Source organism: Myxine glutinosa, chromosome 12, assembly GCF_964187855.1.
Source record: "Myxine glutinosa chromosome 12, kmMyxGlut1.1, whole genome shotgun sequence".
Taxonomy (NCBI): Eukaryota; Metazoa; Chordata; class Myxini; order Myxiniformes; family Myxinidae; genus Myxine; species Myxine glutinosa.
Genome location: NC_136272.1, coordinates 93,216,113 through 93,504,470, shown reverse-complemented (window position 1 = coordinate 93,504,470; position 288,358 = coordinate 93,216,113). Strand labels below are relative to the sequence as shown.

At 42.8% G+C, this 288,358-nt stretch overlaps 2 protein-coding genes across 4 annotated transcripts; both read right to left on the bottom strand.

The window, feature by feature from the left end:
* Window positions 1–131,026: 131,026 nt before the first annotated feature.
* LOC137437612 (proton-coupled folate transporter) lies at window positions 131,027–260,299 on the bottom strand. Of its 3 annotated transcripts, XM_068132082.2 has the most exons (10): window positions 260,185–260,249; window positions 242,885–243,003; window positions 213,381–213,706; window positions 210,937–211,159; window positions 208,724–208,895; window positions 208,513–208,610; window positions 201,912–202,050; window positions 163,219–163,302; window positions 157,428–157,584; window positions 131,027–131,985 (listed from the first exon to the last, which is right to left on the bottom strand). In XM_068132082.2, exons 1-10 carry the CDS (start codon window positions 260,186–260,188, stop codon window positions 131,865–131,867), a joined length of 1,443 nt encoding a protein of 480 aa, XP_067988183.1. In that variant the 5' UTR covers window positions 260,189–260,249; the 3' UTR covers window positions 131,027–131,864. The 3 variants fall into 3 exon arrangements, with proteins under 3 accessions (XP_067988183.1, XP_078622215.1, XP_067988184.1); XM_078766089.1 differs by lacking the exon at window positions 242,885–243,003 and having other exon boundaries at window positions 260,185–260,299; XM_068132083.2 differs by lacking the exon at window positions 131,027–131,985 and having other exon boundaries at window positions 157,424–157,584; window positions 260,185–260,282.
* A 3,038-nt stretch (window positions 260,300–263,337) lies between these two features.
* Window positions 263,338–283,054, bottom strand: MCM5 (minichromosome maintenance complex component 5). The gene is made up of 16 exons (XM_068132081.2): window positions 282,822–283,054; window positions 282,549–282,675; window positions 281,093–281,221; window positions 280,769–280,941; window positions 280,509–280,664; window positions 280,229–280,395; window positions 278,020–278,191; window positions 274,586–274,697; window positions 274,137–274,280; window positions 272,026–272,091; window positions 270,124–270,300; window positions 269,377–269,489; window positions 269,070–269,198; window positions 268,752–268,894; window positions 264,448–264,575; window positions 263,338–263,759 (listed from the first exon to the last, which is right to left on the bottom strand). The coding sequence occupies exons 1-16, from the start codon at window positions 282,986–282,988 to the stop codon at window positions 263,658–263,660; spliced, it is 2,205 nt and encodes a 734-aa protein (XP_067988182.1). The 5' UTR covers window positions 282,989–283,054; the 3' UTR covers window positions 263,338–263,657.
* Window positions 283,055–288,358: the final 5,304 nt, after the last annotated feature.

Sequence of the window (288,358 nt, the reverse complement as noted above, 5' to 3'; positions counted from 1 at the left end):
GGTTTTTCCACACTAATACAAGTGCAAAAGTGGTTTCCTGCACCAACACAAGTGCGAAAAGTGGTCTTTCAACACTAACACAAGTGCGAAAACTGGTTTTTCAACACTAATACAAGTGCAAAAGTGGTTTCCTGCACCAACACAAGTGCGAAAAGTGGTTTTTCAACACTAACACAAGTGCGAAAAGTGGTTTTTCAACACTATCACAAGTGCAAAAAGTGTTTTTTCCACACTAATACAAGTGCAAAAGTGGTTTCCTGCACCAACACAAGTGCGAAAAGTGGTTTTTCAACACTAACACAGGTGCGAAAAGTGGTTTTTCAACACTAACACAAGTGCGAAAAGTGGTTTTCCACACTAATACAAGTGCAAAAGTGGTTTCCTGCACCAACACAAATGCGAAAAGTGGTTTTTCAACACTAACACAAGTGCGAAAAGTGGTTTTTCAACACTAATACAAGTGCAAAAGTGGTTTCCTGCACCAACACAAGTGCGAAAAGTGGTTTTTCAACACTAACACAAGTGCGAAAAGTGGTTTTTCAACACTATCACAAGTGCAAAAAGTGGATTTTCAACACTATCACAAGTGCAACAAGTGTTTTTTCCACACTAATACAAGTGCAAAAGTGGTTTCCTGCACCAACACAAGTGCGAAAAGTGGTTTTTCAACACAAACACATGTGCGAAAAGTGTTTTTTTCAACACTAACACATGTGCGAAAAGTGTTTTTTTCAACACTAACACAAGTGCGAAAATTGGTTTTTCCACACTAATACAAGTGCAAAAGTGGTTTCCTACACCAACACAAGTGCGAAAAGTGGTTTTTCAACACTAACACAAGTGCGAAAAGTGTTTTTTCCACACTAATACAAGTGCAAAAGTGGTTTCCTGCACCAACACAAGTGCGAAAAGTGGTTTTTCAACACTAACACAAGTGCGAAAAGTGGTTTTTCAACACTATCACAAGTGCGAAAAGTGGGGTTTCAACACTTGCACAAGTGCAAAAAGTGGTTTGCTTCACTAACACAAGTGCGAAAAGTGGTTTTTCAACACTAACACAAGTGCGAAAAGTGGTTTTCCAACACTAACACAAGTGCGAAAAGTGGTTTTTCCACACTAATACAAGAGCAAAAGTGGTTTCCTGCACCAACACAAGTGCGAAAAGTTGTTTTTCAACACTAACACAAGTGCGAAAAGTGGTTTTTCAACACTATCACAAGTGCAAAAAGTGTTTTTCCACACTAATACAAGTGCAAAAGTGGTTTCCTGCACCAACACAAGTGCGAAAAGTGGTTTTTCAACACTAACACAAGTGCGAAAAGTGGTTTTTCAACACTAACACAAGTGCGAAAAGTTGTTTTTCAACACTATCACAAGTGCAAAAAGCGTTTTTTCCACACTAATACAAGTGCAAAAGTGGTTTCCTGTACCAACACAAGTGTGAAAAGTGGTTTTTCAACACTAACACAAGTGCGAAAAGTGGTTTTTCAACACTATCACAAGTGCAAAAAGTGGATTTTCAACATTAATACAAGTGCAACAAGTGTTTTTTCCACATTAATACAAGTGCAAAAGTGGTTTCCTGCACCAACACAAGTGCGAAAAGTGGTTTTTCAACACTAACACAGGTGCGAAAAGTGGTTTTTCAACACTAACACAAGTGCGAAAAGTGGTTTTTCAACACTAACACAAGTGCAAAAGTGGTTTTTCAACACTATCACAAGTGCAAAAAGTGGTTTTTCAACACTATCACAAGTGCAAAAAGTGTTTTTTCCACACTAATACAAGTGCAAAAGTGGTTTCCTGCACCAACACAAGTGCGAAAAGTGGTTTTTCAACACTAACACAGGTGCGAAAAGTGGTTTTTCAACACTAACACAAGTGCGAAAAGTGGTTTTTCCACACTAATACAAGTGCAAAAGTGGTTTCCTGCACAAACACAAATGCGAAAAGTGGTTTTTCAACACTAACACAAGTGCGAAAAGTGGTTTTTCAACACTAATACAAGTGCAAAAGTGGTTTCCTGCACCAACACAAGTGCGAAAAGTGGTTTTTCAACACTAACACAAGTGCGAAAAGTGGTTTTTCAACACTATCACAAGTGCAAAAAGTGGATTTTCAACACTATCACAAGTGCAACAAGTGTTTTTTCCACACTAATACAAGTGCAAAAGTGGTTTCCTGCACCAACACAAGTGCGAAAAGTGGTTTTTCAACACAAACACATGTGCTAAAAGTGTTTTTTTCAACACTAACACATGTGCGAAAAGTGTTTTTTTCAACACTAACACAAGTGCGAAAATTGGTTTTTCCACACTAATACAAGTGCAAAAGTGGTTTCCTGCACCAACACAAGTGCGAAAAGTGGTTTTTCAACACTAACACCAGTGCGAAAAGTGTTTTTTCACACTAATACAAGTGCAAAAGTGGTTTCCTGCACCAACACAAGTGCGAAAAGTGGTTTTTCAACACTAACACAAGTGCGAAAAGTGGTTTTTCAACACTATCACAAGTGCGAAAAGTGGGGTTTCAACACTTGCACAAGTGCAAAAAGTGGTTTGCTTCACTAACACAAGTGCGAAAAGTGGTTTTTCAACACTAACACAAGTGCGAAAAGTGGTTTTCCAACACTAACACAAGTGTGAAAAGTGGTTTTTCCACACTAATACAAGAGCAAAAGTGGTTTCCTGCACCAACACAAGTGCGAAAAGTTGTTTTTCAACACTAACACAAGTGCGAAAAGTGGTTTTTCAACACTATCACAAGTGCAAAAAGTGTTTTTCCACACTAATACAAGTGCAAAAGTGGTTTCCTGCACCAACACAAGTGCGAAAAGTGGTTTTTCAACACTAACACAAGTGCGAAAAGTGGTTTTTCAACACTAACACAAGTGCGAAAAGTTGTTTTTCAACACTATCACAAGTGCAAAAAGCGTTTTTTCCACACTAATACAAGTGCAAAAGTGGTTTCCTGTACCAACACAAGTGTGAAAAGTGGTTTTTCAACACTAACACAAGTGCGAAAAGTGGTTTTTCAACACTATCACAAGTGCAAAAAGCGTTTTTTCCACACTAATACAAGTGCAAAAGTGGTTTCCTGTACCAACACAAGTGTGAAAAGTGGTTTTTCAACACTAACACAAGTGCGAAAAGTGGTTTTTCAACACTATCACAAGTGCAAAAAGTGGATTTTCAACACTAATACAAGTGCAACAAGTGTTTTTTCCACATTAATACAAGTGCAAAAGTGGTTTCCTGCACCAACACAAGTGCGAAAAGTGGTTTTTCAACACTAACACAGGTGCGAAAAGTGGTTTTTCAACACTAACACAAGTGCGAAAAGTGGTTTTTCAACACTAACACAAGTGCAAAAGTGGTTTTTCAACACTATCACAAGTGCAAAAAGTGGTTTTTCAACACTATCACAAGTGCAAAAAGTGTTTTTTCCACACTAATACAAGTGCAAAAGTGGTTTCCTGCACCAACACAAGTGCGAAAAGTGGTTTTTCAACACTAACACAGGTGCGAAAAGTGGTTTTTCAACACTAACACAAGTGCGAAAAGTGGTTTTTCAACACTAACACAAGTGCGAAAAGTGGGTTTTCAACACTAACACAAGTGCGAAAAGTGGTTTTTCAACACTAACACAAGTGCAAAAAGTGGTTTTTCCACACTAATACAAGTGCAAAAGTGGTTTCCTGCACCAAAGAAAGTGCGAAAAGTGGTTTTTCAACACTAACACAAGTGCGAAAAGTGGTTTTTCAACACTAACACAAGTGCGAAAAGTGGTTTTTCAACACTAACACAAGTGCGAAAAGTGGTTTTTCAACCCTATCACAAGTGCAAAAAGTGTTTTTTCCACACTAATACAAGTGCAAAAGTGGTTTCCTGCACCAACACAAGTGCAAAAAGTGGTTTTTAAACACTAACACAAGTGCGAAAAGTGGTTTTTCAACACTATCACAAGTGCAAAAAGTGGATTTTCAACGCTATCACAAGTGCAACAAGTGTTTTTTCCACACTAATACAAGTGCAAAAGTGGTTTCCTGCACCAACACAAGTGCGAAAAGTGGTTTTTCAACACTAACACAAGTGCGAAAAGTGTTTTTTCCACACTAATACAAGTGCAAAAGTGGTTTCCTGCACCAACACAAGTGCGAAAAGTGGTTTTTCAACACTAACACAAGTGCGAAAAGTGGTTTTTCAACACTATCACAAGTGCGAAAAGTGGGGTTTCAACACTTGCACAAGTGCAAAAAGTGGTTTGCTTCACTAACACAAGTGCGAAAAGTGGTTTTTCAACACTAACACAAGTGCGAAAAGTGGTTTTCCAACACTAACACAAGTGCGAAAAGTGTTTTTTCCACACTAATACAAGTGCAAAAGTGGTTTCCTGCACCAACACAAGTGCGAAAAGTGGTTTTTCAACACTAACACAAGTGCGAAAAGTGGTTTTTCCACACTAATACAAGAGCAAAAGTGGTTTCCTGCACCAACACAAGTGCGAAAAGTTGTTTTTCAACACTAACACAAGTGCGAAAAGTGGTTTTTCAACACTATCACAAGTGCAAAAAGTGTTTTTCCACACTAATACAAGTGCAAAAGTGGTTTCCTGCACCAACACAAGTGCGAAAAGTGGTTTTTCAACACTAACACAAGTGCGAAAAGTGGTTTTTCAACACTAACACAAGTGCGAAAAGTTGTTTTTCAACACTATCACAAGTGCAAAAAGCGTTTTTTCCACACTAATACAAGTGCAAAAGTGGTTTCCTGTACCAACACAAGTGTGAAAAGTGGTTTTTCAACACTAACACAAGTGCGAAAAGTGGTTTTTCAACACTATCACAAGTGCAAAAAGTGGATTTTCAACACTAATACAAGTGCAACAAGTGTTGTTTCCACATTAATACAAGTGCAAAAGTGGTTTCCTGCACCAACACAAGTGCGAAAAGTGGTTTTTCAACACTAACACAGGTGCGAAAAGTGGTTTTTCAACACTAACACAAGTGCGAAAAGTGGTTTTTCAACACTAACACAAGTGCAAAAGTGGTTTTTCAACACTATCACAAGTGCAAAAAGTGGTTTTTCAACACTATCACAAGTGCAAAAAGTGTTTTTTCCACACTAATACAAGTGCAAAAGTGGTTTCCTGCACCAACACAAGTGCGAAAAGTGGTTTTTCAACACTAACACAGGTGCGAAAAGTGGTTTTTCAACACTAACACAAGTGCGAAAAGTGGTTTTTCCACACTAATACAAGTGCAAAAGTGGTTTCCTGCACAAACACAAATGCGAAAAGTGGTTTTTCAACACTAACACAAGTGCGAAAAGTGGTTTTTCAACACTAATACAAGTGCAAAAGTGGTTTCCTGCACCAACACAAGTGCGAAAAGTGGTTTTTCAACACTAACACAAGTGCGAAAAGTGGTTTTTCAACACTATCACAAGTGCAAAAAGTGGATTTTCAACACTATCACAAGTGCAACAAGTGTTTTTTCCACACTAATACAAGTGCAAAAGTGGTTTCCTGCACCAACACAAGTGCGAAAAGTGGTTTTTCAACACAAACACATGTGCGAAAAGTGTTTTTTTTCAACACTAACACATGTGCGAAAAGTGTTTTTTTCAACACTAACACAAGTGCGAAAATTGGTTTTTCCACACTAATACAAGTGCAAAAGTGGTTTCCTGCACCAACACAAGTGCGAAAAGTTGTTTTTCAACACTAACACAAGTGCGAAAAGTGGTTTTTCAACACTATCACAAGTGCAAAAAGTGTTTTTCCACACTAATACAAGTGCAAAAGTGGTTTCCTGCACCAACACAAGTGCGAAAAGTGGTTTTTCAACACTAACACAAGTGCGAAAAGTTGTTTTTCAACACTATCACAAGTGCAAAAAGCGTTTTTTCCACACTAATACAAGTGCAAAAGTGGTTTCCTGTACCAACACAAGTGTGAAAAGTGGTTTTTCAACACTAACACAAGTGCGAAAAGTGGTTTTTCAACACTATCACAAGTTCAAAAAGTGGATTTTCAACACTAATACAAGTGCAACAAGTGTTTTTTCCACATTAATACAAGTGCAAAAGTGGTTTCCTGCACCAACACAAGTGCGAAAAGTGGTTTTTCAACACTAACACAAGTGCGAAAAGTGTTTTTTCCACACTAATACAAGTGCAAAAGTGGTTTCCTGCACCAACACAAGTGCGAAAAGTGGTTTTTCAACACTAACACAGGTGCGAAAAGTGGTTTTTCAACACTATCACAAGTGCGAAAAGTGGGTTTTCAACACTAGCACAAGTGCGAAAAGTGGTTTGCTTCACTAACACAAGTGCGAAAAGTGGTTTTTCAACACTAACACAAGTGCGAAAAGTGGTTTTTCCACACTAATACAACAGCAAAAGTGGTTTCCTGCACCAACACAAGTGCGAAAAGTTGTTTTTCAACACTAACACAAGTGCGAAAAGTGGTTTTTCAACACTATCACAAGTGCAAAAAGTGTTTTTCCACACTAATACAAGTGCAAAAGTGGTTTCCTGCACCAACACAAGTGCGAAAAGTGGTTTTTCAACACTAACACAAGTGCGAAAAGTGGGTTTTCAACACTAACACAAGTGCGAAAAGTGGTTTTTCAACACTAACACAAGTGCAAAAAGTGGTTTTTCCACACTAATACAAGTGCAAAAGTGGTTTCCTGCACCAAAGAAAGTGCGAAAAGTGGTTTTTCAACACTAACACAAGTGCGAAAAGTGGTTTTTCAACACTAACACAAGTGCGAAAAGTGGTTTTTCAACACTAACACAAGTGCGAAAAGTGGTTTTTCAACCCTATCACAAGTGCAAAAAGTGTTTTTTCCACACTAATACAAGTGCAAAAGTGGTTTCCTGCACCAACACAAGTGCAAAAAGTGGTTTTTCAACACTAACACAAGTGCGAAAAGTGGTTTTTCAACACTATCACAAGTGCAAAAAGTGGATTTTCAACACTATCACAAGTGCAACAAGTGTTTTTTCCACACTAATACAAGTGCAAAAGTGGTTTCCTGCACCAACACAAGTGCGAAAAGTGGTTTTTCAACACTAACACAAGTGCGAAAAGTGTTTTTTCCACACTAATACAAGTGCAAAAGTGGTTTCCTGCACCAACACAAGTGCGAAAAGTGGTTTTTCAACACTAACACAAGTGCGAAAAGTGGTTTTCCAACACTATCACAAGTGCGAAAAGTGGGGTTTCAACACTTGCACAAGTGCAAAAAGTGGTTTGCTTCACTAACACAAGTGCGAAAAGTGGTTTTTCAACACTAACACAAGTGCGAAAAGTGGTTTTCCAACACTAACACAAGTGCGAAAAGTGGTTTTTCCACACTAATACAAGAGCAAAAGTGGTTTCCTGCACCAACACAAGTGCGAAAAGTTGTTTTTCAACACTAACACAAGTGCGAAAAGTGGTTTTTCAACACTATCACAAGTGCAAAAAGTGTTTTTCCACACTAATACAAGTGCAAAAGTGGTTTCCTGCACCAACACAAGTGCGAAAAGTGGTTTTTCAACACTAACACAAGTGCGAAAAGTGGTTTTTCAACACTAACACAAGTGCGAAAAGTTGTTTTTCAACACTATCACAAGTGCAAAAAGCGTTTTTTCCACACTAATACAAGTGCAAAAGTGGTTTCCTGTACCAACACAAGTGTGAAAAGTGGTTTTTCAACACTAACACAAGTGCGAAAAGTGGTTTTTCAACACTATCACAAGTGCAAAAAGTGGATTTTCAACACTATCACAAGTGCAACAAGTGTTTTTTCCACATTAATACAAGTGCAAAAGTGGTTTCCTGCACCAACACAAGTGCGAAAAGTGGTTTTTCAACACTAACACAAGTGCGAAAAGTGTTTTTTCCACACTAATACAAGTGCAAAAGTGGTTTCCTGCACCAACACAAGTGCGAAAAGTGGTTTTTCAACACTAACACAAGTGCAAAAAGTGGTTTTTCAACACTATCACAAGTGCGAAAAGTGGGTTTTCAACACTAGCACAAGTGCGAAAAGTGGTTTGCTTCACTAACACAAGTGCGAAAAGTGGTTTTTCAACACTAACACAAGTGCGAAAAGTGGTTTTTCCACACTAATACAACAGCAAAAGTGGTTTCCTGCACCAACACAAGTGCGAAAAGTTGTTTTTCAACACTAACACAAGTGCGAAAAGTGGTTTTTCAACACTATCACAAGTGCAAAAAGTGTTTTTCCACACTAATACAAGTGCAAAAGTGGTTTCCTGCACCAACACAAGTGCGAAAAGTGGTTTTTCAACACTAACACAAGTGCGAAAAGTGGTTTTTCAACACTAACACAAGTGCGAAAAGTTGTTTTTCAACACTATCACAAGTGCAAAAAGCGTTTTTTCCACACTAATACAAGTGCAAAAGTGGTTTCCTGTACCAACACAAGTGTGAAAAGTGGTTTTTCAACACTAACACAAGTGCGAAAAGTGGTTTTTCAACACTATCACAAGTGCAAAAAGTGGATTTTCAACACTAATACAAGTGCAACAAGTGTTTTTTCCACATTAATACAAGTGCAAAAGTGGTTTCCTGCACCAACACAAGTGCGAAAAGTGGTTTTTCAACACTAACACAGGTGCGAAAAGTGGTTTTTCAACACTAACACAAGTGCGAAAAGTGGTTTTTCAACACTAACACAAGTGCAAAAGTGGTTTTTCAACACTATCACAAGTGCAAAAAGTGGTTTTTCAACACTATCACAAGTGCAAAAAGTGTTTTTTCCACACTAATACAAGTGCAAAAGTGGTTTCCTGCACCAACACAAGTGCGAAAAGTGGTTTTTCAACACTAACACAGGTGCGAAAAGTGGTTTTTCAACACTAACACAAGTGCGAAAAGTGGTTTTTCCACACTAATACAAGTGCAAAAGTGGTTTCCTGCACAAACACAAATGCGAAAAGTGGTTTTTCAACACTAACACAAGTGCGAAAAGTGGTTTTTCAACACTAATACAAGTGCAAAAGTGGTTTCCTGCACCAACACAAGTGCGAAAAGTGGTTTTTCAACACTAACACAAGTGCGAAAAGTGGTTTTTCAACACTATCACAAGTGCAAAAAGTGGATTTTCAACACTATCACAAGTGCAACAAGTGTTTTTTCCACACTAATACAAGTGCAAAAGTGGTTTCCTGCACCAACACAAGTGCGAAAAGTGGTTTTTCAACACAAACACATGTGCGAAAAGTGTTTTTTTTCAACACTAACACATGTGCGAAAAGTGTTTTTTTCAACACTAACACAAGTGCGAAAATTGGTTTTTCCACACTAATACAAGTGCAAAAGTGGTTTCCTGCACCAACACAAGTGCGAAAAGTTGTTTTTCAACACTAACACAAGTGCGAAAAGTGGTTTTTCAACACTATCACAAGTGCAAAAAGTGTTTTTCCACACTAATACAAGTGCAAAAGTGGTTTCCTGCACCAACACAAGTGCGAAAAGTGGTTTTTCAACACTAACACAAGTGCGAAAAGTTGTTTTTCAACACTATCACAAGTGCAAAAAGCGTTTTTTCCACACTAACACAAGTGCGAAAAGTGGTTTCCTGCACCAACACAAGTGCGAAAAGTGGTTTTTCAACACTAACACAAGTGCGAAAAGTGTTTTTTCCACACTAATACAAGTGCAAAAGTGGTTTCCTGCACCAACACAAGTGCGAAAAGTGGTTTTTCAACACTAACACAGGTGCGAAAAGTGGTTTTTCAACACTATCACAAGTGCGAAAAGTGGGTTTTCAACACTAGCACAAGTGCGAAAAGTGGTTTGCTTCACTAACACAAGTGCGAAAAGTGGTTTTTCAACACTAACACAAGTGCGAAAAGTGGTTTTTCCACACTAATACAACAGCAAAAGTGGTTTCCTGCACCAACACAAGTGCGAAAAGTTGTTTTTCAACACTAACACAAGTGCGAAAAGTGGTTTTTCAACACTATCACAAGTGCAAAAAGTGTTTTTCCACACTAATACAAGTGCAAAAGTGGTTTCCTGCACCAACACAAGTGCGAAAAGTGGTTTTTCAACACTAACACAAGTGCGAAAAGTGGGTTTTCAACACTAACACAAGTGCGAAAAGTGGTTTTTCAACACTAACACAAGTGCAAAAAGTGGTTTTTCCACACTAATACAAGTGCAAAAGTGGTTTCCTGCACCAAAGAAAGTGCGAAAAGTGGTTTTTCAACACTAACACAAGTGCGAAAAGTGGTTTTTCAACACTAACACAAGTGCGAAAAGTGGTTTTTCAACACTAACACAAGTGCGAAAAGTGGTTTTTCAACCCTATCACAAGTGCAAAAAAGTGTTTTTTCCACACTAATACAAGTGCAAAAGTGGTTTCCCTGCACCAACACAAGTGCAAAAAGTGGTTTTTCAACACTAACAACAAGTGCGAAAAGTGGTTTTTCAACACTATCACAAGTGCAAAAAGTGGATTTTCAACACTATCACAAGTGCAACAAGTGTTTTTTTCCACACTAATACAAGTGCAAAGTGGTTTCCTGCACCAACACAAGTGCGAAAAGTGGTTTTTCAACACTAACACAAGTGCGAAAAGTGTTTTTTCCACACTAATACAAGTGCAAAAGTGGTTTCCTGCACCAACACAAGTGCGAAAAGTGGTTCTTTCAACACTAACACAAGTGCGAAAAGTGGTTTTCCAACACTATCACAAGTGCGAAAAGTGGGGTTTCAACACTTGCACAAGTGCAAAAAGTGGTTTGCTTCACTAACACAAGTGCGAAAAGTGGTTTTTCAACACTAACACAAGTGCGAAAAGTGGTTTTCCAACACTAACACAAGTGCGAAAAGTGGTTTTTCCACACTAATACAAGAGCAAAAGTGGTTTCCTGCACCAACACAAGTGCGAAAAGTTGTTTTTCAACACTAACACAAGTGCGAAAAGTGGTTTTTCAACACTATCACAAGTGCAAAAAGTGTTTTTCCACACTAATACAAGTGCAAAAGTGGTTTCCTGCACCAACACAAGTGCGAAAAGTGGTTTTTCAACACTAACACAAGTGCGAAAAGTGGTTTTTCAACACTAACACAAGTGCGAAAAGTTGTTTTTCAACACTATCACAAGTGCAAAAAGCGTTTTTTCCACACTAATACAAGTGCAAAAGTGGTTTCCTGTACCAACACAAGTGTGAAAAGTGGTTTTTCAACACTAACACAAGTGCGAAAAGTGGTTTTTCAACACTATCACAAGTGCAAAAAGTGGATTTTCAACACTATCACAAGTGCAACAAGTGTTTTTTCCACATTAATACAAGTGCAAAAGTGGTTTCCTGCACCAACACAAGTGCGAAAAGTGGTTTTTCAACACTAACACAAGTGCGAAAAGTGTTTTTTCCACACTAATACAAGTGCAAAAGTGGTTTCCTGCACCAACACAAGTGCGAAAAGTGGTTTTTCAACACTAACACAAGTGCAAAAAGTGGTTTTTCAACACTATCACAAGTGCGAAAAGTGGGTTTTCAACACTAGCACAAGTGCGAAAAGTGGTTTGCTTCACTAACACAAGTGCGAAAAGTGGTTTTTCAACACTAACACAAGTGCGAAAAGTGGTTTTTCCACACTAATACAACAGCAAAAGTGGTTTCCTGCACCAACACAAGTGCGAAAAGTTGTTTTTCAACACTAACACAAGTGCGAAAAGTGGTTTTTCAACACTATCACAAGTGCAAAAAGTGTTTTTCCACACTAATACAAGTGCAAAAGTGGTTTCCTGCACCAACACAAGTGCGAAAAGTGGTTTTTCAACACTAACACAAGTGCGAAAAGTGGGTTTTCAACACTAACACAAGTGCGAAAAGTGGTTTTTCAACACTAACACAAGTGCAAAAAGTGGTTTTTCCACACTAATACAAGTGCAAAAGTGGTTTCCTGCACCAAAGAAAGTGCGAAAAGTGGTTTTTCAACACTAACACAAGTGCGAAAAGTGGTTTTTCAACACTAACACAAGTGCGAAAAGTGGTTTTTCAACACTAACACAAGTGCGAAAAGTGGTTTTTCAACCCTATCACAAGTGCAAAAAGTGTTTTTTCCACACTAATACAAGTGCAAAAGTGGTTTCCTGCACCAACACAAGTGCGAAAAGTGGTTTTTCAACACTAACACAAGTGCGAAAAGTGGTTTTTCAACACTATCACAAGTGCAAAAAGTGGATTTTCAACACTATCACAAGTGCAACAAGTGTTTTTTCCACACTAATACAAGTGCAAAAGTGGTTTCCTGCACCAACACAAGTGCGAAAAGTGGTTTTTCAACACAAACACATGTGCGAAAAGTGTTTTTTTCAACACTAACACAAGTGCGAAAAGTGGTTTTTCCACACTAATACAAGTGCAAAAGTGGTTTCCTGCACCAACACAAGTGCGAAAAGTGGTTTTTCAACACTAACACAAGTGCGAAAAGTGTTTTTTCCACACTAATACAAGTGCAAAAGTGGTTTCCTGCACCAACACAAGTGCGAAAAGTGGTTTTTCAACACTAACACAAGTGTGAAAAGTGGTTTTTCAACACTATCACAAGTGCGAAAAGTGGGGTTTCAACACTTGCACAAGTGCAAAAAGTGGTTTGCTTCACTAACACAAGTGCGAAAAGTGGTTTTTCAACACTAACACAAGTGCGAAAAGTGGTTTTCCAACACTAACACAAGTGCAAAAGTGGTTTCCTGCACCAACACAAGTGCGAAAAGTGGTTTTTCAACACTAACACAAGTGCGAAAAGTGTTTTTTCCACACTAACACAAGTGCGAAAAGTGGTTTTGCCACACTAATACAAGTGCAAAAGTGGTTTCCTGCACCAACACAAGTGCGAAAAGTGGTTTTTCAACACTAACACAAGTGCGAAAAGTGGTTTTTCAACACTATCACAAGTGCGAAAAGTGGGTTTTCAACACTTGCACAAGTGCAAAAAGTGGTTTGCTTCACTAACACAAGTGCGAAAAGTGGTTTTTCAACACTAACACAAGTGCGAAAAGTGGTTTTCCAACACTAACACAAGTGCGAAAAGTGGTTTTTCCACACTAATACAAGAGCAAAAGTGGTTTCCTGCACCAACGCAAGTGCGAAAAGTTTTTTTTCAACACTAACACAAGTGCGAAAAGTGGTTTTTCCACACTAATACAAGTGCAAAAGTGGTTTCCTGCACCAACACAAGTGCGAAAAGTGGTTTCCTTCACTAACACATGTGCGAAAAGTGGGTTTTCCACACTAACACAAGTGCGAAAAGTGGTTTCCTTCACCAACACCAGTGCGAAAAGTGGTTTTTCAACACTAACACAAGTGCGAAAAGTGGTTTTTCCACACTAATACAAGTGCAAAAGTGGTTTCCTGCACCAACACAAGTGCGAAAAGTGGTTTTTCAACACTAACACAAGTGCGAAAAGTGGTTTTTTAACACTAACACAAGTGCGAAAAGTGGTTTTTCCACACTAATACAAGTGCAAAAGTGGTTTCCTGCACCAACACAAGTGCGAAAAGTTGTTTTTCAACACTAACACAAGTGCGAAAAGTGGGTTTTCAACACTATCACAAGTGCAAAAAGTGTTTTTCCACACATATACAAGTGCAAAAGTGGTTTCCTGCACCAACACAAGTGCGAAAAGTGGTTTTTCAACACTAACACAAATGCGAAAAGTGTTTTTTCAACATTAACACAAGTGCGAAAAGTGGTTTTTTCCACACTAATACAAGTGCAAAAGTGGTTTTCCTGCACCAACACAAATGCGAAAAGTGGTTTTCAACACTAACACAAGTGCGAAATGTGGTTTTTCAACACTAACACAAGTGCGAAAAGTGGTTTTTTCAACACTATCACAAGTGCAAAAAGTGTTTTTTCCACACTAATACAAGTGCGAAAAGTGGTTTCCTTCACTAACACAAGTGCGAAAAGTGGTTTTTCAACACTAACACAAGTGCAAAAAGTGGTTTTTTCCACACTAATACAAGTGCAAAAGTGGTTTCCTGCACCAAGAAAGTGCGAAAAGTGGTTTTTCAACACTAACACAAGTGCGAAAAGTGGTTTTTCAACACTAACACAAGTGCGAAAAGTGGTTTTTCAACACTAACACAAGTGCGAAAAGTGGTTTTTCAACCCTATCCCAAGTGCAAAAAGTGTTTTTTCCACACTAATACAAGTGCAAAAGTGGTTTCCTGCACCAACACAAGTGCGAAAAGTGGTTTTTCAACACTAACATAAGTGCGAAAAGTGGTTTTTCAACACTATCACAAGTGCAAAAAGTGGATTTTCAACACTATCACAAGTGCAACAAGTGTTTTTTTCCACACTAATACAAGTGCAAAAGTGGTTTCCTGCACCAACACAAGTGCGAAAAGTGGTTTTTCAACACAAACACATGTGCGAAAAGTGTTTTTTTCAACACTAACACATGTGCGAAAAGTGTTTTTTTCAACACTAACACAAGTGCGAAAATTGGTTTTTCCACACTAATACAAGTGCAAAAGTGGTTTCCTGCACCAACACAAGTGCGAAAAGTGGTTTTTCAACACTAACACAAGTGCGAAAAGTGGTTTTTCAACACTATCACAAGTGCGAAAAGTGGGTTTTCAACACTTGCACAAGTGCAAAAAGTGGTTTGCTTCACTAACACAAGTGCGAAAAGTGGTTTTTCAACACTAACACAAGTGCGAAAAGTGGTTTTCCAACACTAACACAAGTGCGAAAAGTGGTTTTCCACACTAATACAAGAGCAAAAGTGGTTTCCTGCACCAACGCAAGTGCGAAAAGTTTTTTTTCAACACTAACACAAGTGCGAAAAGTGGTTTTTCCACACTAATACAAGTGCAAAAGTGGTTTCCTGCACCAACACAAGTGCGAAAAGTGGTTTCCTTCACTAACACATGTGCGAAAAGTGGGTTTTCCACACTAACACAAGTGCGAAAAGTGGTTTCCTTCACCAACACCAGTGCGAAAAGTGGTTTTTCAACACTAACACAAGTGCGAAAAGTGGTTTTTTCCACACTAATACAAGTGCAAAAGTGGTTTCCCTGCACCAACACAAGTGCGAAAAGTGGTTTTTCAACACTAACACAAGTGCGAAAAGTGTTTTTTAACACTAACACAAGTGCGAAAAGTGGTTTTTCCACACTAATACAAGTGCAAAAGTGGTTTCCTGCACCAACACAAGTGCGAAAAGTTGTTTTTCAACACTAAACACAAGTGCGAAAAGTGGGTTTTCAACACTATCACAAGTGCAAAAAGTGTTTTTTCCACACATATACAAGTGCAAAAGTGGTTTCCTGCACCAACACAAGTGCGAAAAGTGGTTTTTCAACACTAACACAAATGCGAAAAGTGTTTTTTCAACATTAACACAAGTGCGAAAAGTGGTTTTTCCACACTAATACAAGTGCAAAAGTGGTTTCCTGCACCAACACAAATGCGAAAAGTGGTTTTCAACACTAACACAAGTGCGAAATGTGGTTTTTCAACACTAACACAAGTGCGAAAAGTGGTTTTTCAACACTATCACAAGTGCAAAAAGTGTTTTTTCCACACTAATACAAGTGCGAAAAGTGGTTTCCTTCACTAACACAAGTGCGAAAAGTGGTTTTTCAACACTAACACAAGTGCAAAAAGTGGTTTTTCCACACTAATACAAGTGCAAAAGTGGTTTCCTGCACCAAAGAAAGTGCGAAAAGTGGTTTTTCAACACTAACACAAGTGCGAAAAGTGGTTTTTCAACACTAACACAAGTGCGAAAAGTGGTTTTTCAACACTAACACAAGTGCGAAAAGTGGTTTTTCAACCCTATCCCAAGTGCAAAAAGTGTTTTTTCCACACTAATACAAGTGCAAAAGTGGTTTCCTGCACCAACACAAGTGCGAAAAGTGGTTTTTCAACACTAACATAAGTGCGAAAAGTGGTTTTTCAACACTATCACAAGTGCAAAAAGTGGATTTTCAACACTATCACAAGTGCAACAAGTGTTTTTTCCACACTAATACAAGTGCAAAAGTGGTTTCCTGCACCAACACAAGTGCGAAAAGTGGTTTTTCAACACAAACACATGTGCGAAAAGTGTTTTTTTCAACACTAACACATGTGCGAAAAGTGTTTTTTTCAACACTAACACAAGTGCGAAAATTGGTTTTTCCACACTAATACAAGTGCAAAAGTGGTTTCCTGCACCAACACAAGTGCGAAAAGTGGTTTTTCAACACTAACACAAGTGCGAAAAGTGTTTTTTCCACACTAATACAAGTGCAAAAGTGGTTTCCTGCACCAACACAAGTGCGAAAAGTGGTTTTTCAACACTAACACAAGTGCGAAAAGTGGTTTTTCAACACTATCACAAGTGCGAAAAGTGGGGTTTCAACACTTGCACAAGTGCAAAAAGTGGTTTGCTTCACTAACACAAGTGCGAAAAGTGGTTTTTCAACACTAACACAAGTGCGAAAAGTGGTTTTCCAACACTAACACAAGTGCGAAAAGTGGTTTTTCCACACTAATACAAGAGCAAAAGTGGTTTCCTGTACCAACACAAGTGTGAAAAGTGGTTTTTCAACACTATCACAAGTGCAAAAAGTGGATTTTCAACACTATCACAAGTGCAACAAGTGTTTTTTCCACATTAATACAAGTGCAAAAGTGGTTTCCTGCACCAACACAAGTGCGAAAAGTGGTTTTTCAACACTAACACAAGTGCGAAAAGTGTTTTTTCCACACTAATACAAGTGCAAAAGTGGTTTCCTGCACCAACACAAGTGCGAAAAGTGGTTTTTCAACACTAACACAAGTGCAAAAAGTGGTTTTTCAACACTATCACAAGTGCGAAAAGTGGGTTTTCAACACTAGCACAAGTGCGAAAAGTGGTTTGCTTCACTAACACAAGTGCGAAAAGTGGTTTTTCAACACTAACACAAGTGCGAAAAGTGGTTTTTCCACACTAATACAACAGCAAAAGTGGTTTCCTGCACCAACACAAGTGCGAAAAGTTGTTTTTCAACACTAACACAAGTGCGAAAAGTGGTTTTTCAACACTATCACAAGTGCAAAAAGTGTTTTTCCACACTAATACAAGTGCAAAAGTGGTTTCCTGCACCAACACAAGTGCGAAAAGTGGTTTTTCAACACTAACACAAGTGCGAAAAGTGGGTTTTCAACACTAACACAAGTGCGAAAAGTGGTTTTTCAACACTAACACAAGTGCAAAAAGTGGTTTTTCCACACTAATACAAGTGCAAAAGTGGTTTCCTGCACCAAAGAAAGTGCGAAAAGTGGTTTTTCAACACTAACACAAGTGCGAAAAGTGGTTTTTCAACACTAACACAAGTGCGAAAAGTGGTTTTTCAACACTAACACAAGTGCGAAAAGTGGTTTTTCAACCCTATCACAAGTGCAAAAAGTGTTTTTTCCACACTAATACAAGTGCAAAAGTGGTTTCCTGCACCAACAAACACAAGTGCGAAAAGTGGTTTTTCAACACTAACACAAGTGCGAAAAGTGGTTTTTCAACACTATCACAAGTGCAAAAGTGGATTTTCAACACTATCACAAGTGCAACAAGTGTTTTTTCCACACTAATACAAGTGCAAAAGTGGTTTTCCTGCACAACACAAGTGCGAAAAGTGGTTTTTCAACACAAACACATGTGCGAAAAGTGTTTTTTTCAACACTAACACAAGTGCGAAAAGTGGTTTTTCCACACTAATACAAGTGCAAAAGTGGTTTCCTGCACCAACACAAGTGCGAAAAGTGGTTTTTTCAACACTAACACAAGTGCGAAAAGTGTTTTTTTCCACACTAATACAAGTGCAAAAGTGGTTTCCTGCACCAACACAAGTGCGAAAAGTGGTTTTTCAACACTAACACAAGTGTGAAAAGTGGTTTTCAACACTATCACAAGTGCGAAAAGTGGGGTTTCAACACTTGCACAAGTGCAAAAAGTGGTTTGCTTCACTAACACAAGTGCGAAAAGTGGTTTTTCAACACTAGCACAAGTGCGAAAAGTGGTTTTCCAACACTAACACAAGTGCAAAAGTGGTTTCCTGCACCAACACAAGTGCGAAAAGTGGTTTTTCAACACTAACACAAGTGCGAAAAGTGTTTTTTCCACACTAACACAAGTGCGAAAAGTGGTTTTGCCACACTAATACAAGTGCAAAAGTGGTTTCCTGCACCAACACAAGTGCGAAAAGTGGTTTTTCAACACTAACACAAGTGCGAAAAGTGGTTTTTCAACACTATCACAAGTGCGAAAAGTGGGTTTTCAACACTTGCACAAGTGCAAAAAGTGGTTGCTTCACTAACACAAGTGCGAAAAGTGGTTTTTTCAACACTAACACAAGTGCGAAAAGTGGTTTTCCAACACTAACACAAGTGCGAAAAGTGGTTTTTCCACACTAATACAAGAGCAAAAGTGGTTTCCTGCACCAACGCAAGTGCGAAAAGTTTTTTTTCAACACTAACACAAGTGCGAAAAGTGGTTTTTCCACACTAATACAAGTGCAAAAGTGGTTTCCTGCACCAACACAAGTGCGAAAAGTGGTTTCCTTCACTAACACATGTGCGAAAAGTGGTTTTTCAACACTAACACCAGTGCAAAAAGTGTTTTTTCCACACTAATACAAGTGCAAAAGTGGTTTCCTGCACCAACACAAGTGCGAAAAGTGGGTTTTTCAACACTAACACAAGTGCGAAAAGTGGTTTTTCAACACTATCACAAGTGCGAAAAGTGGGGTTTCAACACTTGCACAAGTGCGAAAAGTGGTTTTCCACACTAACACAAGTGTGAAAAGTGGTTTTTCCACACTAATACAAGAGCAAAAGTGGTTTCCTGCACCAACACAAGTGCGAAAAGTTGTTTTTCAACACTAACACAAGTGCGAAAAGTGGTTTTTCAACACTATCACAAGTGCAAAAAGTGTTTTTCCACACTAATACAAGTGCAAAAGTGGTTTCCTGCACCAAAGAAAGTGCGAAAAGTGGTTTTTCAACACTAACACAAGTGCGAAAAGTGGTTTTTCAACACTAACACAAGTGCGAAAAGTGGTTTTTCAACACTAACACAAGTGCGAAAAGTGGTTTTTCAACCCTATCACAAGTGCAAAAGTGTTTTTCCACACTAATACAAGTGCAAAAGTGGTTTCCTGCACCAACACAAGTGCGAAAAGTGGTTTTTCAACACTAACACAAGTGCGAAAAGTGGTTTTTCAACACTATCACAAGTGAAAAAAGTGGATTTTCAACACTATCACAAGTGCAACAAGTGTTTTTTCCACACTAATACAAGTGCAAAAGTGGTTTCCTGCACCAACACAAGTGCGAAAAGTGGTTTTTCAACACAAACACATGTGCGAAAAGTGTTTTTTTCACACTAACACAAGTGCGAAAAGTGTTTTTCCACACTAATACAAGTGCAAAAGTGGTTTCCTGCACCAACACAAGTGCGAAAAGTGGTTTTTCAACACTAACACAAGTGCGAAAAGTGTTTTTTCCACACTAATACAAGTGCAAAAGTGGTTTCCTGCACCAACACAAGTGCGAAAAGTGGTTTTTCAACACTAACACAAGTGTGAAAAGTGGTTTTTCAACACTATCACAAGTGCGAAAAGTGGGGTTTCAACACTTGCACAAGTGCAAAAAGTGGTTTGCTTCACTAACACAAGTGCGAAAAGTGGTTTTTCAACACTAGCACAAGTGCGAAAAGTGGTTTTCCAACACTAACACAAGTGCAAAAGTGGTTTCCTGCACCAACACAAGTGCGAAAAGTGGTTTTTCAACACTAACACAAGTGCGAAAAGTGTTTTTTCCACACTAACACAAGTGCGAAAAGTGGTTTTTGCCACACTATTACAAGTGCAAAAGTGGTTTCCTGCACCAACACAAGTGCGAAAAGTGGTTTTTCAACACTAACACAAGTGCGAAAAGTGGTTTTTCAACACTATCACAAGTGCGAAAAGTGGGTTTTCAACACTTGCACAAGTGCAAAAGTGGTTTGCTTCACTAACACAAGTGCGAAAAGTGGTTTTTCAACACTAACACAAGTGCGAAAAGTGGTTTTCCAACACTAACACAAGTGCGAAAAGTGGTTTTTCCACACTAATACAAGAGCAAAAGTGGTTTCCTGTCACCAACGCAAGTGCGAAAAGTTTTTTTTCAACACTAACACAAGTGCGAAAAGTGGTTTTTCCACACTAATACAAGTGCAAAAGTGGTTTCCTGCACCAACACAAGTGCGAAAAGTGGTTTCCTTCACTAACACATGTGCGAAAAGTGGTTTTTCAACACTAACACCAGTGCAAAAGTGTTTTTTCCACACTAATACAAGTGCAAAAGTGGTTTCCTGCACCAACACAAGTGCGAAAAGTGGTTTTTCAACACTAACACAAGTGCGAAAAGTGGTTTTTCAACACTATCACAAGTGCGAAAAGTGGGGTTTCAACACTTGCACAAGTGCGAAAAGTGGTTTTCCAACACTAACACAAGTGTGAAAAGTGGTTTTTCCACACTAATACAAGAGCAAAAGTGGTTTCCTGCACCAACACAAGTGCGAAAAGTTGTTTTTCAACACTAACACAAGTGCGAAAAGTGGTTTTTCAACACTATCACAAGTGCAAAAAGTGTTTTTCCACACTAATACAAGTGCAAAAGTGGTTTCCTGCACCAACACAAGTGCGAAAGTGGTTTTTCAACACTAACACAAGTGCGAAAGTGGTTTTTCAACACGAACACAAGTGCGAAAAGTTGTTTTTCAACACTATCACAAGTGCAAAAAGCGTTTTTTCCACACTAATACAAGTGCAAAAGTGGTTTCCTGTACCAACACAAGTGTGAAAAGTGGTTTTTCAACACTAACACAAGTGCGAAAAGTGGTTTTCAACACTATCACAAGTTCAAAAAGTGGATTTTCAACACTAATACAAGTGCAACAAGTGTTTTTTCCACATTAATACAAGTGCAAAAGTGGTTTCCTGCACCAACACAAGTGCGAAAAGTGGTTTTTCAACACTAACACAAGTGCGAAAAGTGTTTTTTTCCACACTAATACAAGTGCAAAAGTGGTTTCCTGCACCAACACAAGTGCGAAAAGTGGTTTTTCAACACTAACCACAGGTGCGAAAAGTGGTTTTTCAACACTATCACAAGTGCGAAAAGTGGGTTTCAACACTAGCACAAGTGCGAAAAGTGGTTTGCTTCACTAACACAAGTGCGAAAAGTGGTTTTCAACACTAACACAAGTGCGAAAAGTGGTTTTTCCACACTAATACAACAGCAAAAGTGGTTTCCTGCACCAACACAAGTGCGAAAAGTTGTTTTTCAACACTAACACAAGTGCGAAAAGTGGTTTTTCAACACTATCACAAGTGCAAAAAGTGTTTTTTCCACACTAATACAAGTGCAAAAGTGGTTTCCTGCACCAACACAAGTGCGAAAAGTGGTTTTTCAACACTAACACAAGTGCGAAAAGTGGGTTTTCAACACTAACACAAGTGCGAAAAGTGGTTTTTCAACACTAACACAAGTGCAAAAAGTGGTTTTTCCACACTAATACAAGTGCAAAAGTGGTTTCCTGCACCAAAGAAAGTGCGAAAAGTGGTTTTTCAACACTAACACAAGTGCGAAAAGTGGTTTTTCAACACTAACACAAGTGCGAAAAGTGGTTTTTCAACACTAACACAAGTGCGAAAAGTGGTTTTTCAACCCTATCACAAGTGCAAAAAGTGTTTTTTCCACACTAATACAAGTGCAAAAGTGGTTTCCTGCACCAACACAAGTGCAAAAAGTGGTTTTTCAACACTAACACAAGTGCGAAAAGTGGTTTTTCAACACTATCACAAGTGCAAAAAGTGGATTTTCAACACTATCACAAGTGCAACAAGTGTTTTTTCCACACTAATACAAGTGCAAAAGTGGTTTCCTGCACCAACACAAGTGCGAAAAGTGGTTTTTCAACACTAACACAAGTGCGAAAAGTGTTTTTTCCACACTAATACAAGTGCAAAAGTGGTTTCCTGCACCAACACAAGTGCGAAAAGTGGTTTTTCAACACTAACACAAGTGCGAAAAGTGGTTTTTCAACACTATCACAAGTGCGAAAAGTGGGGTTTCAACACTTGCACAAGTGCAAAAAGTGGTTTGCTTCACTAACACAAGTGCGAAAAGTGGTTTTTCAACACTAACACAAGTGCGAAAAGTGGTTTTCCAACACTAACACAAGTGCGAAAAGTGGTTTTTCCACACTAATACAAGAGCAAAAGTGGTTTCCTGCACCAACACAAGTGCGAAAAGTTGTTTTTCAACACTAACACAAGTGCGAAAAGTGGTTTTTCAACACTATCAAGTGCAAAAAGTGTTTTTCCACACTAATACAAGTGCAAAAGTGGTTTCCTGCACCAACACAAGTGCGAAAAGTGGTTTTTCAACACTAACACAAGTGCGAAAAGTGGTTTTTCAACACTAACACAAGTGCGAAAAGTTGTTTTTCAACACTATCACAAGTGCAAAAAGCGTTTTTTCCACACTAATACAAGTGCAAAAGTGGTTTCCTGTACCAACACAAGTGTGAAAAGTGGTTTTTCAACACTAACACAAGTGCGAAAAGTGGTTTTTCAACACTATCACAAGTGCAAAAAGTGGATTTTCAACACTATCACAAGTGCAACAAGTGTTTTTTCCACATTAATACAAGTGCAAAAGTGGTTTCCTGCACCAACACAAGTGCGAAAAGTGGTTTTTCAACACTAACACAAGTGCGAAAAGTGTTTTTTCCACACTAATACAAGTGCAAAAGTGGTTTCCTGCACCAACACAAGTGCGAAAAGTGGTTTTTCAACACTAACACAAGTGCAAAAAGTGGTTTTTCAACACTATCACAAGTGCGAAAAGTGGGTTTTCAACACTAGCACAAGTGCGAAAAGTGGTTTGCTTCACTAACACAAGTGCGAAAAGTGGTTTTTCAACACTAACACAAGTGCGAAAAGTGGTTTTTCCACACTAATACAACAGCAAAAGTGGTTTCCTGCACCAACACAAGTGCGAAAAGTTGTTTTTCAACACTAACACAAGTGCGAAAAGTGGTTTTTCAACACTATCACAAGTGCAAAAAGTGTTTTTCCACACTAATACAAGTGCAAAAGTGGTTTCCTGCACCAACACAAGTGCGAAAAGTGGTTTTTCAACACTAACACAAGTGCGAAAAGTGGGTTTTCAACACTAACACAAGTGCGAAAAGTGGTTTTTCAACACTAACACAAGTGCAAAAAGTGGTTTTTCCACACTAATACAAGTGCAAAAGTGGTTTCCTGCACCAAAGAAAGTGCGAAAAGTGGTTTTTCAACACTAACACAAGTGCGAAAAGTGGTTTTTCAACACTAACACAAGTGCGAAAAGTGGTTTTTCAACACTAACACAAGTGCGAAAAGTGGTTTTTCAACCCTATCACAAGTGCAAAAAGTGTTTTTTCCACACTAATACAAGTGCAAAAGTGGTTTCCTGCACCAACACAAGTGCGAAAAGTGGTTTTTCAACACTAACACAAGTGCGAAAAGTGGTTTTTCAACACTATCACAAGTGCAAAAAGTGGATTTTCAACACTATCACAAGTGCAACAAGTGTTTTTTCCACACTAATACAAGTGCAAAAGTGGTTTCCTGCACCAACACAAGTGCGAAAAGTGGTTTTTCAACACAAACACATGTGCGAAAAGTGTTTTTTTCAACACTAACACAAGTGCGAAAAGTGGTTTTTCCACACTAATACAAGTGCAAAAGTGGTTTCCTGCACCAACACAAGTGCGAAAAGTGGTTTTTCAACACTAACACAAGTGCGAAAAGTGTTTTTTCCACACTAATACAAGTGCAAAAGTGGTTTCCTGCACCAACACAAGTGCGAAAAGTGGTTTTTCAACACTAACACAAGTGTGAAAAGTGGTTTTTCAACACTATCACAAGTGCGAAAAGTGGGGTTTCAACACTTGCACAAGTGCAAAAAGTGGTTTGCTTCACTAACACAAGTGCGAAAAGTGGTTTTTCAACACTAACACAAGTGCGAAAAGTGGTTTTCCAACACTAACACAAGTGCAAAAGTGGTTTCCTGCACCAACACAAGTGCGAAAAGTGGTTTTTCAACACTAACACAAGTGCGAAAAGTGTTTTTTCCACACTAACACAAGTGCGAAAAGTGGTTTTGCCACACTAATACAAGTGCAAAAGTGGTTTCCTGCACCAACACAAGTGCGAAAAGTGGTTTTTCAACACTAACACAAGTGCGAAAAGTGGTTTTTCAACACTATCACAAGTGCGAAAAGTGGGTTTTCAACACTTGCACAAGTGCAAAAAGTGGTTTGCTTCACTAACACAAGTGCGAAAAGTGGTTTTTCAACACTAACACAAGTGCGAAAAGTGGTTTTCCAACACTAACACAAGTGCGAAAAGTGGTTTTTCCACACTAATACAAGAGCAAAAGTGGTTTCCTGCACCAACGCAAGTGCGAAAAGTTTTTTTTCAACACTAACACAAGTGCGAAAAGTGGTTTTTCCACACTAATACAAGTGCAAAAGTGGTTTCCTGCACCAACACAAGTGCGAAAAGTGGTTTCCTTCACTAACACATGTGCGAAAAGTGGGTTTTCCACACTAACACAAGTGCGAAAAGTGGTTTCCTTCACCAACACCAGTGCGAAAAGTGGTTTTTCAACACTAACACAAGTGCGAAAAGTGGTTTTTCCACACTAATACAAGTGCAAAAGTGGTTTCCTGCACCAACACAATTGCGAAAAGTGGTTTTTCAACACTAACACAAGTGCGAAAAGTGGTTTTTTAACACTAACACAAGTGCGAAAAGTGGTTTTTCCACACTAATACAAGTGCAAAAGTCGTTTCCTGCACCAACACAAGTGCGAAAAGTTGTTTTTCAACACTAACACAAGTGCGAAAAGTGGGTTTTCAACACTATCACAAGTGCAAAAAGTGTTTTTCCACACATATACAAGTGCAAAAGTGGTTTCCTGCACCAACACAAGTGCGAAAAGTGGTTTTTCAACACTAACACAAATGCGAAAAGTGTTTTTTCAACATTAACACAAGTGCGAAAAGTGGTTTTTCCACACTAATACAAGTGCAAAAGTGGTTTCCTGCACCAACACAAATGCGAAAAGTGGTTTTCAACACTAACACAAGTGCGAAATGTGGTTTTTCAACACTAACACAAGTGCGAAAAGTGGTTTTTCAACACTATCACAAGTGCAAAAAGTGTTTTTTCCACACTAATACAAGTGCGAAAAGTGGTTTCCTTCACTAACACAAGTGCGAAAAGTGGTTTTTCAACACTAACACAAGTGCAAAAAGTGGTTTTTCCACACTAATACAAGTGCAAAAGTGGTTTCCTGCACCAAAGAAAGTGCGAAAAGTGGTTTTTCAACACTAACACAAGTGCGAAAAGTGGTTTTTCAACACTAACACAAGTGCGAAAAGTGGTTTTTCAACACTAACACAAGTGCGAAAAGTGGTTTTTCAACCCTATCCCAAGTGCAAAAAGTGTTTTTTCCACACTAATACAAGTGCAAAAGTGGTTTCCTGCACCAACACAAGTGCGAAAAGTGGTTTTTCAACACTAACATAAGTGCGAAAAGTGGTTTTCAACACTATCACAAGTGCAAAAAGTGGATTTTCAACACTATCACAAGTGCAACAAGTGTTTTTTCCACACTAATACAAGTGCAAAAGTGGTTTCCTGCACCAACACAAGTGCGAAAAGTGGTTTTTCAACACAAACACATGTGCGAAAAGTGTTTTTTTCAACACTAACACATGTGCGAAAAGTGTTTTTTTCAACACTAACACAAGTGCGAAAATTGGTTTTTCCACACTAATACAAGTGCAAAAGTGGTTTCCTGCACCAACACAAGTGCGAAAAGTGGTTTTTCAACACTAACACAAGTGCGAAAAGTGTTTTTTCCACACTAATACAAGTGCAAAAGTGGTTTCCTGCACCAACACAAGTGCGAAAAGTGGTTTTTCAACACTAACACAAGTGCGAAAAGTGGTTTTTCAACACTATCACAAGTGCGAAAAGTGGGGTTTCAACACTTGCACAAGTGCAAAAAGTGGTTTGCTTCACTAACACAAGTGCGAAAAGTGGTTTTTCAACACTAACACAAGTGCGAAAAGTGGTTTTCCAACACTAACACAAGTGCGAAAAGTGGTTTTTCCACACTAATACAAGAGCAAAAGTGGTTTCCTGTACCAACACAAGTGTGAAAAGTGGTTTTTCAACACTATCACAAGTGCAAAAAGTGGATTTTCAACACTATCACAAGTGCAACAAGTGTTTTTTCCACATTAATACAAGTGCAAAAGTGGTTTCCTGCACCAACACAAGTGCGAAAAGTGGTTTTTCAACACTAACACAAGTGCGAAAAGTGTTTTTTCCACACTAATACAAGTGCAAAAGTGGTTTCCTGCACCAACACAAGTGCGAAAAGTGGTTTTTCAACACTAACACAAGTGCAAAAAGTGGTTTTTCAACACTATCACAAGTGCGAAAAGTGGGTTTTCAACACTAGCACAAGTGCGAAAAGTGGTTTGCTTCACTAACACAAGTGCGAAAAGTGGTTTTTCAACACTAACACAAGTGCGAAAAGTGGTTTTTCCACACTAATACAACAGCAAAAGTGGTTTCCTGCACCAACACAAGTGCGAAAAGTTGTTTTTCAACACTAACACAAGTGCGAAAAGTGGTTTTTCAACACTATCACAAGTGCAAAAAGTGTTTTTCCACACTAATACAAGTGCAAAAGTGGTTTCCTGCACCAACACAAGTGCGAAAAGTGGTTTTTCAACACTAACACAAGTGCGAAAAGTGGGTTTTCAACACTAACACAAGTGCGAAAAGTGGTTTTTCAACACTAACACAAGTGCAAAAAGTGGTTTTTCCACACTAATACAAGTGCAAAAGTGGTTTCCTGCACCAAAGAAAGTGCGAAAAGTGGTTTTTCAACACTAACACAAGTGCGAAAAGTGGTTTTTCAACACTAACACAAGTGCGAAAAGTGGTTTTTCAACACTAACACAAGTGCGAAAAGTGGTTTTTCAACCCTATCACAAGTGCAAAAAGTGTTTTTTCCACACTAATACAAGTGCAAAAGTGGTTTCCTGCACCAACACAAGTGCGAAAAGTGGTTTTTCAACACTAACACAAGTGCGAAAAGTGGTTTTTCAACACTATCACAAGTGCAAAAAGTGGATTTTCAACACTATCACAAGTGCAACAAGTGTTTTTTCCACACTAATACAAGTGCAAAAGTGGTTTCCTGCACCAACACAAGTGCGAAAAGTGGTTTTTCAACACAAACACATGTGCGAAAAGTGTTTTTTTCAACACTAACACAAGTGCGAAAAGTGGTTTTTCCACACTAATACAAGTGCAAAAGTGGTTTCCTGCACCAACACAAGTGCGAAAAGTGGTTTTTCAACACTAACACAAGTGCGAAAAGTGTTTTTTCCACACTAATACAAGTGCAAAAGTGGTTTCCTGCACCAACACAAGTGCGAAAAGTGGTTTTTCAACACTAACACAAGTGTGAAAAGTGGTTTTTCAACACTATCACAAGTGCGAAAAGTGGGGTTTCAACACTTGCACAAGTGCAAAAAGTGGTTTGCTTCACTAACACAAGTGCGAAAAGTGGTTTTTCAACACTAACACAAGTGCGAAAAGTGGTTTTCCAACACTAACACAAGTGCAAAAGTGGTTTCCTGCACCAACACAAGTGCGAAAAGTGGTTTTTCAACACTAACACAAGTGCGAAAAGTGTTTTTTCCACACTAACACAAGTGCGAAAAGTGGTTTTGCCACACTAATACAAGTGCAAAAGTGGTTTCCTGCACCAACACAAGTGCGAAAAGTGGTTTTTCAACACTAACACAAGTGCGAAAAGTGGTTTTTCAACACTATCACAAGTGCGAAAAGTGGGTTTTCAACACTTGCACAAGTGCAAAAAGTGGTTTGCTTCACTAACACAAGTGCGAAAAGTGGTTTTTCAACACTAACACAAGTGCGAAAAGTGGTTTTCCAACACTAACACAAGTGCGAAAAGTGGTTTTTCCACACTAATACAAGAGCAAAAGTGGTTTCCTGCACCAACGCAAGTGCGAAAAGTTTTTTTTCAACACTAACACAAGTGCGAAAAGTGGTTTTTCCACACTAATACAAGTGCAAAAGTGGTTTCCTGCACCAACACAAGTGCGAAAAGTGGTTTCCTTCACTAACACATGTGCGAAAAGTGGGTTTTCCACACTAACACAAGTGCGAAAAGTGGTTTCCTTCACCAACACCAGTGCGAAAAGTGGTTTTTCAACACTAACACAAGTGCGAAAAGTGGTTTTTCCACACTAATACAAGTGCAAAAGTGGTTTCCTGCACCAACACAAGTGCGAAAAGTGGTTTTTCAACACTAACACAAGTGCGAAAAGTGGTTTTTTAACACTAACACAAGTGCGAAAAGTGGTTTTTCCACACTAATACAAGTGCAAAAGTGGTTTCCTGCACCAACACAAGTGCGAAAAGTTGTTTTTCAACACTAACACAAGTGCGAAAAGTGGGTTTTCAACACTATCACAAGTGCAAAAAGTGGTTTTTCCACACTAATACAAGTGCAAAAGTGGTTTCCTGCACCAACACAAATGCGAAAAGTGGTTTTCAACACTAACACAAGTGCGAAATGTGGTTTTTCAACACTAACACAAGTGCGAAAAGTGGTTTTTCAACACTATCACAAGTGCAAAAAGTGTTTTTTCCACACTAATACAAGTGCGAAAAGTGGTTTCCTTCACTAACACAAGTGCGAAAAGTGGTTTTTCAACACTAACACAAGTGCAAAAAGTGGTTTTTCCACACTAATACAAGTGCAAAAGTGGTTTCCTGCACCAAAGAAAGTGCGATAAGTGGTTTTTCAACACTAACACAAGTGCGAAAAGTGGTTTTTCAACACTAACACAAGTGCGAAAAGTGGTTTTTCAACACTAACACAAGTGCGAAAAGTGGTTTTTCAACCCTATCCCAAGTGCAAAAAGTGTTTTTTCCACACTAATACAAGTGCAAAAGTGGTTTCCTGCACCAACACAAGTGCGAAAAGTGGTTTTTCAACACTAACATAAGTGCGAAAAGTGGTTTTTCAACACTATCACAAGTGCAAAAAGTGGATTTTCAACACTATCACAAGTGCAACAAGTGTTTTTTCCACACTAATACAAGTGCAAAAGTGGTTTCCTGCACCAACACAAGTGCGAAAAGTGGTTTTTCAACACAAACACATGTGCGAAAAGTGTTTTTTTCAACACTAACACATGTGCGAAAAGTGTTTTTTTCAACACTAACACAAGTGCGAAAATTGGTTTTTCCACACTAATACAAGTGCAAAAGTGGTTTCCTGCACCAACACAAGTGCGAAAAGTGGTTTTTCAACACTAACACAAGTGCGAAAAGTGTTTTTTCCACACTAATACAAGTGCAAAAGTGGTTTCCTGCACCAACACAAGTGCGAAAAGTGGTTTTTCAACACTAACACAAGTGCGAAAAGTGGTTTTTCAACACTATCACAAGTGCGAAAAGTGGGGTTTCAACACTTGCACAAGTGCAAAAAGTGGTTTGCTTCACTAACACAAGTGCGAAAAGTGGTTTTTCAACACTAACACAAGTGCGAAAAGTGGTTTTCCAACACTAACACAAGTGCGAAAAGTGGTTTTTCCACACTAATACAAGAGCAAAAGTGGTTTCCTGCACCAACACAAGTGTGAAAAGTTGTTTTTCAACACTAACACAAGTGCGAAAAGTGGTTTTTCAACACTATCACAAGTGCAAAAAGTGTTTTTCCACACTAATACAAGTGCAAAAGTGGTTTCCTGCACCAACACAAGTGCGAAAAGTGGTTTTTCAACACTAACACAAGTGCGAAAAGTGGTTTTTCAACACTAACACAAGTGCGAAAAGTGGTTTTTCAACACTAACACAAGTGCGAAAAGTGGTTTTTCAACCCTATCCCAAGTGCAAAAAGTGTTTTTTCCACACTAATACAAGTGCAAAAGTGGTTTCCTGCACCAACACAAGTGCGAAAAGTGGTTTTTCAACACTAACATAAGTGCGAAAAGTGGTTTTTCAACACTATCACAAGTGCAAAAAGTGGATTTTCAACACTATCACAAGTGCAACAAGTGTTTTTTCCACACTAATACAAGTGCAAAAGTGGTTTCCTGCACCAACACAAGTGCGAAAAGTGGTTTTTCAACACAAACACATGTGCGAAAAGTGTTTTTTTCAACACTAACACATGTGCGAAAAGTGTTTTTTTCAACACTAACACAAGTGCGAAAATTGGTTTTTCCACACTAATACAAGTGCAAAAGTGGTTTCCTGCACCAACACAAGTGCGAAAAGTGGTTTTTCAACACTAACACAAGTGCGAAAAGTGTTTTTTCCACACTAATACAAGTGCAAAAGTGGTTTCCTGCACCAACACAAGTGCGAAAAGTGGTTTTTCAACACTAACACAAGTGCGAAAAGTGGTTTTTCAACACTATCACAAGTGCGAAAAGTGGGGTTTCAACACTTGCACAAGTGCAAAAAGTGGTTTGCTTCACTAACACAAGTGCGAAAAGTGGTTTTTCAACACTAACACAAGTGCGAAAAGTGGTTTTCCAACACTAACACAAGTGCGAAAAGTGGTTTTTCCACACTAATACAAGAGCAAAAGTGGTTTCCTGCACCAACACAAGTGTGAAAAGTTGTTTTTCAACACTAACACAAGTGCGAAAAGTGGTTTTTCAACACTATCACAAGTGCAAAAAGTGTTTTTCCACACTAATACAAGTGCAAAAGTGGTTTCCTGCACCAACACAAGTGCGAAAAGTGGTTTTTCAACACTAACACAAGTGCGAAAAGTGGTTTTTCAACACTAACACAAGTGCGAAAAGTGGTTTTTCAACACTATCACAAGTGCAAAAAGCGTTTTTTCCACACTAATACAAGTGCAAAAGTGGTTTCCTGTACCAACACAAGTGTGAAAAGTGGTTTTTCAACACTAACACAAGTGCGAAAAGTGGTTTTTCAACACTATCACAAGTGCAAAAAGTGGATTTTCAACACTATCACAAGTGCAACAAGTGTTTTTTCCACATTAATACAAGTGCAAAAGTGGTTTCCTGCACCAACACAAGTGCGAAAAGTGGTTTTTCAACACTAACACAAGTGCGAAAAGTGTTTTTTCCACACTAATACAAGTGCAAAAGTGGTTTCCTGCACCAACACAAGTGCGAAAAGTGGTTTTTCAACACTAACACAAGTGCGAAAAGTGGTTTTTCAACACTATCACAAGTGCGAAAAGTGGGTTTTCAACACTAGCACAAGTGCGAAAAGTGGTTTGCTTCACTAACACAAGTGCGAAAAGTGGTTTTTCAACACTAACACAAGTGCGAAAAGTGGTTTTTCCACACTAATACAACAGCAAAAGTGGTTTCCTGCACCAACACAAGTGTGAAAAGTTGTTTTTCAACACTAACACAAGTGCGAAAAGTGGTTTTTCAACACTATCACAAGTGCAAAAAGTGTTTTTCCACACTAATACAAGTGCAAAAGTGGTTTCCTGCACCAACACAAGTGCGAAAAGTGGTTTTTCAACACTAACACAAGTGCGAAAAGTGGGTTTTCAACACTAACACAAGTGCGAAAAGTGGTTTTTCAACACTAACACAAGTGCAAAAAGTGTTTTTTCCACACTAATACAAGTGCAAAAGTGGTTTCCTGCACCAACACAAGTGCGAAAAGTGGTTTTTCAACACTAACACAAGTGCGAAAAGTGGTTTTTCAACACTATCACAAGTGCAAAAAGTGGATTTTCAACACTATCACAAGTGCAACAAGTGTTTTTTCCACACTAATACAAGTGCAAAAGTGGTTTCCTGCACCAACACAAGTGCGAAAAGTGGTTTTTCAACACAAACACATGTGCGAAAAGTGTTTTTTTCAACACTAACACAAGTGCGAAAAGTGGTTTTTCCACACTAATACAAGTGCAAAAGTGGTTTCCTGCACCAACACAAGTGCGAAAAGTGGTTTTTCAACACTAACACAAGTGCGAAAAGTGTTTTTTCCACACTAATACAAGTGCAAAAGTGGTTTCCTGCACCAACACAAGTGCGAAAAGTGGTTTTTCAACACTAACACAAGTGTGAAAAGTGGTTTTTCAACACTATCACAAGTGCGAAAAGTGGGGTTTCAACACTTGCACAAGTGCAAAAAGTGGTTTGCTTCACTAACACAAGTGCGAAAAGTGGTTTTTCAACACTAACACAAGTGCGAAAAGTGTTTTTCCAAACTAATACAAGTGCAAAAGTGGTTTCCTGCACCAACACAAGTGCGAAAAGTGGTTTTTCAACACTAACACAAGTGCGAAAAGTGGGTTTTCAACACTAACACAAGTGCGAAAAGTGGTTTTTCAACACTATCACAAGTGCAAAAAGCGTTTTTTCCACACTAATACAAGTGCAAAAGTGGTTTCCTGTACCAACACAAGTGTGAAAAGTGGTTTTTCAACACTAACACAAGTGCGAAAAGTGGTTTTTCAACACTATCACAAGTGCAAAAAGTGGATTTTCAACACTATCACAAGTGCAACAAGTGTTTTTTCCACATTAATACAAGTGCAAAAGTGGTTTCCTGCACCAACACAAGTGCGAAAAGTGGTTTTTCAACACTAACACAAGTGCGAAAAGTGTTTTTTCCACACTAATACAAGTGCAAAAGTGGTTTCCTGCACCAACACAAGTGCGAAAAGTGGTTTTTCAACACTAACACAAGTGCGAAAAGTGGTTTTTCAACACTATCACAAGTGCGAAAAGTGGGTTTTCAACACTAGCACAAGTGCGAAAAGTGGTTTGCTTCACTAACACAAGTGCGAAAAGTGGTTTTTCAACACTAACACAAGTGCGAAAAGTGGTTTTTCCACACTAATACAACAGCAAAAGTGGTTTCCTGCACCAACACAAGTGCGAAAAGTTGTTTTTCAACACTAACACAAGTGCGAAAAGTGGTTTTTCAACACTATCACAAGTACAAAAAGTGTTTTTCCACACTAATACAAGTGCAAAAGTGGTTTCCTGCACCAACACAAGTGCGAAAAGTGGTTTTTCAACACTAACACAAGTGCGAAAAGTGGGTTTTCAACACTAACACAAGTGCGAAAAGTGGTTTTTCAACACTAACACAAGTGCAAAAAGTGGTTTTTCCACACTAATACAAGTGCAAAAGTGGTTTCCTGCACCAAAGAAAGTGCGAAAAGTGGTTTTTCAACACTAACACAAGTGCGAAAAGTGGTTTTTCAACACTAACACAAGTGCGAAAAGTGGTTTTTCAACACTAACACAAGTGCGAAAAGTGGTTTTTCAACCCTATCACAAGTGCAAAAAGTGTTTTTTCCACACTAATACAAGTGCAAAAGTGGTTTCCTGCACCAACACAAGTGCGAAAAGTGGTTTTTCAACACTAACACAAGTGCGAAAAGTGGTTTTTCAACACTATCACAAGTGCAAAAAGTGGATTTTCAACACTATCACAAGTGCAACAAGTGTTTTTTCCACACTAATACAAGTGCAAAAGTGGTTTCCTGCACCAACACAAGTGCGAAAAGTGGTTTTTCAACACAAACACATGTGCGAAAAGTGTTTTTTTCAACACTAACACAAGTGCGAAAAGTGGTTTTTCCACACTAATACAAGTGCAAAAGTGGTTTCCTGCACCAACACAAGTGCGAAAAGTGGTTTTTCAACACTAACACAAGTGCAAAAAGTGTTTTTTCCACACTAATACAAGTGCAAAAGTGGTTTCCTGCACCAACACAAGTGCGAAAAGTGGTTTTTCAACACTAACACAAGTGTGAAAAGTGGTTTTTCAACACTATCACAAGTGCGAAAAGTGGGGTTTCAACACTTGCACAAGTGCAAAAAGTGGTTTGCTTCACTAACACAAGTGCGAAAAGTGGTTTTTCAACACTAACACAAGTGCGAAAAGTGGTTTTCCAACACTAACACAAGTGCAAAAGTGGTTTCCTGCACCAACACAAGAGCGAAAAGTGGTTTTTCAACACTAACACAAGTGCGAAAAGTGTTTTTTCCACACTAACACAAGTGCGAAAAGTGGTTTTGCCACACTAATACAAGTGCAAAAGTGGTTTCCTGCACCAACACAAGTGCGAAAAGTGGTTTTTCAACACTAACACAAGTGCGAAAAGTGGTTTTTCAACACTATCACAAGTGCGAAAAGTGGGTTTTCAACACTTGCACAAGTGCAAAAAGTGGTTTGCTTCACTAACACAAGTGCGAAAAGTGGTTTTTCAACACTAACACAAGTGCGAAAAGTGGTTTTCCAACACTAACACAAGTGCGAAAAGTGGTTTTTCCACCCTAATACAAGAGCAAAAGTGGTTTCCTGCACCAACGCAAGTGCGAAAAGTTTTTTTTCAACACTAACATAAGTGCGAAAAGTGGTTTTTCCACACTAATACAAGTGCAAAAGTGGTTTCCTGCACCAACACAAGTGCGAAAAGTGGTTTTTCAACACTAACACAAGTGCGAAAAGTGGTTTTTCAACACTATCACAAGTGAAAAAAGTGTTTTTTCCACACTAATACAAGTGCAAAAGTGGTTTCCTGCACCAACACAAGTGCGAAAAGTGGTTTCCTTCACTAACACATGTGCGAAAAGTGGGTTTTCCACACTAACACAAGTGCGAAAAGTGGTTTCCTTCACCAACACCAGTGCGAAAAGTGGTTTTTCAACACTAACACAAGTGCGAAAAGTGGTTTTTCCACACTAATACAAGTGCAAAAGTGGTTTCCTGCACCAACACAAGTGCGAAAAGTGGTTTTTCAACACTAACACAAGTGCGAAAAGTGGTTTTTTAACACTAACACAAGTGCGAAAAGTGGTTTTTCCACACTAATACAAGTGCAAAAGTGGTTTCCTGCACCAACACAAGTGCGAAAAGTTGTTTTTCAACACTAACACAAGTGCGAAAAGTGGGTTTTCAACACTATCACAAGTGCAAAAAGTGTTTTTCCACACATATACAAGTGCAAAAGTGGTTTCCTGCACCAACACAAGTGCGAAAAGTGGTTTTTCAACACTAACACAAATGCGAAAAGTGTTTTTTCAACATTAACACAAGTGCGAAAAGTGGTTTTTCCACACTAATACAAGTGCAAAAGTGGTTTCCTGCACCAACACAAATGCGAAAAGTGGTTTTCAACACTAACACAAGTGCGAAATGTGGTTTTTCAACACTAACACAAGTGCGAAATGTGGTTTTTCAACACTATCACAAGTGCAAAAAGTGTTTTTTCCACACTAATACAAGTGCGAAAAGTGGTTTCCTTCACTAACACAAGTGCGAAAAGTGGTTTTTCAACACTAACACAAGTGCAAAAAGTGGTTTTTCCACACTAATACAAGTGCAAAAGTGGTTTCCTGCACCAAAGAAAGTGCGAAAAGTGGTTTTTCAACACTAACACAAGTGCGAAAAGTGGTTTTTCAACACTAACACAAGTGCGAAAAGTGGTTTTTCAACACTAACACAAGTGCGAAAAGTGGTTTTTCAACCCTATCCCAAGTGCAAAAAGTGTTTTTTCCACACTAATACAAGTGCAAAAGTGGTTTCCTGCACCAACACAAGTGCGAAAAGTGGTTTTTCAACACTAACACAAGTGCGAAAAGTGGTTTTTCAACACTATCACAAGTGCAAAAAGTGGATTTTCAACACTATCACAAGTGCAACAAGTGTTTTTTCCACACTAATACAAGTGCAAAAGTGGTTTCCTGCACCAACACAAGTGCGAAAAGTGGTTTTTCAACACAAACACATGTGCGAAAAGTGTTTTTTTCAACACTAACACATGTGCGAAAAGTGTTTTTTTCAACACTAACACAAGTGCGAAAATTGGTTTTTCCACACTAATACAAGTGCAAAAGTGGTTTCCTGCACCAACACAAGTGCGAAAAGTGGTTTTTCAACACTAAAACAAGTGCGAAAAGTGTTTTTTCCACACTAATACAAGTGCAAAAGTGGTTTCCTGCACCAACACAAGTGCGAAAAGTGGTTTTTCAACACTAACACAAGTGCGAAAAGTGGTTTTTCAACACTATCACAAGTGCGAAAAGTGGGGTTTCAACACTTGCACAAGTGCAAAAAGTGGTTTGCTTCACTAACACAAGTGCGAAAAGTGGTTTTTCAACACTAACACAAGTGCGAAAAGTGGTTTTCCAACACTAACACAAGTGCGAAAAGTGGTTTTTCCACACTAATACAAGAGCAAAAGTGGTTTCCTGCACCAACACAAGTGTGAAAAGTTGTTTTTCAACACTAACACAAGTGCGAAAAGTGGTTTTTCAACACTATCACAAGTGCAAAAAGTGTTTTTCCACACTAATACAAGTGCAAAAGTGGTTTCCTGCACCAACACAAGTGCGAAAAGTGGTTTTTCAACACTAACACAAGTGCGAAAAGTGGTTTTTCAACACTAACACAAGTGCGAAAAGTGGTTTTTCAACACTATCACAAGTGCAAAAAGCGTTTTTTCCACACTAATACAAGTGCAAAAGTGGTTTCCTGTACCAACACAAGTGTGAAAAGTGGTTTTTCAACACTAACACAAGTGCGAAAAGTGGTTTTTCAACACTATCACAAGTGCAAAAAGTGGATTTTCAACACTATCACAAGTGCAACAAGTGTTTTTTCCACATTAATACAAGTGCAAAAGTGGTTTCCTGCACCAACACAAGTGCGAAAAGTGGTTTTTCAACACTAACACAAGTGCGAAAAGTGTTTTTTCCACACTAATACAAGTGCAAAAGTGGTTTCCTGCACCAACACAAGTGCGAAAAGTGGTTTTTCAACACTAACACAAGTGCGAAAAGTGGTTTTTCAACACTATCACAAGTGCGAAAAGTGGGTTTTCAACACTAGCACAAGTGCGAAAAGTGGTTTGCTTCACTAACACAAGTGCGAAAAGTGGTTTTTCAACACTAACACAAGTGCGAAAAGTGGTTTTTCCACACTAATACACCAGCAAAAGTGGTTTCCTGCACCAACACAAGTGTGAAAAGTTGTTTTTCAACACTAACACAAGTGCGAAAAGTGGTTTTTCAACACTATCACAAGTGCAAAAAGTGTTTTTCCACACTAATACAAGTGCAAAAGTGGTTTCCTGCACCAACACAAGTGCGAAAAGTGGTTTTTCAACACTAACACAAGTGCGAAAAGTGGGTTTTCAACACTAACACAAGTGCGAAAAGTGGGTTTTTCAACACTAACACAAGTGCGAAAAGTGTTTTTTCCACACTAATACAAGTGCAAAAGTGGTTTCCTGCACCAACACAAGTGCGAAAAGTGGTTTTTCAACACTAACACAAGTGTGAAAAGTGGTTTTTCAACACTATCACAAGTGCGAAAAGTGGGGTTTCAACACTTGCACAAGTGCAAAAAGTGGTTTGCTTCACTAACACAAGTGCGAAAAGTGGTTTTTCAACACTAACACAAGTGCGAAAAGTGTTTTTCCAAACTAATACAAGTGCAAAAGTGGTTTCCTGCACCAACACAAGTGCGAAAAGTGGTTTTTCAACACTAACACAAGTGCGAAAAGTGGGTTTTCAACACTAACACAAGTGCGAAAAGTGGTTTTTCAACACTATCACAAGTGCAAAAAGCGTTTTTTCCACACTAATACAAGTGCAAAAGTGGTTTCCTGTACCAACACAAGTGTGAAAAGTGGTTTTTCAACACTAACACAAGTGCGAAAAGTGGTTTTTCAACACTATCACAAGTGCAAAAAGTGGATTTTCAACACTATCACAAGTGCAACAAGTGTTTTTTCCACATTAATACAAGTGCAAAAGTGGTTTCCTGCACCAACACAAGTGCGAAAAGTGGTTTTTCAACACTAACACAAGTGCGAAAAGTGTTTTTTCCACACTAATACAAGTGCAAAAGTGGTTTCCTGCACCAACACAAGTGCGAAAAGTGGTTTTTCAACACTAACACAAGTGCGAAAAGTGGTTTTTCAACACTATCACAAGTGCGAAAAGTGGGTTTTCAACACTAGCACAAGTGCGAAAAGTGGTTTGCTTCACTAACACAAGTGCGAAAAGTGGTTTTTCAACACTAACACAAGTGCGAAAAGTGGTTTTTCCACACTAATACAACAGCAAAAGTGGTTTCCTGCACCAACACAAGTGCGAAAAGTTGTTTTTCAACACTAACACAAGTGCGAAAAGTGGTTTTTCAACACTATCACAAGTACAAAAAGTGTTTTTCCACACTAATACAAGTGCAAAAGTGGTTTCCTGCACCAACACAAGTGCGAAAAGTGGTTTTTCAACACTAACACAAGTGCGAAAAGTGGGTTTTCAACACTAACACAAGTGCGAAAAGTGGTTTTTCAACACTAACACAAGTGCAAAAAGTGGTTTTTCCACACTAATACAAGTGCAAAAGTGGTTTCCTGCACCAAAGAAAGTGCGAAAAGTGGTTTTTCAACACTAACACAAGTGTGAAAAGTGGTTTTTCAACACTAACACAAGTGCGAAAAGTGGTTTTTCAACACTAACACAAGTGCGAAAAGTGGTTTTTCAACCCTATCACAAGTGCAAAAAGTGTTTTTTCCACACTAATACAAGTGCAAAAGTGGTTTCCTGCACCAACACAAGTGCGAAAAGTGGTTTTTCAACACTAACACAAGTGCGAAAAGTGGTTTTTCAACACTATCACAAGTGCAAAAAGTGGATTTTCAACACTATCACAAGTGCAACAAGTGTTTTTTCCACACTAATACAAGTGCAAAAGTGGTTTCCTGCACCAACACAAGTGCGAAAAGTGGTTTTTCAACACAAACACATGTGCGAAAAGTGTTTTTTTCAACACTAACACAAGTGCGAAAAGTGGTTTTTCCACACTAATACAAGTGCAAAAGTGGTTTCCTGCACCAACACAAGTGCGAAAAGTGGTTTTTCAACACTAACACAAGTGCAAAAAGTGTTTTTTCCACACTAATACAAGTGCAAAAGTGGTTTCCTGCACCAACACAAGTGCGAAAAGTGGTTTTTCAACACTAACACAAGTGTGAAAAGTGGTTTTTCAACACTATCACAAGTGCGAAAAGTGGGGTTTCAACACTTGCACAAGTGCAAAAAGTGGTTTGCTTCACTAACACAAGTGCGAAAAGTGGTTTTTCAACACTAACACAAGTGCGAAAAGTGGTTTTCCAACACTAACACAAGTGCAAAAGTGGTTTCCTGCACCAACACAAGAGCGAAAAGTGGTTTTTCAACACTAACACAAGTGCGAAAAGTGTTTTTTCCACACTAACACAAGTGCGAAAAGTGGTTTTGCCACACTAATACAAGTGCAAAAGTGGTTTCCTGCACCAACACAAGTGCGAAAAGTGGTTTTTCAACACTAACACAAGTGCGAAAAGTGGTTTTTCAACACTATCACAAGTGCGAAAAGTGGGTTTTCAACACTTGCACAAGTGCAAAAAGTGGTTTGCTTCACTAACACAAGTGCGAAAAGTGGTTTTTCAACACTAACACAAGTGCGAAAAGTGGTTTTCCAACACTAACACAAGTGCGAAAAGTGGTTTTTCCACACTAATACAAGAGCAAAAGTGGTTTCCTGCACCAACGCAAGTGCGAAAAGTTTTTTTTCAACACTAACACAAGTGCGAAAAGTGGTTTTTCCACACTAATACAAGTGCAAAAGTGGTTTCCTGCACCAACACAAGTGCGAAAAGTGGTTTTTCAACACTAACACAAGTGCGAAAAGTGGTTTTTCAACACTATCACAAGTGAAAAAAGTGTTTTTTCCACACTAATACAAGTGCAAAAGTGGTTTCCTGCACCAACACAAGTGCGAAAAGTGGTTTCCTTCACTAACACATGTGCGAAAAGTGGGTTTTCCACACTAACACAAGTGCGAAAAGTGGTTTCCTTCACCAACACCAGTGCGAAAAGTGGTTTTTCAACACTAACACAAGTGCGAAAAGTGGTTTTTCCACACTAATACAAGTGCAAAAGTGGTTTCCTGCACCAACACAAGTGCGAAAAGTGGTTTTTCAACACTAACACAAGTGCGAAAAGTGGTTTTTTAACACTAACACAAGTGCGAAAAGTGGTTTTTCCACACTAATACAAGTGCAAAAGTGGTTTCCTGCACCAACACAAGTGCGAAAAGTTGTTTTTCAACACTAACACAAGTGCGAAAAGTGGGTTTTCAACACTATCACAAGTGCAAAAAGTGTTTTTCCACACATATACAAGTGCAAAAGTGGTTTCCTGCACCAACACAAGTGCGAAAAGTGGTTTTTCAACACTAACACAAATGCGAAAAGTGTTTTTTCAACATTAACACAAGTGTGAAAAGTGGTTTTTCCACACTAATACAAGTGCAAAAGTGGTTTCCTGCACCAACACAAATGCGAAAAGTGGTTTTCAACACTAACACAAGTGCGAAATGTGGTTTTTCAACACTATCACAAGTGCAAAAAGTGGATTTTCAACACTATCACAAGTGCAACAAGTGTTTTTTCCACATTAATACAAGTGCAAAAGTGGTTTCCTGCACCAACACAAGTGCGAAAAGTTGTTTTTCAACACTAACACAAGTGCGAAAAGTGGTTTTTCAACACTATCACAAGTGCAAAAAGTGTTTTTCCACACTAATACAAGTGCAAAAGTGGTTTCCTGCACCAACACAAGTGCGAAAAGTGGTTTTTCAACACTAACACAAGTGCGAAAAGTGGTTTTTCAACACTAACACAAGTGCGAAAAGTGGTTTTTCAACACTATCACAAGTGCAAAAAGCGTTTTTTCCACACTAATACAAGTGCAAAAGTGGTTTCCTGTACCAACACAAGTGTGAAAAGTGGTTTTTCAACACTAACACAAGTGCGAAAAGTGGTTTTTCAACACTATCACAAGTGCAAAAAGTGGATTTTCAACACTATCACAAGTGCAACAAGTGTTTTTTCCACATTAATACAAGTGCAAAAGTGGTTTCCTGCACCAACACAAGTGCGAAAAGTGGTTTTTCAACACTAACACAAGTGCGAAAAGTGTTTTTTCCACACTAATACAAGTGCAAAAGTGGTTTCCTGCACCAACACAAGTGCGAAAAGTGGTTTTTCAACACTAACACAAGTGCGAAAAGTGGTTTTTCAACACTATCACAAGTGCGAAAAGTGGGTTTTCAACACTAGCACAAGTGCGAAAAGTGGTTTGCTTCACTAACACAAGTGCGAAAAGTGGTTTTTCAACACTAACACAAGTGCGAAAAGTGGTTTTTCCACACTAATACAACAGCAAAAGTGGTTTCCTGCACCAACACAAGTGTGAAAAGTTGTTTTTCAACACTAACACAAGTGCGAAAAGTGGTTTTTCAACACTATCACAAGTGCAAAAAGTGTTTTTCCACACTAATACAAGTGCAAAAGTGGTTTCCTGCACCAACACAAGTGCGAAAAGTGGTTTTTCAACACTAACACAAGTGCGAAAAGTGGGTTTTCAACACTAACACAAGTGCGAAAAGTGGTTTTTCAACACTAACACAAGTGCAAAAAGTGTTTTTTCCACACTAATACAAGTGCAAAAGTGGTTTCCTGCACCAACACAAGTGCGAAAAGTGGTTTTTCAACACTAACACAAGTGCGAAAAGTGGTTTTTCAACACTATCACAAGTGCAAAAAGTGGATTTTCAACACTATCACAAGTGCAACAAGTGTTTTTTCCACACTAATACAAGTGCAAAAGTGGTTTCCTGCACCAACACAAGTGCGAAAAGTGGTTTTTCAACACAAACACATGTGCGAAAAGTGTTTTTTTCAACACTAACACAAGTGCGAAAAGTGGTTTTTCCACACTAATACAAGTGCAAAAGTGGTTTCCTGCACCAACACAAGTGCGAAAAGTGGTTTTTCAACACTAACACAAGTGCGAAAAGTGTTTTTTCCACACTAATACAAGTGCAAAAGTGGTTTCCTGCACCAACACAAGTGCGAAAAGTGGTTTTTCAACACTAACACAAGTGTGAAAAGTGGTTTTTCAACACTATCACAAGTGCAAAAAGTGGTTTGCTTCACTAACACAAGTGCGAAAAGTGGTTTTTCAACACTAACACAAGTGCGAAAAGTGTTTTTCCAAACTAATACAAGTGCAAAAGTGGTTTCCTGCACCAACACAAGTGCGAAAAGTGGTTTTTCAACACTAACACAAGTGCGAAAAGTGGGTTTTCAACACTAACACAATTGCGAAAAGTGGTTTTTCAACACTAACACAAGTGCAAAAAGTGGTTTTTCCACACTAATACAAGTGCAAAAGTGGTTTCCTGCACCAAAGAAAGTGCGAAAAGTGGTTTTTCAACACTAACACAAGTGCGAAAAGTGGTTTTTCAACACTAACACAAGTGCGAAAAGTGGTTTTTCAACACTAACACAAGTGCGAAAAGTGGTTTTTCAACCCTATCACAAGTGCAAAAAGTGTTTTTTCCACACTAATGCAAGTGCAAAAGTGGTTTCCTGCACCAACACAAGTGCGAAAAGTGGTTTTTCAACACTAACACAAGTGCGAAAAGTGGTTTTTCAACACTATCACAAGTGCAAAAAGTGGATTTTCAACACTATCACAAGAGCAACAAGTGTTTTTTCCACACTAATACAAGTGCAAAAGTGGTTTCCTGCACCAACACAAGTGCGAAAAGTTGTTTTTCAACACAAACACAAGTGTGAAAAGTGGTTTTTCAACACTATCACAAGTGCAAAAAGTGTTTTTCCACACTAATACAAGTGCAAAAGTGGTTTCCTGCACCAACACAATTGCGAAAAGTGGTTTTTCAACACTAACACAAGTGCGAAAAGTGGTTTTTCAACACTAACACAAGTGCGAAAAGTGGTTTTTCCACACTAATACAAGTGCAAAAGTGGTTTCCTGCACCAACACAAGTGCAAAAAGTGGTTTTTCAACACTAACACAAGTGCGAAAAGTCGTTTTTCAACACTAACACAAGTGCGAAAAGTGGTTTGTCCACACTAATACAAGTGCAAAAGTGGTTTCCTGCACCAACACAAGTGCAAAAAGTGGTTTTTCAACACTAACACAAGTGCGAAAAGTGGTTTTTCAACACTAACACAAGTGCGAAAAGTGGTTTTTCCACACTAATACAAGTGCAAAAGTGGTTTCAACACCAACACAAGTGCGAAAAGTGGTTTTTCAACACTAACACAAGTGCGAAAAGTGGTTTTTCAACACTATCACAAGTGAAAAAAGTGATTTTTCCACACTAATACAAGTGCAAAAGTGGTTTCCTGCACCAACACAAGTGTGAAAAGTGGTTTTTCAACACTAACACAAGTGCGAAAAGTGGTTTTTCAACACTATCACAAGTGCAAAAAGTGGATTTTCAACACTATCACAAGTGCAACATGTGTTTTTTCCACATTAATACAAGTGCAAAAGTGGTTTCCTGCACCAACACAAGTGCGAAAAGTGGTTTTTCAACACTAACACAAGTGCGAAAAGTGTTTTTTCCACACTAATACAAGTGCAAAAGTGGTTTCCTGCACCAACACAAGTGCGAAAAGTGGTTTTTCAACACTAACACAAGTGCGAAAAGTGGTTTTTCAACACTATCACAAGTGCGAAAAGTGGGTTTTCAACACTAGCACAAGTGCGAAAAGTAGTTTGCTTCACTAACACAAGTGCGAAAAGTGGTTTTTCAACACTAACACAAGTGCGAAAAGTGGTTTTTCCACACTAATACAACAGCAAAAGTGGTTTCCTGCACCAACACAAGTGTGAAAAGTTGTTTTTCAACACTAACACAAGTGCGAAAAGTGGTTTTTCAACACTATCACAAGTGCAAAAAGTGTTTTTCCACACTAATACAAGTGCAAAAGTGGTTTCCTGCACCAACACAAGTGCGAAAAGTGGTTTTTCAACACTAACACAAGTGCGAAAAGTGGGTTTTCAACACTAACACAAGTGCGAAAAGTGGTTTTTCAACACTAACACAAGTGCAAAAAGTGTTTTTTCCACACTAATACAAGTGCAAAAGTGGTTTCCTGCACCAACACAAGTGCGAAAAGTGGTTTTTCAACACTAACACAAGTGCGAAAAGTGGTTTTTCAACCCTATCACAAGTGCAAAAAGTGTTTTTTCCACACTAATGCAAGTGCAAAAGTGGTTTCCTGCACCAACACAAGTGCGAAAAGTGGTTTTTCAACACTAACACAAGTGCGAAAAGTGGTTTTTCAACACTATCACAAGTGCAAAAAGTGGATTTTCAACACTATCACAAGAGCAACAAGTGTTTTTTCCACACTAATACAAGTGCAAAAGTGGTTTCCTGCACCAACACAAGTGCGAAAAGTTGTTTTTCAACACAAACACAAGTGTGAAAAGTGGTTTTTCAACACTATCACAAGTGCAAAAAGTGTTTTTCCACACTAATACAAGTGCAAAAGTGGTTTCCTGCACCAACACAATTGCGAAAAGTGGTTTTTCAACACTAACACAAGTGCGAAAAGTGGTTTTTCAACACTAACACAAGTGCGAAAAGTGGTTTTTCCACACTAATACAAGTGCGAAAAGTGGTTTTTCAACACTAACACAAGTGCGAAAAGTGGTTTTTCAACACTATCACAAGTGCAAAAAGCGTTTTTTCCACACTAATACAAGTGCAAAAGTGGTTTCCTGTACCAACACAAGTGTGAAAAGTGGTTTTTCAACACTAACACAAGTGCGAAAAGTGGTTTTTCAACACTATCACAAGTGCAAAAAGTGGATTTTCAACACTATCACAAGTGCAACAAGTGTTTTTTCCACATTAATACAAGTGCAAAAGTGGTTTCCTGCACCAACACAAGTGCGAAAAGTGGTTTTTCAACACTAACACAAGTGCGAAAAGTGTTTTTTCCACACTAATACAAGTGCAAAAGTGGTTTCCTGCACCAACACAAGTGCGAAAAGTGGTTTTTCAACACTAACACAAGTGCGAAAAGTGGTTTTTCAACACTATCACAAGTGCGAAAAGTGGGTTTTCAACACTAGCACAAGTGCGAAAAGTAGTTTGCTTCACTAACACAAGTGCGAAAAGTGGTTTTTCAACACTAACACAAGTGCGAAAAGTGGTTTTTCCACACTAATACAACAGCAAAAGTGGTTTCCTGCACCAACACAAGTGTGAAAAGTTGTTTTTCAACACTAACACAAGTGCGAAAAGTGGTTTTTCAACACTATCACAAGTGCAAAAAGTGTTTTTCCACACTAATACAAGTGCAAAAGTGGTTTCCTGCACCAACACAAGTGCGAAAAGTGGTTTTTCAACACTAACACAAGTGCGAAAAGTGGGTTTTCAACACTAACACAAGTGCGAAAAGTGGTTTTTCAACACTAACACAAGTGCAAAAAGTGTTTTTTCCACACTAATACAAGTGCAAAAGTGGTTTCCTGCACCAACACAAGTGCGAAAAGTGGTTTTTCAACACTAACACAAGTGCGAAAAGTGGTTTTTCAACCCTATCACAAGTGCAAAAAGTGTTTTTTCCACACTAATGCAAGTGCAAAAGTGGTTTCCTGCACCAACACAAGTGCGAAAAGTGGTTTTTCAACACTAACACAAGTGCGAAAAGTGGTTTTTCAACACTATCACAAGTGCAAAAAGTGGATTTTCAACACTATCACAAGAGCAACAAGTGTTTTTTCCACACTAATACAAGTGCAAAAGTGGTTTCCTGCACCAACACAAGTGCGAAAAGTTGTTTTTCAACACAAACACAAGTGTGAAAAGTGGTTTTTCAACACTATCACAAGTGCAAAAAGTGTTTTTCCACACTAATACAAGTGCAAAAGTGGTTTCCTGCACCAACACAATTGCGAAAAGTGGTTTTTCAACACTAACACAAGTGCGAAAAGTGGTTTTTCAACACTAACACAAGTGCGAAAAGTGGTTTTTCCACACTAATACAAGTGCGAAAAGTGGTTTTTCAACACTAACACAAGTGCGAAAAGTGGTTTTTCAACACTATCACAAGTGCAAAAAGCGTTTTTTCCACACTAATACAAGTGCAAAAGTGGTTTCCTGTACCAACACAAGTGTGAAAAGTGGTTTTTCAACACTAACACAAGTGCGAAAAGTGGTTTTTCAACACTATCACAAGTGCAAAAAGTGGATTTTCAACACTATCACAAGTGCAACAAGTGTTTTTTCCACATTAATACAAGTGCAAAAGTGGTTTCCTGCACCAACACAAGTGCGAAAAGTGGTTTTTCAACACTAACACAAGTGCGAAAAGTGTTTTTTCCACACTAATACAAGTGCAAAAGTGGTTTCCTGCACCAACACAAGTGCGAAAAGTGGTTTTTCAACACTAACACAAGTGCGAAAAGTGGTTTTTCAACACTATCACAAGTGCGAAAAGTGGGTTTTCAACACTAGCACAAGTGCGAAAAGTGGTTTGCTTCACTAACACAAGTGCGAAAAGTGGTTTTTCAACACTAACACAAGTGCGAAAAGTGGTTTTTCCACACTAATACAACAGCAAAAGTGGTTTCCTGCACCAACACAAGTGTGAAAAGTTGTTTTTCAACACTAACACAAGTGCGAAAAGTGGTTTTTCAACACTATCACAAGTGCAAAAAGTGTTTTTCCACACTAATACAAGTGCAAAAGTGGTTTCCTGCACCAACACAAGTGCGAAAAGTGGTTTTTCAACACTAACACAAGTGCGAAAAGTGGGTTTTCAACACTAACACAAGTGCGAAAAGTGGTTTTTCAACACTAACACAAGTGCAAAAAGTGTTTTTTCCACACTAATAAAAGTGCAAAAGTGGTTTCCTGCACCAACACAAGTGCGAAAAGTGGTTTTTCAACACTAACACAAGTGCGAAAAGTGGTTTTTCAACACTATCACAAGTGCAAAAAGTGGATTTTCAACACTATCACAAGTGCAACAAGTGTTTTTTCCACACTAATACAAGTGCAAAAGTGGTTTCCTGCACCAACACAAGTGCGAAAAGTGGTTTTTCAACACAAACACATGTGCGAAAAGTGTTTTTTCAACACTAACACAAGTGCGAAAAGTGGTTTTTCCACACTAATACAAGTGCAAAAGTGGTTTCCTGCACCAACACAAGTGCGAAAAGTGGTTTTTCAACACTAACACAAGTGCGAAAAGTGTTTTTTCCACACTAATACAAGTGCAAAAGTGGTTTCCTGCACCAACACAAGTGCGAAAAGTGGTTTTTCAACACTAACACAAGTGTGAAAAGTGGTTTTTCAACACTATCACAAGTGCGAAAAGTGGGGTTTCAACACTTGCACAAGTGCAAAAAGTGGTATGCTTCACTAACACAAGTGCGAAAAGTGGTTTTTCAACACTAACACAAGTGCGAAAAGTGTTTTTCCAAACTAATACAAGTGCAAAAGTGGTTTCCTGCACCAACACAAGTGCGAAAAGTGGTTTTTCAACACTAACACAAGTGCGAAAAGTGGGTTTTCAACACTAACACAATTGCGAAAAGTGGTTTTTCAACACTAACACAAGTGCAAAAAGTGGTTTTTCCACACTAATACAAGTGCAAAAGTGGTTTCCTGCACCAAAGAAAGTGCGAAAAGTGGTTTTTCAACACTAACACAAGTGCGAAAAGTGGTTTTTCAACACTAACACAAGTGCGAAAAGTGGTTTTTCAACACTAACACAAGTGCGAAAAGTGGTTTTTCAACCCTATCACAAGTGCAAAAAGTGTTTTTTCCACACTAATGCAAGTGCAAAAGTGGTTTCCTGCACCAACACAAGTGCGAAAAGTGGTTTTTCAACACTAACACAAGTGCGAAAAGTGGTTTTTCAACACTATCACAAGTGCAAAAAGTGGATTTTCAACACTATCACAAGAGCAACAAGTGTTTTTTTCCACACTAATACAAGTGCAAAAGTGGTTTCCTGCACCAACACAAGTGCGAAAAGTTGTTTTTCAACACAAACACAAGTGTGAAAAGTGGTTTTTCAACACTATCACAAGTGCAAAAAGTGTTTTTTCCACACTAATGCAAGTGCAAAAGTGGTTTCCTGCACCAACACAAGTGCGAAAAGTGGTTTTTCAACACTAACACAAGTGCGAAAAGTGGTTTTTCAACACTATCACAAGTGCAAAAAGTGGATTTTCAACACTATCACAAGAGCAACAAGTGTTTTTTCCACACTAATACAAGTGCAAAAGTGGTTTCCTGCACCAACACAAGTGCGAAAAGTTGTTTTTCAACACAAACACAAGTGTGAAAAGTGGTTTTTCAACACTATCACAAGTGCAAAAAGTGTTTTTCCACACTAATACAAGTGCAAAAGTGGTTTCCTGCACCAACACAATTGCGAAAAGTGGTTTTTCAACACTAACACAAGTGCGAAAAGTGGTTTTTCAACACTAACACAAGTGCGAAAAGTGGTTTTTCCACACTAATACAAGTGCGAAAAGTGGTTTTTCAACACTAACACAAGTGCGAAAAGTGGTTTTTCAACACTATCACAAGTGCAAAAAGCGTTTTTTCCACACTAATACAAGTGCAAAAGTGGTTTCCTGTACCAACACAAGTGTGAAAAGTGGTTTTTCAACACTAACACAAGTGCGAAAAGTGGTTTTTCAACACTATCACAAGTGCAAAAAGTGGATTTTCAACACTATCACAAGTGCAACAAGTGTTTTTTCCACATTAATACAAGTGCAAAAGTGGTTTCCTGCACCAACACAAGTGCGAAAAGTGGTTTTTCAACACTAACACAAGTGCGAAAAGTGTTTTTTCCACACTAATACAAGTGCAAAAGTGGTTTCCTGCACCAACACAAGTGCGAAAAGTGGTTTTTCAACACTAACACAAGTGCGAAAAGTGGTTTTTCAACACTATCACAAGTGCGAAAAGTGGGTTTTCAACACTAGCACAAGTGCGAAAAGTGGTTTGCTTCACTAACACAAGTGCGAAAAGTGGTTTTTCAACACTAACACAAGTGCGAAAAGTGGTTTTTCCACACTAATACAACAGCAAAAGTGGTTTCCTGCACCAACACAAGTGTGAAAAGTTGTTTTTCAACACTAACACAAGTGCGAAAAGTGGTTTTTCAACACTATCACAAGTGCAAAAAGTGTTTTTCCACACTAATACAAGTGCAAAAGTGGTTTCCTGCACCAACACAAGTGCGAAAAGTGGTTTTTCAACACTAACACAAGTGCGAAAAGTGGGTTTTCAACACTAACACAAGTGCGAAAAGTGGTTTTTCAACACTAACACAAGTGCAAAAAGTGTTTTTTCCACACTAATAAAAGTGCAAAAGTGGTTTCCTGCACCAACACAAGTGCGAAAAGTGGTTTTTCAACACTAACACAAGTGCGAAAAGTGGTTTTTCAACACTATCACAAGTGCAAAAAGTGGATTTTCAACACTATCACAAGTGCAACAAGTGTTTTTTCCACACTAATACAAGTGCAAAAGTGGTTTCCTGCACCAACACAAGTGCGAAAAGTGGTTTTTCAACACAAACACATGTGCGAAAAGTGTTTTTTTCAACACTAACACAAGTGCGAAAAGTGGTTTTTCCACACTAATACAAATGCAAAAGTGGTTTCCTGCACCAACACAAGTGCGAAAAGTGGTTTTTCAACACTAACACAAGTGCGAAAAGTGTTTTTTCCACACTAATACAAGTGCAAAAGTGGTTTCCTGCACCAACACAAGTGCGAAAAGTGGTTTTTCAACACTAACACAAGTGTGAAAAGTGGTTTTTCAACACTATCACAAGTGCGAAAAGTGGGGTTTCAACACTTGCACAAGTGCAAAAAGTGGTTTGCTTCACTAACACAAGTGCGAAAAGTGGTTTTTCAACACTAACACAAGTGCGAAAAGTGTTTTTCCAAACTAATACAAGTGCAAAAGTGGTTTACTGCACCAACACAAGTGCGAAAAGTGGTTTTTCAACACTAACACAAGTGCGAAAAGTGGGTTTTCAACACTAACACAATTGCGAAAAGTGGTTTTTCAACACTAACACAAGTGCAAAAAGTGGTTTTTCCACACTAATACAAGTGCAAAAGTGGTTTCCTGCACCAAAGAAAGTGCGAAAAGTGGTTTTTCAACACTAACACAAGTGCGAAAAGTGGTTTTTCAACACTAACACAAGTGCGAAAAGTGGTTTTTCAACACTAACACAAGTGCGAAAAGTGGTTTTTCAACCCTATCACAAGTGCAAAAAGTGTTTTTTCCACACTAATGCAAGTGCAAAAGTGGTTTCCTGCACCAACACAAGTGCGAAAAGTGGTTTTTCAACACTAACACAAGTGCGAAAAGTGGTTTTTCAACACTATCACAAGTGCAAAAAGTGGATTTTCAACACTATCACAAGAGCAACAAGTGTTTTTTCCACACTAATACAAGTGCAAAAGTGGTTTCCTGCACCAACACAAGTGCGAAAAGTTGTTTTTCAACACAAACACAAGTGTGAAAAGTGGTTTTTCAACACTATCACAAGTGCAAAAAGTGTTTTTCCACACTAATACAAGTGCAAAAGTGGTTTCCTGCACCAACACAATTGCAAAAAGTGGTTTTTCAACACTAACACAAGTGCGAAAAGTGGTTTTTCAACACTAACACAAGTGCGAAAAGTGGTTTTTCCACACTAATACAAGTGCAAAAGTGGTTTCCTGCACCAACACAAGTGCAAAAAGTGGTTTTTCAACACTAACACAAGTGCGAAAAGTCGTTTTTCAACACTAACACAAGTGCGAAAAGTGGTTTGTCCACACTAATACAAGTGCAAAAGTGGTTTCCTGCACCAACACAAGTGCGAAAAGTGGTTTTTCAACACTAACACAAGTGCGAAAAGTGGTTTTTCAACACTAACACAAGTGCGAAAAGTGGTTTTTCCACACTAATACAAGTGCAAAAGTGGTTTCAACACCAACACAAGTGCGAAAAGTGGTTTTTCAACACTAACACAAGTGCGAAAAGTGGTTTTTCAACACTATCACAAGTGAAAAAAGTGATTTTTCCACACTAATACAAGTGCAAAAGTGGTTTCCTGCACCAACACAAGTGTGAAAAGTGGTTTTTCAACACTAACACAAGTGCGAAAAGTGGTTTTTCAACACTATCACAAGTGCAAAAAGTGGATTTTCAACACTATCACAAGTGCAACAAGTGTTTTTTCCACATTAATACAAGTGCAAAAGTGGTTTCCTGCACCAACACAAGTGCGAAAAGTGGTTTTTCAACACTAACACAAGTGCGAAAAGTGTTTTTTCCACACTAATACAAGTGCAAAAGTGGTTTCCTGCACCAACACAAGTGCGAAAAGTGGTTTTTCAACACTAACACAAGTGCGAAAAGTGGTTTTTCAACACAAACACATGTGCGAAAAGTGTTTTTTTCAACACTAACACAAGTGCGAAAAGTGGTTTTTCCACACTAATACAAGTGCAAAAGTGGTTTCCTGCACCAACACAAGTGCGAAAAGTGGTTTTTCAACACTAACACAAGTGCGAAAAGTGTTTTTTCCACACTAATACAAGTGCAAAAGTGGTTTCCTGCACCAACACAAGTGCGAAAAGTGGTTTTTCAACACTAACACAAGTGTGAAAAGTGGTTTTTCAACACTATCACAAGTGCGAAAAGTGGGGTTTCAACACTTGCACAAGTGCAAAAAGTGGTTTGCTTCACTAACGCAAGTGCGAAAAGTGGTTTTTCAACACTAACACAAGTGCGAAAAGTGTTTTTCCAAACTAATACAAGTGCAAAAGTGGTTTCCTGCACCAACACAAGTGCGAAAAGTGGTTTTTCAACACTAACACAAGTGCGAAAAGTGGGTTTTCAACACTAACACAATTGCGAAAAGTGGTTTTTTCAACACTAACACAAGTGCAAAAAGTGGTTTTTCCACACTAATACAAGTGCAAAAGTGGTTTCCTGCACCAAAGAAAGTGCGAAAAGTGGTTTTTCAACACTAACACAAGTGCGAAAAGTGGTTTTTCAACACTAACACAAGTGCGAAAAGTGGTTTTTCAACACTAACACAAGTGCGAAAAGTGGTTTTTCAACCCTATCACAAGTGCAAAAAGTGTTTTTTCCACACTAATGCAAGTGCAAAAGTGGTTTCCTGCACCAACACAAGTGCGAAAAGTGGTTTTTCAACACTAACACAAAAGTGCGAAAAGTGTTTTTCAACACTATCACAAGTGCAAAAAGTGGATTTTCAACACTATCACAAGAGCAACAAGTGTTTTTTCCACACTAATACAAGTGCAAAAGTGGTTTCCTGCACCAACACAAGTGCGAAAAGTTGTTTTTCAACACAAACACAAGTGTGAAAAGTGGTTTTTCAACACTATCACAAGTGCAAAAAGTGTTTTTCCACACTAATACAAGTGCAAAAGTGGTTTCCTGCACCAACACAATTGCGAAAAGTGGTTTTTCAACACTAACACAAGTGCGAAAGTGGTTTTTCAACACTAACACAAGTGCGAAAAGTGGTTTTTCCACATTAATACAAGTGCAAAAGTGGTTTCCTGCACCAACACAAGTGCGAAAAGTGGTTTTTCAACACTAACACAAGTGCGAAAAGTGTTTTTTCCACACTAATACAAGTGCAAAAGTGGTTTGTCCACACTAATACAAGTGCAAAAGTGGTTTCCTGCACCAACACAAGTGCGAAAAGTGGTTTTTCAACACTATCACAAGTGCGAAAAGTGGTTTTTCAACACTAGCACAAGTGCGAAAAGTAGTTTGCTTCATTAACACAAGTGCGAAAAGTGGTTTTTCAACACTAACACAAGTGCGAAAAGTGGTTTTTCCACACTAATACAACAGCAAAAGTGGTTTCCTGCACCAACACAAGTGTGAAAAGTTGTTTTCAACACTAACACAAGTGCGAAAAGTGGTTTTTCAACACTATCCAAGTGCAAAAAGTGTTTTTCCACACTAATACAAGTGCAAAAGTGGTTTCCTGCACCAACACAAGTGCGAAAAGTGGTTTTTCAACACTAACACAAGTGCGAAAAGTGGGTTTTCAACACTAACACAAGTGCGAAAAGTGGTTTTTCAACACTAACACAAGTGCAAAAAGTGTTTTTTCCACACTAATACAAGTGCAAAAGTGGTTTCCTGCACCAACACAAGTGCGAAAAGTGGTTTTTCAACACTAACACAAGTGCGAAAAGTGGTTTTTCAACCCTATCACAAGTGCAAAAAGTGTTTTTTCCATACTAATGCAAGTGCAAAAGTGGTTTCCTGCACCAACACAAGTGCGAAAAGTGGTTTTTCAACACTAACACAAGTGCGAAAAGTGGTTTTTCAACACTATCACAAGTGCAAAAAGTGGATTTTCAACACTATCACAAGAGCAACAAGTGTTTTTTCCACACTAATACAAGTGCAAAAGTAGTTTCCTGCACCAACACAAGTGCGAAAAGTTGTTTTTCAACACAAACACAAGTGTGAAAAGTGGTTTTTCAACACTATCACAAGTGCAAAAAGTGTTTTTCCACACTAATACAAGTGCAAAAGTGGTTTCCTGCACCAACACAATTGCGAAAAGTGGTTTTTCAACACTAACACAAGTGCGAAAAGTGGTTTTTCAACACTAACACAAGTGCGAAAAGTGGTTTTTCCACACTAATACAAGTGCAAAAGTGGTTTCCTGCACCAACACAAGTGCAAAAAGTGGTTTTTCAACACTAACACAAGTGCGAAAAGTCGTTTTTCAACACTAACACAAGTGCGAAAAGTGGTTTTTCCACACTAATACAAGTGCAAAAGTGGTTTCCTGCACCAACACAAGTGCGAAAAGTGGTTTTTCAACACTAACACAAGTGCGAAAAGTGGTTTTTCAACACTAACACAAGTGCGAAAAGTGGTTTTTCCACACTAATACAAGTGCAAAAGTGGTTTCAACACCAACACAAGTGCGAAAAGTGGTTTTTCAACACTAACACAAGTGCGAAAAGTGGTTTTTCAACACTATCACAAGTGAAAAAAGTGATTTTTCCACACTAATACAAGTGCAAAAGTGGTTTCCTGCACCAACACAAGTGTGAAAAGTGGTTTTTCAACACTAACACAAGTGCGAAAAGTGGTTTTTCAACACTATCACAAGTGCAAAAAGTGGATTTTCAACACTATCACAAGTGCAACAAGTGTTTTTTCCACATTAATACAAGTGCAAAAGTGGTTTCCTGCACCAACACAAGTGCGAAAAGTGGTTTTTCAACACTAACACAAGTGCGAAAAGTGTTTTTTCCACACTAATACAAGTGCAAAAGTGGTTTCCTGCACCAACACAAGTGCGAAAAGTGGTTTTTCAACACTAACACAAGTGCGAAAAGTGGTTTTTCAACACTATCACAAGTGCGAAAAGTGGGTTTTCAACACTAGCACAAGTGCGAAAAGTGGTTTGCTTCACTAACACAAGTGCGAAAAGTGGTTTTTCAACACTAACACAAGTGCGAAAAGTGGTTTTTCCACACTAATACAACAGCAAAAGTGGTTTCCTGCACCAACACAAGTGTGAAAAGTTGTTTTTCAACACTAACACAAGTGCGAAAAGTGGTTTTTCAACACTATCACAAGTGCAAAAAGTGTTTTTCCACACTAATACAAGTGCAAAAGTGGTTTCCTGCACCAACACAAGTGCGAAAAGTGGTTTTTCAACACTAACACAAGTGCGAAAAGTGGGTTTTCAACACTAACACAAGTGCGAAAAGTGGTTTTTCAACACTAACACAAGTGCAAAAAGTGTTTTTTTCCACACTAATACAAGTGCAAAAGTGGTTTCCTGCACCAACACAAGTGCGAAAAGTGGTTTTTCAACACTAACACAAGTGCGAAAAGTGGTTTTTCAACACTATCACAAGTGCAAAAAGTGGATTTTCAACACAAACACATGTGCGAAAAGTGTTTTTTTCAACACTAACACAAGTGCGAAAAGTGGTTTTTCCACACTAATACAAGTGCAAAAGTGGTTTCCTGCACCAACACAAGTGCGAAAAGTGGTTTTTCAACACTAACACAAGTGCGAAAAGTGGTTTTTCCACACTAATACAAGTGCAAAAGTGGTTTCCTGCACCAACACAAGTGCGAAAAGTGGTTTTTCAACACTAACACAAGTGTGAAAAGTGGTTTTTCAACACTATCACAAGTGCGAAAAGTGGGGTTTCAACACTTGCACAAGTGCAAAAAGTGGTTTGCTTCCCTAACACAAGTGCGAAAAGTGGTTTTTCAACACTAACACAAGTGCGAAAAGTGTTTTTCCACACTAATACAAGTGCAAAAGTGGTTTCCTGCACCAACACAAGTGCGAAAAGTGGTTTTTCAACACTAACACAAGTGCGAAAAGTGGGTTTTCAACACTAACACAAGTGCGAAAAGTGGTTTTTCAACACTAACACAAGTGCAAAAAGTGGTTTTTCCACACTAATACAAGTGCAAAAGTGGTTTCCTGCACCAAAGAAAGTGCGAAAAGTGGTTTTTCAACACTAACACAAGTGCGAAAAGTGGTTTTTCAACACTAACACAAGTGCGAAAAGTGGTTTTTCAACACTAACACAAGTGCGAAAAGTGGTTTTTCAACCCTATCACAAGTGCAAAAAGTGTTTTTTCCACACTAATGCAAGTGCAAAAGTGGTTTCCTGCACCAACACAAGTGCGAAAAGTGGTTTTTCAACACTAACACAAGTGCGAAAAATGGTTTTTCAACACTATCACAAGTGCAAAAAGTGGATTTTCAACACTATCACAAGTGCAACAAGTGTTTTTTCCACACTAATACAAGTGCAAAAGTGGTTTCCTGCACCAACACAAGTGCGAAAAGTTGTTTTTCAACACAAACACAAGTGCGAAAAGTGGTTTTTCAACACTATCACAAGTGCAAAAAGTGTTTTTCCACACTAATACAAGTGCAAAAGTGGTTTCCTGCACCAAAACAAGTGCGAAAAGTGGTTTTTCAACACTAACACAAGTGCGAAAAGTGGTTTTTCAACACTAACACAAGTGCGAAAAGTGGTTTTTCCACACTAATACAAGTGCAAAAGTGGTTTCCTGCACCAACACAAGTGCAAAAAGTGGTTTTTCAACACTAACACAAGTGCGAAAAGTCGTTTTTCAACACTAACACAAGTGCGAAAAGTGGTTTTTCCACACTAATACAAGTGCAAAAGTGGTTTCCTGCACCAACACAAGTGCGAAAAGTGGTTTTTCAACACTAACACAAGTGCGAAAAGTGGTTTTTCAACACTAACACAAGTGCGAAAAGTGGTTTTTCCACACTAATACAAGTGCAAAAGTAGTTTCAACACCAACACAAGTGCGAAAAGTGGTTTTTCAACACTAACACAAGTGCGAAAAGTGGTTTTTCAACACTATCACAAGTGAAAAAAGTGATTTTTCCACACTAATACAAGTGCAAAAGTGGTTTCATGCACCAACACAAGTGCGAAAAGTGGTTTCCTTCACTAACACATGTGCGAAAAGTGGGTTTTCAACACTAACACAAGTGCGAAAAGTGGTTTCCTTCACCAACACCAGTGCGAAAAGTGGTTTTTCAACACTAACACAAGTGCGAAAAGTGGTTTTTCCACACTAATACAAGTGCAAAAGTGGTTTCCTGCACCAACACAAGTGCGAAAAGTGGTTTTTCAACACTAACACAAGTGTGAAAAGTGGTTTTTCAACACTAACACAAGTGCGAAAAGTGGTTTTTCCACACGAATACAAGTGCAAAAGTGGTTTCCTGCACCAACACAAGTGCGAAAAGTGGTTTTTCAACACTAACACAAGTGCGAAAAGTGGTTTTTCAACACTATCACAAGTGCAAAAGTGATTTCCTGCACCAACACAAGTGCGAAAGGTGGTTTCCTTCACTAACACATGTGCGAAAAGTGGGTTTTCAACACTATCACATGTGCGAAAAGTGGTTTTTCAACACTAATACAAGTGCAAAAGTGGTTTCCTGCACCAACACAAGTGCGAAAAGTGGTTTTTCAACACTAACACAAGTGCGAAAAGTGGTTTTTCAACACTAACACAAGTGTGAAAAGTGGTTTCCTTCACTAACACATGTGCGAAAAGTGGTTTTTCAACACTAACACAAGTGCGAAAAGTGTTTTTTCCACACTAATACAAGTGCAAAAGTGGTTTCCTGCACCAACACAAGTGCGAAAAGTGGTTTTTCAACACTAACACAAGTGCGAAAAGTGGTTTTTCAACACTATCACAAGTGCGAAAAGTGGGGTTTCAACACTTGCACAAGTGCAAAAAGTGGTTTGCTTCACTAACACAAGTGCGAAAAGTGGTTTTTCAACACTAACACAAGTGCGAAAAGTGGTTTTCCAACACTAACACAAGTGCAAAAAGTGGTTTTTCCACACTAATACAAGTGCAAAAGTGGTTTCAACACCAACACAAGTGCGAAAAGTGGTTTTTCAACACTAACACAAGTGCGAAAAGTGGTTTTTCAACACTATCACAAGTGAAAAAAGTGATTTTTCCACACTAATACAAGTGCAAAAGTGGTTTCCTGCACCAACACAAGTGCGAAAAGTGGTTTCCTTCACTAACACATGTGCGAAAAGTGGGTTTTCAACACTAACACAAGTGCGAAAAGTGGTTTCCTTCACCAACACCAGTGCGAAAAGTGGTTTTTCAACACTAACACAAGTGCGAAAAGTGGTTTTTCCACACTAATACAAGTGCAAAAGTGGTTTCCTGCACCAACACAAGTGCGAAAAGTGGTTTTTCAACACTAACACAAGTGCGAAAAGTGGTTTTTCCACACGAATACAAGTGCAAAAGTGGTTTCCTGCACCAACACAAGTGCGAAAAGTGGTTTTTCAACACTAACACAAGTGCGAAAAGTGGTTTTTCAACACTATCACAAGTGCAAAAGTGATTTCCTGCACCAACACAAGTGCGAAAGGTGGTTTCCTTCACTAACACATGTGCGAAAAGTGGGTTTTCAACACTATCACATGTGCGAAAAGTGGTTTTTCAACACTAATACAAGTGCAAAAGTGGTTTCCTGCACCAACACAAGTGCGAAAAGTGGTTTTTCAACACTAACACAAGTGCGAAAAGTGGTTTTTCAACACTAACACAAGTGTGAAAAGTGGTTTCCTTCACTAACACATGTGCGAAAAGTGGTTTTTCAACACTAACACAACTGCGAAAAGTGGTTTTTCAACACTAACACAAGTGCGAAAAGTGGTTTTTCCACACTAATACAAGTGCAAAAGTGGTTTCCTGCACCAACACAAGTGCGAAAAGTGGTTTTTCAACACTAACACAAGTGCGAAAAGTGGTTTTTCAACACTATCACAAGTGCAAAAAGTGTTTTTTCCACACTAATACAAGTGCAAAAGTGGTTTCCTTCACTAACACAAGTGTGAAAAGTGGTTTTTCAACACTAACACAAGTGCAAAAAGTGGTTTTTCAACACTAACACAAGTGCGAAAAGTGGATTTTCAACACTATCACAAGTGCAAAAAGTGTTTTTTCCACACTAATACAAGTGCGAAAAGTGGTTTCCTTCACAAACACAAGTGCGAAAAGTGGTTTTTCAACACAAGTGCAAAAAGTGGTTTTTCCACACTAATACAGGTGCAAAAGTGGTTTCCTGCACCAACACAAGTGCGAAAAGTGGTTTTTCAACACTAACACAAGTGCGAAATGTGGTTTTTCAACACTAACACAAGTGCAAAAAGTGGTTTTTCAACACTATCACAAGTGCAAAAAGTGGATTTTCAACACTATCACAAGTGCAACAAGTGTTTTTTCCACACTAATACAAGTGCAAAAGTGGTTTCCTGCACCAACACAAGTGCGAAAAGTGGTTTCCTTCACTAACACATGTGCGAAAAGTGGGTTTTCCACACTAACACAAGTGCGAAAAGTGGTTTCCTTCACCAACACCAGTGCGAAAAGTGGTTTTTCAACACTAACACAAGTGCGAAAAGTGGTTTTTCCACACTAATACAAGTGCAAAAGTGGTTTCCTGCACCAACACAAGTGCGAAAAGTGGTTTTTCAACACTAACACAAGTGCGAAAAGTGGTTTTTTAACACTAACACAAGTGCGAAAAGTGGTTTTTCCACACTAATACAAGTGCAAAAGTGGTTTCCTGCACCAACACAAGTGCGAAAAGATGTTTTTCAACACTAACACAAGTGCGAAAAGTGGGTTTTCAACACTATCACAAGTGCAAAAAGTGTTTTTCCACACATATACAAGTGCAAAAGTGGTTTCCTGCACCAACACAAGTGCGAAAAGTGGTTTTTCAACACTAACACAAATGCGAAAAGTGTTTTTTCAACATTAACACAAGTGCGAAAAGTGGTTTTCCACACTAATACAAGTGCAAAAGTGGTTTCCTGCACCAACACAAATGCGAAAAGTGGTTTTCAACACTAACACAAGTGCGAAATGTGGTTTTTCAACACTAACACAAGTGCGAAAAGTGGTTTTTCAACACTATCACAAGTGCAAAAAGTGTTTTTTCCACACTAATACAAGTGCGAAAAGTGGTTTCCTTCACTAACACAAGTGCGAAAAGTGGTTTTTCAACACTAACACAAGTGCAAAAAGTGGTTTTTCCACAATAATACAAGTGCAAAAGTGGTTTCCTGCACCAAAGAAAGTGCGAAAAGTGGTTTTTCAACACTAACACAAGTGCGAAACGTGGTTTTTCAACACTAACACAAGTGCGAAAAGTGGTTTTTCAACACTAACACAAGTGCGAAAAGTGGTTTTTCAACCCTATCCCAAGTGCAAAAAGTGTTTTTTCCACACTAATACAAGTGCAAAAGTGGTTTCCTGCACCAACACAAATGCGAAAAGTGGTTTTCAACACTAACACAAGTGCGAAATGTGGTTTTTCAACACTAACACAAGTGCGAAAAGTGGTTTTTCAACACTATCACAAGTGCAAAAAGTGTTTTTTCCACACTAATACAAGTGCGAAAAGTGGTTTCCTTCACTAACACAAGTGCGAAAAGTGGTTTTTCAACACTAACACAAGTGCAAAAAGTGGTTTTTCCACACTAATACAAGTGCAAAAGTGGTTTCCTGCACCAAAGAAAGTGCGAAAAGTGGTTTTTCAACACTAACACAAGTGCGAAAAGTGGTTTTTCAACACTAACACAAGTGCGAAAAGTGGTTTTTCAACACTAACACAAGTGCGAAAAGTGGTTTTTCAACCCTATCCCAAGTGCAAAAAGTGTTTTTTCCACACTAATACAAGTGCAAAAGTGGTTTCCTGCACCAACACAAGTGCGAAAAGTGGTTTTTCAACACTAACACAAGTGCGAAAAGTGGTTTTTCAACACTATCACAAGTGCAAAAAGTGGATTTTCAACACTATCACAAGTGCAACAAGTGTTTTTTCCACACTAATACAAGTGCAAAAGTGGTTTCCTGCACCAACACAAGTGCGAAAAGTGGTTTTTCAACACAAACACATGTGCGAAAAGTGTTTTTTTCAACACTAACACATGTGCGAAAAGTGTTTTTTTCAACACTAACACAAGTGCGAAAATTGGTTTTTCCACACTAATACAAGTGCAAAAGTGGTTTCCTGCACCAACACAAGTGCGAAAAGTGGTTTTTCAACACTAACACAAGTGCGAAAAGTGTTTTTTCCACACTAATACAAGTGCAAAAGTGGTTTCCTGCACCAACACAAGTGCGAAAAGTGGTTTTTCAACACTAACACAAGTGCGAAAAGTGGTTTTTCAACACTATCACAAGTGCGAAAAGTGGGGTTTCAACACTTGCACAAGTGCAAAAAGTGGTTTGCTTCACTAACACAAGTGCGAAAAGTGGTTTTTCAACACTAACACAAGTGCGAAAAGTGGTTTTCCAACACTAACACAAGTGCGAAAAGTGGTTTTTCCACACTAATACAAGAGCAAAAGTGGTTTCCTGCACCAACACAAGTGTGAAAAGTTGTTTTTCAACACTAACACAAGTGCGAAAAGTGGTTTTTCAACACTATCACAAGTGCAACAAGTGTTTTTTCCACACTAATACAAGTGCAAAAGTGGTTTCCTGCACCAACACAAGTGCGAAAAGTGGTTTTTCAACACTAACACAAGTGCGAAAAGTGGTTTTTCAACACTATCACAAGTGCAAAAAGTGGATTTTCAACACTATCACAAGTGCAACAAGTGTTTTTTCCACACTAATACAAGTGCAAAAGTGGTTTCCTGCACCAACACAAGTGCGAAAAGTGGTTTTTCAACACAAACACATGTGCGAAAAGTGTTTTTTTCAACACTAACACATGTGCGAAAAGTGTTTTTTTCAACACTAACACAAGTGCGAAAATTGGTTTTTCCACACTAATACAAGTGCAAAAGTGGTTTCCTGCACCAACACAAGTGCGAAAAGTGGTTTTTCAACACTAACACAAGTGCGAAAAGTGTTTTTTCCACACTAATACAAGTGCAAAAGTGGTTTCCTGCACCAACACAAGTGCGAAAAGTGGTTTTTCAACACTAACACAAGTGCGAAAAGTGGTTTTTCAACACTATCACAAGTGCGAAAAGTGGGGTTTCAACACTTGCACAAGTGCAAAAAGTGGTTTGCTTCACTAACACAAGTGCGAAAAGTGGTTTTTCAACACTAACACAAGTGCGAAAAGTGGTTTTCCAACACTAACACAAGTGCGAAAAGTGGTTTTTCCACACTAATACAAGAGCAAAAGTGGTTTCCTGCACCAACACAAGTGTGAAAAGTTGTTTTTCAACACTAACACAAGTGCGAAAAGTGGTTTTTCAACACTATCACAAGTGCAAAAAGTGTTTTTCCACACTAATACAAGTGCAAAAGTGGTTTCCTGCACCAACACAAGTGCGAAAAGTGGTTTTTCAACACTAACACAAGTGCGAAAAGTGGTTTTTCAACACTACCACAAGTGCGAAAAGTGGTTTTTCAACACTATCACAAGTGCAAAAAGCGTTTTTTCCACACTAATACAAGTGCAAAAGTGGTTTCCTGTACCAACACAAGTGTGAAAAGTGGTTTTTCAACACTAACACAAGTGCGAAAAGTGGTTTTTCAACACTATCACAAGTGCAAAAAGTGGATTTTCAACACTATCACAAGTGCAACAAGTGTTTTTTCCACATTAATACAAGTGCAAAAGTGGTTTCCTGCACCAACACAAGTGCGAAAAGTGGTTTTTCAACACTAACACAAGTGCGAAAAGTGTTTTTTCCACACTAATACAAGTGCAAAAGTGGTTTCCTGCACCAACACAAGTGCGAAAAGTGGTTTTTCAACACTAACACAAGTGCGAAAAGTGGTTTTTCAACACTATCACAAGTGCGAAAAGTGGGTTTTCAACACTAGCACAAGTGCGAAAAGTGGTTTGCTTCACTAACACAAGTGCGAAAAGTGGTTTTTCAACACTAACACAAGTGCGAAAAGTGGTTTTTCCACACTAATACAACAGCAAAAGTGGTTTCCTGCACCAACACAAGTGTGAAAAGTTGTTTTTCAACACTATCACAAGTGCGAAAAGTGGTTTTTCAACACTAGCACAAGTGCGAAAAGTAGTTTGCTTCATTAACACAAGTGCGAAAAGTGGTTTTTCAACACTAACACAAGTGCGAAAAGTGGTTTTTCCACACTAATACAACAGCAAAAGTGGTTTCCTGCACCAACACAAGTGTGAAAAGTTGTTTTTCAACACTAACACAAGTGCGAAAAGTGGTTTTTCAACACTATCACAAGTGCAAAAAGTGTTTTTCCACACTAATACAAGTGCAAAAGTGGTTTCCTGCACCAACACAAGTGCGAAAAGTGGTTTTTCAACACTAACACAAGTGCGAAAAGTGGGTTTTCAACACTAACACAAGTGCGAAAAGTGGTTTTTCAACACTAACACAAGTGCAAAAAGTGTTTTTTCCACACTAATACAAGTGCAAAAGTGGTTTCCTGCACCAACACAAGTGCGAAAAGTGGTTTTTCAACACTAACACAAGTGCGAAAAGTGGTTTTTCAACCCTATCACAAGTGCAAAAAGTGTTTTTTCCATACTAATGCAAGTGCAAAAGTGGTTTCCTGCACCAACACAAGTGCGAAAAGTGGTTTTTCAACACTAACACAAGTGCGAAAAGTGGTTTTTCAACACTATCACAAGTGCAAAAAGTGGATTTTCAACACTATCACAAGAGCAACAAGTGTTTTTTCCACACTAATACAAGTGCAAAAGTAGTTTCCTGCACCAACACAAGTGCGAAAAGTTGTTTTTCAACACAAACACAAGTGTGAAAAGTGGTTTTTCAACACTATCACAAGTGCAAAAAGTGTTTTTCCACACTAATACAAGTGCAAAAGTGGTTTCCTGCACCAACACAATTGCGAAAAGTGGTTTTTCAACACTAACACAAGTGCGAAAAGTGGTTTTTCAACACTAACACAAGTGCGAAAAGTGGTTTTTCCACACTAATACAAGTGCAAAAGTGGTTTCCTGCACCAACACAAGTGCAAAAAGTGGTTTTTCAACACTAACACAAGTGCGAAAAGTCGTTTTTCAACACTAACACAAGTGCGAAAAGTGGTTTTTCCACACTAATACAAGTGCAAAAGTGGTTTCCTGCACCAACACAAGTGCGAAAAGTGGTTTTTCAACACTAACACAAGTGCGAAAAGTGGTTTTTCAACACTAACACAAGTGCGAAAAGTGGTTTTTCCACACTAATACAAGTGCAAAAGTGGTTTCAACACCAACACAAGTGCGAAAAGTGGTTTTTCAACACTAACACAAGTGCGAAAAGTGGTTTTTCAACACTATCACAAGTGAAAAAAGTGATTTTTCCACACTAATACAAGTGCAAAAGTGGTTTCCTGCACCAACACAAGTGTGAAAAGTGGTTTTTCAACACTAACACAAGTGCGAAAAGTGGTTTTTCAACACTATCACAAGTGCAAAAAGTGGATTTTCAACACTATCACAAGTGCAACAAGTGTTTTTTCCACATTAATACAAGTGCAAAAGTGGTTTCCTGCACCAACACAAGTGCGAAAAGTGGTTTTTCAACACTAACACAAGTGCGAAAAGTGTTTTTTCCACACTAATACAAGTGCAAAAGTGGTTTCCTGCACCAACACAAGTGCGAAAAGTGGTTTTTCAACACTAACACAAGTGCGAAAAGTGGTTTTTCAACACTATCACAAGTGCGAAAAGTGGGTTTTCAACACTAGCACAAGTGCGAAAAGTGGTTTGCTTCACTAACACAAGTGCGAAAAGTGGTTTTTCAACACTAACACAAGTGCGAAAAGTGGTTTTTCCACACTAATACAACAGCAAAAGTGGTTTCCTGCACCAACACAAGTGTGAAAAGTTGTTTTTCAACACTAACACAAGTGCGAAAAGTGGTTTTTCAACACTATCACAAGTGCAAAAAGTGTTTTTCCACACTAATACAAGTGCAAAAGTGGTTTCCTGCACCAACACAAGTGCGAAAAGTGGTTTTTCAACACTAACACAAGTGCGAAAAGTGTTTTTTCCACACTAATACAAGTGCAAAAGTGGTTTCCTGCACCAACACAAGTGCAAAAAGTGGTTTTTCAACACTAACACAAGTGTGAAAAGTGGTTTTTCAACACTATCACAAGTGCGAAAAGTGGGGTTTCAACACTTGCACAAGTGCAAAAAGTGGTTTGCTTCACTAACACAAGTGCGAAAAGTGGTTTTTCAACACTAACACAAGTGCGAAAAGTGTTTTTCCAAACTAATACAAGTGCAAAAGTGGTTTCCTGCACCAACACAAGTGCGAAAAGTGGTTTTTCAACACTAACACAAGTGCGAAAAGTGGGTTTTCAACACTAACACAAGTGCGAAAAGTGGTTTTTCAACACTATCACAAGTGCAAAAAGCGTTTTTTCCACACTAATACAAGTGCAAAAGTGGTTTCCTGTACCAACACAAGTGCGAAAAGTGGTTTTTCAACACTAACACAAGTGCGAAAAGTGGTTTTTCAACACTATCACAAGTGCGAAAAGTGGGGTTTCAACACTTGCACAAGTGCAAAAAGTGGTTTGCTTCACTAACACAAGTGCGAAAAGTGGTTTTTCAACACTAACACAAGTGCGAAAAGTGGTTTTCCAACACTAACACAAGTGCAAAAAGTGGTTTTTCCACACTAATACAAGTGCAAAAGTGGTTTCAACACCAACACAAGTGCGAAAAGTGGTTTTTCAACACTAACACAAGTGCGAAAAGTGGTTTTTCAACACTATCACAAGTGAAAAAAGTGATTTTTCCACACTAATACAAGTGCAAAAGTGGTTTCCTGCACCAACACAAGTGCGAAAAGTGGTTTCCTTCACTAACACATGTGCGAAAAGTGGGTTTTCAACACTAACACAAGTGCGAAAAGTGGTTTCCTTCACCAACACCAGTGCGAAAAGTGGTTTTTCAACACTAACACAAGTGCGAAAAGTGGTTTTTCCACACTAATACAAGTGCAAAAGTGGTTTCCTGCACCAACACAAGTGCGAAAAGTGGTTTTTCAACACTAACACAAGTGCGAAAAGTGGTTTTTCCACACGAATACAAGTGCAAAAGTGGTTTCCTGCACAAACACAAGTGCGAAAAGTGGTTTTTCAACACTAACACAAGTGCGAAAAGTGGTTTTTCAACACTATCACAAGTGCAAAAGTGATTTCCTGCACCAACACAAGTGCGAAAGGTGGTTTCCTTCACTAACACATGTGCGAAAAGTGGGTTTTCAACACTATCACATGTGCGAAAAGTGGTTTTTCAACACTAATACAAGTGCAAAAGTGGTTTCCTGCACCAACACAAGTGTGAAAAGTGGTTTTTCAACACTAACACAAGTGCGAAAAGTGGTTTTTCAACACTAACACAAGTGTGAAAAGTGGTTTCCTTCACTAACACATGTGCGAAAAGTGGTTTTTCAACACTAACACAACTGCGAAAAGTGGTTTTTCAACACTAACACAAGTGCGAAAAGTGGTTTTTCCACACTAATACAAGTGCAAAAGTGGTTTCCTGCACCAACACAAGTGCGAAAAGTGGTTTTTCAACACTAACACAAGTGCGAAAAGTGGTTTTTCAACACTATCACAAGTGCAAAAAGTGTTTTTTCCACACTAATACAAGTGCAAAAGTGGTTTCCTTCACTAACACAAGTGCGAAAAGTGGTTTTTCAACACTAACACAAGTGCAAAAAGTGGTTTTTCAACACTAACACAAGTGCGAAAAGTGGATTTTCAACACTATCACAAGTGCAAAAAGTGTTTTTTCCACACTAATACAAGTGCGAAAAGTGGTTTCCTTCACAAACACAAGTGCGAAAAGTGGTTTTTCAACACAAGTGCAAAAAGTGGTTTTTCCACACTAATACAGGTGCAAAAGTGGTTTCCTGCACCAACACAAGTGCGAAAAGTGGTTTTTCAACACTAACACAAGTGCGAAATGTGGTTTTTCAACACTAACACAAGTGCGAAAAGTGGTTTTTCAACACTATCACAAGTGCAAAAAGTGGATTTTCAACACTATCACAAGTGCAACAAGTGTTTTTTCCACACTAATACAAGTGCAAAAGTGGTTTCCTGCACCAACACAAGTGCGAAAAGTGGTTTCCTTCACTAACACATGTGCGAAAAGTGGGTTTTCCACACTAACACAAGTGCGAAAAGTGGTTTCCTTCACCAACACCAGTGCGAAAAGTGGTTTTTCAACACTAACACAAGTGCGAAAAGTGGTTTTTCCACACTAATACAAGTGCAAAAGTGGTTTCCTGCACCAACACAAGTGCGAAAAGTGGTTTTTCAACACTAACACAAGTGCGAAAAGTGGTTTTTTAACACTAACACAAGTGCGAAAAGTGGTTTTTCCACACTAATACAAGTGCAAAAGTGGTTTCCTGCACCAACACAAGTGCGAAAAGATGTTTTTCAACACTAACACAAGTGCGAAAAGTGGGTTTTCAACACTATCACAAGTGCAAAAAGTGTTTTTCCACACATATACAAGTGCAAAAGTGGTTTCCTGCACCAACACAAGTGCGAAAAGTGGTTTTTCAACACTAACACAAATGCGAAAAGTGTTTTTTCAACATTAACACAAGTGCGAAAAGTGGTTTTCCACACTAATACAAGTGCAAAAGTGGTTTCCTGCACCAACACAAATGCGAAAAGTGGTTTTCAACACTAACACAAGTGCGAAATGTGGTTTTTCAACACTAACACAAGTGCGAAAAGTGGTTTTTCAACACTATCACAAGTGCAAAAAGTGTTTTTTCCACACTAATACAAGTGCGAAAAGTGGTTTCCTTCACTAACACAAGTGCGAAAAGTGGTTTTTCAACACTAACACAAGTGCAAAAAGTGGTTTTTCCACACTAATACAAGTGCAAAAGTGGTTTCCTGCACCAAAGAAAGTGCGAAAAGTGGTTTTTCAACACTAACACAAGTGCGAAACGTGGTTTTTCAACACTAACACAAGTGCGAAAAGTGGTTTTTCAACACTAACACAAGTGCGAAAAGTGGTTTTTCAACCCTATCCCAAGTGCAAAAAGTGTTTTTTCCACACTAATACAAGTGCAAAAGTGGTTTCCTGCACCAACACAAATGCGAAAAGTGGTTTTCAACACTAACACAAGTGCGAAATGTGGTTTTTCAACACTAACACAAGTGCGAAAAGTGGTTTTTCAACACTATCACAAGTGCAAAAAGTGTTTTTTCCACACTAATACAAGTGCGAAAAGTGGTTTCCTTCACTAACACAAGTGCGAAAAGTGGTTTTTCAACACTAACACAAGTGCAAAAAGTGGTTTTTCCACACTAATACAAGTGCAAAAGTGGTTTCCTGCACCAAAGAAAGTGCGAAAAGTGGTTTTTCAACACTAACACAAGTGCGAAAAGTGGTTTTTCAACACTAACACAAGTGCGAAAAGTGGTTTTTCAACACTAACACAAGTGCGAAAAGTGGTTTTTCAACCCTATCCCAAGTGCAAAAAGTGTTTTTTCCACACTAATACAAGTGCAAAAGTGGTTTCCTGCACCAACACAAGTGCGAAAAGTGGTTTTTCAACACTAACACAAGTGCGAAAAGTGGTTTTTCAACACTATCACAAGTGCAAAAAGTGGATTTTCAACACTATCACAAGTGCAACAAGTGTTTTTTCCACACTAATACAAGTGCAAAAGTGGTTTCCTGCACCAACACAAGTGCGAAAAGTGGTTTTTCAACACAAACACATGTGCGAAAAGTGTTTTTTTCAACACTAACACATGTGCGAAAAGTGTTTTTTTCAACACTAACACAAGTGCGAAAATTGGTTTTTCCACACTAATACAAGTGCAAAAGTGGTTTCCTGCACCAACACAAGTGCGAAAAGTGGTTTTTCAACACTAACACAAGTGCGAAAAGTGTTTTTTCCACACTAATACAAGTGCAAAAGTGGTTTCCTGCACCAACACAAGTGTGAAAAGTGGTTTTTCAACACTAACACAAGTGCGAAAAGTGGTTTTTCAACACTAATACAAGTGCAAAAGTGGTTTCCTGCACCAACACAAGTGTGAAAAGTGGTTTTTCAACACTAACACAAGTGCGAAAAGTGGTTTTTCAACACTAACACAAGTGTGAAAAGTGGTTTCCTTCACTAACACATGTGCGAAAAGTGGTTTTTCAACACTAACACAACTGCGAAAAGTGGTTTTTCAACACTAACACAAGTGCGAAAAGTGGTTTTTCCACACTAATACAAGTGCAAAAGTGGTTTCCTGCACCAACACAAGTGCGAAAAGTGGTTTTTCAACACTAACACAAGTGCGAAAAGTGGTTTTTCAACACTATCACAAGTGCAAAAAGTGTTTTTTCCACACTAATACAAGTGCAAAAGTGGTTTCCTTCACTAACACAAGTGCGAAAAGTGGTTTTTCAACACTAACACAAGTGCAAAAAGTGGTTTTTCAACACTAACACAAGTGCGAAAAGTGGATTTTCAACACTATCACAAGTGCAAAAAGTGTTTTTTCCACACTAATACAAGTGCGAAAAGTGGTTTCCTTCACAAACACAAGTGCGAAAAGTGGTTTTTCAACACAAGTGCAAAAAGTGGTTTTTCCACACTAATACAGGTGCAAAAGTGGTTTCCTGCACCAACACAAGTGCGAAAAGTGGTTTTTCAACACTAACACAAGTGCGAAATGTGGTTTTTCAACACTAACACAAGTGCGAAAAGTGGTTTTTCAACACTATCACAAGTGCAAAAAGTGGATTTTCAACACTATCACAAGTGCAACAAGTGTTTTTTCCACACTAATACAAGTGCAAAAGTGGTTTCCTGCACCAACACAAGTGCGAAAAGTGGTTTCCTTCACTAACACATGTGCGAAAAGTGGGTTTTCCACACTAACACAAGTGCGAAAAGTGGTTTCCTTCACCAACACCAGTGCGAAAAGTGGTTTTTCAACACTAACACAAGTGCGAAAAGTGGTTTTTCCACACTAATACAAGTGCAAAAGTGGTTTCCTGCACCAACACAAGTGCGAAAAGTGGTTTTTCAACACTAACACAAGTGCGAAAAGTGGTTTTTTAACACTAACACAAGTGCGAAAAGTGGTTTTTCCACACTAATACAAGTGCAAAAGTGGTTTCCTGCACCAACACAAGTGCGAAAAGATGTTTTTCAACACTAACACAAGTGCGAAAAGTGGGTTTTCAACACTATCACAAGTGCAAAAAGTGTTTTTCCACACATATACAAGTGCAAAAGTGGTTTCCTGCACCAACACAAGTGCGAAAAGTGGTTTTTCAACACTAACACAAATGCGAAAAGTGTTTTTTCAACATTAACACAAGTGCGAAAAGTGGTTTTCCACACTAATACAAGTGCAAAAGTGGTTTCCTGCACCAACACAAATGCGAAAAGTGGTTTTCAACACTAACACAAGTGCGAAATGTGGTTTTTCAACACTAACACAAGTGCGAAAAGTGGTTTTTCAACACTATCACAAGTGCAAAAAGTGTTTTTTCCACACTAATACAAGTGCGAAAAGTGGTTTCCTTCACTAACACAAGTGCGAAAAGTGGTTTTTCAACACTAACACAAGTGCAAAAAGTGGTTTTTCCACACTAATACAAGTGCAAAAGTGGTTTCCTGCACCAAAGAAAGTGCGAAAAGTGGTTTTTCAACACTAACACAAGTGCGAAACGTGGTTTTTCAACACTAACACAAGTGCGAAAAGTGGTTTTTCAACACTAACACAAGTGCGAAAAGTGGTTTTTCAACCCTATCCCAAGTGCAAAAAGTGTTTTTTCCACACTAATACAAGTGCAAAAGTGGTTTCCTGCACCAACACAAATGCGAAAAGTGGTTTTCAACACTAACACAAGTGCGAAATGTGGTTTTTCAACACTAACACAAGTGCGAAAAGTGGTTTTTCAACACTATCACAAGTGCAAAAAGTGTTTTTTCCACACTAATACAAGTGCGAAAAGTGGTTTCCTTCACTAACACAAGTGCGAAAAGTGGTTTTTCAACACTATCACAAGTGCGAAAAGTGGGGTTTCAACACTTGCACAAGTGCAAAAGTGGTTTCCTGCACCAAAGAAAGTGCGAAAAGTGGTTTTTCAACACTAACACAAGTGCGAAAAGTGGTTTTTCAACACTAACACAAGTGCGAAAAGTGGTTTTTCAACACTAACACAAGTGCGAAAAGTGGTTTTTCAACCCTATCCCAAGTGCAAAAAGTGTTTTTTCCACACTAATACAAGTGCAAAAGTGGTTTCCTGCACCAACACAAGTGCGAAAAGTGGTTTTTCAACACTAACACAAGTGCGAAAAGTGGTTTTTCAACACTATCACAAGTGCAAAAAGTGGATTTTCAACACTATCACAAGTGCAACAAGTGTTTTTTCCACACTAATACAAGTGCAAAAGTGGTTTCCTGCACCAACACAAGTGCGAAAAGTGGTTTTTCAACACAAACACATGTGCGAAAAGTGTTTTTTTCAACACTAACACATGTGCGAAAAGTGTTTTTTTCAACACTAACACAAGTGCGAAAATTGGTTTTTCCACACTAATACAAGTGCAAAAGTGGTTTCCTGCACCAACACAAGTGCGAAAAGTGGTTTTTCAACACTAACACAAGTGCGAAAAGTGTTTTTTCCACACTAATACAAGTGCAAAAGTGGTTTCCTGCACCAACACAAGTGCGAAAAGTGGTTTTTCAACACTAACACAAGTGCGAAAAGTGGTTTTTCAACACTATCACAAGTGCGAAAAGTGGGGTTTCAACACTTGCACAAGTGCAAAAAGTGGTTTGCTTCACTAACACAAGTGCGAAAAGTGGTTTTTCAACACTAACACAAGTGCGAAAAGTGGTTTTCCAACACTAACACAAGTGCGAAAAGTGGTTTTTCCACACTAATACAAGAGCAAAAGTGGTTTCCTGCACCAACACAAGTGTGAAAAGTTGTTTTTCAACACTAACACAAGTGCGAAAAGTGGTTTTTCAACACTATCACAAGTGCAAAAAGTTTCCACACTAATACAAGTGCAAAAGTGGTTTCCTGCACCAACACAAGTGCGAAAAGTGGTTTTTCAACACTAACACAAGTGCGAAAAGTGGTTTTTCAACACTACCACAAGTGCGAAAAGTGGTTTTTCAACACTATCACAAGTGCAAAAAGCGTTTTTTCCACACTAATACAAGTGCAAAAGTGGTTTCCTGTACCAACACAAGTGTGAAAAGTGGTTTTTCAACACTAACACAAGTGCGAAAAGTGGTTTTTCAACACTATCACAAGTGCAAAAAGTGGATTTTCAACACTATCACAAGTGCAACAAGTGTTTTTTCCACATTAATACAAGTGCAAAAGTGGTTTCCTGCACCAACACAAGTGCGAAAAGTGGTTTTTCAACACTAACACAAGTGCGAAAAGTGTTTTTTCCACACTAATACAAGTGCAAAAGTGGTTTCCTGCACCAACACAAGTGCGAAAAGTGGTTTTTCAACACTAACACAAGTGCGAAAAGTGGTTTTTCAACACTATCACAAGTGCGAAAAGTGGGTTTTCAACACTAGCACAAGTGCGAAAAGTGGTTTGCTTCACTAACACAAGTGCGAAAAGTGGTTTTTCAACACTAACACAAGTGCGAAAAGTGGTTTTTCCACACTAATACAACAGCAAAAGTGGTTTCCTGCACCAACACAAGTGTGAAAAGTTGTTTTTCAACACTAACACAAGTGCGAAAAGTGGTTTTTCAACACTATCACAAGTGCAAAAAGTGTTTTTCCACACTAATACAAGTGCAAAAGTGGTTTCCTGCACCAACACAAGTGCGAAAAGTGGTTTTTCAACACTAACACAAGTGCGAAAAGTGGGTTTTCAACACTAACACAAGTGCGAAAAGTGGTTTTTCAACACTAACACAAGTGCAAAAAGTGTTTTTTCCACACTAATACAAGTGCAAAAGTGGTTTCCTGCACCAACACAAGTGCGAAAAGTGGTTTTTCAACACTAACACAAGTGCGAAAAGTGGTTTTTCAACACTATCACAAGTGCAAAAAGTGGATTTTCAACACTATCACAAGTGCAACAAGTGTTTTTTCCACACTAATACAAGTGCAAAAGTGGTTTCCTGCACCAACACAAGTGCGAAAAGTGGTTTTTCAACACTAACACAAGTGCGAAAAGTGGTTTTTCCACACTAATACAAGTGCAAAAGTGGTTTCCTGCACCAACACAAGTGCGAAAAGTGGTTTTTCAACACTAACACAAGTGCGAAAAGTGTTTTTTTCAACACTAACACAAGTGCGAAAAGTGGTTTTTCCACACTAATACAAGTGCAAAAGTGGTTTCCTGCACCAACACAAGTGCGAAAAGTGGTTTTTCAACACTAACACAAGTGCGAAAAGTGTTTTTTCCACACTAATACAAGTGCAAAAGTGGTTTCCTGCACCAACACAAGTGCGAAAAGTGGTTTTTCAACACTAACACAAGTGTGAAAAGTGGTTTTTCAACACTATCACAAGTGCGAAAAGTGGGGTTTCAACACTTGCACAAGTGCAAAAAGTGGTTTGCTTCACTAACACAAGTGCGAAAAGTGGTTTTTCAACACTAACACAAGTGCGAAAAGTGTTTTTCCAAACTAATACAAGTGCAAAAGTGGTTTCCTGCACCAACACAAGTGCGAAAAGTGGTTTTTCAACACTAACACAAGTGCGAAAAGTGGGTTTTCAACACTAACACAAGTGCGAGAAGTGGTTTTTCAACACTATCACAAGTGCAAAAAGCGTTTTTTCCACACTAATACAAGTGCAAAAGTGGTTTCCTGTACCAACACAAGTGTGAAAAGTGGTTTTTCAACACTAACACAAGTGCGAAAAGTGGTTTTTCAACACTATCACAAGTGCAAAAAGTGGATTTTCAACACTATCACAAGTGCAACAAGTGTTTTTTCCACATTAATACAAGTGCAAAAGTGGTTTCCTGCACCAACACAAGTGCGAAAAGTGGTTTTTCAACACTAACACAAGTGCGAAAAGTGTTTTTTCCACACTAATACAAGTGCAAAAGTGGTTTCCTGCACCAACACAAGTGCGAAAAGTGGTTTTTCAACACTAACACAAGTGCGAAAAGTGGTTTTTCAACACTATCACAAGTGCGAAAAGTGGGTTTTCAACACTAGCACAAGTGCGAAAAGTGGTTTGCTTCACTAACACAAGTGCGAAAAGTGGTTTTTCAACACTAACACAAGTGCGAAAAGTGGTTTTTCCACACTAATACAACAGCAAAAGTGGTTTCCTGCACCAACACAAGTGCGAAAAGTGGGTTTTCAACACTAACACAAGTGCGAAAAGTGGTTTTTCAACACTAACACAAGTGCAAAAAGTGGTTTTTCCACACTAATACAAGTGCAAAAGTGGTTTCCTGCACCAAAGAAAGTGCGAAAAGTGGTTTTTCAACACTAACACAAGTGCGAAAAGTGGTTTTTCAACACTAACACAAGTGCGAAAAGTGGTTTTTCCACACTAATACAACAGCAAAAGTGGTTTCCTGCACCAACACAAGTGTGAAAAGTTGTTTTTCAACACTAACACAAGTGCGAAAAGTAGTTTTTCAACACTATCACAAGTGCAAAAAGTGTTTTTCCACACTAATACAAGTGCAAAAGTGGTTTCCTGCACCAACACAAGTGCGAAAAGTGGTTTTTCAACACTAACACAAGTGCGAAAAGTGGTTTTTCAACACTAACACAAGTGCGAAAAGTGGTTTTTCAACACTATCACAAGTGCAAAAAGCGTTTTTTCCACACTAATACAAGTGCAAAAGTGGTTTCCTGTACCAACACAAGTGTGAAAAGTGGTTTTTCAACACTAACACAAGTGCGAAAAGTGGTTTTTCAACACTATCACAAGTGCAAAAAGTGGATTTTCAACACTATCACAAGTGCAACAAGTGTTTTTTCCACATTAATACAAGTGCAAAAGTGGTTTCCTGCACCAACACAAGTGCGAAAAGTGGTTTTTCAACACTAACACAAGTGCGAAAAGTGTTTTTTCCACACTAATACAAGTGCAAAAGTGGTTTCCTGCACCAACACAAGTGCGAAAAGTGGTTTTTCAACACTAACACAAGTGCAAAAAGTGGTTTTTCAACACTATCACAAGTGCGAAAAGTGGGTTTTCAACACTAGCACAAGTGCGAAAAGTGGTTTGCTTCACTAACACAAGTGCGAAAAGTGGTTTTTCAACACTAACACAAGTGCGAAAAGTGGTTTTTCCACACTAATACAACAGCAAAAGTGGTTTCCTGCACCAACACAAGTGTGAAAAGTTGTTTTTCAACACTAACACAAGTGCGAAAAGTGGTTTTTCAACACTATCACAAGTGCAAAAAGTGTTTTTCCACACTAATACAAGTGCAAAAGTGGTTTCCTGCACCAACACAAGTGCGAAAAGTGGTTTTTCAACACTAACACAAGTGCGAAAAGTGGGTTTTCAACACTAACACAAGTGCGAAAAGTGGTTTTTCAACACTAACACAAGTGCAAAAAGTGTTTTTTCCACACTAATACAAGTGCAAAAGTGGTTTCCTGCACCAACACAAGTGCGAAAAGTGGTTTTTCAACACTAACACAAGTGCGAAAAGTGGTTTTTCAACACTATCACAAGTGCAAAAAGTGGATTTTAACACTATCACAAGTGCAACAAGTGTTTTTTCCACACTAATACAAGTGCAAAAGTGGTTTCCTGCACCAACACAAGTGCGAAAAGTGGTTTTTCAACACAAACACATGTGCGAAAAGTGTTTTTTTCAACACTAACACAAGTGCGAAAAGTGGTTTTTCCACACTAATACAAGTGCAAAAGTGGTTTCCTGCACCAACACAAGTGCGAAAAGTGGTTTTTCAACACTAACACAAGTGCGAAAAGTGTTTTTTCCACACTAATACAAGTGCAAAAGTGGTTTCCTGCACCAACACAAGTGCAAAAAGTGGTTTTTCAACACTAACACAAGTGTGAAAAGTGGTTTTTCAACACTATCACAAGTGCGAAAAGTGGGGTTTCAACACTTGCACAAGTGCAAAAAGTGGTTTGCTTCACTAACACAAGTGCGAAAAGTGGTTTTTCAACACTAACACAAGTGCGAAAAGTGTTTTTCCAAACTAATACAAGTGCAAAAGTGGTTTCCTGCACCAACACAAGTGCGAAAAGTGGTTTTTCAACACTAACACAAGTGCGAAAAGTGGGTTTTCAACACTAACACAAGTGCGAAAAGTGGTTTTTCAACACTATCACAAGTGCAAAAAGCGTTTTTTCCACACTAATACAAGTGCAAAAGTGGTTTCCTGTACCAACACAAGTGTGAAAAGTGGTTTTTCAACACTAACACAAGTGCGAAAAGTGGTTTTTCAACACTATCACAAGTGCAAAAAGTGGATTTTCAACACTATCACAAGTGCAACAAGTGTTTTTTCCACATTAATACAAGTGCAAAAGTGGTTTCCTGCACCAACACAAGTGCGAAAAGTGGTTTTTCAACACTAACACAAGTGCGAAAAGTGTTTTTTCCACACTAATACAAGTGCAAAAGTGGTTTCCTGCACCAACACAAGTGCGAAAAGTGGTTTTTCAACACTAACACAAGTGCGAAAAGTGGTTTTTCAACACTATCACAAGTGCGAAAAGTGGGTTTTCAACACTAGCACAAGTGCGAAAAGTGGTTTGCTTCACTAACACAAGTGCGAAAAGTGGTTTTTCAACACTAACACAAGTGCGAAAAGTGGTTTTTCCACACTAATACAACAGCAAAAGTGGTTTCCTGCACCAACACAAGTGCGAAAAGTTGTTTTTCAACACTAACACAAGTGCGAAAAGTGGTTTTTCAACACTATCACAAGTGCAAAAAGTGTTTTTCCACACTAATACAAGTGCAAAAGTGGTTTCCTGCACCAACACAAGTGCGAAAAGTGGTTTTTCAACACTAACACAAGTGCGAAAAGTGGGTTTTCAACACTAACACAAGTGCGAAAAGTGGTTTTTCAACACTAACACAAGTGCAAAAAGTGGTTTTTCCACACTAATACAAGTGCAAAAGTGGTTTCCTGCACCAAAGAAAGTGCGAAAAGTGGTTTTTCAACACTAACACAAGTGCGAAAAGTGGTTTTTCAACACTAACACAAGTGCGAAAAGTGGTTTTTCAACACTAACACAAGTGCGAAAAGTGGTTTTTCAACCCTATCACAAGTGCAAAAAGTGTTTTTTCCACACTAATACAAGTGCAAAAGTGGTTTCCTGCACCAACACAAGTGCGAAAAGTGGTTTTTCAACACTAACACAAGTGCGAAAAGTGGTTTTTCAACACTATCACAAGTGCAAAAAGTGGATTTTCAACACTATCACAAGTGCAACAAGTGTTTTTTCCACACTAATACAAGTGCAAAAGTGGTTTCCTGCACCAACACAAGTGCGAAAAGTGGTTTTTCAACACAAACACATGTGCGAAAAGTGTTTTTTTCAACACTAACACAAGTGCGAAAAGTGGTTTTTCCACACTAATACAAGTGCAAAAGTGGTTTCCTGCACCAACACAAGTGCGAAAAGTGGTTTTTCAACACTAACACAAGTGCAAAAAGTGTTTTTTCCACACTAATACAAGTGCAAAAGTGGTTTCCTGCACCAACACAAGTGCGAAAAGTGGTTTTTCAACACTAACACAAGTGTGAAAAGTGGTTTTTCAACACTATCACAAGTGCGAAAAGTGGGGTTTCAACACTTGCACAAGTGCAAAAAGTGGTTTGCTTCACTAACACAAGTGCGAAAAGTGGTTTTTCAACACTAACACAAGTGCGAAAAGTGGTTTTCCAACACTAACACAAGTGCAAAAGTGGTTTCCTGCACCAACACAAGTGCGAAAAGTGGTTTTTCAACACTAACACAAGTGCGAAAAGTGTTTTTTCCACACTAACACAAGTGCGAAAAGTGGTTTTGCCACACTAATACAAGTGCAAAAGTGGTTTCCTGCACCAACACAAGTGCGAAAAGTGGTTTTTCAACACTAACACAAGTGCGAAAAGTGGTTTTTCAACACTATCACAAGTGCGAAAAGTGGGTTTTCAACACTTGCACAAGTGCAAAAAGTGGTTTGCTTCACTAACACAAGTGCGAAAAGTGGTTTTTCAACACTAACACAAGTGCGAAAAGTGGTTTTCCAACACTAACACAAGTGCGAAAAGTGGTTTTTCCACACTAATACAAGAGCAAAAGTGGTTTCCTGCACCAACGCAAGTGCGAAAAGTTTTTTTTCAACACTAACACAAGTGCGAAAAGTGGTTTTTCCACACTAATACAAGTGCAAAAGTGGTTTCCTGCACCAACACAAGTGCGAAAAGTGGTTTCCTTCACTAACACATGTGCGAAAAGTGGGTTTTCCACACTAACACAAGTGCGAAAAGTGGTTTCCTTCACCAACACCAGTGCGAAAAGTGGTTTTTCAACACTAACACAAGTGCGAAAAGTGGTTTTTCCACACTAATACAAGTGCAAAAGTGGTTTCCTGCACCAACACAAGTGCGAAAAGTGGTTTTTCAACACTAACACAAGTGCGAAAAGTGGTTTTTTAACACTAACACAAGTGCGAAAAGTGGTTTTTCCACACTAATACAAGTGCAAAAGTGGTTTCCTGCACCAACACAAGTGCGAAAAGTTGTTTTTCAACACTAACACAAGTGCGAAAAGTGGGTTTTCAACACTATCACAAGTGCAAAAAGTGTTTTTCCACACATATACAAGTGCAAAAGTGGTTTCCTGCACCAACACAAGTGCGAAAAGTGGTTTTTCAACACTAACACAAGTGCGAAAAGTGGGTTTTCAACACTAACACAAGTGCGAAAAGTGGTTTTTCAACACTAACACAAGTGCAAAAAGTGTTTTTTCCACACTAATACAAGTGCAAAAGTGGTTTCCTGCACCAACACAAGTGCGAAAAGTGGTGTTTCAACACTAACACAAGTGCGAAAAGTGGTTTTTCAACACTATCACAAGTGCAAAAAGTGGATTTTCAACACTATCACAAGTGCAACAAGTGTTTTTTCCACACTAATACAAGTGCAAAAGTGGTTTCCTGCACCAACACAAGTGCGAAAAGTGGTTTTTCAACACAAACACATGTGCGAAAAGTGTTTTTTTCAACACTAACACAAGTGCGAAAAGTGGTTTTTCCACACTAATACAAGTGCAAAAGTGGTTTCCTGCACCAACACAAGTGCGAAAAGTGGTTTTTCAACACTAACACAAGTGCGAAAAGTGTTTTTTCCACACTAATACAAGTGCAAAAGTGGTTTCCTGCAACAACACAAGTGCGAAAAGTGGTTTTTCAACACTAACACAAGTGTGAAAAGTGGTTTTTCAACACTATCACAAGTGCGAAAAGTGGGGTTTCAACACTTGCACAAGTGCAAAAAGTGGTTTGCTTCACTAACACAAGTGCGAAAAGTGGTTTTTCAACACTAACACAAGTGCGAAAAGTGTTTTTCCACACTAATACAAGTGCAAAAGTGGTTTCCTGCACCAACACAAGTGCGAAAAGTGGTTTTTCAACACTAACACAAGTGCGAAAAGTGGTTTTTCAACACTAACACAAGTGCGAAAAGTGGTTTTTCAACACTAACACAAGTGCGAAAAGTGGTTTTTCAACCCTATCACAAGTGCAAAAAGTGTTTTTTCCACACTAATGCAAGTGCAAAAGTGGTTTCCTGCACCAACACAAGTGCGAAAAGTGGTTTTTCAACACTAACACAAGTGCGAAAAATGGTTTTTCAACACTATCACAAGTGCAAAAAGTGGATTTTCAACACTATCACAAGTGCAACAAGTGTTTTTTCCACACTAATACAAGTGCAAAAGTGGTTTCCTGCACCAACACAAGTGCGAAAAGTTGTTTTTCAACACAAACACAAGTGCGAAAAGTGGTTTTTCAACACTATCACAAGTGCAAAAAGTGTTTTTCCACACTAATACAAGTGCAAAAGTGGTTTCCTGCACCAAAAAGTGCGAAAAGTGGTTTTTCAACACTAACACAAGTGCGAAAAGTGGCTTTTCAACACTAACACAAGTGCGAAAAGTGGTTTTTCCACACTAATACAAGTGCAAAAGTGGTTTCCTGCACCAACACAAGTGCAAAAAGTGGTTTTTCAACACTAACACAAGTGCGAAAAGTCGTTTTTCAACACTAACACAAGTGCGAAAAGTGGTTTTTCCACACTAATACAAGTGCAAAAGTGGTTTCCTGCACCAACACAAGTGCGAAAAGTGGTTTTTCAACACTAACACAAGTGCGAAAAGTGGTTTTTCAACACTAACACAAGTGCGAAAAGTGGTTTTTCCACACTAATACAAGTGCAAAAGTGGTTTCAACACCAACACAAGTGCGAAAAGTGGTTTTTCAACACTAACACAAGTGCGAAAAGTGGTTTTTCAACACTATCACAAGTGAAAAAAGTGATTTTTCCACACTAATACAAGTGCAAAAGTGGTTTCATGCACCAACACAAGTGCGAAAAGTGGTTTCCTTCACTAACACATGTGCGAAAAGTGGGTTTTCAACACTAACACAAGTGCGAAAAGTGGTTTCCTTCACCAACACCAGTGCGAAAAGTGGTTTTTCAACACTAACACAAGTGCGAAAAGTGGTTTTTCCACACTAATACAAGTGCAAAAGTGGTTTCCTGCACCAACACAAGTGCGAAAAGTGGTTTTTCAACACTAACACAAGTGTGAAAAGTGGTTTTTCAACACTAACACAAGTGCGAAAAGTGGTTTTTCCACACGAATACAAGTGCAAAAGTGGTTTCCTGCACCAACACAAGTGCGAAAAGTGGTTTTTCAACACTAACACAAGTGCGAAAAGTGGTTTTTCAACACTATCACAAGTGCAAAAGTGATTTCCTGCACCAACACAAGTGCGAAAGGTGGTTTCCTTCACTAACACATGTGCGAAAAGTGGGTTTTCAACACTATCACATGTGCGAAAAGTGGTTTTTCAACACTAATACAAGTGCAAAAGTGGTTTCCTGCACCAACACAAGTGCGAAAAGTGGTTTTTCAACACGAACACAAGTGCGAAAAGTGGTTTTTCAACACTAACACAAGTGTGAAAAGTGGTTTCCTTCACTAACACATGTGCGAAAAGTGGTTTTTCAACACTAACACAAGTGCGAAAAGTGTTTTTTCCACACTAATACAAGTGCAAAAGTGGTTTCCTGCACCAACACAAGTGCGAAAAGTGGTTTTTCAACACTAACACAAGTGCGAAAAGTGGTTTTTCAACACTATCACAAGTGCGAAAAGTGGGGTTTCAACACTTGCACAAGTGCAAAAAGTGGTTTGCTTCACTAACACAAGTGCGAAAAGTGGTTTTTCAACACTAACACAAGTGCGAAAAGTGGTTTTCCAACACTAACACAAGTGCGAAAAGTGGTTTTTCCACACTAATACAAGTGCAAAAGTGGTTTCAACACCAACACAAGTGCGAAAAGTGGTTTTTCAACACTAACACAAGTGCGAAAAGTGGTTTTTCAACACTATCACAAGTGAAAAAAGTGATTTTTCCACACTAATACAAGTGCAAAAGTGGTTTCCTGCACCAACACAAGTGCGAAAAGTGGTTTCCTTCACTAACACATGTGCGAAAAGTGGGTTTTCAACACTAACACAAGTGCGAAAAGTGGTTTCCTTCACCAACACCAGTGCGAAAAGTGGTTTTTCAACACTAACACAAGTGCGAAAAGTGGTTTTTCCACACTAATACAAGTGCAAAAGTGGTTTCCTGCACCAACACAAGTGCGAAAAGTGGTTTTTCAACACTAACACAAGTGCGAAAAGTGGTTTTTCCACACGAATACAAGTGCAAAAGTGGTTTCCTGCACCAACACAAGTGCGAAAAGTGGTTTTTCAACACTAACACAAGTGCGAAAAGTGGTTTTTCAACACTATCACAAGTGCAAAAGTGATTTCCTGCACCAACACAAGTGCGAAAGGTGGTTTCCTTCACTAACACATGTGCGAAAAGTGGGTTTTCAACACTATCACATGTGCGAAAAGTGGTTTTTCAACACTAATACAAGTGCAAAAGTGGTTTCCTGCACCAACACAAGTGCGAAAAGTGGTTTTTCAACACTAACACAAGTGCGAAAAGTGGTTTTTCAACACTAACACAAGTGTGAAAAGTGGTTTCCTTCACTAACACATGTGCGAAAAGTGGTTTTTCAACACTAACACAACTGCGAAAAGTGGTTTTTCAACACTAACACAAGTGCGAAAAGTGGTTTTTCCACACTATTACAAGTGCAAAAGTGGTTTCCTGCACCAACACAAGTGCGAAAAGTGGTTTTTCAACACTAACACAAGTGCGAAAAGTGGTTTTTCAACACTATCACAAGTGCAAAAAGTGTTTTTTCCACACTAATACAAGTGCAAAAGTGGTTTCCTTCAATAACACAAGTGCGAAAAGTGGTTTTTCAACACTAACACAAGTGCAAAAAGTGGTTTTTCAACACTAACACAAGTGCGAAAAGTGGATTTTCAACACTATCACAAGTGCAAAAAGTGTTTTTTCCACACTAATACAAGTGCGAAAAGTGGTTTCCTTCACAAACACAAGTGCGAAAAGTGGTTTTTCAACACAAGTGCAAAAAGTGGTTTTTCCACACTAATACAGGTGCAAAAGTGGTTTCCTGCACCAACACAAGTGCGAAAAGTGGTTTTTCAACACTAACACAAGTGCGAAATTTGGTTTTTCAACAATAACACAAGTGCGAAAAGTGGTTTTTCAACACTATCACAAGTGCAAAAAGTGGATTTTCAACACTATCACAAGTGCAACAAGTGTTTTTTCCACACTAATACAAGTGCAAAAGTGGTTTCCTGCACCAACACAAGTGCGAAAAGTGGTTTCCTTCACTAACACATGTGCGAAAAGTGGGTTTTCCACACTAACACAAGTGCGAAAAGTGGTTTCCTTCACCAACACCAGTGCGAAAAGTGGTTTTTCAACACTAACACAAGTGCGAAAAGTGGTTTTTCCACACTAATACAAGTGCAAAAGTGGTTTCCTGCACCAACACAAGTGCGAAAAGTGGTTTTTCAACACTAACACAAGTGCAAAAAGTGGTTTTTTAACACTAACACAAGTGCGAAAAGTGGTTTTTCCACACTAATACAAGTGCAAAAGTGGTTTCCTGCACCAACACAAGTGCGAAAAGTTGTTTTTCAACACTAACACAAGTGCGAAAAGTGGGTTTTCAACACTATCACAAGTGCAAAAAGTGTTTTTCCACACATATACAAGTGCAAAAGTGGTTTCCTGCACCAACACAAGTGCGAAAAGTGGTTTTTCAACACTAACACAAATGCGAAAAGTGTTTTTTCAACATTAACACAAGTGCGAAAAGTGGTTTTTCCACACTAATACAAGTGCAAAAGTGGTTTCCTGCACCAACACAAATGCGAAAAGTGGTTTTCAACACTAACACAAGTGCGAAATGTGGTTTTTCAACACTAACACAAGTGCGAAAAGTGGTTTTTCAACACTATCACAAGTGCAAAAAGTGTTTTTTCCACACTAATACAAGTGCGAAAAGTGGTTTCCTTCACTAACACAAGTGCGAAAAGTGGTTTTTCAACACTAACACAAGTGCAAAAAGTGGTTTTTCCACACTAATACAAGTGCAAAAGTGGTTTCCTGCACCAAAGAAAGTGCGAAAAGTGGTTTTTCAACACTAACACAAGTGCGAAAAGTGGTTTTTCAACACTAACACAAGTGCGAAAAGTGGTTTTTCAACACTAACACAAGTGCGAAAAGTGGTTTTTCAACCCTATCCCAAGTGCAAAAAGTGTTTTTTCCACACTAATACAAGTGCAAAAGTGGTTTCCTGCACCAACACAAATGCGAAAAGTGGTTTTCAACACTAACACAAGTGCGAAATGTGGTTTTTCAACACTAACACAAGTGCGAAAAGTGGTTTTTCAACACTATCACAAGTGCAAAAAGTGTTTTTTCCACACTAATACAAGTGCGAAAAGTGGTTTCCTTCACTAACACAAGTGCGAAAAGTGGTTTTTCAACACTAACACAAGTGCAAAAAGTGGTTTTTCCACACTAATACAAGTGCAAAAGTGGTTTCCTGCACCAAAGAAAGTGCGAAAAGTGGTTTTTCAACACTAACACAAGTGCGAAAAGTGGTTTTTCAACACTAACACAAGTGCGAAAAGTGGTTTTTCAACACTAACACAAGTGCGAAAAGTGGTTTTTCAACCCTATCCCAAGTGCAAAAAGTGTTTTTTCCACACTAATACAAGTGCAAAAGTGGTTTCCTGCACCAACACAAGTGCGAAAAGTGGTTTTTCAACACTAACACAAGTGCGAAAAGTGGTTTTTCAACACTAACACAAGTGCAAAAAGTGGATTTTCAACACTATCACAAGTGCAACAAGTGTTTTTTCCACACTAATACAAGTGCAAAAGTGGTTTCCTGCACCAACACAAGTGCGAAAAGTGGTTTTTCAACACAAACACATGTGCGAAAAGTGTTTTTTTCAACACTAACACATGTGCGAAAAGTGTTTTTTTCAACACTAACACAAGTGCGAAAATTGGTTTTTCCACACTAATACAAGTGCAAAAGTGGTTTCCTGCACCAACACAAGTGCGAAAAGTGGTTTTTCAACACTAACACAAGTGCGAAAAGTGTTTTTTCCACACTAATACAAGTGCAAAAGTGGTTTCCTGCACCAACACAAGTGCGAAAAGTGGTTTTTCAACACTAACACAAGTGCGAAAAGTGGTTTTTCAACACTATCACAAGTGCGAAAAGTGGGGTTTCAACACTTGCACAAGTGCAAAAAGTGGTTTGCTTCACTAACACAAGTGCGAAAAGTGGTTTTTCAACACTAACACAAGTGCGAAAAGTGGTTTTCCAACACTAACACAAGTGCGAAAAGTGGTTTTTCCACACTAATACAAGAGCAAAAGTGGTTTCCTGCACCAACACAAGTGTGAAAAGTTGTTTTTCAACACTAACACAAGTGCGAAAAGTGGTTTTTCAACACTATCACAAGTGCAAAAAGTGTTTTTCCACACTAATACAAGTGCAAAAGTGGTTTCCTGTACCAACACAAGTGCGAAAAGTGGTTTTTCAACACTAACACAAGTGCGAAAAGTGGTTTTTCAACACTAACACAAGTGCGAAAAGTGGTTTTTCAACGCTATCACAAGTGCAAAAAGCGTTTTTTCCACACTAATACAAGTGCAAAAGTGGTTTCCTGTACCAACACAAGTGTGAAAAGTGGTTTTTCAACACTAACACAAGTGCGAAAAGTGGTTTTTCAACACTATCACAAGTGCAAAAAGTGGATTTTCAACACTATCACAAGTGCAACAAGTGTTTTTTCCACATTAATACAAGTGCAAAAGTGGTTTCCTGCACCAACACAAGTGCGAAAAGTGGTTTTTCAACACTAACACAAGTGCGAAAAGTGTTTTTTCCACACTAATACAAGTGCAAAAGTGGTTTCCTGCACCAACACAAGTGCGAAAAGTGGTTTTTCAACACTAACACAAGTGCGAAAAGTGGTTTTTCAACACTATCACAAGTGCGAAAAGTGGGTTTTCAACACTAGCACAAGTGCGAAAAGTGGTTTGCTTCACTAACACAAGTGCGAAAAGTGGTTTTTCAACACTAACACAAGTGCGAAAAGTGTTTTTTCCACACTAATACAAGTGCAAAAGTGGTTTCCTGCACCAACACAAGTGCGAAAAGTGGTTTTTCAACACTAACACAAGTGCGAAAAGTGGGTTTTCAACACTAACACAAGTGCGAAAAGTGGTTTTTCAACACTAACACAAGTGCAAAAAGTGTTTTTTCCACACTAATACAAGTGCAAAAGTGGTTTCCTGCACCAACACAAGTGCGAAAAGTGGTTTTTCAACACTAACACAAGTGCGAAAAGTGGTTTTTCAACACTATCACAAGTGCAAAAAGTGGATTTTCAACACTATCACAAGTGCAACAAGTGTTTTTTCCACACTAATACAAGTGCAAAAGTGGTTTCCTGCACCAACACAAGTGCGAAAAGTGGTTTTTCAACACAAACACATGTGCGAAAAGTGTTTTTTTCAACACTAACACAAGTGCGAAAAGTGGTTTTTCCACACTAATACAAGTGCAAAAGTGGTTTCCTGCACCAACACAAGTGCGAAAACTGGTTTTTCAACACTAACACAAGTGCGAAAAGTGTTTTTTCCACACTAATACAAGTGCAAAAGTGGTTTCCTGCACCAACACAAGTGCGAAAAGTGGTTTTTCAACACTAACACAAGTGTGAAAAGTGGTTTTTCAACACTATCACAAGTGCGAAAAGTGGGGTTTCAACACTTGCACAAGTGCAAAAAGTGGTTTGCTTCACTAACACAAGTGCGAAAAGTGGTTTTTCAACACTAACACAAGTGCGAAAAGTGTTTTTCCAAACTAATACAAGTGCAAAAGTGGTTTCCTGCACCAACACAAGTGCGAAAAGTGGTTTTTCAACACTAACACAAGTGCGAAAAGTGGGTTTTCAACACTAACACAAGTGCGAAAAGTGGTTTTTCAACACTATCACAAGTGCAAAAAGCGTTTTTTCCACACTAATACAAGTGCAAAAGTGGTTTCCTGTACCAACACAAGTGTGAAAAGTGGTTTTTCAACACTAACACAAGTGCGAAAAGTGGTTTTTCAACACTATCACAAGTGCAAAAAGTGGATTTTCAACACTATCACAAGTGCAACAAGTGTTTTTTCCACATTAATACAAGTGCAAAAGTGGTTTCCTGCACCAACACAAGTGCGAAAAGTGGTTTTTCAACACTAACACAAGTGCGAAAAGTGTTTTTTCCACACTAATACAAGTGCAAAAGTGGTTTCCTGCACCAACACAAGTGCGAAAAGTGGTTTTTCAACACTAACACAAGTGCGAAAAGTGGTTTTTCAACACTATCACAAGTGCGAAAAGTGGGTTTTCAACACTAGCACAAGTGCGAAAAGTGGTTTGCTTCACTAACACAAGTGCGAAAAGTGGTTTTTCAACACTAACACAAGTGCGAAAAGTGGTTTTTCCACACTAATACAACAGCAAAAGTGGTTTCCTGCACCAACACAAGTGCGAAAAGTTGTTTTTCAACACTAACACAAGTGCGAAAAGTGGTTTTTCAACACTATCACAAGTGCAAAAAGTGTTTTTCCACACTAATACAAGTGCAAAAGTGGTTTCCTGCACCAACACAAGTGCGAAAAGTGGTTTTTCAACACTAACACAAGTGCGAAAAGTGGGTTTTCAACACTAACACAAGTGCGAAAAGTGGTTTTTCAACACTAACACAAGTGCAAAAAGTGGTTTTTCCACACTAATACAAGTGCAAAAGTGGTTTCCTGCACCAAAGAAAGTGCGAAAAGTGGTTTTTCAACACTAACACAAGTGCAAAAAGTGGTTTTTCAACACTAACACAAGTGCGAAAAGTGGTTTTTCCACACTAATACAACAGCAAAAGTGGTTTCCTGCACCAACACAAGTGTGAAAAGTTGTTTTTCAACACTAACACAAGTGCGAAAAGTGGTTTTTCAACACTATCACAAGTGCAAAAAGTGTTTTTCCACACTAATACAAGTGCAAAAGTGGTTTCCTGCACCAACACAAGTGCGAAAAGTGGTTTTTCAACACTAACACAAGTGCGAAAAGTGGTTTTTCAACACTAACACAAGTGCGAAAAGTGGTTTTTCAACACTATCACAAGTGCAAAAAGCGTTTTTTCCACACTAATACAAGTGCAAAAGTGGTTTCCTGTACCAACACAAGTGTGAAAAGTGGTTTTTCAACACTAACACAAGTGCGAAAAGTGGTTTTTCAACACTATCACAAGTGCAAAAAGTGGATTTTCAACACTATCACAAGTGCAACAAGTGTTTTTTCCACATTAATACAAGTGCAAAAGTGGTTTCCTGCACCAACACAAGTGCGAAAAGTGGTTTTTCAACACTAACATAAGTGCGAAAAGTGTTTTTTCCACACTAATACAAGTGCAAAAGTGGTTTCCTGCACCAACACAAGTGCGAAAAGTGGTTTTTCAACACTAACACAAGTGCGAAAAGTGGTTTTCAACACTATCACAAGTGCGAAAAGTGGGTTTTCAACACTAGCACAAGTGCGAAAAGTGGTTTGCTTCACTAACACAAGTGCGAAAAGTGGTTTTTCAACACTAACACAAGTGCGAAAAGTGGTTTTTCCACACTAATACAACAGCAAAAGTGGTTTCCTGCACCAACACAAGTGTGAAAAGTTGTTTTTCAACACTAACACAAGTGCGAAAAGTGGTTTTTCAACACTATCACAAGTGCAAAAAGTGTTTTTCCACACTAATACAAGTGCAAAAGTGGTTTCCTGCACCAACACAAGTGCGAAAAGTGGTTTTTCAACACTAACACAAGTGCGAAAAGTGGGTTTTCAACACTAACACAAGTGCGAAAAGTGGTTTTTCAACACTAACACAAGTGCAAAAAGTGTTTTTTCCACACTAATACAAGTGCAAAAGTGGTTTCCTGCACCAACACAAGTGCGAAAAGTGGTTTTTCAACACTAACACAAGTGCGAAAAGTGGTTTTTCAACACTATCACAAGTGCAAAAAGTGGATTTTCAACACTATCACAAGTGCAACAAGTGTTTTTTCCACACTAATACAAGTGCAAAAGTGGTTTCCTGCACCAACACAAGTGCGAAAAGTGGTTTTTCAACACAAACACATGTGCGAAAAGTGTTTTTTTCAACACTAATACAAGTGCAAAAGTGGTTTCCTGCACCAACACAAGTGCGAAAAGTGGTTTTTCAACACTAACACAAGTGCAAAAAGTGTTTTTTCCACACTAATACAAGTGCAAAAGTGGTTTCCTGCACCAACACAAGTGCAAAAAGTGGTTTTTCAACACTAACACAAGTGTGAAAAGTGGTTTTTCAACACTATCACAAGTGCGAAAAGTGGGGTTTCAACACTTGCACAAGTGCAAAAAGTGGTTTGCTTCACTAACACAAGTGCGAAAAGTGGTTTTTCAACACTAACACAAGTGCGAAAAGTGTTTTTCCAAACTAATACAAGTGCAAAAGTGGTTTCCTGCACCAACACAAGTGCGAAAAGTGGTTTTTCAACACTAACACAAGTGCGAAAAGTGGGTTTTCAACACTAACACAAGTGCGAAAAGTGGTTTTTCAACACTATCACAAGTGCAAAAAGCGTTTTTTCCACACTAATACAAGTGCAAAAGTGGTTTCCTGTACCAACACAAGTGTGAAAAGTGGTTTTTCAACACTAACACAAGTGCGAAAAGTGGTTTTTCAACACTATCACAAGTGCAAAAAGTGGATTTTCAACACTATCACAAGTGCAACAAGTGTTTTTTCCACATTAATACAAGTGCAAAAGTGGTTTCCTGCACCAACACAAGTGCGAAAAGTGGTTTTTCAACACTAACACAAGTGCGAAAAGTGTTTTTTCCACACTAATACAAGTGCAAAAGTGGTTTCCTGCACCAACACAAGTGCGAAAAGTGGTTTTTCAACACTAACACAAGTGCGAAAAGTGGTTTTTCAACACTATCACAAGTGCGAAAAGTGGGTTTTCAACACTAGCACAAGTGCGAAAAGTGGTTTGCTTCACTAACACAAGTGCGAAAAGTGGTTTTTCAACACTAACACAAGTGCGAAAAGTGGTTTTTCCACACTAATACAACAGCAAAAGTGGTTTCCTGCACCAACACAAGTGCGAAAAGTTGTTTTTCAACACTAACACAAGTGCGAAAAGTGGGTTTTCAACACTAACACAAGTGCGAAAAGTGGTTTTTCAACACTAACACAAGTGCGAAAAGTGGGTTTTCAACACTAACACAAGTGCGAAAAGTGGGTTTTCAACACTAACACAAGTGCGAAAAGTTGTTTTTCAACACTAATACAAGTGCAAAAGTGGTTTCCTGCACCAACACAAGTGCGAAAAGTGGTTTTTCAACACTAACACAAGTGCGAAAAGTGGGTTTTCAACACTAACACAAGTGCGAAAAGTGGTTTTTCAACACTAACACAAGTGCAAAAAGTGGTTTTTCCACACTAATACAAGTGCAAAAGTGGTTTCCTGCACCAAAGAAAGTGCGAAAAGTGGTTTTTCAACACTAACACAAGTGCGAAAAGTGGTTTTTCAACACTAACACAAGTGCGAAAAGTGGTTTTTCAACACTAACACAAGTGCGAAAAGTGGTTTTTCAACCCTATCACAAGTGCAAAAAGTGTTTTTTCCACACTAATACAAGTGCAAAAGTGGTTTCCTGCACCAACACAAGTGCGAAAAGTGGTTTTTCAACACTAACACAAGTGCGAAAAGTGGTTTTTCAACACTATCACAAGTGCAAAAAGTGGATTTTCAACACTATCACAAGTGCAACAAGTGTTTTTTCCACACTAATACAAGTGCAAAAGTGGTTTCCTGCACCAACACAAGTGCGAAAAGTGGTTTTTCAACACAAACACATGTGCGAAAAGTGTTTTTTTCAACACTAACACAAGTGCGAAAAGTGGTTTTTCCACACTAATACAAGTGCAAAAGTGGTTTCCTGCACCAACACAAGTGCGAAAAGTGGTTTTTCAACACTAACACAAGTGCAAAAAGTGTTTTTTCCACACTAATACAAGTGCAAAAGTGGTTTCCTGCACCAACACAAGTGCGAAAAGTGGTTTTTCAACACTAACACAAGTGTGAAAAGTGGTTTTTCAACACTATCACAAGTGCGAAAAGTGGGGTTTCAACACTTGCACAAGTGCAAAAAGTGGTTTGCTTCACTAACACAAGTGTGAAAAGTGGTTTTTCAACACTAACACAAGTGCGAAAAGTGGTTTTCCAACACTAACACAAGTGCAAAAGTGGTTTCCTGCACCAACACAAGTGCGAAAAGTGGTTTTTCAACACTAACACAAGTGCGAAAAGTGTTTTTTCCACACTAACACAAGTGCGAAAAGTGGTTTTGCCACACTAATACAAGTGCAAAAGTGGTTTCCTGCACCAACACAAGTGCGAAAAGTGGTTTTTCAACACTAACACAAGTGCGAAAAGTGGTTTTTCAACACTATCACAAGTGCGAAAAGTGGGTTTTCAACACTTGCACAAGTGCAAAAAGTGGTTTGCTTCACTAACACAAGTGCGAAAAGTGGTTTTTCAACACTAACACAAGTGCGAAAAGTGGTTTTCCAACACTAACACAAGTGCGAAAAGTGGTTTTTCCACACTAATACAAGAGCAAAAGTGGTTTCCTGCACCAACGCAAGTGCGAAAAGTTTTTTTTCAACACTAACACAAGTGCGAAAAGTGGTTTTTCCACACTAATACAAGTGCAAAAGTGGTTTCCTGCACCAACACAAGTGCGAAAAGTGGTTTTTCAACACTAACACAAGTGCGAAAAGTGGTTTTTCAACACTAACACAAGTGCGAAAAGTGGTTTTTCCACACTAATACAAGTGCAAAAGTGGTTTCAACACCAACACAAGTGCGAAAAGTGGTTTTTCAACACTAACACAAGTGCGAAAAGTGGTTTTTCAACACTATCACAAGTGAAAAAAGTGTTTTTTCCACACTAATACAAGTGCAAAAGTGGTTTCCTGCACCAACACAAGTGCGAAAAGTGGTTTCCTTCACTAACACATGTGCGAAAAGTGGGTTTTCCACACTAACACAAGTGCGAAAAGTGGTTTCCTTCACCAACACCAGTGCGAAAAGTGGTTTTTCAACACTAACACAAGTGCGAAAAGTGGTTTTTCCACACTAATACAAGTGCAAAAGTGGTTTCCTGCACCAACACAAGTGCGAAAAGTGGTTTTTCAACACTAACACAAGTGCGAAAAGTGGTTTTTTAACACTAACACAAGTGCGAAAAGTGGTTTTTCCACACTAATACAAGTGCAAAAGTGGTTCCTGCACCAACACAAGTGCGAAAAGTTGTTTTTCAACACTAACACAAGTGCGAAAAGTGGGTTTTCAACACTATCACAAGTGCAAAAAGTGTTTTTCCACACATATACAAGTGCAAAAGTGGTTTCCTGCACCAACACAAGTGCGAAAAGTGGTTTTTCAACACTAACACAAATGCGAAAAGTGTTTTTTCAACATTAACACAAGTGCGAAAAGTGGTTTTTCCACACTAATACAAGTGCAAAAGTGGTTTCCGGCACCAACACAAATGCGAAAAGTGGTTTTCAACACTAACACAAGTGCGAAATGTGGTTTTTCAACACTAACACAAGTGCGAAAAGTGGTTTTTCAACACTATCACAAGTGCAAAAAGTGTTTTTTCCACACTAATACAAGTGCGAAAAGTGGTTTCCTTCACTAACACAAGTGCGAAAAGTGGTTTTTCAACACTAACACAAGTGCAAAAAGTGGTTTTTCCACACTAATACAAATGCAAAAGTGGTTTCCTGCACCAAAGAAAGTGCGAAAAGTGGTTTTTCAACACTAACACAAGTGCGAAAAGTGGTTTTTCAACACTAACACAAGTGCGAAAAGTGGTTTTTCAACACTAACACAAGTGCGAAAAGTGGTTTTTCAACCCTATCCCAAGTGCAAAAAGTGTTTTTTCCACACTAATACAAGTGCAAAAGTGGTTTCCTGCACCAACACAAGTGCGAAAAGTGGTTTTTCAACACTAACACAAGTGCGAAAAGTGGTTTTTCAACACTATCACAAGTGCAAAAAGTGGATTTTCAACACTATCACAAGTGCAACAAGTGTTTTTTCCACACTAATACAAGTGCAAAAGTGGTTTCCTGCACCAACACAAGTGCGAAAAGTGGTTTTTCAACACAAACACATGTGCGAAAAGTGTTTTTTTCAACACTAACACATGTGCGAAAAGTGTTTTTTTCAACACTAACACAAGTGCGAAAATTGGTTTTTCCACACTAATACAAGTGCAAAAGTGGTTTCCTGCACCAACACAAGTGCGAAAAGTGGTTTTTCAACACTAACACAAGTGCGAAAAGTGTTTTTTCCACACTAATACAAGTGCAAAAGTGGTTTCCTGCACCAACACAAGTGCGAAAAATGGTTTTTCAACACTAACACAAGTGCGAAAAGTGGTTTTTCAACACTATCACAAGTGCGAAAAGTGGGGTTTCAACACTTGCACAAGTGCAAAAAGTGGTTTGCTTCACTAACACAAGTGCGAAAAGTGGTTTTTCAACACTAACACAAGTGCGAAAAGTGGTTTTCCAACACTAACACAAGTGCGAAAAGTGGTTTTTCCACACTAATACAAGAGCAAAAGTGGTTTCCTGCACCAACACAAGTGTGAAAAGTTGTTTTTCAACACTAACACAAGTGCGAAAAGTGGTTTTTCAACACTATCACAAGTGCAAAAAGTGTTTTTCCACACTAATACAAGTGCAAAAGTGGTTTCCTGCACCAACACAAGTGCGAAAAGTGGTTTTTCAACACTAACACAAGTGCGAAAAGTGGTTTTTCAACACTAACACAAGTGCGAAAAGTGGTTTTTCAACACTATCACAAGTGCAAAAAGCGTTTTTTCCACACTAATACAAGTGCAAAAGTGGTTTCCTGTACCAACACAAGTGTGAAAAGTGGTTTTTCAACACTAACACAAGTGCGAAAAGTGGTTTTTCAACACTATCACAAGTGCAAAAAGTGGATTTTCAACACTATCACAAGTGCAACAAGTGTTTTTTCCACATTAATACAAGTGCAAAAGTGGTTTCCTGCACCAACACAAGTGCGAAAAGTGGTTTTTCAACACTAACACAAGTGCGAAAAGTGTTTTTTCCACACTAATACAAGTGCAAAAGTGGTTTCCTGCACCAACACAAGTGCGAAAAGTGGTTTTTCAACACTAACACAAGTGCGAAAAGTGGTTTTTCAACACTATCACAAGTGCGAAAAGTGGGTTTTCAACACTAGCACAAGTGCGAAAAGTGGTTTGCTTCACTAACACAAGTGCGAAAAGTGGTTTTTCAACACTAACACAAGTGCGAAAAGTGGTTTTTCCACACTAATACAACAGCAAAAGTGGTTTCCTGCACCAACACAAGTGTGGAAAGTTGTTTTTCAACACTAACACAAGTGCGAAAAGTGGTTTTTCAACACTATCACAAGTGCAAAAAGTGTTTTTCCACACTAATGCAAGTGCAAAAGTGGTTTCCTGCACCAACACAAGTGCGAAAAGTGGTTTTTCAACACTAACACAAGTGCGAAAAGTGGGTTTTCAACACTAACACAAGTGCGAAAAGTGGTTTTTCAACACTAACACAAGTGCAAAAAGTGTTTTTTCCACACTAATACAAGTGCAAAAGTGGTTTCCTGCACCAACACAAGTGCGAAAAGTGGTTTTTCAACACTAACACAAGTGCGAAAAGTGGTTTTTCAACACTATCACAAGTGCAAAAAGTGGATTTTCAACACTATCACAAGTGCAACAAGTGTTTTATCCACACTAATACAAGTGCAAAAGTGGTTTCCTGCACCAACACAAGTGCGAAAAGTGGTTTTTCAACACAAACACATGTGCGAAAAGTGTTTTTTTCAACACTAACACAAGTGCGAAAAGTGGTTTTTCCACACTAATACAAGTGCAAAAGTGGTTTCCTGCACCAACACAAGTGCGAAAAGTGGTTTTTCAACACTAACACAAGTGCGAAAAGTGTTTTTTCCACACTAATACAAGTGCAAAAGTGGTTTCCTGCACCAACACAAGTGCGAAAAGTGGTTTTTCAACACTAACACAAGTGTGAAAAGTGGTTTTTCAACACTATCACAAGTGCGAAAAGTGGGGTTTCAACACTTGCACAAGTGCAAAAAGTGGTTTGCTTCACTAACACAAGTGCGAAAAGTGGTTTTTCAACACTAACACAAGTGCGAAAAGTGTTTTTTCAACACTAACACAAGTGCGAAAAGTGGGTTTTCAACACTAACACAAGTGCGAAAAGTGGTTTTTCAACACTAACACAAGTGCAAAAAGTGGTTTGCTTCACTAACACAAGTGCGAAAAGTGGTTTTTCAACACCAACACAAGTGCGAAAAGTGGTTTTTCAACACTAACACAAGTGCGAAAAGTGGGTTTTCAACACTAACACAAGTGCGAAAAGTGGTTTTTCAACACTAACACAAGTGCAAAAAGTGGTTTTTCCACACTAATACAAGTGCAAAAGTGGTTTCCTGCACCAAAGAAAGTGCGAAAAGTGGTTTTTCAACACTAACACAAGTGCGAAAAGTGGTTTTTCAACACTAACACAAGTGCGAAAAGTGGTTTTTCAACACTAACACAAGTGCGAAAAGTGGTTTTTCAACCCTATCACAAGTGCAAAAAGTGTTTTTTCCACACTAATGCAAGTGCAAAAGTGGTTTCCTGCACCAACACAAGTGCGAAAAGTGGTTTTTCAACACTAACACAAGTGCGAAAAGTGGTTTTTCAACACTATCACAAGTGCAAAAAGTGGATTTTCAACACTATCACAAGAGCAACAAGTGTTTTTTCCACACTAATACAAGTGCAAAAGTGGTTTCCTGCACCAACACAAGTGCGAAAAGTTGTTTTTCAACACAAACACAAGTGTGAAAAGTGGTTTTTCAACACTATCACAAGTGCAAAAAGTGTTTTTCCACACTAATACAAGTGCAAAAGTGGTTTCCTGCACCAACACAATTGCGAAAAGTGGTTTTTCAACACTAACACAAGTGCGAAAAGTGGTTTTTCAACACTAACACAAGTGCGAAAAGTGGTTTTTCCACACTAATACAAGTGCAAAAGTGGTTTCCTGCACCAACACAAGTGCAAAAAGTGGTTTTTCAACACTAACACAAGTGCGAAAAGTCGTTTTTCAACACTAACACAAGTGCGAAAAGTGGTTTGTCCACACTAATACAAGTGCAAAAGTGGTTTCCTGCACCAACACAAGTGCGAAAAGTGGTTTTTCAACACTAACACAAGTGAGAAAAGTGGTTTTTCAACACTAACACAAGTGCGAAAAGTGGTTTTTCCACACTAATACAAGTGCAAAAGTGGTTTCAACACCAACACAAGTGCGAAAAGTGGTTTTTCAACACTAACACAAGTGCGAAAAGTGGTTTTTCAACACTATCACAAGTGAAAAAAGTGATTTTTCCACACTAATACAAGTGCAAAAGTGGTTTCCTGCACCAACACAAGTGTGAAAAGTGGTTTTTCAACACTAACACAAATGCGAAAAGTGGTTTTTCAACACTATCACAAGTGCAAAAAGTGGATTTTCAACACTATCACAAGTGCAACAAGTGTTTTTTCCACATTAATACAAGTGCAAAAGTGGTTTCCTGCACCAACACAAGTGCGAAAAGTGGTTTTTCAACACTAACACAAGTGCGAAAAGTGTTTTTTCCACACTAATACAAGTGCAAAAGTGGTTTCCTGCACCAACACAAGTGCGAAAAGTGGTTTTTCAACACTAACACAAGTGCGAAAAGTGGTTTTTCAACACTATCACAAGTGCGAAAAGTGGGTTTTCAACACTAGCACAAGTGCGAAAAGTGGTTTGCTTCACTAACACAAGTGCGAAAAGTGGTTTTTCAACACTAACACAAGTGCGAAAAGTGGTTTTTCCACACTAATACAACAGCAAAAGTGGTTTCCTGCACCAACACAAGTGTGAAAAGTTGTTTTTCAACACTAACACAAGTGCGAAAAGTGGTTTTTCAACACTATCACAAGTGCAAAAAGTGTTTTTCCACACTAATACAAGTGCAAAAGTGGTTTCCTGCACCAACACAAGTGCGAAAAGTGGTTTTTCAACACTAACACAAGTGCGAAAAGTGGGTTTTCAACACTAACACAAGTGCGAAAAGTGGTTTTTCAACACTAACACAAGTGCAAAAAGTGTTTTTTCCACACTAATACAAGTGCAAAAGTGGTTTCCTGCACCAACACAAGTGCGAAAAGTGGTTTTTCAACACTAACACAAGTGCGAAAAGTGGTTTTTCAACTCTATCACAAGTGCAAAAAGTGTTTTTTCCACACTAATGCAAGTGCAAAAGTGGTTTCCTGCACCAACACAAGTGCGAAAAGTGGTTTTTCAACACGAACACAAGTGCGAAAAGTGGTTTTTCAACACTATCACAAGTGCAAAAAGTGGATTTTCAACACTATCACAAGAGCAACAAGTGTTTTTTCCACACTAATACAAGTGCAAAAGTGGTTTCCTGCACCAACACAAGTGCGAAAAGTTGTTTTTCAACACAAACACAAGTGTGAAAAGTGGTTTTTCAACACTATCACAAGTGCAAAAAGTGTTTTTCCACACTAATACAAGTGCAAAAGTGGTTTCCTGCACCAACACAATTGCGAAAAGTGGTTTTTCAACACTAACACAAGTGCGAAAAGTGGTTTTTCAACACTAACACAAGTGCGAAAAGTGGTTTTTCCACACTAATACAAGTGCAAAAGTGGTTTCCTGCACCAACACAAGTGCAAAAAGTGGTTTTTCAACACTAACACAAGTGCGAAAAGTCGTTTTTCAACACTAACACAAGTGCGAAAAGTGGTTTTTCCACACTAATACAAGTGCAAAAGTGGTTTCCTGCACCAACACAAGTGCGAAAAGTGGTTTTTCAACACTAACACAAGTGCGAAAAGTGGTTTTTCAACACTAACACAAGTGCGAAAAGTGGTTTTTCCACACTAATACAAGTGCAAAAGTGGTTTCAACACCAACACAAGTGCGAAAAGTGGTTTTTCAACACTAACACAAGTGCGAAAAGTGGTTTTTCAACACTACCACAAGTGAAAAAAGTGATTTTTCCACACTAATACAAGTGCAAAAGTGGTTTCCTGCACCAACACAAGTGCGAAAAGTGGTTTTTCAACACTAACACAAGTGCGAAAAGTGGTTTTTCAACACTAACACAAGTGCGAAAAGTGGTTTTTCCACACTAATACAAGTGCAAAAGTGGTTTCAACACCAACACAAGTGCGAAAAGTGGTTTTTCAACACTAACACAAGTGCGAAAAGTGGTTTTTCAACACTATCACAAGTGAAAAAAGTGTTTTTTCCACACTAATACAAGTGCAAAAGTGGTTTCCTGCACCAACACAAGTGCGAAAAGTGGTTTCCTTCACTAACACAAGTGCGAAAAGTGGTTTCCTTCACCAACACCAGTGCGAAAAGTGGTTTTTCAACACTAACACAAGTGCGAAAAGTGGTTTTTCCACACTAATACAAGTGCAAAAAGTGGTTTTTCCACACTAATACAACAGCAAAAGTGGTTTCCTGCACCAACACAAGTGTGAAAAGTTGTTTTTCAACACTAACACAAGTGCGAAAAGTGGTTTTTCAACACTATCACAAGTGCAAAAAGTGTTTTTCCACACTAATACAAGTGCAAAAGTGGTTTCCTGCACCAACACAAGTGCGAAAAGTGGTTTTTCAACACTAACACAAGTGCGAAAAGTGGGTTTTCAACACTAACACAAGTGCGAAAAGTGGTTTTTCAACACTAACACAAGTGCAAAAAGTGTTTTTTCCACACTAATACAAGTGCAAAAGTGGTTTCCTGCACCAACACAAGTGCGAAAAGTGGTTTTTCAACACTAACACAGGTGCGAAAAGTGGTTTTTCAACCCTATCACAAGTGCAAAAAGTGTTTTTTCCACACTAATGCAAGTGCAAAAGTGGTTTCCTGCACCAACACAAGTGCGAAAAGTGGTTTTTCAACACTAACACAAGTGCGAAAAGTGGTTTTTCAACACTATCACAAGTGCAAAAAGTGGATTTTCAACACTATCACAAGAGCAACAAGTGTTTTTTCCACACTAATACAAGTGCAAAAGTGGTTTCCTGCACCAACACAAGTGCGAAAAGTTGTTTTTCAACACAAACACAAGTGTGAAAAGTGGTTTTTCAACACTATCACAAGTGCAAAAAGTGTTTTTCCACACTAATACAAGTGCAAAAGTGGTTTCCTGCACCAACACAATTGCGAAAAGTGGTTTTTCAACACTAACACAAGTGCGAAAAGTGGTTTTTCAACACTAACACAAGTGCGAAAAGTGGTTTTTCCACACTAATACAAGTGCAAAAGTGGTTTCCTGCACCAACACAAGTGCAAAAAGTGGTTTTTCAACACTAACACAAGTGCGAAAAGTCGTTTTTCAACACTAACACAAGTGCGAAAAGTGGTTTTTCCACACTAATACAAGTGCAAAAGTGGTTTCCTGCACCAACACAAGTGCGAAAAGTGGTTTTTCAACACTAACACAAGTGCGAAAAGTGGTTTTTCAACACTAACACAAGTGCGAAAAGTGGTTTTTCCACACTAATACAAGTGCAAAAGTGGTTTCAACACCAACACAAGTGCGAAAAGTGGTTTTTCAACACTAACACAAGTGCGAAAAGTGGTTTTTCAACACTATCACAAGTGAAAAAAGTGATTTTTCCACACTAATACAAGTGCAAAAGTGGTTTCCTGCACCAACACAAGTGCGAAAACTGGTTTTTCAACACTAACACAAGTGCGAAAAGTGGTTTTTCAACACTAACACAAGTGCGAAAAGTGGTTTTTCCACACTAATACAAGTGCAAAAGTGGTTTCAACACCAACACAAGTGCGAAAAGTGGTTTTTCAACACTAACACAAGTGCGAAAAGTGGTTTTTCAACACTATCACAAGTGAAAAAAGTGTTTTTTCCACACTAATACAAGTGCAAAAGTGGTTTCCTGCACCAACACAAGTGCGAAAAGTGGTTTCCTTCACTAACACATGTGCGAAAAGTGGGTTTTCCACACTAACACAAGTGCGAAAAGTGGTTTCCTTCACCAACACCAGTGCGAAAAGTGGTTTTTCAACACTAACACAAGTGCGAAAAGTGGTTTTTCCACACTAATACAAGTGCAAAAGTGGTTTCCTGCACCAACACAAGTGCGAAAAGTGGTTTTTCAACACTAACACAAGTGCGAAAAGTGGTTTTTTAACACTAACACAAGTGCGAAAAGTGGTTTTTCCACACTAATACAAGTGCAAAAGTGGTTTCCTGCACCAACACAAGTGCGAAAAGTTGTTTTTCAACACTAACACAAGTGCGAAAAGTGGGTTTTCAACACTATCACAAGTGCAAAAAGTGTTTTTCCACACATATACAAGTGCAAAAGTGGTTTCCTGCACCAACACAAGTGCGAAAAGTGGTTTTTCAACACTAACACAAATGCGAAAAGTGTTTTTTCAACATTAACACAAGTGCGAAAAGTGGTTTTTCCACACTAATACAAGTGCAAAAGTGGTTTCCTGCACCAACACAAATGCGAAAAGTGGTTTTCAACACTAACACAAGTGCGAAATGTGGTTTTTCAACACTAACACAAGTGCGAAAAGTGGTTTTTCAACACTATCACAAGTGCAAAAAGTGTTTTTTCCACACTAATACAAGTGCGAAAAGTGGTTTCCTTCACTAACACAAGTGCGAAAAGTGGTTTTTCAACACTAACACAAGTGCGAAAAGTGGTTTTTCAACACTAACACAAGTGCGAAAAGTGGTTTTTCAACACTAACACAAGTGCGAAAAGTGGTTTTTCAACACTAACACAAGTGCGAAAAGTGGTTTTTCAACCCTATCCCAAGTGCAAAAAGTGTTTTTTCCACACTAATACAAGTGCAAAAGTGGTTTCCTGCACCAACACAAGTGCGAAAAGTGGTTTTTCAACACAAACACATGTGCGAAAAGTGTTTTTTTCAACACTAACACATGTGCGAAAAGTGTTTTTTTCAACACTAACACAAGTGCGAAAATTGGTTTTTCCACACTAATACAAGTGCAAAAGTGGTTTCCTGCACCAACACAAGTGCGAAAAGTGGTTTTTCAACACTAACACAAGTGCAAAAAGTGTTTTTTCCACACTAATACAAGTGCAAAAGTGGTTTCCTGCACCAACACAAGTGCGAAAAGTGGTTTTTCAACACTAACACAAGTGCGAAAAGTGGTTTTTCAACACTATCACAAGTGCGAAAAGTGGGGTTTCAACACTTGCACAAGTGCAAAAAGTGGTTTGCTTCACTAACACAAGTGCGAAAAGTGGTTTTTCAACACTAACACAAGTGCGAAAAGTGGTTTTCCAACACTAACACAAGTGCGAAAAGTGGTTTTTCCACACTAATACAAGAGCAAAAGTGGTTTCCTGCACCAACACAAGTGTGAAAAGTTGTTTTTCAACACTAACACAAGTGCGAAAAGTGGTTTTTCAACACTATCACAAGTGCAAAAAGTGTTTTTCCACACTAATACAAGTGCAAAAGTGGTTTCCTGCACCAACACAAGTGCGAAAAGTGGTTTTTCAACACTAACACAAGTGCGAAAAGTGGTTTTTCAACACTAACACAAGTGCGAAAAGTGGTTTTTCAACACTATCACAAGTGCAAAAAGCGTTTTTTCCACACTAATACAAGTGCAAAAGTGGTTTCCTGTACCAACACAAGTGTGAAAAGTGGTTTTTCAACACTAACACAAGTGCGAAAAGTGGTTTTTCAACACTAACACAAGTGCAAAAAGTGGATTTTCAACACTATCACAAGTGCAACAAGTGTTTTTTCCACATTAATACAAGTGCAAAAGTGGTTTCCTGCACCAACACAAGTGCGAAAAGTGGTTTTTCAACACTAACACAAGTGCGAAAAGTGTTTTTTCCACACTAATACAAGTGCAAAAGTGGTTTCCTGCACCAACACAAGTGCGAAAAGTGGTTTTTCAACACTAACACAAGTGCGAAAAGTGGTTTTTCAACACGATCACAAGTGCGAAAAGTGGGTTTTCAACACTAGCACAAGTGCGAAAAGTGGTTTGCTTCACTAACACAAGTGCGAAAAGTGGTTTTTCAACACTAACACAAGTGCGAAAAGTGGTTTTTCCACACTAATACAACAGCAAAAGTGGTTTCCTGCACCAACACAAGTGTGAAAAGTTGTTTTTCAACACTAACACAAGTGCGAAAAGTGGTTTTTCAACACTATCACAAGTGCAAAAAGTGTTTTTCCACACTAATACAAGTGCAAAAGTGGTTTCCTGCACCAACACAAGTGCGAAAAGTGGTTTTTCAACACTAACACAAGTGCGAAAAGTGGGTTTTCAACACTAACACAAGTGCGAAAAGTGGTTTTTCAACACTAACACAAGTGCAAAAAGTGTTTTTTCCACACTAATACAAGTGCAAAAGTGGTTTCCTGCACCAACACAAGTGCGAAAAGTGGTTTTTCAACACTAACACAAGTGCGAAAAGTGGTTTTTCAACACTATCACAAGTGCAAAAAGTGGATTTTCAACACTATCACAAGTGCAACAAGTGTTTTTTCCACACTAATACAAGTGCAAAAGTGGTTTCCTGCACCAACACAAGTGCGAAAAGTGGTTTTTCAACACAAACACATGTGCGAAAAGTGTTTTTTTCAACACTAACACAAGTGCGAAAAGTGGTTTTTCCACACTAATACAAGTGCAAAAGTGGTTTCCTGCACCAACACAAGTGCGAAAAGTGGTTTTTCAACACTAACACAAGTGCGAAAAGTGTTTTTTCCACACTAATACAAGTGCAAAAGTGGTTTCCTGCACCAACACAAGTGCGAAAAGTGGTTTTTCAACACTAACACAAGTGTGAAAAGTGGTTTTTCAACACTATCACAAGTGCGAAAAGTGGGGTTTCAACACTTGCACAAGTGCAAAAAGTGGTTTGCTTCACTAACACAAGTGCGAAAAGTGGTTTTTCAACACTAACACAAGTGCGAAAAGTGTTTTTCCAAACTAATACAAGTGCAAAAGTGGTTTCCTGCACCAACACAAGTGCGAAAAGTGGTTTTTCAACACTAACACAAGTGCGAAAAGTGGGTTTTCAACACTAACACAAGTGCGAAAAGTGATTTTTCAACACTAACACAAGTGCAAAAAGTGGTTTTTCCACACTAATACAAGTGCAAAAGTGGTTTCCTGCACCAAAGAAAGTGCGAAAAGTGGTTTTTCAACACTAACACAAGTGCGAAAAGTGGTTTTTCAACACTAACACAAGTGCGAAAAGTGGTTTTTCAACACTAACACAAGTGCGAAAAGTGGTTTTTCAACCCTATCACAAGTGCAAAAAGTGTTTTTTCCACACTAATGCAAGTGCAAAAGTGGTTTCCTGCACCAATACAAGTGCGAAAAGTGGTTTTTCAACACTAACACAAGTGCGAAAAGTGGTTTTTCAACACTATCACAAGTGCAAAAAGTGGATTTTCAACACTATCACAAGAGCAACAAGTGTTTTTTCCACACTAATACAAGTGCAAAAGTGGTTTCCTGCACCAACACAAGTGCGAAAAGTTGTTTTTCAACACAAACACAAGTGTGAAAAGTGGTTTTTCAACACTATCACAAGTGCAAAAAGTGTTTTTCCACACTAATACAAGTGCAAAAGTGGTTTCCTGCACCAACACAATTGCGAAAAGTGGTTTTTCAACACTAACACAAGTGCGAAAAGTGGTTTTTCAACACTAACACAAGTGCGAAAAGTGGTTTTTCCACACTAATACAAGTGCAAAAGTGGTTTCCTGCACCAACACAAGTGCAAAAAGTGGTTTTTCAACACTAACACAAGTGCGAAAAGTCGTTTTTCAACACTAACACAAGTGCGAAAAGTGGTTTGTCCACACTAATACAAGTGCAAAAGTGGTTTCCTGCACCAACACAAGTGCGAAAAGTGGTTTTTCAACACTAACACAAGTGCGAAAAGTGGTTTTTCAACACTAACACAAGTGCGAAAAGTGGTTTTTCCACACTAATACAAGTGCAAAAGTGGTTTCAACACCAACACAAGTGCGAAAAGTGGTTTTTCAACACTAACACAAGTGCGAAAAGTGGTTTTTCAACACTATCACAAGTGAAAAAAGTGATTTTTCCACACTAATACAAGTGCAAAAGTGGTTTCCTGCACCAACACAAGTGTGAAAAGTGGTTTTTCAACACTAACACAAGTGCGAAAAGTGGTTTTTCAACACTATCACAAGTGCAAAAAGTGGATTTTCAACACTATCACAAGTGCAACAAGTGTTTTTTCCACATTAATACAAGTGCAAAAGTGGTTTCCTGCACCAACACAAGTGCGAAAAGTGGTTTTTCAACACTAACACAAGTGCGAAAAGTGTTTTTTCCACACTAATACAAGTGCAAAAGTGGTTTCCTGCACCAACACAAGTGCGAAAAGTGGTTTTTCAACACTAACACAAGTGCGAAAAGTGGTTTTTCAACACTATCACAAGTGCGAAAAGTGGGTTTTCAACACTAGCACAAGTGCGAAAAGTGGTTTGCTTCACTAACACAAGTGCGAAAAGTGGTTTTTCAACACTAACACAAGTGCGAAAAGTGGTTTTTCCACACTAATACAACAGCAAAAGTGGTTTCCTGCACCAACACAAGTGTGAAAAGTTGTTTTTCAACACTAACACAAGTGCGAAAAGTGGTTTTTCAACACTATCACAAGTGCAAAAAGTGTTTTTCCACACTAATACAAGTGCAAAAGTGGTTTCCTGCACCAACACAAGTGCGAAAAGTGGTTTTTCAACACTAACACAAGTGCGAAAAGTGGGTTTTCAACACTAACACAAGTGCGAAAAGTGGTTTTTCAACACTAACACAAGTGCAAAAAGTGTTTTTTCCACACTAATACAAGTGCAAAAGTGGTTTCCTGCACCAACACAAGTGCGAAAAGTGGTTTTTCAACACTAACACAAGTGCGAAAAGTGGTTTTTCAACCCTATCACAAGTGCAAAAAGTGTTTTTTCCACACTAATGCAAGTGCAAAAGTGGTTTCCTGCACCAACACAAGTGCGAAAAGTGGTTTTTCAACACTAACACAAGTGCGAAAAGTGGTTTTTCAACACTATCACAAGTGCAAAAAGTGGATTTTCAACACTATCACAAGAGCAACAAGTGTTTTTTCCACACTAATACAAGTGCAAAAGTGGTTTCCTGCACCAACACAAGTGCGAAAAGTTGTTTTTCAACACAAACACAAGTGTGAAAAGTGGTTTTTCAACACTATCACAAGTGCAAAAAGTGTTTTTCCACACTAATACAAGTGCAAAAGTGGTTTCCTGCACCAACACAATTGCGAAAAGTGGTTTTTCAACACTAACACAAGTGCGAAAAGTGGTTTTTCAACACTAACACAAGTGCGAAAAGTGGTTTTTCCACACTAATACAAGTGCAAAAGTGGTTTCCTGCACCAACACAAGTGCAAAAAGTGGTTTTTCAACACTAACACAAGTGCGAAAAGTCGTTTTTCAACACTAACACAAGTGCGAAAAGTGGTTTTTCCACACTAATACAAGTGCAAAAGTGGTTTCCTGCACCAACACAAGTGCGAAAAGTGGTTTTTCAACACTAACACAAGTGCGAAAAGTGGTTTTTCAACACTAACACAAGTGCGAAAAGTGGTTTTTCCACACTAATACAAGTGCAAAAGTGGTTTCAACACCAACACAAGTGCGAAAAGTGGTTTTTCAACACTAACACAAGTGCGAAAAGTGGTTTTTCAACACTATCACAAGTGAAAAAAGTGATTTTTCCACACTAATACAAGTGCAAAAGTGGTTTCCTGCACCAACACAAGTGTGAAAAGTGGTTTTTCAACACTAACACAAGTGCGAAAAGTGGTTTTTCAACACTATCACAAGTGCAAAAAGTGGATTTTCAACACTATCACAAGTGCAACAAGTGTTTTTTCCACATTAATACAAGTGCAAAAGTGGTTTCCTGCACCAACACAAGTGCGAAAAGTGGTTTTTCAACACTAACACAAGTGCGAAAAGTGTTTTTTCCACACTAATACAAGTGCAAAAGTGGTTTCCTGCACCAACACAAGTGCGAAAAGTGGTTTTTCAACACTAACACAAGTGCGAAAAGTGGTTTTTCAACACTATCACAAGTGCGAAAAGTGGGTTTTCAACACTAGCACAAGTGCGAAAAGTGGTTTGCTTCACTAACACAAGTGCGAAAAGTGGTTTTTCAACACTAACACAAGTGCGAAAAGTGGTTTTTCCACACTAATACAACAGCAAAAGTGGTTTCCTGCACCAACACAAGTGTGAAAAGTTGTTTTTCAACACTAACACAAGTGCGAAAAGTGGTTTTTCAACACTATCACAAGTGCAAAAAGTGTTTTTCCACACTAATACAAGTGCAAAAGTGGTTTCCTGCACCAACACAAGTGCGAAAAGTGGTTTTTCAACACTAACACAAGTGCGAAAAGTGGGTTTTCAACACTAACACAAGTGCGAAAAGTGGTTTTTCAACACTAACACAAGTGCAAAAAGTGTTTTTTCCACACTAATACAAGTGCAAAAGTGGTTTCCTGCACCAACACAAGTGCGAAAAGTGGTTTTTCAACACTAACACAAGTGCGAAAAGTGGTTTTTCAACACTATCACAGGTGCAAAAAGTGGATTTTCAACACTATCACAAGTGCAACAAGTGTTTTTTCCACACTAATACAAGTGCAAAAGTGGTTTCCTGCACCAACACAAGTGCGAAAAGTGGTTTTTCAACACAAACACATGTGCGAAAAGTGTTTTTTTCAACACTAACACAAGTGCGAAAAGTGGTTTTTCCACACTAATACAAGTGCAAAAGTGGTTTCCTGCACCAACACAAGTGCGAAAAGTGGTTTTTCAACACTAACACAAGTGCGAAAAGTGTTTTTTCCACACTAATACAAGTGCAAAAGTGGTTTCCTGCACCAACACAAGTGCGAAAAGTGGTTTTTCAACACTAACACAAGTGTGAAAAGTGGTTTTTCAACACTATCACAAGTGCGAAAAGTGGGGTTTCAACACTTGCACAAGTGCAAAAAGTGGTTTGCTTCACTAACACAAGTGCGAAAAGTGGTTTTTCAACACTAACACAAGTGCGAAAAGTGTTTTTCCACACTAATACAAGTGCAAAAGTGGTTTCCTGCACCAACACAAGTGCGAAAAGTGGTTTTTCAACACTAACACAAGTGCGAAAAGTGGGTTTTCAACACTAACACAAGTGCGAAAAGTGGTTTTTCAACACTAACACAAGTGCAAAAAGTGGTTTTTCCACACTAATACAAGTGCAAAAGTGGTTTCCTGCACCAAAGAAAGTGCGAAAAGTGGTTTTTCAACACTAACACAAGTGCGAAAAGTGGTTTTTCAACACTAACACAAGTGCGAAAAGTGGTTTTTCAACACTAACACAAGTGCGAAAAGTGGTTTTTCAACCCTATCACAAGTGCAAAAAGTGTTTTTTCCACACTAATGCAAGTGCAAAAGTGGTTTCCTGCACCAACACAAGTGCGAAAAGTGGTTTTTCAACACTAACACAAGTGCGAAAAGTGGTTTTTCAACACTATCACAAGTGCAAAAAGTGGATTTTCAACACTATCACAAGTGCAACAAGTGTTTTTTCCACACTAATACAAGTGCAAAAGTGGTTTCCTGCACCAACACAAGTGCGAAAAGTTGTTTTTCAACACAAACACAAGTGCGAAAAGTGGTTTTTCAACACTATCACAAGTGCAAAAAGTGTTTTTCCACACTAATACAAGTGCAAAAGTGGTTTCCTGCACCAACACAAGTGCGAAAAGTGGTTTTTCAACACTAACACAAGTGCGAAAAGTGGTTTTTCAACACTAACACAAGTGCGAAAAGTGGTTTTTCCACACTAATACAAGTGCAAAAGTGGTTTCCTGCACCAACACAAGTGCAAAAAGTGGTTTTTCAACACTAACACAAGTGCGAAAAGTCGTTTTTCAACACTAACACAAGTGCGAAAAGTGGTTTTTCCACACTAATACAAGTGCAAAAGTGGTTTCCTGCACCAACACAAGTGCGAAAAGTGGTTTTTCAACACTAACACAAGTGCGAAAAGTGGTTTTTCAACACTAACACAAGTGCGAAAAGTGGTTTTTCCACACTAATACAAGTGCAAAAGTGGTTTCAACACCAACACAAGTGCGAAAAGTGGTTTTTCAACACTAACACAAGTGCGAAAAGTGGTTTTTCAACACTATCACAAGTGAAAAAAGTGATTTTTCCACACTAATACAAGTGCAAAAGTGGTTTCATGCACCAACACAAGTGCGAAAAGTGGTTTCCTTCACTAACACATGTGCGAAAAGTGGGTTTTCAACACTAACACAAGTGCGAAAAGTGGTTTCCTTCACCAACACCAGTGCGAAAAGTGGTTTTTCAACACTAACACAAGTGCGAAAAGTGGTTTTTCCACACTAACACAAGTGCGAAAAGTGGTTTTTCAACACTAACACAAGTGCGAAAAGTGGTTTTTCAACACTATCACAAGTGCAAAAAGTGGATTTTCAACACTATCACAAGTGCAACAAGTGTTTTTTCCACACTAATACAAGTGCAAAAGTGGTTTCCTGCACCAACACAAGTGCGAAAAGTGGTTTTTCAACACAAACACATGTGCGAAAAGTGTTTTTTTCAACACTAACACAAGTGCGAAAAGTGGTTTTTCCACACTAATACAAGTGCAAAAGTGGTTTCCTGCACCAACACAAGTGCGAAAAGTGGTTTTTCAACACTAACACAAGTGCGAAAAGTGTTTTTTCCACACTAATACAAGTGCAAAAGTGGTTTCCTGCACCAACACAAGTGCGAAAAGTGGTTTTTCAACACTAACACAAGTGCGAAAAGTGGTTTTTCAACACTATCACAAGTGCGAAAAGTGGGGTTTCAACACTTGCACAAGTGCAAAAAGTGGTTTGCTTCACTAACACAAGTGCGAAAAGTGGTTTTTCAACACTAACACAAGTGCGAAAAGTGGTTTTCCAACACTAACACAAGTGCGAAAAGTGGTTTTTCCACACTAATACAAGAGCAAAAGTGGTTTCCTGCACCAACACAAGTGCGAAAAGTTGTTTTTCAACACTAACACAAGTGCGAAAAGTGGTTTTTCAACACTATCACAAGTGCAAAAAGTGTTTTTCCACACTAATACAAGTGCAAAAGTGGTTTCCTGCACCAACACAAGTGCGAAAAGTGGTTTTTCAACACTAACACAAGTGCGAAAAGTGGTTTTTCAACACTAACACAAGTGCGAAAAGTGGTTTTTCCACACTAATACAAGTGCAAAAGTGGTTTCCTGCACCAACACAAGTGCAAAAAGTGGTTTTTCAACACTAACACAAGTGCGAAAAGTCGTTTTTCAACACTAACACAAGTGCGAAAAGTGGTTTTTCCACACTAATACAAGTGCAAAAGTGGTTTCCTGCACCAACACAAGTGCAAAAGTGGTTTCCTGCACCAACACAAGTGCGAAAAGTGGTTTTTCAACACTAACACAAGTGCGAAAAGTGGTTTTTCAACACTAACACAAGTGCGAAAAGTGGTTTTTCCACACTAATACAAGTGCAAAAGTGGTTTCAACACCAACACAAGTGCGAAAAGTGGTTTTTCAACACTAACACAAGTGCGAAAAGTGGTTTTTCAACACTATCACAAGTGAAAAAAGTGATTTTTCCACACTAATACAAGTGCAAAAGTGGTTTCCTGCACCAACACAAGTGCGAAAAGTGGTTTCCTTCACTAACACATGTGCGAAAAGTGGGTTTTCAACACTAACACAAGTGCGAAAAGTGGTTTCCTTCACCAACACCAGTGCGAAAAGTGGTTTTTCAACACTAACACAAGTGCGAAAAGTGGTTTTTCCACACTAATACAAGTGCAAAAGTGGTTTCCTGCACCAACACAAGTGCGAAAAGTGGTTTTTCAACACAACACAAGTGCGAAAAGTGGTTTTTCCACACGAATACAAGTGCAAAAGTGGTTTCCTGCACCAACACAAGTGCGAAAAGTGGTTTTTCAACACTAACACAAGTGCGAAAAGTGGTTTTTCAACACTATCACAAGTGCAAAAGTGATTTCCTGCACCAACACAAGTGCGAAAGGTGGTTTCCTTCACTAACACATGTGCGAAAAGTGGGTTTTCAACACTATCACATGTGCGAAAAGTGGTTTTTCAACACTAATACAAGTGCAAAAGTGGTTTCCTGCACCAACACAAGTGCGAAAAGTGGTTTTTCAACACTAACACAAGTGCGAAAAGTGGTTTTTCAACACTAACACAAGTGTGAAAAGTGGTTTCCTTCACTAACACATGTGCGAAAAGTGGTTTTTCAACACTAACACAACTGCGAAAAGTGGTTTTTCAACACTAACACAAGTGCGAAAAGTGGTTTTTCCACACTAATACAAGTGCAAAAGTGGTTTCCTGCACCAACACAAGTGCGAAAAGTGGTTTTTCAACACTAACACAAGTGCGAAAAGTGGTTTTTCAACACTATCACAAGTGCAAAAAGTGTTTTTTCCACACTAATACAAGTGCAAAAGTGGTTTCCTTCACTAACACAAGTGCGAAAAGTGGTTTTTCAACACTAACACAAGTGCAAAAAGTGGTTTTTCAACACTAACACAAGTGCGAAAAGTGGATTTTCAACACTATCACAAGTGCAAAAAGTGTTTTTTCGACACTAATACAAGTGCGAAAAGTGGTTTCCTTCACAAACACAAGTGCGAAAAGTGGTTTTTCAACACTAACACAAGTGCAAAAAGTGGTTTTTCCACACTAATACAGGTGCAAAAGTGGTTTCCTGCACCAACACAAGTGCGAAAAGTGGTTTTTCAACACTAACACAAGTGCGAAATGTGGTTTTTCAATACTAACACAAGTGCGAAAAGTGGTTTTTCAACACTATCACAAGTGCAAAAAGTGGATTTTCAACACTATCACAAGTGCAACAAGTGTTTTTTCCACATTAATACAAGTGCAAAAGTGGTTTCCTGCACCAACACAAGTGCGAAAAGTGGTTTTTCAACACTAACACAAGTGCGAAAAGTGTTTTTTCCACACTAATACAAGTGCAAAAGTGGTTTCCTGCACCAACACAAGTGCGAAAAGTGGTTTTTCAACACTAACACAAGTGCGAAAAGTGGTTTTTCAACACTATCACAAGTGCGAAAAGTGGGTTTTCAACACTAGCACAAGTGCGAAAAGTGGTTTGCTTCACTAACACAAGTGCGAAAAGTGGTTTTTCAACACTAACACAAGTGCGAAAAGTGGTTTTTCCACACTAATACAACAGCAAAAGTGGTTTCCTGCACCAACACAAGTGCGAAAAGTTGTTTTTCAACACTAACACAAGTGCGAAAAGTGGTTTTTCAACACTATCACAAGTGCAAAAAGTGTTTTTCCACACTAATACAAGTGCAAAAGTGGTTTCCTGCACCAACACAAGTGCGAAAAGTGGTTTTTCAACACTAACACAAGTGCGAAAAGTGGGTTTTCAACACTAACACAAGTGCGAAAAGTGGTTTTTCCACACTAATACAAGTGAAAAAGTGGTTTCCTGCACCAACACAAGTGCAAAAAGTGGTTTTTGAACACTAACACAAGTGCGAAAAGTGGTTTTTCAGCACTAACACAAGTGTGAAAAGTGGTTTTTCCACACTAATACAAGTGCAAAAGTGGTTTCCTGCACCAACACAAGTGTGAAAAGTGGTTTTTCAACACTAACAAAAGTGCGAAAAGTGGTTTTTCCACACTAATACAAGTGCAAAAGTGGTTTCAACACCAACACAAGTGCGAAAAGTGGTTTTTCAACACTAACACAAGTGCGAAAAGTGGTTTTTCAACACTATCACAAGTGAAAAAAGTGATTTTTCCACACTAATACAAGTGCAAAAGTGGTTTCATGCACCAACACAAGTGCGAAAAGTGGTTTCCTTCACTAACACATGTGCGAAAAGTGGGTTTTCAACACTAACACAAGTGCGAAAAGTGGTTTCCTTCACCAACACCAGTGCGAAAAGTGGTTTTTCAACACTAACACAAGTGCGAAAAGTGGTTTTTCCACACTAATACAAGTGCAAAAGTGGTTTCCTGCACCAACACAAGTGCGAAAAGTGGTTTTTCAACACTAACACAAGTGTGAAAAGTGGTTTTTCAACACTAACACAAGTGCGAAAAGTGGTTTTTCCACACGAATACAAGTGCAAAAGTGGTTTCCTGCACCAACACAAGTGCGAAAAGTGGTTTTTCAACACTAACACAAGTGCGAAAAGTGGTTTTTCAACACTATCACAAGTGCAAAAGTGATTTCCTGCACCAACACAAGTGCGAAAGGTGGTTTCCTTCACTAACACATGTGCGAAAAGTGGGTTTTCAACACTATCACATGTGCGAAAAGTGGTTTTTCAACACTAATACAAGTGCAAAAGTGGTTTCCTGCACCAACACAAGTGCGAAAAGTGGTTTTTCAACACTAACACAAGTGCGAAAAGTGGTTTTTCAACACTAACACAAGTGTGAAAAGTGGTTTCCTTCACTAACACATGTGCGAAAAGTGGTTTTTCAACACTAACACAAGTGCGAAAAGTGGTTTTTCAACACTATCACAAGTGCAAAAAGTGGATTTTCAACACTATCACAAGTGCAACAAGTGTTTTTTCCACACTAATACAAGTGCAAAAGTGGTTTCCTGCACCAACACAAGTGCGAAAAGTGGTTTTTCAACACAAACACATGTGCGAAAAGTGTTTTTTTCAACACTAACACAAGTGCGAAAAGTGGTTTTTCCACACTAATACAAGTGCAAAAGTGGTTTCCTGCACCAACACAAGTGCGAAAAGTGGTTTTTCAACACTAACACAAGTGCGAAAAGTGTTTTTTCCACACTAATACAAGTGCAAAAGTGGTTTCCTGCACCAACACAAGTGCGAAAAGTGGTTTTTCAACACTAACACAAGTGCGAAAAGTGGTTTTTCAACACTATCACAAGTGCGAAAAGTGGGGTTTCAACACTTGCACAAGTGCAAAAAGTGGTTTGCTTCACTAACACAAGTGCGAAAAGTGGTTTTTCAACACTAACACAAGTGCGAAAAGTGGTTTTCCAACACTAACACAAGTGCGAAAAGTGGTTTTTCCACACTAATACAAGAGCAAAAGTGGTTTCCTGCACCAACACAAGTGCGAAAAGTTGTTTTTCAACACTAACACAAGTGCGAAAAGTGGTTTTTCAACACTATCACAAGTGCAAAAAGTGTTTTTCCACACTAATACAAGTGCAAAAGTGGTTTCCTGCACCAACACAAGTGCGAAAAGTGGTTTTTCAACACTAACACAAGTGCGAAAAGTGGTTTTTCAACACTAACACAAGTGCGAAAAGTGGTTTTTCCACACTAATACAAGTGCAAAAGTGGTTTCCTGCACCAACACAAGTGCAAAAAGTGGTTTTTCAACACTAACACAAGTGCGAAAAGTCGTTTTTCAACACTAACACAAGTGCAAAAAGTGGTTTTTCCACACTAATACAAGTGCAAAAGTGGTTTCCTGCACCAACACAAGTGCAAAAGTGGTTTCCTGCACCAACACAAGTGCGAAAAGTGGTTTTTCAACACTAACACAAGTGCGAAAAGTGGTTTTTCAACACTAACACAAGTGCGAAAAGTGGTTTTTCCACACTAATACAAGTGCAAAAGTGGTTTCAACACCAACACAAGTGCGAAAAGTGGTTTTTCAACACTAACACAAGTGCGAAAAGTGGTTTTTCAACACTATCACAAGTGAAAAAAGTGATTTTTCCACACTAATACAAGTGCAAAAGTGGTTTCCTGCACCAACACAAGTGCGAAAAGTGGTTTCCTTCACTAACACATGTGCGAAAAGTGGGTTTTCAACACTAACACAAGTGCGAAAAGTGGTTTCCTTCACCAACACCAGTGCGAAAAGTGGTTTTTCAACACTAACACAAGTGCGAAAAGTGGTTTTTCCACACGAATACAAGTGCAAAAGTGGTTTCCTGCACCAACACAAGTGCGAAAAGTGGTTTTTCAACACTAACACAAGTGCGAAAAGTGGTTTTTCAACACTATCACAAGTACAAAAGTGATTTCCTGCACCAACACAAGTGCGAAAGGTGGTTTCCTTCACTAACACATGTGCGAAAAGTGGGTTTTCAACACGATCACATGTGCGAAAAGTGGTTTTTCAACACTAATACAAGTGCAAAAGTGGTTTCCTGCACCAACACAAGTGCGAAAAGTGGTTTTTCAACACTAACACAAGTGCGAAAAGTGGTTTTTCAACACTAACACAAGTGTGAAAAGTGGTTTCCTTCACTAACACATGTGCGAAAAGTGGTTTTTCAACACTAACACAACTGCGAAAAGTGGTTTTTCAACACTAACACAAGTGCGAAAAGTGGTTTTTCCACACTAATACAAGTGCAAAAGTGGTTTCCTGCACCAACACAAGTGCGAAAAGTGGTTTTTCAACACTAACACAAGTGCGAAAAGTGGTTTTTCAACACTATCACAAGTGCAAAAAGTGTTTTTTCCACACTAATACAAGTGCAAAAGTGGTTTCCTTCACTAACACAAGTGCGAAAAGTGGTTTTTCAACACTAACACAAGTGCAAAAAGTGGTTTTTCAACACTAACACAAGTGCGAAAAGTGGATTTTCAACACTATCGCAAGTGCAAAAAGTGTTTTTTCCACACTAATACAAGTGCGAAAAGTGGTTTCCTTCACAAACACAAGTGCGAAAAGTGGTTTTTCAACACTAACACAAGTGCAAAAAGTGGTTTTTCCACACTAATACAGGTGCAAAAGTGGTTTCCTGCACCAACACAAGTGCGAAAAGTGGTTTTTCAACACTAACACAAGTGCGAAATGTGGTTTTTCAACACTAACACAAGTGCGAAAAGTGGTTTTTCAACACTATCACAAGTGCAAAAAGTGGATTTTCAACACTATCACAAGTGCAACAAGTGTTTTTTCCACATTAATACAAGTGCAAAAGTGGTTTCCTGCACCAACACAAGTGCGAAAAGTGGTTTTTCAACACTAACACAAGTGCGAAAAGTGTTTTTTCCACACTAATACAAGTGCAAAAGTGGTTTCCTGCACCAACACAAGTGCGAAAAGTGGTTTTTCAACACTAACACAAGTGCGAAAAGTGGTTTTTCAACACTATCACAAGTGCGAAAAGTGGGTTTTCAACACTAGCACAAGTGCGAAAAGTGGTTTGCTTCACTAACACAAGTGCGAAAAGTGGTTTTTCAACACTAACACAAGTGCGAAAAGTGGTTTTTCCACACTAATACAACAGCAAAAGTGGTTTCCTGCACCAACACAAGTGCGAAAAGTTGTTTTTCAACACTAACACAAGTGCGAAAAGTGGTTTTTCAACACTATCACAAGTGCAAAAAGTGTTTTTCCACACTAATACAAGTGCAAAAGTGGTTTCCTGCACCAACACAAGTGCGAAAAGTGGTTTTTCAACACTAACACAAGTGCGAAAAGTGGGTTTTCAACACTAACACAAGTGCGAAAAGTGGTTTTTCCACACTAATACAAGTGAAAAAGTGGTTTCCTGCACCAACACAAGTGCAAAAAGTGGTTTTTCAACACTAACACAAGTGCGAAAAGTGGTTTTACAGCACTAACACAAGTGCGAAAAGTGGTTTTTCCACACTAATACAAGTGCAAAAGTGGTTTCCTGCACCAACACAAGTGTGAAAAGTGGTTTTTCAACACTAACAAAAGTGCGAAAAGTGGTTTTTCAACACTAACACAAGTGCGAAAAGTGGTTTTTTCACACTAATACAAGTGGAAAAGTGGTTTCCTGCACCAACACATGTGCAAAAAGTGGTTTTTCAACACTAACACAAGTGCGAAAAGTGGTTTTTCAACACTATCACAAGTGCAAAAAGTGTTTTTTCCACACTAATACAAGTGCAAATGTGGTTTACTGCACCAACACAAGTGCGAATAGTGGTTTCCTTCACTCACACATGTGCGAAAAGTGGGTTTTCAACACTATCACAAGTGCGAAAAGTGGTTTTTCCACACTAATACAAGTGCAAAAGTGGTTTCCTGCACCAACACAAGTGCGAAAAGTGGTTTTTCAACACTAACACAAGTGCGAAAAGTGGTTTTTCAACACTAACACAAGTGCGAAAAGTGGTTTCCTTCACTAACACATGTGCGAAAAGTGGTTTTTCAACACTAACACAAGTGCGAATAGTGGTTTTTCAACACTAACACAAGTGCGAAAAGTGTTTTTTCCACACTAATACAAGTGCAAAAGTGGTTTCCTGCACCAACACAAGTGCGAAAAGTGGCTTTTCAACACTAACACAAGTGCGAAAAGTGGTTTTTCAACACTATCACAAGTGCAAAAAGTGTTTTTTCCACACTAATACAAGTGCAAAAGTGGTTTCCTGCACCAACACAAGTGCGAAATGTGGTTTCCTTCACTAACACATGTGCGAAAAGTGGGTTTTCAACACTAACACAAGTGCGAAAAGTGGTTTCCTTCACCAACACCAGTGCGAAAAGTGGTTTTTCAACACTAACACAAGTGCGAAAAGTGGTTTTTCCACACTAATACAAGTGCAAAAGTGGTTTCCTGCACCAACACAAGTGCGAAAAGTGGTGTTTCAACACTAATACAAGTGCGAAATGTGGTTTTTCAACACTACCACAAGTGCAAAAAGTGTTTTTCCACACTAATACAAGTGCAAAAGTGGTTTCCTGCACCAACACAAGTGCGAAAAGTGGTTTCCTTCACTAACACATGTGCGAAAAGTGGGTTTTCAACACTAACACAAGTGCGAAAAGTGGTTTTTCAACACTAACACAAGTGCGAAAAGTGTTTTTTCCACACTAATGCAAGTGCAAAAGTGGTTTCCTGCACCAACACAAGTGCGAAAAGTGGTTTTTCAACACTAACACAAGTGCAAAAAGTGGTTTTTCAACACTATCACAAGTGCAAAAGTGGTTTCCTGCACCAACACAAGTGCGAAAAGTGGTTTCCTTCACTAACACATGTGCGAAAAGTGGGTTTTCAACACTATCACAAGTGCGAAAAGTGTTTTTTCAACACTAATACAAGTGCAAAAGTGGTTTCCTGCTCCAACACAAGTGCGAAAAGTAGTTTTTCAACACTAACACAAGTGCGAAAAGTGGTTTTTCAACACTAACACAAGTGCGAAAAGTGGTTTCCTTCACTAACACATGTGCGAAAAGTGGTTTTTCAACACTAACACAAGTGCGAAAAGTGGCTTTTCAACACTAACACAAGTGCAAAAAGTGGTTTTTCAACACTATCACAAGTGCAAAAAGTGGTTTTTTCAAAAGTAGAAATGGTGTTGCTGTCCTGTTTTCTGAGGAGTTTGCAGACAGTGTGGTGAGTGTGACTAGAGTGAGTGATAGGTTGATGATGGTGAAAATGATGATTGGAAAGCTCATGGTGAACGTCATCTCGGGATATGCTCCGCAGGTTGGTCGGAGCGATGAAGAGAAGGACAAGTTCTGGTGTGCGATAGAGAAGCTGATGGAAAACGGGAAAGATGAGGAAGTTGTTGTGGTAGGAGGAGACCTAAATGTACATGTGGGAAGGAGTATGGACGGGTTTGAGGGAGTTCATGGGGGTTACGGATATGGTGTGAGAAATGGAGAAGGTGAAAGGATTTTGGAGTTTGCTGATGGAGCTGATTTGTTGATTTGTAATACTCAGTTCCAGAAAGGGGATAATAAGCTTGTTACATACACATCAGGTGGGTCGACGACAACCGTTGACTACCTGATGGTGTGTAGGCGAGATAGGGGGCACCTCCGGGACAGAAAGGTTACACAAGGGACACAAACGGACCACTTGGGAGCCGTTGGTGAGGTATGTGGATGGACAAAAGGACCACCGAGGCACTCGGAAACATGGTGGTGGGATGATGAAGTTGGAAAGAGGATTGATGAGAGGAGGAAGAAGTTCAAGGAGTGGCAGAAGGCGAAGGGTACGGGAGCAGACAAAGCAGAGCATGAAAGTTATAAGGCAGCCAAGAAGGCTGCAAAGAAAGAGGTAGCAAAGGCACAGGAGGCATGTCGGAAAATGTTCGGAGAACGCTTGGATTCGGAAGAGGGTCAGAGAGCGGTATTCAGGATTGCAAAGCAGATAGCGAAAGAGAGGTGCAATGTGATGGGGATGAGTTGCTTGAAGGATGAAGTGGGACAAATCGTTGTAGACCCAGATGGAATTAAAGTAAGATGGAAAAGATATATGGAAATGCTGTTGAATACAGAGAATGAATGGGATGGCAATATAGAGAGTAACCCAGTTTTAGGACCGGCAGAGAAGATAACTGAGAAGGAAGTTGAGGAAGCGATAAAAGCAATGAAGAGTTGAAAAGCGGGAGGGCGACGGGAGTTGTGGGAGATATGTTGAAGGCAGCAGGAAGTTTGGGTGTGAAGAGAATGACAGAGATCTGTAATCTGGTGGTGAAAGAAGGCCGCATTCAAGTGGATTGGGAACTGAGTACCCTCGTCCCTTTATACAAGGGGAAAGGTGACCCTCTGGAGTGTGGCTCGTACCGAGCGATAAAGTTATTGGAGCATGGAATGAAGGTATTGGAAAGGGTGTTGGAGAGGAGGATAAGGAAGAAGGTGAAGACCGACGAAATGCAGTTTGGATTTATGCCAGGAAGAGGAACGACAGAGGTGCTCTTTATTGTGAGGCAGTTGCAGGAGAAGTACATGGAGAAGGGGAAGAAGTTGTTTCTTGGGTTTGTTGATCTGGAGAAAGCATTCGATAGGGTTCCACGCGAAGTATTGACATGGGCATTGAGGAAGTTAGGAGTGGAGGAATGGTTGATCAGAGTAGTGATGGCAATGTACAAAAGAGCGCGCACAGCTGTAAGGACGAAGGACGGGAACATTGGTGAGTTTGAGGTGAATGGAGGAGTGCATCAGGGGTAGGCACTAAGCCCACTACTATTTGTAGCTGTGATAGAGGTGCTGGCTAGGAATGTAAAGGAGGGTTTACCGTGGGAGTTATTGTAGGCAGATGATCTGGTGTTGATTGTGGAAAGTATGGATGGACTGAAGGAAAAGATGAACAAGTGGAAGGAATGTATGGAGACAAAAGGTCTGAAGGTGAATATCGGAAAGACGAAGGTGATGGCAAGTGGTAAAGCATGTGGTGAGGTGGAAAGAACTGGGAAGTGGCCATGTGCTGTGTGCAGGAAGGGTGTTGGAGTGAACTCCATTCAATGTACAAAGTGCGCTGAGTGGGTTCATCAAAAATGTAGTGGTCTGAGAGGGTCATTAACCAGTGTGGCAGCTAAATTCAAATGTAAGGTGTGCACAGAGGGAGCTGCAGATGGAGGAAATGTTGAGTTGGATCTTGGAGACGGTGTGAAGCTGGAAGGTGTGAAAACATTTTGCTACCTCGGAGACATGCTGAATGTAGAATGTGGATCAGACTCGGCAACAGTTGCTAGAGTGAGATGTGCATGGAAGAAGTTTCGGGAACTGGGTTGCATGCTGATGAGGAGGGGAGTGTCGTTGAAGCTGAAGGGAAATGTGTATGCTGCATGTGTGAGAAGTGTTATGATTTATGGGAGCGAGACATGGGTAATGAGCATAGAGCAGCAACGAAGGCTGGAAAGGGTGGAAATGCGAATTGTTCGGTGGATGTGCGGAGTATCATTGAGAGAGAGGAAGACAAATGATGAATTGCGAAAGATGATGGGAATCGAGCCTGTGATTGATGCTGTGAAGAGGAACAGGTTGAGATGGTTTGGTCATGTGTTGAGGAAGGGTGAAAGTGACTGGTGGAGAAGAGTGATGGAAATGAATGTAGAAGGAAGTAGAGGACGGGGAAGACCGAGAAAGACTTGGCTAAAGATGGTGGAAAAAGAAATGCGGGCAAGGGGGTTAACAAGGAGAGATGCAGAAAATAGGGCAAAATGGAGAAGATTGCCATGGGGACCGCAAGGCTAACCCCCACTCCAGCAGGGAAAATGGCCTTAAAATGCATGTTGTTGTTGTTGTTGTTAAGCACATTGGCTTATAGGTTTTCCTATTATCCTAGATAATTGAATACAGTCTTTTTCCAGTCATTTTACAATCTCAAGAGTGGCATCTTCTCCTCTGTAAAGTTCTAACTTGTTGTTTTCATCACCACAGATGAATTGATATAATAACAGAATCCACAAGGAGTATGTTTTTGATATTTATTTGTGTATGGTTGATCTGGATTTGGAGATAGGCCTCAAGCTGAGGCCTGAAATCGTGCCAAAAAATGAGTTTCGTTCCGAACTCGTGGGACTACGATTTCTATGCATTGTTTTATTGTATACAACATGCCTGACCTTGTGTTAAAAGCTTAACTCTGAAATCCTGCCAGTTTCCGTGAACGACCACCTCAAACTAGGTCATGTAGAGTCAAAAAGGAGGATTTTTTTTTTTTAGCTCCGGTGCCGACTTTGCGGCGTGGTATCTCCGTCAGTACATATAATTCAGCCTAGGAATTTATGCTAGGCACAGACCTCCCATGGTTCTGTGGCCTGTCAGTTTTGAAGGCTCTTACTTACGCACGCATCAGACAGCGGAAATGTAAAAAATGTACTTTTGTCGTTCGTACCTACTGTAAAATTCAATGAATTTCTACGAAATTAACCCAAAATATTTTCGAAACCATCAGAGATATCCTCTCGAAGATGGGTAAGCTTGGCATATGGAAGGGATACTGCTTATTGACGACGTTTCGTGGTTGTCTGGAAAACAACGGATGAAGGGGGCGACACTAAAAATGCCTCCAGATGCATATGGGGACCGCATGATGACCAGGGATAGCATAGTGAATGTAGAGTAGGGAAGCTTGGTATTATGGTCGGCGGTATGAATCCGATGAAGACATGATAATCCATTGATACAATAAGTATCAATCCATAGATAATAATAAGGCACACACCTGAAGTAAATCGCATGATAGTTTATTCACAGTCGTGTCAATACGCAAAGATACAGGCTTCGATGTATGCGAAAATTCTGAATGTCCACGGGCTCAAGTAGCATTCTTTACGTCAAAACATTACAAAGTGAATGGAAAATGCCATAAACTTAGAACATAAACTTAGAACTTAGATATTACATGACAAATTTGGTCAGTGCGCTTTCCCGTCTCATTCGATCCATAGGCAAAACATTCCACCCCCATTCCACCCCAACAGTTATTCATCAAGATAGTCATCGTTGTCGATGTCCACACCTCCATCCCCTTGTAAGCGCTGTTGTGTGATAGTCTCAGTGGAGTTCATGCAATTCTTACAACGGATGGACATTAATAATGTCCATCCGTGACCATCAGGGGACGGGGGATTGATCATTTGTTGCAGTGAGCGCCGAAAAACCGCAGCTTGGTACGAGGCCCACCTCGTGTGCTGAATTAAAGCATCCTTCGTTGCAGGTATGCTTTGTTCGCATGGGGAGGACGAGGCAAGACAGAAGACTTTGTATCTCGCGTCATTGACTTCGGTGGATGTAGTCTGCCCAGACAAATGACAGACGAATGTTTCTAGCCGGACAATCAACGATTCTGGCGGGATGAATTCTTGCCCAAGTTCAATGAAAGCATTGGTAAACTCCTCCGACGCTGTCATTATGGAAAATGCGTTACGTTTGCCCTTCCCGTAGAAGGCACTCGTTGAGTCGCAGCCAGTGAAGGTATGAAGGCCGATCAAAGCAGCGGAGACTTCATGCCCTAAGGCCGATACTACATTCGTCAAATTTATGATACACGCCTTGTTCTTCACTTCGGTGGCAAAGTACATACATGTATTAAGAGAAATATCATTGCTCACAGACAAGGCTATGACTGCCACATCAGTATCGGGACTGTGGATGACTACGCAGCTGTGCATATTACTTGCATGTTTGCAATGAAGTAAGATTCGTGTGTCTCCCTCTTCGTGGTCACATTTTAGTTCGTCTATCACCTGGACCGACAGAACTGCATCATGGACATCAAATCGATGACACTCATTTCCATGAGCGATGTAGATACTGATGTCGCCTCTGACTGCGCCGAAATCAGCACCCTGCCATTCAGTGACCAGAAAATCAACTAGGGCTTCCTTGTTTTTCCCATTTGCAAGGAACTTTTTACACTGCGTTGGAGTTTTCTGGTGTTTGTTGTGAATGCAGAACGTCTGTTTCCCACCATCGCCACGACGCGTCCTCTCAGCATTTTTCACGCTGATAGCTGGGTATGTGTCGGTGACAAAGTCCACCCGATTGCATTTTAGCTTCTTCATCAGCTGGACGAGTCGAGACAGTACAGCATCGGCGAGTTCGCCAAAACTCGAAACTGAATGTCGCATGCTATGCAGAAGGCCCATACCATCGATGATTAGGGCACCATCATCAGGCACTGTTGAAACCAAGTAGCCCTTGGAGCTTTCAATTGCATCAATTAAGGCGGACTTCGTTGTCTTTGCCATGGAGCCATCAGCTGTCGCAAGTGGCAGAGAGACAGGAGACGGTGAATAGCACAGAATCTCACGCAGATCGATGTTCCTGTTCTGTGCAATAATAAGCAGTCTAGAAAATAACTGCTTGTCATTGCGTAACATGATCTCCTTACCTGACTTTGTTTTTGCCTTCGATTTCCCCAGATTTGAAAATGTTTTCAGCTTCAACCTTAAGGGGTGCAAAGAAATCTACTGACGGATTTATCAAACGGTTGTCAATGAATTCGTACATGCTCCTCTCACCAATCTCATTGGCTGAGATCAGGTCGTGTTGGACCTCACTGCTGGCCACAACACCTGAACTGATGCTTGTCAGTTCTGTAAGGTGGGAATCAAAGGGATTCTGCATAGACTCGATGACTGACACGATGTTTCCGACTGACTTTTCGTCGGCGATAATTCTGCTGTGGCCGAGTTCCTTCCTGACCTGACGGTCTCGAGAAGTATCAGTCAGAGCTTCGCATTGGCGGACAATGGCCGCCCGTTCATTTTGGCTCAGTATCCATCTTTGGAGAGCACCACGATTCAAGGTAATTCCTGTCAACCCCCCTGGTGTTTTTGTATCTCTGTTCAGAGTTTGCTCGATTGCCTGGTCACAAGCAATTGACGAGAACCCTGTGCCTGTCTGCTGAACGGTCCATTGACCATGCGAGGTCATAGATTTGTGAACCTCGGGATGAGTGACCATCTCCAGGGGGAGAATGACCATCTCCAGCCAATACGCGGGCAGGTATCGAGCAGAATTAAATCGATCGTACGAGAAAAACCAAGGGAGCATGTGCCGTATAGCAGACACATGAAGATTCCAGTCGGACTCACGAGTTCCCCTGATGAATAATAACAGCAGCTGGACCATCTCGATGTACGACGACCAAATGCAAACGTGGGATTCTCTTCACCTTGCCGCTGAACAAACGAATTGTAGGCAGATAACAATGTGGTGAACGCATCGCCAGACGACAGGCTGAGAAATTCCTCACTGGGATAGACATCAGCAAGGTCGCCCACGATTGCGAGAGCGCGTTGCTCTTCGTCCTCTGACAAGGATTCAAGGAAAGCCTCAAAACGTATTCTCTGGAGCCCTTCGGCTAAGAGTTTGTGGGATCTCATGCTTCTATTATAGTGATGACCGCTCACTACGCCGTTGATGGACCCCTCAGCTATCACATCTGATTCGATCAGTATGTCTTTCATTCCGGCATCTGCAAATCGTTTTCCGATAATGGCTAGAAAGGCCATTGCTGTGTGGAATTATCCATTCTGACTATAAACCGATTGGTCAAGGCTTCATCTTTCCACCTGATCTGCTGGACCTTTGAATAAATGGGCTGGTCAAAAACGAGGATCATTTGCGGTAAATCCAGTAGATCGGATATTTCTCGACTCTTATTCAGAATTTCATTTACGGTCGACATTTCGGTAGGCGAGGATTCTATGACAGGTAGGTAATGGATGGCTGACGTTTCCAACGTTTCGTTCTGATGAAGCTCAAGATGGAAGGCCGTCCATCCAGGAATTGTAGAAAGCGTGTCAGCTACCACCTTGGTCATACCGTATGCCGCTTCGATGACAGCTGCTGCCTTCAGAGTTCTTTTGTAGCAGTCGTCACGATTTAGTGCGCCCGCTTCCTAAGGAATATGGAGGGGCCCCTGTTTTTTCTGAAGATGATAATCGTCGATTTTCCCGAGGCCATGATTAAACATTCAGCGCGACATGCGCGTCGCCATTTTGTATGTCATGTGACCCAAGCAAGTGTTCTGATAGGCTTAGATTCAAAATTAGTGCCTTCGATGCAAGACAAAGTAGTGCGACATAAACGCGAGAAAAACTTTCAAACTGGCAGGATTTGTTAGTTAAACTTTTTGTATGTGCTACAACTCGGCACGTACTGAGATATACCAGTGATTATTTTTTAGTCTCTCTGACCTCGGAACGGGATTGAACGATACACTTGAGGCCTACATGTGCTAGTATTGCAAAACCACTTTCTGCACTTGTGCTGGCGTTGAAAACCACTTTTTGCACATCTGCTAGTGTTGAAAACCACTTTTCGCGCTCCTGTTAGTGCTTAAAACCACTTTTTGCACTTGTGTTAGTGTTGCAACACCATTTGTCTCACTTGTGTTGGTGTTGCAAAACCACTTTTACACTTGTGTTTGTGTTGCAAAACCACTTTTCGCACTTGTGTTAGTGTTGCAAAACCATTTTTTGCACTTGTGCTGTCATTGAAAACCACTTTCCACACTTGAGCTTGTGTTGCAGAACCACTTTTCGCACTTGTGCTGGCGTTGAAAACCACTTTTTGCACTTGTGTTAGTGTTGCAAAACCATTTGTCTCACTTGTGTGGCTGTTGCAAAACCACTTTTCGCACTTGTGCTGGCATTGAAAACCACTTTCCAGACGAGAGGCTGTGTTGCAGAACCACTTTTGTCACTTGTGCTGGCATTGAAAACCAGTTTTTCCATTTGTGTTAGTGTTGCAAAACCACTTTCCACACTTGTGCTAGTATTGAAAACCACTTTTCACACATGTGCTAGTATTGCAAAACCACTTTCTGCACTTGTGCTGGCGTTGAAAACCACTTTTTGCACATCTGCTGGTGTTGAAAACCACTTATCGCGCTCCTGTTAGTGCTTAAAACCACTTTCTGCGCTTGTGTTAGTGTTGCAAAACCATTTGTCTCACTTGTGTTGGTGTTGCCAAACCACTTTTTGCACTTGTTTTAGTGTTGCAAAACCATTTCCCGCACTTGTGCTGGTGTTTAAAACCACGTCCCACACTTGAGCTGGTGTGCAGAACTACTTTTCGCACATGTGCTGGCATTGAAAACCACTTTCCAGACTAGAGCTTGTGTTGCAACCACTTTTCTCACTTGTGCTGGCATTGAAAACCACTTTTTGCACTTGTGTTAGTGTTGCAAAACCACTTTCCACACTTGTGCTGGCATTGAAAACCACTTTCCACACTTGTGTTAGTGTTGCAAACCACTTTCCGCACTCGTGCTGGTGTTGTAAACCATTATTCGCATTTGTGTTAGTGTTGCAAAAACCAATTTCCACACTTCTGCTGCCGTTGAAAACCACTTTCAGCACACTTGTGTTAGTGTTGCAAAACCACTTATCGCCCTTGTGCTGGCGTTGAAAACCACTTTCCAGACTAGAGCTTGTGTTGCAGAACCACTTTTGTCACTTGTACTGGCATTGAAAACCACTTTTTGCACTTGTGTTAGTGTTGCAAAATCACTTTCCACACTTGTGCTGGCATTGAAACCACTTTTTGCACTTGTGTTATTGTTCCAAAACCATTTGTCTCACTTGTGTTGCTGTTGCAAAACGACTTTTCACACTTGTGCTGGCATTGAAAACCACTTTCCAGACTAGTGATTGTGTTGCAGAACCACTTTTGTCACTTATGCTGGCATTAAAAAACACTTTTTGCAACATTAACACAAGTTCAAAAAGTGGTTTTCAATGCCAGCACATGTGCGAAAAGTCGTTTTGCAACAGCAACACAAGTGAGACAAATGGTTTTGCAACACGAACACAAGTGCAAAAAGTGGTTTTCAATGCCAGCACAAGTACGAAAAGTGGTCTGCAACACTAGCTCAAGTGTGGAAAGTGGTTTTAAACACCAGCACAACTCCGGAAAATGGTTTTGCAACACTAACACAAGTGCAAAAAGTGGTTTTGCAACACCAACACAAGTGAGACAAATGGTTTTGCAACACTAACACAAGTGCAAAAAGTGGTTTTCAATGCCAGCACATGTGCGAAAAGTCGTTTTGCAACACCAACACAAGTGAGACAAATGGTTTTGCAACACTAACACAAGTGCAGAAAGTGGTTTTAAGCACTAACAGGAGCGCGAAAAGTGGTTTTCAACAATAGCAGATGGGCAAAAAGTGGTTTTCAATGCCAGCACAAATGTGGAAAGTGGTTTTGCAACACCATCACAAGTGCAAAAAGTGGTTTTCAATGCCAGCACAAGTGACAAAAGTGGTTATGCAACACAAGCTCTAGTCTGGAAAGTGGTTTTCAATGCCAGCACAAGTGCGAAAGTGGTTTTGCAACAGCAACACAAGTGAGACAAATGGTTTTGCAACAATAACACAAGTGCAAAAAGTGGTTTTCAACGCCAGCACAAGTGTGGAAAGTGGTTTTGCAACACTATCACAAGTGCAAAAAGTGGTTTTCAGTGCCAGCACAAGTGACAAAAGTGGTTATGCAACACAAGCTCTAGTCTGGAAAGTGGTTTTCAATGCCAGCACAAGTGCGAAAGTGGTTTTGCAACAGCAACACAAGTGAGCCAAATGGTTTTGCAACACTAACACAAGTGCAAAAAGTGGTTTTCAACGCCAGCACAAGTACGAAAAGTGGATCTGCAACACAAGCTCAAGTGCGGAAAGTGGTTTTCAATGCAAGCACAAGTGCTGAAAGTAGTTCTGCAACACAAGCTCAAGTGTGGAAAGTAGTTTTAAACACCAGCACAAGTGCGGAAAATGGTTTTGCAACACTAACACAAGTGGAAAAAGTGGTTTTGCAACACGAACACAAGTGAGAGAAATGATTTTGCAACACTAACACAAGTGCAGAAAGTGGTTTTAAGCACTAACAGGAGCGCGAAAAGTGGTTTTCAAAACTAGCAGATGTGCAAAAAGTGTTTTTCAACGCCAGCACAAGTGCAGAAAGTGGTTTTGCAATACTAGCACATGTGTGAAAAGTGGTTTTCAATGCCAGCACAAGTGTGGAAAGTGGTTTTGCAACACTAACACAAGTGCAAAAAGTGGTTTTCAATGCCAGCACAAGTGACAAAAGTGGTTTTCAACGCCAGCACAAGTGCGAAAAGTGGTTCTGCAACACAAGCTCAAGTGTGGAAAGTGGTTTTAAACACCAGCACAAGTGCGGAAAATGGTTTTGCAACACTAACACAAGTACAAAAGGTGGTTTTGCAACACTAACACAAGTGCAAAAAGTGGTTATGCAACACTAACACAAGTGCAAAAAGTGGTTTACAACACCAGCACGAGTGTGGAAAGTGGTTTTGCAACACTAACACAAGTGCAAAAAGTGGTTTTCAATGCCAGCACAAGTGAGAAAAGTGGTTCTGCAACACAAGCTCTATTCTGGAAAGTGGTTTTCAATGCCAGCACATGTGCAAAAAGTGGTTTTGCAACAGCAACACAAGTGAGACAAATGGTTTTGCAACACGAACACAAGTGCAAAAAGTGGTTTTCAACGCCAGCACAAGTACGAAAAGTGGTTCTGCAACACAAGCTCAAGTGCGAAAAGTGGTTTTCAATGCCAGCACAAGTGCGGAAAGTAATTCTGCAACACTAGCTCAAGTGGGGAAAGTGGTTTTAAACACCAGCACAAGTGCGGAAAATGGTTTTGCAACACTAACACAAGTGCAGAAAGTGGTTTTAAGCACTAACAGGAGCGCGAAAAGTGGTTTTCAACACTAGCAGATGTGCAAAAAGTGGTTTTCAATGCCATCACAAGTGTGGAAAGTGGTTTTGCAACACTAACACTGTGAGACCAGTTTGTGATTTTGTCCAGGTCTGCAGAGAGTGAAGAGGCTGCAGAGTGCCGATCTGAGAGATGAGGTATGGAGCGGCAGGGAGTGGAATCATCAGCAAAGAGATAGAGAGGATTTTCAAGAGAGTCAGAGAGATCATTGATGAAGACCAGAAAAAGCACAGGGCCCAGAACACTGCCTTGGGGAACTCCAAGCCTGAACAGGAAGAGGAGATGAGAGAAATCCATTCAGGGCCACACGTTGACGACGACCAGAGAGGATGTCTGCAAGCCATGTGTGGAGATTTCCAAGGATACCATAGGAGTAGAGTTTGGTGAGCAGAGCTGGGTGCCAGACCGTATCGAAGGCACGTGATATGTCAAGGGAGACAGCTCTAATTTTCTGTTTGGCATTGAGGACCTCCATCCATTGTTGAGACAGCAGCAGCAGCATGTATAGAGTAGAGTGACCTGGTCTGAAAACAAATTGATGATCAGAGATCAAGCCATTGGAGAAGAGGAAAGATTTCATATCCGAAGCAATGATGGATTTCATGACTTTGCTGATAATTGGGAGAAGGCTGATTGGTCTATACTTGCTAGTATCTGTTTTTGCACCTTTTTTGTGTAAAGCGGTGATGTTGGCTGATTTCCAAGCAGATGGCAGATGACCTTGAGCAAAAGAGAGGGTGAAGAGAACAGAGAGAGGGAGTGAAAGAGCGGAAGAACAGGATTTTAGGACCCGTGGGCTGATGCCGTCAGGTCCAGTTGCAGAATCACAGTCAAGGGTTGACAGAAACTTTTCCACCTTGTCAGGAAGAAAGGACACAGATTCCAGGAGCAGCTGGGTACGACTGGGTACGGTGGGTACAGAGAGGGATGTGTTTGGGACACAAGATTTAGAGGCAAACACAGAGTTGAGGCATTCAGCTTTTTCACATGCGGAGTCAGCTGTGCAGCCGTTTGAGGTAAGGGAGCGGATGGAGGGGGGGCAAACACCAGAAACAGATTTGACCAGACGCCACCAGGATTTGGAAGAGGGAGACAGATAAGAGAGTTCGGTCTTGAGAATGGAGAGATATTGTTTCCTGGCTCTCCTGAGGGTGGACACACACTTGTTTCGGGCTTTGTGAAAGGAAATGAGATTTCCTTCCGTTGGGTTGGCTTTCCAGGAGACTAAGGCAAGTTGTTTCTGGGCAACAGCCTCACCACAAGATTCCGTGTACCATGGACGGGAGGAAGGGTATGACAACTGAAGACGAGATGGGATAAATCTGTGCATGAGAGAGGGCAATTTACTTTGGAAGAATTCCCAGGATGAGTTGATGTCAGAGGCGGTAGAGATGGGAGACAAGTCCAGATGATTGATGGCTGCTTGAAGACCGTGCCAGTTGGCCTGAGTGAAATGCCAGACTCGTCGACGCTGAGGAGGCTCTCTGAGAATGGTCAGAGAGATGTCCACTTTAATAAGCACATGATCAGATGAGCCGATTGGAGCAGAAGAAGAGCAGCAGACATTTTCAGAGAAGTTAGTCATAACCAAGTCCAGAAGAGAAGATGCTCCGTTGACTGAGATCCCGGTCGGGAAATTGACAGATTGTGTCAGTCCCAGTGAGTCGCAGAAGTCCTTTGCTGAGGAGCCATGGCTGGTGAGAGAGGTACCCACACCCAGCCAACTGGCATGGTGACAATTGAAATCACCACATATGAGGAAGAGAGAGTTGAGATGAGTAGATAGAAGTTGGTCCATATTATCAGACAGCGAGATGTAGATGGAGTCATCACTGTTTGGTGGATGGTACAACACACATATGAAAAAAAGGTGGGAGCGAAGGGGAAGCCGTAGCCAGAGGTATTCCTGGGGGTGAGGTGGAGAGAGGGCAGTGCAGGGTGAGTGAGGAAGAGAGTTTTTGATAAAGATAGCAACCCCACCTCCAGGACGAGGGTCAGGTCTATCATACCGGAGGAGGGAGTAACCCGGGAGAGATACTAAGGAATCAGAGACATGATGAAGGAGGAAAGTTTCTGTTAAGCAGATTACATCTGGTTTGTCAGAAGCAACCTGTATGGAGAGATCAGTCAAGTTTGAGCGAAGGCCCTGGATGTTTGAGGTCCATACCATTAATGAAGAGGAAGGGGGAGCATCCGATACAGAACAGGGGGGGGGAGGGGAGGGGTCGGGTAAGATGTGGAAGAGGAGGAAGAGGTTGGGAGAGCTGTTGAAGGTGTGTCAGAGATTTCAGAATAGCTCAGAGAAAGGGAAGGATGGGGCAGACAAAAGGTTTGATGGTGATTGGGTGAGGCACAGTGAGGTGTTATTTCAGGAGGGGGAAGAGCAAGGCAGAAGGTTGGGGGCGATGGAGGTGAGAGTTGGAAGGGGAAAGAAGCGGGGAGGACGCTTTTAGCAGGAGGGGTGAGAGGGGGGAAATGGAGAAGAAATGAGGGTGGGGAGATTTGAAGGGGAGGGGTGAGGGGGGAGTTTATGAAGGGAGGGGTTAGGGGGAGTTTAGGAGGCAAGGGACAAGGGGGGGATTTGAAAGGGATGGAAGATGGGGGAGATTTGGAGGGGAGGGGTTAGGGGGGAGTCTAGGAGGGGAGGGGCGAGGGGGAGTCTAGGAGGGGAGGGATGTGGGGGGAGTTTAGGATGGAAGGGGCAAGGGGGGAGATTTGAAAGGGATGGGTGATGGGGAGGATTTGGAGGGGAGGGGCAAGGGGGAAGATTTGAAAGGGATGGGTGATGGGGAAGATTTAGAGGGGAGGGGCAAGGGGGAAGATTTGAAAGAGATGGGTGATGGGGAAGATTTGGAGGGGAGGGGCAAGGGGGGAGATTTGGAGGGGAGGGATGATGGGGAAGTTTTGGAGACGAGGGGTGATGGGGAAGATTTGGAGGGGAGGGACAAGGGGGAAGATTTGAAAGAGATGGGTGATGGGTAAGATTTGGAGGGGATGGGCAAGGGGGGAGATTTGGAGGGGAGGGATGATGGGGTGAGGGGGAGTTTAGGAGGGGAGGAGTGATGGGGAAGATTTGGAGGGGAGGGGTGAGATTGGATTTTAGAAAGTGTACGATTAATGGGAAACGAAGATTTATTGCAAAATGAGTTTCTTGTGACCTTCGAGTCAAAAATACGTTTAAGGACGCTGGAGGGGGGGTGGAGTGCAGGTGAGTTTAGGGAATGTATGAAAGAGGCACTGTAAGAGATGGAATGTTTTTTTTTTGGAATGAATAGATTTGATGAGCAAATCGAAAGCAACCTTTTGAAGAAGAAGACGAAAAAGGTGTTATCATATACGACAGAATACAGTACTTCAGGGAAAAGTTTAAACAATTTTAAATTTAACAATGAAAACTGTCTGGGGAAATGGGGATGAAACACGTGGTCAAAGAATGAACGAACGAATAAGAACAACGAATAAATGAATAAGAACAACTAATAAGAACAGAGAAGGGAATTTTTATTTATTTATTTTTTTTGAGTTGAGATTTTAAATAAGGAAGTATGGGGTGAAAAGACTGGGAAAAACTGAGAGAACGAAAGTAATTGGAGCACAATCGACGGACCGCTGAGAGAAAAACAAAGCCTCAAGGTAGGACACGGTACAAAGAAGGCCTCAAAAGACGCGGCACGAATTAACCGACGATTTTCTATACAGGTATGAAAGATTAACACAGAGAATCCTACTAGGGACACACCACAGGCACACACACCAAAAGATAAATACAGTTTCGACAAAAACACAATTGTGAACAATTACTTAACTTCGAAAGCGTGAGAGCGTGGACAGCTTCGAAAATACGTGACCTCACCGACAAAGATCTCGCGAGATCTCCCAAATCAGATCCAATATCAGGATCCAATATCAGGACTTAAATATGTCCCAAAACTTTTCTTGACATGCATGGTCCAATTTTGTTCAGACTTGGCACAAGGACAATACATGAGAGTATGTATATGCAGAAGATTTTGTTTTGTAATCTGACCAAAGATGGCCGACTGATGGCCTTTAACTCTGTAAAACAAAATTACTAAAACCATAGGGGCTACGACATTTTACATCTTTTTCTTCTTGTTCATATAAAACACAATGGCCATTTAAAATAGAAATGCTCACCAAAACATGGATCAACAATCGCTTTAAACACCCTGCTCCCCAAAAAATTGGATACAGATTTGAGGTTCATGGAAAAGCGAGTGAATGAGTGAAAAGAAATGATACATTTTAATGTAAAATGAAAGATAATAAAGGGTTAACTTGTGAATTTGTCCAGTTTTTATGAAAAATCCTGTTGTCCCACTTGTACTTCATCCTGCTCAGGAGATTCTGAGGTTGACTGAGACTGGTCAACAGCCCTGACCTGTGCTGGAATCCGGCATTCAATGTCGTCCAACCACCTGCAAAGAAGAGAGCATGGCAAAGGTGGTGATGATGTATCAAACTGACAGCAAATTATACCTATACCTGCCCGTGGAACATGATTCATTTGGCTGGATGGTCACTGTGGTGATGGTGCCACCAGGTTGACTATCCATTGGTGGTCATATAGCCCAATTTAGAACCGATTTCAATTATGTGCACTTTAGCAAAGGAATGTCCTTGCTGATGTGTCTACCACTTTGATGTAGTGGAAAGGCTTGCGTGTCCCAATGACCCGAAGAGCTATGCTGTCGTGAGCTTTTTAGCTTCTGGTAGGGTTAACCAAGCCAGACAGATCAAAGGGTAGGGGCCAGACAAAGAGGAGTCACACAAATAGGACAGATGAGGTTATTTAGCTCTTTATCAACTTATCTAGTGGATGTTAGTTATAGATCACAAGGACCTAGACCACAAACCTAAACCACAAACCTATAGACCTTAAAGACCACAAACTTTAAATCACAGGAGCAGGAGTCATGACCACGAGTCTAACAACGTGAGTAGATCGAGAGGCACTGCTCCTCCAACGGCTTGAGTGAATATATTCCTATGAAGGAGACATCAGCCAGTGGACCTCAGCTATGAGAGAATAGTCACCCCCTGGGGAGATGGTGAGGGTGGAATTGTACATAGAGCCGTGGAAGCATTGTTGCTCATCCGGCGGAGTTCTCTTCAATCCTAAATCTTGCATTCCACAATTAAAATCACTCTAATGAGTTGTGCAAAGTAAAATCGAGACTTGTGTCATTTGTGTATGCTACATGCCAATGTTTGAGGTCTGAAAACCAATATTGGTGTGCTATCTCACTGTGTGAATCACAGTAAAACAGATATTATCCTTGTCACTGAATCTCTCCTAAATTACGGTGTCACTGATTCAGATATTTCCCTACCTGGCTACGAGCAGCAGCCTGATAGAGGTGACCGATGTCATGGGTGGGGTGGTCTCATAGCATGGTTTAAAGAATCCCTGCAGGTTCAGTGACACAATTACCTGGAACCTCAGAGCCCAGAATTTGTGTGGGTCATAAATTGGCTCCTTAGAACACTTGGGTGTAGAGGTCTTGTTCAATAAACCTCCATTGCCAGACATAACATGCAGTCGACAGCTATGGGACTTCCAGAAAGCCAAATGGTCCTTACTGCCTCAACACATCAATGCCAGGAACTGAGATGGTGCTCTCCAGACAGATGATCCTGATGGTGGTCTTTAGACAGGTGTTACGTGTTCCTCCCCGAACCCCAGTCACGGTGCACCTCAGAGTCTCGAGAGGGAATGCGGCAGAAAGATTTGTTATTTTGCGTTTTCTAATAAACCATGGTAAAACCACACCAATGCACTTGTAGAACAAAACAAGTAATTGTATTAAGAAATTTCACATACACAATAATAACACTATTAAAGAAAGTACAATGAAAATGTCACTTGCATCAAACGAACAATACATGTGATGGTGACATCATTCCCCCAATGCTCTCAAAGCAATAAACTCATGACACGACAAATGTGAGTGGGATATAACATTCCCCAAAGTCCGTGCATGGATCCCCACGCTGGTTGAAGTCGTGTAGAATGACGAGAACAGGCAGGTATCGGCACGGCGGCGGACGAGGAATTACAAGGTGAGAGGTCGATATGGAAATTGAGCAGATATGTAAACCAACGGCAATCAACACGATGAGGTCGATATGGAAATCCCAACGACAAAACAAGATGCACCAAGTGGACAGTCTCTTCGAGGACAAAATGGCGTATCAGCCTGTAATGGAGGCACTTGATTTTTCTCCAACAATAACTCACGCTTGGTAATAAAACCTGAGACGCAGGTTTAATTGCAATCGCAATATAGAACGATGTCACGGGCAATCCCTTTCACGGGAAGCCTCAACTCATTCGCGACCAATATCAAATAGTCCGCTCGCAGCCTCAATGCGATTCACGGCTGTGTCTCTCTCATGGCTGTCTCTTCCTCCTTCTCCCATGCTCCTCCTCTCTCTTCTTCCTGCTTCTTTGCCACATTTTTTCTTTTTCCTCCAGAAACATTTATTTTTACCTTTTACTAAAGTCATCTCCATTTCACACAAAAATCATAACAACAATATTACCTGAAACTAAAACTCTTACAAGTATATAATAACAACAAAGGCGGAAGTGACGGATCCGTAACACAGGTGATCCAGATTCTGCAGCGAAAAATGTCCAGTAGATCATACACATGGGCTATAGAGAAATTAATTCCTCACTGAGATGTGACAGTCAGACCAAATGATGGACCCTGGTTTATAAAGGCATTTCACATGAAAGTCAAAGATGTCAGAGAGTGCTATAACAGCTGCTCAGCAAACCTGCGCAATGAGACACAGGATAAGCTTGCATAGTCTCAAAGCACACTGAAAGTGGTGGAACAGGAAGCCCATAGACAACATTTCCAAAGGACAAGAGATTTCCCTGTATCCTCTTAACTGGTTGTGAGCAGTTAAGAGGATACAGGGACAGTGAGGTCATGCAAGCATTCCAATGCTGCAAAGAGAGGGCCAGACTTACACTATTAATGAGGACAAAGCTGATGTACTCTGAGCACTTGGCCAATAGGTGTACTCTGGATGATGCAGAGGATGAACCACCTCCTCTCACACTCAAGACTGAATCGGAGCTATCAGGCATAAATTTCCAGCTGAGAGATAACAGGCAAAGGTTGACGAAATTGGATGGTAGGAAAGCCAATGGCCCAGATGGAATAGGAAACTGAGTCTGGAAGGAATGTGCTGTTGCTGTACTTGCTGTCCCGTTGGCTAAGCTGTTTTTTATTCTGCCTTTCCAGATGAAGGTCCCCTCAAGCGTGAAAGACTGCAAATGTCATGCCCATCCATAAGAAAAACTCCAGGTTGGGTGTAGAAAACTCCTGCACAATAAGCCTACCATCAAACATCAATAAAGTGATGGAAGGAGTTGTTCATTATGAACTGCGCAAGTACTTCTTCAAACATGGTCTGATAAACTGTTGCCAATTTGGATTTAGACCAGGTCACTCAGCGAGAGATCTCCTAACATACCTTAGTCACCAGTGGCATGGATGCCTTAACAACAGGTATGAGGCGAAGGTGATTGCGCTGGACATTAAACGAGCATTTGACAAAGTTTGGCTTCGGGGGCTACTGGAAATGTTGAAATCGAGACGTGTAAAAAGACTGTTGTTTCTCTGGATCGAGAGATATCTCTGTGGTAGAAAAGTCCTGACATCTGTGGTTGGCAGTCAGACATCGATATCAATGCTTCTGTTTCACAAAGGATTGTAGTGCAGTTTACTGTATCACCAGAGGAAACGACGTGAGTTCAAATGTTTTATCACTCAAAAAGGACCTTTAACTCCAGTCACGTGAAAAAGTAAGTACACCCCATGCAAAGTTTTGACTTTTTCAACATATTTCAACATACAGCTATTTGATCTTCATTTCAACAATATTGAGAGATAAAGGTGATATAATATAACAAATACAATTAAACATTTACATTTTGTAGTCCATTGTATAATTTAAATAAACATAGATGTAAATTTCGCATGTGGAAAAAGTAAGTACACTCCATGTAAAGTTTTGACATTTTCAACATATTTCAACATACAGCTATTTGATATTCATTTCAACAATATTGAAAGATAAAGGTAATATAATACAACAAATAACATGAAACATTTACATTTTGTAGTCCATTGTATAATTCAAATAAACATAAATGCAAATTTCACATGTGGAAAAAGTAAGTACACCCCATGAAATGTTTTTTTAATCTTTTTAACAGATGTGGACATATCAATAATTGATCTTCATTTAAACAGTATCTATAGATAAAGGTGATCTAATTGAACAAAAAACAATGAAAAATTGACTTTGCAATAATTTATTGAACAAAAAATTACCAGAGATGCCATTTCCTTCTGTGGAAAAAGTAAGTACACCCTTGGCACTAATCGGTGGTATTGCCCCTTTTGGCAGAAACAACCTCAAGTAGGCATTTCTTATAACTGTCTACCAGTCTCTGACATCGACTGGGAGAAATTTTTGCCCACTCCTCCATGCAGAATGATTTCAGCTGTGCGATGCTTGAGGGGTTTCTTGCATGCACAGCTCGTTGCAAATCCCCCCACAACATCTCGATGGGATTTAGATCCGGGCTTTGACTTGGCCATTCCAGAACCCTCCATTTCTTTCTTTTCAGCCATTCTTTGGTGGATTTATTGGTATGTTTAGGGTCATTGTCATGTTGCAAGGTCCACCTTCGGTTGAGCTTCAACTTTCCGACAGATGGCCTCACATTATCCTCAAGCTCAGTCACTTGACTGATCTCTCCAGAGAGGTTGCTTCTGACAAACAAGATGTGATCTGCTTAACAGAAACTTTCCTCCATGATGTCTCTGATTCCTTGGTATCTCTCCCAGGTTACTCCCTCCTCCGGTATGATAGACATGAGCCTCGTCCTGGAGGTGGGGTTGCTATCTTTATAAAAAAACTCTCTTCCTCACTCGCCCTCCACTGCCCTCTGTCCACCTCACCCCCAGGAATACCTTTGGCTACGGCTTCCCCTTCACTCCCACCTTTTGTTCATATGTGTGTTGTACCGTCCACCAAACAGTGATGACTCCATCTACATATCGCTGTCTGATAATATGGACCACCTTCTATCTACCCATCCCAACTCTCTCTTCCTCATATGTGGTGATTTCAATTGTCACCATGCCAGTTGGCTGGGTGTTGGTACCTCTCTCACCAGCCATGGCTCTTCAGCAAAGGACTTCTGCGACTCACTGGGACTGACACAATCTGCCAATTTCCTGACCCGGATCTCAGTCAACGGAGCATCTTCTCTTCTGGACTTGGTTATGACTAACCTCCCTGAAAATGTCTGCTGCGCTTCTTCTGCTCCAATCGGCTCATATGATCATGTGCTTGTTAAAGTGGACATCTCTCTGACCATTCTCAGAGAGCCTCCTCAGCGTCGACGAGTCTGGCATTTCACTCAGGCCAACTGGCATGGTCTTCAAGCAGCCATCAATCATCTAGACTTGTCTCCCATCTCTACCGCCTCTGACATCAACTCATCCTGGGAATTCTTCCAAAGTAAATTGCTCTCTCTCATGCACAGATTTATCCCATCTCGTCTTCAGTTGTCATACCCTTCCTCCCATCCATGGTACACGGAATCTTGTGGTGAGGCTGTTGCCCAGAAACAACTTGCTTTCATCTCCGGGAAAGCAAATGCAACGGAAGGAAATCTCATTTCCTTTCACAAAGCCCGAAACAAGAGTATGTCCACCCTCAGGAGAGCCAGGAAACAATATCTCTCCGTTCTCAAGACCGAACTCTCTTATCTGTCTCCCTCTTCCAAATCCTGGTGGCGTCTGATCAAATCTGTTTCTGGTGTTTGTTCCCCCTCCATCCCCTCCCTCACCTCAAACGGCTACCCGGCTGACTCCGCACGTGAAAAAGCTGAATGCCTCAACTCTGTGTTTGCCTCTAAATCTTGTGTCCCAAACCCATCCCTCTCTGTACCCACCATACCCAGTCGTACCCAGCTGCTCCTGGACTCTGGGTCCTTTCCTTCTGACAAGGTGGAAAAGTTTCTGTCAACCCTCGACTCTGATTCTGCAACTGGTCCTGACGGCATCAGCCCACGGGTCCTAAAATCATGTTCTTCCGCTCTTTCACTCCCTCTCTCTGTTCTAGTCACACTCTCTTTTGCTCAAGGTCATCTGCCATCTGCTTGGAAATCAGCCAACATCACCGCTTTGTACAAAAAAGGTGCAAAAACAGATCCTTGCAACTATAGACCAATCAGCCTTCTCCCAATTATCAGCAAAGTCATGGAATCCATCATTGCTTCAGATATGAAATCTTTCCTCTTCTCCAATGGCTTGATCTCTGACCATCAGTTTGGTTTCAGACCTGGTCACTCTACTCTGGACATGCTGCTTCTGCTTTCTCAACAATGGATGGAGGTCCTCAACACCAAACAGGAAATTAGAGCTGTCTCCCTTGACATTTCACGTGCCTTCGATACGGTCTGGCACCCCGCTCTGCTCACCAAACTCTCCTCGTTTGGTATCCATGGAAATCTCCACGCATGGCTGGCGGACTTCCTCTCTAGTCGTAGTCAACGTGTGGCCCCGAATGGGTTTCTCTCATCTCCTCTTCCTGTTCAGACTGGAGTTCCCCAAGGCAGTGTTCTGGGCCCTGTGCTTTTTCTGGTCTTCATCAATGATCTCTCTGCCTCTATTGAAAATCCTCTCTATCTCTTTGCTGACGACTCTACTCTCTGTCGCTCCATTCCTCATCCCTCAGATCGGCAGTCTGCAGCCTCCTCAATCTCTGCAGACCTGGACAAAATCACAGACTGGGCAAACCAGTGGAACATGTCTTTCAATCCTGACAAATGTCACACTCTTACGATGTCTCTCCGAAAAGACCGACTGGACAACCCTCCCATCCACTTTCTGAATTATCCTCTCCAAGAAGTTCTGTCACTCAAGCTTTTGGGTCTCACTATCTGCCATGATCTTTCCTGGGAAAACCACATTTCAAATCTGGCTTCCAAAGCCAGTCGCCGACTGGGCATCCTCCGTCGTGCGAAGTCCTTCCTTGGCACACCTGAGCTCCTCACCACATACAAGGCTTTTATCCACAGCTCTATGGAATACTGCTCTCCCCTCTGGTCTGGTGCTCCTGCCTCACACCTAGCTCGTCTTCACGCTGTTGAAACCAAAGCGTTCAGAATCATTGGAATCTCCCGCGATGAAGCTAACTCCAAGGGCCTTTCACTCACTCATCGCAGACAGGTTGGTGGTCTTTCCGTCTTCTACCGACTCCTCTCTGGCCTTGCCCCCCCCCCCCCCCCAGCTCTCTCTGGGCTCTGTCCCCCAAATATTCCTACAGGTCGCACAAGATCTGCCTGCAACCCTCTTATGGTTAAACTGCCAAAATCAAGACTTTCTGCTCACCTTCATTCCTTCATTCCTCTTTTCTCCCGCCTCTGGAACAAACTCCCTTACTCTTGTGGAAGTGTAACTCAGTGTAACTTATTGATTGGCACTGGTAACTCATTGATTAAAGACTGGTAACGACTTCGTAAATGGATGGCAAGAATGTGCACGAACATGGTAATCTCTTGTCCACCTGGTCACAGCCCCAGGCTGGAGCACCCCCCTATCGTTTGGTAAACGGAACTCGCAGCAGGAGGGGAGCGAGCTGATGCCAGGACTCGGTGCATGCATGACCTCGGGGCATTAGCGGAGAAAGGATTAGCGCGACAAGGCCCATAAAAACCAGAGCAAACGATGAGTCAGGAGCACTTGTGACCAGAAGCTCTGACCTACGGAACGGAACGGAACCCTGTGAGCAGCGCTGAGAGAGGACCGGCCGAATAAGAAGAACCAACGACTTGAATTAACAATCCGTTTAGCTATTGTAGTCTTTATTGAATTGAAACAAGTGACTTACCAAATGATAATAAATCCTTACTTTATAAAGCTGTTTCGGTCATATTGGAGTCTCCTGAGTCTCACCCCACCATTTCCCCTACAATTTGGAGGCACCGCTGAGATCAATTGGACACATACAAGACCTTTAAAGGTGAGTGTGTCTTGTTTTTGTCCAGTATGATTTACGAACTTGGGAATAGTTATGTGTATATACATGGAGGATTTGGTGTGTGGGACTTGTGATTGTCCATAGGTAATCCAAGGATGGAACGTTTTAAATGATTCTATTTATTTGTGAGCTTGCGAGGACATTATACGCTGGGTATTAAAAGCCTTGCTCTGGTCTGCAGGCAAATCGGCTCATGAAGTGCACCATGAGGCGATTTGTTTGCCGGTTCGGTAAGGTTCGGTAAGGTCCGTACACGTGTACAATCGTGTACACCCGTTTTAAATAAATAATTTTTTTCAGTTTTCCCGCCATGTCTAAAACTCGTTCGATCAACAAATAAATTCATGACAGACAACGCCACCTCATGCCGGTCCAGAATTATTGTGAAAGATGGCGATTGGATGAAAATTGCATACCAACACTCCCTCAATGTCCCTCATTGTCCCTCATGTCCATTCCGGCACCCTGTCTCTTGCTCCCGCTCCTTCTCCCTCCCTTTAATTCCCATTGGCGGACGCTTTGCGAGGAGCAAAGCGTTTGTGTGAACCCTCAACCTCAACCTGGGTTGAAGTTGTTACTGCAGGGTTATTGTTTTTTTTGTGTGTATTTTCTCTGCGCCCCATGCTCGCAGATTTGGTTGGTACAAATATTTTATTGAAAGGTGAAAGATTTATCTGCGATTAAGCTTCAAAAATAAAAATAAAAAAAATAAAATAATAATAATAAAATAAAAATTGATCTGCTTGGTGTTAGTTTAAGGGCTGTTCCAAATTTATCCTGGTTAAACACCAAAATTGCATCAAATTTTGTCCAGGTCCGCCACTAAGCCTTTGAGACATGCTTCACGGTTGAATGAAAGACAATAATTAAGTGCTTTTGTGGAAAAGCAATGGCAGACCACCCATTGTCACCACTTTCATGAGCTCAGAGAAATAAAAAATTCCAAATTCCACTCTGATGGCTCAATGGAAATAGGCAGCAGAATGAAAATCAACAGACAATGGAACAGCTAGCGACGAGTGTTTGTGAGTAACAACCACCCTCTGGTCGAGGCTCATAGGAAAAGTGATACTTATTGATTCGGCACGCTTACAATAGATATTAATGGCGAAGGTTGTGGTTGGTTCGATTTTGCGAAATGAACGTTCTTTGAACAAGTTAAATGGAAAAATAATGAAAAAGTATATAACTGTTTACTCTCTGAAACTGGGTATTGTATAGAACTCTGGGTATAGTTCTCAAATCACTCTGGGTTGTGCCTTGAAGAATGAATTGGAGTTGTGACAAGGTATAGACAGATGGGAGGTTGCGATGCTGGTACTGTGGATTCTATGAGACAAAGTACAGACAAATTTTGTTTCACTTCTAAAAAAAGATTTGTGGACAAAAGTGGGTGTAAGGATGTAAGGATGTAACGATGTGAGGTAATATTGAGTTATGGAATTAATTGCTTTCAACAATGCAAAGGGTGACAAGATATGGGATTTTAATGGGATTTTAATGGGATTTTAATGGGATAAATATAGAAGATGTTTGTTTTTGTCAAGAGAAAGTGACAATTGGCGGAGAAGTCACAGAGGCCGGGTTTTGGGCCTTTGACAGCAGAGAAATTGAGTTTTGACAGCAAAAGACTTCCAAATAATGGTTGTGGCAAACAGTGACTTCTGGGATGACAGGGGTGTGGGGTATTTGGCATCGCCAGACTAGCTTATTGGTTTAGGAATGTTTAGAGGTCATTGCAATGTGATAATTACTTGTGATCATTTGTTGTTGGAACGTTTTGGGAACATTCAAATGTTGTGGTTTGCTGACGTTTCCACAACGTCGCCACAACGTTTCACTTTCGTTGTTGCAACGTTTTGCTCCAACGTTTTGGGAACATTTAAATGTTGGGTTTTGCTGACGTTTCCACAACGTCGCCACAACGTTTCACTTTCGTTGTTGCAACGTTTTGCTCCAACGTTTTGGGAACATTTAAATGTTGGGTTTTGCTGACGTTTCCACAACGTCACCACAACGTTTCACTTTCGTTGTTGCAACGTTTTGCTCCAACGTTTTGGGAACATTTAAATGTTGGGTTTTGCTGACGTTTCCACAACGTCGCCACAACGTTTCACTTTCGTTGTTGCAACGTTTTGCTCCAACGTTTTGGGAACATTTAAATGTTGGGTTTTGCTGACGTTTCCACAACGTCGCCACAACGTTTCACTTTCGTTGTTGCAACGTTTTGCTCCAACGTTTTGGGAACATTTAAATGTTGGGTTTTGCTGACGTTTCCACAACGTCACCACAACGTTTCACTTTCGTTGTTGCAACGTTTTGCTCCAACGTTTTGGGAACATTTAAATGTTGGGTTTTGCTGACGTTTCCACAACGTCGCCAGAACGTTTCACTTTCGTTGTTGCAACGTTTTGCTCCAACGTTTTGGGAACATTTAAATGTTGGGTTTTGCTGACGTTTCCACAACGTCGCCACAACGTTTCACTTTCGTTGTTGCAACGTTTTGCTCCAACGTTTTGGGAACATTTAAATGTTGGGTTTTGCTGACGTTTCCACAACGTCGCCACAACGTTTCACTTTCGTTGTTGCAACGTTTTGCTCCAACGTTTTGGGAACATTTAAATGTTGGGTTTTGCTGACGTTTCCACAACGTCGCTACAACGTTTCACTTTCGTTGTTGCAACGTTTTGCTCCAACGTTTTGGGGACACTCAAATGTTAAGTAAATCGGATAAGAATTCACGAGTTATTTAATTATTAGCGATTAAGGAAGTACTTATTTAATTAATTACATTTCGTATTACATTACAGTAATTACATTACAGTAATTACCTGAGGTAATTACAGTAATTACAGTTCCGGTAATTACAGTAATTACAGTAATCATTACAGTAATTGCAGTAATCTTATTACAGTAATTACATTACATTAACTCAGGCACCTTTTGAGTAAGGAAGCTGATATTTGGACATGACACTGACCAAGTGATGTGGCTGTCAAGAAAAATTTTGATTTATTGATTAATCATTTAATAAATTAACTCGTTGATTTATAAATGACTTATTTAATTAAAATTCCTCAGAGATACATCTTCGGATGAGATACTTGCAGATTGGTTATGCTATGAGCCAATTGATTAAGGAAAATATTTTGTGATGGCCATATTGGCAATTTCGTGGCCATATTCGTGGCAACTCAGTTAGTGCCACTGCACCTTTAAAATGCATCCCTGCGTTCATTTTTTCGATCGATTGAGTTGAAATTTTGAACAATCGGATCTGGACTGTCGCTGTTAACGACTCTAGCACGCACTCGTCCAATCAGGATGGAGCGGTATGGTCCCCGGATCATCACTGCCCGCAGTGTTAATTAGTTTTACTTTTTCTCTTGGTCATATAATTTTGAAGACATGTATGTCATGATAGAGGAAATGTTTGTTCTGTTGAACGGAATTTGTTGTTTATTTGTGTGGGTGTGTATTTCTTTTGTATTTTGGATATATTTTCACGACTAATTCCAGTTAACATCCTGCAAAATTTGCTCGTTTGCTGGCCGAGTCGAAATTGCATTGAGTTCCTATGGCATGCGCCATTAAAAGCGCTGTGTACTGGTTGAGCTCCCTTTATTTCGTTTTGGTCATGCGGATGAGCAGACAAAGTGACGAATGCTGCGGCTGGAGCAGTAGAAGCGATGTTTTTAATTGAAACGATGTAATGAGTAATAAACGTGGGAGGGGGCAACACCACGCATACCTCTTTTAAGGTGTGTATAAACCCTGGAATATTTCAGCAATCAATACAATGCTGAAACTATGTAAGTTAAGTTAATGAGTAATTTAATGAGTAACTTAATGAGTAATTTAATAAGTAATTTAATGAGTAATTTAATGAGTAATTTAATGAGTAATTTAATAAGTAATTTAATGAGTAATTTAATGAGTAATTTAATGAGTAATTTAATGAGTAATTTAATAAGTAATTTAATGAGTAATTTAATAAGTAATTTAATGAGTAATTTAATGAGTAATTTAATGAGTAATTTAATGAGTAATTTAATAAGTAATTTAATGAGTAATTTAATAAGTAATTTAATGAGTAATTTAATAAGTAATTTAATAAGTAATTTAATGAGTAATTTAATGAGGAATTTAATGAGGAATTAAAAGTGGGAGGGGGCAACACCACGCATACCTCTTTTAAGGTGTGTATAAACCCTGGAATAAACGTGGGAGGGGGCAACACCACGCATACCTCTTTTAAGGTGTGTATAAACCCTGGAATATTTCAGCAATCAATACGATGCTGAAATGATGTAATTTACTGTGTAAGAGGGTCGACCTTGGGTTTGTTTGGGTTTGTTGTTTATTTTTGTGGGTGTGTATTTTTTGTGTATTTTGGATATATTTTCACGACTAATTCCAGTTAACATCCTGCAAAATTTGCTCGTTTTCTGGCCGAGTCGAAATTGCGTTGAGGTCCTATGGCATGCGCCATTAAAAGCGCTGTGTAATGGTTGAGCTCCCTTTATTTCGTTTTGGTCACGCGGATGAGCAGACAAAATGACGAATGCTGCGGCTGGAGCAGTGGAAGCGATTTTTTGAATTGTTCAATGATTATTCGATATTGTTATGACTTATTGTCAATAGATATACTAAGTGGCCATGAGGTAGCCTGATGCTATGTACAGTCTTATTCTATTGTTGATTATACCACATAGCTGTGGTGATAAAGGAAATGTTCGTTTTAAATAGATGATGGTGATAGGACCATGACTATAAGATCATGATGATTATTATGAATGATATCATAGGGTTCAAATGCAGAATGATTGCATGAACTTGGGAAAGAACTTTCAAGCCCTATGGGATCAATTGGGTGTTACAAGCGATGGAGTTTCAAAATTTAGCATGATTGAAGGAATTTTACAGTCTTATTTCAGGAGTTTTACGAAATTTATATTGCCAAGAGATTTTGGGTACTATTAAAAGAAAAATGATGAGATATTTTTCCCAATGAACTTTAATATCTGCCATCCATTTTGGCTGTCTCACGAATGAAGGATGAGTTGCCTTTAGTGGTTGCAAAGAAAATTTGTGGAGACCAGGCAAAATGGGGAAATATGTCAGATATGACCCTAGGACAGGACGGTGATTCATCAATTGACATGAGGTATGAACCAGAGGTGACGACCGATGAGATTCGATCTCAGTCAATGGATGGACCTGTCCTGACATCATTGGGGAAAGGGCTTATGCAAGGAGTCATCCAAAATGATTAATTTGATTTATTGATGAATATTGATAAATTAATTGAAATTGAATAATTGAATTGAACTGAATAAATTTAACTGAATAAATTGAACTGAATAAATTGAATTGAATATATTGATTGTTTGATTGATGAAAATGCGGTCTCAAGAAAGAAGCTTTGATATCTTTGTGAGATATTATCAATGTGAAGACAACCTTGGAAAATTGAGCAAGGTGGTGAGTTTATATATAGATATATATGTGCGGTTACCATTGTGTGATTTCCCCTTCAACAGAGCGGACACCTGAGGATTCACCCATTTCATACTGACCCTCTGGCTCATCTGCAAATACTGATCTGTGAGATTGGATTGTGCAAAAGCCACAGGTGAGGGAGATTCTCTGGAAATCACCGTTTGAACAGGTGGAGAGATCCTTCCTGGAGGTACGAGTGAAGCTTTAGAGGAACAAACTACAACACATCCAACGCTACTTTCATAAAAGGCAGAATGGGAAATGGAGCCTGCAAGAATACACAAGGACAACCAGAGATTCCACAAAAAGGTACTTGTACACATCATATGTACGACCGTTATGGTGCCGAAGCTATAAGGCAGGTCGAAAATTGGTATTTGTGGACAAAGGGACATGATGAGGAGTTTCCAAGAGATGGTACATTTGAGCGAAGTCGATTGGAAAGATTGGAACAAAGATTGAAAGCCAGGAAGAGACAGAATCTAACGGTAGACTGGCTTGCATTCCATCTTTGGGATGGTGAATCCAGACAACGGGAACAGCAAGAACGGATAACGGATCTAGAACTTAAAATAAAAAGGATACAGGATACAGTGGAGGAGACAAATGCACAACTGCCCTCGAAATTAGGAATGAAAGTGACAGTTGTCCCATCTGATTTCCAGTTGTCTCCCCAAAAAGGACGGTACAGAGAATTTTTTCGTGTTTCAGGAGATAACGAGAGATTGCAGTGGCAACTCAGGGATGTAGAGATGCAGCCCAGCAATACAAGTGCACAGGTGCACAGCCCAGGCAACGACAGAAACCGGTGTTTCAAGTGTGGACGGATGGGACATTGGAAAAGAGGATGTCCGTATACCAAAAGGAAGACAAGTTAATAGGGTAAACCAAGATCAAGGGTACCAGTGCTGACCGATACCTCAGACAATGATTAGGCCTTCATTGCGACAAATCCCAAATGACGATTGGCCTCAACAAATTAGATTACTGGACAAACATGAATAACTGTCAATGATTCTTGGGTCTGAAAAGTTTTCGGAGCAAGAATTATTCATTTTTTCTTTTGCTTGTAAGCAAATTAGTAATTAATTGATCAAATGCCGAAATTGGATCTTTTATGTTGGGCACACAATTTTAAATTTACAAAGTTGGAACAATTGCTTTGCAAATTTTTGAAACCAAGTGACAAGAGTCACATGATGATCAGGTGGGAATTTCGGACTAGTGTTCTGCATGATTGATAGGTCAGTGGTCGACTGACATGCAAATGGGTGTGTAGTCAAATTTGGATAAATTATGGTGGGAACTGAAAGGGTAATTTCAATGTGACATCATAGGGGTTTTCTAAAAAATAAAAAAATAAAAAAATAAAACTTTTTGGTCCATTTGCGTATTAGCATTTATAAAATTGAAGGACAAATTTTATGAAAATGAAATAAAACTGACACCCAACCTGATCTGTAAATAATGGTTCCAACGCAAACAAATATGCATAATGCATGCATGTGTGTGTGTTTTGTGTATCAATGTTTGTGTTTGTTGTTTTTGTTTTTGTGTATCAAGCTTACAAGATTGTTGACACCGACAGTGTGCCTTGTCTGAAAAAAAAAAAAATAGATAGTTCCATGGGGATGGGATCGCATATCGAGAGAATTCGTAAAATTAAAAAAAATAGAAATATAATTTGGTTATGAAAATTATCACTTTTGTCAAGGGAGATGGAGAATAAAGATTTGATTTGCTGAGTTATGAGCAGCTAATCATTAATAGTAAAAATTGGGAGTAATCTTGGGATTCCACTGTGATCGAATTTATATGAGAATCAAAGCTATTTATGGATATGAGCTTCATAAAAATGTGGGAGTACAAAATTAGCCAAATTTTGGAGAGGTCTTACACTGACTTCCCAGAGTACTCTGCTCATGGATCTTTATATATATAAACTTGAATTTTATCAGCATATAAATTGTGCTGTATGTATGGATGTGTTTTAGGCATAGATGATATGGGAAAATAGTAAAGAAAATTTTGCTGGTTTGAACTATTATGAGTTTTTCAGTTCTGGAGTTCAAACAAAGTCACTGGTTAACAGATGAGAAAGGATAGTAAATAAATTATTCGATGCTGCGTAAATTAAGTACGATATTACTAAGACTTATGAGAGCTATTGTTCTTCCTTACAGCAGTGGAAAATTATTGGAAAAAATTAGATCCAACATCATGAATCTATAAAAGAATGTGATAGGGATAATATCCTCAATTTGTACTAATTATTTGATTGTGGGTAAAGGAATTAATTTATCGTAGTGGATTGTTAACAGCAGCCTGAAAATGTCCTGAGAGTGTGCATCCATGTAATCAGAAATCCCAGATTTGTTTTTACAAACAACATTTTGGTAGAGGTCTTGTGTGGACGAACACTTCCTTGGTAGATAAAAAACGGTACTGCATGCTGGCAGCCACTTTTGCGGCCAGTTAGGCAAAACAAATTGAGAGGAAATTGTAGTTAAATACGTAAGTTACACATGGCTATTTGAAAAAAGGAAATTTGTTGAGATGGGAAACATTTTTCGAAGGTTTATTAAAGTGGTATAATATGACATGTGGCAAGGCAAACTATTGGATGGGAAAATTAGATCTGGCTATAGAATAAATTTATTGACCCCTTGAAGTTAATTCTTCGAATCATTGTTTCACTGGCATTTTTTGTTCAAATTGGAAATAGTTTGGTAGAGCTTTGGTTAAAACCTTTGGTTGCGGTATCTTGGAACGAAATGACAAACCATAGGAGATTGATAAGAATAGGGAAAAAATATGGACCCAAAATAGAAAGTTGGATTCATGCCCCTCATTGCAAACAAGCACATGGGGCTAAGGTGGACGATCCCACAGAAAATGAGGCTGCACCTAGCAGCCCAGCAGAACATTCAGTGGCAGATAAATGATAGTCGTGATTTACAGTCATTTGAATTACATTTTAACACCCCTTGCATTGATAAACATTACATTTTCAACATGTGATATTCCTACTTGGGATAGTGACATTTATTTGCCTACATGACATACAATTACCTGCTGATATTAATACAACATGAGTAAAAAATGTATCACAACTACACTCATGATCAGGGGATTGAGTTCAACCCCGGGAGATAGGGGGATCAGGGTAAGACAAATAATCTGATTTATGTTACATATTAAGGGATTTTCTTTATTTACCTTTTAGGAAGCTTGTTAGTTTGGTATATAATGTTGAATGTCATCAACATATAATTATGTCATAGGTATGAATATATACAAGGAGTAGCAGACTTGTTTGTTGGTTTAGTAGTTATATTGGCAATTGTTTTAGTGGTGGCTTGCTTGAAAGCCTTAGTGACGGTGTGTTTGAATAAGGTAACCAACAACACGATGATAACGCATGAAGTGACAAATGAGGAAAGAAATGTGGAACCAGAAAAGGAAGACTTTTATGGCGACATAATTACTGAGATTAAAAGATTAAATCAAGTGATGTTGCAAATGAATACAGTAGAATTAAGATAATGGCATAACGACAATGTTATGAGTTGTGTCAATTACAATATCAGTGAACTCATATCACCACGAGTGACACACTGTTAGGCAAAAAAAAAAAGAGGGAAAAGAAAAAAGTGGAGAGGAATTATGGTAATAATACATTATGCTTAATTTGTTGGTTTGGGAAAATTGTTGTTGGGAATTAGGTATTCCCGTTTGTGATTGTAATCATATACAATTTATTTTCTTAGAGTAGTGCTAAAATACCTGCATGAGTTAATTTTTGAACTATATTAACCTGAAAGCAATTGTGGATGCTATTCTTAGTTTAGTAATAAAATACATACCTGATTGAATATTATTTGTGTGACGCATATAAATGAATATAACTTTTTGTGTTAAGGAAAAACAACAAATTGTTGAATGTGAAACTGTCGGAAGATATACATGATTATGCTGATTTCATGGTAAGATGTACCCTATCTGATTCAGTGTGTGTGGAAAGCAGATTCAGATGTGACTGAGCATAAGGATAAGATGAGATCACATTTTGAAGGGAGTGCTAACGGAATTGGGAAGAAGTTCGAGAAAGAAAATTTGTGGCTAAAAAATGAAGTTAATCGTGGCATACACCCTCTTTCTCAAAGAATGATGAAGACATTCTCCCGTGTAACTTGGAGATGGATGCTTACCTTCACCAAGGAAATTTAGGTGACCATTTGCCTGGATCACACTGCAACATATGAAAGAAAGGCGATCACTTACTCTTGTTCGAAGGCTTCGAACATTCACCACATCAGAAGTTGCAGGACAACGACATTTTACCTGCAACCTCTGTGAAATGCGGGGACATAAGTTATTACTTCACCAACGTCCGGGGAACCAGCATGGAGCTGCAAAAAACGGCTGTGCCCTTGTCACAACAGCTGTGCACGATTCTGCGGGCCACTCCTGGTATGGACCATGGATGACCTGAACACCATGGCCCCAACATCATTGTGGATGCATCCGGCATCCCTGTTCCACATCTTGCTGGCCAATCAACGTCACACCAATACTTGCTGCCCACTCACAATGAGGGAGGAGGCAAGTCGACTACAACTGGGTGAAGGCCTTGTTCAGGAATTACAATGGTTTACAGCAAAAAGTGGCAAGAATGCTACAAGGAGAGCAGGGTCAGTCTATGACTCCGCAATGTTACCACAACAGCGAAATCCTACACGAAGTAGTGCAGGAGCTATGAAGACATTAGGAGAAAATGTTTCATACCTGGATTCAAACACAAGTGATCAGCCCTTCCTTTCAAACAAAGTCAACATTTGTGTGGAGGCAAACGTTTTTGCCAGATGGTGCAGATGCTTTACAAAACTTGAAAATGAAGTGAAATTGTTGTATCTTGGTGATGGTGAAGTGTTGTTTTGAAAATATATTTGTGATGCAAATGCAATAGATTGAACAATATGGAAGGAGTCAATGACCAACGAAATGTTTTGTGATTCTTGCAGGATGACGGTGTATGCCTAAGGGAATTTGATTACCAAAGTTATGATTATTTACTTATACTTGTAATGATGTTTACTTGCAGTGATTGATTATTTACTTATACTTGTAATGATGTTTACTTGTAGTGATTGACTGTTTACTTATATTGATGTTTAGATTAATGGTTAATATAAACAAAAACAAAAAGATGAGGGAATTGTGGAAGTGTAACTCAGTGTAACTTATTGATTGGCACTGGTAACTCATTGATTAAAGACTGGTAACGATTTCGTAAATGGATGCCAAGAATGTGCACGAACATGGTAATCTCTTGTCCACCTGGTCACAGCCCCAGGCTGGAGCACCCCCCTATCGTTTGGTAAACGGAACTCGCAGCAGGAGGGGAGCGAGCTGATGCCAGGACTCGGTGCATGCATGACCTCGGGGCATTAGCGGAGAAAGGATTAGCGCGACAAGGCCCATAAAAACCAGAGCAAACGATGAGTCAGGAGCACTTGTGACCAGAAGCTCTGACCTACGGAACGGAACGGAACCCTGTGAGCAGCGCTGAGAGAGGACCGGCCGAAGAAGAAGAACCAACGACTTGAATTAACAATCCGTTTAGCTATTGTAGTCTTTATTGAATTGAAACAAGTGACTTACCAAATGATAATAAATCCTTACTTTATAAAGCTGTTTCGGTCATATTGGAGTCTCCTGAGTCTCACCCCACCATTTCCCCTACACTCTCTTCAATCCCACTCTACCCTCCAGGTCTTTAAAACAGCTGTTCACCACCATCTCTTATCTTCCCCCATCCAAAACCTTGATCTTTTCTACCCCCGCTAATTTCACCCCAAAGCCTACACTTTTTTGAAATACCAACTTCTGTCCTGGAAGTCCTTGGTCTCCTTGTGTTTTATACTTCTCCCCCCCTCCCCCTTCCCACGCCTCCTCCCCCCAAGCCCTCTCCCTCCCACACTTCTCCCTGCTCTCAAATGTTGTGTTTGTGTGCTTCCCCTTCTCTCCCCATCTTGTCTTCTGCTCCCTCTTTTTATATATTTTGTTTGTCTGGTTGATTTGTTTGTGAAATAAATGTTAGTTCTTTCACGAGCCTCGATTCAGTATACAAAAAAAAAAAAAAAAAAAAAAGCACCCTCTGGTACAATGAAGAATTCATAGTGGATTTTATGATGGTGAGCTGCCCAGGCCCTGATGCAGAAAAGCTGCCCCACACCATAACATTTCCACCACCATGCTTTACAGTTGGTTTCAGGTTCTTGTGGTCAAATGCTGTCTTTGGTTTTCGCCATACATGTCTTCTGGTACTGTGGCCAAATAGCTCTACCTTTGACTCATCTGTCCAGAGCACATTGTTCCAGAAGTGCTGGTCTTTGCCTCGGTGTTCATTGGCAAACTTTATTCTTGCCCTGATGTTCTTTAGGGACAGCAAAGGTTTCCTCCTGGCACACCTCCCATGTAGATCAAATTTGTGCAGCCTCTTTCTAATGGTAGACTCGTGCACTTTGACATCAACAGTGGCAAGAGCTACCTGTAGGTCCTGTGATGACATTCTGGGGTTCTTAGAGACTTCTTTCAGCATCTTGCAGTCTGCTCTCGGGCTGAACTTGCTGGGGCGGCCTGGCCTGAAGAAGTTGGCAGTTGTTTGGAATCTTCTCCACTTGTCAATGATCTTCCAGACAGTCGAATGATTGATTTCAAATTGTTTGGAGATCTTTTTAAATCCCTTCCCAGACTCTTGGGCATCTATAACCTTCTTTCTGAAGGCCTCAGAGAGCTCTTTTGATCTAGGCATGGTGACGCCGCACACTTCAAGAACAAAGAGCAAACCAAACTAAATGTCTGAGGTTTAAAGAAGGCAGGTTCCTCCAAGATCCTCTCCAACGATGTTCTAATCATTTGCACCTGAGCTGGTGCACCTGATTCTAATTTTAGGTATTTGAAGTAGTGATAAATGTTGGGGTGTACTTACTTTTTCCACATGAGAAATTTGCATTTATGTTTATTTTTAATTATACAATGGACTACAAAATGTAAATGTTTCATAATATTTGTTATATTATATCACCTTTATCTATCAATATTGTTGAAATGAAGATCAAATAGCTGTATGTTGAAATATGTTGAAAAAGTGTCTGTATGTAAAAAAAGTGTCTTCTTCTATAAAAGGATGCTTTCGACTTGCTCACCAAATCCATTCATTCCAAAAAAAAATTCCATCTCTTATAGTGCATCTTTCATTCATTCCCTAAACTCTCCAGCACTCCATCCTCCCTCCAGCGTCCTCAAACGTATTTTTGACTCGAATGTCTCAAGAAACTCATTTTGCAATAAATGTTCGTTTCCCATAAATCGTACATTTTTCAATATCCCATCACCCCAAAATCCCATTTCCCATCACCCCTCCCCTCTAAATCTACCCCCTTGCCCATCCCCTCCAAATCATCCCCATCACCCATCTCTTTCAAATCTTCCCCCTTGCCCCTCCCCTCCAAATCTTCCCAATCACCCATTCCTTTCAAATCTCCCCCCACACCCCTCCCCTCCGAGACTCTCCCTCACTCCTCCCCTCCTAGACTCCCCTCTCACCCCTCCCCCTCAAAGCGTCCTCCCCGCTTCTTCCCCCTTCCAACTTTCACCTTCATCTCCCTCAACCTTCTGCGTCGCTCTTCCCCCTCGTCAAATAACACCTCACTGCACCTCTCCCAATCACCATCAAACCTTTTGTCTGCCCCATCCTTCCCTTTCTCTGAGCTATTCTGTAATCTCTTACACACCTTCAACAGCTCTCCCTACCTCTTCCTCCTCTTCCACATCTTACCCTACCGCTCCCCCCCCCCCCCTGTTCTGTATCCGATGCTCCCCCTTCCTCTTCCTTAACAGTATGGACCTCAAACATCCGGGGCCTTCGCTCAAACATGTCTGATCTCTCCATACAGGTTGCTTCTGACAAACCAGACGTGATCTGCTTAACAGAAACTTTCCTCCTTCACGATGTCTCTGATTCCTTGGTATCTCTCCCAGGTTACTCCCTACTCCGGTATGATAGACCTGAGCCTCGTCCTGGAGGTGGGGTTGCTATCTTTATAAAAAACTCTCTTCCTCACTCGCCCTGCACTGCCCTCTCTCCACCTCACCCCCAGGAATACCTTTGGCTACGGCTTCCCCTTCGCTCCCACCTTTTGTTCATATGTGTGTTGTACCGTCCACCAAACAGTGATGACTCCATCTACATCTCGCTGTCTGAGAATATGGACCAACTTCTATCTACCCATCCCAACTCTCTCTTCCTCATATGTGGTGATTTCAACTGTCACCATGCCAGTTGGCTGGGTGTGGGTACCTCTCTCACCAGCCATGGCTCTTCAGCAAAGGACTTCTGTGACTCACTGGGACTGACACAAACTGTCAATTTCCCGACCCGGATTTCAGTCAACGGAGCATCTTCTCTTCTGGACTTGGTTATGACTAACTTCCCTGAAAATGTCTGCTGCTCTTCTTCTGCTCCAATCGGCTCTTCTGATCATGTGCTTGTTAAAGTGGACATCTCTCTGACCATTCTCAGAGAGCCTCCTCAGCGTCGACGAGTCTGGCATTTCACTCAGGCCAACTGGCATGGTCTTCAAGCAGCCATCAATCATCTGGACTGGTCTCCCATCTCTACTGCCTCTGACATAAATTCTTCCTGGGAATTCTTCCAAAGCAAACTGCTCTCTCTCATGCACAGATTTATCCCATCTCGTCTTCTGTTGTCATACCCTTCCTCCCGTCCATGGTACACAGAATCTTGTGGTGAGGCTATTGCCCAGAAACAACTTGCTTTCGTCTCCTGGAAAGCAAATCCAACGGAAGGAAATCTCATTTCCTTAAACAAAGCCCGAAACAAGTGTGTGTCCACGCTCAGGAGAGCCAGGAAACAATATCTCTCCGTTCTCAGGACCGAACTCTCTTATCTGTCTCCCTCTTCCAAATCCTGGTGGCGTCTGGTCAAATCAGTTTCTGGTGTTTGTTCCCCCTCCATCCCCTCCCTCACCTCAAATGGCCACACGGCTGACTCCGCACGCGAAAAAGCTGAATGCCTCAACTCTGTGTTTGCCTCTAAATCTTGTGTCCCAAACCCATCCCTCTCTGTACCCACCGTACCCAGTCGTACCCAGCTGCTCCTGGACTCTGTGTCCTTTCCTCCTGACAAGGTGGAAAAGTTTCTGTCAACCCTCGACTCGGATTCTGCAACTGGACCTGACGGCATCAGCCCACGGGTCCTAAAATCCTGTTCTTCCGCTCTTTCACTCCCTCTCTCTGTTCTATTCACCCTCTCTTTTGCTCAAGGTCATCTTCCATCTGCTTGGAAATCTGCCAACATCACCGCTTTGCACAAAAAAGGTGCAAAAACAGATCCCAGCAACTACAGACCAATCAGCCTTCTCCCAATTATCAGCAAAGTCATGGAATCCATCATTGCTTCAGATATGAAATCTTTCCTCTTCTCCAATGGCTGTATCTCTGATCATCAATTTGGTTTCAGACCTGGACACTCTACTCTGGACATGCTGCTTCTGCTTTCTCAACAATGGATGGAGGTCCTCAATGCCAAACAGGAAATTAGAGCAGTCTCCCTTGACATATCACGTGCCTTCGATACGGTCTGGCACCCCGCTCTGCTCACCAAACTCTCCTCTTTTGGTATCCATGGAAATCTCCACGCATGGCTGGCGGACTTCCTCTCTAGTCGTAGTCAACGTGTGGCCCTGAATGGGTTTCTCTCATCTCCGCTTCCTGTTCAGGCTGGAGTTCCACAAGGCAGTGTTCTAGGCCCTGTCCTTTTTCTGGTCTTCATCAATGATCTCTCTGACTCTCTTGAAAATCCTCTGTATCTCTTTGCTGATGACTCTACTCTCTGTCGCTCCATTCTTCATCCCTCAGATCGGCAGTCTGCTGCCTCCTCACTCTCTGCAGACCTGGACAAAATCACAGACTGGGCAAACAAGTGGAACATGTCTTTCAATCCTGACAAATCTCACACTCTTACGATGTCTCTCCGAAAAGACCGACTGGACAACCCTCCCATCCACTTTCTGAATAATCCTCTCCAAGAAGTTCTGTCACTCAAGCTTTTGGGTCTCACTATCTGCCATGATCTTTCCTGGGAAAACCACATTTCAAATCTGGCCTCCAAAGCCAGTCGCCGACTGGGCATCCTCCGTCGTGCGAAGTCCTTCCTTGGCACACCTGAGCTCCTCACCACATACAAGGCTTTCATCCGCAGCTCAATGGAATACTGCTCTCCCCTCTGGGCTGGTGCTCCTGCCTCACACCTAGCTCGTCTTCACGCTGTTGAATCCAAAGCATTCAGAATCATTGGAATCTCCCGCGATGAAGCTAACTCCAAGGGCCTCTCACTCACTCACCGCAGGCAGGTTGGTGGTCTTTCCATCTTCTACCGACTCCTCTCTGGCCTTGCCCCCCCCAGCTCTCTCTGGGCTCTGTCCCGCAAATATTCCTACAGGTCGCACAAGATCTGCCTGCAACCCTCTTATGGTCAAACTGCCAAAATCAAGACTCTCTGCTCACCTTCACTCCTTCATTCCTCTTTTCTCCCGCCTCTGGAACAAACTCCCTCACTCTCTTCAATCCCACTCCACCCTCCAGGTCTTTAAAACAGCTGTTCACCACCATCTCTTATCTTCCCCCATCCAAAACCTTGATCTTTTCTACCCCCGCTAATTTCACCCCAATTCCACTTTTTTGAAATACCAACTTCTGTCCTGGAAGTCATTGGTGTCCTTGTGTTTTATACTTCTCCCTCCACCCCCCCCCCCCCCCCTTCCCATGCCTCCTCCCCCCAAGCCCTCTCCCTTCCACACATCTCCCTGCTCTCAAATGTTGTGTTTGTGTGCTTCACCTTCTCTCCCCATCTTGTTTTCTGCTCCCGCTTTTTATATATTTTGTTTGTCTGGTTGATTTGTTTGTGAAGTAAATGTTAGCTCTTTCACGAGCCTCGATTCAGTATACAAAAAAAAAAAAAAAAAAAAAAAAAGTCAAAACTTTAAATGGGGTGTACTTACTTTTTCACGTGACTGTACATTAGCCAATGGGGATTGAGATGGACAGTTTTGTTTGCTCCAGAGAAATGGAAATCCATGATGATAAGTAAAAAGCGGAACCCCAAGGTGCTAGTGAAGTGTTGAAGATAGGAGAAATAGCACTCCAATAAGTAGATGATATATTGGAAGCGCATTTCTCCAGAAACATGTCATTTAGCAGCCACTTGGTGGAGTCAGTTGCTGACAAGGCTGGAAAACGAGTGAACGTCTTAAAGTGTTTATATTGTGGACACAGGCATTTGTTTGTGTTTTTCAGTTGAAAAACAAGAAAAAAGTTTTTTTTAAAACAAAAACAAAAAACAAGAAAAACGTCATGTAGAGAACCATACTTGCAAAAGGTTGCCGTGGGTTGCCATGGTTGCTCACCAAAAAAGGTTGCCATGGATACATCAAATTGTCGATTTCATTAAGATTGAAATTGACGATCTTAATCAAAGCTCGGGTGTCAATCAGATTAAAATTTATTATTTTTTAGATTAAATTTGATGATTTTAGAAGTTTGACCTTGAGCTGACCCTTGACCTTTCGGCCTCAAAAATAGTTGGTTTCCGAATTCAATGAGGCACCATGTAATTGCTGTTTAATTATCAAGTTAATCGAATGAAAAATGACAATTTTATAAATTTGACCTCAAGATGACCTTTGACCTCAAAATCAATAAGCTTCTTCCTTATGACGAACTCTACCATCTGGTGAAGTTTCATGAAGATCGGTTTAAAATTGTGCCCAATAGGAGATTGACAGACAGACAAGCAGAAAAACAGACAGAATAACGCACAAAACCAACCGATATACTTGGAAAAATCTTCGATTTTGCAAGTACAAAAGTCTCTACATAACAGAAATAAGGTACAAAGCTAAGGAAAATGTCGTAACTTCATGTGTTGAAATGCTATCTCTAATTTTCTTAGCTTTTCGTTGTCATACATCGATTGGTCAACCATTCCGATGTTATTGATAATGTGTGACTTATGCAAATGAAGCATTTGGTGGAAGCCTCGATGTTATAGATGTCACACATTATATAGTCGGGAGCAAGTGCTGAAACGTATTCAAGTTTGATGCTTCAATATTCCCTCTTAAGGGTTGTTGTCCTTGATAATTAATAGTAAGATGTTATTATGATCAATGTAAAAAAAATTACTACTCACTGAAGCATGATAAGGACAATGACTCCCAAACCAGCCATGATGATGAAGCAGAAGCCAGGAAAGCCAGGAAGGGTCGTTGGGTAAAGACCATTGAATATACCAGCACCAATCATGACACATAGCACCTCGAGAGATGAAAGCCCAGAGAAAATGGCACCTGGGGGAAAATCTTTCTTGATCAAAATGCCTTATTGAACAAGTACAAAAAGTTTTAATTAAAACAAAAGCAGCGTCGATGTTACACAATGCCTAGATGCAGCTGTGCCTATAACGTCGATGTTATAGGCACAGGACATTCCTATTGATTCGATTACTTGATGTTATTTTTGTGCAAAGTGAAAATATATCTCGGCAATTTCCCGTGTGTGGCGACGAATTTTTAATATATCTCGGCATTTTCCCGTCTGTTATTTCAGGCGGTGTATGACTGACCATGCCGCGATGTAAAAAATATATATCTCGGCAATTTCCCGTGTGTGGCGACACGTGAACGAAGCTATGCTCCTCTCTCCACATTATTGTGACGACGTATAAATTAAATATTTCATCGTGACGATTGTCATCAAATGGACGAATTTTTAATATATCTCGGCATTTTCCCGTCTGTTATTTCGGGCGGTGTATGACTGACCATGCCGCGATTTAAACAAAATATATATATCTCGGCATTTTCCCGTCTCTTATTTCGGGCGGTGTATGACTGACCATGCCGCGATTTAAAAAAAATATATCTCAATGGACTTGAAGTTACAGGCCTTTGAGAATTCATTTCGTTCTATAAAGGGCAACTTTCATCGGATTTTCTTCCCGTTTTTTTTCAACCGAGTCTAAAACTATGTTAGCGACTGTGAAAAATGAAATGATATATCGAATTTGATTTGAAATAAAACTGTGTGGGAGAGGAAGACACCACAGGCCTACAAAACAGGCCTCAAAGCTATGCGAGTTAATAAAATGGTGGATATTTGTTTATATGAAGGCTCTCCCAGAATGGGTGGAGCTATGGTTCCCAGAATTGGTGGAGCTTTGAGGTTTTGTCTTCTCTGCAAGAACAAGAAGAAGAACAAGAAGAACAACAACAGCAGAGGGCACTCTATGACCAGCGTCTTGCGACGCGGCTAAAAATTCCAGGTGTATTGTATTATAGTAAAGCGCGGCGTTACACGCGCTGCTTGCGAGCAAGGAGGAAGCGGACAAGCGGTAACTTATAAGCGTCTTTATTTCAGTAGCTCACTGTAACACTGGCGCGCTCCGGGCTGCGCGCCCGGTGTATATCATGAGGCCACGCCTACCCCTCGGGCGTGGCCACCGCCCACTTGGTGCGCGGAATGATGTCACCATGCCAGTGGGCTTTTGTGTCCGCCACACGCGCCCCCCCAGAATTCCCGCGCACCTGGAGGGCCAGTTTGCGGGGCAGACGAATGACCCGGCCGAAGCACCCCCTGGCGATCGGCGGCGTCCGGGGTGCAGGGATGCCAGGTGGGATGCCCCTGGCTGCCCCTGGGATGGGTGCAGGACTGGGGGGCGGCGTGGCGGCGGGGCTGGGCGGTGCCGGGGGTCCGCCCGCAGGGGGGCGGCCCCGACGTGGGGGTCGGGCCACTGGCGGTGGATGGTCCACGTCGAGGTGGGCCGGCTTGAGGCGGTCTACCGAAACGCGGTCAGGAGTACCGCCGATGTCCAGGGTGAAGTGCTTCGCCCCGGTCTCCAGCACGCGGAAAGGCCCATCGTACGGGGGCCGCAGTGGTGTCCGGTGGGCATCGTGGCGGACGAAGACGTACTCCGCCGTGCGAAGCTCCGGGGCGACGTGCGTCGGTGGGTGCCCGTGGCATGCCGTTGGCACCGGGGCGAACCTCTGGGCGGTCTCTTGCAGAGCGGAGCGCTGCTGTGCCGCGGACCATGGTGCCGTGGAGTCGGGGAGGAACTCACCCGGCACCCGCAGCGGTTGCCCGAAGACCAACTCCGCCGCGGATGCGCGCAGGTCCTCCTTGGGCGCCGTCCGGAGGCCCAGCAGGACCCAGGGGAGCCTGTCGACCCAGCCGCCGTCGCGGAGGGTGGCCCGGAGCGCGGCCTTCAATGAGCGGTGAAATCGCTCACACAGGCCGTTAGCCTGGGGGTGGTAGGCCGTGGTTCGGTGCAGCCGGACCCCGAGCCCCTGCGCGACCGCCCCCCAGAGCTCCGAGGTGAACTGGGGGCCGCGGTCGGACGAGATGTCTGAGGGGGCGCCGAACCGGGCGACCCAGGTAGCGATGAAAGCCTGCGCGACACCGGCCGCCGTTGTCGACGCCAAGGGCACGGCCTCCGGCCACCGGGTGGTGCGGTCCACCATGGTGAGGACGTAGGTGAAACCCCGCGAAGGGGGCAGAGGTCCCACCAGGTCCACGTGGACGTGGTCAAACCGGCGTTCCGGCACCGTGAACGGGGCCAACGGGGCCTGGGTGTGCCGGTGCACCTTGGCACGCTGGCACGCGAGGCACGTCCTGGCCCAGCCGCGGACGGCCTTCCGGAGGCCATGCCAGACAAACTTGTCGGCGATCAGCCTTTGGGAGGCCCTCGCGCCCGGGTGGGACAGGCCGTGGATGGCGTCAAACACCTGGCGCTGCCAGCCCGCGGGCACGATGGGGCGAGGACGCCTGAGGGAGACGTCGCACAAGAGGGCCGCGCCCGCGCCGTCGAACGCCACCTCGGTGACGCGGAGGCCTGTGACGGCGGTCCGCAAGGCCTGGACGTCGGGGTCAGCGGCCTGGTCCGCTGCCATCCGGGCATAGTCGATGCCGAGGTGGACTGCGTGGGCGACGGCCCGGGAAAGGCAATCCGCCACCGGGTTGTCCTTCCCCGCGACGTGCTGGATGTCCGTCGTGTACTCAGACACGGCCGAGAGGTGACGCTGCTGCCGGGCCGACCACGGCTCGGTGACCTTGCCCATCGCGAAGATCAGCGGCTTGTGGTCGACGAAGGCAGTGAACGCACGGCCCTCGAGCAGATGGCGGAAGTGCCTGACCACCAAGTGAAGCCCGAGCAACTCGCGGTCGATGGTACTGTAACGGCGTTCGGGCGGGCGAAGCTGCCGGCTAAAGAACGCCAGCGGTTGCCAAGCTCCACGCACCCATTGCTCGTGCACCGCGCCCACCGCATAGTCCGAGGCATCGGTGGTGAGGGCGATCGGTGCATCGGGCGCCGGGTGCGCGAGCATGGTGGCGTTAGCCAAGGTGAGCTTCGCGCCCGTGAACGCCGTGTCCATCTGCTCGGTCCAGGTAACGTCGCCTTTGCCCGGCTTACCTCGGAGAGCTTCGTGCAGGGGGCGCAGGAGCTGGGCGATATGGGGCAGGAACCGATGGTAAAAGTTCACCATGCCCAGGAACTCCTGCAGCCCTCTGAACATGCGGGGGCGCGGAAACCCCTTCACCGCCTCCACCTTGGCCGGCAGGGGGACGGCTCCGTGCCTGGTGACACGGTGCCCCAGAAAATCGATTATGGTGGCGCCGAACCGGCACTTTGCGGGTTTCACAATCAGGCCATGCTGGCCCAGGCGTTCGAAGAGCGTGCGGAGGTGGCGTAGGTGCTCTTCGCGGGACGCGCTGGCGACGAGGATATCGTCCAGGTAGACGTAGACAAAATCCAAGTCACGCAGGATGCTGTCCATCAGTCGCTGGAACGCCTGAGCCGCATTCTTCAGACCGAAGGGCATGCGCAGGAACTCGAAGAGTCCGAATGGCGTGATGACCGCCGTCTTCGGGACGTCCTCCGGCCTGACGGGGACCTGATGGTAGCCGCGTATGAGGTCCACCTTCGAGAAGAAGGACATGCCCGCCAAACGGGCGGAAAAGTCCTGAATGTGGGGGACGGGGTAGCGGTCGGGAGTCGTGGCGTCATTGAGACGGCGATAGTCCCTGCACGGTCGCCATCCCCCGCCGGGCTTCGGCACGATGTGCAGCGGCGACGCCCAAGCGCTCTCTGAGCGCCGAACGATGCCGAGTCGCTCCAGGGTAGCGAACGCCGCTTTTGCCACCGCCAGCTTCGTCGGCTCGAGGCGGCGTGCCCGGGCGTAGACCGGTGGCCCGACGGTGGGGATGTGATGGGCCACCCCGTGCTTGACGGCCCCCGCCGAGAAGGTGGGCCGCGTGAGGGCCGGGAAGCCGGCGAGGAGGCAGGTGAATGCGTCCGCTGCCGGAAGCGTACAGACCAACGTGGCCGGAACCGAACCGTTCGGCAAGCCGCTTGGCAAGCCGCTCATTGAGCTGGGCAACGCACAAGCGAGCGAGCTGAACGTCTCGGCCTGGACAGGACGTCTGCGCTTGACGTCGACCAGGAGCCCATTAGCGCACAGGAAGTCCGCGCCAAGCAGTGCCATGGGCACGTCGGCGGTGACGAACATCCATCGGAAAACCTGCCCTCCAAACCGCAGAGAGAGGCAGCGTTTTCCGTACGGATGGGCGTCCCGTTCGCGGCAAGCAGCGCGGGGCCCCCACCCGCGGCGTGCTTGTCTGACGTGCCGGCGGGAACGACACTCACCTGCGCTCCCGTGTCGCACAGGTAACGGCGCCCGGAGAAGGTGTCCGTTATGAACAGCAGGCTGCTCGAACGGCCGGCGCTCATCGCCACTATTGAGCGCCGGCCCGGGCGTTTCCCGACCTGTTGAAGGAGCATGGCGGATGACACTGCCGAGCTTCGTGGCCGAACTTGGCGTGGAACCAGCACCAGGTGGTGGAGCTGGAGGAGCGCGGCTGGCTCCGCCAGGCCGGTGGAGTTGGCGGGTTTCCCCGCGGTGGCGGTTTTCGCCGCGGCGGTGGGCGGGGCGTGGCGGCGGTCACGAGGTGCGTATCAGCATGCTGCGTATGCTGTATAAGCTGATGCTGTGGATCAGCAGCATCAGCAGCAGCATCAGCAGCATCAGCCACGAGGGCCGTGACGGCCACGCCGACTCTCGCCCGCGTGTCCGAAGCGGCGAAGTACTTGTGCGCCTCGGCTGCCAATGCTCGGGGTTCCGTTAGCCCGGTCCCGGCCAACGCGAGGCGAACCTGCGCTGGAAGTTGGCGACGGAAAAGCGCCCGGAATAGAGAACCGGGGGCTTCGTCGCCCAACAGTGACAGCATATGGTCCATTCGGACCGACGGGCGCGTGTCACCGAGCTCGGGGAGATCCAGGAGGCGGTCGGCCCGTGCGTCGTCCGTGAGGCCGAACGTGGCTAGGAGTAGCCGCTTGAGTGCCTCGTACTTGTGGCCGTCCGGTGGGTGGCGAAGGACGGACACAACTCGAGCGGCCGTGCCGGGCCCGAGGGAGGCGACGACGTGGCAATAGCGCGTGTCATCGCCGGTGAGGCGCCGAAGCTGAAATTGGGCTTTGGCCTGGACGAACCAGACTTCGGCCTGAGCCTCCCAAAATTCGGGAAGTTTGATGAAGTTGGCCATGGCAATGGCGTCGCGTGTGGAAGGATCGCTCCGGCAGATCCAACGTCGAGGGGGTCACCAGTAAAGCGCGGCGTTACGCGCGCTGCTTGCGAGCAAGGAGGAAGCGGACAAGCGGTAACTTATAAGCGTCTTTATTTCAGGAGCTCACTGTAACACTGGCGCGCTCCGGGCTGCGCGCCCGGTGTATATCATGAGGCCACGCCTACCCCTCGGGCGTGGCCACCGCCCACTTGGTGCGCGGATTGATGTCACCACGCCAGTGGGCTTTTGTGTCCGCCACAATAGGACTCCACAAATAATTTGCTTAATCAAAGGGTCATTTTCTAGGTAGCTGGATATTGAAACGTTTGATGAAGGATAATATAAAATAGCTCCTTGGGAGTTACCTTGCTCGGTACTGTCGGCAATTTGTGAAGCATGTGAACGCAGTACTGCAGTTACACTTCCAGAAGGTCCACCCAGTGCTGCGGCTGCACACCACGTGTAGCACAGGAAGACAAGCAAGGAGATTAAAAAGTCGACTCTGGTACCACCTATCAAATGAGAAAACTACATATTGTTGCGAATATGGAATTTGGCCTCCATATCCGCTTGTAAATATTCCCCTATTTCCCCAATACTCCCCAACTATCCCCAATCCCCCATTCCCTAGTCCCATTGTCTGTAAACAACAATCAGTAGAGCCGACCTTCCCCTTTTTCCCCCATTAAATGTCGTGCCCAGGTCCACCGCATCTCACGTAGACAACTTTCGGACATCTTGCTAGTTATTCTTAGTCTATGTCAGTTAAGGACTCCTTTCCATTAATTCTGACTCTTCGTTGCACCAGAATGTGATTATATGGCACCAGTAGTGAGTTTAGGACCTTTCCCATACCTCCTTCCATCTTCTTCCCCAAACAACAACTACAACTACAACTACAACTACAACTACAACTACAACTACAACAACAATTACAACAACAACGACGCTGCACCGGGGGAGTGTGCGTCATCACACCGGCTCGGTTAGCCGCCATTGACAATGCGCGCCGGACCATGCGCTCCACGGGGTTACCACGAAGGGGCTGGCTGTCAGCTCCTCGTCAAGGGCGGAGCCGGTAACCCCCCCGCACGCACCCAATGAGAAGCAACGAGCCGATTCCATCTGGGGCGGAGCTAACGAGCCGAGGGCGTGTCACTCCCCGCCGGATCTACGCAGCCACTTGCCGGATGTGAGGTCAGATGCGCCCCCAGCCTGGAGAGAGAAGTTGCCACGTACGAGCGCTGAATACCTCCCCGCATCTCTGGACCGGACCGAGTCGATTCTGACCTTTGAGCCCAGGTGCACCTGGAGCCATCGATCCTGCCTTTCCTAGCCATCAAACCCCGTGTGAGTCAGCCTTTTGTCCCGTTTATCTGTCGTCTGTTGGGAATAATATAAGATTGTGTCTAAGTGCTTGTCTTTCTATGCTGTACCTCTCGTCCTTGTAATCTAACCTTCCGTAACAATATAACCTCCTCCGGAGGTCTTGAGAACTGAACCCTGGGTGTCGTGTCATTTTAATCCCAGCCGGGTGTCCTTTTCCTTTATTGACCTAGCGCAGCGCGATTAGTCAACGTTCGGGTATAATCGGGTAACTTGTGCAGACGTGGTCATACCAAAACCGCTCGGTAAATAACATCTAAGCCACGTCTGTAACAATATCTTGGTCAAGCCACTAGTTTAACTACCATACCGGATTATGTGACATAAGTGTAATGGCATCACTAAACTTTCTTGATTTGTAGAATGAAGACCACTGGTGTTGATCTGCATCTGAAGAAAGGTAGAATAATGGATGAAATCGATAGGAAGTCGATTGAGGCGTGCGAACCATCATGGAAACCAAGGAGAAGGTTAGGGTGGAAGTTCGTTAGGGTGGAAGGGATAATGCCGAAACTTTACCTTCACCTTGCTTCCCATGGCAGTTGGCATCCTCAATCAATGTTCTCTTGATTCCATCCATTGTTACCTCCATCTTTCACCCATGTCTGTTTCTTTGTTACTTGGCAAAAAAAGATTTTTTTTCACAAGTATGTTGATCACTCCGGTTTGTGCGTGTGTGTGTGTGTGTGTGTGTGTGTGTGTGTGTGTGTGTGTGTGTGTGTGTGTGTGTGTGTGTGTGTGTGTGTGTGTGTGTGTGTGTGTGTGTGTGTGTGTGTATGTTTGTCTGTCCGCTCACTTATACTTGCCTACAGGTCACAATTTTAACCCGATCTTCACGAAACTTCACCAAATAGTAGAGTTCGTGGTCCGACAAAATCCTATTATTTTTGAGGTCAAAAGGTCAAAACATCAACATAGGCCAAAGGTCAACCACTTTTTGCAAATTTCTAAAATCCTCAATTTTCATCCGATTGACTTGAAATTGGAATAAGATTTTCATAACAGTTAACTGAATTCAACCAACAACTATTTTTGAGGTCAGCATAGGTCACAAGATCAACATAGGCCTAAGGTCAACCACTTTCTTTCAAATTTCTAAATCCTCAATTTTCATCCGATTGACTTGAAATTTGAATAGGATTTTCATATCAGGTAATTGAATTCAACCACCAACTATTTTTGAGATCAACATAGGTCACAAGATCAACATAGGCCTAAGGTCAACCACTTTCTTTCAAATTTCTAAATCCTCAATTTTCATCCGATTGACTTGAAATTTGAATAGGATTTTCACATCAGGTAATTGAATTCAACCACCAACTATTTTTGAGATCAACATAGGCCAAAAGGTCAACATAGGCCAAAGTCAACCACTTTTCTCAAATTTCTAAAATCCTCATTTTTCATCTGATTGACTTGAAACATGAATAGGATTTGCATATCAGCTTACTGAAACCAACGACCAAATATTTTTGAGGTCAACAAAGGCCAAAAAGTCAACAAAGGCCGAATTTCTACAATTGTCAATTTTCATCCGATTAACTTAAAATTTGAAGACGATTTGAATAACAGGTCACAGAATTCAACCACCAAATTATTTGTGAGGTAAAAAGGATGCTTTACTGAGTGCCATTCTACTTTGCTCTCTTTTGCCAACTGCTGCTATTTGAGTGATTTTTCATTTGTTTGTCTGTGAACAGGATATCTCAAAAAAGCTGCAGACGGATTCGGACGAAATTTGGTGGAGAGGTTGGGAGTGTGACAAGGACGAAATGATTCGATTTTGGTGAAGATCCGGATCCTGATGTGCCATGGACCTCAACGTTTTGTCATTGTCCTGATATGGCTGCCGAGGAAATATCCCAATGGATTCACACTGGTATGGACATTTATATTCCCTCAGGTACCTATCAAGTGAAGGTTCATTTCCATTCATGGTTCACTCACTCCAGCTTGTGGATCAGCAATTGCTCAGCAACCACTATTTCAAGCAGTACCATGTGCAAGGGTCTCTGGAGTCCAAATGTCTCTTCCGCAAAGCAAGTAACCTCTGTAAAAGAGTTGTTGAGGATGCCAAGGCAACAATATGCTGCTTCTGCAGCTGATAACATTGCGACTCAGCAGCATGGGCCTCGGGACTTTTGGCGGATTACCAACAGTGTACTCAACCACAATAAATCTTCGACACCTCCTCTTTTTCATGGACCAGAGGTTGTTACTTCACCTCTGGATTTCAACACGGATATCGATATAATTAGTTTGATGGTGAGCTCCGATCATCAAATATGTTATCATATGTGAGAAACAACTCTTAATTAAGACGTTACCATGCTCCGTAAGTTCGGCAAAGAAGGAGTCACGTGACCTCTCAAATGCGTTAATTATTCAAAAACCGAAAATAGTACAAACAACCTATACATTGTTTTAAAGGTAATTTTTACTGCTCATCTAACTTCACGTTATTGTCGTGTTGCACTCCCGAGTTGATTTATTTACGAAACCGAGGTAATGTCTTTACTACACCTTCATCCCTTTCCACCACTTAGACCCCTCCAGACCCTTTACACCCCTTTGACCCTTTACACTCCTTTACACCCCTTAGAACATCTTTAGACACCTTTCAACCCTTTACACCCCTTTGACCCCTTAGACCCCTTTTAACCCTTTACACCCATTAGACCTCTTTAGACCCTTTACACCCCTTAGATGCTTTAAACCCCTTCAACATCTTTAGACCCTTTAAACCCCTTAGATTCCATTCGATCCTTTACACCCCTTAGACCCCTTTACACCCCCTAGATCCATTTGACCATTTACACCCCTTAAACTCCTTTGACCATTTACACCCCTTACACTCCCTAGACCCTTTACACCCCTTAGACCCTTTTGACCATTTACACACCTTTAGACCCCCTTACACTCTTTAGATCCTTTACACCCTTCAGACGCCTTTCGATTCTTTACACCACTTTAAACCCCTTAGACCTTTTACACCCCTTAGACCTTTTACACCCTTTAGACCTTTCCATACCCATTTCTACACTTTTCAGACCTATTAACTTCTAAAGAAACTTTGGCCAATTTAAGACCATTTGGACACTTTTGACCCCTTTTGCTCTTTTGTCCTTAGACACCTTTAGACCCCATTTGGCCTTTTTAAGATCATTGATTTTTTTAACACTTTAGACTCCTTTATGACCCTAAAAAAAACTTTGGACCCCTTAGATGATTAAAAAAAAATTCCTCCCAAAATTGGTTTTGACGACCTTTTCTGTGCACTATTCGCGTTGCATCAAAAGTTGCGATGATAAATCTAAACTGATATCTCAAAGTGAAACTGATGTTGAAACGTGAAACTGAAACTATCATCGATGATGAAGATGATCTATGGATCATCGAATGGGAAACCAGAATAAAATGCTGTGGGAAATTGCTGAAATCAAAGCTATGGGAAGATAGAGAGAGGGGGGAGGTCGGAGCTGAAGAAACGATGTGGAGGTGCCTGGAGTTGGTCTGTTGGTATGGAAAGAACTTTGGTGATCTTCCATCAGGCTGTCGGCCCAAAACATGCTAAACCTGTTTCCCAGCTGAGCTTTCATAATATCACGCTCACTCCTGAGCAGTACTTCGGAGGTACAAGTATGGATTGGAAATATTCGCTGATAGAATGGAACGACGCTGTCGAGGTTACCAGCTGCACCCATTGTGACATCTGCTCACTGAATATTTACATTGAATTCCCATTTCTATCAATACACACTCCAAAGGAAATTGCTCATTTCAGGTGAGACATTTCAGCTAGTATATATATTGTTGCGGATCTCCAACGTCGGCCTTCCCCTTATCAAGGGGGGATTAATCCCCTTGTCCTTTTACTGGCCGACGTGATCCCGGGGCTACCACGTTCCTTCTGGTCAGCGCTGAATAGGGTGGTTGGTCGAATTGGTCCTATTACCTAAGTACCAGCGCCTTCCGGGAAGCAAGGAAATAACCCAACCCGAACCACGGCCTTAGTGGACACGCCGAGTGATTAGCGAGCCGCGATTCGGGCCGTTAGCAGGTACTAACCCCGATTCGAGCGATTGTCAATCGTGCCACGCTTACCCAATTAAGAAATCACTAAGACAATCGAATTAAGAGGAAAACAGGAAGAACAGGTAATTTATTCACACTTTGTACAAATAAGAAGAGGAAGAAAAGAAGCAAAAGGCAATGTACAGTGAAGAGGAAGAAGCAGATACACAGGGCAGCCTTATACAGTCTTATACTTATCCCTGGACACGGGCCCGTTCACACTCAGACTCACTCTCAGACTCACTCACACGGGGTTGTAGATGGTCGGGTTGAGGGTCCACCGATGGCGTCCACAGCTCGCTCCGGTCCCCGACTCGTACCACGAAGCAGATGGTGATGGTAGGCAAGCTCTCCGCGTGGCGTAGGTGCGAGGCAGACAATTATATATCGGAGAAAGGTCGGCTGGCTGGCGATTATATTGCGTACGCAATAGGTGTACCGGCACCTTTATACGCGCTCCCGGTATCGCTATGTACAATGCGCCACTTCCCCCAATGATGTTACCAAAGCGCCTTTCCACAAAAGTCCTTCTCAATCCTCGAGCGCCTGCCTCTTAACTCAAGCCCACAGCGCGTTTCTCCTCATGACTCAGCACACGAACGTGGTGAGCGCCTCTCCCTTAAATCCAGACTCAACTCTGTTCAAGCGTCTCTCCCTCCTCATAAATGAGGTGGGGGCCTCGCGTGAAGGGTTTTATTGCCACGCCCAGTGAACCCTCTCGAATCTCTAGCCACACCCTGTCAGGCGATCTCACGCGAGCCCTGGTTGGTTGATGGGGTCTTACCGGCTCCGCCCTTGATGGCTGCTTGACGTGGCCACACCCCCACCCTTGCGCTCCACCCCCTTTTCGGGCCTTACCTCGTGGTCTTTGGGCTGGTTTGAGCGAGCAAGAGCAGCAAACGCTGCTGGCAGCCAAAGCGTAACAAACTGCGAGGGGCAATGGGGTGCAGACAGGATAGGCGCAATGGAGTCGGGTGGAGGGAGGCTGCAAAATGGACGAGGCCTACTCTTATTTGTTTTACACAACGCAGATGCAAATACTGGAAATGGCCTTATCCTAAACACATACTATGAAATAACTAACGTTCTAAGGTGACCTATGTGTTGCATGTGGCCTAGCTATGGGGTGCAACCTTTAACCTTTAATGATGTTACCTGTGTGGGTTCTCAAAACCGCAATATATATATATATATATATATATATATATATATATATATATATATATATATATATATATATATTGTTGCGGATTTGAGAATCCTTTTTTTATTGTTGTAAATATCACCCTGAGTAGTGTAATGATTCCTTGTAAATACCTCCGTTTTGTGTGTAAAGGTCAAAGGTTGTCCTCTTAGTTAGTCCATATACATGCACGTAGGCCGCCATATACCCTTCTAAATAGTTATTTCCTTATTATGTGTATTAGTTTAAGGCTGTGTTTCCCATTAGTTGACTCTGCATTGCATCAAATTGAAATAAGGTAGAATCCCCTGTCAAGTGTAAAGCCTCCATTGCCAACTGCATTGCCGCCATTGAACACGCGACCAGCTCGGAGAAGAAAGGCGTGTCTCCACCTCGTCATCAAAAGGAGGAGTGAGCCCTTGCCGATCAACCAACCAAGCACGAGGGGTTTGGCTTGAGAGGGCGGAGAGAGAACGATCGGGGATCGGGAAGAATTCTTCACGAATTCTTAATCGGGGAATTAAGAATTCGTGAAGATTCGAGGGTGTGGCCTATATAACCCGTCACGCGACGCCCCCACCAGAGATGCGTCAGAGAGTTGGAAGTGCGTAAGAGTCCAGTTGAGGAGAAGCGGAGAGCGGGTTTTGAGGGAGGTGCGCTGGACCAGAGGCAGATTCTGCGGAGTAGGAAAAGAGCGTCGGAGACGCAGGAGGCGGAGGACGCATGAGACAGCTGCCGGTGTGAAACCGAATACGTGGAGCTGCCGGCTCCTCACTGCCAGCCCGAAGCGGGGCTGTGTTTGCCGGGTTTTCGCCTCGACCCCAAAGCGTGCATCGGAGCGCGCGCTTGGAGCCGGACCTAGACGCCTACCATCTGCCTGGACCCTCCTCTGCCGTCCCAAACCATTCCTGCCATTCCATCCTTTTGTGTACGTGAGTTTGTTTTGTGTGTCTTGTCCCTGGGTATAAGTTAAGCCTGTTTAGATAAGTTAGTATTTGCACTGTGTCTTCTGATCCTTCCATCCTTCTGTCTTTATTTTCGTATCTTTCCTTCTCCTTGGTTCCTTTAATTGTGTAAATAGTAGTAATAAATTATATTTGTTCTTCCTACCTTGCCTTCTTTCCTTTACATCCATTTCGTTTTAGTGATTTCCCCATTGGATACCTGTGGCACGATTTGGCGAACGTTCAGGATCAGGTCTAGTTACTTGCTAATGGTTCGTGCCACGGCTGCGAATTCGCTCGGCAATTAACATCTTGTCCGCGGTCGCGAACGGGGTTGCTCACCTGCCTCCCTGGAGGGAGATGCGCAACTTCAGGACTCACGTCGGTCAGTCATAGACAAGGGGATTAATCTCCCCTTCTTAAGGGGAAAAAGGGCAGACGGAGAGATCCGTAACAATATATATATATATATATATATATATATATATATATATATATATATATATATATATATATATATATATATATATATATATATATATATATATATATATATATACATATATATATATATATATATATTATTGTTACGGGTCGCGGACAAGATGTTACTTTGGGCCGAGCGGATGGTCAACCGCGACCGTTACAGGATCCCCGATTAGCCCGACTCCCCCAACGTTGACTAAATCGCGCCACAGATATTCAATATGGAAACCTCTAAAGCGACCGAAAGAGAAGGAAGAGAGAAGAAGACAGAGTTCGGAGGAATAACAGGATTTATTATACACACAAGCAAAAAGAAGGAGCGATCAAAGTTATTTACAAGCAATGGATGGAAGAAGCAGTCACACAGTGAATCGTTAGCTTATCTATGCAGTTTACTTAACCCCAGGACAACGATTAAGACAGACGACGTTCACACTTACACGGGGGAAATTGCAGGCAGGAATGGCGGAGGTGGGTTGCTGGAGAGGGAGGCAGGGTCAGGTCCCTGCAACCGGCAGGGCTGGAGGTAGCAGCTCCCACTCTTTGCGTTTTTGGCGGGAAAACCCTCGGTCGCGTCGACGCTGCTGATGCTGTGGACGTCACGCGCTGGCTCAGTCACACCTGCTCCTCTCCTTCTGGTGGAGCCGTCTCCCTCCTCTCAGCGCATCTCTCCAAAGCTTGTTTCATCTCCAAGTACCTCTCCTTTTTTTGGAGCGTCTCTCATCTCTCATCTCACAGCTCATCTCTCACCTCATCTCTCATCTCATCTCTCTTCTCATCTCTCCTCTCACCTCATCTGCCGAAGCAGTCCCTTCCAGTCGCTTTTATTACTCGGGTCGGAATCAAGCCGCCGGCTGCGAGGGCACGCCTACCGGGTCACTCACCGCGGTGCTGGTTGGCTGTTAGGGCTGTCCGATTCCCCCTTTGATCATGACGACGTGCCACGTCTGTGAGTTGGCGGCTCCTACCCCCCTCTTCTCCGAGATTAGCACATGGGCAATGGCGGCTTGCGGGATTGAACACCACTCGCACCGCTTTTGAAAGGAACTTTGGAGAGCGGAGATGATTGGGGAAATTGAAAGGGGCCTACGCTTATTTCGTTTGATACAATGCAGAGTCAATCTAGTGGGAAACACATATTTAGCCTACATAGAATAAGGAAATAAGCTATTTAAAAAGATATATCGTGGCCTGTGTGTAAGTTTCATGGAATTAACTAGGGGGACGTCCTTCGACCTTATTTACTCTACGAGGGTCAGTTAAAACACAGCAAACCAGTTCTCACATTCTTTACACTTTCCAAATTCGTTACACTGCACCCTCCTTTCTTCAGGTCCGTCACGGGCCTACAACTTTAATTTAGTGTGACACGTAGGTGTAGTTCCCTCTACTTTTAACCTGACCCTGAGTGTGACGATTTTAAAACACAAATAAGTATGTCCCCCTATTGCATTGCACCCTGTCTAACAGACTCAAGCCCACAGCTAACCGAATTACAGAATTGTTCTCAAACTATACATTTACGGTGGGGAGCATTATTTACAGTAACGTTATTTCTTATTTACAACGCAACCCAGGACCTGTGTTTTTTTTCTTTTTAGGGAACAAGAAAAAGAAATTCCTGTTGGGAGGGAGGAGACAGCACGCATTGCATCGATGCACCAGTACCAATACCACCAAAGCACCCAAAAGCACCAAAAGCACCACAAAGCACCAAAAGCACCACTAGGTGCACAGTCACCACTGTTCATAATAAACACAACAAAACAACTGGTGGTGGTCTTCTCTTTTTCTGCTGGGCCGATGTTCTTCCCGACGTCTTCTGGCTTCATGCGGCCTACTTGGAAATAATAAAAAGCACAACTTGTGTTCATTTTTTATTTAGGGCCCCAGGGGCCAACTAAGTGTGGTCCACCTGTTTGGCATAGGTGCCACCTTACCGAGGTCCGCAAGCAAGATTCCCTGGCCACTATGGCCGGTCTCCAACAGAGGTGCCCTGCCCCAGAACCTGGGGTCCATCAAGTGGTACTTGGCCACAGAACAGCGGTCCATAAAGTGGTACATCAACGCAATGCATGCTGGTTCTGAGAATCTCGTGCGCACAATGGCCACCTCACGCACACTCCCCTCGGCGCCCAATGGCGCACAGGTCCTCAAGTGGGAGACAAAAGGGGGGAAGACAAATGAGCGAGGGGTGTGGTCACAAGGGTACACGTCAATAAAGGCAATGCAGGGTGAAGTGCGTACGGAGAGCGAAGTGAGAAAAACTCGTCCCTACTGTACGTCACCCCCCCCTGTCACCTACACTACCCTTGCCTTTACCCCATATTTACAACAATTTACACCTTTACAAATTCGTCACTACGTCTTGTCTTCCCCATCTTTCCCTTCTACACCAAATTCGTCTCCAATCCCCCTATCCAAAATTTGCTATCACCAATTCATCATCAATCCTCATAAGGAGGGAGAGATGGGACATCAAGCACAATGTCACACCCACGTCATGATGCGTCTCACATTCCAAATATTTGCACAGTAAAATAACAAAACATGGCATGGTGTGGAGGTATGTCATCTTTACTTCAGGTGAGTGGATGCAGATGGTGCGAGGAGACTCCAATCCTAACTATCCTCTAAATGACATTAACACACTTTACACTACTCGGGGTCTCTCCCTGCCAATCCATTGGCCAACTTACACTATGGGTTCTAAAAACCAATTCCCATTGACCAAACTGTGGTGCTGCTCAATTTGGGGTCTCACTCCCCCGATTCATCTCCCTGTGCCCTGGCACAATTTCAGGACTGGGGTGTGTAACTCTCCCAGCAGGTCTACCCACCTGCACACCTCCACCACTGTAGTTGCCACCCGAGCTTACCTAGCTCCTCACCCTAACCTATCTAACTGGGGAAGGCCCCTCCTGGCTCTGTCACCCCAATGGTGCCCTCTGGCACTGGGCTACCCGGGTCCGTCCTCCGGATCCTCGGGCCCCATCCACAACAACTACCGGCTCCCAGAGCCGACCTGCGGCCTCACCTGGCCGACATCCTCACAGTGGTGGAGTGCCCAACCAACTACACACACTAACAGGCTACACGCCCAGCCATTTCCACAACACTAATGCACCCATCCAAAGACCATTCTTTCACCCGCACCACAGATGCCAATATCCAACCACAATTTACCTATACCCTCTACCTAACAATTACACTACCCTTCCCGGGTATCCGTGATGGGGGTCCACTCTTCCCCCATTCACACCTCCGCACCATCCGCTCCACTCCACAATTTCCATCATACTCACTCCACGACCATCCATTCCAATACTCCATACCATTTATTCCATACACCTGTTCTCCATTCACCTGTCGTTGCACACCTGTGCAATCATACCTGGTGCCACCTGCACCCTCCTTTCTTCCTGGACCATTTGGTCATCACAATACACATCACCTTCTCTCCCTCATACACTGCTCCACACATCTGTTCAGTTGCACACCTGTGCAATCACACCTGTTCCTTACACACTCTTCACAATACACTTCTGAATACACCTCCAACACTCACACGGCATCATCTCATCTAACTGCTCCCCTCTGAAACTTGCGCTTCCCAGTCGCCCCTTTAAACTATTGCGCTCCCTCGTCATTATAATCCACACTAATCTACCTGCATCCCCACTACAGGTATCCTTGTCACTAACTAACCTTAACGTTGCCTAATGTCATCTTCTAGGGCCCTACACACAATATCCTAACCCACCCGGGCTAGTTTTCACTGCCATCAACCCCATAAACTAGTGCTCCTTTGCCCCCCCGCTGTGAGGGATGGTGGATTGCCCATCCCACCACATCGGGGAGGTCCCACTATCAATTTTGCTCACCAAATTTCAGCCAATCAAAAATTTTCCAATTACTGCCAATTCTATTCCCTTTTCTAAATTTCGTATCAAATCACTATCACTATCACTATCACCATCATCACAGTCCGCTATATCCTAGCCTCGGTGCGTCATGACATCATTAATCTCGGCTTCGCAAAGCCGAGCAATGAATTCGGGTGGTTTGGTTGCCTGCAGGTTGAATCCGTCCGGCTTTCGGTTCAAGGGAGGTGGTTTGGTTGGGCCGAGGTTCCACGCACCATCTCGGCGCGGCACCTTGCGGTCCCGGGCCCGATGGCTCCATCTCCCCCGGTCGGAACCCCGTCCCCACGAGGGGGCACCGTGCCGCTTCCTCCCACTCGCCCTTGAACCGGACCGGTCGCCTGGCCCGACAAGGCCCGGACTCGACCGTGCGGGGCGGGGCCAAGCCCGAATCGGCAACGACGCTTCGAAGAGAAACGACGCAGCTTCGATCCGCGCCGGGCCCTGCATCCAACAAATCACACCGCACCCAGAGTGCTCGCATCGGCTATCCGTCGCTCTAACCGCTAACCCGGTTACCGTCGATGCTTCACCGGCATGCTCACACGCATACACTACCCCTTTCACCCTCACAAAACCCCGCGTTCCAACGCCGTCCGCACATTCCACCAACGCTCTCCCTGTTACACACCACACCTCTCGCGCACACTCTTGCGCACACCTCGGTCCACACCTCTCCTCCGTTACGTCCTCCGTAACACTCACCATGGGCGTGCACTCTGGCATCCACCCACTAACGCGCTCAGATGGGCTCTCCCACACTCGCGCCATGACCAACTCAGGTGTGCTTTCTCGCACACCTTCGCCATTCATCCCATGCGTGCATCCTCGCACCCGCTCCACCACCAACTCACTCCTCGTGTCACTCTCACCCTCGCACGTACACTCCGTACACCCCCAAGTGCATTCTCGCTCGCACTCGGTTTCACTCCCACACTTTATAACACACCCACTCGCCGACGCACACTTTTTCCTCCCACGCGTGCCATTTCCACTCACACGGTACCCTTTACCAACGCCCGGGTGCCATATCGATCCCAATCGCGCGACAATTCTTTTGTCGCCAAACATCCTCCTGCAAAATCTACCCGCACAATACACAGCATGACTCACCTGGGGGATCCTTTTCTCCACGCGAACCTGCAAACTTCCATTTGGATTAGCGAGTACATCATCATGATTTGAGCAGGGACTTTGTACATATTCCATTTCTCCCTGCAATTCCCGGGCTACCTCCGTCATTTCTTCAATTTTAATTCCCACTTCCGCTTTTTCTTTGTTCCCCTCGACGACCGCTGGCTTTAATAAAACACCCTCTACCTCATCGGTCGCCGGGTTTTCCAAACCCCGTGTCGCGATTTCTACCCCCGTCATTGTACCCGCGCTTTCCTCCGCTTCGCTCAACCAGCGCTTTTCGACCCGCGTTACCTCCTCGTGCACCCCTGGGACCCTTTCGCCCACCATGCGATCCATGGTCTCCCCACATTTTTGCATGCGGTCACCCATTCTGTCCCCAATCTTGTCGATTCGCTCCATATCGGCCCTCATTCCGTTCATTATTGCTTCAATTTGGTTTCCCAATCCGTTCGTTATTGCTTCCATTTGCTCACTATTAGCCCTCATTTGCTCACTCTGCAGTTTGAGGGACGCCTGCATTTGCGCCATAAATTGCTCCATGAGGGCCTGCATTTGGGCCATCCCTCCCACTTGTGCAGCGGGTGCAGCCGCCGTAGCCATGTGCGAGGTGCCATTTTGCGCGCCTGAAGCCTCGTGCGCGAGGACGCCATTTTGTGCGTCTGATACCCCTTCAACCACCTCCTCATTGCTCCCCTCCATTTGATCCTGGGTTACTCCTAACCCCTCTCCTAGTTCACCCACCGGCATCCGATCGCCTTGACCAGCCATGGCGCGATTTCAAAATTCGGGTTTTATAAAACAACAAAATTTCGGCAGCTCGTAATTTTGACCAAATTTTTTTTCTACACGTTTTAAAAATTTGGTTCAGGCCTCGTATCCCACTCCTAGACACCAATTGTTACGGGTCGCGGACAAGATGTTACTTTGGGCCGAGCGGATGGTCAACCGCGACCGTTACAGGATCCCCGATTAGCCCGACTCCCCCAACGTTGACTAAATCGCGCCACAGATATTCAATATGGAAACCTCTAAAGCGACCGAAAGAGAAGGAAGAGAGAAGAAGACAGAGTTCGGAGGAATAACAGGATTTATTATACACACAAGCAAAAAGAAGGAGCGATCAAAGTTATTTACAAGCAATGGATGGAAGAAGCAGTCACACAGTGAATCGTTAGCTTATCTATGCAGTTTACTTAACCCCAGGACAACGATTAAGACAGACGACGTTCACACTTACACGGGGGAAATTGCAGGCAGGAATGGCGGAGGTGGGTTGCTGGAGAGGGAGGCAGGGTCAGGTCCCTGCAACCGGCAGGGCTGGAGGTAGCAGCTCCCACTCTTCGCGTTTTTGGCGGGAAAACCCTCGGTCGCGTCGACGCTGCTGATGCTGTGGACGTCATGCGCTGGCTCGGTCACACCTGCTCCTCTCCTTCTGGTGGAGCCGTCTCCCTCCTCTCAGCGCATCTCTCCAAAGCTTGTTTCATCTCCAAGTACCTCTCCTTTTTTTGGAGCGTCTCTCATCTCTCATCTCACAGCTCATCTCTCACCTCATCTCTCATCTCATCTCTCTTCTCATCTCTCCTCTCACCTCATCTGCCGAAGCAGTCCCTTCCAGTCGCTTTTATTACTCGGGTCGGAATCAAGCCGCCGGCTGCGAGGGCACGCCTACCGGGTCGCTCACCGCGGTGCTGGTTGGCTGTTAGGGCTGTCCGATTCCCCCTTTGATCATGACGACGTGCCACGCCTGTGAGTTGGCGGCTCCTACCCCCCTCTTCTCCGAGATTAGCACATGGGCAATGGCGGCTTGCGGGATTGAACACCACTCGCACCGCTTTTGAAAGGAACTTTGGAGAGCGGAGATGATTGGGGAAATTGAAAGGGGCCTACGCTTATTTCGTTTGATACAATGCAGAGTCAATCTAGTGGGAAACACATATTTAGCCTACATAGAATAAGGAAATATGCTATTTAAAAAGAAATATCGTGGCCTGTGTGTAAGTTTCATGGAATTAACTAGGGGGACGTCCTTCAACCTTATTTACTCTACGAGGGTCAGTTAAAACACAGCAAACCAGTTCTCACATTCTTTACACTTTCCAAATTCGTTACAATATATATATATATATATATATATATATATATATATATATATATATATATATATATATATATATATATATATAATCGGGAGATTAAATCAGACGCGGACGTAGCTTCAGGACGTCGATCTTTAATTTGACAAGCTTTCAACCACAAAGGACTTCTTCTTAGTCGTCCCCAAGTTCAACGGAAGTGTTTCTACTATTTATCGTCTTGTTGAGTTTCTACTATTTCTCACAGTTATATATATGTATATGTGTCAGAATTTTGAACGAGGTACAAATCCCAAAAAACACACATTGATTGCTTTAAACCTATATAACTTTGTCCCAAATGTTCTGAATTAGTACATTTAGGTGTCATCTTGTAGAACACAATCACGGCTTTCAGAAAATGTATAGTTTTATATACTTTATATCAATTATCTACATGTTATAAGCCTCTGAACCTCAGAAAATGGTGAAAAAGGGCATTTCTTTAGTATTTCGTTACCCTTCAAAGACATGCATTCATTATAAAAGCCTTTTTCAGATACTTTTCACAGCTGGAATAAAAGTAGATCTATATAACTACTCTACTGAATGTGTTTTTGTGTTACTCATGTCAGTTCCTGAGTCACAGCTCCTCCTCATATAGGATGAAGCAGATGAACCGTAACGTAAGAGATATTTATATAAGCCCTGTTTTACACATATCAGGGTGTTCCATAGTTCTTCTTTAGGGCGCAACAAACAGCACTTATACGTATGTATTAACTCTGTAAAAATCATTGACCTCCTTTGTTTCTCTGAGACACAACAAGCTTGAGTGTGAATTTAGAAACCATAACGGTCTCTTACGTTACGCACGTCATGCTCCCTGTAAGCCAGGTAAGTGCATATCGAAGTGAAATATACCATCAGACCATCACATTAGCTTGAATTCTATGCCATTTCAAAAGATCGGGACGCTCCTGGTGCGTTAAGTACGCAAGACTAGCCGAAACAGCATCTTCGGGAAGAAGAGGAAGGAATTCATATATCTTATTTTGGTCTCTTACGTTATGCTAACAAGGAAGGGAAACTTTGACCATGAATAAAAAACGGAACCTCTGGGCCGATCGGTGTCAGTTTGGCTGCATTTGATAGCCCAGGCGTAGGGCTTTAAGGATATCAAGGTGATTTTTAGCTATTCCAAAAAAAAATTTGACCCCTGGAGGCTCAATTGACCCCTCGTTCAAAATTCTGACCCATAATATATATAGTTTTGTGAGAAAAAATGTTTGTTTGTATATATTGATATATATATTTATACATACATAATTATCTATCTTCTATCTTCTATCTTCTCTATCTATCTTCTTCTATCTATTTGTATATATAAAATAAAGTTTTTGTTTGTTTGTTTGTCTGCACGCGCTAATCTCCTGAACGGTGAAAGATAGGAGGAAACCACTGAACAAAAAATGTTGGGACGGGCCCCGGGAAGGTTATAGGCGAGGTGGTGAGGCCGGTCGAGGCCGCCTCGGCTGGGCTGGGCCCATTTCGCATTAAATGGGTTCGTTTTTTCTCAGCTCCACACGCTCTCCATCGAAATCGAAGTTAAGTAATTGTCCCATTTGTATTTTCGTTATAACTGTATTTCTTTATGGTGTATGTACGTATATTGTCCCGTCAAAGATTTTCGGTGCAAATCTTTCATACTGTATTGAAAATCGTGTTAATTCGTGTCGTCTTGAGGCCTTGTACAGTGTACACTGTACAACCTTGAGGCTTGTTTTTCTCTCAGCGCCTGTCGTTTGTGATCCAATAACTTTCGTTTCTCTGTTTTCGCAGTCTTTCCACCCAAAGCTACTTCCTTATGTAATCTCAACTCAAAAAAACAACAAAAAAAGACATTACCTTCTCTGTGCTCATTCGTTTATTCATTCTTATTCGTTCGTTCGTTCTTCGACCACGTGTTTCTCCCCCATTTCCCCAGATAGATTGTCAAATTTCAACTCGTTATTTTATCGTCCCATGCGATATTGTTTGATTATAGTTAGTTTTGGTTTGAATTTCCTGTAACTCGTAATTTAATTAATCGTGTTCTGCTCCTCGTGTGTGGCCTTGTAGTTGTACCCCCGTCGGTGTTTTGTTAACTTAAGCGTGTTTTGCTTGGCTCTTGGTTTTTTCCCTTCTACCCCGAACATAATACTGTCTAACGTTTCTAAATCCCCACCCCCCCCCCCCCCCCCAAAAAACAAAAAAAACAAAAACATTTATTTTCTTTTCTCCACGTGTACTGTTGGCTCATCCTGTATTTTCTGTCCAGGTGTGCTGTTCGCCCCACCCCCATTATCTCCTTGCCATCCACCGTTTGCCCTTCACGTGACTCGTGGTGGTCCCTCTCGGCTCTCCCCCCGTTGGTATTTTTGTGCATATAAGATTGTTCATAGTTCTGTTTAAATATTATTTAAATATGTTTTAACCTTTCCCCTTCTGTTTTTTATTCAGTGGTATATTACAACACGCTGTTTTTCTTCCTATTTAAAAGGCTTTTCTCAATTTCCTCTCCAACTCATTCCACTTCAAAAAAAAGAAATTCAATATCTTATACGTCTCCCTCACTACATGGTCTAAATTCACATTCATTCCATCCCTCCTCCATCGTTCTGAATCGGATTGCTAACTTGAAAATCACAACAAACCGAATTTGTTATCAATGTTCGTCTTTCATTAATCATCCACTTTCTAAACTCCCCTCTTGCCCCTCCCATCCAAATCCCCCCCCTTGCACCAACACTCCGAAACTTCCCCCTTGCCCCTCCACTCCTGATCTCCCCCCTTTCCCCTTCCCTCCAAAACTCCCCCCTTGCCCCTCCCCTCCTAAACTCCCCCCTCACTCCTCCCCTTCAAAACTCCCCCCCAATCCCTCCCATTCAATTCTCCCCCCATACCATTCCTCTCCAATTCTCTCTCCTCCCCCCTCCTCCTCCAAGCTGCCTCCTCCCCACTTCGTCTCCCTTCTATCTCATACCTCCACCCCCCCAAACCTTCTACTTTCCTCTGCCCCCCCTCAAACAACCCCTCACTGTGCCGCATCCCTTCACCATCAAACCTTTCATCCTCCTCATCCTTCCCTTTCTTGGAACTCTTCTGCAACATCTGAAACACTATCAACTGCTCTCCCGACCTCCCCCTCTCATCCTTCATCTTACCCTACTCCTCCCCTCCCCTGTCCTGTACCCGATGCTCCCCCTCTCTCTTCATTAACGGTAATGGACCTCAAACATCCGGGGCCTTCGCTCAAACCTGACTGATCTCTCCATACAGGTTGCTTCTGACAATCCAGACTTGATCTGCTTAACAGAGACTTTCCTCCTTCAAGATGTCTCTGATTCCTTAATATCTCTTCCTGGTTACTCCCTCCTCCGGTATGATAGACCTGAGCCTCGGCCTGGTGGTGGGGTGGCTATCTTTGTCAAAAACTCTCTTCCTCACTCTCCTTGCACTGCTCTCTTTCCTCCTCACCCGCAGGAGTACCTCTGGTTACGGCTTCCTCTCCGCTCCCACCTTTTGTTCATATGTGTTCTGTACCGTCCCCCAAACAGTGATGACTCCATCTACATTTCAATGTCTGACAACATGGACCAACTTCTATCCACTCATCCCAACTCTCTCTTCCTCATATGTGGTGACTTCAACTGTCATCATGCCACCTGGTTGGGTGTGGGTTCCTCTCTCACTAGTCATGGCACCTCAGCAAAGGACTTCTGTGACTCACTGGGATTGACACAATCTGTCAATTTCCCGACCCGGATCTCAGCCAATGGAGTATCTTCTCTTCTAGACTTGATTATGACAAACTTCCCTGCTAATGTCTGCTGCTCTTCTTCTGCTCCGATCGGATCATCTGATCATGTCCTTGTTAAAGTGGACATCTCTCTGGCCATTCTCAGAGAGCCTCCTCAGCGTCGACGAGTCTGGCATTTCACTCAGGCCGACTGGGACGGTCTTCAAGCAGCCATCAATCGTCTGGATTGGTCTCCCATCTCCACTGCCTCTGACATCAATTCTTCCTGGGAATTCTTCCAAAGCAAACTGATCTCTCTCATGCACAGATTTATCCCATCTCGCCTTCAATTGTCTTACCCTTCCTCCCGTCCATGGTACACTGAATCTTGTGGTGAGGCAGTTGCCCTGAAACAACTTGCCTTTGCCTCTTGGAAGGCTAATCCAACTGAAGGAAATCTCAGTTCCTTCCACCAAGCTCGGAACAAGTGTGTGTCTACCCTCAGGAGTGCCAGGAAGCACTATCTCTCCTCACTCAAGAATGAACTCTCAAACCTGTCTCCTTCCTCCAAATCCTGGTGGCGTCTGGTCAAATCCGTTTCTGGTGTTTGTTCCCCCTCCATCCCCTCCCTTACCTCAAAGGGCCACACAGTTGACATCGCACGTGACAAAGCCGAATGCCTCAACTCTGTGTTCGCCTCGAAATCCTTAGTCCCAAACCCATCTCTCTCTGTTCCCACCTTTCCCAGTCGAACCCAACTGCTCCTGGACTCTGTGTCCTTCTCTCCTGACAAGGTGGAGGAGTTTTTGTCAAACCTCGACTCTGATTCTGCAACTGGACCAGACGGCATCAGCCCACGGGTCCTAAAATCCTGCTCTGCCGCTCTATCTCACCCTCTCTCTGTTCTTTTCACCCTATCTTTTGCTCAAGGTCATCTGCCAGCATCCTGGAAATCAGCTAACATTACCGCTTTACACAAAAAAGGTGCAAAAACAGATCCTTGCAACTACAGACCAATCAGCCTGCTCCCAATTATCAGCAAAGTCATGGAATCCATCATTGCTTCGGATATGAAATCTTTCCTCTTCTCCAATGACTTGATCTCTGATCATCAATTTGGTTTCAGACCAGGTCACTCTACTCTGGACATGCTGCTTCTGCTGTCTCAACAATGGATGGAGGTCCTCAATGCCAAACAGGAAATCAGAGCTGTCTCCCTTGACATATCAAGGGCCTTTGATACGGTCTGGCACCCAGCTCTGCTCACCAAACTCTCCTCCTATGGTATCCATGGAAATCTCCATGCATGGCTTGCGAACTTCCTCTCTGGTCGTAGTCAACGTGTGGCCCTGAATGGATTTCTCTCATCTCCCCTTCCTGTTCAGGCTGGAGTTCCCCAAGGAAGTGTGCTGGGCCCTGTGCTTTTTCTGGTCTTTATCAATGATCTCTCTGACTCTCTGGAAAATCCTCTCTATCTCTTTGCTGATGACTCCACTCTCTGCCGCTCCATTCCTCTTCCCTCAGATCGGCAGTCTGCAGCCTCCTCACTCTCTGAAGACCTGGACAAAATCACAGACTGGTCAAACAAGTGGAACATGTCTTTCAATCCTGACAAATCTCACTCTCTTACTATGTCTCTCCGAAAAGATCGACTGGACAACCCTCCCATCTACTTTCTCAACAATCCTCTCCAAGAAGTTCTGTCACTCAAGCTTTTGGGTCTCACTATCTGCCATGATCTTTCTTGGGAAAACCACATTTCCAAGCTGGCCTCCAAAGCCAGTCGCCGACTGGGCATCCTCCGTCGTGCGAAGTCCTTCCTCGGCACACCTGAGCTCCTCACCACATACAAGGCTTTCATCCGCAGCTCAATGGAATACTGTTCTCCCCTATGGGCTGGTGCTCCTGCCTCACACCTGGCTCGGCTTCACGCTGTTGAATCCAAAGCTTTCAAAATCATTGGAATCTCCCGCGATGAAGCTATCTCTGAGGGCCTTTCACTCACTCACCGCAGGCAGGTAGGTGGCCTTTCTGTCTTCTACCGACTCCTCTCCGGCCTTGCTCCCCCAGCTCTCTCTGTGCTCTGTCCCCCAAATATTCCTACAGGTCGCACAAGATCTGCCAGCAACCCTCTGATGGTTAAACTGCCGAAATCTCGGCTCTCTGCTCACCTTCACTCTTTCATTCCTCTTTTCTCCCGCCTGTGGAACAAACTCCCACACTCCCTTCAATCCCTCTCCTCCCTCCAGGTCTTTAAAACAGCTGTTCACCACCATCTCTTATCTTCCCCGATCCATAACCTTGATCTTTTCTACCCCCACTAATTCACCCCAGATCCACCTTGTTTGAAATTCCAACTTCTTTCCTGGAAATCCTGGCAGTGTCCATATGTTTATACCTCTCCCACCCCCCCCCCCCCTTCACATGCCTCCCCCCCTTCACATGCCTCCCCCCCAAAGCCCTCTCCCTCCCACAGATCTCTCCATGTCTCCATGTCTCTCGGTCCCTGCTCTCAAATGTTGTGTTTGTGTCCTTCCCCCTCTCTCCCCATCTTGTCTACCGCTCCCGATGTTATTTGTTTTATGTGTCTGTTTGTCTTTCTGTGTGATTAATGTTCGCTCTTTCACGAGCCTCGATCTTGTATACAAAAAAAAAAAAAAAAAAAAAAAAAATCTTCTTCTTCTTTCAAAATTCTCTTGAAGTACAACTTATGCACTTAATAGGAATATCTGACCGATTGCAACACATGCTTTCAAAATTCTCTCTCGCGGGGCCCGACAGAAGAAAGAACAAGGAATCGTTGAGCACTAACTGATACCGGGCTCGTGTCAGACCAATGTACATAAGATTAAATTCATTCAAAAAGAACCCGAGCAATGCCGGGTGCATTCAGCTGGTATATTATAAAACAGGAGTGTCTGTCCGTCCCCAAACGACTCCCGCAGTTTTGGGGCTAGTCCCGCCAAACCTCCTGTGGAACGTTTTGGGATCCCAGCGGATGTTCTAAGGTATGTAGGAGGTTTTAAAAATTCCTCAATAAAATTATGATTTTGAAATTAAATCGATACGAACCTGCCGTGAATATGGAAACCCGATGTGTTGATGTACTAATATGGCGGCCCGCCATCTTGGTCATCCCATTGCACCTCGCTGGGTTCTTAAGCCACCATTTTGTTTCTGTCGACTCAAACGTGCCTTGCCTTGGAAACACGATCGACTTTCATTCCATAATTGAAGCATATCATCAAAATCTGGATTCTGATATGAGTATTGGATGCTCTAAACTAAATAATTTCCAAATCTGGAGTGAAATCTGACAAAATTTACCATTTCTCCAATTTTATAACTACCGTAAGTGTTATGAAGGATTCCGCCATTAAAGTCACGCTGTTATCCGCTGAGCAAGTTGTCGAACGCGACAACTTGTTGGACCTTGTATCTGTGTTTGATCAGGCTCAACCGGTCAGAGGCATTGCTTCGTTCCATTGCATGCGATACGACATGTTGCAGTTTGTGACCAAGACATACACTGCTGCTGGCGATGGTCCTGCACCCGATGCACAAAAACCAGCGACTCGGCTTCAACCAAACGAAATGGCTGCAGTCATTATACCTGGAAAGCACGCTTATGTTGCATATATCTATATGGCACAGGTATGTAACACCCTGGTAGAGATGAAACAAATCCGTATACATGACCACTACATACTGTGTCCACTATGTACAAATCTGAATGGGTTGGGGCATTCTGCTTTTATTTTCCAGGTTTTAGAACTTGATGGTAATGAGGTGTTCATGCGGTACCTTAGAAGACAAGGGAATATATACAGTTGGCCTCTGGTCAATGATGAATCGTGGCAACCAAGAGATGATGTTTTGTGCGTGGTGCCCTATCCCGATTTGGCAAACAACAAATAAAATTACAAGCAGAAGTACCCGGCATTGCCGGGCGGGGGAGGGGAGGGGAAGGGGGAAGGGGAGGGAAGGGGAACGGGGGGGAGGGGAGGAGAGGGGGGAGGGGAGAAGAGGGGGGAGGGGAGGTGGGAGGGGGAAAAAGGTACCCGGCATTGCTGGGCGGGGGAGGGGAGGGGAGGGGGAAGGGGAGGGGAACGGGGGAGGGGAGGAGAGGGGGGAGGGGAGAAGAGGGGGAGGGGGAGGGGAGGAGAGGGGGGGAGGTGGGAGGGGAGAGGGAGGGGGAGAGGGAGGGGGAGAGGGAGGGGGAAGGGGAAGGGGAAGGGGGGAAAGGGAGGTGGAGGGGAGGAGGGAGGGGGAGGGGAGGGGGGAGGGGAGGGGGAGGAGGGAAGGGGAGAGGGTAGGGTGGAGGGGGAAGGGAGGGGGAAGGGGAGGACCACGTAATGGCCTCTGGCCCTCACCACACGTTGTTGATTAGCGTTCAGACGTGCCTCTGTCTCATCTTCTGTCTCTCGCTGTCTGGCCCTCGCCAGACGTTGTTGTTGGCGTTTAGACGTGCATCTGTCTCATCTTCTGTCTCTCGCTGTCTGGCCCTCGCCAGACGTTGTTGATTGGCGTTTAGACGTGCCTCTGTCTCATCTTCTGTCTCTCGCTGCCTGGCCCTCGCCAGACGTTGTTGATTGGCATTTAGACATGCATCTGTCTCATCTTCTGTCTCTTGCTGTCTGTCCCTCGCCAGACGTTGTTGATTGGCGTTTAGACGTGCCTCTGTCTCATCTTCTGTCTCTCGCTGTCTGGCCCTCGCCAGACGTTGTTGATTGGCGTTTAGACGTGCCGTTCTCTCATCTTCTGTCTCTTGCTGTCTGAATCTAGAGACACGTTCCTGATTGGCTTGTCGATGGTGAAAAGTATCTTCATCGGTTTCATGGAGTCTCCGATCAGCGATTTTCCTTGCTCGGGAGGTAGAACACGACACATTTCTTTTCTTCTGTGCCATTGCCTTTATCACAGTCAGTCTTCCAGTCACTCACTCGTAGACAAATTAAATTTTTTTTCACTTTTACGTTTACACGTGGTAATGAAGATTGCAACTTCTGCAATCAAACAAACGACGCAAACGCAAGATTGCAACTCTGCGTCGTGTCGTGGGCGTGGCCAACATGGCCTCATGCTCCCAGGTGATTGGCTAACTCGAGCTCGAGCGAGCCATAATGCGTTATGTTATGGCAAAAAATATGGATCTAAAGATGAAAGAAAAAAAAACCTATGTGGTGTGAATGGCAATGGTCATTCGATATATTTTCACTTTTACGTTTTGGCTAACTCGCTCGCGAACCTGACGAAGATCCTGAGCGAGGATCGCTACGCTATGCTATGTTATGCTAACGCTACGTTAGCTACACTACGATACGCTACGTTCGCTACGTTATGGCTAAAAATATGGATCTAAAGATGAAAGAAAAAAAAACCTATGTAGTGTGAATGGCAATGTTCCTCGCTGAAATGTGAAAAAACGCAATCGCTTTTCGCTCTGAATTACGTGTGAACGCGTAACTGTGAGATTATGGCGGCAAGGATGGAACATCACGTGATCGCTCTGAGCGAATCAGCGAGCTGCTCTGCCACCGGCTCAGAATCCGTGTATAATATTCCTCGCTGAAATGCACTGAGGTAAAAATATGGATCTCGTCAAATATTTTTAGGTAGGCCATGTTCTTCCCAGGCTCAATGGCCATGTCTATGCCAAATATCAAGCACGTGAGCCTCTCCGTTTAGGAGTCTATCGGTAACATTACACACACACACACACACACACACACACACACACAAACTGTGTTTTATATATATATAGATATATATTATATAAAATAAAATATATATATTCATTTATTTAAGTGAGGCTGTGATTCTCATTCAGGGGTTAGTTTTTTTAAAATTTCACTTAATAATAGTTTTTAACTGAATGCTTACTTCCATGGGAACATACAACAACAACAACAACAACAACAACAACAACAACAACAACAACAACAACATGCATTTTAAGGCCATTTTCCCTGCAAGAGCTGGGGTTAGCCTTGCGGTCCCCATGACAATCTTCTCCATTTTGCCCTATTTTCTGCATCTCCCCTTGTTAACCCCCTTGCCCGCATTTCTTCTTCGACCATCTTCAGCCAATTCTTTCTCGATCTTCCCCGTCCTCTACTTCCTTCTACATTCATTTCCATCACTCTTCTCAACCAGTCACTTTCATCCTTCCTCAACACATGACCAAACCAGCTCAAACTGTTTCTCTTCACAGCATCCATCACAGGCTCTATTCCCATCATCTTTCGCAATTCATCATTTGTCTTCCTCTCTCTCAACGATATTCCACACATCCACTGAACCATTCGCATTTCCACCCTTTCCAGCCTTCGTTGCTGCTCTACGTTCATTACCCATGTCTCGTTCCCATAAATCATAACACTTCTCACACATGCAGCATACACCTTTCCCTTCAGCTTCAACGACACTCCCCTCCTCGTCAGCACGCCACTCAGTTCCCGAAACTTCTTCCATGCACATCTCACTCTAGCAACCATTGCCGATTCTGATCCACCTTCTCCATTCAGCATGTCTCCGAGGGAACAAAATGTTTTCACACCTTCCAGCTTCATGCCGTCTCCAATATCCAACTCAACATTTCCTCCATCTGCAGCTCCCTCTGTGCACACCTTACACTTGAATGTAGCTGCCACACTGGTTAATGACCCTCTCAAACCACGACATTTTTGATGACCCCACTCATCGCACATTGTACATTGAATGGAATTCACTCTGACACCTTTCCTGCACACAGCACACGGCCACTTCCCAGTTCTTTCCACCTCACCACATGCTTTACCACTTGCCATCACCTTCGTTTTTCCAATATTCACCTTCAGACCTTTTGTCTCCATACATTCCTTCCACTTGTTCATCTTCTCCTTCAGTCCATCCATACTTTCTGCAATCAACACCAGATCATCTGCATACAACTCCCACGGTAAACCCTCCTTTACGTTCCGAGCCAGCACCTCCATCACAGCTACAAATAGTAGTGGACTTAGTACCGACTCCTGATGCACTCCCACCTTCACCTCAAACTCACCACTGTTGCCGTCCTTCGTCTTTACAGCTGTGCGCGCTCTTTTGTACATTGCCATCACTACTCTGATCAACCATTCCTCCACTCCTAACTTCCTCAATGCCCATGTCACTACTTCACGTGGAACCCTATCGAATGCTTTCTCCAGATCAACAAACCCAAGAAACAACTTCTTCCTCTTCTCCATGTACCACTCCTGCAACTGCCTCACAATAAAAAGCACGTCTGTCGTTCCTCTTCCTGGCATAAATCCAAACTGCATTTCGTCCATCTTCACTTTCTTCCTTAACCTCCTCTCCAACAACCTTTCCAATACCTTCATTCCATGCTCCAATAACTTTATCGCTCGGTATGAGCCACCGTCCAGAGGGTCACCTTTCCCCTTGTATAGAGGGACGAGGGTACTCAGTTCCCAATCCACTGGAATGCGGCCTTCTTTCACCACCAGATTGCAGATCTCTGTCATTCTCTTTACACCCCAATTTCCTGCTGCCTTCAACATATCTCCCACAACTCCCGTCGGCCCTCCCGCTTTTCTACTCTTCATTGCTTTTATCGCTTCCTCAACTTCCTTTTCGGTTATCTTCTCTGCCGGTCCTAAAACTGGGTTACTCTCCATGTTGCCATCCCATTCATTCTCTGCATTCAACAGTATTTCCATATATCTCTTCCATCTTCCTTTAATTCCATCTGGGTCCACAACGATTTGTCCCACTTCATACTTCAAGCAAATCACCCCCATCACATCACACCTCTCTTTCGCTATCTGCTTGGCAATCCTGAATACCGCTCTCTGACCGCCTTCCAAATCCAAGCGTTCTCTGAACATTTTCCTACATGCCTCCTGCGCCTTTGCTACCTCTTTCTTTGCAGCCTTCTTGGCTGCCTTATAACTTTCATGCTCTGCCTTTTCTGCCCCCATACCCTTCGCCTTCTGCCACTCCTTGAACTTCTTCCTATTCTCGTCAATCTTCTTTCCAACTTCATCATACCACCACCATGTTTCCGAGTGCCTCGGTGGTCCTTTTGTCCATCCACATACCTCACCAACAGCTCCCAACAGACTATCTTTCATTGACATCCAACCACTTTCAAGCTCAACCACATCATCCTCTACCCTACTCAGCCTCTCTTTTAATGCCTCCCTCACTGTCACCTCTTTCAACCTCCACACCTACATTCTCGGGTGGTACTTCAACCGCCGAGCTCTCCTCGCACCTTTCACCCTTATGTCGCAGACAACCAAGTGGTGCTGTGAAACAGCGTCCTCCCCCGGGATCAACTTTTTGTCCCGGAGGTGCCCCCTATCTTGCCTACGCACCAGCAGGTAGTCAACGGTTGTCGTCGACCCACCTGACGTGTATGTAACAAGCTTATTATCCTCTTTCTGGAACTGAGTATTACAAATCAACAAATCAGCTCCATCAGCAAACTCCAAAATCCTTTCACCTTCTCCATTTCTCACACCATGTCCGTAACCCCCATGAACTCCTTCAAAACCGTCCATACTCCTTCCCACATGTCCATTTAGGTCTCCTCCTACCACAACAACTTCCTCATCTTTCACGTTTTCCATCAGCTTCTCTATCGCACACCAGAACTTGTCCTTCTCTTCATCGCTCCGACCGACCTGTGGAGCATATCCCGAGATGACGTTCACCAAGAGCTTTCCAATCATCATTTTCACCATCATCAACCTTTCACTCACTCTAGTCACACTCACCACACTGTCTACAAACTCCTCAGAAAACAGGACACCAACACCATTCATGCCTTCTGGGCACCCTTGCCACACAAACTTGTATTTCTGTCCCTGCCTACACCTCACCATTCTCACACCACTTCCCTTCCATCTCGTCTCCTGCACACAGCATATGTCCACTCTTCTTCTGACCAATACTTCCATCACTTCTCCTGATCTCCCTGTCATTGTCCCTACATTCCATGTCCCAAACCTCAGAAACCGATCTCCACGTTGGACATCAGACGTTTCGTCGTCATAAATGGATTGATTTCCACCCATGCTTCGATCGTGTTCCCCACCTTGAGTTTTGACGAGAGGGCGTGGGGTCCCCCACGGGGTACTACGAGCTGTGCCCTGCCCATATCTAGTTGTAATTGTCATGGTTCTCTTTTTGAGGCAATGTTTTTTTTATGGCCGGATGCCCTTCCTGACGCCAACCCTTTTAGTCGCCTCTTACGACACGCAGGGATACGGTGTACCTATTCTAAACTGGGGTACACACCAGTAGTTATTTATGTTATGTTGTCTAATATTGAATTAAATAACATATGTATAATTTAATTTATTTTCAATGAATTGAACTTACCTTAAATAAGACACCATCCAACAAAGAACAATTTTCATTGGTTCAGAATCCAAACAGTATTCTTTGTGTAATCCATAAACAGAGTCTCCAAGATAGGAAGAGTCTCCAAGATAGTCCCCACAGGCAGAGTCTCCAAAATGAAACCAGTTTTCAAAGTCTCCAAGGTAAAACTCTTTTCCTGATTTTATTACATTTTGTGAGTCTCCAAGGAAGGCTCCACGTTTAGAACCATCTAGGCAGAACTCATAACATGTTTTACCCAAATTTAGTGAGTCTCCAAGGTGGGCTCCATATTTAGAACCATCTAGGCAGAACTCATAACATGTTTTACCCAAATATATTGAGTCTCCAAGGTATAACTCTTTGGCTGGATTATCAAAGTAAAACTCGTTCTGTGGGTCGTGGTTGTTTAAAAGGTCTTCAAACAAATCAATAGTTTACCCCAAGTTGTGGTAAAAGCAGTATTGTCATTGTGTATCTCAGATACAATTTCCTGTGAGAGGAAATAATAATGTATCTTACTATAATTCACCAAATGTCTGTCCGTCCGTTCGAAGGTACCGCAAAAACGGCTCAACCGATCGCAACGATATTTTGGGTGGGTATTCCTGGGACCCCTGGGAGTAAAATAGGCTATATTGTTTTTCCAACTTTTCCAATTTTCCAGTTTTTCCAAACACGATGGAATAATATTTACCGATATGAACAGTGATGTGGCTTTTGTTGAAATTCTACAAATACTGCTTATTCTACGTACCAGGAGAGAGTACATCGACTCCTGACGAACTCTTCCTACATAAACGTGCGGCTCCGAAGTAACATGGCAGCGTGTGCAAAGCGACTGAGAAACAGGTGTAGCCGCCGCTTCCATGTTACAGATTCAGCGCGCACTCTTCACACATAAACGTGCGACTGAGAAAGCCGTGTAGCGGCAGCTTCCGTTTTGCAGAATTCAATCTTTTTTCAAAATGGGCACCATGTACTGTTTAGATTTTGATGATTTGCGTGTGATATGATTCAACGGATGGTTATATGAATCGTTTAAAATTTTAAAAACCTTCAATTGCTGATATTTTGCCTTTTCATTTGGGCCTCCCAATTGAAGCCCTGCCCATAGGGTGGGCACCGTTGCTAGTTAATTTAATACAAGATTATTATATGTATAAATCAAACTCTGTAAATATTAAAAGAAACTCTTACCTCCATTGATAAGAGGTTTGAATATAGTTCATCAATTTGAAGGTTTAGTTCCACACAGGTAATAGGACTCCAAGGAACTCCAAAGTCATCCGACTCAAGCTCAGCAAAGTAGTCCATTCTCAATAAAAGGAAAAAAATGTTTAAATTTAGCCTGTGTTTTAACCTTTTATATAAGAATGATGGGTGTGGTTTCCTTTGGAAATTCCCTGAGAAAATCTCTGGGCAAGCCTGGGCAAGGCTAAACTGGAAATGATGGAATAGTGGGTGGGGTTTATAAAAGTGGGCGGGGCTTATGAAAAAGTGGTGGGGCTTGGGGAAAGTGGGCGGGGCTTGGGAAAAGGTTGGCGTGGCTTATGGAAAGTGTGCGGGCTTATAAAAAAAAAGATATGTGGCTTAGGATGTGCTCAAAGAAAATATGGGTTTTTATAATCAACAAAGGGTTTGGGGGTCTATTGAGGATTTAACCATTGTTAATGGCTTAGATGGGGAGGGAGAAATTTCCGGATGTTTTGGGGTTTTTGGGTGGGTGGTCCATAAGTTCCAATGCAATTTCCCCATTAACATTCACCTTGACTCCCTTTAGACTCCTTAGACCATGGGTTCCCAATCAGTGGGCCATGGCCCACTGATAGGCCACAGCACGTTTTCCAGGTGGGCCACAGACTGCCCAATATTTGCCCAAATAATATAATCTTTTCATGCACAAGGCCTAAAACAAGAGTTCAATTCTGTGTGTGTTGGTGGTGGCCAGTGGTAGCCACCCACTATTCCCTACATATATTTTTTAGTCTTGTTTTTTTATTTTTTTCCAGAAACCATTCTGAAATGACAAAATGAGGATATGATGGGCAATACATAAAGTTTGGATTCACATCCTTACATGATCGTGGAGAATTAATGGGACAATGCGTCCTGTGCCAGAAAGTTCTCGGAAATCAATCTTTGCGGCCATCGAAGTTGAAGCTCCATTTGGAGAACATTCATCCACATCATCAACATAAGGAAGTGGACTTCTTCAAGAGAATGGCGGAGAACGTGAAGCGCCAGCGCTTGGATCAAAGTGGAACATTATTTCAGCAAAACAAGCGTCTTATGGAGGCTTCTTATGCCATTAGCCTCCTCATTGCGCAACAGAAAAAACCTCACACAGTCAGAGAGACTCTGATCAAGCCATGTGCTCTGAAGATGGCTAGGATTCTGCTTGGAGAAGAAGCTGAAAAAAAGTTCAACAAAAGTTCTCTGTCAAATAATACGGTTCAAAGGAGGATTGCTGACATGTCTAGCGACATAAAAGAACAGGTGATTGCTGAAATCAAAGACGCTGCATTTCGATTGTTCTCATTCAGTTGGAAGAATCCACAGATGTTTCTTCCTGTTCCCAGCTTCTTGCCTTCGTTCGGTATGTGAAGGGTGATTCCATCAAGGAAGAATTCTTATTCTGCCGTTCTCTCAAAAGAAATACCAGAGCTGTGGATGTGATGGAAAAAGTAACAGAGTTCTTTGACCATGAGGAACTGAACTGGCACAATCTCTGTGGAGTGTGCACCAATGGCGCCCCAGCTATGCTAGGAGCAAAAAGTGGTTTCCAAGCGCTTGTTTGAAATCTATCTCCAGGCATCATTTCTGATCATTGTCTGATTCATCGGCAAGCTCTTGCTTCAAAACCCCTTCCACCTCATCTTCAGGATGTTCTTGAACAAGTCATCAAAATTGTGAACTACGTGAAAAGCAGTGCTTTGAATTCCTGACTGTTCAAGCAATTGTGCACAGAAATCGATTCAGAGCATAAGAACCTGCTTTACTACACCAAGGTGCGTTGGCTATCAAAAGGAAATGTTGTGGCACGAGTGTTTGAACTCCGAGAAGAGATGCAGAGTTTCCTACAGATGCAAGAAAAGCACAAACTTGAAGCTTCCTTCCATGAAAAGCTGTGGGTATTTCGCCTCACATACCTTGTGGATATTTTTGATGAACTGAACAGACTGAATCTAAAGCTGCAAGGAAAGGGAACAACTATCATTCAGTTCATCGACACTTTCAGTGCATATATACAGGAGCTTGAAAACTGGAAACGAAAGGCTGAGGAAGGGAACTTTACCATGTTCGAATCTCTTTCAGAAGTCACTATTAATGAGCCGTTGGATCCTGGCGTTGTAAAGGATGTTGTGACACACCTCAGCTGTCTCCGAGAAGAATTTCTGCAGTATTTTCAAGAAATTGGGAGAGAAGGACTGGCGCTCATGAGGAATCCTTTTCTTGTTAAAGTCAATGACGTCCAGGTTGACCTGCAAGATGAACTGATTGAATTTCAAAATGATTCTGGATGCAGAGATGTCTTTGAAGCTTATTCAGTCTTTGAGTTTTGGCCAAAAATGATAGGAAGCTACCCCAACATTGCAAAGGAATGCCTTCGGAAACTCCTGCCCTTTGCAACAACTTATCTTTGTGAATCAGGCTTCTCAACGTTGGTGCAGCTGAAGACAAAGGCTCGGAACCACCTTGAATGTGAGGCAGATCTTAGATGTGCGCTTTCTACAACAGAACCTCGGATTTGGAAACTGGTGCAGAAAATTCAGAACATCTCTCATTAAAGTAGCTTTAGGTTAAACTGGTTTGAGGTTTTTTTCAATTGGCAGATACTGCAATGTTTTGTGTTACAGCCCACAACCAAAGCAACCTGGAGATGAGTTTTCAAATATTTTATATTTTCCTGGTTATTGCAATGATTTAATAGAGTTTCATTTCTTAATTTAAAATAAATATTTGTCTTTTATGGAAAAGCCTTGAAGTCTAAAGTGTTCATTTGCCTTTTCAATTGATTTTCTTGATGTTCTGTTCTAAAAATTTCTCGCAAGACCCTTTGTCACAAATAAATTTGCTTCACTTCACTCGCATTAATTCATTTCACAAAGAAATTGTTAAAATGAGAAATATTGTTCCATTAAATACTCTAAAAGTCTAAATTGAATTAAGTTGTGGTTCTTATTGACATTTCTTTGGTTTCAAAAAATTGCTATGATCCCCACTGGGCCATGACATGTCAGGTCAAAAGCCAGTTGGACCACATAGCGAAAAAATTTGGGAAACACTGCCTCAGACCTTAACACTAATTAGACTACTTTTGGGTTAAGAAAATAGGGTTTCAGAAAGTTTTGCAATTTTATTAAAAAGAAAAAACTGAAATATCACATTGACATAAGTATTCAGACCCTTAACTCAGTACTTAGTTGAAGCACCTTTGGCAGCGATTACAGCCTTGAGTCTTCTTGGGTATGACGTGACAAGCTTTGCACACCTGGATTTGGGGATTTTCTGCCATTCTTTTCTGCAGATCCTCTCAAGCTCTGTCAGGTTGGATGGGGAGCGTCGGTGGACAGCCATTTTCAGGTCTCTCCAGAGATGTTCGATTGGGTTCAAGTCAGGGCCCTGGCTGGGCCACTCAAGGACCTTCACAGAGTTGTCCCAAAGCAACTCCTGCGTTGTCTTGGCTGTGTACTTAGGGTCATTGTCCTGTTGGAAGGTGAACCTTCGGCACAGTCTGAGATCCTGAGCGCTCTGTGTCAGGTTTTCATTAAGGATATCTCTGTACTTTGCTCCGTTCACTGTTCCCTCAACCCTGACCAGTCCCTCAGTCCCTGCTGCTGAAAAACACCCCCAGAGCATGATGTTGCCACCACCATGCTTCACCGTTGGGATGGTATTGGGCAGGTGATGAGTGGTGCCTGGTTTCCTCCAGACATGACGCTTAGAATTGAGGCCAAACAGTTCAATCTTGGTTTTATCAGACCACAGAATCTTGTTTCTCACAGTCTGAGAGTCCTTCAGGTGCTTTTTTGCAAACTCCAAGCGGGCTTTCATGTGTCTTTCACTGAGGAGAGGCTTCCGTCTGGCCACTCTGCCATAAATCCCAGACCGGTGGAGTGTTGCAGTGATGCTTGTCCTTCTGGAAGTTTCTCCCATCTCCATACAGGATCTCTGGAGCTCAGCCAGAGTGACCATCGGGTTCTTTGTCACCTCTATTACCAAGGCCCTTCTCCCCCGATTGCTCAGTTTGGCCGAGCGGCCAGCTCTAGGAAGAGTCCTGGTTGTTCCAAACTTCTTCCGTTTAAGAATTATGGAGGCCACTGTGCTCTTAGGAACCTTCAATGCAGCAGAAAATATTTTTGTAGGCTTCCGCAGATCGGTGCCTCGACACAATCCTGTCTCGAAGCTCTGCAGGCAGTTCCTTCGACCTCATGGCTTGGTTTTTGCTCTGATATGCAATGTCAGCTGTGAGACCTTATATAGACAGGTGTGTGCCTTTCCAAATCATGTCCAATCAATTGAATTTACCACAGGTGGACTCCAATCAAGGTGTATAAACATCTCAAAGATGATAAAGAGAAATTTGAGGCACCTGAGCTAAATTTCAAGTGTCATAGCAAAGGGTCTGAATACTTATGTCAATGTGATATTTCAGTTTTTTTTTTTCAATAAATTTGCAAAACTTTCTAAAATCCTGTTTTCTCTTTGTCATTATGGGGTATTGCGTGAAGATTGATGAGGGAAAAAATGAATTTAAACGATTTCAGCATGAGGCTGCAACATAACAAAATGTGAAAAAAGTAAAGTGGTCTGAATACTTTCTGAATGCAGTATATATAGACCCTTTTTACATGCTTGAGAGATTCGACTCTTTTGACCCCTTCAACCTAAATTATTAGAACGTACCCTTTTGACCACTTTAGACCATCTGGATCCTTTTAGGCATTCACCACACAAATATCTATATTCTATAGTCTTCTTGCAAAACATAGAAAATAGATTTTCAGCAAGTAACGTGCAAACTCGACCCACATATAGAGTGGGTACTCTGCTAGTACAGTTGTCTGTCGTGTTTATAAAAAACGAAAAACACAGTCCGTCTGTCCATGAATCCTCTGTATATATCTCTTAATTACGTACTGTTTGAACGTCAGATGCACTCTGACTTCACATATGTCCATTAATTATGTACTATTATATTGGAATGTTAGACCACTTGAACCTTTTTAGACCATTTCTACATGCTTGAGAGATTGGAACCTTTCGACACCTTAGACTCTATCTACTATTGCAAACACACCAGGGCGAGAAAGGTACATGAAAACTGGATGGAGGAGACTGCCTCAAAGCTCACGTGATCTACTACAGTCCCTTCCACTACTCCCTTTTGACCTTTAGACCAACTAATTATCTGTAAAGCAATTAAATGTAATTATCTGTAAAGCAATTGGACTCCCATTGTTAGTCCCTCGAGCAAGGAAGTGACTTCGACCTCTGCAGCATGACATCAAAGTTAAAGTATTTTCCGATTCGTGTCTTTGTCAAATTTCCACTCGTTATTTTATTGTGTATGTGTTACTGTGTGTTTCTAGTTAGTGTTGGTTTGCAATTCGTGCAAACTTGTGTATAATTAATCGTTTTCTGTTCACACCGCGTGCGCGGCCTGGTAACTTAAGGCTTCAATCCCCCCATCGGTGTTTTGTGAATTTAAATTCTTTCCTTCGCTGTATTGCTTATTTCTTGATTTTCTCTTCTCCCCCTAACTTCCCCGAACATCTACCCTTTGTCGAACATTTTAAATACAAAAAAAATTCTTTCCTTCTATCCTCGCTGGCACATGTGCTTGTTGTCTGGCCCCGCCCCCTTTATCTCCTTTTCTTCCACCTCTTCCTTCCATCTCCAGCCGAAACTCACCTTTCCAATTCTAGTTGCCTCCATCTAATTTAACCCTTTCTCCTTTCTCTGATCCACGCCCTTACTCCAGGGACTTTTCCCAGATTGTTTTTCACGGTTTTGTTTGAATATGTTTAAACTTTCCCCTGCAGTGTTTTATTCAGTGATTTATTACAACATGCTGTTTTTCTTCCGATTTAAAAGGCTTTTTTCAATTTCCTTATCAAATCATTCCATTTCAAAAAAAAAAAATCAATCTCTTGCAGTCATTCCTTTCTACATTCTCTAAACTCACCTTCATTCCACCCCTCCTCTATCGTTTTCAAATGGATCTCTGACTTGAAAATCACAATAAACACTGTTTGTTATAAACGTTCGTTTTTCATTAATCATCCACTTCCAAAACTACCCCCTCACCCCTCCCCTCCAAAACTCCCCCCTCACCCCTCCCTTTCAATTCTCCCCCCTCACCTTCCCCTCCTAAGCTCTCCCTCACCCCTCTCCTCCTAAACTCCCCCCTCGCCTCTCCCCTCTAAATCTCCCCCTCACCCCTCCCCTTCAAAGCCCCCCTCACCACTCCAAAACTCCCCCACCCCTCCCTTTTTAATCTCTTCCCCAACTATTTTTCTCAAATTCTCCCCCCTCCCCCCTCCTCCTCAAATCTGCTGCCACCCCACTTCCTCTCCCTTCCATCACATACCTCCACCTCCTCCAACCTTCGACTTTGCGCTGCCCCCCCCCCCCCTCAAACAACACCTCACTGTGCCTCTTCCCATCACCATAAAACCATTTGTCCTCCTCATCCTTCCCTTTCTCCTAACCCTTCTGCAATCTCAGACACACTATCAACAGCTCTCCCTACCTCCCCCTCTCACCCCTCATCTTACCTTACCCCTCCCCTCCCCTGTCCTGTACCCAATGCTTCCCCTCCCTCTTCCTTAACGGTATGGACCTCAAACATCTGGGGCCTTTGCTCAAACCTGACTGATCTCTCCATACAGGTTGCTTCTGACAAACCAGACGTAATCTGCTTAACAAAAACTTTCCTCCTTCAAGATGTCTCTGATTCCTTAATATCTCTTCCTGGTTACTCCCTCCTCAGGTATGATAGACCTGAGCCTAGTCCCGGTGGTGGGGTTGCTATCTTTATAAAAAAAACTCTCTTCCTCACTCTCCTTCCACTGCCCTCTCTCCACCCCGCCCCCGGAGTACCTCTGGCTATGGCTTCCTCTCCGCTCCCACCTTTTGTTTAAATGTGTTCTGTACCGTCCTCCAAACAGTGATGACTCCATTTACATCTCCCTGTCTGACAACATGGACCAACTTCTATCGACTCATCCAAACGCTCTCTTCCTCATATGTGGCCACTTCAACTGTCATCATGCCAGCTGGCTGGGTGTGGGTTCCTCTCACACCAGACATGGCACCTCAGCAAAGGACTTCTGCGACTCACTGGGACTGACACAATCTGTCACTTTCCTGACACAGATCTCAGTCAATGGAGTATCTTCTCTTCTAGACCTGGTTATGACGAACTTCCCTGCAAATGTCTCCTGCTCTTCTTCTGCTCCAATATGTTATTCTGATCATTTACTTGTTAAAAGTGGACATCTCCCTGGCTATTCTCAGAGAGCTTCCTCAGCGTCGACGAGTCTGGCATTTCACTCAGGCTGACTGGCATGGTCTTCAAGCAGCCATCAATCATCTGGATTGGTCTCCCATATTACTGCCTCTGACATCAACTCTTCCTGCGAATTCTTCCAAAGTAAACTTTTCTTTCTTTCTTTCTTTCTTTCTTTCTTTCTTTCTTTCTTCTTCTCTTCTCTTCTCTTCTCTTCTCTTCTCTTCTCTTCTCTCTCTCTCTCTCTCTCTCTCTCTCTCTCTCTCTCTCTCAGATTTACCCCATCTCGCCTTCAGTTGTCGTACCCTTCCTCCCGTCCATGGTACACAGAAGCTTGTTGTGAGGCAGTTCCCATGAAGCAAGTTACCTTCCCCTAATGGAAGGCTAATCCAACTGAAGGTAATCTCAGTTCCTTTCACAAAGCTTGGAACAAGTGTGTGTCTTCCCTCAGGAGAGCAAGGAAACAATTTCTCTCTGCTCTCAAGACTGCATTCTCAAACCTGTCTCCCTCCTCCAAATCTTGGTGGTGTCTGGTGAAATCTGTTTCTGGTGTTTGTGCCCCTTCCATCCCCTCCCTTACTTCAAACGGCTACACAGCTGACACCGCACATGAAAAAGCCAAATGCCTCAACTCTGTGTTTGCCTCAAAATCATGTGTCCCGAACCCATCTCACTCTGCACCCACCTTTCCCAGTCGAACCCAGCTGCTCCTGGACTCTGTGGCTTTCTCTCCTGACAAGGTGGAGAAGTTTTCGTCAAACCTCGACTCTGATTCTGCAACTGGACCAGACGGCATCAGCCCATGGGTCCAAAAATCCTGCTCTGCCACTCTATCTCACCCTCTCTCAATTCTCTTCACCCTCTCTTTTGCACAAGATCATCTGCCATCTGCTTGGAAATCAGCCAACATTACCGCTTTACAGAAAAAAGGTGCAAAAACAGATCCTTGCAACTACAGACCAATCAGCCTGCTCCCAATAATCAGCAATGTCATGGAATCCATCATCACTTATGATATTAAATCCTTCCTCTTCTCCAATGGCTTGATCTCGGATCATCAATTTGGATTCAGACCAGGTCATTCTTCTCTGGACATGCTGCTCTGTTGTCTCAACAATGGATGGAGGTCTTTCATGCCAAACAGGAAATCAGAGCTGTCTCCCTCGACATATCACGTGCCTTCGATACGGTCTGGCACCCCACTCTGCTCACCAAAATCTCCGCCTATGGTATCCATGGAAATCTCCACGCATGGCTTGCGGACTTCCTCTCTGGTCGTAGTCAACGCGTGGCCCTGAATGGTTTTCTCTCATCTCCCCTTCCTGTTCAGGCTGGAGTTCCCCAATGCAGTGTTCTGGGCCCTGTGCTTTTTCTGGTCTTCATCAATGATCTCTCCGACTCTCAGGAAAATCCTCTCTATCTCTTTGCTGATGACTCCACTCCCTGCCGCTCCATACCTCATCCCTCAGATCGGCACTCTGCAACCTCCTCACTCTCTGCAGACCTGGACAAAATCACAGACTGGTCAAACAAGTGGAACATGTCTTTCAATCCTGACAAATCTCACACTCTCACTATGTCTCTCCGAAAAGTCCGACTGGACAACCCTCCCATCTACTTTCTCAACAATCCTCTCCAAGAAGTTCTGTCACTCAAGCTTTTGGGTCTCACTATCTGCCATGAACTTTCCTGGGAAAACCACATTTTCAAGCTGGCCTTCAAAGCCAGTCGCCGACTGGGCATCCTCCATCGTGTGAAGTCCTTCCTTGGCACACCTGAGCTCCTTATCACATACAAGGCTTTCATCCGCAGCTCAATGGAATATTGGAATACTGTTCTCCCTCTCTGGGCCGGTGCTCCTGCCTCACACCTAGCTCGGCTTCACGCTGTTGAAACCAAAGCTTTCAGAATCATTGGAATCTATCAAAAGAATCTTGGAATCTATCAGAATCTATCAAATGATCTTTCAGAATCATTGAAAAAAAAATCAATATGGAGTTGATCAGTAAGCTGGGATCATCATGTTGTTTGTCATGTTGGGAATGTGTTGTGCAAAAACAATTTTTCAGGATTGAATGTACTTTTGGTTCCTCACCTAATGGACAATAGAGTTGCTGACGTCATTCACCAGCGCTGAAAGCATGAAATGTCATTCGCGTGTTCCTAGGTTTCTCAAACTCACCGGAAAAGAGCATCCAGGCATTGTTGGAGAAGGCCGTAAGGATTTGGGATGCAATGCGAAACAGCACGGCGGCTCTGCCGAGAAGCATGTCCTGGATATGTTTCAACAATTGGGGTAATATGAGCAGCAAACACAATCCCTGCAAAACCAAATGGTGCCTCGATTATTGACATCTGCGCAACATTGCCATTCCATCAATTTGATGCATACGGTAAACAGCATGCACCAAAATGTTTCCACACATGACTAATAGACCTTTGTTGACATATGCAATTGCAATGATAGCAATGATAAACCTCTATTTCAGTTAGGGGGATGTGGAGGGCAGCAAGATTGCTGAGAGCAATGCATACACCTTTAAGCTACGTAGGAAGTGGGCGGGGCTTGGGAAAAGGTGGGCGGACCCTTTATACCCCTGTAAACCCCTAAAGGGGCAGATTTTTTAAAATGCCGTGAACAAACTTTGGTACATCACGGGTGGTGAAGGTTGTGTTCAAGTTTAATCAAAATTGTGTGTGTAGTTTCTGAGAAGGAAGCAAATACCTATTTTGGAGGGGTCAAACCTGGACCCACTCTGACCCCCGTAAACCCCCTTAAACTTTGATTTTCTTAGTGCCGTGAACAAACTTCGGTACATCATGGGTGATGAAGGTTGTGGTCAAGTTTCATCGAAAGTGTGTGTAGTTTAGGAGGAAAAAGCAAATTCCTATTTTGGGGGGTCAAACCTGGATCCACTTTGACCCCGGTAAACCAACCCCCTTAGACGCCGATTTTTTTAATGCCGTGAACAAACTTTAGTCACAACACAACAAATATCATGAGGGCCAAATTTGGTCACAATCCCATCAGCGGTTTCGGAGAAGAAGTTTCAAGTGTTTATGGATGGACGGATTGACAGACTGACGGACGATTAGAGATTGCTGTGTTTGGAAAGACAATGGAGCATGTTAGAAACAGACAAAATATAAGACTTGCCACATCTTGGAAGCAAGCATCTAAATTAATTAATAGACCCAGTTTTCAAAAAGTAGGGGTGTTTTCAGAGAGTTTCTGTGCTATCCATTTGGTGAAAGAAAGTATTGAAATGGATGAACCTATTTATATAGGAACATCAATTCTTGACTTATCAAAATTATTAATGTATGATTACTTTAACAATTTTTTTTTTTTTTTTTTTTTTTTTTTTGTATACAAGATCGAGGCTCGTGAAAGAGCGAACATTAATCACACAGAAAGACAAACAGACACACAAAACAAATAACATCGGGAGCGGTAGACAAGATGGGGAGAGAGGGGGAAGGACACAAACACAACATTTGAGAGCAGGGACCGAGAGACATGGAGACATCGAGAGAACTGTGGGAGGGAGAGGGCTTTGGGGGGAGGCATGGGAAGGGGGGGGGGGGGGTGGGAGAGGTATAAAACATATGGACACTGCCAAGACTTCCAGGAAAGAAGTTGGAATTTCAAACAAGGTGGATCTGGGGTGAATTAGTGGGGGTAGAAAAGATCAAGGTTTTGGATGGGGGAAGATAAGAGATGGTGGTGAACAGCTGTTTTGAAGACCTGGAGGGATGAGTGTGATTGAAGTGAGTGTGGCAGTTTGTTCCAGAGGCGGGAGAAAAGAGGAATGAAAGAGTGAAGGTGAGCAGAGAGCCGAGATTTCGGCAGTTTAACCATCAGAGGGTGGCTGGCAGATCAATAATTTGAAGAGGAGATATGATATGAGGAGATATGTAGATGATATTAATCTATACACAAAGAATTAAGTTAAGCACCCCCCCCCCGTTTTTGTACAACCTCGCACATTACAAGTTTGTTGTCGTCAAAACAGTGTAATATACCCATGATATTGCTATATTTTCTGGAGAAGTGATATTATGGTCACATAAAAACATAACAATCATGCCGTTTTCAATATTTTATTCTGAATAATTTAAGGTGAAATTTTTTGGGAATTTTAGGCATATTTTCACCTCAATTTAAGTATGGAGCTATAGGTCCATCACGGACAGTGTGGATGACGTTTATGTTTTCTAACGTACAGTCAGTGTTCTGAGAAGACCTCTAGCGATCTTTGCGTCAATAACGTGTGTAGGACCCACGTGATCGGAACACTGACTCAACCAATCACTTCTTTTCACTTTGATCACTCAATTTCATCAATGGATAATTGCTAATGTCATACCAATCATTATTTGATCTCACATACCTTAGAATATATGCCAATGTATACATATACACAAAGAATATATATTAGGGGGTGCTTACCTTAATTCGTTGTGTAGGGGTGCTTAACTTAATTCTTTGTGTATACTATACAGTCATGTGAAAAAGTAAGTACACCCCATGTAAAGTTTTGACTTTTTCAATATATTTCAACATATAGCTATTTGATCTTCATTTCAACAATATTGATAGATAAAGGTGATATAATATAACAAATATCATGAAACATTTACATTTTGTAGTCCATTGTATAATTTAAATAAACATAAATGCAAATTTCGCATGTGGAAAAAGTAAGTACACCCTTGGCTCCAATAGGTGGTATTTCCCACTTTGGCAGAAACAACCTCAAGTAGGCGTTTCTTATAACTGTCGACCAGTCTCTGACATCGACTGGGAGAAATTTTTGCCCACCCCTCCATGCAGAATTCTTTCAGCTGTGCGATGTTTGAGGGATTCCTTGCATGCACAGCTCGTTTTAAATTCCTCCACAACATCTCCATGGGATTTAGATCCAGGCTTTAACTTGGCCATTCCAGAACTCTCCATTTCTTTCTTTATACAGAATACAAAATTAAATTAAAATTTAAATCTTTATACAGATTCTCCAGAATACAAAATAATTAATTTAAAAAGTGATGGGGGGGGGGGGGTTAACTGGCTACCGCCACCTTTTTACTGGTGTATAAATGATCGCCCAAGCAATAACCAAACCAAAGAGTGGAGAAAATCACAGCCTTGGTATAAAAATGGAAAACATCACGAATGTGAGACATATCAAACAAGTCTTATTGAAGAAATAACTAAAACAAAAGTAGATAAAACAAATAAGCGGATAAATTTAAATACAAATAAGTTAGAGGATGTAAAGAAAATAAACATCCTTGAATGCAAAGAAAACTCTGATGGTTATCAAAAGTTCAATGGAAACATAATTTACTACAATCTCAAAATGATATGTGGCTCAGGAGATGCTCAGACAAGAGCAATAAGAGAGGTTTATCATTTCATCTCTGCCCAACAAAGATACTTAAACCAAGAAGCAAGTTCAAACATACTATTCATCAATATCCTCGATGGTGATGTGTTCAATAAGAAAATTAAGTTATTCCCTAAAATAGAACATAAACATATATTTGTTGGCTCTCTATATGAGTTCGAAGAAAAAATGGATGTTTTGGAATCAATGAAGAGTTTTGGGGTCTATTGAAGATTTAACCTTTGTTAATGGCTTAGTTGGTCTAAAGGTGGTTTTTTTTAATGGCTTAGTTGGTCAAAGTTTTTCAATTATAAATTGAGATAAAGGAAAAAATAGAACTTAGTTGTAAGGGGTCTATGGAGGATTTAACCTTTGGTAATGTCTTAGATGGGGAGGGAGAAATTTCCAGATGTTTTTCAATTTCAAAAATTTCAAAAGTTTTCAAAATTTCCAGATGGGATTTTCAGATTTCCAGATTTCCAGATGGGTTTTTGGGTAGGTGGTCCATAAGTTCCAACACACTTTCCCCATTCACTTACATGTAAAATTAGGTGTGTCTTAGAACCACTATTTTCCGACTACTCTCCTAGGTCTCTTACCATAGAACCCCCTTTCATTGAGTTGTCGATGGATGGTGCGATTGAGTCGTACCTCGTGTATGAAGGTCAGCTTGAATCTGTTTGGCAGTTGATCGAGGTGCTTTCTCCACCATTCGAACAATCCTTCGCTGCAATCTTCGATCAGGTTTTCTCTTGCGGCCAGATCCAGGGAGGTTGGATACAGTGCCATTGCCCTTAAACTTCCTGATAACATCGCGTACGGTAGACACAGGAACATCAATGTCTCTGGAGATGGAGTTGTAGCCTTGAGATTGTCCATGCTTGGCTACAATCTTGTGGCTGACCTCCTCAGACAATTCTCTGTTTTTCTTTCTTTTCTCCATGCTCATTGCAGTACACACAGTGATGCAAAACAGCAGAATGACTCCTTTTCTCTATTCAAACTGATTGAATGAGTGATTTTTATATTGCAGGCACCTGCAACTCAACACAGGTGAGTTCAATTCCAAAGAAAAGGAGAAACACCTGCTTGAAATATAATTATTTCTAACAACTTCTAAAAGGTGCCAATAATATTGTCCAGGCCATTTAGGATTTCTGTGTGGAATAAGTGAAGATTTAGTAATTTTTTCAGCTTTTTTGTTTTGTTCCACTCCAAACCAAAGTAATACATATGTGGATACCAAAATATTATTTCATTTCAACAATTTTCTGGAAGAAATGGTGCATTATTTGAAAAAAGTGCATGGGTGCCAATATTTTTGGCCATGACTATGTAAGGTTCTGGGAATGGGTAAGAATAATAAGCATATGGGCAATACCCCTGGCGTTCACCTGGTAGATTAAACAGTATATTGCACTGACTAAAGGTATTGTCGTGTGTCTACCCTGTAGTGAACACTGCAGGATGACGGATGGCCGACCGAGCTTCACCTCCGAGGCGAATACCCAACTATGGCGGTAGTGACACGCACGGGGGTAGTGGAGGGCAGCGAGGTCCTTACCTGTACGGGTTTCACTTGGGCGTCCTCGAACCCACGACAGATAAACAAGACAGACACCAAATCGAAAATGTAACAAATAAAGGTTTAATGAAAATAAATGCAACACGATAAAAAGAATGCTGAGGTAAAACAAATCCTATATTGAGACGTCTCCATACGGACTCATATACAGACACAGGGAGAAATAAATGAAAGTAAAAATGTGGTGTGTAGTGGTAGCTGGTACTCAGTTCTGGTCTCCTCAAGCAGTCCTCAAACGGGTCCCCGAGTCTCTGCGCGGGAAACGCACATTGGCGTGAACTCGCGCCGCAGCCAGCCGCCCACACAAGGCAGCCAAAAATATCTCCTCCGCCGTTCCACACTCCACAAAGCTCCGCTGTTTCTCACCCAGCATGAAGCGCAGTCATCACGAAGCCAGCACCAATGAGTGGAAAATATCCATCTGCTCGCTTGAAGCCCCGCAAACGCAGCCGCCAAGCCCGAAACAAAAGAGAGACATGGAATACAAATTGACTGCTTGTCACAAACCCAGGATAAGAGAGAGTATAACTGTGACTGCTCATCATGAAAGTCAGCACAGAAGAGCGAGAGTACAACTTTGACTGCTCGTCATGAAAGCCTGCGCAGAAGCGGCAAAATAGCGGCGCTTCGCCCTTTTACTCCTGGCGCTAGAATGTTCTTTCTGACGTCACACTCTCACCAATCAACGAGCGCCACCCACTCACCCCATCGTTCTTTACCCAATCGTTCTTCGGGGCGTGGCCTCACGACCACCCTTGGCGCCCATTGAGAAGATTTGACTAGGTGGTGTTCGTGGTGTCTGGGATTCGTTGGCGATTATGTAATTTAATGTCGGTGCTGATCGCATGGCTGGTGTTGTAAGTGGCATAAGGAACAAAGAAGAAACTACAGAGGCAACTACACACAGGGAATCGACACTTACACCCTAATTAGCAGAACTCCACCCCTTGCATAAAGACAAATATACACTTACGCGACATCTGGGCCTGACTTAATTACAGGAAGAATTCTTTTTCTTCGTGACAGTCGGAGCACATTACCCTATACAATCCTATCTTGACCAAGGTATTTCATTACCTACCCCCCACAAAAGTAATAGTATTTTAAATCAATTTAAATGGTTGCTAGAAGACAGGGCAGCATGTAGAATCATACTAACATAATCATGTATTACAGGAAGACTTTAAACAAACAAACAAAAAAATACCTATTTTGGGGGGCAACTGCCCCCCCCCCCTCCCACCCCGTGTACCTCCTCAGACCCAAATTTTTCCAATGCCTTGAACAAACATTGGTACATCACGGATGAAGAAGATTGTGGTGAAGTTTCATCAAAATTGTGTATGTAGGATCTGAGAAAAAAGCAAATACCTATTTTGTGGGGCAAGCCCCCCCATAGACCACCTTAGACCCCGATTTTTTAAATGCCAGGAATAAACTTTGGTACAATACAGGTGATGAAGGTTGTGGTTAAGTTTCATCGGAATTGCGTGTGTAGTTTTTGAGAAGAAAGCAAACACTGATTTTGGGGGGCAACCCCCGACACCCCTCCCCCCCCCCGCCCCCGTAGCCTCTAAACGGGCAGATTTGTTTTTTAATGCCGTGAACAAACTTTAGTCACAACACAACAAATATCATTTGTGCCAAATTTGGTCGCAATCCCATCAGCGGTTTCGGAGAAGAAGTTTCAAGTGTTTATGGACGGACGGACTGACAGACTGACGGACGACGCGCAATCGCATAAGCTCCCCTGAACTTCGTTCCAGGTGAGCTAACAAGAGTATTATTAACTAAGACCTAAAACATACCGCAAAGCCCATTTTGAAGGAGAGGAATATTCCGTAGAACTGGTTGCTGAAGTTTAGTGGAGGGTACTGCACGAATAGAAGCATGATTACCATTTCACCTGTTAACACAAAGCAGGTAATTAATCACGAAGATGAAAGTTTCTGCATTTGTCAGATGAGCAGAGATTGATGCAGTTGGTAAATTTGCCAGGTGTAGAAACTGCAAACGCACCAACATTACAGATGTTGATCAACATCAGTATTCCAGCAATAATGGCGATACGTGTCCGTCCACGGTGCTCCCGACGTCGTGTCAATGCGGTCCAGGTCGCCTTCAGGTTTATCAGGTTGAGAGGCCTGCTCGGCATCGCCGGCTGTCCCATAATTTGTTGCGTTTCTTGAGGCTGTAATGGGAAACTGTGACAATATGGCCAAGATAATGGAAGACAATGAACAATAATAATCGATTTTCTTTTCAAAAGGAAGGAATTATTTTGCCAGGGCAAAGTGGTGTGGACATCTTGGTGATCTACACAATAACCCAATAAACATATGTTTAAACATTTATGTTGTCATGACCTTTCCAAATTTGTGCTGTCATAATGTTGTGACAGCTCATGAAGTTTATGTGCAAGCTCTTACAATAAGTTGATCAATGCAGAAAACAAAATTAATATAAAAGGTGTCTTCTGGGTGTGGAAAACAAGTTGGTTACTAGAATGGCACTTGGAAGAACACATACATGATAGTCATGATAGCCAGGCTGAACAGTTTACGTTTTGTATCCCACTAATAGGCCGGATCTGGATCCGGACCCCGGAATCAGAATCTAATCGGCTTATTATTGTCACCTACCGTGGAATACTCCAATATCCTGTAATAGTCATCCACCAAATTTTGTCATAACTCGTTCACAACTTTTTGAGTTATCATGCTACATATTGTTTTCCACCCCCATCTTTCAATGGTGAAGAATCACATTAAAATCCTAGTATCCAGATACGGATCTTCACCAAAAACAATATTCTAGTATCCGGATCCAGATCCGAATCGTCACCAAAACCGATTCAATTCAACCCCGTCACACACCCAACTTGTCCACCAAGTTTCGTCCGAATTCTTCCACAACTCTTTGAGATATATAATACTGCTCACAGACAAACAGACAACCAGACAAACAGCGGTGAAAACACAACCAACATCCACCTTCAGTAGCGAAGATAATTATCGTTTAAAAAGAGATTCATAAACGTCGCGCCATTTCATTTATGAAAAAAAGAAATCAACAAGTTCAGATACATTCAAAGTACACCGCCCCATGCCAAAGAAATAAATAACATCCTGCAGTGCGCGGCATTTCCGGGGCGTGTTTGGCACCCGTTGATGCCACCCTGCAGCACATAGAGATCGTATTGGAAGGGAGAGGTGTAAAATAATTGATTGATTAATTGCGTAATTAAAATAAATAAATAATAATAGTAAAATAACTAATTTCTTAATCAATTGGCTAATAGCATACCTAAACCACCAGTGTTTCATCCGAAGCTGCAACATTTTGAAAATTAATTCATTCATTGATCGATTAAAAAAAAAATTCATTCATTAATTGATTAATCAATAAATAACTAATTAATTAATTGATGAACCATTAAATCAAAAATATCCTTTATAGCCAAATCACTTGGTCACTGTCATGTGAAAAATATCAGCTTCCGAGATCACAAGGTGCCTGAGATAATGGCCAGAAGAGAAAGGAAATAAATAAGTAATTAATAATGAAAATAAATAAATAATAATCATAAAATAGTGAATTTTTTAATCAATTGGCTAATAGCATACCTAAACCACCAGTGTTTCATCCAAAGCTGTAACATTTTGAAAATTAATTAATTGATCGAAAAAAACAAATAATTAATCGATTAATTGATGAATTCATCAAGTCGACACATTAGACTCAATCTAAAATTGGAATCAAGTCAGGTATTATCAAGTTCATCAAGTCAGGTATTGAAAACACATCAATGAGAGATGTTTGAATATACCGACAGTCAAATCCGCAGCACAGTGTCGGAAGTATTCCGTGAAGAATATGAAGCACTCGAGCATCAGCGGAGTACAATGTCAAAGGAATTGACCTTGTATAGCAATGCACCGAGGTAATTTATAGGCACCTAATATCAAGCCCTGTCATCGAAAATTCAGAGCAATCTTCTTATTAAGCATAACATATCATCTGGATTCATACGGCGTATTTCCACTACACCGGCTGATCGGACCGATTGGCTGCATTGAGTGTTATTCTTCATTTAGGAAACAATAAAATTACAACTTTACATAGACACTCATTATTGAATGGTGGAAAACACTCATAGCACCCAGTCAATCTGTGTAATCAAAGCAGGTCCATCCAAGGTCATTTAGGACATTGATCAGAAACACACTCACAGTTCGGCTCGGCGTGTTCTTCACAAGGAGAAACACCCACACCAAGGCGAGAAAGTCACATGAAAACTGGATGGAGAAGACTGCCTCAAAGCTCACGTGATCTACTACAGTCCCTTCCACTACTCCAGCCAGCATCGACCCCATGAAGATCATCGACTCCATTATTCCAAGACGCCTGGTGCGATCTTCTCCGGGAGTTTCATCAGCGATGTAGCTTGAAACACTTCAAAACAAACAGAGAAAACCCACCAAAGTGACTTTGAGCATGTCTGGAAAATGCCAAACTCATTAACAGTTATTTGTTGCGTAACCTAGTAGATGAGAAACCTTAATTGATTTCTGAAGAAGGAAAGTTTGTACGAATGGACTTGTAATTGTAAGAAATATCGGGAAATTGAAAGTCGAAAAACTCTGCAAAAAGTAATTGATTTTCATCATCTCGATAAATAGTTATGAATTATTGAAATGTCCATCCTGGGTTTGAATCCTGACCCAGCTGTAAACTGTCACCCTGGTGTTTGACATACAGGATGAGGCATCAATGTGTGTGCTGTCTGTTAAAAGTTTTCCATCACTGGTCGTTGATGGACATTAAAGCTCCAAGTGTCTCATAAAAACTTGGCGAGTTATCACCGGCAGCCTGAACAAGTTACAAGTTATTGCCACGTTCAGTCAAGTATCCTGTTCAGGGAGTGTCGCTTTGTCTCGGATTGGTAGTAGTTTTGAAAGGTTTCCGGATTTGTTGTGAATGGCCCAAAACGATTTCATGGGGAAGGGCCTCATTTCAAAACCGCATTCAAAACATGTAACCATGGAGAAATAGAATGGCAGGCACTTGGTACAGGGCATACCTCCGCTAGGCTGAACAGTTTACGTTTTTTTATCCCATCGATAGACTGGATCTGGATTCGGATCTTCACCAAAATCGAATCAATTATTTCTGGTCACACACCCAACCTGTCCACCAAGTTTCGTCCTAATCCGTCCATAACTTTTTGATATATCCTGCTATATATTGTTTTGGCCCTAGCTCTCAGTGGTGAAGAATCACTGAAACAATTATAGTATCCAGATCCAGATCTTCACTAAAATCTAATCATTTCGTTTGTGTCACTCATCCAACCTGTCCACCAAATTGCGTCCAAACAGACAAACAAACAAACAAACAAACAGACAGACAGATACATAACCTCCGCCAACCTTAGGTGGCAGAGGTAATTAAAAAATTATCGTATCCAGATCCGAATCTTCACCAAAACCGAATCATTTGATTATTATTGTCACACACCCAAACTGTACACCAAATTTCGTCCGAATTTGTCTAACTTTTTGAGCTATCCTGCTCACATACAAACAGATAAACAAACAAGAAAGATGTCATGCAGAGCACGATACTTGCAAAATCCACCCCTCCCCAAAATAAAAAGTTGCCATGGATACATCAAATTGTCCATTTCCTAAAGATTAAAATTGACAATCTTTATCAAAGCTCGGGTCAATCGGATTGAAATTGATGATTTTTCAGATGAAAATTGATATTAGAAGTTTGACCTTGAGTTGACCTTTGACCTTGTGACCTCAAAATAGTTCGTTTCCCAATTCAGTGATGTACTATGTAATTGCAGTTTAATTTTCAAGTTAATAGGATGAAAATTGTTGACTTTTCAGACGAAAATTGATGATTTTGGAAGTTTGACTTTCAGACCTTGAGCTGACCTTTGACCTTTTGACCACAAAAGTAGTTGGTTTCCCAATTTAGTGACTCAATATACAAATGCTGTTCAACTTTCAAGTCAATCGGATGAAAAATGACAATTTAGAAATGTGACCTCAAGATGACCTTTGACCTCAAAATCGATAGGCTTCTTCTTTGTGAGCAACTCTAACATCTGGTGAAGTTTCGTGAAGATCGGTTTAAAATTGTGACATGTAGGTGAGTGAGAGTTAGACAGACAGACAGACTGCATAATGCACAAGCCCAAACAACATACTTTTAAAATCTTCCATTTTTCAAGTACCAACCAGGGGTGAAAACACAACCTTCATCAACCTTAGGTCGCAGAGGTAATTAAATTATGACAAAATCCCTCTGTGGTGCTCTCCTCTAATTCAAGTTCAATGCTCTGCAAAAGTAACTGCAACTGCATCACACTTGGTGGTTTGCCTTTGCCTTCCCAGCTATAGTCAGGGCAGGAATTTGTAATTGTTTCAGGAAATAACTTGCCTACTCCTTGCGAAAAGAACAGTGAGATCTTTAAAGTTCGCTTGATAAAATTCTAACACATTGTATTAGAAAATGTTGTTAAAAGCAGAATTTACTGCACACTCATCTGAATAATGTACAGTACTGACAATAGTGTGAGCAACAGAAGAAGAATATGTAATATTCGTGCAACATAAATAAAGGATGCTAATACACTGTAAAAACACAATAGATCATTCACCTTTGTATCATGGTCACGTAACCACCCAGCAGGCCCTGGCAGGCCGATGAAAAAATAGTGAGCATGGCTGGTAATTCCATGAACATGGCTTGGATGAGCAGGGTCAAAGCCCCGAGTGCGGCCCCAATGCATGGCAGAGCCATGACAAGGCGTCTACCTGTTCGGTCTGACCAAGAACCCAAGAAGAGGGATACAAGGACCGAAGGAAGACTCATGGAAGTGGCACAAAGGAAAGAAATTAAGGAAGCTTTAGATTGCACTTGGCTGGTTATTTCTTGGGTCTGATTTGTGCAGATGTCACCACCGCCATACAGCTCTCGACAAACCTGATAATTCAAAAAAGAAATTGGACAAATGAAATGCAATTACTGCAATATGTTCTAAATGTGTTGGGATTGTACAACTAAATTAAAACTGTGCAATTTTACCCACAATGCAAGATGCGTTTTATAAAGGAGTCTTAAATTTTCATCGCGAACCAGGCCTCGACAGGTACCAGAAGTCAGATTGACTATCCTAAATAAGTCAGATTGACTATCGCGAAGAAGTGACATTGACTATCCCGAAGAAGTCAGATTGACTATCGAAAGAAGTCAGATTGACTATCGTGAAGAAGAAAGATTGACTATCCCAAAGAAGTCAGATTGACTATCCCGAAGAAGACTATCACAAGGAAGTCAGATTGACTATCCCAAAGAAGACTATCGAGAAGAAGTCAGATTGACTATCCCAAAGAAGACTATCATGAAGAAGTCAGATTGACTGTCGTGAAGAAGTCAGATTGACTATCCCAAAGAAGTCAGATTGACGATCCCGAAGAAGTCAGATTGACTATCCTGAAGAAGTCAGATTGACTATCCTGAAGAAGTCACATTGACTATCCCGAAGAAGTCAGATTGACTATCCTGAAGAAGTCAGATTGACTATCCTGAAGAAGACTATCACCAAGAAGTCAGATTGACTCGCAAAGAAGTCAGATTGACTATAGTGAAGAGGTCAGATTGACTATCGTGAAGAGGTCAGATTGACTATCGGGAGAAGTCAGATTGACTATCGCCAAGAAGTCAGATTGACTATCCTGAAGAAGACTATTGCCAAGAAGTCAGATTGACTATCGCAAAGAAGTCAGATTGACTATCGTGAAGAGGTCAGATTTTCTATCGGGAGAAGTCAGATTGACTATCGCCAAGAAGTCAGATGGACTGTCCCGAAGCAGTCAGATTGACTATCCCAAAGAAGTCAGATTGACTATTGCCACGAAGTCAGATTGACTATCCCAAATAAGTCAGATTGACTATCCCAAAGAAGTCAGATTGACTATCCCAAAGAAGTCAGATTGACTATCCCAAAGAAGTCAGATTGACTATCCCGAAGAAGTCAGATTGACTATCCCAAAGAAGTCAGATTGACTATCCCAAAGAAGTCAGATAGATTACCCTGAAGAAGTCAGATTGACTATCCCGAAGAAGTGAGATCGACTCTCCCAAACAAGTCAGATTGATTATCCTGAAGAAGTCAGATTGACTATTCAGAAGAAGTCAGATTGACTATCCCGAAGAAGTGAGATTGACTATCCCGAAGAAGTGAGATTGACTCTCCCGAAGAAGTCAGATTGATTATCCTGAAGAAGTCAGATTGACAATAACGAAGAAGTCAAAATAACTATCCCAAAGAAGTCATATTGACTATCCCAAATAAGTCAAATTAACTATCCCAAAGAAGTCAGATTGACTATCCCAAGGAAGTCAGATTGACTCTCCCGAAGAAGTCAGATTGGTTATCCTGAAGAAGTCAGATTGACAATAACAAAGAAGTCAAATTAACTATCCCAAAGAAGTCAGATTGACTATCCCAAAGAAGTCAGATTGATTATCCTGAAGAAGTCAGATTGACAATAACAAAGAAGTCAGAATGATTATCCTGAAGAAGTCAGATTGACAATAACAAAGAAGTCAGATTGACTATCCCAAAGAATTCAGATTGACTATCCCAAAGAAGTCAGATTGATTATCCTGAAGAAGTCAGATTGACTATCCCAAAGAAGTCAGATTGACTATCTCAAAGAAGTCAGATTGATTATCCTGAAGAAGTCAGATTGACTATCCCAAAGAAGTCAGATTGAATATCCCAAAGAAGTCAGATTGGTAATCCTGAAGAAGTCAGATTGACAATAACAAAGAAGTCAAATTAACTATCCCAAAGAAGTCAGATTGACTATCCCAAAGAAGTCAGATTGACTTTCCCAAAGAAGTCAGATTGACTATCCCAAAGAAGTCAGATTGACTATCCTGAAGAAGTCAGATTGACTATCCTGAAGAAGTCAGATTGACTAACCCAAAGAAGTCAGATTGACTATCCCAAAGAAGTCAGATTGACTATCCTGAAGAAGTCAGATTGACTAACCCAAAGAAGTCAGATTGACTATCCCAAATAAGTCAGATTGACTATCCCAAAGAAGTCAGATTGACTATCCAAAAGAAGTCAGAATGACTATCCCGAAGAAGTCAGATTGACTATATTTTAATGAAGCATCAGCCATTTTAGATCAGTTGATGAATATGAAAATAATTAATAAATGTCAATACAAAGATATTTCATCCGATATTAAATAAGATGAGAAGCACAATCCTCAGTTATAATTTCACAAGTGATCACACGGCTTCATTCCCATACCCACGACAACTTGACTCCACAAAAGAATATGAGGCATCGTTATTGTCTATGGAAATTTACAATACCCTTTTTAATATCACGGAGAAAAATAACAAGTTTAGTTAAAATTCAGGAAGCGGATACAAAACTATAACAGTTTCACCCGGAGCAGATGAGATTTCCCAAATATCTTCTGAAATGGCTCACCTTATGAGAGAACCGGACGTGATGTGATGTTGACTATGGTGATGAACCAAAAAAAATTGTTATAGATGTTCAAAAATATACATCAAAATCAACTATTAGACTTAACAATAATTATAAAGTTGATTTCACGATTGATAATTCATTCAGAGAGCTATTGGGTTTCTCCTCTTAAAGGATTGAAACTAACGAGACGTTTCACAGTGATAATGTTGTTCAAATATCGTCAGGTCTAAGTTCGGTATTAATTCACTGTGATTTGATTGATGGTGCTTATAACAATGGAATAAGAACAAATACAATATTGTAGCGGTTACCGCTGGATGCACACAATCGCCTTGCACCGGCCAGAACACGGCCAGACGCGCCTCTCCCGGGCATGCCCGGACTCACTGTTCCCGGGCACGCCCGAACCTCCCGGGCACGCCCGGTCTCGTCTTTCCGGGCATGCCCGCTCTCGCCTTTCCAGGGCTCGCCCAGAGCGTCCGGGCATGCCCGCTATCGCCTTTTCAGGACTCGCCCAGAGCGTCCGGGCATGCCCGCTATCGCCTTTCCAGGGCACGCCCAGAGCGTCCGGGCATGCCCGCTATCGCCTTTCCAGGGCTCGCCCAGAGCGTCCGGGCATGCCCGCTATCGCCTTTCCAGGGCTCGCCCAGAGCGTCCGGGCATGCCCGCTATCGCCTTTTCAGGACTCGCCCAGAGCGTCCGGGCATGCCCGCTATCGCCTTTCCAGGGCTCGCCCAGAGCGTCCGGGCATGCCCGCTATCGCCTTTCCAGGGCTCGCCCAGAGCGCCCAGGCACGCCCAGCCTCGACTTGCCAGGCCGCAGCCAAACACGCCCGGGCAGGTCCAGACTCGCCTTTCCAAGGCTCGCCCTTGACACCCGGGCATGCCCGGTATAGCTTTTGCCGGGCAAACTTCCCGACATAAATGTGTATATATATTGCTGCCCGATAAACGGGCTTGTCAGAATACCTGAGCTGTTTTGTTTCAATAAAGCAACTCGGACGAATTCCGTCTTTGGTCGCGTCAATTCTTTTGACTCGCGTTGGAGCGCAGTTCCTTCATTGGTGACCTACCGACATGGATACGGCAGTGACGCTTAAACTGCCTACCTTCTGGGAGGCTCACGCGGCTGTTTGGTTCGCTCAGGCGGACTCTCAGTTCGCCCTGCGAGGCATCACCGCGGACGACACCCGCTTCCACCATGTTGTGGCGGCACTCGGTTCCGCCACCGTGGCCCGCGCCTTGAGCCTCCTCGAGCACCCGCCGGGCTGCTGACAAATACGACGCGCTGAAGACACTCCTCCTCGACGCTTTCACCCTCTCACCGGCAGCACGCGCACGGCGCCTGCTCGCTCTGCCCGAGCTCGGCGACACGCGCCCGTCAGAGCGCATGGACTATATGCTCTTGTTGCTCGGTGAGCACTCTCCGGATTTTCTGTTCCGCGAGCTGTTCCTTCGCCAGCTGCCTCACCCGGTACGCCTCGCCTTGGCTGGCACGTTGATCACGGATTCCCGCGCCCTCGCCAGGGAAGCCGATAAGATCTCCTCGGCGGGCCAGCACATCGGCGCGGTTACCTGGAGCCCGCCGCCGTCTGAGGCGACGCCCACGACGCCCGAGCGCCCTGCGCGGTTGGAGGCCGAACTGCCGGTGCAACTGGCGGCCGCCACGCCGCACCGCCCGCTTCCGACACGACGGCCGGGGCCTTCACCTGACCGGGCGTGGTGTTATTACCACGCCAGGTTCGGACACAAGGCTCGGACGTGCCGGCCCCCGTGCACTTTCGGCAGGTCGGGAAACGGCCGGGCCGGCGTTCATTCCCAGCCATGAGCGCCGGCCACTCGGGCAACTTGCTGTTTATTCGGGACAAAGCGTCTGGGCGGCGTTTCCTGTGTGACACCTGCGCCCAACTGAGCGTCATACCCGCCTCCGAGCAGGACAAGCGGGACGCCGTTTGCGGCCCCTCTTTGGTCGCTGCTAATGGCTCGGCCATACGCACTTTCGGCCCACGCGTCGTCACCCTCTGCTTCGGCAGCCAGCGTTTTCAATGGACTTTTGTGACCGCCTGCGTCCCCATGGCTTTGCTGGGCGCCGACTTCCTCTGCGCGCATGGGCTGCTGGTCGACGTCAAACGTCGTCGCCTTGTCAACGCCGAGACCCTCAGCTCCCTGGCGTGCACGATGAGCAGCTCCGTGCCGAACGAACTGGCGTGCGCCCTCCCGGCAGCGAACGAGTTCGCTCGCCTGCTCGCGGAATTCCCGGCCCTCACGCAGCCGACGTTTTCGGCCGTCGCGGTGCGGCACGGTGATTGAGCACCACATACCCACTACGGGCCCGCCGGTCTACGCCAGGGCCCGCCGCCTCGACCCGGCCAAGCTCGCCGTGGCGAAGGCCGAGTTCGACGCGTTGGAGCACCTCGGCATCGTGCGGCGCTCCGATAGCGCGTGGGCCTCGCCACTGCACATCGTGCCAAAGCCGGGGGGTGGATGGCGCCCGTGTGGCGACTACCGCCGTCTCAACGACGCTACCACCCCCGCCTGGTACCCGATCCCTCATATTCAGGACTTTTCCGCCCGTTTGGCGGGACGGGTCATCTTTTCGAAAATTGACCTGATACGGGGCTACCACCAGGTACCTGTCCGGGCGGCCGACGTCCCGAAGACGGCCGTCATCACGCCGTTCGGCCTGTTCGAATTTTTGCGGATGCCGTTTGGCCTCAAGAACGCGGCCCAGGCGTTCCAGCGCTTGATGGATGGCGTGCTGCGCGACCTGCCGTTTCTTTTCATCTATCTGGACGATATCCTCGTCGCCAGCACGTCCCGCGCCGAGCACCTCCTCCACCTCCGAACACTGTTCGGTCGCCTCAGCGAGCACGGCTTAATTGTCAACCCGGTCAAATGCCACTTCGGCGCGACGACCGTTGACTTTTTGGGCCACCGCATCACCAAGACCGGGGCCGTGCCGCTGCCGACCAAGGTCGAGGCCATCACCACGTTCCCGCGTCCCCGTTCCATCAAGGCCCTCCAAGAGTTCCTCGGCATGGTGAATTTTTATCACCGATTCGTGCCCCGCGCTGCTCAGCTCATGTGGCCCCTTTACGAGGCCCTCCGGGGCAAGCCGGCCAAGCATGACATTGTTTGGTCCGCGGCCATGGACGCGGCCTTCACCAGCGCCAAACGGGCCCTCGCCGATGCAACGCTGCTGGCTCACCCGGTGCTCAACGCGCCCATTGCCCTCACTACGGACGCCTCCAACAACGCGGTGGGCGCCGTCCATGAGCAATGGGTGGACGGGGTTTGGCAACCACTCGCTTTTTTCAGCCGGCAACTCCGGCCGAACGAGTTAAACTACAGCACGTTCGACCGCGAGCTGCTCGGGCTATTCCTGGCCATTCGCCATTTCCGACACCTCCTGGAGGGCCGCCCGTTCACGGCTTTCGTCGACCACAAGCCGTTGGTCTACGCAATGGCTAAGGTCACGGAGCCGTGGTCGGCCCGCCAGCAGCGCCACCTCTCCGCCATGTCGGAGTTCACCACAGACATCCGGCACGTCGCCGGCAAAGACAACGCCGTGGCCGACTGTCTTTCTCAGGCCAACGCGAACGCGGTCCACCTCGGCGTGGACTTCGCGCTCATGGCAGCCGACCAGACCACTGACGCCTCGGTGCAGGCACTCCGTGCGGCGGGCACGGGCCTCCGCCTGGCCGGCATTCCCTTCGTGGGCACCGTCCTGCTCTGCGACGTCTCCCAGGGCCAGCCTCGCCCCATCGTGCCCGTTTCCTGGCAGCGCCGCATCTTCGCCTCCATCCACGGCCTTTCTCACCCGGGCCGGAAAGCTTCTCAGAAGCTGGTGTCGGCGCGTTTCGTCTGGCACGGCCTTCGACGAAACATCCGCGACTGGGCCAACGCCTGCACGGCCTGCCAGCGGGTCAAGGTCCACCGCAACACCCAGGCCCCGCTGGCACCTTTCGCCGTGCCTGAACGGCGTTTCGACCACGTCCACGTGGACCTGGTGGGTCCCCTGCCCCCCTCGCGGGGGTTCACCCACCTGCTCACCATGGTGGACAGGACCACCAGGTGGCCGGAGGCCGTGCCCCTCGCCTCCACCACCACCGCCGACGTGGCGCAGGCGTTCATCGCCACCTGGGTCGCGCGCTTCGGCGCACCAGCGGACATCTCGTCCGACCGCGGCCCACAGTTCACGTCTGAGCTTTGGGGCGCGGTCGCCCGTTCGTTGGGGGTCACGCTGCACCGCACCACGGCCTACCACCCCCAAGCCAACGGGTTGTGCGAGCGGTTTCACCGCTCCATGAAGGCCGCACTCATGGCCGGCCTTCAGGACGACGGTTGGGCCGACCGGCTGCCGTGGGTCCTTTTGGGCCTTCGCACGGCCCCCAAGGAAGACCTCCAGGCGTCCGCCGCCGAGCTCATCTACGGCCAGCCGCTCCGCGTCCCGGGCGAATTCGTGCCCGACGCTACCAGTCCCTGGTCCGCCGCTCGCCAGCGCTCGGACCTCCAGGAGGCCGCCCGACGATTTGCCCCCGTGCCGACGTCCCGCGACGGTGGCCCCCAGTCCTACGTCCCCCCGGCGCTTCGCACAGCGTAGTACGTCTTTGTGCGTCATGACGCGCACCAGGGGCCACTCCGGCCGCCGTACGACGGGCCCTTCCGGGTCCTGCGACGGGGCGACAAGTCTTTCATCATCGACTTCGGCGGCCGGCCGGACCGGATTTCTGTGGACCGCCTCAAACCGGCGCACATGGACGTCGACCGACCACCACGGTTGGCCCTTCCTCCGCGGCGAGGCCGCCCCGCGTCCACAGTTCCCCCCGCTCGACCACCCACCACCACGTCGGACCCCTCCCCACGACCCTCCAGGGGTCGCTTCGGCCGGATCCGGACCCCCCTTAAATTGACCCTGCCGGTGCAGGTCGATTCTGGAGGGGCGTGTGTAGCGGTTACCGCTGGATGCACACAATCGCCTTGCACCGGCCAGAACACGGCCAGACGCGCCTCTCCCGGGCATGCCCGGACTCACTGTTCCCGGGCACGCCCGAACCTCCCGGGCACGCCCGGTCTCGTCTTTCCCGGGCATGCCCGCTCTCACCTTTCCAGGGCTCGCCCAGAGCGTCCGGGCATGCCCGCTATCGCCTTTTCAGGGCTCGCCCAGAGCATCCGGGCATGCCCGCTATCGCCTTTCCAGGGCTCGCCCAGAGCGTCCGGGCATGCCCGCTATCGCCTTTCCAGGGCTCGCCCAGAGCGCCCAGGCACGCCCAGCCTCGACTTGCCAGGCCGCAGCCAAACACGCCCGGGCAGGTCCAGACTCGCCTTTCCAAGGCTCGCCCTTGACACCCGGGCATGCCCGGTATAGCTTTTGCCGGGCAAACTTCCCGACATAAATGTGTATATATATTGCTGCCCGATAAACGGGCTTGTCAGAATACCTGAGCTGTTTTGTTTCAATAAAGCAACTCGGACGAATTCCGTCTTTGGTCGCGTCAATTCTTTCGACTCGCGTTGGAGCGCAGTTCCTTCAATATTTTCATTCAGCGCATATTCAACCCCGATTGGTTATAAATTCAATATGGAACCGAAAAATCTGCTTTATCTACCTGTGTCAGGAAAAACCATACATAGAGTGAATTTTAGGATAACTGACCAAGATAATCATATGATTTCCTTCAATGGAGAAATTATATCCATCAGAATTTACCTACGTGAAGTTTTCTAATAAATAAATAATGGTTATTGAGAGGAAACACGAGTTGGGAAAATATTTTTAAAATTACAAAAGATGGGGATGGGATGTTCCTTTCACCATACTACAAGGGTGAAGGTCTGTTTCTTGGTAGAGGATACGATAAACCGAAGAGAAAACGGGGTGTAGGACATCAATTTCGAAATAAAGGAGATGGGATAATTGATACTCCAATGAGTATTGGTTCAACAATTCGTAAACATAAAGACCTAATTGGTTCAACCGCTTCTGCCGTGGGAAATGTAGCAGGTGCAATAAAGAGTATAAATGATGCTCAAAAGGAGTCTCATAAATTACAAGCAATCAAAGAAATAAAAAAAGGCAGAACTCAACTATCTCCACAAGAACGGCAAAACATAATTCAAATACTTGGGGGTAAGGGTTTCAAAAGTTTAACAACTTTTTTTTTTACTAAATAAGTACAAGTATGGAAGCAATTGATAGTATTGAAGGAGCTGAAGGAGCTGGGCTCCAACGCGAGTTGAAAGAATTGACGCGACCAAAGATGGAAATTCGTCCGAGTAGGTTTAATAAATGTATCACACTCGGGTACTCTGAAAAGCCCGTTTATCGGGCAGCAATATATATACACATTTATGTCGGGAAGTTTGCCCGGCAAAAGCTATACCGGGCATGCCCGGGTATCAAGGGCGAGCCTTGGAAAGGCGAGTCTGGACCTGCCCGGGCGTGTTTGGCTGCGGCCTGGCAAGTCGAGGCTGGGCGTGCCCAGGCGCTCTGGACGAGCACTGGAAAGGCGATAGCGGGCATGCCCGGACGCTCTGGGCGAGCCCTGGAAAGGCGATAGCATGCATGCCCAGACGCTCTGGGCGAGCCCTGGAAAGGCGATAGCGGGCATGCCCGGACGCCATGGGCGAGCCCTGGAAAGGCGAGAGCGGGCATGCCCGGGAAAGACGAGACCGGGCGTGCCCGGGAGGTTCGGGCGTGCCCGGGAACAGTGAGTCCGGGCATGCCCGGGAGAGGCGCGTCTGGCCGTGTTCTGGCCGGTGCAAGGCGATTGTGTGCATCCAGCGGTAACCGCTACACACGCCCCTCCAGAATCGACCTGCACCGGCAGGGTCAATTTAAGGGGGGTCCGGATGACCCGGCCGAAGCGACCCCTGGAGGGTCGTGGGGAGGGGTCCGACGTGGTGGTGGGTGGTCGAGCGGGGGGAACTGTGGACGCGGGGCGGCCTCGCCGCGGAGGAAGGGCCAACCGTGGTGGTCGGTCGACGTCCATGTGCGCCGGTTTGAGGCGGTCCACAGAAATCCGGTCCGGCCGGCCGCCGAAGTCGACGATGAAAGACTTGTCGCCCCGTCGCAGGACCCGGAAGGGCCCGTCGTACGGCGGCCGGAGTGGCCCCCGGTGCGCATCATGACGCACAAAGACGTACTCTGCTGTGCGAAGCGCCGGGGGGACGTAGGACTGGGGGCCACCGCGACGGGACGTCGGCACGGGGGCAAAGCGTCGGGCGGCCTCCTGGAGGTCCGAGCGCTGCCGAGCGGCGGACCAGGGACTGGTAGCGTCGGGCACGAATTCGCCCGGGACGCGGAACGGCTGGCCGTAGACGAGCTCGGCGGCGGATGCCTGGAGGTCTTCCTTGGGGGCCGTGCGAAGGCCCAAAAGGACCCACGGCAGCCGGTCGGCCCAACCGTCGTCCTGAAGGCCGGCCATGAGTGCGGCCTTCATGGAGCAGTGAAACCGCTCGCACAACCCATTGGCTTGGGGGTGGTAGGCCGTGGTGCGGTGCAGCATGACCCCCAACGAATGGGCGACCGCGCCCCAAAGCTCAGACGTGAACTGTGGGCCGCGGTCGGACGAGATGTCCGCTGGTGCGCCGAAGCGCGCGACCCAGGTGGCGATGAACGCCTGCGCCACGTCGGCGGTGGTGGTGGAGGTGAGGGGCACGGCCTCCGGCCACCTGGTGGTCCTGTCCACCATGGTGAGCAGGTGGGTGAACCCCCGCGAGGGGGGCAGGGGACCCACCAGGTCCACGTGGACGTGGTCGAAACGCCATTCAGGCACGGCGAAAGGTGCCAGCGGGGCCTGGGTGTGGCGGTGGACCTTGGCTCGCTGGCAGGCCGTGCAGGCATTGGCCCAGTCGCGGATGTTTCGTCGAAGGCCGTGCCAGACGAAACGCGCCGACACCAGCTTCTGAGAAGCTTTCCGGCCCGGGTGAGAAAGGCCGTGGATGGAGGTGAAGATGCGGCGCTGCCAGGAAACGGGCACAATGGGGCGAGGCTGGCCCTGGGAGACGTCGCAGAGAAGTACGGTGCCCGCGAAGGGGATGTCGGCCAGGCGGAGGCCCGTGTCCGCCGCGCGGAGTGCCTGCACCGAGGCGTCGGTGGTCTGGTCGGCCACCATGAGCGCGACGTCCACGCCGAGGTGGACCGCGTTCGCGCTGGCCCGCGAAAGGCAGTCGGCCACGGCGTTGTCTTTGCCGGCGACGTGCTGGATGTCCGTGGTGAACTCCGACACGGCGGAGAGGTGGCGCTGCTGGCGGGCCGACCACGGCTCCGTGACCTTAGCCATTGCGTAGACCAACGGCTTGTGGTCGACGAAAGCCGTGAACGGGCGGCCCTCCAGGAGGTGTCGGAAATGGCGAACGGCCAGGAATAGCCCGAGCAGCTCGCGGTCGAACGTGCTGTAGTTTAACTCGTTCGGCCGGAGTTGCCGGCTGAAAAAAGCGAGTGGCTGCCATACCCCGTCCACCCGTTGCTCATGGACGGCGCCCACCGCGTAGTTGGAGGCGTCCGTAGTGAGGGCGATGGGCGCGTTGAGCACCGGGTGAGCCAGCAGCGTTGCGTCGGCGAGGGCCCGTTTGGCGCTGGTGAAGGCCGCGTCCATGGCCGCGGACCAAACAATGTCATGCTTGGCCGGCTTGCCCCGGAGGGCCTCGTAAAGGGGCCACATGAGCTGAGCAGCGCGGGGCACGAATCGGTGATAAAAATTCACCATGCCGAGGAACTCTTGGAGGGCCTTGATGGAACGGGGACGCGGGAACGTGGTGATGGCCTCGACCTTGGTTGGCAGCGGCACGGCCCCGGTCTTGGTGATGCGGTGGCCCAAAAAGTCAACGGTCGTCGCGCCGAAGTGGCATTTGACCGGGTTGACAATTAAGCCGTGCTCGCTGAGGCGACCGAACAGTGTTCGGAGGTGGAGGAGGTGCTCGACGCGGGACGTGCTGGCGACGAGGATGTCGTCCAGATAGACGAAAAGAAACGGCAGGTCGCGCAGCACGCCGTCCATCAAGCGCTGGAACGCCTGGGCCGCGTTCTTGAGGCCAAACGGCATCCGCAAAAATTCGAACAGGCCGAACGGCATGATGACGGCCGTCTTCGGGACGTCGGCCGCCCGGACAGGTACCTGGTGGTAGCCCCGTATCAGGTCAATTTTCGAAAAGATTACCCGTCCCGCCAAACGGGCGGAAAAGTCCTGAATATGCGGGATCGGGTACCTGTCGGGGGTGGTAGCGTCATTGAGACGGCGGTAGTCGCCACACGGGCGCCATCCACCCCCCGGCTTTGGCACGATGTGCAGTGGCGAGGCCCACGCGCTATCGGAGCGCCGCACGATGCCGAGGTGCTCCAACGCGTCGAATTCGGCCTTCGCCACGGCGAGCTTGGCTGGGTCGAGGCGGCGGGCCCTGGCGTAGACCGGCGGGCCCGTAGTGGGTATGTGGTGCTCGATCCCGTGCCGCACCGCGACGGCCGAAAACGTCGGCCGCGTGAGGGCCGGGAAATCCACGAGCAGGCGAGCGAACTCGTTCGTTGCCGGGAGGGCGCACGCCAGTTAGGTCGGCGCGGAACTGCTCATTGTGCACGCCAGGGAGCTGAAGGTCTCGGCGTGGACAAGGCGACGTCGTTTGACGTTGACCAGCAGCCCGTGCGCGCAGAGGAAGTCAGCGCCCAGCAAAGCCACGGGGACGCTGGCGGTAACAAAAGTCCATTGAAAGCGCTGGCTGCCGAAGCAGAGGGTGACGACACGTGGGCCGAAAGTGCGTATGGCCGAGCCATTAGCAGCGACCAAAGAGGGGCCGCAAACTGCGTCCAGCCTGTCCTGCTCGGAGGCGGGTATGACGCTCAGTTGGGCGCCGGTGTCGCACAGGAAACGCCGCCCAGACGCTTTGTCCCGAATAAACAGCAAGTTGCCCGAGTGGCCGGCGCTCATGGCTGGGAATGAACGCCGGCCCGGCCGTTTCCCGACCTGCCGAGAGTGCACGGGGGCCGGCACGTCCGAGCCTTGTGTCCGAACCTGGCGTGGTAATAACACCACGCCCGGTCAGGTGGAGGCCCCGGCCGTCGTGTCGGAAGCGGGTGGTGCGGCGTGGCGGCCGCCAGTTGCACCGGCAGTTCGGCCTCCAACCGTGCAGGGCGCTCGGGTGTCGTGGGCGTCGTCTCGGACGGCGGCGGGCTCCAGGTAACCGCGCCGATGTGCTGGCCCGCCGAGGAGATCTTATCGGCTTCCCTGGCGAGGGCGCGGGAATCCGTGATCAACATGCCAGCCAGGGCGAGGCGTACCGGGTGAGGCAGCTGGCGAAGGAACAGCTCGCGGAACAGAAAATCCGGAGAGTGCTCACCGAGCAACGAGAGCATATAGTCCATGCGCTCGGACGGGCGCGTGTCGCCGAGCTCGGGCAGGTCAAGCAGGCGCTGTGCGCGTGCTGCCGGTGAGAGGGAGAAAGCGTCGAGGAGGAGTGTCTTCAGCGCGTCGTATTTGTCAGCAGCCGGCGGGTGCTGGAGGAGGCTCAAGGCGCGGGCCGCGGTGGCGGAACCGAGCGCCGCCACAACATGGTGGAAGCGGGTGTCGTCCGCGGTGATGCCTCGCAGGGCGAACTGAGAGTCCGCCTGAGTGAACCAAACAGCCGCGTGAGCCTCCCAGAAGGTAGGCAGTTTAAGCGTCACTGCCGTATCCATGTCGGTAGGTCACCAATGAAGGAGCTGGGCTCCAACGCGAGTTGAAAGAATTGACGCGACCAAAGATGGAAATTCGTCCGAGTAGGTTTAATAAATGTATCACACTCGGGTACTCTGAAAAGCCCGTTTATCAGGCAGCAATATATATACACATTTATGTCGGGAAGTTTGCCCGGCAAAAGCTATACCGGGCATGCCCGGGTATCAAGGGCGAGCCTTGGAAAGGCGAGTCTGGACCTGCCCGGGCGTGTTTGGCTGCGGCCTGGCAAGTCGAGGCTGGGCGTGCCCGGGCGCTCTGGACGAGCACTGGAAAGGCGATAGCGGGCATGCCCGGACGCTCTGGGCGAGCCCTGGAAAGGCAATAGCGGGCATGCCCGGACGCTCTGGGCGAGCCCTGGAAAGGCGATAGCGGGCATGCCCGGACGCTCTGGGCGAGCCCTGGAAAGGCGATAGCGGGCATGCCCGGACGGTCTGGGCAAGCCCTGGAAAGGCGAGAGCGGGCATGCCCGGGAAAGACGAGACCGGGCGTGCCCGGGAGGTTCGGGCGTGCCCGGGAACAGTGAGTCCGGGCATGCCTGGGAGAGGCGCGTCTGGCTGTGTTCTGGCCGGTGCAAGGCGATTGTGTGCATCCAGCGGTAACCGCTACAGTATCTATGATTTGGATGATACGATTATCATCTCAAACTCTACTAAAAAGGCAGACTATTTCAAGGTAAATGCTATAACAGGAACAGACTGAAATTCAAACAGAACAAAAAGTTTTGAAATAAATAATCAACAAACTTACTTGAATCTAGCTGATAGTTTCTTGTGTAAATTTAAAATCATTAAGGCTGCGAATAACATAAATGCCCCACTCGTAAATGATTTATTTTGGAAAATGTTTGATAGTGTTCATTTGTATATTGGAACTCAAGAGGTTGAAGCGGTTGATTATGTCTCTGCTACATCTGAAATGATGAAACTTACACTATATTCATTTAGTGATAGAATGGTTAAGGGTTCTGCCGAAGGTTTTATTCCTGATATGTCAACGGGAACAAATGCTGACCCTGGTTATAGTCAAAGAAAGTCAATGTATAACGATGAAACAAAAACAGAAAATAATTTTACCGTAGCAGTTCCCCTTAAGGGTATATTTGGATATTGTGATTATGATAAAGTTCTGTATGGTCTTACAATTAGATTTCAACTACAAAGGAATGATAATGTAAATAGATTGCTTTTTGGTGTTGCCAATGTTTTCGGTGATAATAATAAGTTTGTTTTCATGAAATTTGTTATTAACTAGGGCATGCCCGTACTATATATATATCTAAAATTATATCCCCCCCTCTATTTACATGAAATGGTTTGGTCCATTCGCAAAGCCAAAGCGAACGGCTTGCGAGTACGGTGGCAATCCCCCCCCTCTATTTACATGAAATGGTTTGGTCCATTCGCAAAGCCAAAGCGAACGGCTTGCGAGTACGGTGACAATCCCCCCCCCTCTATTTACATGAAATGGTTTGGTCCAAAGCGAACGGCTTGCGAGTACGGTGACAATCCCCCCCCTCTATTTACATGAAATGGTTTGGTCCAAAGCGAACGGCTTGCGGAGTTTGGTAAAGAAATCGCCATAGCTCGGTAACTACTTCTCCGATTAATATGAAACCTTGAAAAGGCACATCCTCGGGTCCCCAGCAATATACCTGGCAAGTTTCAAGTATATCGGACCCGTGGTTGTCGAGAAACAGCGGTCACAGACAAACACACAGACACACAGACATACGCACAGACACACAGACACACACACAGAGATTACTGGAATTATAGATAGATGAAATAAACGGAAGAGATGTTGAATTAAAGACTTAATCCAAAGGAACCACTAAATGTATCATACCTTAAAAGAAGATGCCAACACGTTAAACTGAACCAAACTACCTACACGTGGAATTTGGGTGTTCTGGAAGGAAAGCCACGATACCAATGGCTCATTTTTAAGAAACCAGATGGAGATGATAGTACTGATAAGAATAATGCGTTGAGTAATAATGCTAAGGTGAAACAACTTCGGGTTTCTGAGGATGGAACATTTTACCCACGAGATAGATTGGAAATTGATTGGGAAAAAAATTATTATGCGGAAGCCTACTAGTCTTACCAAAAGGTGTGTGAAAGCAATGGTAATAAAGATCCCATTTTGGATATGGTTGCGTTTAAAAAACTTTGTACAATCTACGCAATTGACCTGAGTTCTCAAAAGGAAACTATAAAGTCTAATGGAGTGGATACTTCTCCATACATTGAAAGAGGAGAGAGATGAAGAAGTTGATACATATTGTTTGCTTTTGGAAGAAACAGAATTACAGATTAATACAGATAATGGTGTTATGATTAATATCACATAGATATTTCTCATAAATAAGTGAGTAGTAAAGAACCAACTGGGGTATATATTAATCAAATCAATCTTAATAAACTATTGTCTTGTATTCATAATCAAAAGCCTTGTATTATTAATGTTAATACATTATATAGAAAAGGAGCAGTAAGAATTGATGTTTTGCTCACGAGAGGGCAGGTGAAAACCTTAAATGATTAAAATGTCAAAACCTATGTTAAAGAAATATTCAACAAGGGATTGATTGATCTTTTCTACCTCCGTTAATTCATCCCAGATCCACTTTTTTGAAATACCAACTTCTTTCCTGGAAGTCCTAGCAGTGTCCATGTGTTTTATACCTCTCCACCCACTCCCCCCCCTTCCCCCCAAGCCCTCTCCCTCCCACAGATCTCCTGGTGTCCCTGTTCTCTGCTGTTGTACTTGTGTGCTTCCCTCTCTCTCTCCCCATCTTGTCTCCCGCTCCCTTTATTGTATGTTTGTGTGTCCGTTTTTTATGTGATTAATGTTAGCTCTTACACGAGCCTCGATGTTGTATACAAAAAAAAAAAGTCTCGCCAAAGAAAAGGGAAACGAGTGGGGGATTTCTTCCATTTCCAATTCCTTTATTTGCTGGTTTAAGTGCAGCGGGAGCATTGACGGGTAGTATTTCAGCAGCGGTAAAAACTGCTAATGAAAGGAAGGCTCAAATACAGGCTCAAAAAGAGTTGCAAAGATATAACAAGGAGTTGGAAAAACAAATTAGTGGAAGTGGTGTAATTGTAGATTTTGCTGAAAAACTTGAAAGCCTGATAAAGCGAGATTGTTAGTTGGAGACATGCTTTCTTCTATTGCACAGGCAGGTGTAAAACGAACTTAAAGGGGTAATGGATTATTTCTTTCTCATAAATAAATGGATAAATGGTTTAAATAATTTGGAAAGAATACAACATCAAATATAGAACTTGCTAAATATTGTAAAAGTCTAAAAATTGAAAATGTGGTTATTTGTATGAGAGATGAATTAGCAACGTTGTCTAAAAATACAAAGAATATTATTATGAATATAGAAGATAATAATGGGAATGGTTCTCATTGGATTTGTATTTATAATAGTCATGTCAAATTTCATTTTGATAGTTATGGTCTTCCACCACCTGTTGAAGTAATTAACTTCTTACAGAATGGTGTTTATCAAACATTTCAAGTCGAAAAGTTTAATTCCAAATGTTGTGCTCAATTATTATGTTTATATGTATTATTTCAACTCAACAATAATGAAAATTTTTATGATGTCATTTTTAATCTAATGTAAATGACATGTTGGAAAAGATGGTTCTATCTTTGGAGAATCCCGAGAGTTGGATATTGATTTATCAAATTATTGATAAATAGGCTGAAGGCTGAATGAATGAAGGCTGAATGACAAAAATATAATATAACAAAAAATATTAATATGAAAAATACTTATAAATTAATCAGTTATCCAAGCACCACAGATGCCAATGACTTAGTTAGATAAAATGATTTATCACAATATATATCTTTAAATAAAATGGCTATATATTCAAAATATGTAGAAATGTTGAATACATCCCCAGGTCATACACAATTCACAGTTCCAATTAAAATTAACTTTCATAAAAAGGACGTATAGTTTTTATGAGAATAGAACATTGGGGGTATGATATGTCTGATTTAGGGTATAACTGGTCTTTTTCAATAAACCTACAAGAATTTAATCAATAACGTAAAGAAGAATATTATCCACTTGTATTGGTGAGGATAATGAGATATGTGGAAGCACTATTAGCAAACAGAAAATAAAGGAATTTTAATAAAGCTAAAATCAACTACAATTTCACCATAATTAACGGTGAAAACAAGGAGTTGTTTGAAATGAAAACACAAAGAACAGGATTTTACATAGTAAGCTAAGGGAATACATACTGATTTAACAACACAAAGATGGGGAGGTCATCATATTAATCCCTCATATATCTCTGATACATAAATGACAGCAAGAAGACTTCAACAAAATTATCATTTCTGTATCCAAGCATACCTACAAGAAAAGGGTATTCAGGTATTTTAATAAATATGTTCTACAACATAAGAATGGGAGTTTTTCAATAAAAGATTGGCTTTATACTGATGTTAATAAACCTACAAATGTAGATTTAATTTAAATGTTAAATAATGAAAAGGTTTTAAAGTTGATAAAATATAAAGCACTTTTAGAAATTCAGAACAACTTTTTATTGGTATCCTGTTATGGAAAAAATAATTATAGATGCAGGAATATCAAGAAATCCAGATGAACATATTGTCGCATCGTCCCTGAAGTGAACACCACAGGGTTCGGATGGCCAACCGCAGGGTTCGGATGGATGACGGATGGCCAACCGAGCTTTAACTCCGAGGTGTATACTCAAACTATGGCGGTGTTATCTCTTCAGCACACGCGGAGGGTAGTGGAGGGCAGCGAGAGCTTACCTGTATGGCCGGACACGACGCTGGTTTTCCTGTACCATAAACAAATAAACGGACAAGACAGGAATTGAAGGTCAACAAATAATGGGTTTAATAAAAATAAATGCCAGGATAACAAAGAATTTTCTTCTCCAATGCGACGGGCGGTAAAACTAAATCCTATATTGAGACGTCTCCACACGAACTCAAATGCAGACAGGGAGAAATAAAGGAAAGTAATAAAATGTGTGTGTCGCGCTTGCTTGTACTCAGCTCTGGTCTCCTCAAGTGGCCCCCAAACCCTGTCGGTCGATGAATGGGTCCCTGAGTCTCTGCGTGGGAAACCATGCCTTGGCACGAAGTCGCACTCCCCGCCAGCTGCCGAGGCAAAGCAAACAGGCCCGCACTCCTTCCTTGCCCTTACTGCTCAGCTGCAACAAGCCCCGAAGCTCCTCTCAGGCACACATGAAACCAAACACAGCCGTCACAAGCCAACACCAAGGAGAGGAAAGAGAAGGATGCATCTGCTCGCAATGAAGGCCAGGACAGAAGAGAGTAAATGTGTGTCTGCCTGCAATCAAACCCAATGCAAAAGAGTAAATGCGACTGCTTGTTATGAAAACCTGAACCAAGAGAGTGAAAATGGCGGTGCTCTGCCTTTTTGTTCCTTGTGCTGGAACATTCTATGATGACATCACACGCGCTCCAATCGTGCTGCGCCATCGTATCGCTCTATGGTTATCCTGACCAATCATTCCTTTCGGGGCGGGGCCTCACGGCCTTTCTTTCTGCTCCTTGAGATGACTTGGCTGGGTGGCGTTAGTGGTAGAATGTCCGGATCCGGTTGGACGTTATGTTATTTAATTGTAGGCGCTGATTGCACGGCTGGTGTTGCAAGTGTCACAAGGAACGAAGGGAAAACCACATAGGCAACTACAAACAGGGAATCTACCCTTATACCCTAACGAATTAACATAGCTCCACCCCTCGCATGGAGACAACCAAACACTTACGTGACATCTGGCCCTACTTATTTACAGGAAGGTTTCTTCTTCTTCGCGACATTCAGAGCACACTACCCTATACATTCTACCTGAACTAAGGTATTTCATTGCCTACCCCCATCATCATAATATGTTTGATATTCTATGAGGAGATGGTTCAAGGGTAGCAAGGGATGAGGAAGGAGTTGAAGAAGAGAGGGTGAGAAAAGAGAGAGGGAAGAGAGTGAAAGGAGAGAGAGGGAGGAAAGGGAGAAAAGAGAGAAGGAAGAGAGTGAGAAAATGGAGAAGGAGGCAAGGGAGGAAAGAAAGAGGGAGGAAAATATAATAAATATGGCAACCAGTGAGATTAACAAAATATTGGAGGTATTATGGAAAATAAATCAAACTCAATGCACTACAACAACAAACAACATGCATTTTAAGGCCATTTTCCCTGCTAGAGCGGGGGTTAGCCTTGCGGTCCCCATGACAATCTTCTCCATTTTGCCCTATATTCTGCATCTCCCCTTGTTAATCCCCTTGCCCGCATTTCTTCTTCCACCATCTTTATCCAAGTCTTTCTCGGTCTTCCCCGTCCTCTACTTCCTTCTACATTCATTTCCATCACTCTTCTCAACCAGTCACTTTCATCCTTCCTCAACACATGACCAAACCATCTCAACCTGTTCCTCTTCACAGCATCAATCACAGGCTCGATTCCCACCATCTTTCGCAATTCATCATTTGTCTTCCTCTCTCTCAACGATACTCCGCACATCCATCGAATCATTCGCATTTCCACTCTTTCCAGCCTTCGTTGCTGCTCTATGTTCATTACCCATGTCTCGCTCCCATAAATCATAACACTTCTCACACATGCAGAATACACCTTTCCCTTCAGCTTCAACGACACTCCCCTCCTCATCAGCACGCCACTCAGTTCCCGAAACTTCTTCCATGCACATCTCACTCTTGCAACCGTTGCCGAGTCTGATCCACCTTCTCCATTCAGCATGTCTCCGAGGTAGCAAAATGTTTTCACACCTTCCAGCTTCACGCCGTCTCCAAGATCCAACTCAACATTTCCTCCATCTGCAGCTCCCTCTGTGCACACCTTACATTTGAATGTAGCTGCCACACTGGTTAATGACCCTCTCAGACCACTACATTTTTGATGAACCCACTCAGCGCACATTGTACATTGAATGGAGTTCACTCCGACACCCTTCCTGCACACAGCACATGGCTACTTTCCAGTTCTTTCCACCTCACCACATGCTTTACCACTTGCCATCAACTTCGTTTTTCCGATATTCACCTTCAGACCTTTTGTCTCCATACATTCCTTCCACTTGTTCATCTTTTCCTTCAGTCCATCCAGACTTTCCGCAATCAACACCAGATCATCTGCATACAACAACTCCCACGGTAAACCCTCCTTTACGTTCTGAGCCAGCACCTCCATCACAGCTACAAATAGTAGTGGACTTAGTACCGACCCCTGATGCACTCCCACCTTCACCTCAAACTCACCACTGTTCCCGTCCTTCGTCCTTACAGCTGTGCGCGCTCTTTTGTACATTGCCATCACTACTCTGATCAACCATTCCTCCACTCCTAACTTCCTCAATGCCCATGTCAATACTTCGCGTGGAACCCTATCGAATGCTTTATCCAGATCAACAAACCCAAGAAACAACTTCTTCCTCTTCTCCATGTACTTCTCCTGCAACTACCTCACAATAAAGAGCACATCTGTCGTTCCTCTTCCTGGCATAAATCCAAACTGCATTTCATCAATCTTCACTTTCTTCCTTAACCTCCTCTCCAACACCCTTTCCAATACCTTCATTCCATGCTCCAATAACTTTATCGCTCGGTACGAGCCACACTCCAGAGGGTCACCTTTCCCCTTGTATAGAGGGACGAGTGTACTCAGTTCCCAAATTACTGGAATGCGGCCTTCTTTCACCACCAGATTACAGATCTCTGTCATTCTCTTCACACCCCAACTTCCTGCTGCCTTCAACATATCTCCCACAACTCCCGTCGGCCCTCCCGCTTTTCTACTCTTCATTGCTTTTATCGCTTCCTCAACTTCCTTCTCAGTTATCTTCTCTGCCGGTCATAAACTGGGTTACTCTCTATGTTGCCATCCCATTCATTCTCTGTATTCAACAGCATTTCCATATATCTTTTCCATCTTCCTTTGATTCCATTTGGACCCACAACGATTTGTCCCACTTCATCCTTCAAGCAACTCACCTCCATCACATCACACCTCTCTTTCGCTATCTGCTTTGCAATCCTGAATACCGCTCTCTGACCCTCTTCCGAATCCAAGCTTTCTCCGAACATTTTCCTACATGCCTCCTGCGCCTTTGCTACCTCTTTCTTTGCAGCCTTCTTGGCTGCCTTATAACTTTCATGCTCTGCTTTTTCTGCTCCCGTACCCTTCGCCTTCTGTCACTCCTTGAACTTCTTCCTCTTCTCGTCAATCCTCTTTCCAACTTCCTCATACCACCACGATGTTTCCGAGTGCCTCGCTGGTCCTTTTGTCCATCCACATACCTCACCAACGGCTCCCAACAGACTATCTTTCATTGACATCCAACCACGTTCAAGCTCAACCACATCATCCTCTACCCTACTCAGCCTCTCTTTTAATGCCTCCCTTACTGTCACCTCTTTCAACCTCCACACCTTCATTCTCGGTTGGTACTTCACCCGCCGAGCTCTACTCGCACCTTTCACCCTCATGTCGCAGACAACCAAGTGGTGCTGTGAAACAGCCTCCTCCCCCGGGATCACCTTTGTGTCCCGGAGGTGCCCCCTATCTCGCCTACGCACCATCAGGTAGTCAACGGTTGTCGTCGACCCACCAGACGTGTATGTAACAAGCTTATTATCCTCTTTCTGGAACTGAGTATTACAAATCAACAAATCAACTCCATCAGCAAACTCCAAAAGCCTTTCACCTTCTCCATTTCTCACACCATATCCGTAACCCCCATGAACTCTGTCAAAACCATCCATACTCCTTCCCACATGTCCATTTAGGTCTCCTCCTACCACAACAACTTCCTAATCTTTCACGTTTTCCATCAGCTTCTCTATCGCACACCAGAACTTGTCCTTCTCTTCATCGCTCCGACCAACCTGCGGAGCATATCCCGAGATGACGTTCACCAAGAGCTTTCCAATCATCATTTTCACCATCATCAACCTATCACTCACTCTAGTCACACTCACCACACTGTCTACAAACTCCTCAGAAAACAGGACACCAACACCATTCACGCCCTCCGGGCACCCTTGCCACACAAACTTGTATTTCTGTCCCTGCCTACCCTTCACCATTCTCACACCACTTCCTTTCCATCTCGTCTCTTGCACACAACATATGTCCACTTTTCTTCTGATCAATACTTCCACCACTTCTCCTGATCTCCCTGTCATTGTCAATACATTCCATGTCCCAAACCTCAGAAACCGATCTCCACTTCGGGCTGTACCCTGCCCATATGGAGTTGTAATTGTCATGGTTCTCTTTTTGAGGCAATGTTTTTATGGCCGGATGCTCTTCCTGACGCCAACCCTCTTAGTCGCCTCTTACGACACGCAGGGATACGGTGTACCTATTCTAACCAGGGTACACACCGGGAAAACTCAATGCACTGAGGCAGAAAATAGAGAAATTAAAAGTGTAATGGAAATATTATTTTCAAGAATAACTTCATCAATACCTTCAATTTCAGGGAGGATATTTAAACGAGAAAGTGGGGATAAGAAAGAAGAAAAAGATTATGTAGTTGATAATGTTGGTGTTATTGACTGTAGTTAAAGTTTTACATATATATTTTTTTCCCGAAATAAATGGAGGAGAGAGTGAAGGCATTCCTATGGATTATTTATGTTTTAAAAATCAAGATAGAAATGATAGATAGTACATGTTGGAAACCAAAAAGGTTTTCGCACTCTGTATGAATTTTTTCTCATAAATAAATGAGTTATTGCGTTAAGTGTAAAAAGAAAACTAATACTAAAAATATCTCGTATGTTAGAAGTTAAAATAACAGAGTTTATCAAAAGGGAATATGTTTAGTGTGTGGCTCTAAAAAGTGTCAATTCATTTCTAAGCATAAAAGCTGGGGAGATACACAAGATATTTTGTCGGTTAGTAAATTTACAACAACTGTAATTCCAGGGGAATTACATCTACTGGGGTATTCTTTCTGTGGTCTAGGGATAAACTTCAATAAAAGATTAGATGAGGCTAACAATCCTAAATCTTGGTCTAAACCTCTAAATAGGGTTGATGAAGTGTGTATGAAACACGATATTGATTGTGGGAATAGCACGATGTCAATGAAAAACACGAAGCCGACAGAGAAATGTTGTATAATTTGTCTTTGATACGAAATCCAACGTTGAGAGAGAAAGTTTTTTGTTTTTTTGTATACAAGATCGAGGCTCGTGAAAGAGCTAACATTAATCACACAAAAAGTCAAACCGACACATAAAACACAAAAAATAAGGGGAGCGGTAGAAAAGATGGGGAGAGAGGGGGAAGGACACAAACACAACATTTGAGAGCAGGGACATCAAGAGAAATGTGTGAGGGAGAGGGCTTGGGAGGAGGTGGGAGAGGTATAAAACATATGGACACTGCAAGTACTTCCACGAAAGAAGTTGGAATTTCAAAGAAGTGTATCTGGGGTGAATTTGCGGGGGGTAGAAAAGATCAAGGTTTTGGATGGGGGAAGATAAGAGATGGTGGTGAACAGCTGTTTTAAAGACGTGGAGGGAGAAGTGGGATTGAAGGGAGTGGGGGAGTTTGTTCCAGAGGCGGGGAAAAAGGGGAATGAAAGAGAGAAAGTGGGCAGAGAGCCTAGATTTTGGCAGTTTAACCATAAGAGGGTTGCTGGCAGATCTTGTGCGACCTGTAGGAATATTTGGGGGACAGAGCACAGAGAGAGCTGGGGGAGCAAGGCCGGAGAGGAGTCGGTAGAAGACAGAAAGACCACCAACCTGCCTGCGGTGAGTGAGTGAAAGGCCCTAATAAACTTAGTAAACTTCATCGCAGGAGATTCCAATGATTCTGAAAGCTTTGGTTTCAACAGCGAATAACTGAGCTGGGTGTGAGGCAGGAGCACCGGCCCAGAGGGGGGAACAGTATTCCATTGAGCTGCAGATGAAAGCCTTGTATGTGGTGAAGAGCTCAGGTGTGCCAAGGAAGGACTTCGCATGACGGAGGATGCCCAGTCGGCGACTGGCTTTGGAGGCCAGATTGGAAATGTGGTTTTCCCAAGAAAGATCATGGCAGATAGTGAGACCCAAAAGCTTGAGCGACAGAACTTCTTGGAGAGGATTGTTGAGAAAGTAGATGGGAGGGTCTTCCAGTCGGTCTTTTCAGAGAGACATAGTAAGAGTGTGAGATTTGTCAGGATTGAAATACATGTTCCACTTGTTTGACCAGTCTGTGATTTTGTCCAGGTCTGCAGAGAGTGAGGAGGCTGCAGACTGCCGATCTGAGGGATGAGGAATGGAGCGGCAGAGAGTGGAGTCATCAGCAAAGAGATAGAGAGGATTTTTCAGAGAGTCGGAGAGACCAGAAATATGGAGTTTGGAGCTTGCTTGGAGTTTCCAAAAAAGTACCTAAAGGACTCTCACTGTGAGAAACAAGATTGTGTGGGCTTTCATGTGTCTTTCAGTGAGGAGAGGCTTCCGTATTGCCACTCTGCCATAAAGCCCAGATCGGTGGAGTGTTGCAGTGATGGTTGGCCTTCTGGAAGTTTGTCCCATCTCCACACAGGATCTCTGGAGCTCAGCCAGAGTGACCATCGGGTTATTGGTCACCTCTCTTACCAAGGCCCTTCTCCCCCGATTGCTCAGTTGGGCCCGGCGGCCAGCTCCAGGAAGAGTCCTGGTTGTTCCAAACTTCTTCCATTTAAGAATTATGGAGGCCACTGTGCTCTTGGAGACCTTCAATGCAGCAGAGATTTTTTTTGTGCGCTTCCCCAAATCTGTGCCTCGACACAATCCTGTCTCTGAGCTCTGCAGGCAGCTCCTTCGACCTCATGGCTCGTTTTTGCTCTGATATGCATTGTCAGCTGTGAGACCTTATATAGACAGGTGTGTGCCTTTCAAAATGATGTCCAATCAATTGAATTTACCACAGGTGGACTCCAATCAAGGTGTAGAAACATCTCAAAGATGATCAAGAGAAATGGGAGGCACCTGAGCTAAATTTCAAGTGTCATAGCAAAGGGTATGAATACTTATGTCAATGTGATATTTCAGTTTGTTATTTTTAAGAAATTTGCAAAACTTTCTAAAATCCTGTTTTCTCTTTGTCATTATGGGGTATCGAGTGTGGATTGATGAGGGAAAAAATGAATATAAACGATTTCAGCATAAGGCTGCGACATAACAAAATGTGAAAAAAGTTAAGAGGTCTGAATACTTTCTGAATGCACTGTATATCCTCATGATTATATGGATTCATTTGAGAGGTTTAAAGAAACACAACTTCGCTCTAAAGAGAATGTATATAACAAGTTAAATAAAAGTCATATTAAAGCGCGGCGTTACGCGCGCTGCTTGTGAGCAAGGAGGAAGCGGACAAGCGGTAACATATAAACGTCTTTATTGTAAGACTACACTGTAACACTGAACTCCTCCGGGCTGGCCGCCCGGTGTATATCATGAGGCCACGCCTACCCCTCGGGCATGGCCACCGCCCACTTGGTGCGTGGAATGATGTCACCACGCCAGTGGGCTTTTGTGTCCGCCACACGCGCCCCCCCAGAATTCCCGCGCACCTGGAGGGCCAGTTTGCGGGGCAGACGAATGACCCGGCCGAAGCGCCCCCTGGCGATCGGCGGCGTCCGGGGTGCAGGGATACCAGGTGGGATGCCCCTGGCTGCCCCTGGGATGGGTGCAGGACCGGGGGGCGCCGTGGCGGCGGGGCTGGGCGGTGCCGGGGGTCCGCCCGCAGGAGGGCGGCCCCGACGTGGGGGTCGGGCCACTGGCGGTGGATGGTCCACATCGAGGTGGGCCGGCTTGAGGCGGTCTACCGAAACGCGGTCAGGAGTACCGCCGATGTCCAGGGTGAAGTGCTTCGCCCCGGTCTCCAGCACGCGGAAAGGCCCGTCATACGGGGGCCGCAGTGGTGTCCGATGGGCATCGTGGCGGACGAAGACGTACTCCGCCGTGCGAAGCTCCGGGGCGACGTGCGTCGGTGGGTGCCCGTGGCATGCCGTTGGCACCGGGGCGAACCTCTGGGCGGTCTCTTGCAGAGCGGAGCGCTGCTGTGCCGCGGACCATGGTGCCGTGGAGTCGGGGAGGAACTCGCCCGGCACCCGCAGCGGTTGCCCGAAGACCAACTCCGCCGCGGATGCGCGCAGGTCCTCCTTGGGCGCCGTCCGGAGGCCCAGCAGGACCCAGGGGAGCCTGTCGACCCAGCCGCCGTCGCGGAGGGTGGCCCGGAGCGCGGCCTTCAATGAGCGGTGAAATCGCTCACACAGGCCGTTAGCCTGGGGGTGGTAGGCCGTGGTTCGGTGCAGCCGGACCCCGAGCCCCTGCGCAACCGCCCCCCAGAGCTCCGAGGTGAACTGGGGGCCGCGGTCGGATGAGATGTCTGAGGGGGCGCCGAACCGGGCGACCCAGGTGGCGATGAAAGCCTGCGCGACATCGGCCGCCGTTGTCGACGCCAAGGGCACGGCCTCCGGCCACCGGGTGGTGCGGTCCACCATGGTGAGGACGTGGGTGAAACCCCGCGAGGGGGGCAGAGGTCCCACCAGGTCCACGTGGACGTGGTCAAACCGGCGTTCCGGCACCGTGTACGGGGCCAACGGGGCCTGGGTGTGCCGGTGCACCTTGGCGCGCTGGCACGCGAGGCATGTCCTGGCCCAGCCGCGGACGGCCTTCCGGAGGCCATGCCAGACGAACTTGTCGGCGATCAGCCTTTGGGAGGCCCTCGCGCCCGGGTGGGACAGGCCGTGGATGGCGTCAAACACCTGGCGCTGCCAGCCCGCGGGCACAATGGGGCGAGGACGCCCGAGGGAGACGTCGCACAAGAGGGCCGCGCCCGCGCCGTCGAACGGCACCTCGGTGACGCGGAGGCCCGTGACGGCGGTCCGCAAGGCCATCACGTCGGGGTCACCAGTAAAGCGCGGCGTTACGCGCGCTGCTTGTGAGCAAGGAGGAAGCGGACAAGCGGTAACATATAAACGTCTTTATTGTAAGACTACACTGTAACACTGAACTCCTCCGGGCTGGCCGCCCGGTGTATATCATGAGGCCACGCCTACCCCTCGGGCGTGGCCACCGCCCACTTGGTGCGTGGAATGATGTCACCACGCCAGTGGGCTTTTGTGGCGGACACAATATAACTGATAAAGATTATACTCAAGCACAAATTATTTTGAAGAAGTTTAATATAAAGAACCTTGGGGAATATCACGATTTGTATCTTAAAACTGATGATCTGTTATTGACTGATGTATTTGAGACTTTTCGAACCGTCTGTCATAATAAAAATTCCTATGGTTTAGACCCCGCTCATTATTTTACAGCACCAGGATTGGCATGGAGTGCCATGTTAAAAATGACTGAACAGGATTTGGAATCAATGGGTGATATGGATATGCTTTTGATTATAGAGAAGGCTAAAAGAGGAGGAATATCTCAAGTATGTTCAAAGAGATATGCCAAAGAAAACAACAAATATCTTCCTAACGATGATGTTGATAAAGATGGTTCATACTTGATGTATTACGATGCTAACAATCTTCATGAATGGGCTATGTCTCAATCTCTACCTTATGGAAAACTTATATGGGTTAAAGAAAAACATTATGAAAGAGTTTTACAAAACATCATTATCTCTTCTCAAAAGGAGTTAGACAAAGCAGAAGTTGGGTATTATTTTGAGGTTGATTTAAAATATCCACGAGAACTCCACAACAAACACAAAGACCTGCCCTTTGGCCCTGATAAAGAGAAAAGAATGGCTTAGCGGTTATCAACAATCATTTTCTACTAAAGGAAAGCCGACAGAGAAACCACTTACGACATTATATGACAAAGAAAAGTATGTTCTACATCAAAGGAATTTGAGACAATATTTGGCTGCTGGTTTGAGAGTCAAGAAGATTCATAGAGTTCTACAGTTTAGACAAAGTCATTGGCTGGAAACATACATCGATTTTAATACAAAGAGAAGAACAGAGGCAAAGACAGATTTTGAGGACTTTTATAAATTTATGAACAATGCTGTGTTTGGAAAGACAATGGAAAATGTTAGGAATAGACAAAACATAAGACTTGCTACATCTTAGAAACAATCATCTAAATTTATTAATAAACCAAGTTTTTAAAGAGTGGAGGTGTTTTCAGAGTTTTTGTGCTATTCATATGATTAAAGAGAGTATTTAAATGGATAAACCGATTTATATAGGAACATCAATTCTTGACTTGTTAAAATTATTAATGTATGATTACGACAACAACAACTTAAAGAAGAAATGTGTGAATAATATTAATCAGACAGACAGCTTTATTTTTAAAATCAATGCAGAGGATATTTCTAAGGATATGTCTCAGGATGTTGATGGAAACAATGGAAAAAGTGGGCGTGGCTTGTGAATAAATATTCGTTGGGATGCTCGGGGAAGAGGGAGAAATGGGAGGAATTTTTAAGGGTTAAGGGGGTGTTTTGGAGATCGTTTTTCCCTTTTTCCCATTCACTGCAATGTAAAAGTGGGTGTGTTTTAGAATCAACAAAGAGTTTGGGGGTCTATTGAGGATTTAACCTTTGTTAATGGTTTAGATGGGAAAGGGAGAAATAGACGGGTGTTTTTGGGGTTTTTGATGGGTGGCCCATAAGTACCTACGCATTTTCCCCATTCACTTACAAGTAAAATTGGGTGTGTTTTAGAACCCCCATTTCCCTACTGCTCCTGTTATAGCAAGATTAAAAAGGCAACAAGGTACCCAGACAAAAATTAGAGACCAGAAGACTGTTTAACCTATTACATAATATAAGTATCTTTCACAAAAGATTTGCACATTTCAAGTGGGAGATGTCTCAGAAGAGGAGAGAGGAAGGAAATTTCAGAGAAACGAAAGACGTGGACAGTGATACACACCTTGACCAGAACGAGCTGTTGGGAAGCTGGTGTTGAGATTAATATCCCAGTCATATAAAGAAATATGACCGGCTCAACCACTAGGTACCGTTTGCAGGCTGCCATGGTACCCAAGAGGCCTGAAGGGAAAATAATTAGGGGACTGTTTCATCGTCACATCACCAACTACAGCCAAGACCAATCGGTGGCTTCTGCGTAGAAACGAACATCTTCAAAAACCGGTTTATAATGTCAAATACTCTAACCATGATGGCTGCAACAATATTGCATTGCAAGTGATAGCACAAACAAAGGGAAGAAAGAAAGGAAGCAAGTTTATCTTATTTTGATGGTTTCTATCATCATACTAAAATAAGCAATTTAGTGTCTGTCTGTCTTGAGGAAGGGCATTGAGGAAGTTAGGAGTGGAGGAATGGTTGATCAGAGCGGTGATGGCAATGTACAAAAGAGCGTGCACAGCTGTAAGGACGAAGGACGGGAACAGTGGTGAGTTTGAGGTGAAGGTGGGAGTGCATCAAGGGTCGGTACTAAGTCCACTACTATTTGTAGCTGTGATGGAGGTGCTGGCTCGGAACGTAAAGGAGGGTCTACCGTGGGAGTTGTTGTATGCAGATGATCTGGTGTTGATTGCAGAAAGTATGGATGGACTGAAGGAGAAGATGAACAAGTGGAAGGAATGTATGGAGATAAAAGGTCTGAAGGTGAATATCGGAAAAACGAAGGTGATGGCAAGTGGTAGAGCATGTGGTGAGGTGGAAAGAACTGGGAAGTGGCCGTGTGCTGTGTGCAGGAAGGGTGTCGGAGTGAATTCCATTCAATGTACAATGTGCGCTGAGTGGGTTCATCAAAAATGTAGTGGTTTGAGAGGGTCATTAACCAGTGTGGCAGCTACATTCAAGTGTAAGGTGTGCACAGAGGGAGCTGCAGATGGAGGAAATGTTGAGTTGGATCTTGGAGATGGCGTGAAACTGGAAGGTGTGAAAACATTTTGGTACCTTGAAGACATGCTGAATGGAGAAGGTGGATCAGACTCGGCAATGGTTGCTCGAGTGAGGTGTGCATGGAAGAAGTTTCGGGAACTGAGTGGCGTGGTGACGAGGAGGGTAGTGTCATTGAAGCTGAAGGGAAAGGTGTATGCTGCATGTGTGAGAAGTGTTATGATTTATGGGAGTGAGACATGGGTAATGAACGTAGAGCAGCAACGAAGGCTGGAAAGGGTGGAAATGCGAATGGTTCGGTGGATGTGCGGAGTATCGTTGAGAGAGAGGAAGACAAATGATGAATTGCGAAAGATGATGGGAATAGAGCCTGTGATGGATGCTGTGAAGAGAAACAGGTTGAGATGGTTTGGTCATGTGTTGAGGAAGGATGAAAGTGACTGGTTGAAAAGAGTGATGGGAATGAATGTAGAAGGAAGTAGAGGACGGGGAAGACCGAGAAAGACTTGGCTAAAGATGGTCGAAGAAGAAATGCAGGCAAGGGGGTTAACAAGGGGAGATGCAGAAAATAGGGCAAAATGGAGAACATTGTCATGGGGACCGCAAGGCTAACCCCCGCTCTTGCAGGGAAAATGGCCTTAAAATACATGTTGTTGTTGTCTGTCTGTCTGACTGACTGACATATATTTATTTGGTCATCACTTTTCCAATATCAAACAAATTTGACAGGAACACTAAGTAAGGGTCACACAATGGAGGTTGTAGCGATCTCACTTCCCCTCCTCCCCAAGGGGTTTTTCCTTCTTGAGTGAAATCCATCTTAAGGTGTATATCCAAGTTAAGATAGCTAAAATAATCGCGTTTTTCCAAGGCCGCTTCTAATAACAAAAGTTACTAGATGGTATTCATAGAATACTTTACCCGTTTGGTCTGGAGAAGGATTGGTGCGAGCCAACACTTCTGTTTTTGAAGTGTTTTTCTTTGATCCAATATGTCTGCCAGACCAGGTGACCAATGACATCATAAATTTACATTCTCCAAAATAATTAATTGTTGCATAGATCACACTCAAAAAATTTCAAACTGATAGGACTCAGCATTGTCCCTGTCGGATTATGACGTCATATTTAAAGCACCAATGACGTCATCGTTAACAATACCTATTCCACATGCGGAGATCTTTACAATGAGCCACGTTTCAATTTTTTCCATGGAGCGGTTTCAGAGATATAGATGTGCAACGTTTTTCGGTTTTTCCAAGATGGCGCTTGTACCACGTGACCTATGACGTCATAATTATCAAGAAACTAATTCTACAGGAGGAGGCGCTGCTATGATGAAAATTCCGTGAAAACAGTTGCAGAGAAAATAAATATTTCAAACTTATCGGATCAAGCTTCTTTCCTTGAAGTCCTAGCAGGGTCCATTTGTTTTTACCTCTCCCACCCCTCCCTTCCCCTGCCCCATCACCCCAAGCCCTCTCCCTCCCACAGATCTCCCGATGTCCCTGTTCTCCACTGTTGTACTTGTGTGCTTCCCTCTCTCGCCCAATCTTGTCTCCCACTCCCTTCATTATATGTTTTATGTGTCCGTTTATGTTTTTTTGTGATTAATGTTAGCTCTTACGCGAGCCTCGATATTTTATCAAAAAAAAAAAAGCGTTGCACTTGTTGATTTATGACGTCATAACGAAGGCACCAAATTATATCATCATTAACATATCTTATTTCGCATGGGGAGTACTTGACCATGAACAATATTCCAATTTTGTTCCATTGAGCGGTTTTGGAGATACAGAGGTGCAACATTTTTCCAATATGGCGTCCGTATCTCGCGACCTATGACGTCGTAATTATCACTAAAAAATATACAGGAGGTGCTCCTATGGTGCAAAATTTCATGTCAATCGGACCAACTTTTGCTGAGAAAATGAATTGTAAAAATGCAGACACGTACGTAAGCCATACATACAAATGTGCAAACGTACAAATTTACATATACCATACGTACGCATACAAGCGATCAATTAACCCCGGTTTTCGCTTCGCGACCGCAGGGTAACTAGAATGCGGGCACTCGGTAGAGAGCATACCTGCGACAGGTTGAACACTTTATGTTTTGCATCCCACTGGATTCTGATCTGGATTCATACCTGAAGTAAAGTCGATTTGGTTGTTTTTTTTCACCAAACAACCCAATTTCCAAGTTTGTCCTAACTCATCCACGACTTTTTGAGATATTGTGCTATTTCTGCTATATATCGTTTTTGGCAACATCCCTCAGTGATGATCAAGAATCACTTAAAAATTAAAAACAATCACATCCGGATCCGGATCTTCAACAAAATTGAATCAATTCTTTCTTATCACACACACACACAACCTGTCCACCAATTGTGGTCCGAATCCGTCCATAACTTTTTGATATATCGTGCCATACTGTATATAGTTTTTGGCCCTATCACTCAAAGGTGAAGAATCATTTTAAAATTCTAGTATCCGGGTTTTCACCAAAATCTAAGTATGTCCACCAAATTTCGGCTGAATCTGTCCACAACTTTTTGAGATATTTTGCTCAGTCAAACAAACACGGGTGAAATTATAACCTCCGTCCACCTTTGGTGACAGAGGTAACAACAACACTAACTAGATCGGCAATCGGTAGTGAGAATACCTCCGCCAAGCTGAACATTTTACGTTTTGTACCCCACCTACCAATAGGTCGGATCTGGATCCAGACATGAATCAAAATCTAATCGGCTTGTTCTTCTCACCTTACCAACTTATCCCGACCAGGTCGGGCACTGATTTTGGGCGATTAGGCCTGCCTCGCAGTTGGGAAAGGGCCTTCCCCAAACTGTTGCCACAAAGTAGGAAGCACACAATTGTCTAGAATGTCATGGTATGCTGTAGCATTAAGATTTCACTTCACTGGAACTAAGGGGCCTAGCCCGAACCATGAAAAACAGCCCCAGACCATTATTCCTCCTCCATAAAACTTTACAGTTGGCACTATGCAGCATTCGGGCAGGTAGTCTTCTCCTTTTATCCACCAAACCAAGATTCATCCGTCGGACTGCCAGATGGTGAAGTGTGATTCATCACTCTCGAGAACGTGTTTCCACTGTTCCAGAGTCCAATGGCAACGAGCATTACACCACTCCAGCCGACGCTTGGCATTGTGCATGGTGATCTTAAGCTTGTGTGTGGCTGCTCAGCCATGGAAACCCATTTAATGAAGCTCTTGATGAACAGTTGTTGTGCTGACGTTGCTTCCAGAGGCAGTTTGGAAGTCAGTAGTGAGTGCAACCAAGGACAGACGATTTTTACACGCTACGCGCTTCAGCACTCGGCGGTCCAGTTCTGTGAGCTTGTGAGGCCTACCACTTGGTGGCTGAGCTGTTGTTGCTCCTCGACGTTTCCACTTCACAATAACAGCACTTACAGTTAACCGGGGTAGCTCTAGCAGGGCAGAAATTTGACGAACTTACTTGTTGGAAAGGTGGCAGCCTATGACGGTGCCACATTGAAAGTCACTGAGCTCTTCAGTATGGCCCATTCTACAGCCAATGTTTGTCTATGGAGATTGCATGGCTGTGCGCTTGATTAATATATACCTGTCAGCAATTTCACAGAGTGTGGGTGAAACAGCCGAATCCACTAATTAGAAGGGGTGTCCGCATACTTTTGGTCATGTAGTGTATAATTTTTGGTGCTGTCAATTAAGTGAAGAATCACTGAATTTTTTTTTAAACTCTCGGATCCGGATCCAGATTCGGATCTTCACAAAAATCGAATCGATTTGTCCTATTCACACACTCAACCTCTGCACCAAATTTCGTCCGAATCCGTCCACAACATTTTGAGATATCCTGTTCACAAACAAACAAATATGTCATGCATAGCATGATACAGTCAAAATCCATAAAGTAAGTTGTTGACCCTTGGCGTATGTTGACCTAAAAAATAATAGGTGGTTGAATTAAGTGATCTGATATGCAAATCCTCTTCAAATTCCAAGTCAATCAGATGAAAATTGACGATTTTAGAAATTGCACTTAAGTTGTTAACCTTTGGTCTATGCTGACCTTTTGGCATAAACCGAATAAATTATTGGTGGTTGAATTCAATGATCAATTATGCAAATGCTCTTCAAATTTGAAGTCAATGAGGTGAAAATTGACGATTTTAGAAATTACACCTAAGTTGTTTACCTTTGGTCTATGACTCTATGCTGACCTTTTGGCATAAACCTAAGAAATTATTGGTGGCTGAATTCAATGATAAAGTATGCAAATCCTCTTCAAATTTCAAGTAAATGAAATGAAAATTGACAATTTTAGATATCTGGCCTATGTTGACTTTTTCACCTTTCGACTTCAAAAATAATCGGGGGTTGAATTCAGTGACCTGATATGTAAATCCTCTTCAAATTTCAAGTCAATCAGGTGAAAGTTGAGGATTTTAGAAATTTCAGAATCCGTCCACAACATTTTGAGATGTCCTGTTCACAAACAAACACACAAACAGACAAACAAATATGTCGTGCACGATACATTCAAACTCCATAAAGAAAGTTATTGACCTTTGGCCTAAGTTGCCCTCAAAAATTATTGGTGGTTGAATTCAGCAACCTGATATGCATTTCAAGTAAATTAGATGAAAATTGACAATTTTAGAAATTTGGTCTATGTTGACCTTTTGGCCAATGTTGACCTCAAAAATAATTGGGGGTTAAATTCAGTGACCTGAATTGAGATTTCAAGTGTTGACCTCTTGATTTCAACAAGTGACCTCTTGAGATTTCAAGTCAATCAGATGAAATTTGAGGATTTTAGAAATTTGACAAAGTTGTTGACCTTTGTCCTATGTTGACCTTTTGACCTCAAAATCAACAGGCTTCCTCCTTATGACCAACTCTACTATCTGGTGAAGTTTCGGAAAGATCAGTGTAAAATTGTGACCTCTAGGCGATTGACATACAAACATACAGAATAACGCACAAATCCAATCAATATACAGGACTTAAAAATAATTCGATTTTCACAAGTAACAAACACACAAACAAGAAGACGTCATGAAGAGCACGATACTTGCAAAATAAATCCCCTCCGCCCCCAACCCTCTCCTCCCCCCAGTTTGCTATTGTCCATTTAAGCAAGATTGAAATTGACGATGCTGATCAGCTCCGGTCAATCAGATGAAGTGACGATTTTTCAGATGAAAATTGATGATTTTAGAAGTTTGACCTTGTATTGAGTTGACCTTTTGACCTCAAAAATAGTTGGTTTCCAAATTCAGTGAGGCACTATGCAAATGTTAAATTTTCAAGTCAATCGGATAAAAGTAGATGATTTATAAGATGAAAATTGGTGATTTGGGAAATTTGACCTTGCATTGACCTTTTGACCTCAAAATATTTGGTTTCCCTACTTAGAGACTAAATATACAAATGCTGTTAAATTTTCAAGTCAATCAGCTGAAAAATGGCAATTTTAGAAAGTTGACCTACAGATGACCTTTGACCTCAAAATCAATAGGCTTCTCAATTGTGACGACCTCTACAACTTGGTGACGGTTCATGACGATCGGTTTAGAATTGTGACCTGTAGGCGAGTGACAGACAGAAAAACAGACAGAGTAATAAACACAACCGACCAGACAGGGGTGAAAACATAACCTTCATCTACCTTTGGTGGCGAAGGTCATGATAATAGCATAAGTGTGAGGTAGAGGAGGGGTGTGAGGAGTGTGAGGAGGTATTGGAGAGGAGTGTGAGGAGGTATTGGCGAGGAGTGTGAGGAGGTATTGGAGTGTGAGGCGGTATTGGAGAGGAGTGTGAGGAGGTGTTGGAGAGGAGTGTGAGGAGGTGTTGGAGAGGAGTGTGAGGGGTGTTGGAGAGGAGTGTGAGAAGGTGTTGGAGAGGAGTGTGAGGAGGTGTTGGAGAGGAGTGTGAGGAGGTGTTGGAGAGGAGCGAGGGGTTGGAGAGGAGCGAGGAGTTGGAGAGGAGCGAGGGGTTGGAGAGGAGCGAGGGGTTGGAGAGGAGCGAGGAGTTGGAGAGGAGCGAGGGGTTGGAGAGAAGCGAGGAGTTGGAGAGGAGCGAGGGGTTCGAGAGTGAGGGCCGATTGGAGAGGTGAGTGAAGGCCGATTGGAGAGGAGAGTGAGGAGCGATTGGAGAGGAGAGTGAGGAGCGATTGGAGAGGAGAGTGAGGGGCGATTGGAGAGGAGAGTGAGGAGCGATTGGAGAGGAGAGTGAGGCGCGATTGGAGGGGAGTATGACGAATTGAAAAGGAGTGTGAGGAATTTGAGAGGCGTGTGAGGGATTTGAGAGGAGTGAGGGATTTGAGAAGAGTGTGAGGGATTTGAGAAGAGTGCGAGGGAGAGGGATAACTCTCAAACCTGTCTCCTTCCTCCAAATCCTGGTGGCGTCTGGTCAAATCCGTTTCTGGTGTTTGTTCCCCCTCCATCCCCTCCCTTACCTCAAATGGCCACACAGTTGACATCGCACGTGACAAAGCCGAATGCCTCAACTCTGTGTTCGCCTCGAAATCCTTAGTCCCAAACCCATCTCTCTCTGTTCCCACCTTTCCCAGTCGAACCCAACTGCTCCTGGACTCTGTGTCCTTCTCTCCTGACAAGGTGGAGGAGTTTTTGTCAAACCTCGACTCTGATTCTGCAACTGGACCAGACGGCATCAGCCCACGGGTCTTAAAATCCTGCTCTGCCGCTCTATCTCACCCTCTCTCTGTTCTTTTCACCCTATCTTTTGCTCAAGGTCATCTGCCAGCATCCTGGAAATCAGCTAACATTACCGCTTTACACAAAAAAGGTGCAAAAACAGATCCTTGCAACTACAGACCAATCAGCCTGCTCCCAATTATCAGCAAAGTCATGGAATTCCATCATTGCTTCGGATATGAAATCTTTCCTCTTCTCCAATGGCTTGATCTCTGATCATCAATTTGGTTTCAGACCAGGTCACTCTACTCTGGACATGCTGCTTCTGCTGTCTCAACAATGGATGGAGGTCCTCAATGCCAAACCGGAAATCAGAGCTGTCTCCCTTGACATATCAAGGGCCTTTGATACGGTCTGGCACCCAGCTCTGCTCACCAAACTCTCCTCCTATGGTATCCATGGAAATCTCCATGCATGGCTTGCGGACTTCCTCTCTGGTCGTAGTCAACGTGTGGCCCTGAATGGATTTCTCTCATCTCCCCTTCCTGTTCAGGCTGGAGTTCCCCAAGGAAGTGTGCTGGGCCCTGTGCTTTTTCTGGTCTTCATCAATGATCTCTCTGACTCTCTGGAAAATCCTCTCTATCTCTTTGCTGATGACTCCACTCTCTGCCGCTCCATTCCTCTTCCCTCAGATCGGCAGTCTGCAGCCTCCTCACTCTCTGAAGACCTGGACAAAATCATAGACTGGTCAAACAAGTGGAACATGTCTTTCAATCCTGCCAAATCTCACTCTCTTACTATGTCTCTCCGAAAAGATCGACTGGACAACCCTCCCATCTACTTTCTCAACAATCCTCTCCAAGAAGTTCTGTCACTCAAGCTTTTGGGTCTCACTATCTGCCATGATCTTTCTTGGGAAAACCACATTTCCAAGCTGGCCTCCAAAGCCAGTCGCCGACTGGGCATCCTCCGTCGTGTGAAGTCCTTCCTCGGCACACCTGAGCTCCTCACCACTTACAAGGCTTTCATCCGCAGCTCAATGGAATACTGTTCTCCCCTATGGGCTGGTGCTCCTGCCTCACACCTGGCTCGGCTTCACGCTGTTGAATCCAAAGCTTTCAAAATCATTGGAATCTCCCGCGATGAAGCTATCTCTGAGGGCCTTTCACTCACTCACCGCAGGCAGGTAGGTGGTCTTTCTGTCTTCTACCGACTCCTCTCCGGCCTTGCTCCCCCAGCTCTCTCTGTGCTCTGTCCCCCAAATATTCCTACAGGTCGCACAAGATCTGCCAGCAACCCTCTGATGGTTAAACTGCCGAAATCTCGGCTCTCTGCTCACCTTCACTCTTTCATTCCTCTTTTCTCCCGCCTGTGGAACAAACTCCCACACTCCCTTCAATCCCTCTCCTCCCTCCAGGTCTTTAAAACAGCTGTTCACCACCATCTCTTATCTTCCCCCATCCATAACCTTGATCTTTTCTACCCCCACTAATTCACCCCAGATCCACCTTGTTTGAAATTCCAACTTATTTCCTGGAAATCCTGGCAGTGTCCATATGTTTATACCTCTCCCACCCCCCCCCCCCTTCACATGCCTCCCCCCCTTCACATGCCTCCCCCCCTTCACATGCATCCCCCCCAAAGCCCTCTCCCTCCCACAGATCTCTCGATGTCTCCATGTCTCTCGGTCCCTGCTCTCAAATGTTGTGTTTGTGTCCTTCCCCCTCTCTCCCCATCTTGTCTACCGCTCCCGATGTTATTTGTTTTATGTGTCTGTTTGTCTTTCTGTGTGATTAATGTTCGCTCTTTCACGAGCCTCGATCTTGTATACAAAAAAAAAAGAAGAAAAAAAAAAAAAAAGATCTTCTCGACCCTCCCCAAACCCACCTCTTTCCACCCTTCCCGTTTTTCCTTCCTGAGAGTTTGCTTCTGTTTCTATGTTGTCCACCCCATGCATCCCCTCATTCCCCACATCCCTTATTTCTCAAATCTCCCTATATTTTGTACCTCTCCGTACAAAATATAGGGAGATTTGAGATTATTCCTCTCTATTATTCCTCTCTCTAATCTCTATTATTCCTCTCCGGCCTTGCTCCCCCAGCTCTCTCTGTGCTCTGTCCCCCCAATATTCCTTCAGGTCGCACAAGATCTGCCTGCAACCCTCTTATGGTTAAACTGCCAAAGTCTAGGCTCTCTGCTCACCTTCACTCTTTCATTCCCCTTTTCTCCCGCCTCTGGAACAAACTCCCCCACTCCCTGTAATCCCACTCCTCCCTCCAGGTCTTTAAAACAGCTGTTCACCACCATCTCTTATCTTCCCCCATCGAAAACCTTGATCTTTTCTACCCCCGGTAATTCACCCCAGAGTCCTTGCAGTGTTCATATGTTTTATTCCTCTCCCACCTCCCCCCAAGTCCTCCCGATGTCCCTGCTCTCAAATGTTGTGTTTGTGTCCTTCCCCCTCTCTCCCCATCTTGTCTGCCGCTCCCCTTGTTTTTTGTGTGTCGGTTTGTCCTTTTGTGTGATTAATGTTAGCTCTTTCACGAGCCTCGATTCAGTATACAAAAAAAAAAAAAAAAAAAAAAAATTGGAGAGGAGTGTGAGGGGTTGGAGAGGAGTGTGAGGCATTGGAGAGATGTGAGGCATTGGAGAGGAGTGTGAGGCATTGGAGAGGAGTGTGAGGCATTGGAGAGGAGTGTGAGGCATTGGAGAGGAGTGTGAGGCATTGGAGAGGAGTGTGAGGGATTGGAGAGGAGTGTGAGGGATTGGAGAGGAGTGTGAGGGATTGGAGAGGAATGTGAGGGATTGGAGAGGAGCGTGAATGGTTGGAGAGGAGTGTGAGGAGGTATTGGAGAGGAGTGTGAGGGGGTATTGGAGAGGAGTGTGAGGAGGTATTGGAGAGGAGTGTGAGGAGGTATTGGAGAGGAGTGTGAGTAGGTATTGGAGAGGAGTGTGAGGAGGTATTGGAGAGGAGTGTGAGGAGGTATTGGAGAGGAGTGTGAGGAGGTACTGGAGAGGAGTGTGAGGAGGAGTGGCATTGGAGAGGCATGAGGGTGGAGAGGAGTGAGGGGTCACATATTATGTGAAATAAATAAATTGTGTTCATTACAATGAACATTACAAATGGCCTTAAAACGATCATTCATTCATTCATATTCACACCATTTCTGGATCTGATGGAATTGCCAGTAACCATTTTGTAAAATTTAATGTGCAGCATCTAAATCGAGATGTCCAAATGTCACACACGTCCATACCCGTGGGATTCCCACGGGTGACCCCACTAGTAGCATAATATTCATGTTCTTACAAAACAATATTAATACGGATAATACCAATATTTTCCTCTTTGGACAAACTATTGTGGCGTTTCGTGGGGCACACCTCCCAGAAGTAAAAAAAATAGTATAAACCACAAACACGTTACGATTACCTTTTTAAACAATCTCTACTGCTGTTTAACACAAAACAGAAAGAGAGAAACCCGACGTTATTGAGGCATTATATGCTTATCGTGTACCACACAGACTACGATTCGGGCCTAGATCTACTGTAATCTATATACACCAGAAAGGATAACATGACCCTTCTTGCCGCTCCTGTAGGAAATGGGTGTACTAGTTCTATCAAAGGTCTAAATCAGATCGTCAAGTAGAGAAGTTAAAGATTACTTGAGGCCATGTTGGGTTTACAACTGCTGATAATCCCAATGGAATAGTAGTCTCCACTAGCAAATTGCCTGAGCTCGCACGGGATTCTAAACAGGGTAGGGATAAAGGCAGAAAAAATGCAAATGGCGTCTTCTGTCATCAAGCCGGCAAGCTGGGAGCAACAATTCACATTTATTTCCACATTTGGTGCAATTTAAATGCTCTAATGGCATCGAGATGCTCCATTTAAAACTGTTTGTTCCACATTTGTAGATTTTAGATGCCTCGGGTCCATAATAAAAATTTGTATTGGTGTCAAAACCAGTGACCAATTGTAAATTCATAGTAGGATGACAGAGAGGGAAAAGGGGTAACAATTGAACAGCCAAAAACCAAATGGACAATACAAATGAGTAGTTGAATGGCAGGAATTGGAATAGGGAGAATGAATGATGAAAGAATGAATGGTGAAGGTTGAAGAATAGTGTAATCAATCTGATAAAGGAGACTAGTATTCCATTGGGATTATCAGCTGTTGGAAATTCAAAATGGCCTGAATCAGAATGCTGCCCATCCTTATTTAACATAATTAAGGTTAGTTGAAAATTTTAACGATCTCATAGATATGTAATTCTGTGATATTGCATTGATACTCGTACATCCTAAACTCAATATTAACTAGAACGGCACTCTTCGAAGTCACGACGTCGACTGATATGCCTCCACCCACATTATTACATCATTATAATACTTGTATCAAGTTTGATTCAAATCAATTCAACTGTGCCCAAGTTAGCACATTTTTTACCTGATATGACCTCTGAACTTTGACCTATTGACCCCAAAATTTAATCAGTTCATGTTTACATCATTATACATACCTGCACCAAGTCTTAATTTAAATCCCTTCAGTTGTTCACAGGTTCCCACATTTTCACCTGACATGACCTCTGACCTTTGATCTCGGGACCCCCAAAATCAAATCAGTTAATGTTTATATCATTATACATACCTGTACAAAGTTTGAATTAGATCACTCCAGCCATTCTCAAGTTAAAGACCTATTACAGACTTTGACCTATGACCTCATGACCCCAAATTCTAATCATTTAATCTTTACATCATTATACATACCCGTACCAAGTTTGAATTGGATCACTTCAGCCATTCTCAAGATATAGACCTATTACAGACTTTGACCTTTGACCACAAAATCTAATCACAATCTTTACAACATTATACATACCCGTACCAAGTTTGAATTGGATCACTTCAGCCATTCTCAAGTTAAAGACCTATTACAGACTTTGACCTATGACCTCATGACCCCAAATTCTAATCATTTAATCTTTACATCATTATACATACCCGTACCAAGTTTGAATTAGATCACTTCAGCCATTCTCAAGTTAAAGACCTATTACAGACTTTGACCTATGACCTCATGACCCCAAATTCTAATCATTTAATCTTTACATCATTATACATACCCGTACCAAGTTTGAATTAGATCACTTCAGCCATTCTCAAGTTATAGACCTATTACAGACTTTGACCTATGACCTCTTGACCCCAAATTCTAATCATTTAATCTTTACATCATCATACATATCCGTACCAAATTTGAATTAGATCACTTCAGACATTCGCAAGTTTTCGATCTATTACAGACTGTGACCTTTGACCTATGACCACAAAATCTAATCACAATCTTTACAACATTATACATACCAGTACAAAGTTTGAATTAGATAACTTCAGCCGTTCTCAAGTTATAGACATATTACAGATTTGCCTCTTTTTTTTTTTTTTGTATACAAGATCGAGGCTCGTGAAAGAGCGAACATTAATCACACAGAAAGACAAACCGACACATAAAACATATAACATGGGGAGCGGTAGACAAGATGGGGAGAGAGGGGGAGGAACACAAACACAACATCTGAGAGCAGGAACATCGAGAGATCAGTGGGAGAGAGAGGGCTTTGGGGGGGGGAGGCATGGGAAGGGGGGGTGGGAGAGGTATAAAACATATGGACACTGCCAGGACTACCAGGAAAGAAGTTGGAATTTCAAACAAGGTGGATCTGGGGTGAATTAGTGGGGGTAGAAAACATCAAGGTTTTGGATGGGTAAAGATAAGAGATGGTGGTGAACAGCTGTTTTAAAGACCTGGAGGGAGGAGTGGGATTGAAGGGAGTGGGGGAGTTTGTTCCAGAGGCGGGAAAAAAGAGGAATGAAAGAGTGAAGGTGAGCAGAAAGCCAATATTTCGGCAGTTTAACCATCAGAGGGATGCTGGTAGATCTTGTGCGACCTGTCGGAATATTTGGGGGACAAAGCACAGAGAGAGCTGGGGGTGCAAGGCCGGAGAGGAGTCGGTAGAAGACAGAAAGACCACCTACCTGTCTGCGGTGAGTGAGTGAAAGGCCCTCGGAGATAGCTTCATCAGGGGAGATTCCAATGATTCTGAAAGCTTTGGTTTCAACAGCGTGAAGCCGAGCCAGGTGTGAGGCAGGAGCACCGGCCCATAGGGGAGAACAGTATTCCATTGAGCTGCGGATGAAAGCCTTGTATGTGGTGAGGAGCTCAGGTGTGCCGAGGAAGGACTTCACACGACGGAGGATGCCCAGTCGGCGACTGGCTTTGGAGGCCAGCTTGGAAATGTGGTTTTCCCAAGAAAGATCATGGCAGATAGTGAGACCCAAAAGCTTGAGCGACAGAACTTCTTGGAGAGGATTGTTGAGAAAGTAGATGGGAGGGTTGTCCAGTCGATCTTTTCGGAGAGACATAGTAAGAGTGAGATTTGTCAGGATTGAAAGACATAACTTTAACATAACTTTACTTAACAGACTTTAACCCTAAAATCTCATCACTTCATCTTTACATCATTATACATACCTGTACCAAGTTTGAATTAGATCACTTCGGCCGTTCTCAAGTTATAGACCTATTACAGACTTTGATCTTTGACCTCTTGACCCCAAAATATAATCAGTTCATCTTTACATCATCTATCTATAATTCCAGCAATCTCTGTGTGTATGTTTGTATGTTTGTATGTTTGTATGTTTGTTTGTCTGTGACCGCTGTTTCTCGACAACTACCGGTCCGATATACTTGAAACTTGCCAGGTATATTGCTGGGGACCCGAGGATGTGCCTTTTCAAGGTTTTAAATTAATCGCAGAAGTAGTTACCGAGCTATGTCCAAAAAACGATTCAACCAATCAGAGAGCAGCGAGCTATCACGTGTGCCGAACGTGGCGAACAGACTCTGCCTCGGATGGCACATTTGAGAGCGTATTCATTTATTTCCCGTTGGAAAACTATGTTGCCGTTAAACTATGTTTTAAAACTAATTAAAACTAATTTGCGATTCATCGTAACTGCGATTTGCGACCTTCCGGACAGTGAAGACTGCACTTCCGGCAGCCAATCACAGAACGCGTTATTGCGTAGGCGTGGCCGATGTGAGAGCGAGGCAGCGAGCCGAGCCCAGCGCGTGCGCCATTACGGTTCGTAATTCGATTTCTTCCGGAGAAAATAATAATTTCTCGATTTCTTATGCGCATTATTTCTCCCAATTCAGTCAGAGCGAAGGGCGGAAGCGAAGAGCGTTGTTTTTTTTGTTTACGGGCGTACGGGCGGGGTAGAGCGTACGGGTAGCGTTTTTTTTTTTTTTTGGCAAGGAACGGGCACCCACGTACGGGCATGCCCTAGTCTATCTATAATTCCAGTAATCTCTGTGTGTGTGTTTGTATGTTTGTATGTTTGTATGTCTGTGACCGCTGTTTCTCGACAACCACGGGTCCGATATACTTTAAACTTGCCAGGTATATTGCTGGGGACCCGAGGATGTGCCTTTTCAAGGTTTGAAATTAATCGGACAAGTAGTTACCGAGCTATGGCGATTTAGCCGTTCGCCGTTCGCTTTGGCGTTGCGAATGGACCAAACCATTTCATGTAAATAGAGGGGGGGGTTCTGTGGTCGTTGCGAATGGACCAAACCATTTCATGTAAATAGAGGGGGGGGGGGATTGTCACTGTACTCGCAAGCCGTTCGCCGTTCGCTTTGGCGTTGCGAATGGACCAAAACATTTCATGGACCAAACCATTTCATGTAAATAGAGGGGGGGGGATTGTCACCGTACTCGCACCCACGTACCCACGTACCCACGTACGGGCATTGCACCCACGTACGGGCATGCCCTAGTCTATCTATAATTCCAGTAATCTGTGTGTGTGTGTGTGTGTGTGTGTGTGTGTGTGTGTGTGTGTGTGTGTGTGTGTGTGTGTGTGTGTGTGTATGTGTGTATGTCTGTGACCGCTGTTTCTCGACAACCACGGGTCCGATATACTTGAAACTTGCCAGGTATATTGCTGGGGACCTGAGGATGTGCCTTTTCAAGGTTTCATATTAATCGGACAAGTAGTTACCGAGCTATGGCGATTTCTTTACCAAACTCCGCAAGCCGTTCGCTTTGGACCAAACCATTTCATGTAAATAGAGGGGGGGGATTGTCACCGTACTCGCAAGCCGTTCGCTTTGGACCAAACCATTTCATGTAAATAGAGGGGGGGGATTGTCACCGTACTCGCAAGCCGTTCGCTTTGGACCAAACCATTTCATGTAAATAGAGGGGGGGGATTGTCACCGTACTCGCAAGCCGTTCGCTTTGGCTTTGCGAATGGACCAAACCATTTCATGTAAATAGAGGGGGGGGGGATATAATTTTAGATATATATATAGTACGGGCATGCCCTAGTTGTACATAAGTGTACCAAATTTGGTCAGAATCCCATTACTGGTTCACAAGTTATCGCGGTAACAGTATATTTACTTAAAATCACCTCTGACCTTTGGTCTTTGACCTCGTGACCCCAAATTCTAATCAGTTCATCTTTACCTATACCTGCAACAAGTTTGACTAAGATCCCTCTAGCCCTTCTCAAGTTATCGCGGTAACCAAAACCTATCACGGATGTGCTGTTCCCGGACGGACAAAGACGGACAACCTGAAAACATAATGCCTCCGGCGACTTCGCTGGCAGATGCATAAAAAGCTTGTGGCAGTTTTTAGCAATTTTGGCGGCCATCTTGAAGAAAAATGGCAGCCATGTTTAATTTTCTAGTTGGCTAATCGAGTGGATTTAAGAAGTATCTATATAAGAACATCACTGCCAAATTTCATGCTTGTATCATAATGGGGATGGTTTTTGTGTTCGCTGCATCGCTATTGATTACCCTGCGCTTGCGAAACGAAAAGCAGGGTTAGGCATTTAGTTACGGATGTGTGGCGTACATGCGTGCCCGCATTTTTAAAATTTATTTTCTCAGCAACCGTTGGTTGGTCTGATGGACCCGATATTTTACCATAGGAGCGCATCCGCCTGTATAATTTTTTAATTCATAATTATGACGTCATAGGTCACGTGGTACTGGCGCCATCTCGGAAACACCTAAAAACATTGCACCTCTGTCTCCAAAACCGCTCCATGAAAAAATTGAAACGTGGCTCATTGTAAAGAACTCCATATGGGGAATAATTGTTAACGATGACGTCATTGGTGCCTAAATTATGACGTCATAATTCGACAGGGACAACGCTTAGTCTGATCAGTTTGAAATTTATTGAGCATGATCTACACAACAAGATTTATCGCTGACATGAACTGGCAGCAATATTGGATCAAAGAAAAAAAACCCTTGAAAAACAAGAGTTGGCTCACACCAAGTTGACCGTGCAGGATAAGTATTTCATGAATACCATCTAGTTACTGTTTCTAGATTTGGCGACAGCTTGCCTCTCAGAAACATAGTCTACTGTTCTGGACCGGGTTGAATCGACAGCAAAATGGTACGGAGGATCTCCAGGTAAACCAAGAATATTAGGTTTGTCATAAAACAAGGCCTTGTGGCATACCAGTCTCAACATGAGGAACATATTAGAAATTACAATCTAGGTCTTTAAGCTGTCTATACTGTTCTTCCTTGCAATGTTATAATTACAAAATGGTCTTTGACATATACTTACTCATGGTCTTTCCTACGGAGTGTGGAATGGTCACGTCGAGGCCGTTGGAACAGTACGAGCGGAACAAAAACAGGTATTGCAATGTAACCTGAGCACGTGATCTCAGACCAAGGTCCAAGGAGGGATTAAGAATCAGAAAACAAAACAAAAACAAATGTCATCACAAAACGAAGTTGCGCTGGCGACAAAATTTGAACACGAGCTACACACAACACCAACCTCCAGACTATGTGACTTGGACGTTGGTGCTATTCATTCCTAGATGGAATACACATCATCTCTGGGAGGACGAATTCCTACCACTCAAATAATCTCATTTTGGAGGAATGCAGTCTCAACATAAATGGTGAACAGGAGTGGGATTTGGAATGCAGTCCCATACAAACAATGTAAGCATATCCATTGGAGGAAACGACTGACATTAAAAAGGTTGTAAAAGGGCAACATGCACAGAACTGGATGCTGGGAATTCTGTTTCATCTTTGGCTAAGTGGCGGAGCAGGTTTCGGCGCAATCTCTATAGTCTCCATGGTAACGAACCATATCACATACGCTGGTATTTCCATGTTTGTAGGTCTGAGTCAAGGTCAAGGGTGCAATGCTTTCAAAACAGTTGCATCCGAAGGGGTTTTTGACGGCGTTACAGTTGGTGAATCGTGGACGCGCTGGGAAAGAACTTTGTGAAGATGAAGGTCCAGTTGTGAGAAAGCATGTCACTTTTTTATTTGCTCAGAACGCGCTCTAGTTTTTATACTGTTGGATACAAGGAGGAGATACAAGGAACTTTTAACGCAGGACGGAGCTATTTGGTCTATCACTCCTGTACTAAATGAACAGCACATTAATCCAAACTAGCAAGTTGCCCGTCCCGCACGGATTCTAAACGGGGTAGGGGTGGAGGAAGGCTTCCACCATAAGAGGAGTGGGATGGGGAAGGCAAAAATGCAAATGGCATCTTCTGTCATAGAGCCAGAAAGCTGGGAGCAACAATTCACATTGATTGCCACATCTTATTTATCCATTTGTATGCAGCCTGTGGCTGCTGGTTGCATCATTTTATGGGGGCGCAGCTGTGCCGCAGATCCAGTGCCCTCTTACCACTCAAATGGTACTCATTTTGCTGACCGAGGAAGGATGACAGGCTGAGTCAACCAGCCTGGTGTTAATTCAACGACACGACAAAGGCTTGAACTCAAGACCCTAGGATCTTAGGCCAGCCACCTTAACCGTTAAGCCGACACCAGACGCTTTGCCACAATTGATGCAATTTAAATATTCTAATGGCGGCCAGGTGCTCCATTTGAACTGTTTCTTCGATACATTTTGGATGCCTCGGGTCCGTTATAAAAAGTTGTGTTGGTGTCAAAGCCGGTGACCAATTTCAAATTAATAGTAGGATGACGTTTACTGAGTGCAGGTAGAAAGCCAATGGTGCACCAGAATGAAACTCTTCAAATTGTTGTTTAAATTAGTAAACTTGCTCAAAATCAAACTTTCATAAATATATATTTTTAATGAAGAAAATGCATGCAATGCAGATTAGTAAATTTCCTAGAAAATTATGTTGTCAGCCACACCTTGTGATTCGGATTCTCTGATTGGCTGCGAAAGACATGTGACATAAATGTGTTTGCGGTGTGTGTGACAAATGAATGGTCATTAAAAAAAAAAAAGAGCGTACAACCCAGTGGTAAAACAGGTCACATATTGGTTGGGGGACATTATGGGTGTTGAAACTGTGTTCTGTACCATCTTGTTGAGAACAACAACACACAACATGCATTTTAAAGGCCATTTTCCCTACTAGAGCGGGGGTTAGCCTTGCAGTCCCCATGGCAATCTTCTCCATTTCTGTCAACTTTTTGTTGAGAACAAACCTCGATATTGAGATATACACTCGTTTACAGCAGAAAAAAGTTTATAAACAGGAACTCAAAGAATAAAAAGTCTGTGGCGCGAAGTTCGATCACAGGCAGGATGGTGGTTCTGTTTTTTTGTTTGTTTTTTGTTTGTTTTTTACGACCCTCAGCTTTATGACCCTCTATAGCAACTCCAGGATGCTCATGGTCTTCCAGTAAACTCCTTCTGGTTAAACTTGCAAAATCTAGAATGAATGCACATTTAAACTTATATTCCTTGTGTAACAGTCGTCTGTCGTCCTCGTTGCCCAGCACAAACACGAAGAGCCGTTTCACAACCCCAGAGGTCAATCGCATCATCGGTTCTGGGCAGGGTCACAGTCTTTGATCTCCACTCCCTTGGACCACCAGACCAAACCAAACCACATGCTAATCAAGTAAAATTAGGCCAAGCAAGCCGAAGGTGGCTGGTGCTGACTGAGGGTGCGGCAATATTACCATGACCAATTACCCTCCAAGCCGGGTATAACGTGAGATTTTAAATTATCCTAACTTATCGGGGATCACCAGGCTGTAAAGGATGTAACCCACCAAAGACGCAATGTTAAATAACTGACAATGATGTATGCTGAAAATTTGATATTTCACAGATTAAAAAATAAAAAATAATCACACGATGATAGGAAGTACTACTACGACTAGTACTACTACAGCCTTAATTATTCCCACCTTCTTGTGAGTTTGGTCAAAAAGTTTCAAAGTAAGTCCTGGTCAAAAAGTCAAGAACCAGCTGGCCACACACGGCATTCAAGCTGAAGCACAATACATTTTTAATTTGTTCAAGGTGTCGGAGATAACTTACCTTTTGTGAAATATTGTTTTAATGTGAATATGTGGTATTTGAAAGATAAGGTCTGCAACTTCAAGGTGTCTTTGTGAAAGACACTGTGGGATCTTAATGCTAGTAGAACAATGCTAGTAGACGGGACACCCGGCTTAACATCCATCTGAGGAATGATTGCCACTTTGTGATACAACGCCCTGCGTGTGAAGCACCGATCGGACAGTTTATAGTCCAGTCGGGACTACAACTCGGACTGTCCAGCTCAAAGTTAAGTGATTATCAATCCACACAGTCGTCTCTGACACATGACGACATGAAAGCCCGAATCAATCTGAAAAAGCACCAACGGCTTTTGTTGCTTCATCTTAATACTTCCCCGTTTCACTCCTCTCCACAACCCAAATGCTCACTGTCACACTCCTGCCACAACAGAGAAAGCAAAATAAGAGATTGAGCAAAACAAACTTTATTGTAAACTATGTAACATGAAAACAGCAAAAGACAAATAACACAACTGTAAAATTTAAACCTCGACATGGATGGTACACGACAATAATAAAAAAAAGAAGATTCTTCATGGTATTTAAGACCTTAAAAGACATGACCGCAGATTAATTAAATTCCACAATAATGAGAACCCTGAGGACCAGCAATAACTACCTGGTCCATGATGGAGGTAAAGGGCAAACTTATGGAAATGTAAGAGACAATGTGTGGATTAAATTCAAGGCAAAGATTGATGAGCAACAGTCCTGGACATCAAGTAGATCCTACTTGATCCGATAAAGCACCTTACGCTGCAGGCGGTGCTGGACCTCTCCTCGACGCATCATCAGCTGCAGTACCTTATAGATAGCGTGCTCGGGGTATTTCTGGTGAATAAGTAAAAGGTAGAAATGTTTGATATTAAAAAACAAAATATTTAGATACGAGGTCGTGATGAAAAGAAATGCCTCCTATTCATATTCTCCAAACGAGGTAAAGATATTCAAATGAAACAAAGACCGATACCAACAGCAATCTTTATTCTACAACGCTGCATATTTTTTTTTTCAACATAATCATCACTACGGTCCACACATTCCACCAAAGTTTAAGTAGTTTTGTGACGACTTAACCAGGGCTTCCCAGTGACCTCGACATCATTGTTGGAATAAAACTGTTCTCCAAGTTCAAGTTTGGGAAAGAGATGAAAATCTGTCAGAGCCAAGTCGGAGCTGGTGATCCTTTGTGGCGGTGCCTCATTGACCGTCTCCTACTCTCAAGATCGTGATGGTGCACCCAACTTTCATCTGCAGTCAGTCATCCCATCCCAACTCTCATCTCCATCACTTCACAACACTGATAATGCCATCCTGCCCTCTGCTATCTTGACTTGAAAACGAATATGAAGCAGTCCTTTTGAACATGCCCTTGTACAGTAGGTAGCCAGAATAAGATGAAGGGGAGACAAGAGTAGGACAAACAGGTCTCACCTAACAACTTTAGCTTCATACTTATCCAACAGTATTTAAATGTACCTAGATATAAAATAGCAAGATGGGCATGTTCAGTATGTACCTGTTTAATGAAGTCCTGCACAATGCTGTGCTCCGAGACCTGCGAACCGATGGCAAAACGCAGCTTTAATTGCTTCTCAATACGAGACAGCAACTCTTGATCCTCCTGTGTGGTGAACCCTTCGGCACCTGTGCATTTGCATAGTTTCATTAAGCCTGTCAAATTCGCTGTGTCTGCACATTCACACTCAAAACAAAACTTCCAGGTGATGCAGAATAAACAACATGTTGCAGGAATGAAGCCGTTTCAACCTGGACTTGTAAAATGGGTCGTGATGACCGGATGTCTGTCCGGTCAGTCATCCATCCGTTCTTTGACTTTGTTAACGCCCCCACGGCCCACACCCCCAAATTTGGATCCCGACTTGTCCATCATTTACCAACCGATTGCTCTGAAACCTGATACAGCCCTTTGAGGAGAACACAAATGGCACTCGGTAGAGCGCATACCTCCACCAGGTTGAACAGTTTACGTTTTCTATCCCACCGATAGATTGGCAGGATCTGGATCCGGACCTTAACCAAAATCTAATCGGCTTGTTTTTGTCACCTAACAAACTCATCCACCTCGTTTTGTCATAGTTTGTCCACAACATTTTGAGATATCGTCCTATACATAGTTTTTGGCATCATCTCTCCATTGTGAATAATCACTTAGAAAATTAAATTAAATTCTCAGATATTCACCCAGATCCAGATATTCACCAAAACCCAGATCCAGATATTTTGGTGATCCAGATATTCACCAAAACCTAATCAATTCGTCCTTGGCATACACCCAACCTCTCCAGAAGGTTTCATTCAAATCTGTCTAACTTTGAGATATCCTGCTCACAGGCAAACATGAGTGAAACTGCAGAACCTTTGAGAAAAGGAAAGTAACGAGCAATACCCCTTAACTAGGGGAGTGTGTTGGGGCATGCTTCCTCCCCCCCATAAATATTTGAGGAGTCGCGTACTGGAGTGCTTTACTGGAATCGCCCTCACTGGTGGTGCAAAACCAGAGCATTCACTACCCCTTTCTTAAACTTACGTGTCATGTAATGAAGGGGTTTCCCAGAATTACACTCCTCCAGTGTAAACCAGATCATTCACTACCCCCTTATGTTTTCTGCTCATTTCTTTACTTGGTGGATCCTGGACTCATCAATGCCATAATGTCTGACCAAAAGACCGCACCTGGCACTCCCTGTTGTGTGTTTGTGGCAACTATTTTGATTAGATTATATTTCTTGTATTGAGTTTTCGTTATATCGGATCGCGAGTGTACTTTATTTATCTGCCCGTTTTCATGACAATCTGTTTTGTCCCGGGATTCTGTTTTCAACGTCCTGTACCTCCTTACAATAAATTGTTGTTCTGTAAAAAACACATTTGGTGTGGTGACCGCCCATTGCCGACTTAGAACGTGAGAAACAATTTCGGCTCGGCTTTAATGGCAAATCTCCAGGAGATGTTAAAATTGGAAATGTCTTTTTACTTTTACAAAAATACCTCATTCAAAAATTTATGTGAGCAATGCACATAATCGTGGTCATGCCGAGTTAGTATTGCACCATATCCGGATGAAATGGGTTCAGAAACAAATCAGCATATCGGTATAGCACCTCAATTCCCTAAAACGCAGCATGTTATTCTGACGACGAAAATATGGAAACCTCCACATGGGTCCTTACAGAGAAGAATTTTCGTAATATACAGAAGGAATTTCACCAAAGCAAACAAGACAGATACACCACGGTGAAAACATAACCTCCATCCACCTTCGTTGGAGGAGATAATGAAGGAATAAACAGACAGCAAATTGTAACAGCACCCGCTTTTGATTCGCAGAATATGCGACTACCTGTTACTATCCCATGCTGAAAATTCATCAACTAGATGGTATTCATAGAATACTTACCCTGCGTGGTCAACTTGGTGCAAGCTAACTCTTCTGTTTTTGAAGGGTCTTTTTCTTTGATCCAATATGGCTGCCAGACCACGTAAGCGATTACATCATCAATTTACACTCTCGTCTTTTTTTTCTTTTTTTTGTATACTGAATCAAGGCTTGTGAAAGAGCTAACATTTATTTCACAAACAAATCAACCAGACAAACAAAATATATGAAAAGAGGGAGCGGAAGACAAGATGGGGAGAGAAGGGGAAGCACACAAACATAACATTTGAGAGCAGGGAGATGTGTGGGAGGGAGAGGGCTTGGTGGGGGGTGGGGAGTGGAGGCATGGGGGGGGGGGGTGGGAGAAGTATAAAACACAAGGACACCAAGGACTTCCCGGACAGAAGTTGGTATTTCAAAAAAGTGGATTTGGGGTGACATTAGCGGGGGTAGAAAAGATCAAGGTTTTGGATGGGGGAAGATAAGAGATGGTGGTGAACAGCTGTTTTCAAGACCTGGAGGGTGGAGTGGGATTGAAGAGAGTGAGGGAGTTTGTTCCAGAGGCGGGAGAAAAGAGGAATGAAGGAGTGAAGGTGAGCAGAGAGTCTTGATTTTGGCAGTTTAACCATAAGAGGGTTGCAGGCAGATCTTGTGCGACCTGTAGGAATATTTGGGGGACAGAGCCCAGAGAGAGCTGGGGGGGGGGGGGGTGGGGGCAAGGCCAGAGAGGAGTCGGTAGAAGATGGAAAGACCACCAACCTGCCTGCGGTGAGTAAGTGAAAGGCCCTTGGAGTTAGCTTCATCGCGGGAGATTCCAATGATTCTGAATGCTTTGGTTTCAACAGCGTGAAGACGAGCTTGGTGTGAGGCAGGAGCACCAGCCCAGAGGGGAGAGCAGTACTCCATTGAGCTGTGGATGAAAGTCTTGTATGTGGTGAGGAGCTCAAGTGTGCCAAGGAAGGACTTCGCACGACGGAGGATGCCCAGTCGGCGACTGGCTTTGGAGGCCAGATTTGAAATGTGGTTTTCCCAGGAAAGATCATGGCAGATAGTGAGACCCAAAAGCTTGAGTGACAGAACTTCTTGGAGAGGATTATTCAGAAAGTGGATGGGAGGGTTGTCCAGTCGGTCTTTTCGGAGAGACATTGTAAGAGTGTGAGATTTGTCAGGATTGAAAGACATGTTCCACTTGTTTGACCAGTCTGTGATTTTGTCCAGGTCTGCAGAGAGTGAGGAGGCTGCAGACTGCCGATCTGAGGGATGAGGAATGGAGCGACAGAGAGTAGAGTCATCAGCAAAGAGATAGAGAGGATTTTCAAGAGAGTCAGAGAGATCATTGATGAAGACCAGAAAAAGCACAGGGCCCAGAACACTGCCTTGGGGAACTCCAGCCTGAACAGGAAGAGGAGATGAGAGAAACCCATTCAGGGCCACACGTTGACTACGACTAGAGAGGAAGTCCGCCAGCCATGCGTGGAGATTTCCATGGATACCAAAGGAGGAGTGTTTGGTGAGCAGAGCGGGGTGCCAGACCGTATCGAAGGCACATGATATGTCAAGGGAGACAGCTCTAATTTCCTGTTTGGCATTGAGGACCTCCATCCATTGTTGAGAAAGCAGAAGCAGCATGTCCAGAGTAGAGTGACCAGGTCTGAAACCAAATTGATGATCAGAGATCTCTAATATAATTGTTGTGTAGATCATTCTCAATAAATTCCAAACTGATCAGACCAAGCGTTGTCCCTGTGGATTTATGACACCAATGACGTAATCGTTAACAACACTTATTCTCCATGCAGAGTTCTTTACAATGAGCCACGTTTCAATTTTTCCCATGGAGCGATTTTGGACATGGAGGTGCAACGTTTTTTGTTTTTTCCAAGATGGCACCTGAACCACATGACCCATGAAGTTATAATTATCATTAAAATATTCTACAGGAGGAAGCACTCCTACGGTGACAATTTGTGTCCATCAGACCAACAGTTGCAGAGAAAAAAAAATCCATACTGATCTGATGAAGTGTTATACTTGGAGCTATGATGTCATAACGAAGTCACCGATGACAACATATATTATTCCCCATAGAGAGTACTTGACAACGAGCCTTGTTCAAGTTGCTTCCATGGAGTGGTTTTGGAGATAGAGGTGTAACGTTTTTCGATTTTTCAAAGATGGAGTCTGTACTACATGACCCATGACGTCATAATTATTAATTAATAAATAAATAAAAACCCTACAAGCAGAGGCGTTCCGATGGTAAAATTTCGTGTTAATCGGACCAACGGTCCGATTTAATCTCATGCGTAAATCAGGAAAAACGCCAACACTTCTGAAACATGGATAAACTATATAAATTACCATTCTGTATAGACTATAGATACATTTTTAACACGGGACAGCTTTGAACTGCTCCAACGTACCAGCCAAAGTGCCAGACAGTGCGGCGTCCAACGTTGAAACTTGGAAAAGCCTCAAAGCTTCTTCGACAGCTACTTCCCCCGCAAACGCCTGCAGTTGCATCTTCGCCAAAGACTCTGAGATGCGGACAACGGCTTCCAATTGCCTACGTTGGAACACCGTGATCACCCATATAAACAATTGCAAGCATTTGTCATCAGTCAACATTATTGCAGGAAAAAAAAAAACCCTGGATATTTTGTCTCAACCTTGAAGTGAGAGGTCAACAGTGAGGAAACGCAATTTTGTGGTTCCAATGGATTTGAGTACAAGGAAGATACCTGATGGCTATGGGAATGCTAGCTCGGCGCTGAGTTTCATGCTCGTGCTCCCGTGCACCATTCCTCATTAGCACGTAACGGTTTTTCAACTTCTCGCTGGCCTCCAATGACAGTCGAGGACCACACTTGCTGTTCACCACAAACACAAGATACCACAACCAACAGCTCGAACAACACAAACTGGAAATGGGTTAACGTTGAGATTATTCACAGAAAATGGTGCCACTATATTCTGCTCATATTCAGCAACAGATCATCGAAACACGAGGAGGTCGTGAGTTGCAAAGTGAAGAAACAGGGGTCCAACCTGCGGCAGTAAGAGATGAATCTCTTGAGCATTGCCAAGTCGATTTCCCCCTCGCGCGGCTGTCGGTCCGTCTGGGCATTGAGATGCACGTTCATGACGTGTTTCGCCATAGTCTGTGGACAAATATGGAGTATAGATGAACCAAAAACGCCTGGCCTTCCTCAGTTGCGACAATTATCGTCTTATGTGCTTTTAAGATGGATGCCAATTCTATGTAGCAGATTGATAACATCGTTTGTCCAAGTCGGTCAACTCATAAAATCAAGTTTTTATCAAAGTTTGCAAAATATAGAGGCCATCTATGTATTACAGACAAAACGTCAGTGAAGCATGCCCTCAATATGCCAGTGGAAATATTTTTCACTTATTAATTTATCAAAGTGAAACTAAACATTAAATATTGCAAAGGGTAAGAAAGGCAATATGAGGAACTGCAGGTTGGTCAAGAGTCATCGTTTGTATTCAGTGTGTGGATGTAGGTTTGCATTCGTTGTTGTAGGGGCATGGCAATTCCCCCTGTGGGACAGAGCAGGAATTTGTTCATGGTGCCAGCGATACCTCGCCTACTCTTCACAGATGGCTCCATGGAATCCAATATCCACCCATTAATGAGGTGCCAGGTTTAACGTCCATCTGAGGTACGATGCACACATTGATTCCTCACCCTACAAAACACCAGGATGACATCAGTAACTCGGCCTGGTTGAGTCAAAAATTAGGATAGTAACAGGGACAGTGTGACCTCACCATATCTCGCTCTTCATTGTGTTCATCTTTGATGATGAAGATCATATCAAAACGAGACAGGATTGTCGGCATGAAATCGATGTTTTCCTCGCCCTTGGTGTCATCCCAACGGCCAAACACAGAGTTGGCAGCAGCCAGCACAGAGCAACGAGAGTTCAGGGTTGTTGTAATGCCAGCCTGGAGGGACAAAGACGAGACATTCAATTACATTTGAGTAACATCAAGTGTTGAGCTCTCCACCAGACAAGTCAAATCAGTAAAAGACTGGCTAGAAGTACGATTTGCTGGAATTTCAGCAACCGTTACGGTAATTGACCAATGTCATTGTGCTATGATCTACTTCTTGTCAATGTTTGCTGGCCTAAGCTCCACAATATCATTTCCTGGAACTGCCCTCCACAAAGCTGCAGTTTCACTTAAGATACCAGGGCACCAAGAGGGCAACGTCTAGATTGTCAACAAATCCTAATGGCATTGATCCCTGCATCTCCAACCTTCTCCACAAATGATCAGTGTGAACATCTGATCCATCGTCCCCCTACCCGTTCAAAAGCCACCTTTGCTTTTCCTTATCCTCCCATCCAGAATCCTCTCCTGTACCTTAATGACATGACTTGGGAGTGCAATGCCTCTGTACCTCCCAAGATCCCGTACATCACCCTTCCTCTTCCATATTGGCACAATTAGCGCAGTCCTCCAATCCTTCGGAATTGAACCCTCTCTCATACATACATACATTGAACAACATCTTCGTCCAACTGACTCCGACTTCTTTAGCAGCAATTAGCATCTCCGCATGCACCTCATCAGTACGCGGCGCTCTTCCCTTCTTCATCATCATCTTTAAGGTTGTCTGTGCCTCCTCCTCCTTCGTGATCTCCAATAATTCCAATTTCCCCTCAACATAACATGGTATCTCCAGCTCGTCTTCATTTTCTCCCTGGTTCAACAGCTCCTTAAAATAGCTTTCCAATAATCTTCAAAAGTGCCGCCCTCTGTCACTAGCTTTCTGTTGCCATCCTTAATCACCATCCGCGTATACACGTCCTTGCAATCCGACTCTTTGTCATGAGCCAATTTTTAGATCGCCTTCCCACCATCGTCTTCTAACTTGCTGTGCAAATCTGCTTCCATACCATTCCTTGCCTAATCCACAGCTCTCCTTTCGCCCACAGGTGCAGTAACCCTGCATCCGGTTGTCCTCCTCGTATTCCCTTCCAAAATGCCTTCTTACCGACTACCTTCACTACTACCTCAGTCCACAATAACTCTTCTTTCTTTTTATCTGAGACAGGTTGCAGGTCTACAAGAGATTTGCATTGCTGTTGTTGGGGTTCTTGTGTACAAAGTAAATTATCGTGGAAACACAACAGGAGGAAGCTTCAGGAAGGGGAAACTGAAAATTTGGAAGGAGGTGTGCTTGGGGGTGATGGTTCCACTAATCACAGATGTATGTTGAAGCCTGGAGGGAGAAAATGAGACAATTGAAGAAGTGAAGAAGCCTGAAAATCGCCATTATTATTTTATTTTTTTTGCTTCTTCGCGTCAACATCTGCCGTGACCAAGGCGAGTGGATTCTCGCCAAAATGGCGGCTCTACCAACTTGCAAGCCCAGATTTTTCAATTCTAACCTTTTACTGAGCTCGGAGGAGGCCTTGCCATTTCTGAACTATCCTGAAAGTCTAATTTCAACAATGCCAGTTGAATCACAAGTTCAAAGGGACACATTTTACTGTTCATCAGAGCTACCAATATATTACATGAAATATTATTCAAGGAAGGAATGTGCATTTGAAGAGCCAAGTTAATTTTGGCAGCAAATTGTAACCATTGGTGAGACATTTGAACTCCAAGTAAACAAACTAACAACATTGATGAATGACTGTGATAAATGCAATTTACCTTGGCGATCGAGATAGTCTGCTGCTCCATGGCCTCGTGAATTGCCACCCGGTCATCCTCTCGCATCTAAACACCATCACACAGGTAGACTGAATCAAAGAGCGAAGGATTACACAGACCTTCACTGCAAACTCGAAACTGTACTTCTATTTTTCATACTATTACCATTTCAAGCACAGCTCAAAATTGGAATCATAAACAAACAAAAAATAAATATCGGAAATTACCGGTTCACTATGACAGCAGTTACAATTTGCCTTGTAACTTGGTCAAGGAAAATCACAAGTCACATCCGACCATCCACATTACTCTAGTATTGAACTTGCATATTCCATTTCATCTCTAGGTAAGGAACTTAGCCTTGGTACGAGAACACAAAGGCCGACTCAGATACCATGGTTTCTTTAACATAACCGAAACGCTGACATCCTAAACATAACCTAAACGTTGGCTTTACATCCCACATCCGAAGATGCAGATTCAATATGGTGCATTTCAAGATACCCCAGCTGGCACTGCCCAGGCACAGTAGCTTTTAGCTCCATACGACTACATGGGTGGAAAACAAATAAATCAGTGAGCAGCAAGTGCAGAGTCATGAGCCTTACCAACTGAGCTATACTACTGCTCATCAGCCTACAACTACCAGCCTTACTTTGAGACTTCCTATCGATATATTAACTGGGCTCAATTCGGCTTCACATCAATGATCCAACAGATTCAGGAATTATGAAATAAATGAGGAACAGCCAGATAGATGTCAAACAATGCAACTATTTCACAACTAGCAGAAAAGCCCGTCAAAATGACAGGCGACCTTTCTGCATTCTCACACTATTCGGCTTTGAAAACTCGGGCTAAAACCCAAATTATGCACAAAAACTTTCAATTATGATACAAACTAGAAGCATATGCTCCCGCCAAGGGGGTCTTATTCTTATCTTTATGATTATTAATACCATAGTAGATAGAGTAGCCACCATACGGGTCATCTTGTTCCAAGCATGTAACACGTTCTTCTGACACATACCTTTATTTAGGTGGTGTAAAAGCAATTGACAGCTCCCTCAATCACTCCCGAAAATAAAATAAAAATAACCTGAGTTACGTACCTGCTTGAAGCAAAAACATGCCTTCTGCTCATAATTCAAAACAACTCACTGCACTGGAAAACGTGGGGACAGGAACACTGAGCATACTGGAAAGGGTAGGGATTTGTAATACCCTCTCCCACCTGGAGGCAGCACTAAGCGATACACATTTATACTATCCCCCCAATAAGAACACCCCCATGTACTAATTGGGGCCATGCTGCCCTATGTAGTAGTAATCGGGCCAGAACTGTAGTTGTAGTAGTAGTAACTAACACACACACACACACACACACACACACACACACACACACACACACACACACACACACACACACACACACACACACACACACACACACACACACACACACACACACACACACACACACACACACACACACTTGTAGTAAGGCTATAGATAGCTCATCCATTTATTTGGGTGGCGTTTAAGCCACAGAAAAACGACCACAGTGTGGTCACCAGCTGCGACGTGTAGAATCATGACGATATCCGTTGCAATATGCGCTACCAAATTCGACCGCGGTGTTCTTACCTCATACCAACGCACGTCCGAGTGTATGCGCATGCGCTATTCAAAAAGGCACCCCAACAACAAGAACAACAACGCGGTCCTCTCATAGAGCTGCTCGTCACAGCTAAAAAAAACTTAAATTGTCAAGGATAGCACCGTGATCAAGATAGTAATCACCAGGAATAGTCACGAGGTGGGGTAAGCGAGTGATAAAGAAGCCAAACTGCAATTACCAATATTGTATTGTTGTGCGGTGAGGAAACACGAGGTGAAGAAAGTGTGATGACGACGTCGCACCGTAATGATCAATAATGCAATCGCCTCAATGTCGCAACCAATCGACGAATTAAGGGAAAACTAGGCATACCCGATTGGTCAGTGCCGCGACCAATTGGCGAGTGAATATTGCTGACATACCTACAGCCACACAAGCTTCTTTATTTATTATAATAGATAGCTAGATAGATTGGATGTTCTTTATGTACCTTGTCAAACTCATCGATGCACACAACACCACCATCTGCCAACACCATTGCCCCTCCTTCCACAATGAAGTTCCGCGTTACGGCATCACGCATCACCGCCGCCGTGAGTCCGGCCGCACTGCTGCCCTTCCCTGAGGTGTACACCTGGAAGAGAGAGAGAGCAAAGGACAACATCCATCATCTAGGCACGTATCCTTGGGTTTTTAAAGATGGATATGTCAGTGAGCAAACAAATAGATTGGAAAAGGCTGAGATTGAAGGTATCAAAAAAAAAAATAGTAATAAAAGAAAAACGCCTACAAGATAATATTAACAGAACCAGACAAGCTGTTTCACTCTTCTGGGGCTCAGATGTTGGCAAGCAGATGTTTTAGTAGCAAGTAGAAGTGTTGTAATAGATCAGAAGAGGTGAAGGCTCAGGTGAGGAAAACCACCGAACAATAGCTCACCCCAATGGGAGAGCAGCGCTCGACAAACTTGAGCAGCTGAGACTTGGCTGTGCCTGGGTCACCAAGTAACAGCAGGTTGATGTCCCCACGGCGGGTGAGGCCATCTGGCAGCCTGATGGAATAAGCAGAGAAATGGTGAAGACTAAATAAAAAGGTAACTCCATCAATCATGTCGACTGTGCATCGCGAATGTTTTTATTTACTTGAGGGCCTTCAAATTTCATTGTTGTCTTTTACTACAGCAGGCTGTTTGTATCGCACTTGACGAATTTGAGTGGAAGATCGAGCAAGCCAGATAACATAATCTTGATAATCTCAAGATGAACTCTCCATACAATCTGCTTCTTCAAAATCCAGGTGGCACCATGTCAAATCAATCTCCAGTGCATGATCCCCCCCTCTCTCTCCTTCCAAACGGCCTCACCTCAGAAAAATGTCGAAAATCAATGCTTCAAAATGTCATGTACCCAACCCATCCAGCTCTATCCTCCACATATGCCATTGTATATAATGTCTTTCTGACTGTCTCGTTCTCACCCAAGAATGAATAGAAGGTTCTACCCAGCCTCCACTCTTCATCGACGATGAGTACAGATGGCATCAGTATCCATGTTTTCAAATCCTGCTCTCCTGCACTTGCTTATCCTTTGTTTGCTGTTTCAGTCTATCCCATGGGCTGAGAGGATGACCGAGAAGTAAGCATACTTGCCTCCAAGTTGTCCAGCTTTGGGTTCAAATCCTGACTCGGCTGAAAACTGTCATCCCGGTGTTTCACAGGTAGGGTGATTCATCAATGTGGGTGCCGTCCGTCAGGTGGACTTTTATCAGGCACCCCATTTGGCAGCATTCGCTGTATCTGCCAGCATCTGCCATATTCGATGGTGTCCTTCGCAAAGAGTAGACGAGCTATCGCTGGCATCCTGCCCAAATTACAAATTCCTGCCCTAACCAGCAAAGAGCATTGCATCAGCTGCACAGCTGTGCCATCAGCCAGTGATGGCTCCCCCCCCCCCCCCCCCCCTCTCTATCCTACTCCTTTGGCTGCCACCCATCTGCCTGGAAGTAGTGCTTCTCTCTCTTTCTCTCAATAATGGTCAGAACCTCAATCTCAAACCTACTTGGCTCAAACCACCTACCTGGCCACATCTCCAAAAATTCGACACAGTCTGACATCCTGCTCTGCTTGCCAAGCTCACAGTCTATAATGTAAAAGGAAATCTTCACATTTAGCTTTTAAGGCTTCCTTAACTTACCCAGTCATGATTTCACCATTGGAACACTCTCATACCCTCTCTGTGGAGGCTGGAGATCCACAAATCAGTGTTTTGGGCCTATTCTTGTTCCTAATCTACATAAAGTACCTCTCCGATGCTTTGGAAAAGAGGACATCATATTGTCATAACTAGGGAGATACCCGGCTACGCACAGGTGGGAGGCCAGAAGCAAACAGGCAATGCAGATACGGCGAATGCTAAAGCATGAAACCAATAAATTCCACATTCCTGTAGCACCTTCAGTCGCACATCAGACATGGACAGCAAGTTTGTGAAGGACTTCCATGAAAAACGTACCCGTTGGCAAACAAACGGGTACGTTCACGTACAGAAACATCTATCGTGGGACCGTGGCGAATCTGCATATGGCGATCCGCGAAGTTCACGTTCAGAAAGTAGAAACCATCATGGCATGTCATCATTCACTTGAACTCGAAATCTCTTTTTTCATTCCAAACAACATAACTCCAATTAATCACAAAATAAACTTTTAACAACATTGTTAATGTTTCCTTCATTGTAAAAACTACCAAATCAACAGTTAAAAGGATTTTGAGCCGATAGCTGTTTCGGCCTTGGCAAGATCGATGGAGACAGCGATCTGTTAGCGTATTCACCGCCCAAATAGCTATGTGGAATTCTCTCGTGTAGAGATTAAATGTCGTTTGAACTTTGGCCGAGGTCATTATTTACTTTTAATGATGTTTATATACGAATGATGTTTAATGATGTTTATATTGGTTTTGGGTCGTCCTTTCCGCATATCTCATGGGATCGCAAGTTGGAGAGACGGCCGTGATGGCGGGGAGGGGGATGGAATTCTCTCAAGCAGGGAATCAATCCGTGTCCATATAAAAGGTCTTTGTCCGAGGTCACCGAGTTCGATCGGTGCAGCCGTGCAGCGATCGGTGCAGCCGTTTGCACGGCACATGGGAAAACAACATCGTCACAATGAAAACATCATCACAATGAACGTTATGCAAACACGAATGTTATGCGGGAGTCCAAACCTGAGAATGCTGGAGACAAAAGCTGTAATTGGGAAAACGAAATATCCTATTTTACTCCTGGAGATCCCAGGTTTACCCACTCAAAATATCGTTGCGATCGTTTCAGCAGTTTTTACTGTACCTTGGAATGGACAGACAGACAGACAGATGGACGGACATTTGGTGAATTCTAGTAAGAAGTACCCAATCCAAAATGGCATGCAGATACAGCAGTTGCATCACCATTTGTCGATCTGACATCGATTATATACTGATCTGAGAAAGGGAACACGTCTTTCAATACTGGCTTTCAGAAATCTCACCCTGTCCTTTTGGAAGAATCATCACATTGACCCATATATTTCATAATCAGAGCTACTGTAAGGGGTTCAGTCACTTAAACTTCTTGAGCTCATAATTAGCCATGACCTCCCCTGGGCCGATGAAAATTGCAAAGCTGGCATCCAAAGCCAGCAGCAGATCAGGTATCCTCAATCGTTCCAGGTCAATAATGGAAAAATCAGAACTACTCACAGCCTACAAAGGCCTTTGCCCGGAGCTCAAAGGAATACTGCTCTCCTCTAGTGGGTTCGTGCCTTAGCATCACATCTGTCTTTCCTGGATTCTGTAAAATCTATAGCTCTCAACATTATTAGCATCTCATGCAATGAAGCTGAACCACAAGGCCTGTTTCCTCTCATATCACAGAGAGGTGTGGTGGCATCTTCACTGGTATAGCTCCCTCTGCCCTTCGACCACCCCCTCCCTGCTCCTCCATGCATTTTCTTCCAGCAACTCCTTACTATTTAAATTCTCAAGATCCAGGATTACTGCACACCTCCACTCTTTTCTCCCATATGTAAAACTGCCTTCCCTGAGGCTGTGCAATTCCGGTGCATCATAATCTCGAGTCTTCCTTCATAACGCCTCGTGCTCTTCGACTCTCATTAAACCAACCTTCAATCCAATCCTCTGACTTCCTCCCCTCATTTCCTGATCTTTCGTTCTTTTCCTTGCTTGTTTTGCTCAACTGTAGTCCCCCCACCGCACCCCCCACCCCAGTCAGTACATCTTGTTTTTTCCGTCATCTCTCTCTCTCTTCTATGAACTGAGATCTTGGACAAAAATTTGTGTCCTTAAGAGATATGCCATAAAATGGCACTTAACATACCTTTTGCGAGATCCACCAATAAGCAGGCAAGCGATGGCTTTTTTTATATCAAGACTTCCATAGATGGATGGAGCAATGCTCTTGGCCAGAGTTTCGTAGACATTTGGAGACGCAGCAAGCCGGCGTAAATCCTCTTCCTCCTGTGGGGTGATGGGGCCGCCCATAGAGTGACCTATGCACAAGGACAGCACCAAAAAAGCCCAAAGATTCACTGTAATCCAATCACCAATCACAGACAAAACAGACACCTATTATATACCATTTACATTTATGAGCAATGTAACAACATTGAGAACTAGAATGGCACACAGTATGGGGCATACCCCCAGCAGGCTGAACAGCTTATATTTTGTATCCCATTGATACAAAACAATCGCATAACATTCCGGATCTGCATGCGGACCTTCACCAAAATCTAATCGGCTTATTCTTGTCACCTACCCAACTCATCCACAAGGTTTTGTCATAACCAGTCCATAACTTTTTGAAATATCATGCTCTGTATTGTTTTTGACTCTCAACCGTGAACCATCTCAACCGTCTCTCAAATCTCCGGTATTCGACACAGTTGACACAGGGAATCCTATTTTTTACTTGATCAACTGATTTTCCCTTGTTCAGTACTTTAAGATTTCTTTATATTTGAAAAGTGCTGTATAAATACTCTGGACATGCTGCTTCTGCGGTCTCAACAATAGATGGAGGTCCTCAATGCCAAACAGGAAATTAGAGCTGTCTCCCTCGATATATCACGTGCCTTCGATACGGTCTGGCACCCCGCTCTGCTCACCAAACTCTCCTCCTTTGGTATCCATGGAAATCTCCACGCATGGCTGGCGGACTTCCTCTCTAGTCGTAGTCAACGTGTGGCCCTGAATGGGTTTCTCTCATCTCCTCTTCCTGTTCAGGCTGGAGTTCCCCAAGGCAGTGTTCTGGGCCCTGTGCTTTATCTGGTCTTCATCAATGATCTCTCCGACTCTCTTGGAAAATCCTCTCTATCTCTTTGCTGATTACTCCACTCTATGCCACTCCATTCCTCATCCCTCAGATCGGCAGTCTGCAGCCTCCTCACTCTCTGCAGACCTGGACAAAATCACAGACTGGTCAAACAAGTGGAACATGTCTTTCAATCCTAACAAATCTCACACTCTTCCAATGTCTCTCCGAAAAGACCGAATGGACAACCCTCCCATCCACTTTCTGAATAATCCTCTCCAAGAAGTTCTGTCACTCAAGCTTTTGGGTCTCACTATCTGCCATGATCTTTCCTGGGAAAACCACATTTCAAATCTGGCCTCCAAAGCCAGTCGCCGACTGGGCATCCTCCGTCGTGCGAAGTCCTTCCTTGGCACACCTGAGCTCCTCACCACATACAAGGCTTTCATCCGCAGCTCAATGGAATACTGCTCTCCCCTCTGGGCTGGTGCTCCTGCCTCACACCTAGCTCGTCTTCACGCTGTTGAAACCAAAGCGTTCAGAATCATTGGAATCTCCCGTGATGAAGCTACCTCCGAGGGCCTTTCACTTACTCACCGCAGGCAGGTTGGTGGTCTTTATGTCTTCTACCGACTCCTCTCCGGCCTTGCTCCTCCAGCTCTCTCTGGGCTCTGTCCCGCAAATATTCCTAAAGGTCGCACAAGATCTGCCTGCAACCCTCTTATGGTTAAACTGCCAAAATCAAGACTCTCTGCTCACCTTCACTCTTTCATTCCTCTTTTCTCCCACCTCTGGAACAAACTCCCCCACTCCCTTCAATCCCACTCCTCCCTCCAGGTCTTTAAAACAGCTGTTCATCACCATCTCTTATCTTCCCCCATCCAAAACCTTGATCTGTTCTACCCCCGCTAATTTCACCCCAAATCCTCAGTTTTGAAATACCAACTTATTTCCTGTAAGTCCTTGGGGTGTTTTTACTTCTCCCCCCCCCCCCCCCCCCTTCCCACGCCGCCTCCCCCCAAGCCCTCTCCCTCCCACACATTCCCGATGTCCCTCACAAATGTTGTGTTTATGTTCTTCCCCTTCTCTCCCCATCTTGTCTACCGCTCCCCTTTTTATATACTTTGTTTGTTTGTTTGATTTGTTTGTGTGATAAATGTTAGCTCTTTCACGAGCCTCGATTATGTATACAAAAAAAAAGAAGAACAAAAAGTATTATTATTATTAATTGCCAATGAAAATAGAAAAAAAAACATTTTTTTAAAAAATTCACCTGTTCCATCGGTGTCCACCTGGATCCCCAGCACACGCAGGTAGGGAATTCGGATTCCCACGCCTGCACGCTCACGACCCTTCTTGGCCACCTTTGCAATGCGCTTGATGGACAAGATTCCCATCACAGTGACACGGTTCCCAGGCACAACTCGATCACAGAGGTATCTACAAATCCAGATCATTATTATGGAGCTCCATTCAAGCTGTCACCTTTTAGCTATCTAATTATCGGACCGAACGAAATGCAAATTGGTGGTGACTTGAGCGCAAGGCCTTACCGTTCACAGTACAGCTGGATGTGCCGAGGCATTTCCCCATTGGGAACAGCATCTGGTGCCTCCTGGAGCTTCAGCAGCTGGAAGTCCACACACTTACACTTGTCTGGGACGATGAAATATGGATCCACAGGACAACTTGGCTGTCCCATCTGTTCTCTGGTAAAGAGGAACATGACCAAAGTGTAGTCAGACAACTCAAGAGATACGATCAAATGACTACAATGCAAAAGATGAGCCACAGGCCAAGAAAACTGTCTTACGAGTTGCACTTGCGTGGCAGGGTGTAGCCCTCAAGACCCGGGCTCACTGAGATGTTGTTGACCACGTTGCGACAGCTACGACACTGAAGGGTGAGGGTGGTGGCCTTAGAGCGAACCCCGGTCGCCGAGATTATGATGCCGGGGATCTTGACGAGCTTCGCCATTTGGTTTGACTGCCGATAAATACAAGTCAAGATATTGTTTTCAATCTGGACTGCATGCATTATTGATAAGGCCTAAAAAAAAAATTCAAGTCAATAAACCCCAATTTTTCACAAAACCTTATTCTCCAAAAACAAACGAATAAAATTCCATCTTGCTCACCTTAAGGCTACGGACATTGGCGGGATGTGCCTCGGATATGAGAAACACTTGGATCTGTTGCAGCTCCAGTTGGTCTTCTGGACGAGGACGGGTCAGCTCGTCTGCTACCTCCATTGCTGCCTCCTCAAACTAGGCAATAATGGTTGAATTCAACCAACCATGGTTGAAAGAACATCATCACAGCATTTACCTACTGTTTATATTTAGGGTGAATAATGACTTCATATTACTTCAAGGTGAGGCAACCATCCTCACCATTCAGTATTCATCAAATATGACATGTCAAACAGAGTGAAAGAAAACTTCTAATGATTAATTTATCAAGTGTAGTTCCAGTGAAGGGTTACTTCTCGCATCTCCCAACACAGAACAATACTGTGAAGACATGTTTACTGAACAGCTATAATGTAGGAATGCCTCTCATTGTGTTGATGTGTAATGGAACAAAGATGGTGGCTGATGGTTTTATTTCTCTTTGGCCAAACACAAATGTCCATTTTTTTAAACGCCCAAAAGCTCGTCCTGTCCAGTAGGAAATAAACTTTGTACCTGGCTTGGCATCCGATTGGAAAGACAACTGATCGGAACTGGCCCGATTAATTTCTCAAGCACTTGTGAAGTACCTCAAATTGAAGGTGCTTATTCACACCACAGCTAACTCATAATGGCCAGCATTTGGGACAGTCATTTCCAAATCTTCTTATATAAATAATGGAACAAACATGAAGAATTGAAATTGAAGTTTGAAAAAAATTGAAATTGAAAAAAAAAAAGAAGAAGAAAAAAAATTCATGAAGAAAAAAAGAACAAACATGAAATGCGTACTCAATTAGCCGACCTCGGAAGGATGACAGGCTGAGTCAACCCCCCTGGCGTTAATTCAGGGATCGACCGGGATTCGAACCCAGGATCCAAGGATCCCAAGCCGGCACCCTAACTGCTAAGCCAACACCAAGCTCCTCTGTAGCTATGGGAAAGGTAATATTAAATTATTAGTGTGTGTGCACGTGTGTGGCCATTTTCCTCAGATGGCTGAACAGATCTCCTTAAACTTTCATAGGTTCATCAGCGTCATGGAGTGCTTTAGGCCAAAAAAAAAAAAAAAAGTACATTATTTTTTGAAAGTGTTTTTTTGAATTAAAAAAGAAAAATTCGCTTTATAGTGCCCGAACTTTTGTAGCTATATGAAAGCTCAAACCGTAATACCGCACTAAATTATCCCCGATTAGTGTGTGTGTGGGTGTGTAATATCATTAAATAGAAATTTTCCTCATTGGGTGTAGGTAAGGAAGTGTTTTCAGCACCTTCAAAAAAAATAGAAAAAAACCCAAATTGATTTCTTCAAAATACTAACAGGATTTATAACACCACCCGGCAACTTCGGGTACTCCTGCTAGTAGTAGTACTAGATATAACGGTATGGGGTGATTCAATCGTGTGTAACATACGGACATACCATGGGTAGAAACCCAGCAGGTTGCTTCGTGAGCATGTCAGCAAGCTCTTCGTCAAAGCTGGACAGATCTTCCACCTCCACCTCTATCCAATACTCACCCAAGTTGTAATGACGTTTCAGCTCATCCCTAGAAGTAGAACCACAACACAAACACTCAATCCAACCACTTAAAAACCACACACCACTTATGAACCCATCTGAAGTGCCTTATTAACTGCATAAACACAAAACATTCAAGTCACGGCAGCAGGCGAACAACAAACTTGGCACGACCTGTATTTGAAGATAAGGCCGCTGTGGTCCGTACCGACACGGTACTGTCGCAAAAAGTCCCGAAAGCGCCTCTTCGCCTGAGCTCTGCGGATCTTCCCTTCATCTGGCCGTTCTTCCTCGCCAAAAGCGTCGCTGAAGAACAATCCCGGATTATCGAAACCCGCCATTCCGAACGAAAAGCTAGGCCGATACAGTTACAGCAGTTTGCGCGCGAAATTTTTGCCGGGAAATCTGACGTCATGAGGAAGAGCGCCCGTGATTGGTTAGTTTTAAGGAACACGCCCTATTCTTCACTGACGTTCCTTCGAACGAGGCAAATCATTGAAATGAATGTATTCGGGACGTTAATAAATGATTACATAACACCCTGAGAAAAAATACAATTACAAATTATTTGCGAAAGCAACATGATTACCAAATAACATTATAACGCATTACAATTATCATATAAACCAAATACAAGTTTCTATTTCAAAAGTATTTGAGATTGAAATGATTTAAATAATCATCCAAACATCCTTGTAAAAAATATCTGAATATTTAATAAGAGGAGAACGTTCTTTCATCAGTCATCAGTCATCACCTGTGAAACAAGGGAAAGTTTGGAAATACCGCCACCTGTTGGTGTGACTTGGTCTTAACATAGTACCTTGAATCGACACGGTTTAACCCAGGGTGTGTTCAGTCACCAAGCAGCTTGCTATCGCTTGCCAAGCAGGCCGTTCCTTATCAACGGTTTCGAATGGAGTGCTTGCTTGAGTGCTTAAGTCGCTTGGCGAGTGCTCTACAAGCTGCTTAGGAATGGAACGCACCTGTACCCGACTGTCAATGACATCACGTAGTTTACCTATGATGTTGCGATGCTAACTTAAATCTCTGGTACAAACTGTAACATCCCATGTAATCCTATGACAACACCTGTTATCATTATTATTACGATATTATCACTTTCGATAACCGTAATTATTATTTTCCCAATAAGTTGGAAATTGAGAGAATTGACCTTTAACAATATATCAACCAACAAACATCAACATACATCACTTGAGTGACGTAGTTTTCATTAACAACAACCATCTTCGCAGATCATCAATTAATTATTGTTGGTGGTCGGGAAACACTGAACGCAACAACACGTCACCATCGATATATATCTCCTTCAAAACAAGTCGAGCGTTCTTACAATAAAGCTTTCAGACTTCTATGATGCTTATGCTTTCTCGGCAAAGATTTTCATTTGAACTTGGAATTGAACCAGTGAAGCGAGTCGAGTAATCACAACATCTGTATATCAGGAACAGATTACAATTTTCTCAATTATACAGGAATATTTCAAGTGCAATATCGACAGGGTGAGTCAAAAAAGTCGGCTGAGTGAGTGAAAAGTCCTGTGAGTGAGTCAAAAGTTGGATGAGTGAGTGAAAAGTCCGCTGAGTGAGTGAAAAGTCCGGTGAGTGAGTCAAAAGTTGGATGAGTGAGTGAAAAGTCCACTGAGTGAGTGAAAAGTCCGGTGAATGAGTCAAACGTCCGGTAGGGGGTAAAAAGTCCGGTGAGTGAGTCAAAAGTCCGGCGAGCGAGTCAAAAGTTGGGTGAGTCAATCAAAATTCCAGTGAGTGAGTCAAAAGTCGGGTGAGTGAGTCAAAAGTCCAGTGAGTGAGTCAAAAGTCCGGTGAGTGAGTCAAACGTCCGGTAGGGGGTAAAAAGTCCAGTGAGTGAGTCAAAAGTCCGGCGAGCGAGTCAAAAGTTGGGTGAGTCAATCAAAATTCCAGTGAGTGAGTCAAAAGTCGGGTGAGTGAGTCAAAAGTCCAGTGAGTGAGTCAAAAGTCCAGTAAGTGAGTCAAAAGTCCGATGAATGAGTCCAAAAGTCCGGTGAGTGAATCAAAAGTCAGGTGAGTGAGTCAAAAGTCTGGTGGGTGAGTCAAAAGTCTGGTGAGTGAGTCAACAGTCCGGTGAGTGAGTAAAACATTGGGTGAGCGAGTCCAAAGTCCTGTGAGTGAGTCAAAAGTCTAGTGAGTGAGTCAAAAGTCCAGTGAGTGAGTCAAAAGTCAGGCGAGTGAGTCAAAAGTCTGGTGGGTGAGTCAAAAGTCTGGTGAGTGAGTCAACAGTCTGGTGAGTGAGTAAAACATTGGGTGAGCGAGTCAAAAGTCCTGTGAGTGTCAAAAGTTGCGTGAGTGAGTCAAAAGTCCGCCGAGTGAGTCAAAAGTCTGGTGGGTGAGTCAAAAGTCTGGTGAGTGAGTCTACATTCTGGTGAGTGAGTAAAACGTTGGGTGAGCGAGTCAAAAGTCCTGTGAGTGAGTCAAAAGTCCTGTGAGTGAGTCAAAAGTCCAGTGAGTGAGTCAAAAGTCCAAAAACAGGAAAGTTTGTTCGATGGTGGAGGTTATGTTTTCACCCGTAAATTTATATGTTTGTGAACAGAATATCTAAATAAGTTGTGAACACATTTGGACAAAATTTTGTGGTGAGTTTGGGTGTGTCACAAGGACGAAATGATCAGATTCTGGTGATGATCCGCATCTGCTTTGCAATCGGACTTCTTCTTCTTCTGAATGCTAAACATGACGAAAATAGCTAAAAATAAACAAAAAGATTGACGATTTTAGGCGACCTTGACCTTATGACCTTCTTGACAGAACACAGGTTACATTTGATGAATTGGGTCATATTGCGTTATTGACATTGATATGATTGAAATATTTTATGCAACCTTGACCTTTTGATCTAAAACAAACAATCGGCTTCTAGCTTTTGATTGAACCACTTCTGTGGCGCAATATGCAAATTTTTCAAATTTTAGGTCAATTGGATGAAAATTGATGATTTTATGTGACGACTTTTGACATGTAGACCAAGTTATTAATTTGTCTTCTCCATATTCTCATAATAAAATGTTGTTCAAAATGTTATCACAAAATCTCAAATGGCCATAAAAAAGGTACGTCAGAGAAATATGCACACAGAAGTGATTGCAAAACCCCATCTCCCCTACTTGGGGGACAGGTTAAGTAGAACGATACGACACTTGGTAGGGCGCTTGCCTCTTCCAGGCTGAACAGTTTATTATTATTATTATTATTATTATTATTTGTATACAAGATCGAGGCTTGTGTAAGAGCTAACATTAAACACAAAAAACATGCACGGACGCATAAAACATATAACAAGAAGACGTCATGCGGAGCACGATACTTGCAAAATTCGCCCCCCACCCCCAATAAAAAAATTCCATTGATACAGCAAATTGTTGATTTCATCAAGATTAAAATTAACAATCTTGATCAAAGCTCGGGTCAACAGGAAGAAAAGTGACGATTTTTCAGATGAAAAATGATGATTTTGTAAGGTTGACCTTGAGTTGACCTTTGACCTTTTGACCTCAAAAATAGTTAGTTTCCATATTTAATGACACAATGTGCAAATGCTGTTCAATTTTCAAGTCAACCGGATGAAAATTGAGGATTTTTAAAACTTGGCCTATGTTGACCTTTTGGCCGGTGTTGACCTCAAAAATAGTTGGTCGTTGAATTCAGTGACCATACATGTAAATCCTCTGAGAATTTCAAGTCAATCAAATGAAAATTGGTGATTTTAGAAATTCGGCCTATGTTGACATTTTGGCCTATGTTCACCTAAAATATAATTAGTGGTTGAATTCAGGGACCAGATATGCAAGTCATCTTCAAATTTCAAGTCAATTGGATGAAAATTGAGGATTTTAGAAAATTGGCCTATGTTGACCTTTTGGCCTATGTTGACCTTTTGGCCTATGTTGACCTTTTGGCCTATGTTGACCTCAAAAATACTGGGTGGTTGAATTCAGTGACCAGATATGCACGTTCTCTTCAAATTTCAAGTCAATCGGATGAAAATTGAGGATTTTAGAAATTTGGCCTATGTTGACCTCAAATATACTTTGTGGTTGAATTCAGTTAGCCGAAATGCAAATCCTCTTCAAATTTCAAGTCAATCGGATGAAAATTGAGGATTTTTGAAATTCAAAAAAAAGTGGTTGACCTTTGGCCTACGTTGACCTTTTGGCCTACGCTGATCTCATAAATAGTTGATGGTTGAATTCAGTAAGCCGATATGTAAATCCTATTCAGATTTCAAGTCAATCGGATGAAAATTGAGGATTTTAGATATTTGAAAAAAGTGGTTGACCTTTGGCCTATGTTGACCTTTTGGCCTAAGCTAATCTCAAAAATAGTTGGTGGTTGAATTCAGTAAGCCGATATGTAAATCCTATTCAAATTTCAAGTCAATCGGATGAAAATTGAGGATTTTAGATATTTGAAAAAAGTGGTTGACCTTTGGCCCATGTTGACCTTTTGGCCTAAGCTAATCTCAAAAATAGTTGGTGGTTGAATTCAGTTAGCCGATATGTAAATCCTCTTCAAATTTCAAGTCAATTGGATGAAAATTGAGGATTTTAGAAATTCAAAAAAAAGTGGTTGACCTTTGGCCTAAGTTGACCTTTTGGACCATGCTGATCTCAAAAATAGTTGGTGGTTGAATTCAGTAAGCCGACATGTATATCCTATTCAAATTTCAAGTCAATCGGATGAAAATTGAGGATTTTTGAAATTTGAAAAAAGTGGTTGACCTTTGGCCTATGTTGACCTTTTGACCTTTTGACCCCAAAAATATATAAGGTTTTGTCGGACCACGAATTATACCATTTGGTAAAGTTTCATGAAGATCGGTTTAAAATTGTGTCCTGTAGGCAAGTATAAGTGAGTGGACAGACAAACACACACACACACACACACACACACACACACACACACACACAAACTAACACACACACAAACCGGAGTGAGCAACATACTTGCAAAAAAAAAAAAAATTCTTGCTAAGTAACAAACAGACAGACAAACAGACAGACAGACAGACAGACAGACAGACAGAACCACATACACAACCGACCAATATACTTGAAAAATATTTGATTTTGCAAGTAATAAAGTGGGCGGGAGACAAGAGGGGGAGAGAGAGGGAACCACACAAGCACAACAGAAGAGAACAGGGACATCGGGAGATCTGTGGAAGGGAGAGGGCTGGGAGGGGGGGGGGGGGCGGAAGGTATAAACCAAACTGCGGAGATTGAAAGAGGTGGATTTGGGGTGTATTAATGGGGGTAGAAAAGATCAAGGTTTTGGATGGGGGAAGATAAGAGATGGTGGTGAACAGCTGTTTTAAAGACCAGAGGGAGGAGTGGGATTGAAGAGAGTGAGGGAGTTTGTTCCAGAGGCGGGGAAAAAAGAGGAGTGAAAGAGTGAAGGTGAGCAGCGAGCCTTGATTTTGGCAGTTTCACCAGAAGAGAGTTGCTGGCAGACCTTGCACATCCTGAAGGAAATATTTGAGGGACAGAGCACAGACAGAGCTGGGGGAGCTAGGCCGGAGAGGAGTCGGGAGAAGACAGAAAGACCACTAACCTGCCTGTGGTGAGTGAGTGAAAGTCCCTCACAATCAGCTTCATCACGGGAGATTCCAATGATTCTGAAAGCTTTGGTTTCTACAGCGTGAAGCCGAGCTAGGTG

Bases quoted from the DNA above. Each gene is read 5' to 3' on its own strand.
- MCM5 (XM_068132081.2), bottom strand. From the start codon at position 282,988: ATGGCGGGTTTCGATAATCCGGGATTGTTCTTCAGCGACGCTTTTGGC. The intron at 272,092-274,136 runs GTACATAAAGAA...GATGGTGTTTAG, and splicing joins GCATCGATGAGTTTGACAAG to ATGCGAGAGGATGACCGGGT. The intron at 264,576-268,751 runs GTACGTTGGAGC...GCAAATGCACAG, and splicing joins ACTGTCTGGCACTTTGGCTG to GTGCCGAAGGGTTCACCACA.
- LOC137437612 (XM_068132082.2), bottom strand. The intron at 213,707-242,884 runs GTGTGTATCACT...TTGAATTATCAG, and splicing joins AACAGCTCGTTCTGGTCAAG to GTTTGTCGAGAGCTGTATGG. The intron at 211,160-213,380 runs GTGAATGATCTA...TTTGTTTTGAAG, and splicing joins TACGTGACCATGATACAAAG to TGTTTCAAGCTACATCGCTG.